The sequence below is a fragment of the Dama dama genome, chromosome 19 (assembly GCF_033118175.1).
Source record: "Dama dama isolate Ldn47 chromosome 19, ASM3311817v1, whole genome shotgun sequence".
NCBI classification, from domain to species: domain Eukaryota; kingdom Metazoa; phylum Chordata; class Mammalia; order Artiodactyla; family Cervidae; genus Dama; species Dama dama.
In genome coordinates this window covers 23372888-23661245 of record NC_083699.1, presented here as the reverse complement: position 1 = coordinate 23661245, position 288358 = coordinate 23372888, and the positions used below count along the sequence as shown (strand labels likewise).

Genomic DNA, 288358 nt, shown 5'->3' with positions numbered 1-288358 from the left:
GACTCGACCCTGACTTCCTCTCCAGCTCTGCGTCTCTCCTCTCTCTTGGAGCTCTACCTATAAGCAACCGTCCACATTTCTCAAACACACCTGACCCCTTACTCTCAGACTCTCCAAGCTTCATCTCTGGGACTTTGCATACATTGTTTCCTTTGCCTCACACTCCCAACCTACTCCTTTCTTTGCCCTTCATCACCTGAGCAACGCTTTCATCTTTCATTCTTCAGACCAGGTTAGGTCCTCTGCCCTGGGCTTCCATTCAAGACTCTTCAATCCAGATGTGATTGGGTACAGGACAGGTGAGCCACTGGGGACAGGGCAGGACAGGGTGAAACTGGCCGCATCTGACACAATTAGGAGTGGTGGAGAGTGTGGTAAATGGGAGTGCATGCTTCTCTACACGAACTCCGTCTATGTAGTGCATATGTATGTATGGGATAGCCACTTCTCAGTTCTAGAAAGTATTGCCATTGGGGTACACAAGCCTACTTTTGCCATTTTTTCTGATTTTTAAAGAGAAATTAGAAATCCAAGTTTTTAGCGGGAAATACCCTGATGTTTAACATGCTGTGTGGGTCAAAATGTCCCCTGAGGATCATCAGATGAGTTTAGTTTAGTTATCTGTTTAGTTAACTATCTGTTTAGCTATCTTATTCATCTTCTCTGCTGGGCTATCACAGACAAGACCCTATCTTGGGTTTTAAAATTTTGTGTTATTGAAGTATCATTGACTTACAGTGTTGTGTTAATTTCTGTTGTACAGCAAAGTGATTCCATTATGGCTTATCACAGGATATTGAATACAGTTCCCTGTGCTGTGCAGTAGGATCTTATTTATTCATTCTATATACAATAGTCTGCATCTGCTAATCCCAAACTTTCAATTGATCTCTTCCCCTGCTTTGAAACCACTTGTCTGTTCTCTATGTCTGTGAATTTGTTTCTGTTTCCTAGATAAATTCCTCTGTGTCATATTTTAGGTTCCATGTGTAAGTGATGTCATATTTGTCTTTCTCTTTCTGACTTCACTTTGTGTGAAAATCTCTAGGTCCGTCTATCTTGCTGCAAATGAGCCTGTCTTGTTAATTACTCTATAGTATTTACAATGCCTAGCCTGGGATCTAGCATATCACAGGTGCTCAAAAACTGCTGGTTGAATGAACAAATGGCTAAACTTAAATGTCAGATCTGGCCTCTTTTGCAAGCTGCTGCCTCTCCAGTCACCACAATCCCAGCATCTAGGATCTGTCTGGAAGGAGTTGAGAGGAACTGACCCCTTCTCCTACCACCCCTCCCTCCCAAATTCCCTCTTGTTTTTATTTTCTGGAAGTGACATGTATCCCTGACTCACTGCATGGCGCTGACTTGGGTACAATTGTAAGGGTTTAAGGAATGGTATCTTCACTTCTGACCAACTTAGATTTTCCCAGAGTCAATTTGCCAAGGAAAGAGGTGGATAATTTCATAGAAGAGTGAAGCTCAGGAGATGAACTGTAGGTGGGCTGAACAGGGACCCCTTGGCTCCTCCCGAGCTTTCCTCTCCTGGGTCTCCATGTCAAGGCATCTCCATATTCATGAAGGCATGCCCACCTGGGTGGTTAAAAAGAAAAGTCTTCTTACATGGACAGGTTGGAGTCTAGCTGCAAGATAGCCCTGTAGGGGATTCCACACTGAAGATGAGGAAACTGCCTTTTATAAACCAGATCATTTAGTTGCAAATGGCTGCTGCTGCTGCTAAGTCAGTTCAGTCATGTCCGACTCCGTGCGACCCTTTGGACTGCAGCCTGCCAGGCTTCTCTGCCCATGGGATTCTCCAGGCAAGAATACTGGAGTGGGTTGCCAGGTCCTCCTCCAAGGGATCTTCCTGACCCAGGGATCAAACCTGGGTCTCCTGCATTTCAGCAGATTCTTTACCGCTAAGCCACCAGGGAAGCCCATTTAGTTGCAAGCTCCTCTCTGCTTGTTTACCTTTTTCCTTCCCAAAGCCTTTAGCACAGCCTGGTTGAAGTGTTCCAGCCTTGTTTGGAAGGGGAGATGTGAGTAACAGCAATAAATGGGGACTACCCACCCCTAAGAGGCTACCCAGTAGCAACAGCAATAATGAGGAAGGGCATCTGAAGTGTGGTCCTTGGGGTACTTGTTAGAAATGCAGATGCCCAGGCATCCTGCCCTCCCCCAGACTCCCCCTCAGTCCCAGAGGAACAAGGAGTGAGGCCTGAATCTATGCATTTTGAAGATGAGCTCATTACAGTTTGAGAAACACTGCCTAAAGGGAAGGGTTAAGCAGAGTTAGAGCTTTTCTTCCTTCATAGCTACCTTGCAAGCTCAGGGTTTGATCTGATTAAAAAGATGGCAGTTTCCTTTCCAGGACACAGGTAATATCTATTTCCTGATTGTGTTATCTTTTGCAGCATGATCCAATAAAGACACATCTGTCTAAATGTTTCTAATGACTGGGAGCTTTGCCATGGCCTCCACTTCAGCTCAACTCTGCTCTCCTGAGGCTCTAGCAGGCTTATTTTTTGTCCATGAAGACATGGTTCAAACCCCTTTAAGGGACTAGTTCACAGTCATCCCTCTTGCCTGTTGTCCTGGCAGCCAGCTGCTGGAACGGACTGTTCAAGAGCATAAAAAGAGACACGTAGTGACACTCAGCAGGGAAACAGGTCTTGTCTAAATAGGCAGCCTCATTGTTTCCCTGCTCTGTGCTGTGTTTACAGCGTGGGAAGCTGACTAGCTCAGCTGACTCAGAAATAGAAAGAAAGAACAGGGATCGGGGAGCTGGGAAGTTGGCCCTGTCCCTGACTCGCTGCATGGTCTGTGGTGAAGTCATCAGCACCCCCACCGCCTCCCAACTTCCATAAACAGAAGGAACCCACAGGACCCATCTCTCAAGGATGATAGAATCTCAGATTCGGTTACTCAAAAGCAGTTTGCAGGTTCCAAAGTGGGATGTGTCTGCTGTTTGGGAGTGGAGGCAAAGAAGGGGCGATGGACTGCTCTGGAGCCACCTGTGATACTGTCGGAAAATACTACCCTGGAGTCAGACCAAGTTGTCAGTCTTGGCTTTGATATCAGTTTAACTGTGTGATGCTAAGCAAGTCACCTGATCTCAGGGAGGCCATCTGACCTTGGACAATGACCTGCCTTGGGCAAGGCACCCAATCTCATTGCCCCTCACTTTCCTTAATGCTAAATGAGGAGAGGGATGTCAGATGACCTCTAGGGGCCTCTTGATGGTTCCAGCCCTGTCTCTGAGTTAATGAGAGGGAATCCACCTTTACTCAGAAGCAGCATTTGTTGCTCTGACTTCCTTCAAGGGCCTGTCAGAGGTGGGTTAGCCTCTGAGAAGACATCACCCAGCAGGACTGGCTGGACTAACCTCTCTGGTGTGCCTTCACAGATAGTTTAAAATGAAAACACTGTGAAACGATAAAGCAAATTTAAGAAGTGCAATAAAGTTCTCATTTTTCCTACAATGACTGTTGACATTTTTTTGGAAATAGTAACCAAATTCTTTAAAAACATTTTTTTTTATGCCCTTGACTTGCAGGAGGCCAGAATGTGTGTTGATTCTGCCTCCTGGTTAACTCAACAGTAGAAAGATGGGCTTGCTATTTCTGCAAAGATCCTGCTGGTAATGGATCCTCTTCCACAAAGAGATAACTCTGCTCAGGGGAAAGGAATTGGGGTATGAGGTGTGGTATAGAAAGGAATCCTGAGAAAAAAACCAGTAATCACAAACACCCAATGGTAAACTGAACCCCATGGTCCCAGCTCAAGTTCGGATGTCCTGTGCTTGTTTGGATCCAGGCTACTGGGAAGGAACAGGCCTCTGCCTCATGGGCTCTCTCAGCCCTCGCCCAAACCCAAACTGGCTGATTAACATGATGTTCTGAACTATGATGAGAAGAATTCTGAGTTTCAGGGATGCTTCTGTCCTCACTAGGAGCATTCTGATCTATTAGGATGCAGGACTGTTGGGGGGAACAGAACAGAGCAAGGAAGACTGTCTGTTCAATGGAGACCCACACTTCCAGACGTAGCCTCTGAGTTCCTCTCCTCTTCCCCTTGTCTTTCTCTTCCTTAGGAAGGTGCATCACTGCCTGCACCCGACCCCTCTGCCTCCTGGCTGGGGGCCCCACTCTGCCCGCCTAAGCAGAGAAAAAACTGCAACTCAGCCCTCTGCCAAGACGGAGCCAATGGCCAAGAATCTGTCACTTCATTACATTCCTAGTTTCAACTGTTTAGAAACAAGGGACAAAGGGTCAGATGATCTCCCCCAAGTGATGACACAAATTATATTGATTATTTGTAAAGTTTGGGTGGTGAGCTGGGACCAGGGGTATGGAAATCTTTCTTTTTTTCCTTAGGAGCTTGGGATGGAGACACATTGAATAGTTTTAAACAGGAAGATAGAAGATCAGATTGTGTTTTAGAAAAGTCACACAGTGATCAAAACATTACAAGGCATCAAAGTGACTGTGGGGAGATGTAATGGTGGCTGGAACACAGCGGTGGGAGTGGGAATGGAAGAGAAGCATACAGGCTCTAAGAGCTGGAGTGTTCTACTGGATGTGGGGGGCTGGGAGTATGGGAGAGGGAGGAAGCTGGGTTTCTGGTTTGGATAAACGGTTGATACTGAAACCATTCACTTAAATTGGGAACACAGATGGAAGAACAGTTTTTTTGCGGGGAAGGGCAGGAGAAGGAGGAGGCATTGAGATGATGAATTTAATTTTGAATATATGATTCGAAGGTATCTATGGGACACTCAATTCAGATGTTTATTAGACAGTAGCAAATATTTGTCTGAAATTTAAGGAAGAGATTAGAACTAGAGTAAACTATGGGGACAGTTGAGATTGTCTGGGGAGGGGATGCAAGTGAAGAATAACAGAGGTCCCAGGACTACACCTTAGGAGCTCATGTTGGAAGAAGAGGGCCCACAAAATAGACTGAGAAGGCTGAGTCAGAGAAGGAAGAAGAGAATCAGGAGATTTTAGGAGGAGTGCTTACCAGTATCAAGTGTGGCTAAAAAGATAAGAAGCATGAAGGTGAAGAGCAGCAGAAAGAAAGCTGTGGCCTCCTTTAAAGGCAGTTTTATAGGTTTGGCAGGGCTGGAACTGGAATGTGGGTTGAGGAAGGAGTGAAGTAGAAAATGTAAGAGGATGACTGTTTAAAAAAATTCAGTTACAAAGAGGAGGGAGATGGGGGAGGCTGTGAAATCAAAGCAGGTTTATTCATCAATTTATTTTCTTTCATTGTATATTCACTTAAGGTGAAAGATTGGTTTAGTAGTCGAAGAGAAAAGAAAGAAAAATAGCCATCATATACATGTAGCAACATAAATGAGTTTCAAAAGCATCAGGCTAAATGAAAGCAGCCAGACATGATAGACTTCAAATGGTTTGATTCTGTTTATGTGAAATTCTAGAAGAGGCAAAACTACAGTGACAGAGGGCAGATCAGTGTTTGCTGGGACCTGGGGGTTGGGTGGGCATGAACTACAGATAGATATCAAGGAGCTATCTGGGGGGTTGGAAACATTCAATACAGGCAGTCCTCGGTGTGTGTTTTCAGAGCTCACCACTTAGTTAAAAAACACTGTCTCCATTAGCTTCCCAGGTGGCTCAGTGGTAAAGAATCTACCTGCCAAAGCAGGAGATGCAGTTTCGATCCCTGGGTTGAGAAGATCCCCTGGAGAAGGAAATGGCAACCCCCTCCAGTGTTCTTGACTGGAATATCACATGGACAGAGGAGCCTGGCAGGCTACAGTCCATGGGGTCACAAAAGAGTTGGACACCACTGAGCCACTGAACAACTCCACCCACAGAGTTCAAATTTCAGTTACCACCGTATCTTAACTGTAAGTGCTTAAGTTAAAAACTTTGCAGCTAGCTCCTCAGTCCACAGACCACGATGTGAGAAGCAGGAAAGCATCTTGATCAGTGACGGACCACATCACTTCTTCCAGTCTGTTGATTGTTGGTCACCAGCTACCTGTTCTCCAGTTCATAGACACTTTTGTGTTCCTGCCGTGTCTCCCAGTGATAACCTATGTGACATTTACAAAAATGGATGATGGAGAGAAGGAACAGGCCAACAAAGATGAAAGGGCAGCAAATAAATGAAAAATGATAATGTTGGAAGTGAAATTCAAATCAAATGAAAATCAAGTGATAAAAGAAATAGCCAAACATGGGAATGCTGACATGGCCACCATTCAAGAGATTCCAGATAAACAGTGGAGAGACTCAGTGAAGGTGAACTTATTGTGTACATAAAATGAGGAAAATGGCTGTGATTAAAAGGATGAAGAGACGTGACACTGGTAAGAAAAAAAAACCCACATTAACCCCGTCACTCTCAGAGAGATGGTTCATGAGCTGTGTGACATTGAAAGTGGGGAAGATTCAACACTAGAAGCTGATCCAGACTTAAAAAGAAGCACAAAAATCTGCCAAGGTGTAGAAAAGATGCTCACTCTGTACAATAAACTATACAACAAGAAAAGGGCAAGTGCTGTTCAAACTACTCTTGATAAGCTTTTTATGAGTAAATACCTTAGTTCTCAATTTTTCAGGTATTTAAAATTACAGAGTACAAAGCATTTCTTTTACTCTTTTTAAATTTCTCTATTCATTTATAACTGATAGCAAGAGAGGTTTTTTTTTTTTAATATTTTGCAAACATTTTTGAAGGTCATGGGATAATCAAAAGCTTCCCCATTTTTTTATTAAGCTTACTTTGCACAGTCATTTTTCAGTTCCATATTACTGTGGAAAGCAAGGACTACCTAAGTCTTGATTGAGGGGTGGTTACAAGGTTATATATACTTGTTTAAAACTCATCAGATTTTACGTTTAGAACGGGTGACATCAAATAAAATGATTTGGGATCATTCAATGAAACTGCTAAAAATAGCTGTTATATATTGAAATTGCTGTTTAACTGACATTTAACACATATGGAATCTTGCAGCTACCCTGCAGGTAGTTACTTTTATCCCAACTTACAGATAAAAGAATGAAGCCTCAGAAAAATGGTGTGATTACCCAGGCCATTCAGGAGGCAAGTACCAGAGCTATCACCAAGCTCTCCCTGTACCAGCGGTTCTCAAACTTGGCTGCTAATTATTAGAATCACTGGAGGAGATTTTTTAAAAGTCTTGATGTCTGCACTACACCCTCTCCAGGTTGGAGAACCAATGCTTATACCACTCTTGTCTTCCATCAGCCAGCCGAAAACAATATGTGATGACGTGTTACATGAAAATGCACATATTTTTAAGTGGGAGGGAGTATCTAACGTCTATAAAAAAGAAATGGTAAAGGTTCAATACAATTTCCCTATATAGAGACACAAACTACAAACTAAGCTTTATTTATACAATTTATAATGTTCTTTAGTGTTAGTCGCTCGATAGAGTCCAACTCTGTGACCCCATGGACTGTAGCCCCCAGGCTCCTCTGTCCATGGGAGTTTCCAGGCAAGAATACTGGAGTGGGTTGCTATTTCCTTTTCCAGGGGATCTTCCCAACCCAGGGACTGAACCTGTGTCTCCTGCATTGCAGGCAAATTCTTTACCGTCTCAGCCACCAGAGTGACCAAAACCCAAAATAGGTATAATTGAGATCTTCTTTGCAAGTAGGAGATTTGGGGTCTGAAAGACTTTTTGGTTGCCATTAAGACTTTATTTTTTACAGCAGTTTTAAGTTGACAGCAAAATTGAGCAGAAGGTACAGAGATTCCCCACACATCCCCTACCCCCACACATCCCTAGCCTCCCCCAAGATCAACATCCCCACCATTTGTTACATTAGGTCCATTAGTTACAGTTGTTGAACCTTCACTGACACATCCTTATCAAGGAGAGTCCATAGTTTACATAACAATTCATTCTTGGTGTTGTAGTATAAGTTTTAAATCTCAGTTTTAGCTGATTTTTCAATCCTGCATTTTCAGCAGTTACTGAGTACCTACTCTGGGCTGGGTAATTGTTAAGGGCTTTTTTTATGTCAGTTCATTTGTTCCTCAAATAACCCCATTATCCTCGTTTTACAGTTGAGATTCAGATTAGTTACCTTACTCAAGGTCTTACAGTTAGAAAGTAGCAAAGCCTAGATCTAAACCCACATCGAACTCTGAAGCCTGTGCTTTTCCACACCTTTGTTGCTAAGTCTGTGTCTGACTCTTTGCGACCCCATTGGACTGTACCCGCTATGCTCCTCTGTCCGCGGGATTTTCCAGGCTAGCTTACTGGAGTGGGTTGCCCTTTCCTTCTCCAAGGGATCTTCCTGACCAGGGATATAACCCGAGTCTCCTGCTTGGCAGGAGACTTTACCACTGAGCCACCGGGGAAGCCCTCTTTTTGTGATTTGTATGTGTGTGCGTGCATTCAGTCATAGTCTGATTCTTTGCGACCCCATGGACTGTAATCCACCAACCTATTAAATTATTAATATGTTATATTACCTAGACGATCTGTCTAGAAAGTTTCTTGGTGCATAGACAAGAGCTCAGCAACCATGAATCCCCTTGCCTGAGGATACTGTCATCAGTGTTGGGAGGAATTTCCTGGGGCCCGGCAGGTAGAAACCTCAGGCGGCCTGAACGCTGCAGGTTGTGAGTGGGACTCCAGGCAGATGACAATGAAGCAAGTGAGGTCTGTGCCTTTGATGACTAAGCAGCAGGCTGGGCTGGTGGGAAGTGATCGTGTGATGTGAGTCTACACGCTGGGCTTCTGCCAGGCTTCACTAGGCTGACACCTAGGTAGGCAAGAGGCAGGATGCCCACTGAACTGTTAGGATGCACAGGACAGCTGCTTAGCTTAGGTTTGTTTTCTTTGGGAAAGGCCTCTTTGAAGTAGGTTGATATTTGTTTCCTAAAGATTTCACTGGCCATAAATCATAGGCGTTAAAAGCCTGGTGGTGAAATGCATGTGCTTTGGAGTCAAACGTACCTGAGGCTGAATCCAGGCCTGACCACTTATTAACTGTGTGACCTTGATGAAGTTGTTATCTTACTTGTAAAAGGGGGATAAAATGCCTAGGACCTAAGTTTATTGTAATCATTGAGTTCGTGAATGTAAAGCAGTTAGCACAATGCATAGCATATAAGAAGTTCTCAGTAAATGTTAGCTATTTTTTTTTCAGTTTTATTGAAATATAAGTGACATACATTAGTTTTAGGTGTGCAATGTGATGATTTGATATGGATATATATTGCAAAATGATTACCACCATAAGTTTAGTTATCATCCATTACCTCATATAGTTATATTTTTTTTCTTGTGATAAGAACTTTTAAGATCTACTCTCTTAGCAATAGTCAAATACATGACATAGTATTAGTAGCTATTATCACTGATGAAACCCACAAGCAGTTGAGAGGATAATGCTCTCTTATTTCTTGTTTTCTTTCTGTACAATTGTTCTTTTCAAAGGTCAACTGTTAGAGTATAATTCGATGACAGCTGAAGTTCACAGTAAATTCTAAGATAGACCATTCATACCTTTCCCTACATGTTCCTTAACTTATCTGCAATGCAGTTCTTCCTTGCTTTATGGTTCCTTAGCTTGCTTTAAAAATTTTATTTCACCTTTATTGTGACACTTCACATGCTGTTTCCTGCAAAAATAATAGTATTGGGATCTATGTTAAGCTTCAAGGGGCATATGACTATCCTTGGAGAAAGTATTGGTTCTAGCATCTTTTAAAAACATAAATATTTAAGTAAGCAAATTGAAAGTGACATCCTAAGTTTGTCAATGCCAGAATAAACCAACTATGTTCCCCACCGTTTGGAATAGGTGACCATAAAGAAATCAGAAAAAAGTTTACTTGAAACTGGAAACAATGCCTAATGCAACTTCCCAGACTGCAAGCTATAAAGTGACAGAATAATAGAAAACAGTTGTGGTTTGAATAAGGGTCAACAGAGTAAAGTTGTTTTTGAAATTTGCAGAATCTAGGATGGGACCAAAAATGAAGAAATGAATAAATATTAATCTTCTGTAGTGTATATAGAGAATAATGTCAAATTATTAAGGAGGGGTTGATCTAAATATTGAAGAGTATCAAGATGTTGGATATGGTCAGGTTAAGAGAAACAAAATTAAAAAGAAAATATAAGAAACAGGAGAAGGGACAAGAAGAATGAAATGAGGAGAGAAAGGGAGAGAGTTAGCATTTTAGATTTTACATAAAGAATTTCCCCTGAGAAGAGGATAAAGTTTGTGAAATGGATGGAACTATCTCCTTGGCTTCTTTGAAGACCAAGTTCAAAATTAAGGATGGACATAAAAGGACCTCAGTTGCTTTGAGTGCTATAATTCCATGAGACTTGGCTTTCTGGCTTGCGCCCCTGGACTCACTGTGTTTCTAAAAATCAAAAACTTAAACCTTGCAACTTACATGGCTGGTGCATTCTTCAGGGAACTCAAATCAGATTTCCGGTTTTCTCATTTTGTGGTCATCATTCAATTACATCTGTCAAGCAGCCAACCAGACCCTGTAAGAGTGGAAACAATGGGTCAGCTGAAATAGAAACAAAGATCTCTACAACCAATTAAGACTTTATATCAGGTTCCAGATGATTTGGAGTGCAATCTGTGCACAGCGGAAGATGCTCTGCTTGCTATTCCGCTGCTTCTTTAAAGGAGCCCAAGGATGTACGTTCACCTTGAAGTTTTGTATTGCATCGACTTTCATTCTATCTGTGTCCAATGAGTAGCCCCACGTGGACCCCATGACAGAATACTGGGATGGGAGCATATAACCAGTGTGAGGAATGCGACATGACTCAGTTGTGAAATGTTGAAGGGTCAATATTTCGGACTAGGAATGGTTCCTGCATCCTTGGAATGGGAAGTACTACTTACTGGGACACCTTGGGAGGAAACCTTACAGAAAGGAAATTGCAAGATTGGATTCATAATTACCTGCTTGTCCTATTAGAACAGATGGTCCCACACTGCATGCCCAGGTATCTGCAGTGCCAGTGAGCTCACAAAGAAATCTAGCATGTTATCTTCAACAACACCCCCTAGGGTGCAATGCAACAACCTAAGGCACTGTGCTTCTGAAAAACTGTGATTCCAGCTGTGATTGAGAAGTTGCTGCCACATAAAACTTTCCCTGATATTAATTGAAAAATAATCTGTAACCCCATTTTGTAAAGTTGTATTTAAAAAAAAATTTCCTCTGTGCTTAAGAATCTCATTTTCCTGCTTCCAAGCTCAGGAGTTGCCCTCCCTCTGTTCTCTTCATCTGCACCTCTTTCCCTGGCCCCAACTTCACAAACACCATTTTCTTTTACCAGCAGCTCCACGCTTTCATTGTGCCTCAATTCATGGCTCTCGTTTCCTTTGGTGGTCTCACTATCTCTCCAGTGAAGCTCCCCATTTCACTAATAGCCAAGCTTAAAATGATTTGGAAGCCAAAAACAAAAAAAAGGATTTTTCACAAGGGTAAGATGCTTGTTGAAAAAACCATGTAAGTATGGGCCTCTTTGAAGAATACTTTTAAAAAAAATATGATAGATTTATGTTTAATTAATTTATATTAATCTTATATCCTACACAAATATATTTAAAATTTTGTATCTCATATGTTATTAGATGCCCATAGGACACTTAGAAAAACTGGCAAAAAGATAAACATGACTCAGTTTCAAAAAGTAGAATTCTTTTTTGTGTGTGTGATTCTGTTATACATATACTATTTTTGAAACTATTTTCCTTATCTTGGATTCCAGGGAGATCCAACCAGTCCATCCTAAAGGAAATCAGTCCTGAATATTCATTGGAAGGACAGATGTTGAAGCTGAAGCCCCAATACTTTGGCCACCTGATGTGAAGAACTGATTCATTTAAAAAGACCCTGATGCTGGAAAACATTGAAGGCGGTGGGGCGGGGGGGGGGGGGGGGGGGGGGGGCGGGAGGCGGGGGGAGAAGGGGACGACAGAGGATGAGGTGGTTGGGTGGCATTACCGACTCAATGGACGTGAGTTTGAGTAAACTCTGGGAGTTAGTGATGGACAGGGAGGCCTGGTGTGCTGCAGTCCATGGGCTCACAAAGAGTCAGACATGACTGAGCAACTGAACTGAACTGATAGGTTATTACAAGATATTGACTATAGTTCCCTTTGCTATATAGCAAGCCTTTGTTGCTTGTTGCATATCTATTTTTTTAATTAGAAATCTAGCATTCTATTCATACTAAGTCAAGCAAGTAGAATCAAAATATCATAAAGTTTTAGGCAAAAAGTCATGTTTTCTAAAATATATATATTATACATATTACTTACATATATGTGTACAAAAGCCTTCCTACTACACCTGATAAATGTGTGAGAAAGAACATTAAAAAAAAGAGATGAAATTGGAAAATATAAATGAAATGGGAGCACTGAATATGAAATAGAAAAAGTGAAACAAACTAGATAAAAGTAAAAAAGATCCTCATAAAATCCAGTTTGAAGAATACTTTTTACTAAGTGGTTAGAGTGAATTTTACTTCCTGCCTGAGGTCAAGGACAAAGAATCTCTTGGGATGTTGCCTCCCCACCTCTGTTTTTCTACCTAATGTGAAAATAATAGCCCATCCCTAGAGTATTTCTCTCTGGTGTCTGTTTGCAGGTGGTCATCAATTCCCCTTGCTTTTCAGCTCTCTGGTGACATATTTAGCTTTGTGTGCTCGTGTTGAAAGCTATTTTCCTAAGGAGAAATGCAGCAGCACAGAGTGGACTGCAAGAGCAGCTTTATTTAAACTTTATTTATTGACTGCGACACTTTATTTCTAGGAAGATCCTATGATCAGTATTCAGGTCATTCTCTGCACATACCAGAGAAATAGGAAGGCAAATCTGTTTCTCTCTGAGCTTATCAGTGTGGGATCTGGACAAGATGCTTCACCCCAGTGGCCTTTGTTTTCCTCATCTGTAAAGTGGAGGTAATAATAAACTTTATATGTGTGTGTGAGTCACTCAGTCGTGTCCAACTCTTTGCAACCCCATGGACTGTATGTAACTCCCCAGGCTCCTCTGTCCATGGAATTCTCCAGGCAAGAATACTGGCTTGGGGTGCCATTCCTTTCTCCAGGGGATCCTCCCAACTCGGTTTCCCCCAATGAGGGCAGATTCTTCATAGTCTGAGCCACCAGCAAAGCTGTATTTTATACCATGTGAAAATTAAATATGTGTTTGAAGTTCTTGAGAGGTCTGTATAATGCAGAGTAAGAGCACAAACTGCGGCCGTACTGTCCTTTCCAAATTCCCCATCAGGCTCTCGCTGTATGTGTAATTTAGGGCAAGGCAAATAACCCTGTGCCCTGGTTTGCCAATCTGTAAAATGGGACAATAATTGAATCTATCTTGTAGGATATCATAAGATTAAACAAACTAATAAAACTGCTCAGCAAAGTGTACATGACAAATACCACGCACGCATTTGCTATTATTATCAGAAAATATTAGCATTATTACAGCTATTGAAATAATCTGTGGCTTTGAAAATGTTGTCCTGAAAAACTGATAAAATCAAAGTGAAGCTGCAAAGGTTTAATCTTCAATTATACAAAGATTAGATGTTTCATTTTTCAATTTGACAAAAAGAAGATTCAGGGATGGTATTGTCTTGGAGAGACCATCTGGGAAAGGAAGAAGTCCCAGGAAATCTGTTATCTTCACGTTCCTCAGGAAGCCCTGGTCCCCAGATGACTTGTACAAAGTGGGGAACTCTGACCTCATGATTGAACAAAGCTGCTCTTTAAACCTGGAAAGAGAGCTAAAGGGGTGATTACAAGGGATAATATTTCCCTTCAGGGAAAGAACTTAATATAGTTGGAGGTCACAGGAGACAGTCCTCAGTACTCACTAACAAATTAATATTTGCTTGTTTTAAAAAGGGTGGCAATCAGTTCAAAGCAGGTTGGGGAATTATAAGTTGAGACCAATGTAACACTTGCTGATAAGGTTTGAAAGACCACATGTAACGACTTTATGCCCTTTATGAGTCCTTTGTTGGGCTTCCCAATTGGGTTAGTGGTAAAGAACCCGCCTGCCATTGCAGGAGACTGAAGAGACTCAGGTTCGATTCCTGAGTCAGGGAGATCCCCTTCAGGAGGGCACGGCAACCGACTCCAATATTCTTGCCTGGAGAATCCCATGGACAGAGGAGCGTGGCAGGCTACAGTCCATAGGATTGCAAAGAACTGGACATGACTGAAGCCGCTTAGCACACACGCAAGGCCTCTGTTAACTTTCATCTGCGCCAATTATCTTGTTTTTCACTGTTTTTAAAACTCTTGGAAGAGCCTGTAAGTGAGAGATGAATTGCTGAGAGACGCATGAGCCATGAAATATGAATGAATGGTGAAAAGCTGTTTTTCTAAACCTAGACATGTTTTGCATACCATTTTAAAACAGGTGTCCAAAAGAACCATCAGACAGAGCAATCTCAAGTAGACACTGAATGAAGAGTCCTCTGGGTTAAGTGGCCTTGGACAAATCACTTCTTTGAATTTTAGTTTCTATTTCCCCCTGCTTGTCCCTGAGGATTTCTGTGAATGCCAAACAAGATGAAAAATGTGAGAAACCCCTTTTTAAGTGCAAAAGTGGTATTAATGAAAAGACCTTATAAATGTAAATTTATAAAGCTGAGATTAGGAGAAGCAGGATGAGAAGGGGAGAGAGGCATTAATGGGAAGAAAAAGAGTGTGAGAAGTAAGCAAAAAATCAGTTTTCAAGACATTAACCTCAGGCACAAAAACAAAGCAGTTTGGAAGTTAAAAACACTTGACAAATGAACAATAGAAGGAAGTTAAAAATAAATTGCATATAAGATGGGCTTTACATGGGCATTATAAGTTATTCTTAAGAATGGCACGAGAAATACTTATAATGCTGACCCCCGAAACAGGGCACCATGATGCATGAATGTAGAGAATAAAGCTGATTGTATAACAATAGCATCAAAAAAAATTGAAAAGAAGTATGGCAAAATTAGTTCCCTCCGTTGTTGTTGTTCAGTCACTAAGTCACATCTGACTCTTGGCAACCCTGTGGACTGCAGCATGCCAGGCTTCCCTGCCCTTCACTGTCTCCCGGAGTTTGCTCAAACTCATGTACATTGAGTTGGTGATGCCATCCAAGCATCTCACTTTCTGTTGCTCCCTTCTCCTTCCTCTCTCAATTATTCCCAGCATCAGGGTCTTTTCCAATGAGTCGGCTCTTTGCATCAGGTGACCAGAGTATTGGAACTTCAGCTACAGCATCAGCCCTTCCACTGTATATTCATTCAGGTTTGATTTCCTTTAAGACTGACTGGTTTGGTCTCCTTTCTGTCCAAGGGAGGCTCAAGCGTCTTCTCTAGCACCGCAGTTTGAAAGCATCAGTTCTTTGGTGCTCAGTCTTCTTTATGGTCCAACTCTCACATCTGTACATGACTCCTGGAAAAACCAGAGTTTTGACCATACGGACCTTTGTCAGCAAAGTGATGTCTCTGCTTTTTAATAGGTTTTTTAGTTGCCACTAAGAAGTGAGCAATTAGAGGAGATTATTTTTATGCTTTTATTCTTTCTGAAAATTAAGGTTTTCTTTAGCAAACATGAATTGATTTTTTAAATAAACTAAATGAACCACAAAGCTGTGAGAAGGGCTAGATCAAGGAGGTTCTCTGATCAAAAGAGCATCGGAAAACATCCTGAAACTTCTTTGGGCCTAAATGTGCCATTTGTACTTGGAAGATCCAGTTGAGTACCTTGTTACTCCGCTGCCAGCAGTCTAGTGTGTTGACAATGACAGCATCAGTAACAGCAACATCTTTCAAATGTATGCTTCTCATCTAGAGCCAGAAATCACTGAAAGTTTTATAAGTAGCAACTCACTGAATCCTGACGGATATCCCATCGTGTCCTTTTGCTGGAGCTTGTGATTTGGCATGCACACATGCTATAACAAAATACCACACACAAAGTGGTTTAGATGACAAAATTTTATTATCTCACAGTTCTGGAGGCTAGAAGTCCTAAATTAAAGTGTCAGCAAGGTTGGTCCCTTCTAAGACTGAGGGAAGCTCTGTTCCAGGTCTCACTCCTTGGTTCACACACGGCTGTCTTCTTTCCCTCTGTCTCCTCACAGCATCCCCCCTCTATGTGTATATCTTTCTTTTCACATGGTGTTCTTTTCATAAGGACATTCATCATATTGGATTAGGGGCTGACTTTCCTCCAATGTAACATTATCTTAACTAACTGCTTCTGCAATGACCCCATTTCCAAGTAAAGTCACATACTTGTGGGGGCAGCTAGGACTTTATCATATGAATTTTGAAGGGACACAATTCAACTCATAACATCCATGAAGAAGAAAAGATGTTTGTGTCCCCCTTTACAGATGTAGAAACCGAGGCACCGAGACATTAAGTGACTTTCCAAGGTCCCAGAGCTACTAAGGGGGGAAGCTGGGAATCTGTGACCAGCAGCCTGACTCCTGAGTTCATGTGATTGTATGGTCTATAGCCTCTCTGGAAAGCTAGAGGAGAAACACATAGAAATTTCCATTTTCTTACATAGGCAGGCAAGAAAACAGTGGGAAAATTGAGTCTGACACTTTGCTCCTGTGGAGTCTTAAAAATTACCTTCTAAAGCAAATTAGGCTGGATTCATTTTTGCAAGGATTGCCCAAGAAGTCTACCTGTCTATGTCTAGTTTATACCCCAAGATGTCCCTCACCCTATAGGTTTTACCCCTTTAAAATACTGGTTTTGTGTACTCTAACCTGGACAGAACTGCCTCAGAGCTTGTCTATACTCATTTCAATCAGAAAACTGATTAGATACTGGGCATGCAGAAGTTTCAGATCTGCTGGCAAGAAAAGAGAAGAGTTTTAATTTGTGCAGAAAATGCAAAGCCAACACATTAACGCAACTCTCTTGTTTTCATTTAAGGGAGCAAGAAAGTCAGAGTTCATCCCAGAGTGCTTTCATTGTGGCCATTTATTTATGATTGGCAGTTTCTTGGTATTTGGGGTTTGCATATCTAATTCCTCCAGAAGTTTCTTACAGGAAGAAGACAACAAAACTTGAATGAAATGGTAACTGTGGCGCTGTATGTATATCTTTTCAAAGTGCTGAGACTCTCCAGGACAATTTATCCCTATAGTATATTCAGAAGAGGAAATGATAAGAAAAATGCACACATATATGTGTTTATATATGATGTATACAATATTAATATGATATGTACTGTAATGTATACATATATTTGTGCATGAATATACATACAAATATACACATGTGCAGGTCTTCCTGTGGCTAAGCAGTAAAGAATTCGCCTAAAATGCAGGAGACGCAGGAGTAGGGCAGAGAGCAGGTATATGTATGTGAATGCGTGTGTGTGCTCAGTCACATCAGTCATGTCCAGCTCTTTGTGACCTTATGGATTGTAGCCCACCAGGCTCCTCTGTCCATGGGGTTCTCCAGACAAGTATACTGGAGTGGGTTGCCATGCTCTTCCCCAGGGAATTCTCCCAATGTAGGGATTGAACCCGCATTTTCTGCATTGTAGGAGGATTCTTTACCAACTGAGCTATGAGGGAAGCCCCTATATACGTGTATGCCTTGCCTACTTTTGCAAAGGATGAGTAGTTATCATTGCTCCCCACGCTGATTTGTTATTTGCCATTGACAGTGTGTGTGTAGTTATTCGAATGCTATCAATAAATTCTGAAGAAAATGAGTAATAGGAAACAGAATCCAGGAACGTTTGTTGATGATTTGAAATCCCCACTTTTACCCGGTGATGTGTCACAAGCTCTTTCCAATTGACTCAAGAATCGTGGGTCATTTTCCCCACTTGTTCTCTACGTCACACACATCTTAGTCACTATGTTGTTATTTCTATGGCCAAAACTAAAATCTTGCTACCCTACCAAGTTGAAAGAATTATGGAGATCTTATTTTTGTCTTAATTCAAGAGCTTTGGATTGTTCATTATATTCCTGTGAGTCATTCTGACACTCAGGATGCTGTTTGGGACCTGAAATTGCAGTGATTTAATACTCTATTGTTTTCTTTTTTCCACATGGAGAACAGATTCTAATGTGGATCTAATTGAGTTAATATAATAAGTGCACTTTTCATATGAGCAAATCCCTGGTGGGCTGCTGCTTTCTCTTTGAACATGAATCACAGGTTAGGAAATCTATAAATACCAAAGCAAATTTGCTTCTGCATCTAGAGGAGGAAAGACACCTTGTCATATCTTATTTTATATTCAAAATTCCTTTTCATATTTACCTTCTAAATCTTTGATGAGTAGTAGATTTTTCAGCACTTTCTCCAAGTAGAAAGTAAGATAAGTAAGCAAAACGGACGACAAAATAATGATTATATGAACCAGTTTTGAGTCTCATCCAAACGGTGTTTTCAAAACATCACACAGAGGTTTGCATTTCCCATTGATTTTTATGTTTTTACATTAATGGTTTGCTCGCTCCTGAGTCTTGCTTGTTCAAATTGAATAGACAGCAGTGACAGGCAGGAATGACTCTCTCTCATCTTCTAAAAATGGCTCCAGGCAAACATCTCATTCTTCTGCTTTCCATTTGAAATCTGAGACTGGGGTGAGACCTGTTCCAACAAGAAGGCAGCAGCTTGAGGTTTCTGGCAGAGCCCAGTCAGCCTAATTTGAATCTATGTTAATCACGGGTCTTGCAGGGCATCAGGGGCTCCTGACAATTGCCACCTAGCTTTCCCCATCTTCTACTTGATCACCATGCTGCTTTCACTAAGCTGCTGGTGTCCCTCTATCATTATGCACTGATTTGTTAACCAACATTTATTAAGTGACTGTTAAGTGCCAGACATTCCCCCAGGTGATGGGAACCCTAACATATCCGCCTTGTTCTCAAGGACAAAGTTTGCTGATTTCTTAATACCTCAGGGCTCCTAGAACACTTAGGCTTTAGCTGGCCGATCCTGGGTCCCATAGAACTGAAAACTCTGAAGTAATGAGTGCTTTAATTAGATTTATATCTTCTAATCTGGCTTTGTGGACACAAGGGAGATTTGGAAGGGGAATAGGGGAAACAGCAATATTCCATCGCCTAGTTCCTTTACATAATCCACAATCAGCCTTGTCTGCGGGTGTCACAGCATTTGGGAATGGCTAGTGTCATTTTGAATCTGAGATGTTTATGCTGCTTTGTAAACCTAAATCTTCATGTCTCCTCAGCTGTATCATCAACAACTGGAGAAAGGAGAAGGATGCCTTTTATTTGTCTGAAATCTGCATATGGTATTAGGTACCCAGTAGGTTCTAAACACATGCTCTTAAAAGGCATACAAATGCATGCCACTGATTCATTACCAAGCTGCTCTCAGTGAGAATGTGCAGATTGGTGGTAGAACGAGCTGCTTGGAGGTGAGCATCCTCATTGTTCCCTAAGTGGCTCCTATAAACACTAGCCCATCCAACCCTGGGTCTCTCTCTTACACATTCAACACATCATGCTCATCTGTGATAGCATGTTTACTTCATCCAAGCTACAATAATCTTTGGGGTAATTTGAAAATTCTGAGCAAACCACCACTTAGCACAAGGCTGGGCACTCAATACAAGCTTTATAAAATATTTGGAGTTGAAACCACCAATGTTCAGAGACCTCTTAGGAGGTCTTTCTAAGGCCCTGTGAATATGACTTATTCTAGGCTACCTCTAAAATACACCCCAACCCTGCTTTCCTTCCTCTTCTTCCCCACATTGCCCTGGAGGGCATGGGCATGCTCAGTTCCGTATCCTGAGTGACTTGAGTTTACCTTCCTGGTAACAGTCCCCAGAGCTGTTTGAAACAGATGAAACAAGTATGTGCAGCCAGGAGGCCAGCCAAGGGGTGGTCCCATGTGTTGTTTACAGGTTCACACAAACCTGTCTGAGATCAGGCTCCCTGGCTTCAAACTCAGACTCTGGGGTCAGGCTCTCACTTGCCAGTTTTGTGATTTCGGACCAATTATGGAACTTCCTTAATGTTCATTTCCTGATCTATAAAGTTGGGGAAATGATAGTGCAGACCTCATCGGATTAACTGATGAAACGAGTGCCAAGTGTTTAGCAGACAGACTGGCACAGAGCAAGAGTGTAAATACAGTTTCTCCAACAGTATTCTTCTGAGGCATTCTTTACATATGCTTCCTGGGTTCCATCCTGGCCTTCTCAACTTCTCATTGTTTCTAGAATCCCTGTTCTTGAGGGTGTTCTCTGTTTGACTGTCTCTGCCACTTCTCTTTCTCACCCATGGCTCTAACTGGAAGGTAGAGACTCTGCAGTATCCCAGCCTGAAGCTCTAGCTCCCAGGAATGAGTGTTTCCAACCTGCACTTCATGGGCAGATAGCTTTGCAGGAAGACGTCAGGGTCAGTGGTCTCCTGGACCCATCTCATGTTTTCTGCCCAGTTCCCATTAGCTGGTTAAAAGTGGTTTGTGGCTTGAATGAGTTAACACCATAAAGAATAATTTCGCTTGATGACAATTTAAAAATATGCGGTTTAAAAAATTTATTATTAGTTGGAGGATAATTGCTTTACAATATTATGGTTTCTGCCATACATCAACGTGAGTCAGCCATAAGCAGACATATGTCCCCTCCCTCTTGAACCTCTCTCTCACCTTCCACCCCATTCTACCCCTGTAGGTTATCACAGAGCACCAGATTTTGAATTGATAATTATCAAGATGTTTGTGGAACTTCCCAGCTGGCTCAGTGGTAAAGAATCCTCCTGCCAATGAAGAAGATACAGGAGATGTGGGTTCCATCCCTGGGTCAGGAAGATCCCTTGGAGAAGGAAATGGCAACCCACTCCAGTATTCTTGCCTGGAAAATCCCATGGACAGAGGAGCCTGGTCAGCTACAGTCCACGTGGTCACAAAGAGTCAAAGACAACTTAGCGACTGAGCATGCACGTATGCAAGATGTTTGTAGATATTTGTTGCACGATTGAGCTATTTACTGAGAACATGTTATAAGCAAAGATCAGTGGTAGGAACTGTAGAAAAGGTATAGACAAATATAGTTCCATTTTTGCTCAAAAAATTTAGAATCTACTAAGTATTTACATAAATGTTAAGATAGTAACTACTGTTTTGTTATATATTTCATAAACAAGGTTCAAAATACAGTAACTTTAACCCTTGAAACCAGTCTTTCTCACCTTGTAAAATGCATATAACTTTTTTATTTTTTTGATGTGTACCATTTTTAAAATCTTCATTGAATTTGTTGCAATATTGCTTCTGTTTTATGTTTTGATTTTCTGGCCACAAGGCATGTGTGATATTAGCGCCTGGACCAGGGATCAAACTCACGTCCCCTGCATTGGAAGGCAAAGTCTTACCCACTGGGCAGCCAGGGAAACTTCATATAGAACACTTTAAAGAAACAAATCCATTGCAGGTCCCTAGCAATCACATAAAAACTCTGTCCTTCAAAAGTAACCACTAAAAGAGTAACAAAGCAAGGCATAGAGGAGAGAAAATACTGGTAGCACATGTAACTGTTGTATCAACAACACAGGGGAAATACAGGCAGAGATCTGAAAGGGTACTTTCTTTTAAAAAGTTACCCAAATACCCAAAAAATATGTGCAAGGCCCTGAATTAATAATAGTGTGAAAGCAAATTAAAAGCATATATCTAAGTTTTCAGTGAAAATTAATAAAACTGACAATGCCAAGTTTTGGTGAGGATTTAAAACTGTGGGAACTGATATATTGCTCATGGGAGTGTAAATTAGGACAAATACTTTGGAGAACAGTTTGGCATTGTTTACTGAAGTGGAAGATACATGCATTTTCTTACTCAGAAATTTCACTCTTAGGAATATTCCCCAAAGAATTGTGTGCCCACACATCCAAAGACATATACAAAGATGTTCACAGCAGCATTATTCATACTGAAAATGAAGTGTTAGTCACTCAGTCATGTCCCACTCTTTGTGATCCCATAGAGTGTAGCCTACCAGGCTCCTCTGTCCATGGGATTCTCCAGGCAAGAATACTGGAGTGGGTTGCCATTTTCTTCTCCAGGGGATCCTCCCAACCCAGGGGTTGAACCCAGGACTCCTGCATTGCAGGTGGATTCTTTACAGTCTGAGCCATCTATTACCTCTATCTAAAAACAACCCAAATGGCCATCAATAGCAGAGTGGATAAATACATTGTAGCATATGTTGTGGGACACTGTAAGAGCAATAAAAATGAATGAACTACAGCTAAATACAAGGAAACAGATAAATCTCACAAATATCATGCTGAGTAAAGGAAGCCAGATCCAAAGATGGATATACTGTGTGGTTCCATTTATACAAACTTCAAAAGCAGGCAAAACAAAACTATTAAGGGATGCATACTAGTGGTGAAATAATAAGGAAAAGCCAATAAGTAACTGACATAAAAGTCAAGATAGTGTTTGTCTCTGGAGGGTGGGATATAGATTGGAACAGCCACAGCCCACTCCTGGGATGCTGAAAGTGTTTAATTTCTTACCCTGGCGAGTGATTACATGGCATCAATTCATCAAGCTGTGTATTTATGTGGTATGTACATATTGTATGCATATGCTATTTAAGAGTTTTAAGAAGTTTAAAAAATTTCTTAAGAGAAAGATAAAAACTTACAGATATTTCTTTGTGGGGTTTAGGTGGATAATAGCAGAGCTATCTTGGCTTTGTGGGTTATTTACTGTTAACCTTTGAGAAAGAAGTTTCATTAAAATGTGTGGGAAATAGCCACACTTTTTGAAGTTAAGGGAAAAAACAGATTTTAAAGAAATGGAGGCTGATAGTAAAAACTTGCAAAAAGTACTCTGATGAAAGGAAAGGGTATGATGAAGTAGCTTAATTGGGCAGAAAGTTTACACTTTTATTTTACATTTTATTTCTAAAATTACATTTCTGTTTTATTTGTAAGACTTTCAGAGACTTTGTGAAGCCACGAAGACAGGAAGATGATTGATGGATTAGGCCTAGCCCTATGAACCATAGGTGGCAATATTGCCTGTAACTGGGATTGACAGGGAAGAGGTTACTTCCTCAATGACGGGCATGAGGGAAGAGCCCCAGAGGAATGGAAAGGAGAGGATCAAAGAGAATCAGCTGAGAATCAAAGCCCACCTCGCCCTTCTGCTTAGTAGGAGATACTGAAGTGGCCGTGGAGACCTGAGACAGGTGGACCTGCCCTAGGCTGATACCAGGGTTTGTGGAGAGCTGTCCAAGTCCAGCTGAAGTTGGTAGCAGGAATGTGGGCAGATTCAACCAGCAAGGCTTTGGGGGTTCTCTGGCAGAGACACAACACTTTGAGATTAATAACAGTGAATGTAAGTGGGACAGTGCCACCTATCATGGTCTGCATATTGATGGTGGAGCAGGCATTACTATAGGTATGTTTGCAGGGGAATTTCAGAAAACTGAAGGGGTCAGAAAAATACTGCTTCCTTGTTTTTCTCAATAACAGAACAGACATGATTATTTTCTAAGCATGGACAGATCGAGAAGATCTTAAAGAAAATAGAGAAAATTTGAAAAGGCCACTGAGGACAGTAGAGCAAGTTGCTGATCAAAGTCAAGAGCAACACTGAGATAATTTAATGGTTACCTGAGGGGTATGGATGTGAGGGATAAATTGGGAGACTGAATTGGCACATATACACTGCTATGTATAAAACAGATAACTAATAAGGACATACTATATAGCACAGGGAACTCTAGTCAATACTCTGTAATGGCTATATAGGAACAGAATCTAAAAAAGAGAGGATAGATGTATATGTATAACTTATTCACTTTGCTGTACATCTAACACAACATTGTAAATCAATTATACGCCAATAAAATTTAAAACATAAAAGGGCAACCCTGAGAGCCTGACTGAGGTTCTAAACCATAGGTTTCCTGTTGCATGAATCTGTGGTTGCAGGATTTTTTCCACCAGCACTTAACTTCTTGGAGAAGGAAAAGAAAACTGCAGCGCTAAATCAGGTGCCATATTTTGCTGAATAGGTGCAGCAAGAGACAGGGCAAATGAGTGGTCACCAGGAATTTGAAGGTGCTGGCAAACAGTGGTTTAGACTCTCGCCATAGGGTTCAGTGCTGAAAAGAAAAGCCAGGAAAGGAACTTCTGGATAGAATGGAAGTGCCATGGTCCAAGAATAAGGGCAGAAAAAGTGGAGTCATGAGAGCTTTGGAAAGACTGCCGGTTGTCACTTGGAAGGTCTTTAAAAAAGACATCTATTTCAACTCATGACAATTTCTAGGGTGAGGGTAGGGGCTGAACTGGAGAAGAGGTCATTAAAATAAGGAGCTTTAGAAATTTTCAGGGCTAAGTTATTGGATGAATCTCCTAAATGAATGATGAAATCTTCATAGGATGGTAACGAGTTTTCAGATTTTATGCCAAACACGACTGAATGAATATTCTATCTGCCTGGATAGCTATTTCAACTCATGACAGTTTCTAGGCCATTTTAAGGGTCAGATAGAAAAAGTACCGTTAGATTAGCAATGTTTGTCCATAAGAGAAGGGAAGAGTGATAAATGTGCCATACATTTGTGATACCTGTTCAAAGATTATGACAGGATTTAAGCTTGAGAAGAAAACTGAGTGAGGGATGACCCAGGAGCTCAAAGAGTGGGAGGTAGTGACTAGTTCAAAATTAAATGCATGCAGTTAATATTAATAACCAAGTTGATTTCTTTTTCTTTCTAAAGAGGCTTTAGATCCTCCTTCCTTCAGATCTCCTCAACTAGCTACTATCATGAATCCAAGCCTTCATCCATTTTAAAGCTGGCCTAAAGTCTCCCTTCACCAGCATTTTTGAGGTTTGGCTAATCAAAGGTCATTCAGTGGAAATCTGCATGGTATGTTCATACACACTTAAGGAATTCCAAACTGTTCTGGAAACACCCCACTGGGCCCTGAAGAAAACTCCCAGGGCTTTTTAGAAGGGAAAGAAAGCAAACTGGATCATTTATAGAAGACATACTTTTATTATCTGTGAAATCAAACTGGCTGTTTAGAGTATGACTGCTTTGTACTTGGAATAGTGGAATGATAGCCCAAATTATAGCTCCACTTTATGGAGCATGCATATTATCTCAATTAATATTTATGAGGGCCCCAAGGATCAGATATTCTTCATTGGGTGTTTTGTTATTTTAAATTATTTTTTAAATTACAAGAAAATGCATCTTCCTTGAAACAGAATGTGAAGGTATGCATAGTATAAATCAAAAATCTCTTTCTTGACACATGTCATCTCTCACCCTTGCTGTTAGAGACAGTGGCAGAGGCAGTAATGAAAGCCAGATTTGTCTGACTAAAGGCACTTTCATCTCTGTTTTATTACTTAAACTCCACTGCCTAGTTCTGGTATTTTCAGGAGGGATATCACAATAGACAGGAAAGATAATCAGCAGTGATCCTGTGGACTACTTTTTGTCCATTATTAACTAAACAGAAAAATGAGGCAACGCCAAGAAAGTGAAACCTGCTGTGAATAAAGAAGTTTTATCAAGGCAGGATGATGTACACTGGCTCTGTGTGGGGTTCTGGACTTGCTCATAAAAGCAAGTAAACTGCCATTCCAGTCAAAGGTGGCGTAATAAGGACAGGTTTTACCCTCCCATCTGGGAAAAATAAAATAAAAAGAAAAACCCACCAAAAACCTAGATAGAATGTAAGAAACAACCAGAAAAAAGAAATTGGAGATCAGCAATGAAAGAGTGAATGCTATGGAGAGGCAGTTTCTGCCTGCAGAGAATGTCCAAGCTGGGTCTGTGGCAGAGGGAACACAGGTGAGCCCAGTGGCCCCTCTGAGTGAAGGAGATGAAGTGAGAAATCTGGGATAGCCAAGGTAGCTGGTGTTCCCGGGAAAGAGTGGGAGAGAGGAGAAAGACGCACACAGTTAACTTCAGACATCACAGGGTCCCGGTGTGTCGCCAGCTTCATATTGATTGGCACGTGAAACTGTGTGGGGCTAGTAAATGAACCAACCAAGAGGATTATGGAGAACATAGCTGGGGCTCACACAGAGCGGCGTACAGTTTCTGATCCCATCAGCTAGAGTGGAAAACCTCATAATCCACATCAGAGAGAAGACCCTACAATAAATGCTGCCCTGGCTCCTTCTGAAACACATTAAAATCAAGACCCAGAAGAATCAAACTGTGTCTAGGTAACTTAATTTTATAATGGTACAAATCTTTTGAATGCTTACAGGTACCCCAAAATATCCAGCACTCAACAAGGTGAAATTGTCAGTGTCTAACATCCAGTCAGAAATTAGCCAGCATGCCTCTTCCTCAATCTACGTCCTCAGTTCTGGTCGTTCTGTTCCATGTTATGGCCACGTACGTGAACATTAGATGAAAGTGAAAGTGCTAATCGCTCAGCTGTGTCTGTCTCTGCGACCCCATGGACTGTAGCCCGCCAGGCTTCTCTGTCCATGGGATTTTCAAGGCACGAGTACTGACGTGGGCAGCCATTCCCTTTTCCAGGGGATCTTCCTGTCCCAGGGATCAAACCTCGTTCTTCTGCGTTGCAGGCAAACCATTTGAGCCAGCAGGCCCGTTACCACCTGAGCCTCCGGGGATGCCCACCTTAGAGGGCAGGTGTTAAATGTGTCCTGCACTCATCTCGGCCACTTTCTCTGAGGGCTCAGCCTAGACCTTTTCTCCTCTGGGAGAATTCCAGGTCTCACTTCTCTCTCTGCGTTCTTTCTAAGGCTGTCTAAAGCCACCTTTTAGAAGAAAGCCAAAAAAAAAAAAAAAAAATCACTCTAATGGCCCCCGTCTATTTCTCTATAATTCATTTACTCAGAGCTGCCACTTTGGGAGTGAATGACACACTTGCCTGACAATTTCTTGACGTTATAATGTCACTCAATACAAAACCCAGCAAACCATAGTTTTGATAAATACAGTAGCAGTTTAATGATGGGAATATTTGCATCCTGGGTCCTCTTCTAGGCAAACCTCCTCAAAGATACAAGAAGCTTCAAGTTTAAAGGCAGAAAACAGCAAAAGCTTAAAATGTTAATTATTCAGGCCAAAAACATAAAATTCAAAATACACACTCTAAAAATGACCACATATTCTTATGTAGCATATCCCCTTGTATAATTAAGCCTTGTATTTTGGAAAGAATTTGATTTCCTTTTTGAAGAAGAGCTAACAAATTCCATAATGTGTGCATTGCCTAATCTCGGTCCCTTTATTAAAACACCTTGGGAAGTAATAATATATCAAAAAAAAATCAGCATTGAAAAGATTTGAAAATGTAGTGAATTGCAATAAACTCCTTTCCAGGTTGGGGATAGACTCATGGATTCATCTGGAAACTCTTGGTATCTTTGGAATGTCCTCTTAGACAACCAAAGGGACACATACTCAAGTATTCCTCACATTCCTACCATTTGCCTGACTGCGTTGGATGCTAAAGGCTTGGAATAAAATGAAGCTAAGACTCGGTCCCTCACTTAGTGATGTACTTATTTGGGTAGTTTTGGTTCGGCCTCTGCTGACAGTTTACTCTGTATTGTTGTTGTTTAGTTGCTAAATCGTCGGACTCTTTTGCAACCCTGTGGACTGTAGCCCACCAGGCTCCTCTGTCCATGGGATTTCCCAGGCAAGAATACTGGAATGGGTTGTCATCTCCTTCTGCAGGGCACCCTCCTGACCCAAGGAATGAACTCATGTCTCCTGCTTAGCAGGCAGATTCTTTACCACCGAGCCACCTGGGAAGCCCTTATTCCACATTACCTAATGGTTAAAAGTCCTTATTTTGGAGTCAGGGCATCTTTCTGTGGGTACCAAGAGAAGGAAAGACTGTGAAGGAGGGGGAATAAACTTTATTTCTCTCCTCTCCCTCTCCTCCTTTCATACCCTCCATCAGGGCTGTGGTAGGTAGAGAACCTTGGTGTTTCCAGCCTTGGTTGTAAATTGTCCTGCTTTGTCCAGCTCCTACTCTAAGCACTGCTCTCCCCTCTGTCTCCTCATGACTAAGCCTCACTCCTGCCTAGCTGTACACATTCTTAGAGTTCAAAACTCACTTTGGAGAACTTCCCTGGGGGTCCACTGGTTAAGACTTTGTGCTTCCAATGCAGGGGTGCAGATTCAATCCCTGGTTAGGGAACTGGGACCCCACATGATGCAAGATGCAGCCAAGAACTAAATATAGATAAATAAATAAATGATTTTTTAAAAACTCACTTTGGAATACTTTGGCTTCAACCTAAGGCTAACTTCTTCTGGCTCAGCCAAACTCAGAAACAAATCTACCTTCTGCAAGGAACGACATCACTGTTTGGCAAGACTTTGGACTCTCTGTTGGGTATTACCTTGGCAATCAGCCCCTGCTGGCCTGGTTTGTGAATGGCTTGTGCATTAATGTTCAAGACCCATCCTGATTGCCTGAAATTCCTCCCGATGGATTGTACTTAGCAGTGTCCTACTCCTTCCCACGTCCAGTCTTTGTATATAATGTTCCTTCTCCCTGAAACTCTTCTCTCACCATCCTGCCTTACTTCTCCAATTTTCACCTAGTCTATGCCATTCTTCAAGTGTTACTTCCCCAGTCTTTTGGGTGAGGTAGTGTTTGGTTGAATTGTGGCTCCCAAATTGATATGTTGAAGCCCTCATTCCCAGTACCTTATAACATGACCTTATTTAGAGATAAGTTCTTTGTAGCTCAGCTGGTAAAGAATCCACCTGCAATGCAAGAGACCTGGGTTTGATCCCTGGGTCGGGAAGGTTCCCTGGAGAAGGGAAAGGCTACCTACTCCAGTATTCTGGCCTGGAGAATTCCATGGACTGTATAGTCCATGGGGTTGCAAAGAGTCGGACATGACTAAGCGACCTTCACTTTCACTTCTTTACAAAGGTAATCAAGTTAAAATGAGGTCTTTAAGTTGGGCCCTAATCTAATAAGATTGGTGTTCTTATCAAAAGGGGAAATCTGGATGGAGATACAGAGAGAAGACAATATGGAAACTCATAAGGAGAAGATGAACCATCTGCAAGACAAGGAGACAGGCCCTTGGCCCTCAGAAGAAACCAACCCTGCTGATTCTTTGATCTCAGACTTCTAGCTTCTGCAACTGTGAGGCAGTGCATTCCTCTTGTTGAAGACACTCAGCTCACGGTAGTTTGTTATAGCAGTCTTTGCAAACAAATTTTGCTTTTCCAGGAAAACAGAATCTGAAATGAAGATTTGCAGTAAAAAAGTTCACTGGGAGTGCCTTCAGGATCAGCACCTGTGGGTGAAAGACAGAAGGAGACCGTGTAGAGAGAGGAGTGGAAGTACGATGCATTTGCTATCCAGAGCTCAGCTGAGTCCAAGGTCATCCTGAAGCCGGTAGCCTTTCAGTGTTGTCCGTCTTGAGCATAACGAGGTAAGGAGGGGAGGCCAGATCTTTATGACTAACACCCCCTTCCTTCCAACAGGGATCAGTCATTGGATGTGGGAGGGGACACCTTGGCTAAGGAGACTTCCTTTGACTGAAGGCAATTCCTGCAGAAGGACTCAGCAAAGATCCTGCAACACCAAAGCCAGCAGCTGAGGAATGAGTCATCTGTCCTGCAGAGGGGAGCTGAGAAGCATCACAGCATCGGCTACCACCTCCTGGACAGGTTTGCCTTCCCACACTCCCATCACACCACTGACCTCTGCTTCTGCTCCACAGTCTCACCACAGAGGTAGCAGATTCGTACTGTATTGTACCTTTTTCATTTATTTGTAAACTTAATACTTAGAGTAAGAGCTGGACAGTAACTGTGCCAAGACCTGGTTTGTTTTTGCTCAGTTTTACATGACCTATGGGCTTTCCAGTAGTTCAGATGGTTAAGAGCCTGCCTGCAATGCAGGAGACCCTGGTTTGATCCCTAGGTCGGGAAGGTCCTCATCGCATTATCTGTGTCTAGAAAAAATTGCCTGGACTTTTCAGTGATAGGCATGTAATACATTTCTGTGGCCAGATCAGTCCTTGTCCTGAGTATGACATGCTTATCACACCAAACTCCCCTGAGTGCTGGAATTCCCTACACCTTCAATTTACCACCTACCATCTCTCCTGCATCATTAGTAAATGAAAATAGATAAAGATGCTTTGACATTGGAGTGAAAGGACCTGACTGTGGATCCTTGTGCTGAGTGGATCCTTTGGTGTTATGGACTGAATCATCCACCCCCACCTTCATATGTTGAAGTCCTAATGCCAGACTGGTTCCAAATAGGAAAAGGATTACGTCAAGGCTGTATATTGTCTCCCTGCTTCTTTAACTTATATGCAGAGTACATCATGAGAAACGCTGGGCTGGAAGAAGCACAAGCTGGAATCAAGATTGCTGGGAGAAATATCAATAACCTCAGATATGCAGATGACACCACCCTTATGGCAGAAAGTGGAGGGAATTAAAGAGCCTCTTGATGAAAGTGAAAGAAGAGAGTGAAAAAGTTGGCTTAAAGCTCAACATTCAGAAAACTAAGATCACGGCATCTGGTCCCATCACTTCATGGGAAATAGATGGGGAAACAGTGGCTGACTTTATTTTTGGGGGCTCCAAAATCACTGCAGATGGTGATTGCAGCCATGAAATTAAAAGACAGTTACTCCTTGGAAGGAAAGTTATGACCAACCTAGATAGCATATTGAAAAGCAGAGACATTACTTTGCCAACAAAGGTCTGTCTAGTCAAGGCTATGGTTTTTCCAGTGGTCATGTATGGATGTAAGAGTTGGACTGTGAAGAAAGCTGAGCACAGAAGAATTGATGCTTTTGAACTGTGGTGTTGGAGAAGGCTCTTGAGAGTCCCTTGGACTGCAAAGAGATCCAACCAGTCCATCCTAAAGGAGATCAGCCCTGGGTGTTCACTGGAAGGACTGATGTTGAAGCTGAAACTCCAGTACTTTGGCCACCTCATGTGAAGGGTTGACTCATTTGAAAAGACCCTGATGCTGGGAAAGGTTGAGGCCAGGAGAAGAAGGGGACGACAGAGGATGAGATGGCTGGATGCCATCACCGACTCGATGGACATGAGTTTGAGTAAACTCCGGGAGTTGGTGATGGACAGGGAGGCCTGGCGTGCCGTGATTCACGGGGTCACGAAGAGTCAGACATGACTGAGCGACTGAACTGACTGAATGCCAGCACCTTAGAATAAGACTGTATTTGAAGAGAGAGCCTTTAAAGAAATAGTTAAGGTTAAATGAGGTCACATGAGTGGGTTTTAATCCAGTAAGACTAGTGCCCCTGCAAGAAGAGAGAGACGCTAGGGATTCAGGTGCACATAGAAAAGGCCTTGTGAGGACATAGACCAAAGGCAGCCATCTGCAAGCCAAGGGGAGGGGCCCCAGGAGGAACCACATTGCTGGCACGTTGATCTTGGATTTCCAGCCTCTAGAACTGTGAGAAAATTAATTTCTATTTATTTATTACACTATCTATTAAGTCACCCAATCCATGGTGCTTTGTTCTGGAAGCAAGGGCCACCCTGAGTCTGAGTTTCCTCATCTGTTAATTAGGAGTAATAATTTCCATTGTATGGAGGGAAGGGAGAATTGAATGAGATATGTGCAACTCCCGGATGGATGGGGGTACCATTCACAGTGTGGGGGACAGACCGGCATGTCTACGCAGCAGTGGGGAACGAGTTCAATTCAGGACTCACTGATTACCTGGTAGCTGTGGGACATCCAGGTGGGCAAAGGTACATACAAGTGCTAGTTAAGTGTTAAAATGATATTGTTCTCCCTGCCCCCAATTTTCCCTCTCCCTCATTTTCATGCGTTTCTTTTTTTTTTTTTTTAATTTATTTATTTATTTTACTTTACAACGTTGTACTGGTTTTGCCATACATTGACTTGAATCCTCCATGGGTTACATGTATTCCCCATCCTGAACCCCCTCCCACCTCCTTCCCCATCCCACCCCTTTGGGTCATCCCAGTGCACCAGCCCCGAGCATCCCGTATCACGCATCAAACCTGGACTGGCGATTGATTTCACATGTGATAATTTACATGTTTCAATGCTATTCTCCCATATCATCCCACCCTCGCCCTTTCCCACAGAGTCCAAGAGACTGTTCGATACATCTGTGTCTCTTCTGCTGTCTCGCATACAGGGTTATCATTATTCCATATATATGCGTTAGTATACTGTATTGGTGTTTTTCTTTCTGGCTTACTTCACTCTGTATAACAGGCTCCAGTTTCATCCATCTCATTAGGACTGGTTCAAATGTATTCTTTTTAATGGCTGAGTAATATTCCATGGTGTATATGTACCACAGCTTCCTTATCCATTCGTCTGCTGATGGGCATCTAGGTTGCTTCCATGTCCTGGCTATTATAAACAGTGCTGCGATGAACATTGGGGTGCATGTGTGTCTTTCAGATCTGGTTTCCTCAGTGTGTATGCCCAGGAGCGGGATTGCTGGGTCATATGGCAGTTCTGTTTCCAGTTTTTTAAGGAATCTCCACACTGTTCTCCATAGTGGCTGTACTAGTTTGCATTCCCACCAACAGTGTAAGAGGGTTTCCTTTTCTCCACACCCTCTCCAGCCTTTATTGCTTGTAGACTTTTGGATAGCAGCCATCCTGACTGGCGTGTAATGGTACCTCATTGTGGTTTTGATTTGCATTTCTCTGATAATGAGTGATGTTGAGCATCTTTTCATGTGTTTGTTAGCCATCCGTATGTCTTCTTTGGAGAAATGTCTGTTTGGTTCTTTGGCCCACTTTTTGATTGGGTCTTTTATTTTTCTGGAATTGAGCTGCAGGGGTTGCTTGTATATATTTGAGATTAATTTTTTGTCCGTTGCTTCATTTGCTATTATTTTCTCCCATTCTGAAGGCTGTCTTTTCACCTTGCTTATAGTTTCCTTTGTTGTGCAGAAGCTTTTAAGTTTCATTGGGTCCCATTTGCTTATTTTTGCTTTTATTTCCAATATTCTGGGAGGTGGGTCATAGAGGATCCTGCTGTGATTCATGTCGGAGAGTGTTTTGCCTACGTTCTCCTCTAGGAGTTTTATAGTTTCTGATCTTACATTTAGGTCTTTAATCCATTTTGAGTTTATTTTTGTGTTTGGTGTTAGAAAGTGTTCTAGTTTCATTCTTTTCCAAGTGGTTGACCAATTTTCCCAGCACCACTTGTTAAAGAGATTGTCTTTTCTCCACTGTATATTCTTGCCTCCTTTGTCAAAGATAAGATGTCCATAGGTGTGTGGATTTATCTCTGGGCTTTCTATTCTGTTCCATTGGTCTATATTTCTGTCTTTATGCCAGCACCTCACTGTCTTGATGACTGTGGCTTCGTTTCATAAGCCACCAAGTTTGGCTTTCTCCACCCAGCCTCTCCTCCTCTACTTTACCCTCTCCCACTCCTTATAACCCAGCAGCATAAAAAAACTATCTGTCTGCCTCAGGTCACTGGGGAATCATTTGCTTTATGGAAAAATATAAATAATGGAAACGCATGAAGTGCATGAGAGATAAGTAGGAAGTTTCAGAGTGGGATAGGCTCCTTTTGTGTTACAAAGATGAGCCTTGGTGGCACAGAATGATTTATGAGGTTTTTGATAGCACTTTCCATGAGAACAGACCTGAGAAGGCAGGCAACCTCATTTATTAATATGAACTACTTCCTTTAAAAATTGTATATGGAGACATGTAAACAGAAATGCCCGGGGCATGGATTCTCTGCACTTTAGTTTTTTCTGTGCTGTAGAGAAATAAATTTAGAGTGCATTAAATGGTTACATCTGGGAAACTGTATCTTATTGTTTATGCTTTGAAATGAGGAAGAGTGAAGAGTGAAGTCTCTCAGTCGTGTCTGACGCTTTGCGACCGGATGAACTGTAGGCCTACCAGGCTCCCCCGTCCATGGGATTTTTCAGGCAAGGGTACTGGAGTGGCTTGCCATTTCCTTCTCTAGGAAATCTTCCCAACCCAGGGATCAAACCCATGTCTACCCACATTGTGGGCAGACGCTTTACCGTCTGAGTCATTAGGGAAGCCTGTATTGAAATGAGGAAAGGTCTGTCCTGAGCTCAACGTGTGTGTATGTGTACATCTGTGTGCACATCTGTGTACATGTGTACACACATGTACACATGTGTGCTTGGATAAGAGAGTGCACAGAGGGAGAGGAACAGACCAAATGTTTGTTTATATTTGCTAGTCTTTATCCTATCTCAAGCTGTAGTGTTTTTTTCTCTGGATACCTGTACGTGCTAAGTCGCTTCAGTTGTGTTCAACTCTTTGCAAGTTGATGGCCTGTAGCCTACCAGGCTCCTCTGTCCATGGGATTCTCCGGGCAAGAATGCTGGAGTGGGTTGCCGTTCCCTCCTCCAAGAGGTCTTCCCAACCCAGGAATCAAACCTATGTCTCTTACATCTCCTGCATTGGCAGGTGGGTTCTTTACCACTAGTGCCAGCTGGGAAGGCTTTAGTCCTCTGATTACAAGTATAACGTAGGACCCAACAAAATGGCCGGAAAGAAGAAAATAGAAACTAAAGCTACCCAGAGAGAAGCTCAGACTAGACTTTCTTGTCTGACCCACTCCCTGACTTATTTTCATTCACTGAATTATAAGCCACAGCATGTTATAACCAGGAAGGGACACCAAGGTCATCTGTCCCACCTCCCTCATTTCAAAGACAGGAACAGGAGGAAGAGAAGCTGAGTGACCTGACAAACGGCCGGAGGAACAGCCAGTGGAAAAACCCCACACAAGTCTGGGCAGGTTTCCATGCTGCGAGGCCACTGACTGTGTGATCCACATGAGAGTCAAGGTCAGGGATGACAGGTTTTTGAAAGGGCAGTGCTAGAGTAGGGCTTTTTAATTTATGAAATTGAAGCCTACTTTGCAGCATGCAGCTCGCCGGCTGAGGGGCATAGGGTGCCTTTGTGACAATTAGACAAATGCACCACCTCCATGCTCATGACCCAGGGAAAGAAACGTGCCTTTGAGTAAAACAGGAAACTCTCCCTGCCCCACCCTGAGTAGGCACAGACTGTTCACAGCTCCTGGTTGGAGTGTGGAATGCAGGAGGATTTCAGCTCCCACTTGCCCCTCTGTCGGGCTCTCTTCTACTCTGGGATATCCCAGGCAGGCTCTGGCAGAGCTCTGCCTGTTCTGGGGCTGGGGGATGGCAGAGTGCTTCGGTAGCTAAACGAGAACTGGGCTTCTCTAAGCTGTTCCACCTTCCTGCTGCTTCCTGCCTCCTTCCTGTCCCTTCTACTTTACTTCCTTCTTTTCTCACTATCAGCTAAATTGGCTGCCATGGCCTCATCCCAAGAAATAAGATGCTATTTCAGAATAACATACTGAGACGTGTACACTTGTAAGTAACTGTGACAGTCATCAGCTCAAGGGAAACTTCACCCAGACTCACACTTGAAATGTCTATAATCATTTATTTGATAAATGAGAATCATGTTCATGACGCACATTAATAGCTTTCTTGGGGCTTGGCGTCTTACCTTTAACTTATTCAGTAAAACCTAGAAGTTACAGTTTAGGGTCATAAATATTAATACATGTTTCAGTTCATCTGTTTCCTTAGTCTGTTTTCCATAGCTCTTCTATTTCTCTAGCATGCCGGGTCACCAAAATTAATGCAAATGGAAAATGAAAGGAATTTTTTCCATGTTCCCTTAGAGCTAAAACTAGACAGTGAGAAGTTGAGGGAAAAGCATAATATAAAAGCCAGGAGACCTAATATAAGCCCCTGTTTTGTTACTTCTTAGACAAGTGATATTGGGCAAGTCACTTAAATATGCCATGGGTATTTTTTTTAATTTGGAAAAATGGGAGTAAAAACAAAGTCTAACTTTTTCAAGTAGATGTTTGTAAACATAGTTCTCAAGCACTGTGCAAATATTTATCATTTCTTTTTACTGTACTTGGCTCATTAAAGATGGCCACAAATCCTTTGCTACTTCTCCCATAAAGAGGTGGGGTCTCCTTCCTCTCCCACATGAACTCCAGACTGGCCTTGTGACTTGCTATGACCAATGCGGTGTGTGTGTGTTGTCATAGTTGCTCCGTTGTGTTCAATTGCTCAGTTGTGTCGACTGTTTGCGACCCCATGGACTGTAGCCTGTCAGATTCCTCTGTCCATGGGATTCTCCAGGCAAGAACACTGGAGTGGGTTGCCACTTCCTTCCCCAGGGGATCTTTCCAACCCAGGGATCAAACCTGAGTCTCCTGCATTACAGGCAGATTCTTTACCACTGTGCCACCTGGTCGAAGAGAGCTGTGGGGTAAACCTGGTAACGTCATGTTAATACAATAGAACTTTGGGGTTTGTTTCCCCAACCTAATACAATCTTTAGGAGACTGCTGCATACCCCAGAAAAGAGACGACGAGGATCTGTACCACGAGGATGGGGCCATAGGAGAGAGAATAGCCAAAATACGATAAGGTAATGTAAGGTAAACCCCCCAGGAGCTTTCACCATCAAAGAAGATGGTGAGGAGTTAAGGAGGTGAGTATCCTCTGGGATCCAATGAAAGCTCTACTGTCTGGAGGGAATGAGCAACAGAACCTTCAAGCAAGTAGACAAATGTAATGAAGCTGATGGTGGAGGGATCCTTTGGAAAAGTAGTAGCCATGGCAACAGACATCCAGCAACGCGATGGAGAAGCCGGAGCACAGAGTGACCTGGCAGGGACAAACACAACAGGAAAACTAATAGCAGAGGCTGTGTTGAAGCAGCCTGAACCTTCTGGGCAAAGCGGGCGGGGGGTGGGGGGTGGATCCTGGGTTTAGCTTGCTGAGTATGTCCTGTGCGTCCCCTTGCCTTGGCATGCTTATAAAGCTTTGAGGAATTCAGGTTATAGAGGGAGTAGAGGGAGACAGGAGGTCCCCTCTGTCCTGTCATCTTCCTAAGAACTCGCCTGAAGAACTAACTAACTTCTTGAGATCTTTCCTGGCTATTCCCTAGGAGCCGGGAGCCCAAACTGCGCAGACTAAAATGTTCCCCTAGATGAATGGAGCCCAATATACTTGCTAATAAGCCATTTTAGAAGTTTATGTGGAGCGTGGGGATGGAGGAAAACAGCTCATTAGAGGGATAACTGATGATCTGGGCGGGTCTCAGAGGCAATTGCTTTGAGATGTTACATATCCTATTTTCCGCCTTCTCCTACCTCAGCCTAGTTTCTCGGATCCTCAACCGAGTGATTAAGAAATCCATGTGTTCTTCCCCCCAGTCTGTTTTCTTTTGCTGCCAGAGTCTCTATTTCCACTTCGATTTTCCCCCGTAGATTTGAATGCAGCAAATCCTGTGAAAACCTAATTGAACTTTTGTTTTCAATGTGAGGATTTAAAGCAGAATGAAGCTGAATGGATGTGGTACAGAGAGTAGATTTTAACTCAGCAGAGCATTCTTTTTGTGTGCTTGGAAAGACATGACATTCCTTAAAGGATAATTTTCCCAAAAAGGCAGAATCATGATTCTCATAGAGCTATAAAATGAACATGTTAAAGATTTTATTTGACTCATTAATTGAGAGAAGCAGGCAGCTGTTATAACTAGATTAAGAAGAATCAAAGAAGCACAGATTTATACCGCAAATTCATACCAACTAAAGGAATGTTGACATAAATGTGCAAATGGAGGCGAAACCGCCTTTTTCTTGGATTAGGGGAAGGGCTGTCCCTCCCATGCAGAGAATTCATTCTCATGTTTATAAAAAGAGTTGGCTTGCATTGCTATCAGTTATCTACAGTATTCAGATGAAAATAGTGCCCATGGAATCAGAGTCAGATAGCCCAGAAGCATGTGCTTTAGACAAGGCAGAGTTTCTCACTGAAGCATACATTTTTTCTTACACATTTAGACTAGTCCTTCCAGCTCAGGGAATTCACTCATTGGCTTCCTCCATGGATGACTTGGGCTACCTCAGAAAAAGCAGATCACAATTAACATCTTAAATCAGCAACAATCTAGGTTGAACTAATGATAATTTAGGTTCAATAGTATACAAAAACTCTGCTCCTAACAAGCTCTATCCCCCTTTTGTTGTTTTTGTCTCAAATTACTTTTTTTTTACACTGTGTTAGGAAGAAAACATGAGTCTAATTGCAATTTGCTTGGCAGGTGCCATACAAATAACCCAAATCTAAACTTGACTCTGTCTAATTTTCATGGAAGGACATTAAATTGTATCTCATGTTGAATTAAATAACCAATACTGAATTTGGCAATCATAGAAAGGGCAGGGACCTGAGATCAAGTCCTAGCTTTCTGGCTAAGGAGGTATGTAATCTCTGAGCTTTGGTTTTCTTATCTGCAAGGTGAAAGAGGTCAGACTAGATGTTTTCAAAGGTTCCTTTTTGTTCTTAGTTCCTATGACTATTTCTCATATTAGTGGGCTGTTTGCTGTTTTATATTATTGTGATGATTAAATCTGTGTCTCAATTTAGTGAGGCTATGGTGCATATTTTTGAGAATTTTTTTTAATTGGTGGATAATTGCTTTTCAACGTTTTGTTGGTTTCTGCTGTAAAGAAACGTAAATCAGCCATAAATATACATATATCTCCTCCCTCTTGAACCTCTCTCCCACCCTCGTCCCATCCTTCCCCCTAGGTTGTCACAGAGCATATGGGCTGAGCGCCCCTACAGCAACTTCCCTCTAGCTATCTGTTTTTCGTATGGTAATGTATATGTTTCAATGCTACTCTCTCAATATGTCTCACCCTCTCCTTCCCCCACTGTATCTACAAGTCCATTCTCTATCTCTACGTCTCTATTCCTGCCTTGCAAATAGATTCATCAGCACCATTTTTCTAGATTCCATATATATGCACTAATAGACAATATGTGTTTTCCTCTTTCTGACTTACTTTACTCTGTAACAGGCTCTCAGTTCATCCACCTCAGTTCAACTGACTCAAATTCGTTCCTTTTTATGGCTGAATAATATTCTATCATATATATGTACCACAACTTCTTTATCCATTCATCTGCCAAAAAACATCTAGGTTGCTTCCATGTTCTGGCTATTGTAAATAGGGTATGCAGATACTTCATCAGACATTATTCTGGATGCTTCTGTGAAGACTTTTTTGGATGAGATTAACATTTAAATTGAGGGACTTTGAGTAAAGCAAATGACTTTCCATAATGGGGGTGGGCCTCATACAATCAGCTGAGATTTTAATAGAACAAAAACTAACCTCCCCCAAACAAAACAAGAATTCTGCAGAAGACTGCCTTTGGGCTTGAACTACAGCTCTTCCCTGAGTCTCCAGCCTGCCAGCCCACCTCATCGGTATTTGAATGACTCACCAAGCCTCCATAATGGTGTGAACCAATTCCTTAAAATAAATCTCTCTCTCTCCCTATCTATCTATCTATTATAACATATACATAATGAGATCCAACAGAATATGGAATGAGTATACACACACATTCCTGTTGGTTCTTTCTCTATATTTTCCTCTGAAGAATCCTGACTAATACAATTACTATGAGGAAAGAAAGATGAAGTTGCTGTAAATGGATAGTTATAGACTCCTCTGAAATATGATAAAACTGGTATTTTTTTCCCCCATACTCAGGACAGAAGAACAAAGTTTTGCATACATATGTCAACCTATTCAAAGGAACACCTAGACTTCTTTCATAAAATCCAGCACGTTTCTTAAGTAGAAAGAAGAAAAGAGAATGCTTGAAAGTGAGAGCCGAGTTCCCTAATGATGGTGATTTCATATTCTAACCAACAAGTGGAGTGGGCAACTTTCAAGTAAATGTCTCAGAGGGTCAGGAACCTAAGTCCCTTCCCAAATTCCTAGTGGAGTCTGGTTTTCTTCCCAGGATCTAGAAGGGTGGGATTATTAGCCTTGATTTTTCACTACCATGTTCACATGACACATGGTTAGACTCACCAAGTCGAATTCACATTTGACCCCTGGATTTATTAAAGCCAACGATAAACAGATGGGATCAGACTGAAGAAGCTAGTTGGGAACCAAGGGCTTATTCCGTACTGGCGACACATCAAGACCATTTCGCTAATGACACCAACTGTGCCAGTAACCCATTATGGAACAAGTGATTCTTGTAGCACTGACTTTTAAGCATAGAATATGCCAAAATGATATTGGGTTCTTTTCACACATTAGTACTAATACAATATCCTTACATCCTTTCCTATCTAATTATCCTTTTCTTTTTTAGTAAATAAGAAAATTGAAGGGGCAGTCAGGTCAAGTAACTCACCCAAGGCTACAAAGGTAGTTAGGAGTGGAGACAGATCTAACTCAGCTTCTCTGGCTATCAGCTCTTTGTTTTTCCATTCCATTCATAGCACCTCTCCCATGGCCCATTCTTTCCCCACCACCCCTCCTACTGAGAGGCCATGGACTAGTGCCTCAAGCGGAATGCCAAAGGTAAGAAGCTAATACTGCAGTGAAAAAAGAAGGAAAATAAACACCACTTCTCAATGCAGCAGTCATTGGCAAGGGAAGCAATGTTGCTGTGAAAACATGGTGCCCATAATGCTTTATCAGTGGAAAGGTAGGGGTCATCACACACACACACACATGCACAACTGGTGGAATCTAGATTGTGGAACCAACAGAATCACCTCTGTGACTGTTATTGACTGAGGAAAGTGCCCAAAAGATTCCTCTCTGAGGTTTGCTTACATATGCCTCCTGTAGAAAAGACTTAAAATTTCACATTATGGATAAGCTTGATGGTGAATGTGTAGGTTTTTAGTCATTCAGTGGAATTTATTAAACGACTACTAGGGTCAAGACTCTGACCCCAAAGAAGCAAGAGAGGAATGCCAACATAGAATTCCTGGGTTCTCCCCTCCAGGATCTTTCTATCTAAACTTGCCACGGAAGATTTTAGAGTTAGAGCCAGAGAGACATATCACCAATTGAGAGATGCTTTATAAAGCAGATGACATCTGAGCTGGACCTTAAAGGCTGAGAGCAACTTCCAGTTGGCAGGAAATGGAGAGAACTGCATATTCAACTAAGGAAACAGACATGGACATGTGAGAGTGTGGTGGTTAGGGGACAGAAGGCCAGAGCACAGGCAAAATGAGGGATGTGGAGGGACATGAAACTGAATCTTCAATGGCTTTTTTTGGTTTGTTTTTGGTTTTTGGCCATGCTTCTCAGGTTGCAGGTTCCCCAATCAGGGTCAAACCCAAGCCCACAGTACTGAAAATGCCATGTCCTAACCATTGGACCTCCAGGAAATTCCTCCTATGGATTTTAAATGCTATGATAAGGAATGTGTGTTATATTTTATTATGGTTGCTGGGTCTCCACTCTTTCTTCCTGCAAGAGAAGTACACATCCCCATTCATTGCCCTGGGATTTTCAGTGTCTCCAATAGGAGGAGTATACATTTCTGCCCCATTGACATTGGGCTTGGTCATGCGATTGCCTGGACCCTGACATATAGACCACATATGCTATGTTTGAGCAGAAACCTTAAGAGTCTTTGTTTCCAATAGCTCTCTTACTTTTCCCCCTCTGCACCAGAATGGCTTATTCCATAGAGGACCTGCTTCTTCAGCTGAGTTCTGGAATGAAGGTGATCCACGGAGCAGAACCACAGCTGACCTCACAATGACCCATGACTAACATGAAACATAAGTGAGAAATAAGCCGTTGCTTTGCTGTGGTAACTGAAATTTGGGGGATGTTTGTTGCCACAACAAAACTGAACAATGATTCTTTCTTTAAACTCTATTCTGAAGGCAATAGATTTTAGAAAAGACAAAAAAATTTTCCTTTCTCCTCTCCCTAGTGGTCCCACGAGTTTCAGTGGTGAACAAAATGTTTTAATTCCTGACTCTATTCAGATTCAATTACTTCAATGTCAGAGACATTGGGGGTAGAGGAGGATAAAATAACAATTAGCTTAATACTCACTCTTCTTAGCCACTGAATCAGAGTCACCTGGAATCTAAGTGAATCTGATAAATTGCACTGTGAGCATCCAACACTTTGTAGCTGATGGCAGCAAAAACATCATTTCTTTCCAAATTGTTAAGGACAGCACCAATTTGCCAGATAGGAATAAAGATCTCAAATTTAAACTTGAAGCTTTACTTTCCAATGATGGAATGTTCCATTCGGCTTCAACAAAGAAAAAAATGGACAGATGTTTCATGCTGAGATGACCACCAGAGAAATACTGTCCAAAACACGGAAACTGTGTTGCTACTGATGTAAGCAAGCTTAAGAGATGTTTAACTTTCACTAGATTATTGAGCAGGATTTGAGAATATATTTGTTAGTACCACCATTTCTCATGTATCATTTCATTAAGTACCAACAAAGATGCTCATAGAGGGCTTCCCTGGTGGCTCAGATGGTAAAGGATTTGCCTTTAATGCAGGAGACCCAGGTTCGATCCCTGGGTTGGGAAGATCCCCTGGGAGAAGGCTACTCACTCCAAAATTCTTGCCTGGAGAATTCCATGGAGAGAGGAGCCTGGCAGGCTACAGTCCATGGGGTCGCCAAGAGTCAGATACAATTGAGCAACTTACAGTTTCAAGGATCCTCATTCATCATATAGTGTGAGAAGGAGGATGACAGGAGAGATCAGGAGTGTGAATAGCATTGGTAACAGTGATGCTGATTTAAGAAATGAGAAAGAGAATGGGTTCTGGATACAGCTAAACCTCAACTGCAAGAATGGCTTGCAACTTACTAGTTATAGTTTCTGGGGAAAATAGCTAAAACAAAGTTTGCTCATTTATAAAATATATGTAATAAAACTCTCTGCTACAGTGATCATGAGAATGATTTGAGATAATGAAGTACTTGGCATATGTAGTAGATGCTCATACAAGTTGCTGATGTTTTTTTTCTGTCCTCAACTTTTAGTATTTATCTGCTTCTCCCCCAAATGCTTTTCCTTAACCTCATCAAAATTCTACCCATCCTTCAGTGTCTGGATTTACCCTCTCATCAAGGCATTCTCTGACTTCAGTGTGTGGTACTCTACCTTCTCTGAAACATCAGCAAAGGCCATGGATGTTCATTTTTTTAAAAATTGTAATTAATTAGTCATTTATTCAGCAAATGTTTCCAGGGTGCCCTATTCTGCAACAGGCACTGTTATAGGTGCTGGAAATACAGCTGTGAATAAAGTCTTGCTCTCACTGAGCTCACACGATAGTAGGAGGAGAGTGGTAACAATAAACAAATAAATAAACATGTAGTAAGTGAAATAATGATAAGCGTTTTAAAGAAAAATAAAATAGGACAGGAAGGAAAAGGGATACCAGAGTGGGATGGATACTATTTTATATCAGATGGTCAAGAAAGGCCTCACTGAGGCAATATTGGAGTAGAGAGAATGAGCCGTGAGGAACCTGTGGGATGACATTTCAGGGTAAAGGGTCTAGCCAGTGCAAAGGCCCTGAGACAGGAGAAATCTTGGCACGTTTTGGGAAGGACACTAGTGTGTGAGCAGAGTAAGCCAGGGAGAGTGGTGGGAGATAAGGTCAGGAAGGCAGGATCTGGTAGGTGATGGGAAGGATTTTGATTTTTAGTCTCAATGAGTTGGGAATCCATGGGAGGCTTTTTGAGCAGAGAAGTTACATAATTTTACTTATATTTTTAAAAGGCTCACTCCATATGCTGTGTTGGAAATAGATTTCAGAGGAATAAGCAGAGAAGAAAAGACGAAGTTAAGGGGCTTTTGCAGTAAGAGGTGAGAGGCAATGGTGACTTAGACAAGATGTAATAATGGAGGTGTGATAAACATGGAGCCTGGTTATATTTTGAAGAAGGAATAAAAAGACTTTCTGATAGATTGAATGTGATGGGAGAGAAAGAAAGGAGTCAGGAATGACTCCAAGTTCTCTGGTCTTCATAACTGGGAGCACAAGGAATATTGGGAGGAGTAGATTTTGGGTGGAAGGAGATTCATGCTCATTCTGGCATCTGTTGAATAGTTATTTATTCAATATCCAAGTAGTTATTTATTCAATACCCATTAAGCAGATGGATATGTAAGTCTGGAGTTAGAGGAAGACATCCAGGCTTGAAATGCAAATCTGAGACTGAAAGGCATGTAAATAGACTTTAAAAAGCTGTGAGACTGGAGGTTATTACAAGAGTGTTCAGGGATTGGGAAAAATAAGAAGGAACAAGGAAAGGAGACAGAGAAGGAGCAACCAGGGACAAAACTGAGAGTGATGCCTTGGAAGCCAAGTGGTGGGAATAAAAAGAAAGTGGTCAACTGTAAAATATGCCAATAAGATGAATAAGGTGAATGCAGGTGATCAAAGATATATATCCGTCTTAACATCTTTGAGGACCCCAAAGCAGCCTAATTGTTATCTGTTCTGATCTGTTCTTCCATAGCTGACTTAGTTAGCAGAAAGTAATCTCACTATCCATATGGGCTGTTCCTTTTACACCTTGTATCACGTAAAACATAGATTTCCTTTCCTCAAAAGCATCCCTCACAGAATATATAAAGTAGACTAGATGAAGAATCTAAGATAACAAGGAGAGTTGGGTCACCTCAAACCTCTAATTTCTGCACTTAAATAATTCTTTGACCATATCTGCCAGCTGAAGATGCAGCCTTCCACCAAAGTACTAAGCCCTGTCTTCCCCTCTGCCTCCTTCTCTGTGCTCCATCTCAAATCTGTGTCCATTCCTTGGAAGAACTCAGCTCTGGGACTCCACTAAATACTCAAAGTCTCTGCTGAGCTGGGTTCTCACACCTTCCTCTCTCACCCACTCATCCACGTCAGAACAAAGCCTCTCTTCCCTCCAAAAAAAAAAAAAAAGAAAAAAGAAAGAAAAAAAAAAAAGATGTATAAGGTGAAGACTGAGAATCAGCCATTTAATGTGGTAAGATGGAGTTTGCTGAAGACCTTGATAAGAGCAGTTTTCAGGAAACAACTTTGAGAATGAAATCCTGACTGAAGTGTATTTAGTAAAGAGTGGAATGGGAATTATTGGGTCTAGAAGGCTCATCCAAAGGGATTTCCTGTAAAGGAGACCAGTAGTTAGAGGGGAGGGTGGGATCAAGGCAGATTTTGCTTTATTTTTGTAAGATGAGTGGTAATTCAGCATGTTTGTATGCTACTGGGAATGACTCCATAGAAAAAGAAACATTGTTGATTAGGAAAGAGAAGAGATGGTTGCTGGAACTATGTTTGTGGACAGGTTTGAGAAGGGATGCAATCAAGAACACGGTGGAGGGTTTGGCCTCACATAGGAACCCAACTAACTCATCCAGGGAAACAAGCAGAAAGCAGATACAGTGGGAGAAGTAGGAGCTGAGAGAACAGGGAAGTTCTCTTCTGTGAGTCTCTATTTTTTTTCCCTCCAATAAAATAGAAAGAGGTTAAAAAATCAAGGAGATCCTGGAGGTTCAAAGAGAGAAAAGAACATGTGAAATAGTGATCTAAGGAAGTAGAAGACTGAGTGAATCTTGACAACATAGAAGGACCGCCAGCTCTACACACCCACTGAGTTCGGGAATCATCAATATAAAATGAAACTTGTCACTGTGACTGTGGAGGTTCTCGCCAGTACCATCAGTGCTAGGTGCAGGTGAAGAGTGGACAGGAGTTGAATTGAAGCATGCCCCAGGCATAGGGCAAGAAGGAAAAGTGACTGTAAGGGACTGGGAATAAGGACAGGGACCACAAGTAAACAGTTGTTAATGGTGGGTGTGGAATGTGAGCAGAGTAGGAGGGAGGAAAGGACAGATCTTAGAAAGACAAGAGACAGTGACCTGAAAAGACATTCAGCGGGTGAGAATGGGATGCACAGAATGGCCAGATCGAGGGTATGGCTATGCAGTAAGTGACTGAGGGTAAGATGGTTGGATGGCATCACTGACTCAATGGACATGAATTTGAGCAAACTCAAGGAGTTGGTGATGGACAGGGAAGCCTGGCATGCTGCAGTCCATGGGGTCACAAAGAGTCAGACACGACTGAGCGATTGAACTAAACTGAAGTGACTGAGGAGAGACAGGACAACCACTCATCAGTATTACCTAGGTCTAATGCCCCCAACAAACCCTTAGAGAAGACTAGTCATGTCTTATAGGTCTTTTTCCCTGAGCATCCAGCATAGGGCTATGGGTTTAGCAGGGACTTCATTCATGTTTATAAATGTGTTCCATGAAAGTTCAGTCATTGAGGAATACAGAAAAATTGAAGCAACAAGACTCAGATTTTCTATTATAAACTATGTCCCCCCACCACACACACAATTACTGCTAAGCCATTGGGATAACTAAAAAGGATCCCTGACCCTAGAAGTATTTAAGTCATGGTTTCAACTAGTCACCCCAATCATAGAATTCCATGGCAAGAGGTCATTTGTAATTTGTGAAGGCAAGAATTTGGACTTCATGGTTTGGAGTCTTAGCTGGTGAGGCTAGACAGCTACTTAATGTCTACATATCAGTGTGGTCATATTATTTTATAGCTATTATCAGTTCTGTGGGCATTCTCTGAAGGGAAGAAAATAAATTATTCATAATAATTGCCTAAAATCGAAAGCTGTATTTTCCTTGGGGAATCCACAGAGGCATCTGCATACAAACTTCAAAGCTGAGAAAGCAAGCAAATTTCACATCCATTTTATTTAAATGGACTCACTGCTTTAATCTGTATATCAGCATGTTGCTAAATAATCAGGCCAAAAAGTACCGGGCATTGGGGGAAATTATCATCAGCCAAAACTAGCATCCACGGCAAACTCAGGGAAGCAACAGAAAAAAAAAAAAAAACAGCAACAACTTTTTCCAGTCATGGGCTGGGAGAATGAAAATAAACCAAGATTTTTAAAGACTCCACCTTGTCAGATAAAATGTACTGCCCTGTTCAGCAGTGGATGGATAATTGGAAGTCTGAGGCTTATAGAAATCAGTCAAATCTGAGCACACAGCAGAAAGAGAGTGGGGTGTAATTTAATGTTTGGGAAGAGCCTGCTCCCTTTCCACTCACCCTGCCCAGGAAAACAAGTCCTCAGAGGCGTAACAGTGACCCCATCCTCACCCCTACACAGTCCTCACCTCCTTGTGGTTCTCTGCAATCCACAAATCTCTCTGAATGAATTCCCACAACCACCCTAGGCAATAAATAGTAGAGCTCAATTTGAGGATGTGAGTTGGAGGTTCAGAGGGTCCAGGTGATCTGCTGATACTGGCGGAGCAGTGATTCAAACCTCATCTTCTCCATCCAGGTCAAGCCATTCTCACACCCTAACCAGCCCTAGATTGGTGAGAATCCAGCCTGAGGGGCATTTTGTCAGCTCACATGGGACATTTGTCTTGGCTCACTCTTGGTACATTTCAATCAGGATTCCCAGTTGGGAGGCAAGAGCATCGCAGAAGCAGGTTTTCAACCTCACCTTTAAGAGGACCATGACTTCTCCTTTACAGCCCCTATTTCTTCCCCAGTTCAGTCCCTCTGCCCTCCATTACTTCATATCAAGCTATTATGTCTAAGCTGAATGTTCTGCCACTTGTGTCTGTTCCTTCCAAATCAGTTTTCTCATCGGGGTTGATCAGTTTTTCTAAGATGCCAGCTTCATTACTGATTTTAAAATGTTCACTGGCTTTTGTTCTTAGGACAAGGTACAGATTCCTTGACTTGCTATTCAAGGCCTTCATAATTTGGCCCCAAACTGTTTTGTAATCTATGTCCCACTCCTCTGCTCTTTGTCACCCCAGACCATGCATTTTCCCAAACTGGAACCTTGATGTCCTGTGTTCACTCCGAACAGTGTCCTCATCCCTCCTCTTGCACTTGTACATTCCACTTCCATTCTTTCAAAGAAGGTCCATCTTTTCCTCCTTGCAGCCAAAACACTGCAGCACACGGCAGTTCTTTCAGGGCTAGTGTGTGGATTGCCCCTCCAGACCCACATTCCGTCCTCTCCACCCTGCTCGCTGCCCCAGGAGGTGAGTGCCACGGGCTGGCTGGCTCCTTATTCCCCCAATACTGCACTCTGTGGTTTTCCCCTTTACAAACACTCCCCTTTGTAAAGAGTCTTTTTAAAAAGTTAAAGGTTCCTCAAATTCCCAGTTTGAATCTGACATCTGCTTCCTGCCAGGACTTTGACGGATATCTTGCCCTTCTACTATTTACTAGCCAGCTTTATTTATTGCTTTAGGCCTTTGTATACCATATCAAATGCTGTCTTGAATTAATAGCTATTTTCCTCTGTGATTATACATTCCCAGCCTCACTTAAGTTTCCTGAAGGAAAGAAATATGTATTAGACTCCTACATATGCTTGACTAGCCCCCTTACCACCTGCTATTGCAAATCAGACTTAGCATGTATTTTTTTTTATTATGTGTCCCTGTGTAAAGATGCCTAAATGGGTTATGAAAAGCAGATCTGTTCAAAACCTAAGCAAATATATACTTGAATGTATCTAATTATAAAGAAATAAATTATTGAAGAGAGTTGATAATGATATATTGCACCTACCTTCTCTAAGTAATTGGTTCCACTTTAATCTTGCTCAGGATTAAGTAAATCGTTACAATAACTCAGAGACATTTCCATTGGCTTCACTTTTCTTACTTCCTGGCCAGTGGAGGCAGCTACAAAGGATGGTACCAACTTCAAGCACCTGACAAGCTTTCTGTCTCTTAGAAATGGCTTCTAAAAGGGCTGGGTAACAATTTTCCAGAAATCAAGGAAATGATATTGCCTTAAAAGGTAAATTTACCTCTCATAACTTTTGTGAAGACTAAAGGAATAAAATATAAAATACCTAGCTCAGTACCTGGAACATGGTATTATTCAACGAGATAGCTCTCTTCCTCCTTATATTCAGATGCAAATATATCATATATATAATTATATTAAAAATGTAAAGTTTTATATACACAGTGCACATAGGTTTAATTATAAATGTGTTGCATACGCTATATGTTGCATCAACGTAATACAGATTGTGCTTTTGGAAACTTAAACTGAGAACAAAACATATAAGCTTTTAACTATAGTAAATATGGCAAACATTAAGAGAAATTACCATTTCCCAAAATTCATAAGCAAGAGAATCACTGCCTAAGACAATGTGCTGAAAATTAAATGTGATCTGTATCTGAAAGAGACACGTGCACCCCCAATGTTCATCGTAGCACTGTTTATAATAGCCAGGACATGGAAGCAACCTAGATGCCCATCAGCAGACGAATGGATAAGAAAGCTATGGTACACATACACAATGAAATATTACTCAGCCATTAAAAAGAATACATTTGAATCAGTCCTAATGAGATGGATGAAACTGGAGCCCATTATACAGAGTGAAGTAAGCCAGAAAGATAAAGACCAATACAGTATACTAAAATGCATATATATGGAATTTTAAAAGATGGTAATGATAATAACCCTAAGTGCAAAATAGAAAAAGAGACACAGATGTATAGAACAGATTCTTGGACTCTGTGGGAGAAGGCGAGGGTGGGATGTTCTGAGAGAATAACATTGAAACAAGTATACTATCAAGTGTGAAACAGATCGCCAGTCCAGGTTGGATGCATGAGACAAGTGCTTGGGGCTGGTGCACTGGGATGACCCAGAGGGATGGGATGGGGAGGGATGTGGGAGGGGGGGTCGGGATGGGGAACACATGTAAATCCATGGCTGATTCATGTCAATGTATGGCAAAAACCACTACAATATTGTAAAGTAATTAGCCTCCAACTAATAAAAATAAATGAAAAAATAAATAAATAAATGTGATCTGTAAGTGTCTTTGTGCCTATTGTGAAATGCAAATATGGAAATGTTTTGATCATTTTAACTGCCCTAGGCATTATAATTAGCTATAAATTCAATCTAAGTTTTTAAAAGATGCTTTAAAAAGAAAGACCACTGACTCCATTGACAAGAAAAGACTTACAAAGAACCAGCTAAAAAGTATCTTTATTTTCTTGTAAAAATCTCATAAATAATGGGAAATTGAATCCCAACTCTGGGTTGGAGTGAGATGGGTTTTTGCATACAACCTTCGTATATGCTTGGTTCTCTTCTTGCTTTTCTTATTCCTCTGATACTTGTCCAGAACACCTGGACAGAAGTAGCATAGCCAGAACTAATTAGGAGATTTTTGTGGTTTCCACCACATGACTCAACATCCCAAAGATAGTAAGGATTCCTAAAAGACCACCGGGGAAGCAATTAGCAGATGAGCTCTAGTCTAACACTATGGAAACAGAATTGAAAGTCAAATATGTGCTAAAACACAATGCTTGGAGCATGTATTGTACATTTCAAGAACATGGGTAGCAACCATGATTCAGTGGTAATTGGGTATGGTTTCTATAGCAATATGATTTATTTCCAGTAGAATTTGTCAACCTAAAATAGTAGGTTTCCCCTCATTAAGAGAAACATAAAAAGGGCATCAATATTTGTTTTTCCATTATGCAAAGATTATAATGTTTGGTTATGGCAAAGAGACAATAAGTCATATCACAGAACCAACATGAAATAAGGTCACCATTGTTTTTCTGGAACTAAACGGATGCTCATTGTTCTTGGGGAGCTGCAACAAAGGACACCAGGTGCTGGATGTGTCAAGTCAAGGCTGGAGGCTGCTACAGTGCCTGCAAGTGCCCTAGAATACCCGCAAGTTCACACTGGCTTTCCTTAAGTGCAAACAGAATTTCAAGAGATAGAAGGATTTTCTCCAGGAAGGAGCATTCAGCCTTGATCAGAGGGAGGAGGTACAGAACTAGAAGAAAACAATAGGAATGAAAGCTAACATTTCCCGTCTTCCTCCCTGTCAGACACCACTCCAGGCACCTCCTACAAATGATCTCAGTTTCTTTTTGCAACAACCCCATGGGGTAGGTACTATTACTATCCCTGAATTCCAGGTGTGAAAACCAATGCACAAACCATTCAGTGTCTTGCCCAGGGGTACACAATTGGGAATGGCGATGGAGGATTTGAGTTCTGGAAGTCTGGCCCCAAACCCTGCACTTTTAACCACTTTCCTATGTAGGCAAGGAAGTGAAAAAGGGAACATTATTTGCCCAAAATCCCACAGTGACTTAAGGGACCGAACTTAAGATCTTAGACTGCAGATTCACTGGCATTTCCATCGTGCCAGGCTGGCTCTTCATGCCCAGGTTAGAGTATCAGGAGAATGAAGAGATTCACAACAAGCAGAGTGATAGAAGTGCCAACGGCACCTGATCTTCCTCATGCTTTTTATTTATTTATTTGGCTGCTCTGGGTCTTCATTGCATCGTGCAAGTTTCTCTAATTGTGATGCACAGGCTTAGTTTCCTCGAGGTATGTGGGATATTAGTTCCCTGTTGTTTTTTTAGCTGCTAAGTCGTGTCCAACTCGATTGCAACCCCGTGGACTGTAGCCTGCCAGGCCCTTCTGTCCATGGGATTTCCCAGGTAAGAGTATTGGAGTGGGTTGCCATTTCCTTCTCCAGATGAGCTTTCTGACTCAGGGATCGAACCTGAGTCCCCTGCATTGCAGGCAGATTGTTTACCACTGGGCACCAGGGAAGCCCAAGGATCAAACCTTCATCCCCTAAATTGGAAGGCAGATTCTTAACCACTGGACAACCAGGGAAGTCCCTCTCATGCTTTCTAAAAAACACATGCATCCTACTACTTTCAAACAGTTCTCTCCAAGACTCTCTCGACAGCTCAAGTTCTGCTAGAGCTACTCTAAGTGTGTGCCATAGTTTTGGTGGAGTTGCAGTTTGATTATCTGATAATTATTGAGCCTCAGATTTTAACTGGAAATTTCTCTGCTGCACAGTGAGTGTTGTGTTTGGAGGAAAGTGGTTTGCTCTGCAATTCTCCTAGTCAGGGAGTGATGATATCATATAATAGTTGCATTCCATACTCCAGCTATCTTTGCTGATCTTGTAGATAAAAATAACTTGATTATAAACAGGGACACTGGCTGCTACCTGCTGAGACTGAAACCCAAAAGAGTTTGTCTATGAGCCTGACTGTGAAGATAAACATGGGGGAAGCAGTGTTGCATAGTGATAAATAATGTCACATCTGCAGAAGTGTCTGAGCTCAGCTCTAACATCTACTAAGTCAGTAATCCTGAGCAAGTTATATAATCCCCCAAGCCTCAGTTTCCTCATCTATTAAATAAGGTTAACAATACTACCCTCATAGTGTTATCAAAATTAGTCAAGATAATCAATATAAAGCTGTTCTAACAGCATCGGGCCCATGCTAAGCCTCACCCACTGGTCCCCTTGCCCTCGGCACTTCAGCAATACTGAACTTCTCTTAGTTCCCCCAAACACCTTGTTCTCTAAGCCTTTTACTCTGCCTGGAAGGTTCTTACTCTGTTTGTCCTCTGGAAAAATCTCTCTTAATTTTTCAAGTTTCATTCAAGTGCTTCATGACTCACCCAGACATTCTTATGTATCTCTTCCATCCTTCTACCATTTCTAGTCATCCACCATTATAACACTCACTAAATCATGACGATTTGTCAACGTGTCTTTTCATTCTACTTCCTGAGTGCACGTTAATCCTTGGTACCCAGTGCAGAACCTGGCATATCATGGGTATTTAATAAGCAGTTGTTGAGTAATGAACAGGCAAGTACTGAGTTTCAGTATAAAGTCCAGACTTATATTCAATAAAATAAGAACATCTTCTAGAGATATTAACAGCCTGATATAATCAATCAGGAAGGCTCTAATCATAAAATATAAGGTGTATTCTCATTTTGGTTTTAATAGACGTCCAAAGCTTTAGAAACTACATTCCAAACGTAATTAGATCCGAAACAGATTAAAGATCACTTTATGACAGAAGGAGACTCACAAAGCCAGTGGGAAGAGCCTGAGATCATGACCCAATCTGCATGAGAGAAGTTCCACAAGATTCAAGTTCATGTCCCAAATGGCAAATTATCATTGATTTTTTTGCCACCTAGTAAGTGTTCTGAATAATAATTCACTGAGATATGAGTATATAAAGCATCAAGAACAACTAACTAGGAATTATCCTGCACACTAAAATCAAGGTCTGTGGAAACAGTTGTATTCCTTTCATCACTCCAAAGGGATATCCAGCCCTTGGACAGTCTCACTGTGATGGAAATAGAGCGAGTCCAGAAACCAGCTCACTCACACAGTTCAAAGCTTCTCTGGTCTAGACTGCTCTAGCAGGCAGAATACGAGCAAATTGATCAGGGCAGAAGATTTCCACATTTTCTAGGTAAGAACTGAGGAAATACACACTAAAAAAGAGAAACCGTGTACAGACTCACTGCAGAATGCCACCTCTCATGTAGCCTGCTGACCAGCCAATGTGAAGCATCAGCTCACAATCCATGAAGACAGGAAAAGTCAGCAGTAACAGGATGAAGGCCAGGTACCCCAGAGGCTTATGGGGGAAAGGTCCCGCAGAGAAGAAGGACAGGCAAAGCTTTCTCTGAGACAGGTCCCACAAGAATTTTTCACCTGTCTCAGGCTTGAAGGGGACTCTGAAGTTCCATAATCACTTTAGTAGAATGCATTTTCTTTTGTAGACACCATTTGCAGTGTTGTGATTGGAAGGTGTGCGTGTGTGTGCATGCAGAAGAAACACCACCATATATTCCTAAAGATACATGACAATCTGATACTTTTAAAAACATCAATACTGAGGGCTAGCTACATATGTTGAAGTAGACAGTTTAATGTGTGCCTTTTGCAAGACTAAAATCATGGCAGATTCAAAAATTGATCCCAATTCCATTTCACTGATGTTAAAACATATTTCAACTCATACTCTCACAAGTAGAATGAATTGTGTACTGGCCATGTGTGGAGGTTTTGCTTTGATGGTTTTACGCTTCAAGCTATGATCTAACACACTCCAGCTGTGAAAGCAACATATGGATTCTAAATTCTCTGTACCTCATCTGTTAATTTCCCCTGCTAATGTCAACTCAAAGTGAGAAGCTGATGGAGAAGCTAATTCAACTCAATGTGACACTCACCTTGCACAAAAAAGAATCCGGTTAACATGTCGCCTCACTTTCCCATGTGTTTGTTATTAGGTTTTCACAGGATAGTGGTCATTCTCTTCCTTGTGGTGGGTACTCAATGTGAGTTATTATGCTATTCCTATCTGCTCCCTCACTCATTACCCCCCAAAGTGGAATCAAAGCCCTTATCAGGGGCTTTGGAAGAGGAATCAGGCAACAAGAACTCAGTCCTTTCTTCTCTCCTTCATCTAGGAAGTCAGCTGCTCCTGCATAGCAAGTGTTCTGAATCTCTGTGTTCTAAGTTTTTTAGTTGGAGAGCTCCATATGGTGGGGGGCAGGTGGGAGGGCTACTGGCTGTCCAGATCAGCTTGTGGTCATGTGGTTAAGTCTGTCTGAATCCGGGGTTCAGGACTGGAAGCCCATTCTTTCTGCTCTTCAACCACATTCACCATCTAATCTTTATCTGCAAGAGGGATGATATTGATACATTGGACTCCATCTGCCTGAGTGTTCTGTATATTCCAACTGGTTCAAAACTGGGTCAGGGAAAAGGAGTGTATTTACAGGCTCCCTAAAACCTCAGTAGGTTTGCAGACACAGCTGATATCACCCACGTGTTATCACCTTGTCTTTGTCACATCTGACAGATGGCAGTGTCTACAGGGCAGCCTCTGGTCCTTCAGGCTGTCACCCAGTAATCAATTGGATGCCTAGGAGAAAAGCCATCTGCAGTAAAATCTTCAGTGTTGACTGATTTCCATGGTGCAGACACCCACACCATTGCTTCTTTCAAGTGACACTCGAGACATCATTGAACAGAGTTGGGAGGAGACAGACAAAATCTGCTCTCCACACCAGCAAGGAGCTGACTCAGACAACTCGCTGCACCTCTCTGGAGCCAGGGCAAACATCCCTCCAGAGAGGCAGATGGCTGCAGTGCACGGCTAGATGCACTCCTCTCAGCTGGACTTCCTGTTTGGGGATTGTTTGCTACCCTGAGAGTGGCAGGTCTACTGTCAGTTCAATTTACAATTAAAAAGAAACAGGTCACTCCTGGCAAGTGACCACCCCAGGAGTCAGCCCAGCATGGATTAGGACTGTCTTCCTAAATTCCTACAGTTACACATCCCCTGGTCCTATTCTAGAGTTCGGCTAATCACTTCCCCATCACGTAGGAAAGGTCATTTTTCTGTCCCTAGCTCTGATTTCCTCAGCAGCGGAAATACCAGAGTTTGCATTCTGTTGAGTGATGGTAGGCTGGTTGCTTACACCATCCTGATTCTTACTTTCCATATTTGAAAAAGTAGAGATTGTGATATTTTCCTAGCAGGTTGTTAGAGATATTACGAGTGATATTTCTAAAGCAGCTAGGATGGTGTGTCATGTGCCATCAGGATACAATAAATGATAGATACCTAATCTCTCCTGTGTTGTGGCAGGGGTGCAGACACAGCCCGAGGAGATGGAGTGGTAAGTGGAGCTCCCTAAATCCAGTTCGTTCTGTTTGCCTTCCCATTTCCTCAATTTGTAATGTTTGCACCTGTATTATCCATGTTGCAGACCACACACGTGTCCTTCTTCCGACAGCACCTTCTTCTGGCCCCCCTTTCAGAAGTCATCACTCTTAAGGAACTAAGGGGACTGTAAACAGAAGTCTGTGGAGGCAGGGCCTTTCCTCCTAGCAGTGGGTAAAGGTAAAATGCCCTCACACGCCTATATTATTAGCATTTTTCACATTTTAAAATATGCATTTTAAGTGCATGCATAATATTCCATTTAGTAGATACACCATATTTTGTGATAATTTCCTTAACTAGATCCTCAGTTAGGTTGTTTTCAGTATTTCACTATTATAAAAAATACTTCTTCAAATATCTACAAGCAAAAGTGCTTACCTACATTCAGGTTACGTTTTTAACAGATTATATTTGTCACAGTGTTTTTACATACAGCGAGCAGGAAATGCATGCCTAATAAGAAACACCTTTGAAGCGCTTCAAGCCCTACTTGAGGAAAGGTGTGTAGTTTTCTTCACAGCCAACCTGCCATGATGGTCTAGATCCTTCCCCCGCCCGCTGCTGTCCCTCAGTACTTCTTCCCTATTTTTGATATAACTTCCTAAAACAATCCAATAAACTCCAGAACAAAAATTTTCCTCCGAGTCTTAGTAAATTGATTTCTTCGGCTGGGTTCCTCCAAGAAACACCATGAAACAAAGATTCAGGTGCAAGTAGTTTATCTGCAGATGAAGGGGTGGTAAGCTGAGATAAGAAAGCCAATAAAGGCTGACTATTGAACCAGTTGGGCTTCCAGGTGGCACTAGTGGTAAAGAATCCGCCTGCCAATGCAGGACACACAAGAGCCGAGGACTCGATCCCTGGGTGGGGAAGATACCCCTGGAGTAGGAAATGGCACCCCAATCCAGTATTCTTGCCCGGAAAATGCCATGGACAGAGGAGCCTGGCGGGCTACAGTTCATGGGGCTGCAAAGAGTCAGACACGCCTGAGCACACACACACACAGATTGAGCCAGTTATCACTGTGGTTGACTGGGAGAACCACTTGGAGGCAGTATAAACATGCCTTGGATATCCCACCCTAGGCATAGGGGCCCTGGGGTATTCATTCACCAACTCCTGTTAGTTACTGAGTAGGACAAGCTAGAGGATCATTTCCTGGGGAATTTAAGCAGAGCAGCCTTCCAGAGAGGAACGGTGTAATGCTGTCATCCCTGGCTTTGTAGTCTGCAAGGTGATGTCACCAGGGCTCTTGGACAGAGGGGAAGAAACCCTGATGGATGGGCCAGAATGGCTCTGCCCAAGCTTGTGACATTGGGAGAACCTCCTAGACTTCATGGACACAGTCCAGATGCAGGAGCTGGGAGGGGAATTTGGAAAGGAAGGCGCTGCGGGAGGAAACAGATGGCACCGACAACCTTCTCAGAGGAGCCGTTGCGTCATCCTCTCCTTTGATTCTGCAGATGTAATTATACCAGCTCCCAAGGATGAGGGAATTTGCCACAGATCAGCAAGCTTTTCCAAAGAATAAAACATCTACACATATATATGTAAATGTTTTACCCTCTGAAAATGTATTTTTTGTATATATATCACCCGTTTTAAGAAGACAAATGAGTATTACAAACTCTGATTTTTCATTATGAGAAATACTAAATAGAATGTATTGTTTGTGTATACATGCTTATGTGCCTAGAGATTTAGGATTTTACATAACCTGAAATTTTTTTTCCCCTTTCAGATACACCCAGATGTTTTTAATCTATGCAAAGTAATGTGTAATAATGATGGACGTAGTAATGAATGGGGTCAACCCTTATAAATGAAGCCTGTCTTGAACAAGTCCTGCAGAAGACTAATAGCAACCCCACAGTTAGGCTTTCTAGATTCCTGGATCAGGCTTTCTAAATGAAGGTGAATGCATACTGCATTATTTCAGTTGATTTGCAAGATGTAGAGATATTATAAAAGAGTTTTTGAGACATAATTATTTCAAAATTTGTTTTTTTTCACCACACTTGGAAAATTATTTTTCTATTATTTTCCTCTTTAGAGTTAAAATACTGAAACATCAGAAACCTAATTAATGTGGGACAAATCAAGTCTCAGAAATTTTGGAAGCACTCACCTTCCACAATGTCTGGCATACAGTTAGGGCTCAACAAAGTCACTTTCCTCTGTCTCCCCTCGTTCCCAGGGGTCATCGGAGAGAGTACCCTATCTCCTCATCATTCTCGCCTGTTGGCCTTCCTATTCCCATTCTTAGTCTGACTCCAAATATGAAATATCTTTGGATGTTTCTGCTTACAGCTTACACTGCTCCTGGTGCTGGGAATGTGATGACTTGCCCCCAGAGGCTGAGGGTCTAGAGAGGGATAAAAGCACACAAATCTTGGACAGACTTCACTCTGACACTCACCTGTCTAGATTTAATTCCAAGTTTCCTGTTACAATTTGCAGTTATCTTCTCATCTGGCTTTCTTCTTCCTCAGGCCGCCCAATTCCATGAATGGGGTCAACCCTTATAAATAAAGCCTGTCTTGAACAAGTCCTGCAGAAGACTAATAGCAACCCCATGGTTAGGCTTGCTAGATTCCTAAATCAGACTTTCTAAATGAAGGTGAATCTTCTCTTGACTTGAAGAGGGAGATAGTCTTTAAAAGCAAGGACTCTGAATTGAAAACAAAGACAAATCAATGACTCTAGATGGAGCAAAGACAGCTGCCTAATGGAAATCTAGATTAAAAGTTTTTTCTCATTTTCACCGATTGAAGTTTTCATTTAATAAACATGGACAGAGAGTCTGCCTTGGACCAGGCCCTGCATAGGCACTGGGTTAAGATGAATTACACTTGGTGCCCGCCCTCATAGAGGTCACAGACCAGTGGGGGAAGAAAAGCAAGCAGCAGACAGAAGAGGGGAGTATGGTGAGGACTATGGCAGAGTCAGGCACGGGAGCTTCTAGAATTCAGAGGAGGAGCGCCTCGACCAATTTGGAAAAATTTGCTCCTTCACAATCCACCCCTGGCCAATTAATCAGCATTGCTGTGCAAGCAGTGGCCCTGGCACAGAGAATAAGAACTCATTTTTCCTGATTCTAGTTTGGCTCCCAAGGGAGATGCAAGTGGTGTGTCTTAATATTTGCATTCTTCCTGCTAAAGCTGTAAAGCCTGTTGAGATACAGATCTCAGTCTGAGAGTCTCCTGGATGCTGTCCCTGAGGACATCTCAGAAAGTGGCAATGGCAGGACTGTCAATGGTATCATCAGATCTCCTCCCAGTGGAGTCTGGGTTCAGAACCATTGGTTCACATTGAATTGAAGCTCATCCCCTTGGGTTTTCAGACCTGGTCCATTGGTACCCCCCTAACAGATAGTGCTCATCACCACCTCCTTGCCTATCATCACCCCCAAACTGGATTTGATCAAGTAGAAAGTCTTCATTCCTCTAATTTTTCCTTTCAGAGGTGTATCCACTGAGCCTGTTTATTCTCACAATGGGATGGTGAGCTGAGGGCCTGAGAAGATGCTCTCAGCTGATTCCAACTCAGAAAACTAAAAGATGTGGCTCTTCAGCTCTTCTGGTTTCCGCCCTGGTGGCTCAGATGGTAAGGAATCTGCCCACAATGTGGGAAACCTGGGTTCAATCCCTGGGTTGGGAAGATCCCCTGAAGAAGGGAATAGCTACCCGCTCCAGTAGAATTGCCTAGAGAATTCTATAGATAGAGGAATCTGGCGGGTTACAGTTGATGGGGTCGCAAAGAGTCAGACATGACTGAGCGACTTTCACTTTCACTTTATTGCCCTGACCAGAGATGAAGCTGCCTCTTGTGGTACTGGAGGTGGAAACAGGCTTGGAAGGAAAGATCCAGGAGATGCCCATAACCTGTGGCAGAACGTGGAAGTGGGAGGAGTGGGGGACAAGCATCTGAGAGCAGCCTGGTGGGGCAGCGGTAGAAGCCAGAGGGAAGTCGCATCAACCTGGCAAAAATCAGCAGCAGAGGAACTATAGAGGAGTGTGAGATTTAAAGTGTCTAAAAAACCCCTCATAATGTTCTTAAAATAATGTTTAAAAATAAACAGAAATCAAGTTTAAAACATTGCATGCTTTGAAACTGACAGATATTTATCTTTTTTTTTTTTGATAAGGAGGAAAACTGACACAAATTATGGGAGTCACTGGAAGCATCAGCTTGCACTCTAGAGAGGAGTTGTTGATGCATGTAGGGGAGGAGGGAGATTTTCTCAGAAAACAAATGTTCTTTTCTGATTGAAAAGGTTTTTACACTACTATATGACTACGGTGTAACCAGAGTTTTTCTGGTTTTGCTTTGTGGAAGGAAAAGAGAGGCACCCCTCCAAAGAGGAGAAGAGACTTGATGTTATGTTTTTCTCACTCTGCTCACAGTTCTTCCTCAGATTAAGAATGGCAACATGACAAAAGTAACAGACAGTAACTACGGCTTCCGCTTGGAACAATCACCTTACTCCACTGCAGAGCTGGGCTTCGGATAAGCTGAGAAACTTCAATGGCAAATCAAGTAGAGGACAGAGAGATGCCAGGGTTTTATCTACAGAGAGATATAGGAAATTTTACCAACCATAATCGAGGAAGCTTAGTAATAAGATGCTGAAAATATATGTAGGTGTTTATTTTTAAACATCTTGCTCCATAGGAAAAGCATATTTAAATATAGTGTTCTTTAATGTACTTACATGTGTTTTAATAATATTATATTTGATAAGATTATGGCTAGATAGAAAAGCAAGGTATCTTTCTCAGTTCACTTGCCTGCTACGTGGACTTACTTCTGGCTAAAAGTAACCTCAAGTAACCTCAAATCAGGATATCCAAGTTTCAAGAACACTTTGTAAGTGAGTTGGAATTATAAGGCTCTTAAGTGATTAATTTGGAACCTAAACACAAAAAGGACAAAAAGTACTCCATAAAAAGTACTCTTATCTGAATAATAATATGTTAAACTCACAGTGACCAAAACATCTTAAATATTGAATTTAAAGCGCTGAAGGAAAACCACTCCCATAGAGCTCTGAAGACAATTGACATGAACAAAGGACTCTGCAAAAGTGATTTTGGAAGTCAAAAGGGGACTCCTATGGGATTAATCAGCAGAGTTAGAATCAAAGCCAGGGGCTTCCCTGGCAGCACAGTGGTTACGAATCCACCTGCCAATGCAGGAAACCCGGGTTCAATCCCTGGTCCAAGAAGATCCCACATGCCTTGGAGCTACTAAGCCGGTGCGACACGACTACTGAGCCCGCATGCCGCATCTGCTGAAGCCTGTGCACCCTGGAGCCTGTGCTCTGCAACAGGAGAAGCCACAGCAATGAGAAGCCAGGGCACCGCAACGCGGAGTAGCCCCTGCTCACCATGGCTAGAGAAAGCCCGCATGCAGCGAAGAAGACCCATAGCAACAATAAATAACATAACAAAACAGGAGCCAAAGCAGCCTCTGATAGAATGGCATCCCCCAACACTGAAGATGATGCTGTGATTCTTTGGTGGTAATGAGATATGAGCAAATCCTTCAAGACCACAAATTGGTTCATTTTTTGGAGTATCACATCTTGAAAAAGATTAGATAGCAGGAAAGCCAGTTAACCCTCCTAGACAGGGGGCACAGAAACTCATGGTCCTGTTATGCACTGTCTGAATTAACTGACTCACAGAATCCATGAGCATAATAAAATAGTTGTTCTATCCTTTTAAATGTTCTTTTTTCACAGGGGGATTGAGGGGAGTGGAGTGGGAGGATGAGGGGGAGGGTAATTATACAGAAGTAATAACGGCAATGGTCAGTATCAAGTCCCCCAGGCCAGAGACTGTCTGTGACAGTAACTAGAGAACAGACCTAGACCTCCAGTCTTCATCCAAGATGAAGGAGAGGTACATGCCAATCATTTGGATTTGAGGAGAGGAGCTCAGGATCCAAGTGCTTCCTTAATGCACTTTTAGTCAATCTTGTCTTTGATGATGCACATACCCCCACTTCTAAATGTCTTGGTACCATCAAAGCCTGAGCCCTTTGAGGGGTCTGCTAGGCTTTTTTTTTTTTTTCTTCTTCACCTTTTCCTTCTGCCAAGCTCAGGAATCTGCTTTCTCTGATCTGCTAAGATTATCTGCCACTCATTCCCTTAATTGCCTAGCTTCCAAAATGTCGTTGCTTCCATTTCTTTTCTTTTTTATTTTTTTCACATTTTAATGCAAGCATTTGTTTTATTTATATTAATGTATAGTTTTACCAAGTAACATTAAACTCCTTTCTAGGGGAAATAAGCATCAAGTTCTTAGTTCATCTCCCTGTCTTTCTCTCACTTATTTTAGCTCAGTTATCTATTGTTATATAACCAACTCCCTTACAACCTAGAAGTTTTTATTTTTAATTAATTAATTAATTTTAATTGGTGGCTAATTACTTTATTGTGGTGGTTTTTGCCATACAGTGACATGAGTCAACCATGGGTGTACATGTGTCCCCCCTGTCCCAAACCCCCTCCCATCTCCCTCCCCATCACATCCCTCTGGGTTGTCCCAGTGCACCGACTTCGAGTGCTGTTTCATGCATCAAATTTGAACTGGTCATCTATTTCACATATGGCAATATACATGTTTCAATGCTATTCTCTCAGATCATCCCACCCTCGCCTTCTCCCACAGAGTCCAAAAGTCTGTTCTTTATATCTGTGTCCCTTTTGCATATTGGATCGTTATTACCATCTTTCTAAATTCCATGTATATGTGTTAATATACTGTATTGGTGTTTTCCTTTCTGACTTACTTCACTTTGTATAATAGGCTCCAGTTTCATCCACCTCATTAGAACTGACTCAAATGTGTTCTTTTTAATAGCTGGGTAATATTCCATTGTGTTTATATACCACAGCTTTCTTATCCATTCATCTGCCGATGGACATCTAGGTAGCTCACATGTCCTGGCTATTGCAAACAGTGCTGCGATGAACACTGGGGTACATGTGCCTCTTTCAATTCTGGTTTCCTCTGTATGTATGCACAGCACTGGAAGCTTCCATTTCTTTTCTTTGTGATTTTCATGCTTTAAAACATCACCTTAAAGTAAACCAGAAAGATAAAGACCAATACAGTATACTAACACATATATATGGAATTTTAAAAGATGGTAACAATAACCCTATATGCAAAACAGAAAAAGAGACACAGATGTACAGAACAGACTTCTGGACTCTGTGGGAGAAGGCGAGGGTGGGATGTTCTGAGAGAACAGCTTTGAAACAAGTATACTATCAAGGGTGAAACAGATCACCAGCCCAGGTTGGATGCATGAGACAAGTGCTCGGGGCTGGTGCACTGGGAAGACCCAGAGGGATGGGATGGAGAGGGAGGCGGGAGGGGGGATCGGGATGGGGAACACATGTAAATCCATGGCTGATTCATGTCAATGTATGGCAAAAACCACTACAATATTGTAAAGTAATTAGCCTCCAACTAATAAAAATAAATAAAAAAGAAAAAAAAAATAAAACATCACCTTATTGTTTTCGTGTGAATTGGGCGGGGGGCAACAAGTGCAGGAAATGGAATTACATGCATAGGTTCAATTTAACATCTCTAACTGGAATGGTACTAAATGTTTAATTATCTTATCTGGATATATTGACTTAATCTTCTTTTATTTACTTAAAAAAGTAAATTACTGAGCTTTCAGTAGTAAAGAATCTGCCTGCCAATGAAGGGGACATAGGTTTGACACCTGGTCTGGGAAGATCCCACAGGCCGCAGAGCAACTAACCCCGTGCTCCGCAATACTGAAGCCTGTGTACCTAGAGCCCATGCTCTGCACAAGAGACACCACTGTAATGAGAAGCCCAAGCACTGGGATGGGACTAGAGAGTAGCCCCAACTTGCCACAACTGGAGAAGACCCGCACACAGCAACGAAGACCCAGCACAGCTGTATGTAAAATAAGTAAATTACTGAAGAATACCGGATACAAAAAGACCTGTACTTTATTAGAAAATAGTAATGCTGCTGCTAAGTCACTTCAGTCGTGTCCGACTCTGTGCGACCCCATAGGCGGCAGCCCACCAGGCTCCCCCGTCCCTGGGATTCTCCAGGCAAGAACACTGGAGTGGGTTGCCATTTCCTTCTCCAATGCACGAAAGTGAAAAGTGAAAGTGAAGTTGCTCAGTCGTGTCCTACTCTTAGCGATCCCATGGACTGCAGCCTACCAAAAACCTCCGTCCATGGGATTTTCCAGGCAAGAATACTGGAGTGGGGTGCCATTGCCTCCTCCAAGAAAAATAGTAATACAACAACAAAAACTTTCCACTCACTTTTTTCAAATATTTCAGTTCTCTGAGATGTATCCAAACGCATGTGATGTGAAGTCTCCCCCTTTCTCCAGTTCTAATCCTCACCATTAAAGAGCTTTTGTGCTTGGTCTGTGTTGCATATTCATAAGAAGTTATAAAAACACAGGCTCATCCTTGAAGGATAAGACAACTTAAAAATAGAAAACAATATACAGAAAGCACAAAGGCTGTCAAAGAGCACATCATGCCTGTAAACAAGCAGATCGGATGAGATAGTTACAGAATGAAATAGGCCAAAGGTTGGATACACCAATGGGTGGTTTGGGCCATGAAGTCAAGAGAGTTTGAAGTTTTTGCTGTGGTCATAACTGTAACTGTTACCACTTATTAGGACTGCCAACACACCCCTCCCTGCCCCTGCAGACAGGGCCTTGGAGGCTTCTGTTTCTGCTATTGGACTCTCCTGGAAATGGAAGAGTCTCTCTCCTGGTCTCTCTACTTTAACAGAAGTGAAAACTCCCTGCAGGACATTTTTTTCTAACCTCTCAGCCCTAAGCCACCCCCTGTCTGTTGTTCCCTATTGCAGGTCTTCCTCAGTGTCCCCTCTGGATGGCTGTCAAGGGCTACACAGAGAAACCATCCTCCACAAACAGTTAGCCAGCACCTTTTCTCCCTGCTTCTTGATCTGCTAGGTGCCAAGAGGCCATTCTGCTATGCTCATACCATACACTGATCCCTTGCAAATGCCAGCTCTGCTCATTTGAGATTGAGAGAGAGTCTCCATCTCTCTCTCATTAAAAAAAGGAAAAAAAAGGGAAAAAAAAAACTCACATGTATCCTTCTTTTTTTAAAAGAGTTAGGGCAGAATCTTTTGTGATTTTTCATGTATCCACTCTAACCAATGAACATGCAAGCATCCTGTGATCAAACAAAAACCACCATTGTCAATTTCCAAGTGTTTACCTTGATAGATGTAAGATGGGTAGTCCTTAGAAGAATTGTGTTCAAGAAGCTAATTTTTTAAAGTTATCTTAGGATTTCTCTAAATGTAACTTTAAGCTGATGTCACTTATTTTAAAAGTAGGGCATAAAAGCATTTCTGATAATTATATGCATCAGTGAGAATATATTTGTGCAAGTACTTTTATGTATTTTAGAGTATTTATTTAATCAAAAGTCTAAATGATTCAAGGAGTAGAAGAATACCTGAAAAAAGGAAAGACCATGAAGACAAAAAAGACAGAAGAAGGAGATATGTCAGAAATAAAAAGGTGTGAAATTCCCAAAGACTAGTGAAACAGAAATTCCTGAAGACTGGTAACGAACAACCTATAATCAAGATACAAGAATGGGCTAGGAAATATGTCAGTTTTCTGTAAACGTCAATGTTGATCTCATACCACACACACGTTTCATTCCATCTGACACAAGTGTACTTCCCAGAGGCAGAGAAGACAGTTCTTTATACACTGCACAGGTGTATAGTGTATAGTGGCAGGTGTATAGTGACTATTAAACCAAAGGGTCAGATTTTGTTAACAGAATGCTTATACCTCTGTTTTTACCCAAGTTTTGCACTGATCTCTTATACTGAACCCTTTAAATGCAGTATTGCTTACTACAGACTTAGATTTTACGTTAAAACTGAGACTGCACATTAGAACAAAGCTGTTTCCTCCACCCTCATGACACTTCTGCCATCCAATATGTGGGTCTTTCCACACTAAGCAACTCTCCAATTCTCCGCAGAATCCAAGTCCCTCGCTGAACTCACTTCTGACACCACCTACCTGAGGTTAGCCCAGACCCTGTGGGTAAGGGCTCAGTCTCACACAAGTGCTTCTCCACTTCAGGTGCCATTTCAAGTCCCAGGTTGTCACCTGTATTCTGACCGGCCAGCTATAAATTGGGGGTTCCCATGACCCCCACTTCTCAGGTTCAATAATTTGCTACAATAGCTCACAGAACCCAGGGGAAAGATTCCCACTATTACCGATGTATTAATGGATGAAAATAAACAGCCAGGTGAAGAGATGCACAGGAAAAGGTCTGGAAGAGTCCCAAGCACAGAACCTTCTGTCCCCGTGTAGTCAGGCACACCACCTCCCTAGCATGTGGGTGTGTTCTTGTTTACCAACCCAGAAGTTCTCCAGACTTTGTCATTCAGGGTGTTTATGACTTTATTAAGTAGGCATCCTTGACTAAATCACTGGTCATTAACTGAGCCTCCAGCCTCTGTCCCTGCTCCAGAGGTTACAGAGTGGGGCAGAAAGTTCTAACTCTCTAATCACACACTGTCCATATGGTCAAAGCCATGGTTTTTCCAGTAGTCACGTTTGGATATGAGAGTTGGACCATAAAGAAGGCTGAGCACCAAAGAATTGATACTTTTGAACTGTGGTGTTGGAGAAGACTCTTGAGAGTTCCTTGGACTGCAAGGAGATCAAATCAACAATCCTAAAGGAAATCGATCCTGAATATTCATTGAAAGGACTGATGGTGAAGCTTTGGCTTCACCAATACTTTGGCCACCTGATGAAAAGAGCCGACTCTTTAGATAAAGACCCTGATGTTGGGAAAGATTGAAGGCGGGAGGAGAAGGGGATGACAGAGGATGAGATGGTTGGATGGCATCACTGACTCAATGGACATGAGTTTGAGCAAACTCCAAGAGATCGTGAAGGACAGAAAAGCCTGGTGTGCTGCAGTCCATGGGGTCACAAAGAGTCAAGACACGACTGAATAACAACAATCACACCATTGGTTCCTCTACCTACCAGCACTCCCCTCATCCTAGAGGTTTCCAACAATCACTTCCTTAACATAAACTCAGGTGTGGTTGAAAGGGTCTTATGAATAACAAAAGATGTTCCTTTCACATTTATTGATCTGGAGCTATTTCAGAACTGGGAACAAAACCCAAATATTTTAACAAAAGATGCTCCCATTACTCTTAACCCTCAGGAAATTATAAGGATTATAGAAACTCTGGCCAAGAGCCCAGGATGAACACCAAAATATTTATTCTTACTTTACCATAATATCTTATACATTATGTTCAACTGAAAAATATAAATAAATTAAAATTCAATAATATTTTATTATTATGTTTATAAATCTTTAAGTTCAGGTTTGTTCAGTTCAGTTCAGTTCACGTCCAACTCTTTGCGACCCCATGGACTGCAGCATGCCAGGCCCATCACCAACTCCTGGAGTTTACTCAAACTCATGTCCATTGAGTCAGTGATGCCATCCAACCATCTCATCCTATGTCATCCCCTTCTCCTCCTGCCTTCAATCTGTTCAAGGGACCATCAAGAGTTTTCTCCAACACCACAGTTCAAAAGCGTGAATTCTTCGGTGCTCAGCTTTCCTTAAAGTCCAACTCTTGCATCCATACAGGACTACTGGAAAAACCAGAGCTTTGACTAGGTGGACCTTTGTTGGCAAAGTAATGCCTCTTCTTTTTAATATGCTGTCTAGGTCGGTCATAACTTTCCTTCCAAGGACCAAGTGTCTTTTAATTTCATGGCTGCAATCACCATCTGCAGTGATTTTAGAGCCCCCCCAAAATAAAGTCTGTCACTGTTTCCACTGTTTTCCCATCTATTTCCCATGAAGTGATAGGACCAGATGCCATGATCTTAGTTTCCTGAATGTTGAGTTTTAAACCAACTTTTTCACTCTCCTCTTTCACTTTCATCAAGAGGCTCTTTAGTTCTTCCCTTTCTGCCATAAGGGTGGTGTCATCTGCATATCTGAGGTTATTGATATTTCTCTCAGCAATCTTGATTCCAGCTTGTGCTTCATCCAGCCCAGCATTTCTCATGATGTACTCTGCATATAAGTTAAATAAACAGGGTGACAATATACAGCCTTGACGTAATCCTTTTCCTATTTGGAACCAATCTGTTGTCTGATGCCCAGTTCTAACTGTTGCTTCCTGACCTGCACACAGATTTCTCAAGAGGCAGGTCAGGTGGTGTGGTATTCCCATCTCTTTCAGAATTTTCCACAGTTTGTCATGATCCACACAGTCAAAGGCTTTGGCATAGCCAATAAAGCAGAAATAGATGTTTTTCTGGAACTCTCTTGCTTTTTCGAAGATCCAATGGATGTTGGCAATTTGATCTCTGGTTCCTCTGCCTTTCCTAAATCCAGCTTGAACATCTGGAAGTTTATGGTTCACATACTGTTGAAGCCTAGCTTGGAGAATTTTGAGCATTACTCTACTAGCATGTGAGATGAGTACAATTGTGCGGTAGTTTGAGCATTCTTTGGGATTGCCTTTCTTTGGGATTGGAATGAAAACTGACCTTTTCCAGTCCTGTGGCCACTGCTGAGTTTTCCAAATTTGCTGACATATTGAGTGCAGCACTTTCACAGCATCATCTTTCAGGATTTGAAATAGCTCAACTGGAATTTCATCACCTCCACTAGTTTTGTTCATAGTGATGTTTCCTAAGGCCCACTTGACTTTGCATTCCAGGAGTCTGGCTCTAGGTGAGTGATCACACCATCATGATTATCTGGGTCGTGAAAATCTTTTTTGTACAGTTCTTCTGTGTATTCTTGCCACCTCTTCCTAATATCTTCTGCTTCTGTTGGTCCATATCTGTCCTTTATTGAGCCCATCTTTGCATGAAATGTTCCCTTGATATCTCTAATTTCCTTGAGAAGATCTCTAGTCTTTCCCATTCTGTTGTTTTCCTCTATTTTTTTTTGCACTGATTACTGAGGAAGACTTTCTTAGCTCTCCTTGCTAGTCTTTGGAACTCTGCATCCAAATGGGTATATCTTTCCTTTTCTCCTTTGCCTTTCACTTCTCTTCTTTTCATAGCTATTTATAAGGCCTCCTCAGACAACCTTTTTGCATTTCTTTTTCTTGGGTATGGTCTTGATCCCTGCCTCCTGCACAACATCATGAATCTCCATCCATAGTTCATCAGGTACTCTATCAGATCTAATCCCTTAAATCTATTTGTCACTTCCACTGTATAACCATAAGGGATTTGATTTAGGTCATACCTGAGTGGTCTAGTGGTTTTCCCTGCTTTCTTCAATTTCAGTCTGATTTTGTTAATAAGGAGTTCATGATATGAGCCACAGTCAGCTCCTGGTCTTGTTTTTGCTGACTGTATAGAGCTCCATCTTTGGCTGCAAAGAATATAATCAATCTGATTTTGGTACTGACCATCTGATGATGTCCATGTATAGAGTCTTTTCTTGTGTTTTTGGAAGACAGTGTTTGCTATGACCAGTACATTCTCTTGGCAAAACTCTGTTAGCCTTGCCCTGCTGCATTCTGTACTCCAAGGCCAAATTTACCTGTTATTTCAGGTATTTCTTAACTTCCTACTTTGGCATTCCAGTCCCCTATAATGAAAAGGACTTCTTTTTTGGGTGTTAGTTCTAGAAAGTCTTATAGGTCTTCATAAAACCATTCAACTTCAGCTTCTTCAGCATTATTGGTCAGGGCATAGACTTGGATTACTGTGATATTGAATGGTTTACCTTGGAAATGATCAGAGACCATTCTGTCATTTTTGAGATTGTATCCAAGTACTGCATTTCAGACTCTTTCGTTGACTGTGATGGCTACTCCATTTCTTCTAAGGGGTTCTTGCCTGCAGTAGTAGATATAATGGTCATCTGAGTTAAATTCACCCATTCTAGTCCATTTTAGTTCAATGATTCCTAAAATGTCGATGCTCACTCTTGCCATCTCCTGTTTGACCACTTCCAATTTGCCTTGATTCATGGACCTAACATTCCAGGTTCCTATGCGATATTGCTCTTTACGGCATCAGACTTTAGTTTCATCACCAATCTCATTCACAACTGGGTGTTGTTTTTGCTTTGGTTCTGTCTCTTCATTCTTTCTGCAGTTAGTGGTCCACTGATCTCCAGTAGCATATTGGGCATCTACCGACTTGGGGAGTCCGTCTTTCAGTGTCCTATCTTTTTGCCTTTTCATACTGTTCTTGGGGTTCTCAAGGCAAGAATGCTGGTTTTGTTACACCTAAATAAATACGGCAATCAGCAGGAAAAACATGACTGTTCTCCCTAATTTCTCACCCAACTTCCATTCCCTCTTCAGAGGCAATGGCTGTATTTTAATTTGCTGTATAGTTATGTTAGGGGAAACACTGTCTGAAACCGCCCACCCTGGCCAGGCATCGCAGTAACTATTTGTGTGAGTTATTTTATGACAGGAGATCCTAGTAAGGAACACAGAACTAACAAGCCACCACCAACCAGAAGAGTTCAGGAAAGGTCAAAAGGAGACCCCGTCACCTCCCAGAATCATCCTTGCTGGCATTCATCTTGAGGGAGCAATGTGTGCACCACCAGGAAGGACCCTGAGTCAGAATGATTGGCCAGAGAAAACCTGGGAACTCGTCCCATCACGATAAAACCAGAGACAGCAAGCCACTTGGCAGAGCAATCCTCTTGGGTTCCCTTACCCTCCTGTTCTCTGCCTGGACACCCCTTCCCAATAAAGTCTCTTGTTTTGTGGGCACATGTGTCTCCTCAGACAGTTTATTTCTGAGTGTTAGACAAGAGCCCCCTTTTGGGCCCTGGAAGGAGTCCCATTCCTGTAACAGTTAAGTACATGTCCTTCCAGTCTTTTTTTATGTGTTTACATGCATAAGAGTGCACAGACACTTGTAATAGGCAGGATAAAGTCCTCTCAAAGACTCATTTGAAAATACCCTGATGCTGGGAAAGATTGAGGGCAGGAGGAGAAGGGGATGACAGAGGATGAGATGGTTGGATGGCATCACCAACTCAATGGACATGGGTTTGGGTAAACTCTAGGAGTTGGTGATAGACAGGGAGGCCTGGCGTGCTGTGGTCCATGGGGTTGCAAAGAATCGGGCATGACGGAGCGACTGAACTGAACTGAACTGAAAGATGTTTACATCCTAATCCCTGGAATCTGCGGCTATGGGAAAGTTTATGTAGCAAAAGGAAATTAAGGTTGCTCATCAGCTGACTTTAAAATAGAGAGATTATTATAGATGATCTGGGTGGAGCCAGTGTAATCACAAGGGTCTTTAAATGTGGAAGAGGGAGGCAAAGGGATCAGAGTAATGAAATATGAGAAAGTCACAACCAGCTATTGCCAGCTTTGAAAATGGAAGTAGGCAAGGAGCAAGGAATGCAAACAGCCTCTAGAAGCTGGAAATGACAGGAAAACAAATTCTCCCCCAAAGTCTTCAGAAAAGAACACAACACTGCTGACATCTTCATTTTAGGCCAGCAAGACTTATTTAGGAATCTGGCCTCCAGAACTGTAAGATAACATCTTTGTGTGGTTTGAAGCCAAGAAATGTGTGCTAATTTACAGCAAAAAAAGGAAATTAATATATGGACTTTGAGAATTCTTTGATAAATGACCCACCCAGTTCACTCAACAGGAAAGTTCAGTGTCAATAAACTACATGCACACTCAGTTTCCAATCAGCTCTTCCCTTGGTTCATAGTCAAGAGCAGATAGACAAGGATCCCTAGACATGTGATAAACCCTTGTAATGAAAGATAAGAGAACAAAATAACATTTTTTAAGTCTTTATTTTTCAAAAGTCTTTTAATATTCTTTTTTTAAGTCTGTTAAGCTTTCCTATAGGGCTGATGGGATTTTGTGAATTGATAAGCAAAACTTGTCTTTGTTTCCCATCAAGAGGCTGAATTAGTTTCTTATATTTTCTTCCAATTCTTATGACACTTTAGTTCTTACATTTTTAGCTCTTAGAGTCTCCCCTTTCCATCTATGATAAGCCTGGGCTGATGACCTCAGCTTTCTAAGGCATTTATAGATTATCAATCCCCTAATAGTTCTAGCCCTCAAGGTTTTGTAGGAACAAGTGGATTAATAATTCTCAAAATAATCTGTAAAAATAAACTGTAAAAAATATTTTTAAAAAACACTACTCAAAAAGTTTCAGGATGATGACAATGATGATTTTATCAAGATTTCCAACAGTCTTACTCTTTGCTCATTTGTAGATACTTTTTTCCATTTAAAGATGGGATCACAATCAAAAAATGGGCCAAAGAACTAAACAGACATTTCTCCAAAGAAGACATACAGATGGCTAACAAACACATGAAAAGATGCTCAACATCACTCATTATCAGAGAAATGCAAATCAAAACCACAATGAGGTACCATTACACGCCAGTCAGGATGGCTGCTATCCAAAAGTCTACAAGCAATAAATGCTGGAGAGGGTGTGGAGAAAAGGGAACCCTCTTACACTGTTGGTGGGAATGCAAACTAGTACAGCCACTATGGAAAACAGTGTGGAGATTTCTTAAAAAACTGGAAATAGAACTGCCATATGACCCAGCAATCCCACTTCTGGGCATACACACCGAGGAAACCAGATCTGAAAGAGACACGTGCACCCCAATGTTCATCGCAGCACTGTTTATAATAGCCAGGACATGGAAGCAACCTAGATGCCCATCAGCAGACGAATGGATGAGGGAGCTGTGGTACATATACACCATGGAATATTACTCAGCTGTTAAAAAGAATTCATTTGAATCAGTTCTAATGAGATGGATGAAACTGGAGCCCATTATACAGAGTGAAGTAAGCCAGAAAGATAAAGAACATTACAGCATACTAACACATATATATGGAATTTAGAAAGATGGTAATGATAACCCTATATGCAAAACAGAAAAAGAGACACAGATGTACAGAACAGACTTTTGAACTCTGTGGGTGAAGGTGAGAGTGGGATGTTTCAAAAGAACAACATGTATATTATCTATGGTGAAACAGATCACCAGCCCAGGTGGGATGCATGAGACAAGTGCTCGGGCCTGGCACTGGGAAGACCCAGAGGAATCGGGTGGAGAGGGAGGTGGGAGGGGGGATCAGGATGGGGAACACATGTAACTCCATGGCTGATTCATGTCAATGTATGACAAAACCCACTACAATGTTGTGAAGTAATTAGCCTCCAACTAATAGAAAATAAAATAAAATAAAATAAAAATGGAATCATCTCTGTATCCCTGACTTTCCTTTTGTTCCCTCCTCATCTCTGAAGTTGCCAGAGTCCTCCCAGTGAGGAATTTTTCATTGCCTGGAAACACCAACTTTGCATCATCAGAAACAGTCCTGGACAGCACAGAAATTTTGGAAATCTAGTCGCAACTTCAGTGTCACTATTTGTAACAACTTTGGTGATGGTGGAGGCTGCTCCACACAGACATACAAGCGGATCATCCTCTGCCTCCACCCTGCTTGGGCTTATTTACCAGGCCAGCATTCAAAACAGAAGCTCCATTCACTTAATCTCTCTTTCAGGCTTCAGAGGGTGGCAGAAACACTCCCTAGGCCATCCTGGAACCTGGGTAGGCTTGTTAATCAAAGTTTCTTTTGCTTCATCTAACCACAGGGGTGTGTTGAATAAAACTCCCAGAGTCAAGCGTTGGCTCTGCCTCCTTGAAAGAAAAGCAGTGAAACAGGAAAGGCATCCAACTGAGATGAAAGTTAAGCTAACAAATGATAGCATTTCCAAAACAAGTCACTGGGCTTGAATGCCCTGGGATGAAATATAAGAGGAGGGAGTGGCAGAGAAGAGAAAATGCTGAACTCTCGTCAACAGAAGGCAGGGGGCTGACAAGACCTGGGTATAAGATGTGTATCTTTCCGACAGTTTTTCCGAGAGCCCGCCCTTCCTGTATCGTTCTGCTCTTCCTGTTTTCCCCACGTTTCCTGTCTTCCTCCCAAGGTGGATGCTGAGAGGACATGTTAGGCTGTGGTTCTGTGCTTAAGATTATTTTCACTGTGCTGTCAAAGAAAACAATCTGTTGGAGAGAGGCACAGAGCAGATTGATAAGAAACAGCCTCATCCTGTTAGCATGGACAAAGACATGTGGATCGAACGTGATGATGGCAAGCTGACTGATGCAGAGCCAAAAATCAAGCCCAGCCCTCGGATCACATACTTGCTCCTACATCCTAATCCAGCCTCCACTACAAATCACTGGTGACCGGACACACACAGGTGATCTCTGAACCAGAGTGCTGAAGAAACACAGACGGGCCACTGGGGCGCACTGCAGGAAATCATCTCATGCTTTCCATGTGCCTCCTTGGTACCACGCATTGTGCTTGGTTGGAAGGGGCATAAAGATAAGCAAGGCAACATTCTGCCCCCAGGGACACATCCCTGTAGATGAAATGGAAAAGCAGCAACATGTGACCCAGCATTGAAATGTTTCAACAGGATTTGGTGACTGTCTTGATTAGTACCCTTGGTTTCAAGGATGAACTTGAACTAGCCTTGAAGTGAGAATGGATTTTATTGGTGTTACATTATGGGAAACCTAAATATTGAAAAGAGTGATGGAGTCTCAAGATCAACTGGAACCAGGGACTTGAATGCTGCCAAGAACTCTTTTTCCATCTCAAGCAATCTTACTTTTCCTTTTTCTCTGATGACCATCCTAGCTTCTCTAGCAGAGTTTTCAATAGCATTCAACTGTTAGAGAGAGACTATTCATGTTCTTGATTCCAAGTCTGAAAGAGCTGGGAAGAGTCTCACTGATCCATCTTGATTTGTGTTCCCACCTCTGATCAGGATGGGGAGCAGATCCATGTAACAGCATAGCAACTCCAGTGGAGACCTCACAGCTTCCCTACTCACCGTAGTAAATGCTTTGCCTCCCACACTCACTTCAAGTCTTCTCTTGGGTATCTGACTTTCCTGTTTCTCTCATAGAGTCTGGTTCCCAGATTCCTCTTCTCTGCCTGTTTCTTTCAAAATGATAAACAATCTGAAGGATAAGAAACTTTCAAGACAAAGACAGATGAAGAAAATCGGTGTTTGGTTGACTTAGATGATCAGCTATGTTATACCACAGGCAACTCATAACTATCCAACGGTGGAGACTTTTCAGGTCTGGGTGATTTCTCTCTATTTTCTATTTCTGGTTCACTATTTCACTTCTTGATAACGTTGCCTTCAGGGGACTGAGAAAGCAGATGGAGCCATCGCCTTTTGCTTCCAAGTACTAGGCCTGATAAAAAGTATCGACTGCCTAGGGGGACAACAAAGGTGCAAAGAAGAGATTCTTATTTTCTTATTTGTGGATTTTTATTCATTCCCAATAACATATTAAAATTTTACATAATTCCATAGTTGCTAGGATTCTAAGCAATGAAGTGAGAGATTTCCAAGATTAGGAGACCAAGGTATGTAAGATTGCTTATTATTCTCTAGGAAAATCTTTCACTATAGGATATCACTTTTTATGTCATCCTGTTGTCCTTTTATTTACACACTTGGCATTTAAATCATAGCAGGAAATGAACAACTCTACTGAGAAAAATATATGTCTGTGTTCATGACAGCATCCACTGCCTAACTCTGACTGATTTCTAATCATCTTCTGAGTCTAAAACGGTCGTGCCTAGCAACTGTGAAAGTATATAACCATAAATTAACATAGTTGTTGGAGGTCATAAATGATTTAGAAAAGGAGCTTCTCTCTTATCCATGATGTAAAATCTTCCCCTAAGGTTTTGAAAATCAAATTCTGTGGGTCAGATTACGGCTCTTTGCCAGACAGGGTGCATGTCTCATGATGCGTTTTTAATAAACAGCTCATGCTAATTTTCTGCAAAAGCCATTCATCATCAGCTGCTAAAGTTAGCAATTAAGGAATATTTCCAGTGCCCTTTAAAGATTCATTTCCTTTTACACTTCGGACAATGAGGCTATTGAATGAAATCAGAAAAAAACCCTTCCAAAGAAACAACAACAACAATCATAATAAATAGAAGAAGCAAGCATAGTAGTGGCACCACCCTGGAGAATCAGTATCAGTACCACACTCAGAGTATCAATATCAGTAACTTCCTCAGTATTGCCACACTCCATTGGCCATTTTGGATATTGCATGACAGGGTCATGATAACTTCTATGGGGTTTGCACTGTACTAGTATTCATATAACTTACCAGTCTCCTTCATAATCACATTCCACATTTCCTATATTTTTCTACTCTTAGACATTGGCCTCCTGGTCCTCTCCAGGGCCCCTGAGAAATCCAAATCTAGAAAGGGGTCCAAATCTAGAAAGATGGTACAGATGTGCCTGTTTGCAGGGCAGGAATAGAGACGTAGATGCAGAGAACAGACATGTGGACACGGGCGGGGAAGAGGAGGGTGAGATGAACTGGGAGAGTAGGATTAACATATATACACTACCATGTGTAAAACAGACAGCTAGTGGGAAGCTATCACAAACCTAGACAGCGCATTAAAAAGGAGAGACATTACTTTGCCAACAAAGGTCCATACAGTCAAAGCTATGGTTTTTCCAGCAGTCATGTACGGATGTGAGAGTTGGACCATACAGAAAGCTGAGTGCCAAAGAATCGATGCTTTCAAACTGTGGTGCTGGAGAAGACTCTTGAGACTCCTCGTTGGAGAGCAAGGAGATCACACCAGTCAGTCGTAAAGGATATCAACTCCGAATATTCATTGGAAAGACCAATGCTGGAGTTGAAGCTCCAATACTTTGGCCACCTAATGTGAAGAGCCAACTCACTGGAAAACACCTTGATGCTGGGAAAGATTGAGGGCAGGAGAAGAAGGGGGCAACAGAGAATGAGATGGTTGGATAGCATCACCAATTTGATGGACATGAGTTTGAGCAAACTATGAGAGATGGTGAAGGACAGGGAAGCCTGTTGTGCTGCAGTCCATGGGGTTGCAAAGAATTGGGCACAACTTAGTGACTGAACAACAGCAAGTGGGAAGCAGTGTATAGCACGGGGAGTTCAGCTCAGGACTCTGACAACCTTAGAGGGGTGGGATGAGGATGGGTGGGGGGAGGGAGTTTCCGGAGGACGTGGATATATGTATACTTACAGCTGATTCACGTTGTGGTACAGCAGAAACTAACACAAACATTGTAAAGCAATTACACCCCAATAAAAATAAATAAAACTTAGAACTTAGAAAAACTTGTGATTTGAAATGAATAAAAAAATTAATGTGCGGGTTCAACTACATTTAAGCAGAGGGCAGCAGCAGGATTTATACTTTGTGGCATCTGAATACTACATTTTTATGCACAAAATGTGATAGCAGTTGCTTTGTTAGTGATCTACGTTTTGTTTATTAAAACACATTTTATACAGTGATTTATATAAATCATCATACCGCACTGAGAAAAAGCTGAAAGTTAAAAGACAGGAATTTGGGGGGCCTTAGATAAATTTAAAGAAACATTTCTGCCAGCAGAGTCATGGCCAGAGAGAGAACTCACAGATGAGACAACTTGCTACTCTTAAGGATTAGGTGAAGGCAAGAATGGCTTAATAAGTAGTAAGGACTACAGTGGAGGGGTTTGAATGAAAGGTAAGATTACAAGTAAGATATCACAGGGAAGAACAGAACCAAACTCAAGATCACAAACAGGAGGAACATCCCAGAGCACCTTCTTTTCCCAATGTCCCACGAGTGTTTGCTGGTGGTCATTTAGTTGCTAAGTTGTGTCAGACTCTGGCAACCCCATGGACTGTAGTCTACCAGGTTCCTCTCTCCATGGAATATTTCAGGCAAGAATAGTGGAATGGGTTGCCAATCCCTTCTCCAGGGGATCTTCCTGACTCCAGGATGGAACCCAGGTCTCCTGATTTGCAGGTGGATTCTTTACTAACTGAGCTACCAAGCAAGTGTTTGGGGAATAGGAAACATGATCTATTAGATTAGGCTAGACAAGATCTATTTAATTAAACATTTACAGCAAAATCAGATGAAGCACTTATAAATTTCACCTTTATTGATGGTTTCTGAATGCTGGATAAAACCTTTGATCCTAATGGGTAGTCATTAGTGCTATTCACAAATTCAAGCGTTGCATTTCACCTCTCCTTTGAGATCTGATGTGGTCCCGTGATTATCCTCAGCCACTGATTTGTGAACAGTGGCCTTACACATCAATGTGCAGTTTGCCACAATCCCTTCCCGCTGTTGAAGTGATGATGAAAGCATATGTCAGGAGGATGCCTCTTCCAGTTCGAGTTTCCAAGCATTGACAGTGGGCTAAACCTGCTTCTGACTTGTTTTGGACAGGTAGCATGATTGAGGACTAGGATTCCAAACTGAACAATTTTGGAACAAATTTGGAAAGGGTCAGCAGGCACAATTCAAAATGGATGGTCATCCCAGCAAGATCTCAACTTGTGTTAAGTCACTGAGGTTTGGGGGCTGTTTGTTTCCCTTTTTACTGCAGCACAACTGAGCCTATCCTGATTGATACAAGGCCTGTGTAAGCAATAGGAAATAACCCATTTCCAGAAGGAAAATAGATGGGCCATGCAGTCCTCACTATAACTGCAAGACTGATAAGGTGAGGCCAGCTGAACTGGTTCTGACCAGTGAGTTAACGCTGGGACCCAGAGCTCTTGGCTTCCACATAAAGGCTATCCTCATCTAGATCTTGCAAGGCAATCCTTGCCGATTAAGATCAAAAGTGGCTAACATCAGCAAAAGGTTTTCTTGTCTAGAAAGACAAGCCTCAGTCTTGCCTGTATGACCCAACATGGCACCGAGTTTCCCTTCAGAGCACCTGAGAGCAAAGTTCATTTAGAGAATGTTTTATTTGGCCACTCTTCCACTTCTTCACTTCAATTACATTATCTGCCTGGTTCCTGAATACATTTGAGTTCCGACCTCATTTCTTAAGCACTGAGCCTAAGAAAGAAAGAATGCAGAGGGCCAGTGTTCAGGTGCTCAGTGTGATATAGAGAAAAGCAGGTGAATGTTAACCACTTCACTGAGAATGTCTTTTGTCACTCCCAATACCCCCCATCAGCTTGGCCTGTTTCTTGCATCCCCTTGGCCAAAATGATGCCCAACCCCAGAATCAAGATGAGCCCAGCTAGGTGAATATGAAGAATTTCTTGCATGTGACGTGGGAGAGGAAAAAATGGGGTCATCACACATCTGGGAACAGTCAGTGACATCTTCTGTTCTTGCTAGCATATGCAGGATGACCTTATTCCTTCTTTTGTGGTTAAATAGAAGAAAGGGAAAGGGGAGATAGACTCCAAATAGTACCAGAATCAAAGCAGTAGGTTTAAAACATCTTATTTCATGATTAAGTTCCAGTAGGGCTGAATGCACCTAGATCCAGATCTTGGTTTCTAAGTCCATTCCTCTATAAAGGGAACTAGGGATCCTTAGAGAAATGACTGATTCTAGGCCTGAGGCAGAGAAAAGGATGAGTTTGGAGCATCTTAGAGTCCCAGAAAGTAAGGGAGTGCTCAAAAAGCAAAAGAATGGGGCAAGTCAAAAGTACCTGGAGCCAACTAGAAGAGGGTCTAGCAGCCAAAACTGAAACAATTGGGGCAAGAAGTTAATAATATAATATCAGGTTATAACCAAAGTATAAAATATACACATAGGAGTCCATACTGATAGAAATAAGTGATTGAATAAATGGGGAAGAAGAGCTATCTCATCCTATCATGTCCCTTCTCACAGGGCCAAGGGAATGGGCTCACATAGGGCCCATGTCTTTCCTTCCTTATCACAGTCCAAATACTTGAAACCCTGTAACTCCTTGCCCACGAGTTCCCCAAACCTAGGCAGGGGTCTCCTGTGGCTCCATTTTCCAAAGGGTGGACCATGTTACCACTGTAAGTCTGGCTGTTGGCAAGGTAATATGGGCAGAATTTGGGCAGGGAAGCCAGGTGCCTACATGCAGGGTGCTCCTGCGGGATGGGATGGAACCAGGGGTCAGGAAAAGCAGGCGGGTGGGCCATCATCAGGGCCTGGGGGCCAGGGCTGCCTGTTTCATGCCGTCATGTTCTGCAGAGGAACTCTGAGAATCCAAGAATTCTGAAGTTGAGCCTGGCCCCCCAGGTCTTCATAAAGACATATTTGTGAGAGTAGGGGGGTGGAATATATTCATTTATCAGTCTTGTATCCTGATGTAACACTTTGAAGGATTCAGACATGTGGCGTTGGACGCCCACTGGTGTCTCGCCCTGGGCCCTGTGTGTACCTGGGTGGGGACGCACACGGGCCAGTCCATGACGCGCCTTCGGGGGCCCCCAGAGATGGCGCTCACGTCTTGGTGCCCTGTCACCTCTGCTCCTCAGTATGTGCATCACAGTGAAGGGGCCGCAAGTCCAACCGAATCAGCAGAAGTGCTGAGCACAGTAGTTTCAGGATAGAAATCATCACCCCTGTACCCCCACATCCTGTCCCGGGGCAGGAAATAGTCTCTAAATGGGGCCAAAGACTATTGTGGCTTCTGTACATATGTCAGAATGTAAGTGGTTGGCTTCTGACCTGAGGAGAAAGATGCAAAAGAGTCAGAGTTGGAGGCTATATGGGGAAAATAACCAAACCCAATGCTGAAATTTTAGGAACAAGTGTATCTCTGTTCTGCTGCAAATGAAGGAATGTGTGTATGCATGTGTTGAAGAGATAGGGAACGGGTATGTCCACCAATCCATCCAGAATGCCACTCGGCCTCAAGTGTTCAGAATAAGACATCGGGCCCTATGCTTGTATGAAGATTCCATTCTGAGACCCAGGGAAACACATTGGGGTCACTACTTGGCCTCGGCTTCCCCTGCCTGTTCTAAACTCAGAATATGCTAGAGCTCTTTGTGGCTGACACTTTTTTATATTTATATTATTTATATCATTATCAGAAATAATAAATGAGTAGATAAAATACTTTGTAAATAAATATGCAGATACAGAAACATATCCTCATCTATATGCATATAGATATACATCTATATGTATATATCCTCATCTTACTCCAGAAGGAAGTCTTACCTCAGCTTCCTTTGTTTAAAATATATATGTATAATATGTAAATATATATTATATATCCTTCCTTTGTTTAATACATGTATTAATATATGTATTAAACAAAGGAAGCTGAGGTAAGACTCACTCCCTACTTAGATGCACTCAACCCAGACGGGAACCCCCATTTCCAGGTCCCAGCAATGGCCACTAGTGGGGTCAGAGCCCCCATGCTTCTAAGGGTGGGATGTTTATTCTCCAATGTGGTTTAAAGACTGCAGTCCATCTTCTTGCTCACTTCTTTCATTATTCTCCTGCTCACTGAGCTCAGAGCAAGGGGGAAATGGACACATTCAAACATGGTCTTTTTATTCTCTAACACAGTAGTTCTCACCCAGGTCTTCCCCCCTCCCCCTGACCAGAACTGCCCCCACCCCAGCCCACTGCCAGGGATGCTGACTCAGTTGGCCTAGGCTAGGGTACAGTCTAGGCACCAGGAGTCTGAAAGCTCCAACATGATTCCAAGGTGCAACTGAAGTTAAGAATTGCTGCTCTAACAGCAAAATTCCCCTCCCATTCCCACACTCAGGATGAAGCTTTGAGTTTTAGGCCAATCTTTCCCAAACCATCCTGCCATTGAGACTTCATTCAGGAGAAAGACATCCTTGGGCAAGTTTTCAGCAGCTTTGGGCCAATCTGTGCTGCAACGACAGACACAATAATGGTGAACTGGATTTAATGCCATGGTAGTGGGTACCCAATACATTCTCTCTTCCCTCACTTGCTATTAATACCACTTTGGCAAAGATAAAAATCAATATAAAAACAGCTTACTGTGAGGGCTGGGATTTAAATACCTAAACAATTTCACTACTTAAAAAACACAATCCCAGGCAGTAATTTGTATCCAGATTAAAAAATACTTAAGAAAGCTTCTAAACTGTAAAATTACAATACTTATTCTTCAGAATTACAAGACTTTTTCCCTTTGCACAGAGGTCTTTTGCATATGAATCTGAAGGTACTCAGCTCCTGCATCCCTAGGGCAGACCGAGCTCCCTGGAATCCTCTCTGTTGATCACTTACCCTCAGGCCAGAGGAGGCAGAGTCCCAAAGGGAGCTCCCAAACCTCTCACAGAACTTAGGTCCCATGTTGGATACTGACAGCTAGTGCTACAGTCTGGCTGCTGGGCCCACGTCCGTCCCTTGCCCTTGACTGACCCTTCTTCTATTTGTGAGAGACTCTGAGAGGTACCCCAGAGGAGAATTTGAAAAAGAAAATCAATTGGAATGTCACTCGTAATCATCTCTACCTCTACATGGGGAATAAAGAAAGTTAATCTGAAAGGTAAAAAAAGGGGGGTTGGCATGATAGATGACAAGGGATAAGGAAGAGATCAGGGTCATTGCAATCCCAGTATAAGACCTTCCAAAGAGTTGGTTTCAATTTATGGTGGCATTTGCTCTTTGATTAACTTGAGGCTAAGAAACAAGTCACTTATTTGCTGCTCCAGTGATGGTAAGTCAGTATTTTTACTCTAAAGAATGAGAGCTTTCATTTTTTTCCCTTCATCTAAATGAAATTCTTCATTGATTAGCATTTAACAACGTAAAGCATTGAAGCAGAGGTGTTAGGAGAACGTGTCTTGTTTAGGTTAGAACATCATATGTTCAAGTGTTGGCTTACCATGAAAGTCATTCTGTGACACAGGCAATTTGCTACTGCAGTCAGAGCCCAGCGCTTGCCTGTTACGGATGACCAAAGAAGATTCTTTCAGAAACCTTCTGAACAGAGGCGGAAAGGAATAACTGCCAAGCTGTCTAAATAAGCCCTCCAAACAACTCTAGTAGTTTACTTTCATTTCAAGATTAGGATGGCAGGCTAATGAATAAAAGCAGAGGAAAAAAAAAAGGACCATGAAAAGTTAGTACTTCTCTGTCATAGGAAAATAGATGGATTAGGTTTTCAACAGACCTTTAATAAACTTGTTTTAGTTTGAATCATACTTCTATGGCTGTTTCAAGCTCTGGTTTGGGGAGAACCCCTGAAGAAAAGCATGGCAACCACTCCAATATTCTCTCCTGGAGAATCCCATGGACAGAGGGGCCTGGCAGGCTGCAGTCCATGGGGTCACAAAGAGTCGGACATGACTGACATGACTTAGCATGCATTCCTACTTCTGTGGAGGGTGGATTGGCAATGTCTATTGAAATGTAACTGTTCATACTCCATGACACAACAATCCTAGGATTTGTCCTACAGATACATGCATGTCTTCAAAATGGGCATGCACATTGTATGCATCTTAGTAGTGTTAAAATGGCAAGAGCATGTGAACCACAACTAGAGAGGAGCCCCCACTCGTTGCAACTAGAGAAAAGCCGGTGCTTCGACAAAGACACAGCCCAGCCAAAAATAAATAAAGAAAAATAAAAAACTTTTAAAATCCCTATACAAAAATAATTACTAATAAAGGAATTCTCAAGAAAAACCCTTTCACACCCCCCACAGGCACATCTTATCTTTAAATGCTGCCCAGAGTGTAACTGGGCTTCCTAGGGGATGCTAATAGTAAAGAACCCACCTCAAAAACATAATGAGATGTGGGTTCAATTCCTAGGTAAGGAAGATACCCTGGAGGAGGGCATGGCAACCCACTCCAGTATTCTTGTCTGGAGAATCCCATGGACAGAGGAACCTGGCAGATTTCAGTCCATGGGGTCACATAGAGTTGGACACGACTTAGCATTCACACACGCAGAGAGTAACTATGCCCACAGAAAGAGTACTTGCCGACTGCTCCTCTCCACATCCTCATACTGAGTTTAATGCAGGACTTCACTCACATAGGATTGCCTCAGTGTTAGAAGAATATGGGAGAAGAAGCCAAATTTTAGAGTTTGGGGAAATTTTCCAAAGATTACTTGAATGTTGGGGCAGCCCGGCTAGGAGCCAGGAAATTGGGTTTGAGTTCACCATGTGAGACTTCCCTGGTGGCTCAGACGGTAAAGCGTCTGCCTGGTTGGATGGCGTCACGGACTCAATGGACATAGGTTTGGGTGGACTCCAGGAGTTGGTGATGGACAGGAAGGCCTGGTGTGCTGCAGTTCATGGGTTCACAAAGAGTCAGACACGACTGAGCGACTGAACTGAACAGAACAATGCGGGAGACCCACCTTCAATCCCTGGGTCTAGAAGATCTCCTGGAGAAGGAAATGGCAAGCCACTCCAGTATTCTTGCCTGGAAAAATTCCGTGGACGGTGGAACCTGGTAGGCTACAGTCTGTGGGGTTGCAAAGAGTTGGACATGACTGAACGACTTCACTTTCACTTTTCACCATGTGACCCTGTGCAAGTAATTATCTGTTAACCACTTGCTCATCTTTACAATGCAGAATCTGATGTGAGTATTCCTAACATCCCTTCTGGCTCTTACCGTCAAGATTCTCTCATCCTGATTAGTTTTGTATGGACAGACAAAAAGCTGCTCTAGCTCTATAGGTTGACACAAGACAGATTTAAATGACAGCTGTAGGGAAGTGGGAGAGAAAGAGGCATCATCTAAAGGCATCATGTTCTTTATTACGCCCTCAGAGGATATGAGCAAATTTTACCACAGTAAGGAGTTGTCTTCAAATGCTTGAATCAGGGTGAGGCCACACAACATGGGGCTAGGAGAAATGAACCATTGGGTTTTCCCATTTCTCCCCCTCTGAGCCCAGCTGGCAATTTCAGGTGATAAATGCTCCGATGCAGAAGGACAAAAGGTTGAGGGAGCACAGAGGGTGGGCATCTGACCCAGGGGTAAGAGGCATCTAGGATAAAATTATCTTTAAGTAGAGGCCTGAAATGTGAGTAGGAGTTTAGCAGGCAAACAGAAACAGGAAATGCATTCTAATTAAGGAGAACAAAGAAGATAAGGGCCCAGAGTTGCAAAAGAGTTACCACATTAAAACTGATTGAAATTCAGGATGGCTGGAGCATGGATGTCAGTGGTTGGGACATGATCAAACATACCCTGTCTGGAGACTTAGGCAGAAGCCACATCATGACAACCATATTGAGCCATGAACTCTATGACCACATCCTGGTTCATTCATTTATTCATGCATCTATGCACCTCATTCATCCACTCATCCATCTATTTATTTATTCATCTGTCACCCATCCGATAAATAATGCAATGCTTTCAACCGTGGCAACTCATTAGAATTACATGAAAAACCTGTAATTATCCCAAAGCCCAAGCTGCATCCCAGAGTAGACAAATCAGAATCTCTAGGGGTAGAACCCTGGCATTGGTATTTTCTAAGCCTTCCTTCAAAATTTTAAAGCACAGCCAAGTTTGAGAACCATTGAAAAATGATGTATTAATTCACACAACTATCAGGGTTACCAGGGTCCGCAATGACTACTGCACTTTCCTTTTATTGGTCTGAATCCTGGCTTCTCTCTCCTGGGCTCATGACTTGTATGGAACTGGACATTCAGCCTAGACCATCGGTAGTCTATAGGACACCATTGTCAAATTACAACAGGTATCCCTCCCTCAATATGTGTTGCTTCATTCTTTTTGAAATTGTCTTGATACTGTATACTGATTATATTATAATGAAATCTGCCCACTGGTTGGGAAACTTGTACTACATGTAGAAACCAATGATGTCTACAGTGTGAATGGTGCGGAAACCAGTAATTGAGAAACCAAGTAACTCGGAGAGTTGGAGCTCGGGTTTATTACGCCGGCGGGCCCAGAAGACTTAACACTCCAAGCTCTGAGCCCCAAACAAAGGGGCTACAGGGTTTTTATAGACAGACTATAGTGGGCAACACTAGCTCTTAATAGGATGGTTTAAACTAAGGTCTTTCGAGTGCTCAGGAATAGTGGTCAAGATGCGGAGGGGGGATGCCTGACCCTTACATGGACAGGCATGATTAAGCAGGTTTGCAGGGGTTGGGCAATTGCAAAGAGCAGGACAAGGGTGAGTGAGATAAACTCCAGTTCCTCGTGTTGTAAGTTCCCACTTTCTGAGACTACGTGACCTACATGATCCAGACTTTGCAAGGAGCAAGCTGAGTTACAGAGGCAGAACAAGCAGGAGGTTATGTAAAATTTTAACTTTTCCTCTTCATGAGTAGAGAATCTACAAGGTTATATTTGATAACCTTGTACAGTGCACAACCTGTACACTCACACATGATGGCCCTCATTTAGTCAGGGTAGGCATGTGATTCCAATTCCCTAACTCTCTGATCAGAGCCCAGCCAACTTCCTCTTTGATACTTTTCTAGTCAAGATGATCGACAAACAAGGGGAATGTATTTCCAAAGCCTAATGCAAACCCTTGGCACTGGGAAAGGCTTTTGTTTTTCTGATTAGTGGATTTATTTAAATGAAAAGTCCTATAAATAGCATAAAAATTAAATCACATTTGGTTACTTATGTAATAAGCCATCTTTATAAAAAATAATTATGTGGCATGAAATTGGAACTGTTCTGGAAAATCTGAGAAGGATGGCTGCCAAACTCTGACTTCCAGACTGGAATTCTGTAGCTCTGCTCTCTGGTCCCCCATAATGAGACTTTCGTGGCCCACTCTGGTCTTTATGCCTGGCAGGTTCCTTGTGATTGAGAAGCCACCGGTGATGAAGATGGTTCTGATGGGAAATGGGAGATGCACAGAGCAGGTTCTTGTCTGGCCTCCCTCCATGAGCTCTTAGAGAGATGGCTGCTTGAGAAGGAACAGCTGCTAATCCCTACATTCTCTCTCTTTCCCACCCCTGGGTAGGCATGCACAGTGGCACTGCTATGGAAAATATTGGGCTCACTGATGGCTGAGGAAAGGAAAGGCAAAAACCAACAAGCGTGATGATGGTCCCAGAGACCCACATACAGCATTTACCCCATGGATAATCAGGAGGAAGAAAAATGAGCCTTCAGATGAGGAGGAGAAAATTAACCATTTTTAGGGCAGTGAAACTATTAATATTTTGTATGATTCTATAATGGTGGATATATATCATTATATATTTGCTCAAAGGCATAGAAGGTATGACACCAAGAGTGAACTCTAATGTAAATTATGGACTTTGGGTGATAATAATAGGTTAATATAGACTCATTGACCATAATGAATGTACCACTCAGGTGGGATATATTGATGAAGGGAGGCTTCCCAGGTGGTGCTAGTGGTAAAGAACCCACCTGCCAATACAGGAGACATAAGACACATGGGTTCAATCCCTGGATCAGGAAGATCCCCTGGAGGAGGAAATGGCAACCCACTCCAGTATTCTTGGCTGGAGAATTCCATGACAGAGGAGCCTGACAGGCTACAGTCCATAGGGTCACAAAGAGCTGGACATGACTGAAGCAACTTAGTTTGCATGCATATGTATACATGTGAGGGGGCAAGGGGGTCTATGAGAATTCTGTATTTTCTGCCCAATTTTGTTGTGAATCTAAAACTGCTCTAAAAAATATAACCTTTTTTTTTTTTTTTTTTTTTTAAAGAATAAACATTCTGATTCTATAGCTTCAAGATCAGGGTCTGCATTTGGGTCTCCTGACCTCTTGTCACATTGAGGTTTCCTACCATCATTCTTATCATGTACAGAATCTTGCAGAAATAAGAGAGAGTAATAAAATGTACAAATTACCAAAAATGATCCGTTAGTTACTGTAACAGATTGCATTTTCCAAACATGGCTGCAATAATCTTTTCAGTCCCACATACTCTTCTAGAACCTTGCCACTTGCCCAGTAAAAGACAGAGTCTAGGTGCCCTCTGCTTGAACATGAGCAGGCCTTCTGACTGCCTCAACTAAAAACAGAATATGGTGAATATGATGCTTTGTGACCCTGTGAGGCTAGGTCATAAAAAGTGCAACTCCCACCAGTCCTCTCTGTCGTGAAATACTCAGCTTGGGACACTGAGCAGCCATGTAAGAAACCCAAGGCTGCCATGCTGTGGGGAAGCCCAAGCTCTTCCATATGGAGAGACCCTGCAGAAAAGCCCTGAGGCCACCTGAAGAGACCAGCCGTAGCTGCTCCTGAGTCCAGCTCCAGCTAGAACTGACTCACCATAACTGCATGAGAGACCCTGAGCCAGAAGCATCTGGCTGAGTTGTCCTCTAGTTCCTGACTCACAGAAACTATGAGAAATAATAAATGTTTTTGTTTTAAAGCTTTGTTTAGGATGACTTTGTCTGAAGCAGTGGATAAACTGGACAAAATGCTTGGCAAGGCATAATAGCCCAGTCTGGCTTATTCAGGCCCAGCTCTCTCAAGCCCCAGATGGCTACCTGGCCCTTGAGAGTGTTGGTGCTTTTCTGGCAGGAATCCAAGCACAACTTCTTCTCAGTCTACCTGGGAATTTTCCTCCCGGCAGAACACCAAAACCCAAGCTTTGGCTTTCACTGTTCAAGCCCAAAGTATCGCAGATTACGCTGGCCTTGGCCCCCAACCTTGCTGACCCTCATCACGCTCATCAGGGACCCTGCTTTCTCCCTTTGCTTCAGTAACTGCTAGGCATCTCAAAAACCCTATCTCCTTGGCTCTCTCTTGAGAGGCTTCACATTCTCTTCCCCTTTTATCATTCACCATCATTTCCTCAAGTTTCAAGATGCCAGTAACTCCAGTGTCTTCTGTCATTACTCTTCGACTGATTATGAAAGTGATCATAAATCCTACATCCTCTCCAATATGCATAATAAAGAGTTGATTCTAGGAGGATAAGTTTCATTTATCATGATGAGGGAGGAACTATTTATCATGATGTCAATTCAAGGTGTTTATTTACACATTTAAAAAAAATAACTATACTTGGGGTCATCTTGTATAATAAAGTATTCAAGGAGCTTTTTACTCAAATCTCTTCCTTTGATAAACTCAAGTCCTGGCTGCTCTTCTGAGGCAGGGACGTCAAAGAAAGAACAAGCTCATGTCAGACATAACATGTCTTGGTTGCCTGAAAGGAGTATCCAAAGCTGAGAATAGAAAGTAAGAAAGTGTAACTCCAAGGTGACAGTAGGGGACAAGTCAGGTCTGACTTCTTATAACAGCTCACAATATGGTAAAAAGAGCCCAGAATCTGATCTGGAGACATAAACCAGCCATTGTATCCCAGCTCTGTAACTTACTAGCTTGATGACTTCTTCAACAAGTATGATTTCCATCACCTAGTTTCTTCATCTTTAAAATAAGATATTAATAAATTTACTTTTAAAAAATATATAAAATGAATCAGAAAAAAAAGAGTTCAAACAAAAACTTGTAAACAAATCTTCATAATGACATTATTTACAGTAGCCAGTAGGTGCAAAGAATCCAAATGTCCATTAACTGATAAGTGGATTAAAAACAATATAGTTATCCATTACAATCTAATATTACTCAGCCATAGAAAGGAAGGAAGTATTGATACATGCTACAACATGGATAAAAACATGGTAAATGAAGAAGTCAGGCATACTGAGAGATTCCCATTTATATATGGTGACCAGGACAGGTAAATCCAGAGGCTGGAAGCAGATCAGTGGTTGCTAAGGCATGGGAGTGAGGAAGGATGGACAGTAACACCCTAGTGAGTACTGGGTGCCTTTCTGTGCTGATGGAAATGTTCGAGAGCTAGATGGTGGTGATGACTGCTCAGACTGTGAATGTCCTAAACGCTACTGAATTCACTATATTCACTATAAAATGGTGAACTGTATGCTTTGTGTGTTTTAACACAACAAATGATGTAAAGCACCTAGCACATAAGTCCCTTCTCACGATCTCTGTGTTATTAGACTAGAAAGAAACCAGCAAGAGCCTGGAATGGTTTGTCCCAGTCTCTCCATCCCAAATGGCAGTTCCCATTAAAAAGTCCGTACAAAAGACAACAGAGGTCAGAGATTCTGCTTCACTTGCTTTGGGTGCAACTGTGACGCATGTATTTTGAAAAATTTCCCCAGTGATTCTCATGTGCACGCCTACCCAGGGACTTCTTTACTGATCAGCTGGCCTCCGAATAGGACTTAGTCAAACACTCTGCTTCCTACTGAGAGCCCTGTTTATCACCTGAGTTCACCTACTGTGAAGTTCTCTCCACCAGAGACATGGGGCTCAGAAGACATTCTATTCAGGAACACTTTCAGGAGGACAGAAAAGCCCCTTGATGGCCCCATTTAATGAAGCTACCTACCTCAAGTGGGCTGAATTGCAATCAAAACAGTATCCTTTTATCACTGTGAGAGACAGCTATTAAAATACTTCTAATTAGTTGGCAAAATTGCTGTTGAATGCTTTGTGTAGTGAACTGAATAGTGGCCCCCCGCCAAATGCTACGTGCAAGTCGAAGCCCTGGTATACATATGAATATGACCTTACTTGGAAATAACTTCTTTGCAAATGCAGTCAAGTTAAAGATCTCAAGATGAGATCAGCCTGGATTAAGGGTGGGCCCTAAATCCAATGACTGGTGTCCTTATAAAAGGAAAGAGAGGCAGTTTTGAGACACAGAGGGGAAGACCATGCAAAGACCCTGGGATCAGAGACACACAGGGCGAAGAGCCACGTGAAGATGGAAGTAGTGATCTGAGTGATGTGTCTCCAAGCCACAGAACTCCAAGGACTGCTTGCAGCCACCAGAAGCTAGGAGAAAGGCTTGGATTCTCCCTCAAGCCCTCCAGGAGGAACCAATCTGGCTGCCACTTTGATTTTGGACTCTAGACTCCAAAACTGTGAGAAAGTAAATTTCTGTTGTTTTAAGCCATAAATGTGCAATAATCTGTTATAGTCATCCTAGAAACTAATAAACTTGATATCTTATATCAAACAATATCAGTGCTTAGACCACAAATTTCCTTCTAAAATTCCATACAGGGAAGCAGAATCTCTCCAGATAAATATGTATGTTCCCCCCTCACCCAGCAAGGAGTAAGAAGGTTATCGATTCCTGACACATTTTGTACTTTTCTTGTCAGAAAGATCAAATAAGAGGGTAGGGCTCAAGATATATGACTATCCCTCCTAGATTCTGGCTATCAACTTCTCCTTGCTTTTCAGGTTGCTGTTCTCTCTTTCATTTCGAATATTATTTTTAATTTGCTTACTCTCCATATGTGCAGTTTTATTTTGAATCACCTGAAAGAGATGGCTGTACAATCACTCAGTTATGTCTGACCCTTTGCGACCCCATAGACTATATAGTCCATGGAATTCTCTGGGCCAGAATACTGGAGTAGATCGCCTTTCCCTTCTCCAGGGGATCTTTCCAACCCAGGGCTTGAACCCAGGTCTCCTGTATTGCAGGTGGATTCTTTACCAGCTGAGCCAACAGGGAAGTCCATAAAATTGTAAGTAATAGCAGAGTGGCAAACAGGCTGGGCTCAGGAACCAAACTTCCTAGGTTCCAATTGCAGCTCCATATTTAGGAGCTTTGTGACTGTGAGGGTACTCCATGCCTCAACTTCCTTAGCTGGGAAATGGGGATAATATTAGTAGGTGTCCTATAGGGCTGTTTTAAGGATTAAGTGACTTCATCACATGCACATTAAGACAATGCCTGGCACATAAAAAAACATTCATTCAAGAAATGTTAGCTATTACTAACACTTGTCCACATTACTGCCTTAGTTAAAACCCTCTCCTGCTGCTTTACTGCCTGCAGGATGAAGTTCAAGCTCCCATCACAACACACAAGGCTTTCCATGAATGTCTTCTTTCAGGGGCTGCAGTTGTGTCCTGCCTGATCCTCCTGTGATGCTGACCACATCCACACACTTGACTGTCAGCTCCAGACTCGGCTCCGGGTTACTTTCTCCAGAAGCCCAGCCCTGGCTTCCCCATCCATGGTGGATGGTCCTCATCACGGCTCCATCTCCAGCTCGCCACTTCCACAAACTAAGTGATGTGTGCTGTGTCTCCTGCATCCAGGATGTATCTGAGTCTCCCAGTTTTTGATGTCTTCGTGGGCAGAGAATAAAAGCACTGAGGCTCTTTGGAAGATTGAGCTGTTAGGCAGTGGTGAGGGAGGAACCTGTCTGAAGTCTGTATCCTGATTGACCAGACTGTCCCTGGAAGGGATGAAGAGCACTCAACAATTTAGAACTCCAAAGGGTCCACAAACCACATCCAGTCTGCTAATGGTTGGGGTAAACACTGGCTTTTCCAAGAAAGCCTTTGACCCTCAGGGCTGGTGCTACTCAGTTGGCTAAATGTCATTCTGCATTTAGCACCTCAACCCCTTGCTTTTGCAGGAGTTAAAGAATAACAGCCTCTGGGAGAAAGAGAGTTTCCAGGTGGCTTTGTTTATTCAAGTTTGGAAGTGTGACATTAAATCCTCTGAGAGGTTTGCCCTCATGCCCCTTTTTTTCTCAGCTTATCGAGGTATAATTGAAAAAAAAAAAAAGTAAGATATTTAAAGTGTACATTGTGGTAATTCAAGGTACATATACATTGTGAAAGGATTCCCTCCATCCAGTTATGTAAAATATCCATTACTATTCATCACATATTTATTTATTTTGGGGGTTAAAACATCTAAATTCTACTCTCTTAACAAATTTTGATTATACAGCACAGTGAAATCAACTATAGTCATCATATTGGACATTAGATCCTCAGATCTTATTCATCTTATGTTGGTGAATCCAAGTTCTTGTGCTGGGCCAACAGTGAGGTCAAACAAGCTGAGCAGTCAGAACTGAGTCAAGTAAGGAGAATTATGCTGGGAAAAATTGAGGGCAGGAGGAGAAGGGGACGACAGAAGATAAGATGGTTGGATGGCATCACTGACTCAATGGACATGAGTTTGAGCAACCTCTGGGAGATGGTGAAGGAGAGGGAAGTCTGGCGTGCTGCAGTCCATGGGGTCACAAAGAGTTGGACGTGACTTAGAAGAATGCATGGCTCTTGCTCAAAAGACCTGAACTTCCCAATGGTTTTCAGGGAAGCATTTTTATAGGCAAAATTTGGGGTAAGGGCTGCAGGGTGTGTGACTTTTTACTAATAAGTTTGTGGTGAGGAAACAGGATGATGTTTCTGGAATCTCACCTGGTTTCAACCCGTCAGGAGTCTGAATTGTTGAGGTCAGCATGGAGTCACCATCGTTCACCTGGTGGGAGTTTTACTGTCTACAGAACAACTCACGGACCATGCATAGGATTATTATCTATACCCCTTGGGGGATCCCTAGCCTTCCTGTGACTATATTGTTGTATTAACTGTTTGAGCCTGCTCCTTGGAACTCAGGGAAGGCCAAGGAGACTAACATCTTTTCCCCTACAAACAAGAAACAGGGGACACAGAGGGGCTTTTGAACCCAGGAGGGTCCTGCTCAGTTTCACTTATAGTTGGAAGTTTGTACCCTTTTAACAACCTCTGCCTAATTCTTCCAGCCCCAGGCAACCACTTTTTTACTCTCTATTTTTGTGAGTTTGACTTTATTTTCTCTCTTCATCATTTTTCTTAGATTTTACATATGAGTGATGCCATGCAGGATTTGTCTTTCTCTGTCTGACTTAACTCATTTAGCATCATGTCCTCAAGGTCTACCCATGTCATCACAGAAAGCAGAATTTCCTTCCTTTTTAAGGCTGATTATTTCTGAGGGCCTCAGATCTGAGGTATAGGGTGGGGTGTGCATGTGTGTGACTGAGAGAAAGAGAGGAAATCAGTCAAACATGGCCTTGTGCTACCGTGGAAACTTCCCCACTTGAGCATCAAATGGTATCAAAGTCAAGGGGAAAACTTGAGTCCTAGTTTAGCTGCCCCTGTGTCCCACCCCGACTCATGGCCCTGCTCACCAGCTTCTCCCCCACAAAGTTCAAGCATGTCTCCCAGATCCCCTATTCTCCCAGGCCCCCTATCCCCACCAAGAGCAGGATGCATGAGCATGAAGGTCCCAGACATGGTCTGTAAGGGTCTGTGTAGCTTCTAGGGTGGGGACCTAAGCCTGCACAGGGGGAGCAATAGAGTCACTAGGCTTCAGGTTCCCAGACCGCAAGTTGACCTCCTGCTGTCCCCAGGGCCCTCCCAAGCCTGCCCCTCTGACACTCTCCCATTCAAGGAAGCCCTTGCTGGTCTCAATGTCTCAGATTCAGATGCAGAAAACCCAGGAGTTACTCAGATTCAGTTATTCAGAGGTGTGTGTGGGTGACCAGAGAGGGAGACCCAGGGTGATCTCTCTCGGGCCCGAACCACAGCCATCATCTGGTGTGGAAACAAACTGAAGCCTGGAGTCAGGCAGTCCTGAGTCAGGTCCTGGGCTAGGAAGAGGGAGGAAAATGTGAACCTACTACATACAGGCTGGGTTTTGAAGTCCTGTGGATGGGGAGCTGGTGGAGGCTCTGCTCCCTGCAGCCAACCGTGAAGCCTGTCTCAGGACACATTCTGTTGCTTGCAGAAATCTTGGCCTATCGACCTCTACCCTATCCCCACCCCCAGCTCCTCCATCCTCAGTCCCAACCTGTGATGAGCTGGGCCGCTGGATACTCCTTTGAGATCGTCCGGCCCAGTCTCCTCATTCAGCAGATGGGAAAATGGGACTCACTGGTGCTCATGCCAAGATTATGTCTGTTTTAACCTGAGTGGCACTAGTGGTAAAGAACCTGCATGCCAACACAGGCGACATAAGGGGCGCAGGTTCGATCCTTGGGTCGGGAAGATCCCCTGGAGGAGAGCATGGCAGCCCACTCCGGTATTCTTGCCTGGAGAATCCCATGGACAGAGGAGCCTGGCAGGCTACAGTCCATGGGGTCACAAAAAGTCAGACACGAGCTAAAGAGACTTAGCACGCACGCACAAGCCTGAGTTACAGAGAGGCCACAGACAAAAGTCAAGCACAACCCAGGAGGCAAGGCATAAACTCTGAGTCAGTTCGAATCCAGAGCAAAAAGCATCAAGTGAAGCAACCATCTGCCTCCATGTGGTTACACGCTAAGGATGGACATCACCAGCAGCAAACAGGTGACAGCCAGCCAGTCAATGTGTATTCACTGAACACCTGTAAGTGTCATGCTGCCTTCCAGGCACTGAAGACAGAGTGGAAGCCTACATCTTCCAAGAAGATGCTGGTGAGCAGGCCCCAGTAAAAGGGGCACTGCGGTACGGTGAGAAGCTTGGGTTCTGTCTGGATTTGACTCTGCCTCTTAACTCTGTGACCTCAGGAAAGCCATGTTAACTCTGTGTTAGTTTCCTCATCTGTAAAGTGGAGCTAATAAGAGTAACAGCCACAGAGGGCTGCTGAGAATATTAAATCCATGAGCGAAGCACTAAGTGTGGTAAGAATGTAGTTATTATCATCCCAGACACTACTCTTGTAAAAATGCTGAGATTGGGCGATGCTTGCACTGCTGAACCTTTGAAAGAGGCCACCCAGGTGTCTGACAGCTTGTGTGCCATCGGTGGTAACAAATTGCTGCCTGGCGTTAGACAGGTCAGGTCACTATTCTCAGCCTCCGTTCCATTCCATCCAGGGCCAGCAGAGGAAGGGTGACGGCATTTTGCTCAAGGGGTACCAGCAGGTGACATGAGACCACCTCCAGGAGAGTCAGGGCAAGCGATCCTGGGTTTACCAGGGAAGAAAACAGCAAGGGAGCCTGATCACAGAGGGGCTTCATCTGGCCGGGATCTTGGGGCTTCTAAGGTTGTATGCATGCATAAGCTGCTTGAAGGGTAGTGTCTGGTATTGTCCGGGCATGATTTATTGAAAGCTGTACTCAAGTTTAATCAAGAGTGAAAGGCTAATCACTGAGTGCAAAGTTTCAAATATGTATAATTGGCTGAGCAGGAGCCAATGACTACCCCCTGGACTTCTAAGACTTAGTATAAGAAAGTGTAAATGTCTCATTAACAATTTTGTTAATTACGCATTGAAATGCTAATACTTTGCACATGCTGGTGATAGGCTCGTCGTGCACTTGGGGACACTCAGTCATGACCGACTCTTTGCAACCCATAGGCTGTGGCCTTCCAGGTTCCTCTATCCATGGGATTCCCCAGCCAGGAATACTGGAGTGGGTTGCCATTTCTTTTTCCAGGTGATCTTCCCAACCCAGGGACTGAACCCACGTCTCTTGGGTCTCCTGCATTGGCAGGCAGATTCTTTATCACTGTAACACGTGGGTAAGCCATACTTTGGCCATATTGTGCTAAATAAAATATATTATCAAAATTAATTCCACCTCTTTCTTTTTTCTTTTTGTTTTTAGGGTGGCTACTAGGAAATCTACTGTTACATATGTGGCTTGCCTGATATTTCTATTGGACAGTAAAGTTTAAATGGAGGATGGTGGTCGAGGGGTCTGCTTTTTCCAGCAGTGCTAGTTGAGCCATCAATGATTCTCTTCAAATCACAAGAAGACGTTGAGATGGAGAAAGCATGGGACCAAGAGATTGTAGATCCAAATTATTATTTCATACTGGTCATTGACTTGCTGCATGGCCTTGATAATGACAATAGTTGTAGCAAACACTTCTATAGCATTCCTAATAGTTAAAGCACCATTCTAAGCATTTGCCACTTGTCAGTGTCTCACAACAATCCTGTGAGGTGGGAGCTTTTATGAGCTTCATTTTCCACATGAGGACACGGAGGCATGAAGAGACTAGCCCAGAGCTCATGGATGGAAAGCAGTGGCACTAAGATTCAAGCCCAGGCAGGTTGGTTATAGGGTCTGTGCTGTGGATTACTTTATTGCCTCTCAAGTTATCCAAACTAGCTTAAATTCAGTTCCTTTATCTATAAAGTAGAATTAATAGGTACTCTGTTGACCTTGCAGGATTGTAATGAGGACCAGAAAGTGACTTAGGTGACCACAGACTGTAAACAGGTAAGGTGGCAGAAGCTTAAGAAAGGAAATTACACTGAAAGAGCTTCCCATCTCTAAGACCATTAAAATCCAGATACAGTTCTTTCAAACAGTGTTTCCCAAAATAAAGTTAATTTTTACCTCCTCCTGAGCCTCATAGCACTCTATGATATATCACAATCCTTCATACATTTTGTCTTTCATTGCATGCTTTTTTCTTTATTTCACTTCAAGTTTCTTAAAGGCAATCTGTCTTAAAGATTGGGGCTTCTCAACTGGAGATCATCTTGCCCCCCCACCCAGCAGGCATTCGGCAATGGCTGGGGACATTTTTGATCTTCATTGCTTGGCAGGGGGTGGGGTGCTACCAGCATCTAGCGGGTAAAGGTCAAGGATGCTTCCAAACATCCTACAATACACAGGACAGCTCCCCTAGCAACAAAGGATTATCTCGTCAAAATGTCAATAGTGCTGAGATCATTTTATGACCCATTGAGGCTCAGACATGCATGACATGGTAGGTACTTAATAAATGATGAAAGGATCATTGAATGAATGAATAATAAATACTATAATCACTACCTGCCTTGGATATAACTTCCTTTCAGATATACTCAACTAATACATACTAAATACCCACTACATACCAGGTATTTGCTAAGGCTGGAGGACAGGGAGATGCCAAATTCTGAAAGACAGAAACTCAAAGATCTGGCTGTCTTCTAGAAAGGTCAAATAACAAACATCAAAGAGACTGTTAAATAGTGTGGTAAGTGATGTATGCTGTGATCCTCACCAGCTCTGGACAGCAGCATCATTCAGGAGCTTGTAAGAAGACAGGTGGCCCAACCAAATGGATGGAACTAATAATTTTTCTCAAATTTTTATTTTGAAAATTTTCAAACACCCAAAAGGTAGAATAACTTTAGAAAATTTTCAAACAACCAAAAAGTACAATAAGCATTATATACATATTAACATTTAGATAGATAGCTAGATAAGTGAGAAATGAAGATAGATGCTAGGTAGGTAGATAAATGATATAAATATGACACACACACATACCGTCTTCTGAACCACTGGGAAATAAGATGCAGACATTACAACCTCAGCTAAAAGTACCAGCCTGCATAGGAGAGACCTACAAATTTAAAAGGTCAGGAGTGGGAACAAAAGTAGTTTTGTTTTTTTTTAAAATCTCCATTTGGACACTCAGACAAGGTTGAAAACCCTTAAGATAGATAGAGGGATTATGGGCCCAGACCATTCTTGGGCAAGATGGAAGCTTTCTGAAGGAGGCAAAGCCAAACTTGAGTCTTGAAAATGAGTCACGCAGGTCGATAAGACATAAAGGGGAGTTCAAGCAAAGGTAAGGATGTGAACACAAGTTCAGAAGCTAGAAATGGTGTGTTTAGTATTCCTGGAGCACAAACGTGCTCACAGGCTGCAAAGGAGGAAGAGACCATTAACAAGGCCTCACATGCCACTTGAGGGTGGGGCGCAAGGAGCTATTGAGTGTTTTAGGCAGAAAAGAGATGAGGCAGGAAATGACAGGGAAGGTGAGGCCAGTTATGCTATTGCCTTAGTCTGAAGACAGACATGGGAATCTGAACAAGGGTAGTGGTGGGTGCGCAGAGGAAGAGAGACGGCTTTGAGGGGAATTCGTTTGGTAAGTAATCAGAAACACTTGGTTCCTGTTCTCTTCTCCCCACTCTGGACTGGACTGTTCGCATTTTCAAGTATACGTCTCCAAGTCTCTGGAGCTCATCATGAATCTTGAGAGGCTGCTAGAAAGATCTGTGGTTCAAAATCAAACCACTCTTGCCAGGGTCCCAATTCTGACAGCTGCCTTTCTGCCCTGTCCCCCTGGCATGCCTCAGTCTTGGAATCTGGGGCCTTGCCTTGTTCCTGCCCTTGAGCCTAAGCCTGCATCACAATAGCCTGCAAGGAACACATAGGCCTTCTAAGATTGGAGTTCCCGTGAAGCCTCTTCCTTTTATCAGAGGTTCCTAGAGCATTTTGCCTGAATCTCCAAGCTCTGCCTGCTCCCCAGATGACCACTCCACGTTCTGTGTAGCAGTAGGCACCTCGCGCATGCTGGCTGTGCTATTGAGAAGTGACCGTCTGTTGCAGTGTCCTCTGCCTTGCCATAAGGGATGTTCAAATGCCCAACCCAACTCACCACCCCATCGAGGGCCTGGGTCTGTTTCCAGGGCCCTTTCCCTTTCAGCTACCAGGGCCCTCATACACTTCCCCTCTTCCAGTTGCCATTGCCTCGTCTGTATATGCACAAGCAAGAGGCTTGCGGGAGTGATCCTAGGGCATCCTGCAGGTCCTCTGACTCTCAGATTCTCAGATCTGACTGTCTGATTCTCAAATCTGACTGGTGTTAACAGCAAGCATCAGACCATATGCAGAGAATCTATTCCTTGGCCGTGGCCATCCTAAGACTTAGCCTAGCGAGCACACGGTTTCAATATTTAGCGAGGGCAAAGCATCAGACAGGCTCCAGTGTAGTCAATGTACCAATAAAATATGCATTGGTGGGTTGATAGCATTGTAGAATAATCTTCTGCTAAATATCTTATTGGGCTTCCCAGGTGGCTCAGATGGTAAAGAACTTGCCTGCAATTCAGGAGACCTGGGTTCGATCCCTGAGTGGGGAAGATCCCCAGAAGGAGGGCATGGCAACCCACTCCAGCATTCTTGCCTGGAAAATTCCACTGACAGACGAGCCTGGCAGGCTACTGTCCATGGAGTTGCAAAGAGTCGGACATGACTGAAGCAAGTTAGCGTGCACACAGCCATGCAAATATCTGATTAAAGTCCTCCTATCCCCAGTATTCTGGCTAATACTTCACTCTGTTCACCTCAGGTATATTTATCCCTTTCATTTCTCTCAGTTCTGTTAACTGAGGCAAAATACTTCCATGTCCCCTCTGATTTCCTGAGGACCTACCAAAAAGCAGCTACCTTTAAATAAGTCAAGACAGAAGAGAGATGCCACTGGAGGACACACGAGGCCAGGCCTGGCCCTGGGGCTTATCTCTTCTAGTTCTGTCCTGCTGGCTGTGCACAGAAGCAGCTTTGGCTCCCAGATGGCTGTGGTGGGCTAGACCCTGGGACGCAGCGTCTGTGGGCAGATCACAGGGCCAAACAGCTTCCCTGGTGGCTCAGAGGATAAAGCATCTCCCTGCAATGTGGGAGACCTGGGTTCGATCCCTGGGTTGGGAAGATCCCCTGGAGAAGGAAATGGCAACCACTCCAGTACTCTTGCCTGGAAAATCCCACTGACAGAGAAGTCTGGTAGGCTAAAGTCCATGGGGCTGCAAAGTGTCAGACACTACTGAGCGACTTCACTTTCACTTTCATTACATATTTTAAAACTTAAATAAGCATATAAGCCATATGACAGACTGGAGGCTGCTAGCTTATCCAAAGTGACACAGATGGCTAAATGGCAGATCTGCTCCTAGGACCTAGACTTCCTTATTTTTTTTTTTTAATGTTTTTTTGATGTATGCTGGGGGGGACGGGGTGGTGATCAGGTGGTATAACAAGTTTACATAATTCATCTTAACCATAGTAATAATTTTAACTGAAGTTTTCATTTTTCTTTCTTCATCTAGATTTCCGGACCTCTGAAAAGTGAAAGATAATTTTTAGTCACCAGCAAAAGTCAACTCTAAAGCCTCTGAAATAATGTGATGTGTAAGATTTGTTTCAGTCAAATCTCTGGGTGGGGGCAGGAGTGGAGACCAACAGTACTGGCCATGAGCTGAGTGACGGGTACATGGGGAGCATCATACTATTCTTTCTACTTTTGAATCTATCTGAAATTTTTCAGTATTAAGGCTTTAAAAAATTGGTAAGGTGGAGCTAGGGATCTCTGTAATATCTTTCTGTGCCCTTCCCAAGTGCTTCTTTTTTTGTTTGAAATATAGCTGACTTCCAGTATTATTTTGGCTTCGGGTGTAAAACTAATTATTTGACATCTGCATACATTATGAAATGATCATCACCGTGGTAAGTCTCATAACCATCTGTCCCCATATAAAGTTATTACAATAAAGTTATTATTGACCACATTTCTTATGCTGTATATTACATCTGGGTGACTTATTTATTATATAACTGGAGGTTTGTACCTTTCAATTCCCTTCACTTATTTCTCTCAGCCCCCTCACTGCGCCCCCCTCCACTACCTGGTAACCACCATTTTTTTCCTCTGTATCTATGAGTATGTTTCTATTTTGTTCAGTTTGTTTTATTTATATTTCACATATAGTGACAACATATAGTCTTTGTCTTTCTCTAACTTACTTCACTTAGCATAATATTCTCTAGGTCCATACACGTTACAAATGGCAAGATTTCATTTTATATGGCTGAGTAATATTTCATTAATATATATAATATGTATGCATTATATATGTGTGTATATGTATATATTTATATACACACACACACACATATGAGTGAGTGAGTGAGTGAGTGAAGTTGCTCAGTCGTGTCCGACTCTTTGCAACCCCACGGACTGTAGCCTATCAGACTCCTCCGTCCATGGGATTTTCCAGGCAAGAATACTGGAGTGGGGTGCCATTGCCTTCTCCACATATTTATATATACATCACATCTTTGTCTATTTGTATATTGATGGGCACTTCAGTTGCTTCCATATAATGGCTATTCTAATTAATGCTGCAATGAACACAAGGCTGTATATATTATTTGAATTAGTATTTTTGTTCTCTTCAGGTAAATACTCAGAGATGAAATTGTTCTATCATATTGCTGGATATAATTCTATTTCTAATTTTCTTGAGGCACCTCCACAGTGGCTACACCAGTTTAAAATATTACCAAAAGTGAATGTATAGAACAGACTTTTGGACTCTATGGGAGAAGGCGAGGGTGGGATGATCTGAGAGAACAGCATCGAAACATGTATATTATCAAGCGTGAAACAGATCACCAGTCCAGGTTCGATACATGAGACAGGGTGCTCAGGGCTGGTGCACTGGGATGACCCAGAGGGATGGGATGGGGAGGGAGGTGGGAGGGGGGATCGGGATGGGGAACACATGTAAATCCATGGCTGATTCATGTCAATGTATGGCAAAAACCACTACAATATTGTAAAGTAATTAGCCTCCAACTAATAAAAATAATTGTGGAAAAAATAAATAAATAAAATCTTACCAACAGTGAACGAGGTTCCTTTTTCTTCATAGCTTACCCAGCACTTGCTATTTTTGGTCTTCTTGAGAACAGTCATTGTGACAGGTGTGAGGCTGTATCTCACTGTGGTTTTGATTTGCATTTCCCTGAAGGTTAGTGATGTTGAGCATCTTCTCCCATGTCTGTTGGCCATCTGTGTGTCTTCAGGACTCCTTATTCTTGACCTACATATAAATAAAAGTTTTCCAGAACCTAAAGTCTAGAAAGAGACAAGTGGTCAATTTAAAAGAAGATGAAAAGAATTTGAAGATGGGCAAAGAGGAACAAGTGGAATTCAGTGGAGAAGACAAGGGGGAGAAGGAAAGGGAGGCAGGGAGGAGAGCAGAGGTGAAGGATGGGATGAGCAGAAATCCTGCGAGCAGTGATGGCAGACTGGGAGCCGGCGCCCCTCACAGCCTGCATGTGGCTGGAGGTGAGCAGTCCTCAGTAACCAGGGCTTGTCTGCTAAGTGGCAACAGCAAGCATGTCAGGGAGGAGCAGGAGCTTGCCGCGGTACTGCCACAAGCTCTGCAGAGGGGCCATCAAACACCAGACCAAGTCCAGGCCAAAAAACCACCTTGCCCATGTTGCTCGGGCACCAACCTGCCTCAGCTCAAACCCCGCAGCATAGCCCCTCCCCCAGGCTGTGTGAGTTCCAGCCACACCACAGCCTCTCCTGGATGACTGGGCATCCATCTCTCCAGCCTCCCAGGGAGCGACATCCTCCATGAGGCCCCGGTTTCCACACCGGAAGTCTGACAGAAAAAAACCTGCTGATGGCAAAGACTGGGGCCGGCTGTGGGCTCTGCCAGCCTGGCCCTGGGCTGGGGTTCCTGCTGAGTCAGTCGTTCGCTCTTTCGTCCTCTTAGCCTGCCCAATATGAAGAGAGCTGCTCTGGCAGAGGACCATTTAAACAGCCTCCCTCCTCAGCTCTGATCGTCTCGTGGCAACAGAGAAGCGGCATGGGCAAGTCGGGCCCTGTGCAGTCTCCACACTGTCATGTCAATTCTCCAGGAAATTGGTCCTGAATGTTCACTGGAAGGACTGATGCTGAAGCTGAAATGCCAATACTTTGACCACTTAATGTGAAGAACTGACTCATTGGAAAAGACCCTGATGCTGGGAAAGAAGGAAGGCTGGAGGAGAAGGGGATGACAGAGGATGAGATGGTTGGATGGCATCACCAACTCAATGGACATAAGTCTGAGCAAGCTCCTGGAGTTGGTGAAGGACAAGGAAGCCTGGTGTGCCACAATCCATGGGGTCACAGAGTCGGACATGACGTAGTGACTGAACTGAACTGATGGGAAGTGAAGTGACAGTTTCCCAAAAAGCAAAAGCCCAGGCCCAAAGGCCAGCCCTCCCCCTGCCCTTTGGGACCCTGGCTCTGTTTTCTTTGTCTGACTTGTGAAGCACAGAAGCACCTTTCTGCTTCTGTTTAGACAAGTGAACACAAACACGGTGAGAATCAGAAAAGACCTCTGCCCTCCCACAGCCTAGTTCCTGCTTGACATTCATAGTCGTGTCTGAGCGCTGAGGCTGAGGGGTCACAGGGAACCTCTGGGGGTGCCGTGTGGCTGCCTGGGAGTCCCACCAGGCTGGGTGCCCCACCTCCAGCCATACTGAGCCCCAGGAACTGAGGCACTGGCCTTTTTGGTGACAACAAAGTCCCTCACTTTAAAGGGGAAACAACACCAGAGCTTCAAATGGCTTGTCTCGGTTAGAGGGGAAGAGAAATCAAAGAAGTTGTTAGTCCGACGCAGGAAATCCCTAAGTGCAGACATGACCCAGTGACCCTTCCATGAATGAGTCCTCGGGAGCAAGATGGCTGGGCTGAGTCAGCTGGATACAAAGTGGGTGGTGGTCTCCCAGGCCTTCCACTCCAGGCAGGTGCTGCAGCCGCTGACAGCAGGCTGGGGCCCGGGCTCCACACAGGTGTAGGCCTCTAGAGGGGGGATCCAGGTAGTGTGAGGGGGGAAGCTCACCCAGACTTCCTCAGTGTCTCATGGGTCTCTGGAGGGTACAATTCCTCTGTCACAGGAGGGTGGGAAGGAGGGGAGGGGGTCCCATCACAGGACCATAGGTGGGGAATGCACATCCAGGGGTCATCTCTGTGACTATCATAACTTCTTCTGGTTATAATATTTTTTCTAACAAATATGGTCATTGGAATCTTCCATGATAAGTATTCCGTTCATGAACAAAGGAGCAGGAAGCACTAGCTGGTAATACGATGCAGAGTAATCGTGAGCTAAGTGAAGAGAATGATGCCTGGCAATTTTTAAGCATCGGACAGAGTGGTCTTAACTGTAAAACTATACTCCATCGCCCCACAACAGCCCCACATTCCACATTTTACCCCATCCTACAACAGAGCTGAAGCTCCAATATTTTGGCCACCTGATGCAAAGAGCCAACTCACTGGAAAAGACTCTGATGCTGGGAAAGATTGAGGGCAAAAGGAGAAGTGTGCAGCAGAGGATGAGATGGTTAGATAGCATCACTGACTCAGTGGATGTGAATTTGAGCAAACTCCAAGAGACAGTGGAGTACAGAAGAGTCTAGCGTGCTGTAGTCCATGGGGTTGCAAAGAGTCAGACACAGTTTAGTGACTGAACAACAATAAGAACACAACAAAGCTCATGATTTTTGAGCTTCAGTTGAGCTCTAAATTGTCTGTACCTGGTTCAGTACTGGTCCTGGGAGAGTAGACTGGCATCGTTAGGCTCTTCGCATTGTGTACAACCCCAGGGACCAGACTAGTTCTAGGAAAACTGTAAAGTTGAGCCTCTCTGCCACCATCAAGCACCCACATGATCTAGGCTCAGCCACTTCCCACTGGAAAGCTTCAAAACTCTCTGGTTCGGACCCACTGTTTGGATATGGTCCACTATGGATCTGGATTCAACCACCACTTTACTCCAAGTGATAATTGTTTTCTGTAGGTTTTGGCATTCAGCTGAGAGCCAAGCATGTCCACATTTCACTCAATAAAACTAAAGACTTTCTTGTGAAGACATGAAGAAACCAGATTCATGAAACTAAGGCCAGGTGACAGCCGGCTCCCACTATCTATCAGTGGCCAGCTTGTTGACAGTTCTCTTTTCTGAAGCCAAACCAAGACCTAAGCTGTTTAGGAAGAGAAGGTCCAGATGTAATTTAGCAGGAAAATGAGATGCCAGCTCGTCAACATTGCATCTCCAAGTCCCTTATTTCTCTCAGTAGACATCTGCTGCTTTTGGCTTCAACATTACAATGGTATCTATCAGTAGTAGCAAAGAAGTTACTCCTGAGGCTCCAACATTGGACTGACATGTGTTTATTCATTTTGTTTCCCTTTATTACAAAAGGCTTTGATTATAATTAGTACATTCCATGGAGTGTTATTGGGTTTCAGAGTATGTATCTGCAGTAAATATATTTCCTTTTCACACTAAGAAACTCGATACACTGGTGTTTAGTCGAAGTATATATTGAATCTCATAAATGAATATAATTTGCCCACAGATGTCTGGACAAGTCTGGACATCTTCATTGTGTGGGAGCCTGGGGTTGGATGATAGAGGGTGAGAGATGTCCTGGACCTTTTCCCTTGTTGCCATAGGCTTCAGTGGTTATGGTTTAGGAAACACCCTTGACCTTGGACTCATGTTCTCCCAGAGCGAGTGGGAAACCACAGCCAGCTATCAGCTATAGAGCCTTGCCCTGGACTTTTGGCCACGTGCATAAACAATGAGCCAGGCAAACTCGATGGTAATTAATTCTTTTTCCATTTAAACTGCTACTCTAATTGCACCTTATATGGTGACCTGTTTGGTCTCCAGAGAAGCTTCTCCCGATATTTGCGGCGGTTGGACTTGTGTCAAAAAGGCAGGGTTCAGAACCTTTGGAACTGCCAACCCCCTTTCTCAGTCCCACTGACACTTGCTTTGCCCAGGTCCACCACCTCCCAGCCTGTGACCGCTCTAAGTTCACGCCTTCATTTTGAGCCTAGCACCCACACCTCAGTTTTGCCAACCAAAAACATCTCCAGACGTTAACAAATGTTCCCAAGGGGACAAAAATGCCCTGGTTGAGAACCACTGGGGGTTTACACTCTCCTTCCTGGGAACTTCAGCCCACTGGGGGTTTACACTCTCCTTCCTGGGAACTTGCACCCTTCTCAGAGGTCTGAGTTCCATCTCAAGGTCAAGGGCGCTCCTGAATGCACACAGCTCCTCTCCTGCTAGGCAGTGGGCTCTTCATCCACCATCCTTGCCACCCTCTGTGCACACTCCTTCCTTACACAGAGCCTGTTTCGTCACACAGGGACCAGGGGCCTCCACGGGAATCAGTTCCTAAGGCACTTGGCAACCTTCAAAGGAGGAATGACTTAACATGGGGCCAAACAGAAATCAAAAGTCTAGAGATTCTGCCTATCACTGGCTGCCGTATAGGTGTGATGATATTAAGCCATTACGCAGAATGATTTGCAGATAACTCTAATACAGTTCTAACATTACAGGGAAAGTGTTAGTCACTCACTCCTGTCTGACCCTTGGCTACCCCATGGACTGTAGCCCGCCAGGTTCCTCTGTCCATGGGATTCTCCAGGCAAGAAAGTTGGAGTGGGGTACCATTCTTTTCTCCAGGAGATTTTCCCCACCCGGGGATTGAACCCAAGCATCCTGCATTGCAGGCAGATTCTTTACATCTGAGACACCAAGGAAGCCCTCACTATTACAGGAGGTCTTGCAAAATAAAAGGCCAACTACTCTCTTAATCACTGCAGAAGATTTGAATGAAAGCTGGGAAAAGAAAGCACAGAAGGCAGAAAACCAAGAGATTTGATTGTCAGTTCAGACAACAGTCCCTGAGGGGCATTCGAGAGGGCTTGGGATGACATTATTTCGCATTTAAAGTTGTTGCTATCTCTTCCTTCAAAGTGAAAAACAACCATTTTTGTTTGGTTTGGCTTTCTTTCTGGTTTAAGATTCAGCACATCACCCAGCTTGGTGGATTTCATTGAAATATTTTCCCCAAATGACCTACAGTTTCATTTTCTAGTATGCTGCCACCCACCCACAGCATAGAAGCTGACGATTGACATTCTGTAATTTTCAGTAAGTTACTGAAGCTTTCCTGTGTGCTTCAGTACTACTGCTGCTTGTTTCAGGTAAAAATAAAGAAAGTGGTTATTATGCTGCTGGAAAAGTCAGTTGTAGCTCTATGATGATATCACTCTAAATTGTGGAAAGATTAGGGATGCATGGCTGGATTGAGCAAGTACAGGTCAGCAATTTCACATTAAATTGCTTATTGCAAGGTGGGGCTGGAAGATACCACAGAGCAAATCCAATTTACCTTGAAAATAATTAGTGAGATGCAAAGGCCTGGAGACGGAAGAGTTCTTGGAAATTAATTATTGCTGTTGACATCTAGCCAGTCTCTTTCAGCGGCAAGAACAGTCTGCAGCTAGAGATTTCATCTCTTTGAGCACTGCTGAAAGGATCTGTTGGATTCTGATCTGAAATCAGCTTGACACTAGCATTATAGGGAGACACTATAGCATGATAGTGCTCAATAAGGAGCTGAACAGTCAGAGGGTCAGATGAACTTCAAAATGCACACTCAAGAGGAAAATGGAAAGCAACATCTGAACGGATCTAGGGTCTGAGGCTCGTCTAGTAACCCAGGTACTGTCCATTCCTTTGTGTGGATAAGGAGAGATGAATGTCTTCTTCACTGCCCTCAGCCAGCACACCCTCAGTCACTGAAGACAGACAGATCGAACAGAATGACACATCCCATTTCTAGCATGCAGTTCACAGCACCCTCACTTGGGAGCATTCAGGCTCTAAGGCAGAAACTGCAAAGTCAATTAAAACCATCAGCAATGACTGGCAAGGAAACCTGAACAAAATAAATGGGCTGGAAGTCAAAGCCCCACCAAGGGACTGGGCCTCGCGTCCCACAAGGGAAGGGGTGAGAGGTCAGAGCAGATCACCTCATGGCAGCGAGGCATCCTTTGTCCTTTCAATCTGCTCCCTTCATCCACACTGAGGATACAAACGGTGAGAACAGGTTCTACCAGTCCTGCAGGAAGGGTAAGCCTGCAGAAAAATTCAGCTGAAGGAATAGGCGAAACAGCCACCGGAGGCTGCTCTGCCCACCAAACACCAAACCACCAGAGGTGTTACTGGTGTGTGTGACCTTTCCGTAGAATCAGCCCAAGCAGTCAACATTTGGATGGCAGTGGGAGCCCCCGCCCCCCAAAGTGTCACTGCCTTTGTGGCCGCAGCTGTGGCGAGAGATGACTCACTAGGGCTGCAGACAAAGCTGCAACTCACAGGATAAGCAGGGAGGGAGGGGGAGACAACAGAGAGAACAGATCTGTCAGCTAATAAGTTGAGGCTCAGGTACAGACACTCAGCCAAAGGCAGCAGGACCCATGCTCTCCAGTATGAACATTTGGAAGAGACACCTCCTTCCTCCAGGGCACACAGCCTAGTGAGCAGATGGTAGGCTGAATTTTAGGGTGCAGTCACTAAACCAACAGACATGTACCCCATTGTTGTCATCGCTGTTGTTCAGTTGCTAAGTCATGTCTGACTCTTTGCGACTCCATGGACTCTTCTGTCCTCCACTCTACTCCAGAGTTTGCTCAAATTCATGTCCACTGAGTTGGTGATGCTATCTAACCATCATACACCTTGTCACCTTCCATATCAGTCATGTTCCAGCAGGAAAGAGTTGGCACACTCAAATTAGGGTACTTTGTGGAGAGTTTAATAAAGAGGCATCCCTCAAGGTGAGGGCAGGGTGTAGGGAAGGAACCACGACAGAGAGCACAGAGTTCCTAGTGGTAGGGGAAGCACACTGACTGAAATCGCCCACCCTGGCCAGGCACCATGGTAACCATTTGCATGAGTTGTTTTAGGAGGTCCTGGTAATGAACACGGAACTAATAAGCCACCACCAACCGGAAGAGTTCAGGAAAGGTCAAAAGGAGACACCACCTGTCCGACCACCACCCAGAATCCTCCTCTCTGGCATCCATCTTGGCTGAACAAGGCGTGCACCACCAGGAAGGACTCTGAGTCAGAACAATTGGCTAAAGACAACCCGGAAACTAATCCCATCACCATAAAACCCAAGACTGCGAGCCATGTGACAGAGCAGTTCTCCTGGGTTCCCTTGCCCTCCTGCTCTCCACCTGGGCGCCCTTTCCCAGTAAAATTTCTTGCTTTGTCAGCACATGTGTCTCCTTGGACAATTCATTTCCGAGTGTTAGACAAGAGCCCAGTTTCGGGCCCTGGAAGGGGTCCCCCTTCCTGCAACACGAGGCTCAAGGGATGAGGGTCAGGGGACCACTAGGACCTGGATCAGGTGAAAGGTTTCCAGGCAGGTGCTGTGATCTCTGGAGAGTAGCCTGCCAGAGACAATCTCACTTGGAGGACACCCAGGAAGTAAATACCCTAACCTCACTCTGCTTCAGCCCTCCAGACTGTTTCTGGGGTCCCTTGTTGGCTGAACTCAGATGGAAAGCCATAGGTGAAGGGAGCCCATGGATGCGGGCAGCCTCCCAGGCAGAGAAGCAGGTAGACGATGAGAGTGGGCCTAGAGGTGCACACGGGAGGGACCCACCATCCAAGGCAGGGCCACCCCAATCATTTATTCATCTTTCAAATGAGTATTCAGAGACATCTCCTAGACAATGCACCAGGTTCACAATGACGTGTCTATAACGAATCCCTACCTTAAGAAGGGCTTCCCTAGTAGCTTAGCTGGTAAAGAATCCACCTGCAATGCAGGAGGCGCCAGTTCGATTCCTGGGTTGGGAAGATCCCCTGGAGCGGGGCATGGCAACCCACTCCAGTATTCTTGCCTGGAGAATCCCCAAGGACAGAGGAGCCTGGTGGGCTACAGCCCATGGGGTCACAAAGAGTTGGACACGACTGAGAGACAAAGTACAACCTCAAGAAGCTTTTTTTGCTACTAGGGGAGATGGGTTTTCATTGTTATTTGTTTGGGAGTTTTGTTTGTTTTGCCTGTGAATCATAAATCTCTTCCAAAGAATAGATGCAACAATTTTGGGAAATCAGAATTCATTTCTATTTCCAACCATGTGACTTTAGCTTCCACGCTGATTAGAGGGGGCTGATGTTATCTTGAAGACTTCTGACAGTTTGCATTTTATGAGTCTGTCTGCTTGGTAAGGCATTAACCAGGGAAATATTAAAGTTTGCAAATTCGGGAGGTGGGAGGGGGGATCAGGATGGGGAATACATGTAAATCCATGGCTGATTCATGTCAATGTATGACAAAAACCAATACAATATTGTAAAGTAATTAGCCTCCAACTAATAAAAAATAAATGGAAATAAATAAATAAATAAAGTTTGCAAATTCACCAACAGACCCAGAGGGACAGTGTGATGATACAATTTTCGATATGTTAAAAAAAAACGAAAAGGCTAACTAACTGCAAAAGGTGGGGGGTGGGGGAATCAAGTAGAGTCTTCTTTCTCTTTTCGCTGTAAATAGGATAGTATGGATTTGTTTTCTATGGACAGTGCTGATTCACCAATGATTTAAGGGTTGCTAATGGGTGTTTTCCCTTCTCATTTGCAAATGGAATATGTTAAGAAATTACTCAACCACTCCGTGTGTCTTTTAATTAAAACCTACCTCTCTGCACAGACAAGCAGAATTTGTTTTCACTGCAGGCAGGGGCTGGTTGACCTTTCCAGCTTCAGAGGGCCTGAAACATGGCTGGCACAGTCACCCTTTTCACAACAAAAACCCATGAAATCTGCCTAAATAGACTAACCAAATTGTTTGATTTTTCTCAGAACTCATTGCTTTAGAATTCTCTTCCCTTCTCTTCTCTCTCTCCCTCCCCTCCCGTCCTCCTCATCTTTCCTGTCTCTCTCTTTCTTCATGCCCCCCTCTTCCAAGCTCCTTTAGGAACACAAAATGCAGCAGGAGATGACACATTTGTGAGCCCAATGTCTACCCCTGTTTGAAAATATGAAACAAACCATATTTGTTGGAAAAAATATATTAGTCCCAATGTGACAGGCAAAGAGTTCTCCTATTCAAACGCTAGTAAAAATGAATAAAAGTCTGACTCTGATAAGTAAACAGACAAAGGACACAACCAGACAATGCATTCAGAAATCGCAGCTACTGAACAAATATGGAGGGCAGGATGTTCAGCTTCATTTACTCGTTCATTCATTCATCCATTTGTTAAATAAATATTTACTGAGCACCCACTGTGTGCCAAGCACTACACAAGCTCCTGGACACCTATAGATAAATAAAAGAGTTTATCATCAAAGGGTTCCTCTTCAAGAGAGACCTGAAAACAAGAACCATGGAGCAGGCTGTTTTGTTTAGGGAAATATAAGCAGTTAAGAAGCTAAAATGCTTACGGTAGAAATAGTAAAGATGTCCAGAGGCGAACTCAGCAGCCGTGAGAGTGCTTAGTGAGTGCTTAAACAAGTGCCAGTTTCAATGAGAAAATAGCAAATATTTTTAACAATAATACTTAATGTTATAAAGCAAGAGTGAATCAAGATGACCTTAACCATGGTTCTTTAATTCTATTTCTGGAGTTCCATATTAAGAGCATAATCTATCAGGAAAGCTATATGCCACAAGAAATTTATATATCATATAAAATATTACTAGATACAGTAGTAAAAATTGTAATCACCCAAAATACCCAACAACCACAGAAACATTCAGTGAGTTACGGTATATCCATTTGTCTGACTACTCTGTATTCATTAGAAATGCTTCTAACATATTAACTGCAAAATTGAAAATTATGTAAACACTAAATAACACCTGAAATACTTGAAAATAGGCACAGAAAAAAACCTCTGGGAAACAATATGTTAAAATGCTAACAGTGATTAAGTTTCTTCTTCCTAGGTCCTCCCAGTTTTTCAATAGAATGAAAAGCCCAACTGGCATAGAATGAATAGTTAACAATAAAACAAAATCTTACCCATGTCAAGCAGCTCTCTACTAATTGGAATTCAAACAACAGAAAAAGCAGGGCATCCTGAGTCCTGGATGGTAGGCCTGTCTCACTACTCAGAGCCATGATGAATAAGCCCTTTACTTCTCTCATTCTGCCTTTGGAAAGTAAGAGAGATGCACTGAATTATCTTCAAAGCCCTTGCTGCCCCTAAAATCTATGAATCTTGACATCCTAGAAGGCAGAGTACATGCCTCAACTTTCACTGAAATCACTAACAGGCATAGAGACACTTCACATAAATCCGGTGCAAAACATGGGTAGAGAAGAGACAGAATCAGAAAATAATGCCTGTTGGGCTCATCAGACATTTCTCAGAAAAGATTAAACAGTGTCTTTTCCCCCACTGAATTCATTATGTCCTCTGGTTCGTGTCTTTACGGAAGAAGACGCTTTATCAATAACTTAACACATGTGAGTTAACTGTTATTCAGCCTTGCTTGTGAAGACGATGCCTTTTTTGTAGGCTTCGGGTTTCCTTAGGCCAACGTAAAACCGTCTCTCTAATTGATAGGGTCTCTTGCTTTTTTTATGGTCACTCACAGTACAGCATACTCTGAGCCTCTGCAGACCCAGCATCTCAAACTGGAGATGATCCTGAATAACGCAATCTATGTCATTTCTTCAGGCTGGGGTAAAGTACGGCACTAGTCAGATAGTCACATCTGTGCTTCAGGCCAGGAAATACACTCTTTTTCTAATCAGAGAGGTTTTAAACATTGAATCAATCTTTTCTTAGGAGTCACAGTGAAGTCAGCTCATGGAGAAGGCTAATGGGTTCACTTGATCAGAGGAAGTTATCAGTGGTTGGTGAAATGAAAACTGAAATATCTTTCATTTCATGGGGGGACTGTGGGTGAATAAATTCCCTCATTCATAAAATGAGAGGCTTGGGCTTTATGCTTCCAGAGGTCCCTTCTGGCTCTTTACTTTAAAATCTCGCTCTGGGGCATCTGAGCTGTGAAGCGCTGACCCACAAACTATTAGACACTGCAGAGGTAAGAGTTTGGGGTATCCTGGCTCTCAGGAAAGACCCTCAATAGCTGCTTACACCCTTGAAAAGAGAAAAACAAATGGCAAATAATACAGCAACTGTGCAGAGCTTCCAACATCCAGCTGCTAAAGGTGACAGCCCACACAGTCACTGAGCATGAACAACCTGACCCACGCTCGTCTCCTCTTTTTCGTAGGAGGGCTCCCAGGGTTCAGAGGATACCAGAGTTAAGAGAGAGAGGCGGGGGGCTTCCCTGGTTGGCTCACAGGTTAACAATCCAGCTGCCAATGCAGGAGACACGGGTTCGATCCAGAAAGACCCCGCATGGCTCGGAGCAACAAAGTTCATGTACCACAATTACTGAGCCTGTGCTCTAGAGCCAGGAAAACTCAACGACTGAAGCCCAGGTGCCCTAGAGCTCCACAGCAAGAAAAGCCATGGCAATGAGAAGCCTATACACTGCAACTAAGAGTAGACCCACTCGCCACAACTAAAGAAAAACCCGAGCAGCAGTGAAGACTCAGCATAGCCAGAAATAAATAAATATTTTTTAAAAGAGAGAGAGAGAGATGCAGGAAAGAAACTAAGAGATCTGAAAGGAAAAAGCATCTCTGGACAATTTCCCAATCATGGAGGGTGGTCAGGTAATAATGACTACACGATGAATCCTCAGAGAACTTGAGGTCCCAGCACGTGGGGATTTACTTCTGGTCATGACTGGGCATCTTTGGGCAGGTCACAGGTTTAGTCCTGGGCCCCTTTCTCTTCCATAACTACACACTCTCCTTCAGAGTCTCATCCAGTCTTCAGGTGTCAAATATCATCAGGCTGCGAACAACTCCCAAATTGATCCCAGACTCATCTAACTGTCTGGCTGACAGCTCCACTTTGATGCCTCATAAGGTCATGTATGGATGTGAGAGTTGGACTGTGAAGAAAGCTGAGCACCAAAAAAATTGATGTCTTTGAACTATGGTGTTGGAGAAGACTCTTGAAAGTCCTTTGGACTGCAAGGAGATCCAACCAGTCCATCCTAAAGGAGATCAGTCCTGGGTGTTCATTGGAAGGACTGATGTTGAAGCTGAAACTCCAATACTTTGGCCACCTGATGCGAAGAGCTGACTCGTTAGAAAAGACCCTGATGCTGGGAAGGATTGGGGGCAGGAGGAGAAGGGGACAACAGAGGATGGGATGGTTGGATCGCATCACCAACTCGATGGACATGAGTTTGAATAAACTCCGGGAGTTGGTGATGGACAGGGAGGCCTGGCGTGCTGCGGTTCATGGGGTTGCAAAGAGTCGGACACGACTGAGCGACTGAACTGAACTGAACTGAAGGCCCCTCCAACTTCAAGATCCAAAGAGAACTCCTGATTGTCTGCCTTCCACTTCTGAGTTTGGGGACCCCCTAGAATCTCCAGAGTCATTACTGATATCTTCCTTTTTCCTCATCCTCATAGCCATTTCAGCTGTGTCTGATGGAGACCCACCATCAGTGTCCACCATCACTGTGACCACTCAGGTGTCAGCCACGGTCACCTCTCATGGGAATGACACCGAGCAACTCTTAATTACTCTCTTGACCGCCACTCTTTCCCACCCTCCAGTCTATTTTCCATGCAGGAGTCAAAAGTTCCTTTTAAAATATGGTTTGTATTATTCTATGAACCTGCTTAAGTTTCATCTAGCTTCCCACGTACTTATAATGAAATCTAGTTTCATATCATGGTGTCCTGGACTGTACACCATGGGACCCTTACCTGCCTCTTCACCTTACCCAGGCCCACACTTCCTTTTGCCGACACACTGCACTCCCACTGGCCATGTCGATCTGGCAGCTTTAACCACACCTTAGAGCCTGTGCCCCACTGTTCCTCCTTTCCCCTACTCTTTGTGTAGCTGACGCTTTCTTCTCCAAGTTTCAGTGTTGATATGACTTAGAGAGACCTTTTCTGCTCATCTGTCTAAAGCATGCCCACCTTCATTTCTATCTGTGATTGTGCTGTTTCTTTCTTAGCGTTTATTGGAACTTGAAATTATTTTATTATTTAGTTAGTTACGGTTCTACACCTTATCTAGATTGTAAACACTAAGGGAGCAGAGGTTATCTTCTTCCCTATGTATTTCACACGCAGCACATGATAGGTGCTCAATAAATATTTATTGATAAGTTAATGAATTAAAGAAGACCATTAGTGATTCACACTTGCCAGCTAGTTGTTAGGAAATCAATCTAATTAATCTAATCTGATTTGAGGCACACAATTTTTTTCCCCTTCATCTCTGTGCAAGCAGAGATCCAGATGCAGAAAAGGGGAAAAAACGCAGCCTCATTTCCTGAAACTAACTCTTAAAGGAATAGAAACATCAGTTCCTTTTTAGGAGAGCATCTCAACAGTTTCCTTTTCCATCACTTCTCCCCTAAAACATTCTGATTTCATAGGGTATAGAATATTATTATTATAATTTATGTGAGCTGCTCTCCATTTTATAGTCAATTACACTGCAGCTCATAACATTTATATATATCATTAATATGTGTCAGATTGATTTTCTTGTAAGCTTTATTTAATTATAGCTCAGATAATACAGTTGTCCATTTTTTAATTAGAAGAAACAATACATCAACTGGATAGATTATTATCCAACCATGCAAAATTATTATGTAAACAAATAGCACTAGAGTAACAAATGGCAATGTTTATGATTCACTGTAAGAGACAAAAGCAGAATACATAATTGTTCTGATTAGTAATTAAAACTATGTACACAAATGAACAAGTGCTGTAGGGAACAAGGAGGAACACCTTGATTTTCTAGCATAGTGAATTTGCACACAATTCTTTTAAAAAATTATTATTTCTTGGTGCAATATAAATTGTATTATAAAGTCAGAGAAACAAATATAAATGTGATTGCTGGTGGGTTGCTGTAGTTACAGTACTGACTAGAAACACACGAGGTCTATCTGAAAAAAGTCTTGCTGTGACTATTCCTGCTTATTCGAACTGCCTAAAAACCATGCCCTTCTGTTTAACGTCTGTGCTTTAGTGCCTGATTAAATCCTTCACTCAAACATTCATATCAGGAAACAACGGCAAGAACGAGCCTCTTTAAAATTTTATTTCCTATTCATGCTCCATATGGCTATCATATGAAAGTGTGTGGGTTAATCAAGGAGGAAGCAGGCAGGACAACACATTTAAAATAAATGCAATGAAAGAAGTTACAGAGACCAAGGTGGATTAGTATGTTCTATGTGGAACCACTCCCAAGATACACCGCTAAATTCATTCTCTTTAAAAAGTAGAAGAGAGTGCATTATGTTATGATTTGTTAAAAAAAAAAAATAGAACAGAAAAGAAAATCAGAGAGGAGGACATATATTTTTATCTATAGAGAGAGCTTCATAAAGTATATGTTTGTAAATAGGTATGTTATATATCTGTAATATGAATATGTAGGTCCTACATAGACAATGAGGTTTTTAAGTAAAGGTACCTGGGAAGATAGATAAACCCTACATTGGTAATGATAGCTGCCTCCAGATAAGAGAATGAGGGACTGAGATGTGAGTAAGGTTTGCGAATGTGTATTCAGTCGTGTCCAACTCTTTGTGACCCCATGGACTGTAGCTCACCAAGCTCCTCTGTCCATGGGGTTCTCCAGGCAAGAAAACTGAATGGGTTGCCATCTCCTTCTCCAGGGGATCTTCCCAACCCAGGGATTGAACCTGCATCTCCTGCTTGGCAGCTGGATTCTTTACCACTGAGCCACCTAGAAAGCCCCCAGGAGTTAGGTTTATTTTTCACTATATAGTCCTTCACAGCTGTTTAAAATTTTTACCATGGACATATACTAGCTATTCAAGCAAATGATTTAGTCTCTGTTAATGAGAGTAGAGAGTTGATGGCCAACAAACCAAAATAACTGCATATGAAATAAATTATGTTAAAGATTTCATGAATAAATTTTACTAAATACATAATAAAAAAATAAAGTAACTGCAGGTGGTATTATTATGTGCCATCTAAATCATGTGCTGGGCATTTTGTGAGGCACAATGTGGCAGAGATGCTCCAGAGAAACTCAAGATGTCACTACCCACATGAGCCTGCTCGGGCTGCCGTAACAAAATATCACCGAGTAGCTCAACCAACAGATCTCACAGCTCTGGAGTCTGGAAGACCAAGATGCCAGCAGGTTTGGTTTCTCTTGAGGCCTCTTTCCTTGATTTGCAGATGGCTACCTTCTTGTCATGGTTTTTTCCTTCTGAGGGTTCATCCCTGGTGTCTCTTTATAGAAGCCAATCTCTTTTTTTATAAAGACACAGTCAGATTGGATTACAACCCACCCCAACAGCCTCATTTTAATTTTATTGCTTTTGTTAAAGGCCCTCTTTCTAGATACAATGACATGTTGAAGGCTTCAGCATATGGATTTGGGGGAACACAATTGAATCTGCAGAGTCCCCCAGTAGCTCAGTGATAAAGAATCCGCCTGCCAGTGCAGGAGATGCAAGAGACCTGGGTTCAGTCCCCGGGTGGGGAAGATCCCTGGAGAAGGAAATGGCAACCCACTCCAGTATTCTTGCCTGGGAAATGCCAGGGACAGAGGAGCCTGGCAGGCTACAGTCCATGGGGTCATAAAGAGTCAGACAGGACTTAGCGACTAAAGAAAAACAATTGAGTCCACAGCACTGTCCTTGAGAAGTTTTCAACTGAGTCAGGGAGCTAAGCCATATATGCTTGAAACAATGTTAAGGGTGGCAAACAATTAAATATCAAAGTGAATAATAACCTAGAAGCTAAGTGGTACAATTTTCTAAAGATTCCCAGGCACAAACTCTTTATTTTAAAAAAAATAGAAATCAGAACATAGGAGGAGGAAAACAGTCCTTGTCTCAGGCATTGTGTACAGGGCAAAGGTCTGCCTACACTGAGTTTGGGAAAACAATTAGTTCACTAGATTATTATATGGGAGGCATGTTATCAGAGCAACTCACTAATTCAATCATTTTAGTGAAAAGACATTACCCTCATGCTATTTGAAATTATCTAATAAGGAAGAGAAAATTAGGATTGTTGGAATGCTTTCTTTGTTACCAGTTAATTTACAACAAGAACAAGAGAGTAAACTCATACACATACAAATATTAGAATTCCTCCATTCAGGAGGAAGCCTTATAAATCACCCCTGTTAATCAATTCAGGTAGCAAATACTGAAGTGCATGCCCCCACGAGGTGCTCAGGCCATTTCAGAGCTTGTGAACAATCAGAGAAGGGAACCACCAAGTCTTCCCTGATGGAGTGCTCAATCCAGCCAACTGGGGCTTTCCGTCGGTTAAATGCTCAACTATTATATTAATACTCTGACCCATCTTCTTTCTTTGCTTCCTCTTACCCAGTTTCTCCTTTCTTTCTTTCCTCATTTTGGTCTCATTTTGTACACTTTTATATAGGTAAAATAGCACATGGTCCAGAACCACACCAAGGCAACTTGGTCCCTCACTTTCCAGATCTACACAGTATGATGGTGAAGCCATTATATGACCCACTAAATACAAGGACTCCTAATGATATTCTGCTCAACTTACTCCACAGATATTTTGAGGGTTTGATTAGGCAATACATGTAAAAACATTGTAGGAGCAGTGAGGCCCTCTTCAAATGTTGGCTATTACTACATTGGAGAATTAAACAAAATGAAGAATTGAAACAAAAGCCAGGTTCATTGGACTGGCCCCCTGACCAGTCCGTTACAGTCATTGGGTATCTTGAGAGTACCAGAGCCGATAAGATGCTTTTGTTCCCCCAAATGATGACTTACAATGAGGGAAAGCTTCACTGGTCAATATAGCAGGAGCACATATACACATGGTGGAACAAGGGGAATTTTGTTATCCTCTTGCTTTTTGTAAATCACTTAAATATCAGTGTTGACCCTTAGGTATTCTACAGAATGCCTTTTTTGAATGCATATCAAAAGAATATATCATGAAACAGAGCAAAATATTTTTGGTGCTCTGAATTCTAGGAATGCAGAAAGAGACCTAAGAAATGTTAAGTGCATATCAGTTCCTCGAAATGATCCAACACTTGGGGCAGACAGATTACATAGGGGCTCAAACACACTTCAAAAGCAAAACAAATGATGGCTGGTGTCCTGTGGTTGACTACACAGCTCTCCTTTCCATGATCGCAGGCTAACAGCTGACTCATTCTGCCCTCCTCTCTCCTAGGCAGCCACATCTGCTCCTGGATGCTGGCCCCTGTGACAGATGCCAGAGCAGTTGACTCTTCTGAGCAATTCTCCAGGCCACTGACCCAGGCTGGGTTTTCTCTGAAACACAGAAACCTAGGGAGGGAATCGAGCAAAGGGAAGAAGAGGTTGCCAACTCCATTTTCTGAGTTTAATTCTCTGGAGGAAAAATGTCATAGGCGTATTAAAAAAAAAAAAAAAAAGCAGCAATGTCAGACCCCTTTTTGGATTAGCTTAGCTCTGTACATAGGTTGGTGGGTTTGTTTCTCCCTGCTCCCCTCGCTTAACCTGGCAGTCTAAGGAGCAAAATTTCACTCTGAATGGACAGCCTGATTTTCATTAGCTCACCTATTTGTGTTGAATGAGAGGCGCTGGGAGCAATCCCCTTCCTACAGGGAAGTGCCTTCATCCAGTCTCAGATGATGGATTTCCCAGGTACTTGAGAGTCAGGGAGAAAGCTGGGAAAGGAGTGCAGGCCTATCACTCTGGTCAGGGTCTGTCCACCAGATCACACCAGGTTCGCTAAGCCAAGCCAGAGAGAATATCTGGAAAGCGCTTAGGCAGCACAGAACTCCTTGCGGTCATCCTGTTCTTTGCTCCCCTGCTTTCAGTTCAGTTCAGTCGCTCAGTCGTGTCCAACTCTAGGTGGGGCTTCTCTGGGGATGGCTGTGCTCTCCTGACACTTTCTCAGGCTTCCACTAGGCAAACTCATAGATGGAGGTGGGAAGAGGGAAGAGGTAGAGAAGCCACCTGCTCTGAGACAGGTGTTTATGCCTCCGTGTCCTTTCTGCAGTGGGGTTTACCGTGCTATGAAGGAAAGAACGTGACCCCTGGATGTCAGACAGGCCTGGGTTCAAATCCTGTTTCAGTCACTGTTTTATTCAGCTTAGGCTCAATTATGCTGCAGTAACAAATAAATCCAGAATCTTGGTGGCTGACATAACAGAGGTTTACTTCTCACTCAGTCTACACATCCACTATAGGTCAGCCAAAGTTTTCATCTCAAGACCCAGGCTAAAGGAGCAACTTTATCAGTAGATTCAACCCTTGGCCATTCATCTCTATCACCATGGAAGAGTACATAACCCCAGAACAGACACTTGGTGACTCGGTACCAAGGCAACCTTAAAAAGAGCCCCATGGACCTTTTCATGTGGTTCTTCATGTGGTTCATCAGGTTCTATCCTGATTTGCTGCCATGTACCACTTTCTTCTAAAGCCTGCCTTGCTACCACACTGGCCCCCACCTTCTGGAAACCAGAGTCCTCCTTCTGACCTCTAGCCTGGGAGCTCCTGTCTTCCAGTCCTCTTAGATAAATTAAACAATGCCACAGTTCTCCCACCTGCCAGGGCATTCATTTTTTGCCTCTCCAGACTCCCTCTGATACTCACTATCCACCTGTCTGGATTACTGCCTCTTGCCAGTTAATTGTACCTTCCAAAGTCCCACCGATATCTTAAGGCCATAAAAACATATTCTGATGGTCCAGACCCAACCGCCCTTCAGTTCTGCAGCAGGTAGTAGAGGAGGCATTTTGTGGAGTACACGTGCAGTCATGTACTGCCAGCAAAGCCAGGCCTGACTAATAGTCCATAAATAGTTCCTCCAGGCACAAGACCAAAAGACATTTTCTTCAGCAGTTGGGGTCACCACAGATGTACCTCCACAAAGTCTCAACAATAGTAGGCCAGTGATGGGGACAAAGGCAACAATGAACAAAAGCAAGCAGTCCACATCTATTACCAGTCTCAGGCTTCGGGCCCTTTCAAGGCTTTGTGATGATGATGATGAGGAGTCCATTATGAACATGTTTTCGTATTTTCAGAATTTCTTGTCACTACATGCTGAAGGAGACGTTTCTATTGCCCTAGAATTGGTAACCAGATAGTTTTACTTTCTAACACAACCATCAATGGCTGGACCATCAATGGCTGGATCACACACTGTGTTCAGAGCCAAATAGGAACCAAAACATCCCCTCCTACTCCCAAGCTTCATTCTTGCCTCTAGTTTTAATTTTTTTTTTCCTTTTATGCCTCTAGTTTATATAAGACTGGAAACTGAGAAAGAGAATGTGAAGTGTCCCATGGAGGGAGTTCACTGTTCACTGTGGGAGACTTCTTTCTTCCTTAACCAGGGGAGAGGACAGGAGCTTCCTTCTTACGTGTAGTAGTTAGTGTAATATTGGCTGCCATAACCAATGAGCCCAAACTATAGAACAGCTCAAACACAATAGTCTATTTCTCACATCACAGTTCAAACCAGATGTTCTCATTTAGCCGAGAGCTCTTATCTACACGTGATTCAGGGATTCTAACTTCTCCTATCATTTGGTTTTGCCATCATCTCCTGAATCTTCATCATCATCTGCAACCAAGCATTGGAAGTGGAAAGAGTGCCTGGAGGGAGCAATTCTACTTCTTAAATGCTTCACTCTGGAAGTGTCCTGTATCACTTCTGCTCACCTTTCACCAGTGAGAGCAAGTCGCATAGGCAAACCTAGATGCAAAGCGGGCTGAGAATTGCAGTTCCTAATTGGGAAGCACTTTCCCAGAGACCTCTCTATTGTGGAAAAGGAACTCAGATTGGAGGAGACACCTACCTACAACCACACATCACCCAGTACCACGTGATGGAGAGAAGACTCCAAGGAAATCTTTTTCTTTTTTTTAAAGAGACGGGATCCCTCTTTATTTTTTAATATTTGTTTATCTATTTATTTATTTTTATCTTGGCTTCGTCAGGTCTTCACTGCGGTGTGGGGGCTTCTCTCTAGTTGTGGCACACAGGCTCCAGCGCACAGGCTTCAGTAGTTGTGGAGTGTAGGCTTAGTTGCCCCACAGCATTTGGGACCTTAGTTTCTGGACCAGGGATCAAACCCATGTACCCTGTATTGAAATGCAGATTCTTAACCACCGGACCACTAGGGAAGCCCTGGGAACCTTTTGCAGAAATTGGAGGTACTTGCAAGAAGTGGCACCTATCATCTCGTCCCCATATGGATGCTCGCTGAGAAATGGAGTCTAAATCCTGTTCAGACACTGCCTTCCAGGGAGACCCAGAATGTGATGACAGAATTCTTAGGACATCTTAACATTCCGTCGCTGATGGGGAGAGGAGATACTCCTGAATCTAGAGACTGGTGCTGGCTTCTTGTATGGATATGTCTAAAGGAGGGTTGTCAGAATGAGAAAGAGCTATAATGTATCATGCTAGGTACAGAAATGACAGTTGAGACAGCCTCAATCCGGGCCCCCAGAACTCTCACAGGGGTGGAAGATACTTCAGTGGTTTTGATGACATCACGCAAGAAGCATAGGAGCTGTAGCAGGAGAGAGGAGTTACAGGGTTATCAAGGCAGCCACGGGGCCTGGTGAGGTGATACCCCATCAGAAGCGGAGGGTAAAGACCTGGACCACTTGCCAGACCAAAGGAGACCCATTTGTCTTTCACTGCGGGATTCTCAGTACTAGGGTGGAAAGGGAAGGGAAGCAGACAAAATTCGATACCACCCTCAAAAAACCTTGAATAGCATCTGTGCAAAACCTCTGCATCAGCAGAGACCACCAGCATCAAACAGAACCATATCAAAACTAAACGGTCCAGGGACATCTCCCTGCCACACACATGTGGCCGGGTATGTAAGATGACCCTCTTATAACATCTCTCCATCCAGCCCCCTACTGTCCAGGAGGATGGAGACCTAGAAGAGAAGAAGGCAGGACGTGTGCGCCTACACTCCTCTACTTACAAAATCAGGGTCTGTCAGGCCTGTGTCGGAGGGAGGGGAGTGGATGAATTGTAATAGACTGTGAAATTGAACTGGACTTTGAATTAGCAATAGTGACAAGGAAGTTATGGAATCAGCTGAGATACTGTTAAGAACCAAGAAATGGAGGACTTATCAGAGCATAGTTTAAAGAGGTAATTGGAAAAAGTAAAACTGTTATACTCCACTGAATTAAATCTCCTTGATACACTGTTAAGCCTATTTATGAATCATTACCTGTTTGTACTTGGCTGATTAAAGACTAACTTTCTAATTTCAGGGGTAGAGTTAAAAGCAGGCTCTTTTTCCTTTAAATAGAGGGCATTAATTCAGGGAATTCAGGCTGGTAAGCAGAGGTAAAACCTAAAAGCTTTAAATCTGCCTTACAGAGATTTCCCTAGTGGTCCAGTGGCTAAGATGCCATGCTCCCAATGCAGAGGGCCAGATTCAATCCCTGGTCAGGAAACTAGATCCTACAGACCACAGCTGAAAGTTCACAGGCCACAAGTAAAGATCCTGCATGCCACAAAGAAGACTGAAGATTCCACATGGCGGAATGAAGACCCAGCACACTATGGCCAATTCATATTGAGGTATGGCAAACCCATCACCATATTGTAAAGCAATTATCTTCCAATTAAAATAAATTAAACTAAAAATGTTTGAAAAAGAGACGAACTATGCCATGGCTTTGGCCCTGTCATTCAAAAGGGGTTTAGAAAAAAAAAAAAAAAAACAAGACACAGCACAGCCAAATAAATAAATAAAATAAATATTTAGAAAATCTGCCTCCCTAGCTCAATCCTAACTTGAGGGATTCCAAAAGAGTATAAAGCTGTCAGCCAGGGAAGGGTAAAGTTTCTTCACATTCCAAGTAGGATTTCACACTTAAGGATGACAAAGAAGGGATGGAGTGATTCCAACTGTGATTTCCTAAGAAAATTAGATCTGCTTCCTCCAGACAGAGGAAAGGACAGCATGGGAGCTGCTCTCAGAAGATGTGATATGAAAGCATGGACTGGTGTGTCCTGTTACCTGAGATTTTCCTGGGGAGGCAAGGCAGAGCCCTGAATCTTAGTTAATAGAGCAGCAAGGCCACATCTTCACTGATTGAGCCAATACATTGTTTCATCTGATATAATGTGTGCTGAGCACCACAGTGCGTCAGCAACCCTCTGCTTCACTGTGGGGATATATCAGTGAACACATGTATATCCTACCCTTGTAGGGCTCAGAGAGACATCATAAACAGCGACCATATAGTATATGGTTTTTGAATCAAGTGAGGAAGTGGGCTGTGCAATTATCTAGGAGAAGAATATTCCAGAGGCTCTGAGGCAGGAGCTTGCCTGTGTTGTTTTTTTGGTTTGGGGGTTTGGGGGTTTTCTGTTTGTTTGTCCTGAAGAGCAGTGAAAAGGCCAGTGTGACTAGAGTAAGTGTGAGGGAAGGGGCATTTGGTAGGAGATACGGTCATAGAAGTAAAGGTAAGGCCCATCACAGGGGCTCTGGATTGTATTCTGCGTGAAACGGAGCCAGCAGAAATTTTTGAGCAGAGGAGTAACATGATCTGATGCTTAAAAAAAGGATCATTCTGGCTTCTTGAAGGATTTGGTGATAGATTCTACAGGGCAAGGGTGGGTGGCAGAAAACCCATTCGGAGGCTGTAGCAAAATTCAGTTAAGAGAGAGTGGGGACTTAGGGTAGAAGAGTGAGAAATAACCAAATTTGTGTATATATTGATGTACAACATGATAGAAAGACAGAACTTGTGAATGACTATAAGATTTCCTGAGTGAGTAACTGGAATGCGGAGTTGCCAACAACTGAGACTGCCAGGGGAGCAGGCAGTCTGGGGGACTATAGTCTGGGGGACTATATCAGGAGGTCAGCTTTGATCATGTTAAATCCAAAATGTCTATTAAACATCAAGGAAGAGAGTTGAGTTGACAACTGGCCATGTAAGTCTAGCATTTAGGAGAATGGTCCAGGCTAGAGATAGAAATCTGGTACTCATGGGAATATGGGTGGGTTTAAAACCCTGAAATTAGACGAGATCACCAGGGGCAGTCAGTGTAGGCAGAGATGAAAAGGGGACCAGGGATTGTGTACTGGGGCACTGAAATCTTAAGAGTTAAGGAAAAGAGGAAAAATCAATAAAGGAGATTGAGAAGGAGGGACCAGTGAATTATGAGAGTAACTGGTGTTGTGCAGGCAATTTTAACAACCACTTTAGTAGAAAAGAAAATCCTAATGTGTAGTGTTTACCAATTTCCATGGAGTAAATACTCCCACCATAGCCAATTTCCAATTGTGACCAACTACCAATGTGATATTAACCACTCATCATTACTGAAAATTTAACAGTCATCACCTCTTATGAACCAGTGTGAATCAGCTTCATCATACTGCTTACATGACTATTATGAACAACTATAAACCAATGTACTTGAAATTCTAGTTAAAGTGAATAGCTTTCTTGCAATATATATAAAATATAGCACTTACATAACTATTATGAACAAGTATAAACCAATGTACTTGAAATTCTAGTTAAAGTGAATAACTTTTTTGCAATATATATAAAATATAGCAAAGTTTACACAGGAAGAAATAGAAAATTTATGTAAACCAATCACTACTAGACAAATTATAATTACAGTCAAAGCTTTCTCTTTCCTCCCCCCAAATCACCACACCCAGATGGTTCTGGATAAGTTTTATAGAACTTTGAAGAACAGATAATCACTCTCTAACATAAGTTCTTTAAGAAGAAAAAAGGTAAAGCTTTCAAACTAACTTTATTAGGATTGTATAATATTCATAAGAAAACTGTAAAAGGGCAAAATAAGATTGAAAAATTCAGGCTGGGTTTACTTTTTAACATAGGTACAGAATTTAAAAGAAAATGTTAGTTATTTATTTGGGGACACTCCAGAAACAAATACTAAGATAAGGATTCATGGGCAATGATTTGCTTGGAAGGTGACTCTAGGAAATACCAGTAAGGGAGTAAGAGAACAAAAGGAAACAAGTGCATTTTTCAAGCAAGTTATCATGGTGAGCAACTTGTGTTTAATCCATTAGCTTAGACTGGAAGCCAATGGAGAACACGTCTCAGATTTATCCTTCCAAGGGGGCATAGAAGATAGGTCTTTTATCCTCTCAACTCCATCAATCATTGGCTGAGGGCTGCCTCTGTCATGGGAAAAGTGTTAATTCTCTGGTGCTTGCAGCCTGACCTGCATACAAACGGAAGAGGTTCCAATGACTAGAGAAAACTCTCAAGCCAAGAGTCACAGATACCGGTAGTGGGCTCAGCATGCATGGAAATGGTTCATCGCATGTGGGTATGAGCAGGGCACAAATGGCATCTACTACTTCAGCTAACTGAATTGATTAGCATATTAAATATAATATTATGATCAAGAAAGTTTAAACACAATAACATAGAGAACATTAGAAAATCTATCAATGTGATTTATACCACATGATTCCACTATATGTGAAAACCCACATACCTCAGTAGATGCATAAAAGGCAATCACTGAAGTCTAACAGCTACTTAGGACTTTTTAAAAAATCTTTTAAGAAAAGAACTTATTTAACTCCTTTTGGATCAACCTGCATACATAGATATACATTTCTTCAGCTGTTCTTTGCCAATAGGCCAAATGCCACATGAACAACTTTAAATTCATTATTGCCTTGATTCTTGGTATCAAGCAGGTTTATAGTGAACTGCTGCCCTTATAAAGATATCTATGATAAGAATTATGTACTCTTAAGCTAAGCAAATAACCAGAAATCTTTATCACTGTCATGCCACACCCAGAGTATATGCAATCTTTTCTGTTTTTGTGGGTTGTACTAACATTTAAATTAGAAAAAATAAAAGGTCTTTTAAACAATACCCCAAATCTGGCCATGTCTCACAAAATCTATCACTCCTACACTGACACAAGTGATCATTATTGCTTATCTGGTATATAATCAAATGGACAAATCAAATCAGTAGGAAACAAATGTATTATTTAGAATAGGGCATTGGAAAAAATTTCAATATGTAGAAAAAACTGAGTGGAATTCCCACATCTTACTATGTTTTTAAAGATGCTTTGTGTGGATTGATATTTAAATATAAAGGTAAATGCAAAGAAGTAGGCATAGATTTCAAATTCTGAGATTAGAAATAGAGCAAGAATGTCTGCTACCATCCCTCCTATTAAACATTGTACTGGAAGTCATGGCCAGTGCAATGCAAAAATAAATAAATAACATCTGGAAAAGAAAAATTAAACTATTGTTATTTGTACATGACATGATAGTAAATGCAATCCATAGACACTAAACATTTAGAACTAATAAATTAATTCAGCACAGTTATGGGGTACCAAGTCAATATTTTAAAAATCAGTGGTATTTCTACATGTAAACAAAAAAAAAAGAAAATATTTCAATTGCCTAGGAATAAATTTAACAAAAGATACACAAGGTCTCTATCAAAAACTGTAAAACATTACTGAGATAAATAAAAGATATCTAAATAAATGGAAGGCTCCAGCATGTTGTGGATTAGAATACTCCATGTTGTAAATCAATTGATCCTACCTAAAACTAATCTCAATATTTAATACAATCCAAGTTGAAATTCTAAGTAGATTCTTTTAAAGAAATGAAAAGGATGATTCCAAAATTAATAAAGAAGTGCAAAGGGTCAAGAATAGGCAAAAATATTAGATAATTTTGAAAGGAAGTTCTTGAATAAATTCAAGACATATGAAGATATGGTTTTTAATCGGGTGTAGTATTGAAGTGTTAAATAGATGAATGAAATATAATAGAGTCTAGAAACAGATCCCTAAACCTATGGACTTGAACTATAACATAGGTAGCAATGCAGAGTAGAGACAAAGGACAATCTTTTCAATGCTGAGTCAATTATTTACGTGAATGCTTTAAAAAATGGAATGACTCCTACTTTACCTTACACAGAAATCAATGCCAGATCAATTGAAGATCTATCTGGAGAAGGTAAAACATTAAAATTTAATGAAAATAATGTAGATTAATATTTTCATATTAGACATAGAGAAAGATAAACAGAAAAAAATGCACTAATAGCAAAGGAAATTACTTTAAAAATTGGATTAAAGTAAAAAACTTCTATTTATCAAAAGATGCAATTAAGAGAGTGAAAAAAAAGTAAGTCACAGAATGGGAAAAGATTTTGTAATTCATGCAGTGAAAGCTTATAAAGAATTTCCATATATCAATAAAAAAAAAAAAGATAAACAACTCAGTAGAAAAGTCAGCAAGAGACTTCAAGAGACAATTTACAAGAGAAGTTATCCAAATGGTCAAATGAGGTCAATCTCATTAGTCATCAGAAAATACAAATTAAAACTAAAATGAGATGCTGCAATACATTTCCTAGATGACTAACACTTAACAGACTGATCATACTTAGTGCTAACAAAAATGCGGAGCAACCAAAACTCTCATATACCGCTGGTGGAAATGTAAATCAATACAACCACTATGGAAAATGCTCGGCATCATTTACTAATGCTAAGTACATAAGGCTGCATACTCTATGATCCAGCAATTCACTCCAAAATATATAACTATCAGAAATACACTACAGGTTATGTCCAAGAACATTCATGCACTACTGTTTATAATAGCACCAAACTAGGATCAACCCATATTCATGAATAAATCAACTGTCATACATTTACATAATAGAACACTATCCAGAAATTAAACAGAAGATTCAGTTCAGTTCAGTCGCTCAGTCGTGTCCAACCCCATGAACCGCAGCACACCAGGCCTCCCTGTCCATCACCAATTCCCGGAGTTCACCCAAACCTATGTCCATTGAGTCAGTGATGCCATCCAACCATCTCATCCTCTGTCGTCCGCTTCTCCTCCTGCCCTCAATCTTTCCCAGCATCAGGGTCTTTTCAAATGAGTCAGCTCTTCACATCAGGTGGCCAAAGTATTGGAGTTTCAGCTTTAACATCAGTCCTACCACTGAACACCCAGGACTGATCTCCTTTAGGATGGACTGGTTGGATCTCCTTGCAGTACAAGGGACTCTCAAGAGTCTTCTCCAACACCACAGTTCAAAAGCATCAATTCTTCTGTGCTCAGCTTTCTTTATAGTCCAACTCTCACATCCATACATGACCACTGGAAAAACCATAGGCTTGACTAGATGGACCTTGTTGACAAAGTAATGTCTCTGCTTTTCAATATGCTGTCTAGGTTGGTCATAACTTTCCTTCCAAGGAGTGTCTTTTAATTTCATGGCTGCAATCACCATTCGCAGTTATTTTGGAGCCCAGAAAAATAAAGTCAGCCACTGTTTCCACTGTTTCCCGATCTATTTGCCATGAAGTGATGGGACCAGATGCCATGATCTTAGTTTTCTGAATGTTGAGCTTTAAGCCAACTTTTTCACCCTCTTCTTTCACTTTCCTCAAGAGGCTCTTCAGTTCTTCTTCACTTTCTGCCATAAGGGTGGTGTCATCTGTATATCTGAGGTTATTGATATTTCTCCTGGCAATCTTGATTTCAGCCTGTGCTTCCTCCAGCCCAGCATTTCTCACGATGTACTCTGTATGTCAGTTAAATAAGCAGGGTGACAATATACAGCTTGACATAATCCTTTTCCTATGTGGAACCAGTCTGTTGTTCCATGTCCAGTTCTAACTGTTGCTTCCTGACCTGCATACAGGTTTCTCAAGAGGCAGGTCAGGTGGTCTGGTATTCCCATCTCTTTCAGGATTTTCCACAGTTTATTGTGATCCACACTGTCAAAGGCTTTGGCATAGTCAATAAAGCAGAAATAGATGTTTTTCTGAAACTTGATTTTTCGATGATCCAGTGGATGTTGACAATTTGATCTCTGGTTCCTCTGCTTTTTTTAAAACCAGCTTGAACATCTGGAAGTTCAAGGTTCATGTATTGATGAAGTCTGACTTGGAGAATTTTGAGCATTACTTTACTAGCGTGTGAGATGAGTGCAATTGTGTGGTAGTTTGAGCATTCTTTGGCATTGCCTTTCTTTGGGATTGGAATGAAAACTGACCTTTTCCAGTCCTGTGGCCACTGCTGAGTTTTCCAAATTTGCTGGCATATTGAGTGCAGCACTTTCACAGCATCATCTTTCAGGATTTGAAATAGCTCAGCTGAAATTCCATCACCTTCACTAGCTTTTGGTACAAATGTAATTGAAGTTTCAGACTGTGAATTTCAAATCATTATAACCAGGCTCAAACACATCTTTATTCATCAAAATAGGAACCGTTCCAATCAACTCATTTTGCCAATGAGAAATAAGTTTGTTTATTCCTGTAGCATATCCTGTGCTTCAGGAGTCAACTAACTCTTGGAAAGCATTTTCGGCCTCCTGCTGCCTGTGGAAGTGTTTTCCCCGCAAAAAGCTGTTGAGATGCCTGAAGAAGTGGTGGTCAGTTGGTGAGAGGCCAGGTGAATATGGCAGATGAAGCAAAACTTCATAACCCCATTCATTCAACTTTTGAAGCATTGGTTACGCAACATGTGGTTGTGCAACATACATTCGGGTATTATCATGGAGAAGAATTAGGTCCCTTCTGTTGAACAATACTAGATGCAGGTGCTGCAGTTTTCAGTGCATCTCATCGGTTTGCTGAACATACTTCTCAGACGTAATGCTTTCCCTGGGATTCAGAAAGTTGTAGTATGTTAGAAGGACAGCAGACCACAGTAACCATGACCTTTTTTGGTGCAAGTTTGGCTTTGAGAAGTGCTTTGGAGCTTTTTCTTGGTCCAGCCACTAAGTTGGACTTCGCCAGCTGCTGGATAAAATCAACTTTTTGCAGCATGTCACAATCCAATCAAGAAATGGTTTGTTGTTGTTGCGCAGAATAAAAGATGACTCTTTGAAACGACAACTTTTTTGATTTGTGGTCAGCTCATGAGGAACCTACTTATTGAGTTTTTTCACCTTTCCAATTTGCTTCAAATGCCAAATGACTGTAGAATGGTCAACACTGGGTTCTTTGGCAACTTCTCATGTAGCTGTAAGAGGATCAGCTTCAATGATAACACTCAATTGGTCGTTGTCAACTTCTGATGGCCAGCCACTACCCTCCTCATCTTCAAGGCTCTCATCTCCTTTGCAAAACTTCTTGAACCACCACTGCACTGTATGTTTGTTAGCAGTTCCTGGGCCAAATGTGTTGCTGATGGTGCAAGTTGTCTCCACTGCTTTATGACCCATTTTGAACTCGAATAAAAAAACACTCGAATTTACTTTTTGTCTAACATAATTTCTATATTCTAAAATAAATATAAAATAAAGAGCAAGTAATAAGTCATTAGCAAAAAAATAAAGTAAGAACTGTACATTAAAATGATGCATAACATAACCACATTTATTTTAAAATGTATTCCAATATCAAATGGCAAAGCACAACAATGCAAAACTGCAATTACTTTTGCACCAACCTAATAGTACATTTAGAATGGACAAACAACAGGTCTTAAAGTATAGCGCAGGGAACTACATTCAATATCCTGTGATAACCCATAATGGAAAAGAATATTAAAAAAGAATGTATTTATGCATAATTGAGTCACTTTGCTCTATAGCAGAGATTGGCACAATGTTGTAAATAACTACACTTCAATTAAAAAATTGAAAAAAAGAAGAAAGGGAGCAAAAGGAAGACATTCATAAAGTTTTATTTCTTATTTTGAAAGATTAACATAGGAGTATTCTGAGAAATCAATAAGCTGTACACTTATTATTTGGGCAAATTTTTATAACTATTTATATTCTAATTATAACTCAACCTAAAGTTTTTTGTAAATTCAATTTTTTTATTCAAAAGATCTTTTATAATGTCACTAAAAAGGCACTACAGACAAAATTAACAAAATTCCAGGTGACTGGAAGATGTTTATAATGTCCACAATGAACAATAGATTAATACCTAAAGTAGACAAAGAATTCTGCAATACAAATAGGAAAATGGTCAAATAACAATAGTAATTCATAGTAAAGGAAATTCAATTACTTAACAACTATGTAAAGAAATGTTCAACTTCACCAGCAATCAAGAAATTCAAGTAAAACAATAGAAAGGTGTCACTTCATACACATCAGATGGGCAAAAATAGAAAAGCAGGTAATATTAAGTACTGATGAGGACATACAAGAATGGAAACCCTCTGATGCACTATTATTGGAAATTCAAACTAAGCAGCCAGTTTAAAGCAGTCAAGCTTATAGAATATGCTTGTACTTGCCAACTCTGTAACTGTACTCCTAGGTGTGTACTCACAGAAACTCCCATACGAGTGCACAAGGAAACATGTAAGTGAGTACTAATTGAAGTGTGATATGAAACAGCAAGAGTCAAACACCAGGGATTTCTTAAATAAAATGCAGTAGATACACAAGAAGGAAATCTATGCAGGCATCTGATAGAATAAACTATATCTGAAGTCTGCAATGGAAATGAAGCTCAAAACATAATTCTAAACTTTCAAATGAGAAACAAATGAGATTTCTGATGAAATGCCATTTCTGTACATTGAAAACATACATGAAAAAACATGCATTTTTATTTATAGACATTTGTGTAAATAGACATATGAGTAGTAAAATAGAAAGATATTCATAAATTAAGCAAGAGTGAGTGTCTTTTTTAAAAAGAACTTTTTATTTTGTATTGAAGTATAAACAACTAACAATGTTGTGATAGTTTCAGATGGACGGTAAAGAGACTCGGCCATATATATACATGTATCCATTTAAGAGTGAATGTCTTTGAATCAAGATTGCCAGAAGAAATATCAATAACCTCAGATACACAGGTGACCCCACCCTTATGGCAGAAAGCAAAGAAGAACGAAAGAGCCTCTTAATGAAAGTGAAAGAGGAGAGTGAAAATGTTGGTTTAAAACTCAACATTCAAAAAACTAAGATCACAGCATCCGGTCCCCTCACTTCATGGCAAATAGCTGGGGAAACAATGGAAACAGTGAGAGACTTTATATTTGGGGAACTCCAAAATCACTGCAGATAGTGACTGTAATCATGAAATTAAAATACACTTGCTCCTTGGAAGAAAAGCTATGACCAACATAGACAGCATATTAAAAAGCAAAGACATTACTTTGCCGACATAGGTCCATCTAGCCAAAGCTATGGTTTTTCCAGTAGTCTTGTATGGATGTGAGAACTGGACTATAAAAAAAAGCTGAGCACTGAAGAATTGATGCTTTTGAACTGTGGTGTTTGAGAAGACTCTGGAGAGTCCCTTGGATTGCAAGGAGATCAAACCAGTCAATCCTAAAGGAAATTAGCTCTAATATTTACTGGAAGGACTGATGCTGAAGCTGAAACTCCAATACATTGGCCACCTGATGCGAAGAACTGACTCCTTGGAAAAGCCCCTGATGCTGGGCAAGATTGAAGGCAGGAGGAGAAGGGGATGACAGAGGATGAGATGGTTGGATGGCATCACCAACTCGATGGACATGAGTTTGAGCAAGCTCTGGGAGTTGGTGATGGACAGGGATGCCTGGTGTGCGGCAGTCCATGGGGTCGCAAAAAGTCGGACACGACTGAACGACTGAACTGTCTTTGAATGAAGGAAGAAAGAAGGGTCAGTGTTATAGAAAGAGAGAAGAAAATATTGAAATGAAATGTAAACAAAAGAAAGATTTTCTCTGAACCAATGATGAGAATGAGGCATGAACTTGGGAGTAAGTATGATTAACTCAGTTCTGTACTCCAAAATGCAAGAGAAGAAAAAGAAATCCAAGAACAGTGGATAACCCATTTTCATGCTGCCTGGGTAGGAAATTTAGTGCCAAAGCCATAAAGGGCTCATTTCTGGCTTCCTAAGACTCTGTCATATACCTACTAGTCAGCTCCTTTCCAGGTAAGAATAAAAGAAATAAAGGTGCTCCAGGCCTACCTGCAATGAGACTGCATTGGCTCCTATCAAAAAATAATACATTCAGCTTCTCTGCCCACACACCCTCCCCAAGAGGAAAACAAACACCTTACTGAGAACAGTAATATTTAAGTTTAATAACTACCATTTATGAGGCACCTACTGTCTGTCAGGAACTGTACTAGCAGTTTCCATGTGTTATGCCTGTAAAGCTTCACCACAATTCTGCAAGCTGAGTTTCTTATTCCATTTCATATATTCACAAATCAGTGCTTAGAGATTTAATTGCCCCCCAAAACATAAAGCTGGCGAACAAATAAACTGAGCTTCCAAGTCTATCTGAAACTGACTGTTTGCCTCCACACTGGTCTCAAGAAACAGATACAAGCCCTTCAGGACAAAATATCTAGACATCATATGACTAAGGGATGGAAAGCATTCCCATGTTTAAACATTTTTTTTAAAAAGTGTGTCCCCAGAATTGGCACATTTAAATAGACAGTCTTGACCACAACTCTGACAATAGCTGCTGGGAAAGTGGAATCAGGAATAGCTGCTATACTGTGTTTTTCCAGACACTCACCCCCCATCTGCCTACACACATCGATGGCATTTTCTCCATCAGGATATGGCGACAGAGAACACCTCCACTCACTGTACTGCCCCCGCGCTACTAGGGATTCCCTGGCAGCTGTCGGTAAAGAATCTGCCTGCAATGCAGGAGAACCCGGTTTGATTCCTGGGTCCGGAAGATCCGCTGGCGAAGGGATAGGCTACCCGCTCCAGTATTCTTGGGCTTCCCTGGTGGCTCAGCTGGTAAAGAATCCACCTGCAATTTGAGAGACCTGGGTTTGATCCCTGGGTTGGGAAGATCCCCTGGAGAAGTGAAAGGCTACCCATTCCAGTATTCTGGCCTAGAGAATTCCATGGACTGTATAGTCCATGGGGTTGCAAAGAGTCGGACAGGACTGAGTGACTTTCACTTTCACACTAGTATGGTAAATCTTCCTTGGATCCAATGAATCACAAAAGGAGTTGGACTATCAAGGAACTGTGCTATCTATGTGCTATCTCTCAATGATGGCTGTATATGAACACTTCTGTCTCTATTAGTAAAACGAAGTTCACCCACGTTCTGCCCAGCTTGACCTCTATCTAAATAAATAGCTTCATTCTTGCCCCTAGTTCCAGAAACCAGCACTATTTATATGATCTGTTTCACCTACACAGACATAGCACTTACAGCACCAAGGACAGCAACAGCTGGTTTCCTAGGTGCAATGTCCTGCCATTCTAAGAACCACGCCAAGTTTAAGGAAAATGTCTTCAGGGGGTGAAAAGGACTTATAAATACTGTCTGGAATAGTGTCTGATATTTTCTGCCTAACCGACCAACCCTTACTTTATTTCCAGGCCATCTTATGAAATGAAAGCCATAAACACTAACTATTGCTTTAGGTAATCTGTGATTCTTTTGGCGCTTTCCAATAACACCCACCATCAGTTCAGTCGCTCAGTGAACTATAATTTTCAGTGTACTTCTCCATCTCCTCCGTTAGAGTAAGCTCCTGGAAAGCAGATACTGTATCTTGTACCTCCTTATGCCTAGTAAATAGTGTATCATTGGGTCTGTAGAATCTCTATAAGTGGCTGCTTAAATAAATGAGATTCAGAGTTTCATGATGAGTTTAAGTAAACACCCAGAGGATGTACAAGGTTTTAAAACTAAAATCAAGGGCTACATTCCACAATCACTTCCTCGGTCCTTTTTTACTTCCTCCCCAACACCAAGCCTTCCCCTCCTCATTCAATCAAGTCACCATCTTAAACTGAAAGAAGAATCATAAAACAATTATTTTTATCCACTCAAAAATGTGATCTAGGAATTGAGCATGGCTGAGAAGATAGTGAAAAGAGTAACTCAGTGGAGCAGGTGGTAAAGGGGAATGATTTCACTCAACGTAATGTCAACTCCCAAAATCAAAGAAGAAATCATAGGAATAATAATAATAATAAAGGAAGACACATACAAGGGTGCTCAGTAAAAATGCCAGGAGACTGTCCAAAGCCAAAGGCACTGAAGTCAGAGTACACAGTACAGATTCAGAGTTAGTAAGATGGAAGCAAGAGCAGACATAAGTGAATGTCATTATCTTTGAACATGGAGGCATAAAGGAGAGTACAAGTCACACACTCGATTTGTGGATGCCAATCTATCTAGATAATTTAAGAGAAACAATGAAAATATGTCTTTTTCACTGAAAGGCATTATATTTTATATATAGCGGTGTTTACATGCCAATCCCAAACTCCCAGTCTGACCCCCCGCCCCCAGACCCTTGCCCCCTGGTAACCGTAAGTTCATTCTCTGTCTTAACTTAATTTTTTTCAGAAAAAATATTCACAAATAACTCCTGGCATAAACACAGGCAATTTCTAATCAAAGCACTTAGTCATTTCTGCCATCACTTAGTACCTGCAGACATACCTTAACAGCAATTCAACTTCAACATGACCTAAGATATTTTAAGAACTGTTCACTTAGTTTTGCAATAGCACAGAAGTGCTCCCCTTTAAAATGATGTACTTTTCCATGAAAAATTTGTACTGAAGTGTTAAATGAATCATGAACTCTGATGCAGACTGTTTCAGAATAAAGCAATATGGAGAAGAAATTCTACTCATTTTTTCTGCAAACTCACAGTCTCTAATGAATGCTCTGATTTTTTTCAACTATTCCTCTGTGAAAATAAACAGAAAGTATGGTCATTTAATTTAGTAGAATTTTATCTCATGAAAAATCTCCATTGGAATAGAAAAAACATTTGCATGGACATATGGAAGCTTTGACATATCATTCATTTGAGTGGCCATAGCTTGCCAGAGTGATATCAACTTTACTAACAAATTATTATACACTGAAGATGATCCTTTGAGTAATACATTCTACTATGTGTAACAAACACTTCACATAAGAGTAGTTTAAAAGATTTATATGTTAATTTTTCCTTCACATAAAAGAGGGCTCTAGGTAGGAGCCTGGGGCTGAACAGGTAATTCTATAGTCATAAAGGTCCTCCTCTCTCTCTGCCCTACCATCTCAACACATGGTCTCCATTCTCAAGACCACCTCCTGGTCCAAAATGGAAACCTGGGCTCCTGATTCAAGGTAGGGAGAAAGATAAAACAGAGAAAGACAAGAAAGTCACATAAGAACTATCAGCAAAGAGATTTTTTTCAAAGGCCTTGTGGCACAGTAGACTAAGTAGAGACTTTAGCTGGCAATTTCCCAACCAGAACATAAAGGAGGTCTTGTTACTAAGGAAAGCGAAAGTGCATACCAAGTACATGAGAAGCCTCTGTTATTTGGATAAGGAAAATAGAGCTCAAAGTAGCTATCTTGCTTGCCTGATATCACACAGCTGATAAGGACAGATTCTAGACTAGGTTCTGAGCGTCCATTCGTTTCTTTCTTCTTTCTCTTAACAGAACCCTGATTTTTTTCAGGTACCTATTCCTCCCACACATGGTGCCCTTGTATTGGGGCTGTCTCCATATTTAGCCCCAGAAGTGAGCTTGATTTGTTAAAGGGCAGCCCATCTTCTTTGCTATAAATTGGACCATATTAGTCCATGATGTCAACCGGGTCAATTAAAGCAGAAAGAAATTTCCTAATGGTGTCCTGAAAAGTTAGTTCTTGGTCTGGTCTTCTAGAGGTCACCAGCTTTTTCTCCCTTTCATACTTTTTCTCCCTTTTAGATCTCATTAGTAGACATGAGATCTAATTCTAGGGTAACCCCTCAATACCAGTGTGAAGCTACCCTGCAGGAGAGAAGAACTAAGATAAAAGCAAAAAAAAAAAAGTAAATGGATTAAGTTAACATCGATTGTACCTACCTCTAGATTGTAGATAAATTTCCTTATTCTTTACAATGATTTGAGGTTGGCAGCTCTTGTTGTCAGTTTGTCAGACACACCTGGTTTGACACTGATCTTGTTTGCCCACACCGTCCTAAAAGACTCTTTTTCTATAAGGAGAGCCCATACTATTAACATCTTAGGGACTGACAGTACTTTGAAAATGACATACAAAAGGTCATATGAGTAATAATATGTATTTCCTTGAATTTAGGCTACACCTAGTGATATTTTCACATTTAGCTACTCACTACAGTAACTATAATTAAGGCTCCATTTTCTCTGCTTTCAGAGAAAGCCATGTTGCATTCTCCTCTAAAGCCTGGTGTCATGGTAAGGGTCACAGCAAGTCTTCTCTACCTCAACAATCACGTCAGTTTTGCTGCATGACGCAGATCATGCATCTCTTGACTTCCCATTGCTCAAGTCTGAATACATTTTTCTCCAGCTCTTGCTGGTGCATATTTAAGGCAACAATCTAATCAGCCGAAATTGATGCTGCTACATTTGCTTCTGGGGGAGTGTCCATCACAAATACTATGGCAGCTGGAGTGAACATGCCATGACCAAAGTCCACTAACAAGTTAACATGGATCAATGCCAGCTTTTCTGAAGTATACACAAGTCATCTTTACTGATGGCTGTTTACACATCCAGCCATGTTTGTTGATCCTGGTGCTTATCACAATTGGGCATTTTAAAGCTTTTTTGTTGTGCTAAGTATTTTTTATGATTAATCCTTAAATAAGGAACAGATCATTAGAGAATGTAAGAAAAAATGTCAACAAATGCACATATATTGATTTGAGGATTATTAATGAATTTTAGCCAGTTGATAGACATTTGCTGTAACAGTATATACGTAAATAGATGTATCTATAATTGAAGTTATTCATTTATATCAAGATTTGAAGAAGGTAATGATGTAATAGTTCTTAATAAGGGAAGACAGCAAATTTGCTCACAACATAGACCTATTCACATTTCAATAAATGTGAATAGACCTATGTGCATAGAACTATTCTCATATCAATATATTGATAAATATATCAATATATCTTAACTGTCTATCCAAAATAAGGTACTTCAACCTCAAAAATACTAATGATTTATACATTTGGGGTTTGTTCCCTGAGGTTTTTCCTTCCTCAATTGTTTTAAACAGTGATTGTCTTTATAAAGGTAACACGTCATGGTAGTGGTGGTTTAGTCACTTAGTCGTGTCCACCTCTAACAACCCAATAGACTATAGCCCATCAGGCTTCTCTGTCCATGGGATCTCCCAGGCAAAAATCCTGGAGTGGGTTGCCATTTCCTCCTCCAGGGGATCTTCCTGACCCAGGGATCGAACCACATCTCTTATGTCTCCTACATTGGCAGGCAGGTTGTTGACCACTTGCACTACCACCTGGGAAGCCCATAAATGTTAACAATCATCTTTAAACACAAGCTTACAGTTTTTATTAGAGTATAAAGTCTACTTGGAATTTCAAGTTGGATTGTGATTTCGGTATTAGTTCCAGGTTCAAAAACAAATTTCTCAAGTTCAACCTATAAAAATGTCTAGTAGCAAGATAGATTTTGTGCCATGAATACAAATTTCAGAGAATTCAAATAGAACAAAATGCATTTAACACTAAATCTATTTTGAATGTTACTCACCTTATATACAATAAGATGTTAATATCAGAGATATTAGAAATATCTTGAAAGTCATCATTACAAATATTAACCAATACTGAAGTAAATATTAATTCATAGTTGTATTGGCCATCAGAAATTTCCAGTATATAAAGGCTAAAATTGATTTCCCAAATTTCCAAGAACCATTAAATTTTCTTGAATTTTGAAAAAGAAGAATAGCTATTTTCTATAAAGAAATCCTTTAAACTTTCCAAAAGGTTGAGAATTAGGTCAATAAATTGACACATAAATAAATAAATGAATGGCTACCTGTTCGCACGTTATAGCCAAATCACTCTGGTAATAGAAATTGAGTAGGAAACATAGAGCCAGTCATGCTAAGACATTTTAAGAAATTCAGAAATCACTGTCTGACTTTAAATATCGTAGTGTCATCTCTAAATCATTTTTCCTGGGAATAAGGATATAGAGTTCTATTCAAAATGTTTATGGACTTCTGTGGTTTAGAGAAGAAAGCTTCAGAGATAAAAGTGTGTGTGTGTGTATGTTTAGTCTCTCAGTCGTCTCTGACTCTTTTCGACCCCATGGACTTAACTTTCCCCCATGGAGCCCGCCAGGCTCTTCTGTCCATGGAATTCTCCAGGCAAGAATACTGGAGTGGGTTGCCATTTCCTTCTCCATCAGAGATAAAGTCCTCCTATTATTATCTACTTATACATTTATTGATTACTGTAGGCAGCCAGAAGCGTTATTTAATCAACAGCTACTATGTGCCAGGCACCATTTGGCCCTGGATGTCACAACTTGTATAACCATCCCCCAAATACTATAAAGTCAGTGTTATTTTCAACTTCATCATATAAGAAAGCTGAAAATCAAAGAGGTTAATGATTGGCTCAAGGTTACATGATAATTAGGTATCTGTCAGTTTCAAAACTCATGTTTTTTGTACCTCTAGATACTCCAAGGGGAATACTTGTATAGTACTTTATCCTATGGAGCATAATTTCTCCCCACATGACACTGTCCTAGGATACTGAACATGTTTCTAAAAATAACCCCTTTGATCATACAGGCCTCCATCTGGTCTTTCTCCAGCTATTCCAAAGTCATTGTTTTCTGCGCTCAGCACCATATATCAAAAAGCCACTGCTGATGCTTTTTTTCTGCAGCTGGATGTTTGGGATAGAACGTTTTCCAAAGCAAATCCATTTCTCTGAGTGATTGATCTGAAATCTCTATTCCTCACTAAATGAAGCCACCCATGAAAAAAAATAGTAATAATTTGCATTTGAATTGTAAATTAGAAAATGCTACTAAATTCATGATCTTCTCTTTGATCACAACAACCTTGTGAGGTGAATAGGTAAATATTAGTCTCATTTATCCAATGAGAAAGGTTGAATTTTAGATACGAGATATGGGGACTTGCCCAAGGTCATAGAGATAGGACATGGCATCACTGAATTCCAAATCCAGTGCTCTTTCTGTTATCCCCAAATCCCTCCTATAGACAGCCTGTGTCTGCCTGAAATCCTTTGTAGAACGAGGATAAATAGATAATATTCTAAAGAAGAGAGAAGTAGAGAGGGAATATAATAGTCCTAGTCCAATGGGCATTGAAGTTGCCTCCCCCGTATCCAGCTCCCATTCCTTGGTAACCACCCAGTTCACTTGGACCCCATATGACTAAAGGGAAAATAATTTCAAGTCTGGCTTCAGACGCAGAATACTATTTGGCATAAAGCAAACATCCAGTTAGAGCTTTTGATCAGAAGAGGGCATATGAAAGAGTTCATAGGAAAGAAAGTCTTGTTCTCTCTCCTCCTGGATGGCATATGGTGCAGATGTGGAGCCTGGAACCATTGCAGCCATTTTGACACCATAAAAATAACCCTTTTCTGATGACTGTGTTAAGCTACTAAATCAAACAAATCTTGAATTCTACCCTACACATGATATGATTGACCAATCAAACTATCTATCTATCCATTCTTGTCCTAAAAAGATCTAAGGTAGACATAAGCTTATAAGAGCCATAAATTCCCTTTATTTTCAAGTCAGTTTGAATTGGGCTTTCCTTTACTTGCAACCAAATGCGTCCTCACTGATACATGCATGCATACATTTATACACTCTTGGGTAAAAATGAAGTACCCAGTGCTCAGTGACAGCTCCTAGTAAACTATCTCAATGCCACTGCTTCTGAAAACAAATAACTTGGAGCCTGGACCACTGCCTTTTGTCACTTTGCAGTTTGACAGCTGGGAGTAATTTGTGTCTTCTTCCTTTAAGCAGCTCTTTCCTCTGCTAATCTCTTATGGCACTAAAACAAAAGACATTTTCACCAAGGCAAAGTTAATTAGTACATTTAACACCTTCATTAGGAGTATTTGAGTCCAGCAAGGTGACAGGTGGAGCTGAAGGGAGCTGGGAATCAGGTATGATATTTTGACAATTAGTGACAAGAAGACTGATGTCTGGTAACTGAGGTCATTGAGTAATTAACTACAGTTGATAGCATCTCAGAGCTAATGAAATGGTATATGGGGGAAAAACTTGATAACATGTAAAGCACTGAACAAATGCAGAGAGATACTCTTAAGAATGGGCTTCCCTGATAGCTCAGTTGGCAAAGAATCTGCCTGCAATGCAGGAGACCCCAGTTTGATTCCTGGGCCAGCAAGATCCCTGGAGAAGGGATAGGCTACCCACTCCAGTATTCTTGGGCTTCCCATGTGTCTCAGCTGGTAAAGAATCCACCTGCAATGTGGGAGACCTGGGCTCGATCCCTAGGTTGGGAAGATCTCCTGGAGAAGGGAAAGGCTACCCACTCCAGTATTCTGGCCTAGAGAATTCCATGGACTGTATAGTCCATGGGGTCGCCAAGAGTCAGACACAACTGAGCGACTTTCACTTCACTCTTAAGAACAAATTTAATCACCATTATCATTGTCAATATGGCAGTTCCTAAGGGCATCAAAGGGCTTCCCAGGTGGTGCTAGTGGTAAAGAACACACCTGCCAATGCAGAAGACCTCAGAGATGCAGGTCCGATCCCTGGGTTGGGAAGATCCCTTGAAGGAGGGCACAGCAACCCACTGCAGTGTTCTTGCCTGGAGAATCCCATGGACAGAGGAGCCTGGGGGGCTATGGCCTGGGCTAAGTCGTGCCTGACTCTTTGCGACCCTATGGACTGTAGTCCGCCAGGCTACATACAGCAGGGCTGCAAAGAGACAGACGCAACTGAAACAACTTAGCACACACACACACACAAGGGCATAAAACATCGGGCAATGCATTTTTCATCTTTGTTTAAAAACAATATTAATGGGTCAGATAAGAAATTCTACATCAGCAGATGAATGGATAAGGAAGCTGTGGTACATATACACCATGGAATATTACTCAGCCGTTAAAAAGAATTGATTTGAATCAGTTCTAATGAGATGGATGAAACTGGAGCCCATTATACAGAGTGAAGTAAGCCAGAAAGATAAAGAACATTACAGCATACTAACACATATATATGGAATTTAGAAAGATGGTAATGATAACCCTATATGCAAAACAGAAAAAGAGACACAGAAGTACAGAACAGTCTTTTGAACTCTGTGGGAGAAGGTGAGGGTGGGATGTTTCGAAAGAGCAGCATGTATATTATCTATGGTGAAACAGATCACCAGCCCAGGTGGGATGCATGAGACAAGTGCTCGGGCCTGGTGCACTGGGAAGACCCAGAGGAATCGGGTGGAGAGGGAGGTGGAAGGGGGGATCGGGATGGGGAATACGTGTAACTCTATGGCTGATTCATATCAATGTACGACAAAACCCACTGAAATGTTGTGAAGTAATTAGCCTCCAACTAATAAAAAAAAATTTTTAAAAAAAGAAATTCTAGGCACAAGACAAGGAATATTATGAGACACTGAAGACTGCATTTCCCCAAATATGTTCTACTGAATAGTTAACTTCAAGAAAAAAAAATTATTCTTTGAGCGATAAATTTTGGGAAATGCTCCATTGTTTTCACCTGTCTAGAATGTATTTCTTTCTCCTAATAACAGTATCTTATCCCCACTACTAGTCTGTGTGGCTTCTGTGGTCCTAACCTCACTTCCCAGAACTATAGTGAACACAGGGCATAGACTAGCCGATTATTACATACCATTTCCCTGAACTTAGTTATTAACTAATGAATGAGCAAATGACCTCTGTCAGCTCAATGAGAGTCAGCCCTGGGACTTGTGTGGGAAGGATTAGAAACGAGATCCTCTGCTTCTACTTGGATTGTCAACCTGGTTTTAAAAAATGTAAAAAGTGATTATGTGGCCCCTGGCTGCTGTCTGCCACCCTTGAGTAGAGAGCTTGGCTGAGGAGGAAGCTAACGCTGAAACAAACAGAACTGAGAGATGCTGACAGACACCTCTTGATGTTCTCTCAGCACCTGGACCCAGCTATGCCTGAAGCCCCTAACTTTTCATTTAGAAGGGAAGACCGAAAAGGCCAGGCCACAGTCACATTCTCCATATTTCCCACTTAATGTTAGATCACAGCAAGCTAGCCAAACTGCTGGACACCAATTTCCCCTCACCCCTACCTATTCTTCATATACACACCCCATATTGGGCTCTATATTTTAAAAAATCTTAGTTTTACTCAGCAACTTGGTTGTAGACAGTTCTGTTTTTCCTCTTTTCCTTTATCACAAAGGCCCTACTTGGTCACCATGCAAGCAGTCAGCTCTTGAGAAATATCTATTAATACACGATCTTCGTTTAGTGAATTTTCCACAAGGCAGATATTCTGAAATTCTCTTTGAAAACTCATACATCAGATTCTACCACTAATTTGGTCAGAGTTTATTTGACTCATTCAACAAATGACTAATATCTATGACCTTCTTGAGCCCTATCTAATCAGCTCCCAATAAATGTTAGTCATTATAATTTTAACTTTTAAACTTCTTCTGGCTTTCTTGACTAGGTTGAAATCACCCTTCCCCCCCTCAAAAAAAATGTTGCTTTTTTTTTTTACTTGCATCTTCCCCATTTTGTTCAAATAAACAGCCCCACCAACAACTGTCCTAAACCCACCCAAGTCTCATCACAGAAGGCTTCAGGGCATAACAATCATTTTCACATCTCACATCACTAAGGTTATTTTACACTCTACACCCCCTCCCCCAGTATAAACACAATACATTCAACTTGGGATTTCTTTATCTTGTAATTCACTTACCCGACATGGAAGACCTAATTCTTGAAGTTTCATGATATTCCCTTGACTACAGACAGACTGTTCCCATAGTCAGAGGTGACATCACCTTCCTGAGTAGGGCAAACATTTTATTTTGCTGTCCTTCACATTGACTCTTTTTTTATGAAGATTCCTAACCAACGAAATATATTGGCATGTGTGAGGCAGCCCAAGTTTTATGCAGAGTTCTCTTAATAAAGAATCAGGGAGTTAAAACCACTTAAAGAATTCACAGGAGATGGGCAGTTACTTGTTAAACCAGCCATTGTTAGCATCTGCTCTGGACAAAACAATTAAAGTCTTGAAGCTATTGTGAGATGGGATTAAGTTTGCCTCATTTCCCATTATTGCTTAAAGTACTTCTTCTGATGATACATTAATTGGTACAAATGCCTGCTAGGCTAAGCGTAGTGGAAAGGGCAGCAGACGATTCAGCCAGGGTAGGGGACTTGAGGTGTGGAGAGTGGGTGGGAAGATGTTGGCCCTGTTACTGCATTGCCATCATCATCTGTGTCACCACGTCGCCACATCAGTAGGTAGAAAGCCCAGAGAACAGAAGGAAAACCTCAAGACTGGAAACACACCTCCTGAATGAAGCAAACTCATGTTTCTCATCAGGACAGGTTAAGGATAAAGGGAGCCATCCTTATTTCTCAAAACAGCGTTTTTATACATTACATCAGGACCTCCTTTTGATCACCATTTTAATAGATGCTCCAGCCTCTACTGAACATGGATATATAAACATACGGGCTTCCACGGTGGCTCAGTGGTAAAGAATCTGCCTGCAATTCAGGAGCTGCAGGAGACAGGGGTTCAGTCCCTGGGTTGGGAAGATCCCCTGGAGGAGGGCATGGCAACCCACTCCAGTATTCTTGCCTGGGAAATCCCATGGACAGAGGAGCCTGGCAGATTACAGTCCATAGGGTTGCAAAGAGAGTCGGACATGACTGAACAACTTAGCTTGCATATAAACATAGATCAAATTAAGAAAAAACTTCAAGAAACTTCAAGAAAAAACTTCTTGTGGAATTACACAAGGGTTGGCTAGATAATTAAAAGTGGGGCCTGCAGGCTCAGAACCTAGAAAGCCATGAGCTAGTGTCTGGTTCAGGACTTGATCCAAGAGGCCAAGTCATGTTTCAAGACCTGGATGTTCACTGGCAGTTGCTCCAAACCCCTTGGAGAAGGTGTCCCAAACCAAGTCGGACAGAGAGCTGACAGCCCGTGCCCAGAACGATTGGCCAACCTGAAGACAGAGGGCTGCAGGGATGGGATGACTGAATCCTCCAAGCAGGACATACTAATTCTTGCCTTGAATCATCTTGAAGGCATTCCTGGTACCTGATACAGACACTGAGACAAAAATGTTAATGCAAGGACAATTAAACACTAACATTTTGTGGAAGCAGCCAGTGAACTCTCCCTCCCTGGGGTTCTGAAAACTGACCTCTGTGGTTGAGGATTGAGGCCTTCTCTAGCTGGGACTGGGAAAAGACAGAGACTGCAGCTTCATTCCATTCCCTCAATTGTCTTATCACTTTCATCTAATGTACTAGAAGGCTTTATAAAGGCTTTGGTCTTCTTAAGAGCTTTAAGAAATGAGTAAATGGCATGAAATATTCTCATTTTCTAAAAGTCATTGAATTAAACAGGAGAAAGCTTACACACAGCAGGTGAATACATATCTTCAAAAGGCTGACAATAAAATAATCACTGTTTTACATGATGGATGCTTACTCAGAGGGTAGTGATTTGCCTGCCCATCTCATGAAGGGAATCTGCTGTGGACTTAATTGACCCACTACCAGTATAATCCATTCTCCGCTTGGCAGCAATAGCATGGGCTGCTGAGACTGGAGTAAGCTAACAATCCCATTAGTGCAAGCATCATTCCTCTCCCTCCAATTCTCTCTGGTGCTTATTGACATTTTTGTTCTGTATTCAAAGCTGTGGCTTGTGGTTGCTGCCTTGGCAGGCACTGCTTCTGTTAGCAATGTGACTTTTCCTATGGAAAAGTGACTGCAAAGACCACCCCTGGACCCACAGCCATCCCTACATTGCCTCTTGTTGCAGTGGGTCACTGGTCAGTGGCAATGGCAACAAAGAAGCCTGTTACCGTCTGGGGCCCGGGAGCCCTACTGGTGGGCCCAGGGACTGTTAATTCAGCAGAAGCTATTCAACCCTTACCAATGCTGCACTGAATATGGCTGCTCACCAGGCCCATTCTCCAGCTGTCCCCAGGAGAACCCCATGACTCCTGGTGTACTAAGTTGAGTCCATGGAAGAGCTGTTAGAGGAAAGCTGCTCCCATTCCCTCAATTTTCTGAAGAACAAATAGAGGCTCAGAACAAGACACCTCCAAGGATGAACTCAGGTAGGTAAAGGCACCTTATTACTGCAAATAACACTAAGACTAGCCATTGACATTGAGCAACTATGTGTTCTGGGCTCTTTATGTATGTTATTTCCAGTCTTCACCCAAACTCTGCAGTTAGGCATTACTATCCCCTTTTACAGGTTGGAATACTGAGTCTCAGAGAACTTGAACAATTCACCAAATACCACATCATTAATAAGCGGTTAAGTCTGGATACAAACCTAGGTCTGTCTGACTCCAGAGTCCCTGTCCCTTCCCACCTTGACCTGAATAGTACACGTGACAATTCTAGCCCCCATCACTATCAGGCTTCCAGAGCATGACTTCTCAACACTCACACTGACCTTAACCGTTACATCCTCCTTCAGGGCCTTTAGAAGAGGCTTGGTCTCTCCAGGCATACTGCATAACCTCATGTTGTAGCCAGTATGGAATCAGGACAACTCTGTTGTTTGTCTACACATGCCTATTACAGCCAAGGAATTCCAATGTCAGTGTGAACAAGGAGTCTATTCTTCAGGACCAATTCTGCCTTGCTTTGTGAGAGTGACTTTCTTAGACTTCCTGGGAGAGATTCTAGGCTTACAGTCTGGCATCGATCCTGGTTTACCCTCTGCATTGACCTTGACAAGTTATATAAGCCCTCTGAGCCTCTGTTTCCTTGACTGTGGAGCAGGCCAATAACAACCTGAATGTTATAAGGGAAAAATCATGTAAATATGATAGCATAGGGCCTACCCTTTAGTAGGCCCTAAAGAAATGATTGTTTCCTCTCCTTCCCCTGACTTCTTTTTTTCTCTACCCCTCTCTCTCCCAGTCACCATGGCCATTTTCCTTGACTTGGTCTGTCTCTTTTGATGCTCCTGCTATCACCACAGTTTCTGGCATCCTGAATTCCCTCTCCATTATATTGCCTATTCTTTCTGTATGATACAGAAGGACTTGGGGGTGGGGCGGGGGTGGGGAGGCCGCTAACAGTGGCCCCTTTGGCCTGGGAACATTGGATTTGTGAGATCCTGAGAAAAGAGAAAAGACTGAGATAATGAAATGAAGGATTGTTAGTGAAAAACTATTTATTTGACAGAGACTTTCAGTGTTCCCTCTATCTGATTGTACTCTTATTCCAAGAAGATGGGAGTCTTCTTCTCCACTCCTGGCTTGCAATTGCAGTTGAGTGGGTCCATGCTCTGGCTAATTGGGTTGTGGGCAATAGTGACATGCATCACTTTCAAGCCAGAGCATTTAGTTGCTGGTGCAAGGTCCTCCAGCTTTGGCTCTACCTGCCAAAGTCAGCTCTGAAGTATCTTGTTGAGATGGGGCATCATAAGATGGTATAAAGAGACTTATGTGGAGCAAAACCCATAGTAATCCACAACAGAGACAATGTGAACAATAATAATGTGACTTAATGAGACATAATGTCAACAATTGTTATTTTAAGCTACTGAGAGTTTGTGCATGTCTGTTACCACAGAATAACCTATAAAACACAGCAATCCAAACCTTGACTTTCATGCCATAGCCCTTTGAAAAACAATTCTGGGGGGCTCTAGCAGCAAGTCAGTGACCATACAGATCTTTTGGGAAAGAACAATAGACTGAGAACCTGGAAGCCTAAGAAAATGAGTTTTAGACTTGGTTCATCTACTAACTAACTATTGGATCTCAGGTTATTTATAACCTCTAACTCCTTACTTTTCTCATCTATAAATTAAAAGCTGTCATCTTCTAAAATGTGGGACACATACCATCACTGGTACTTTGGATCCTTGCCACTCAAAAGAGTGATCCAACAACTAGAAGCACCGGCATCACTGAAATTGTGTTAGAAATGCAAGTCCTTGGGTCCAACCCCAGAACTACTGAATTCAATTCAGCATTTTTAACAAGCTCCCCATTTGATTGCCATGCATGCTAAAATTGGGAGAAATGCTGATTTAAATAGGGCTTCCCAGGTGGTGCTAGTGGTAAAGAACCTACCTGCCAGTGCAGGAGACATAAGAGATGTGGATTCAATCCCTGGATCGGAAAGATCCCCTGGAGGAGGGCATGGTAACCCACTCCAGTGTTCTTGTCTGGAGAATCCCATGGACAGAGGAGCCAGGAGGGCTGTGGTCCATAAGGTCTCAAAGAATCAGACACGACTGAAGAGGCATAGCACGCATGCAAGGCTCAGTACTAAATCACCTATCATCACACAGTGAGAAAATTATTCTTTTCCATTTGTCCTTCAGTGTTTCTGATTACTTCATGGAGAAAGCCTCAGTTTGATGCCAATATGTCTTTAACACCTCTTTAACAGTTGCTTTCTTTTTTTAATAATGAGAAAGCAAACCTCAGATTCCTGGGCAGGCAATAGTATTTACTTGACTATAATAACATCATTTTATTTTTACTGTGCTTATTTAAATAATTATCTTGTACATATGGCAACAGATACCCCTTTTCTACTTAAACCAGTGACAGAAACCTCTTTAAAATTAATTAAGTGTAAAAGTGAGTGTATTTAAAGAAAACATATAATAAATGGGAAGAAGTGTTTGCTTTAATACTTCCTTCCATGTCAAGGAATTCCACTGTTTTAGCATTTCTGACTTCTTTCCACAGCTTCATCATTAAGGAACTTTATTCATACTGCATGCAGTGGGATGGGGAAAGTTGCTGTACCTCACTGTAAATTTGGGAGGAATGAAATGAACATGTTCAAGTCAGCATCCCCCTTCTTCCTCTTGGAACTGAGATACACAGAGGATAGTTACTCACAGATAATTGCTTATAAATTCCCAGTCCAATTGGTAGAATCCTAGCAGCAAGTTATTTGTTTAGTATATATTTATTGTGTGCCCTGTAGTAGTTGGGTTCTGGGTCTATCTTTTCTTCTTTTTCTGCACAGTAAGCAACCTCTCCATTCAGAAGGTTCTTGACCAGCCTCTGGCCAGGCTGTCACAGTGCTTTTGATTTCTCAGCCTCTGAATCTCTTAAAGGCAGAAGTCAGGGGGGCATTGATGAGTTTGTGGTCCTTTTAGAAGAAAGCGTCAACTATTCATCACCATGAATCATGAGACAAAAAGATGTAATGGTTGTTAAAGCATCTGGTCAATCTCCTGGTGGCCTAATCATAATCCATCCATGTGGGTCAATCATGAAGGTTTTAGTGATTACCCTGCTAATGATGTAGACTTTTGGCAAAAGTCCTCGGGTAAGAGGGCACTGGAAAATGTACATTTTCATTCCAATCTCAAAGAAGGGTAATGCCAAAGAATGTTCAAAATACTGCACAATTGCACTCATTTCACATGCTAGCAAAGTAACGCTCAAAATCCTCAAAGCTAGGCTTCAACAGTACATGAACCAAAAACTTCCAGACGTACAAGATGGATTTAGAAAAGGCAGAGGAACCAGAGATCAAATTGTCAACATCTGTTGGATCATAGAAAAAACAAGAGATTTCCAGAAAAGCATCTACTTCTGCTTCATTGACTATGCTAAAGTCTTTGACTATGTGGATCACAAGAAATTGTGGAAAATTCTTCAAGAGATGGGAATACCAGACCACCTTACCTGCCTCCTGAGAAACCTGTATGCAGGACAAAAAGGAACATTTAGAATCAGACATGGAACAACAGACTAGGTCAAAATTGGGAAAGGAGTAGTCAAGGCTGTACATTTTCACCCTGCTTATTTAACTTATATACAGAGTACATCATGCAAAATGTCAGGCTGGATGAAGCACAAGATGGAATCAAGATTGCTGGGAGAAGTATCAACAACCTCAGACATGCAGATGACACCATCCTTATGGTAGAAAGTGAAGAAAACTAAAGAGCCTTTGAATGAAGATGAAAGAGGAGAGTGAAAAAGCTGGCTTAAAACTCAACATTCAAAAAATTAAGATCATGGCATCTGGTCCCATCACTTCATGGCAAATAGATGGGGAAACAATGGAAACAGTGACAGACTTTATTTTCTTGGGCTCCAAAATCACTGCAGATGGTGACTGCAACCATGAAATTAAAAGACACTTGCTCCTTGGAAGAAAAGCTATGACAAATTTAGACAGCACATTAAAAAGCAGAGACATTACTTTGCCAACAAAGGTCCATATAGTCAAAGCTATGGTTTTGCCAGTAGTCATGTAAATGTGCAAGAATTGGGCCATAAATAAGGCTGAATGCCAAAGAATTGATGCTTTCAAACTGTGGTGTTGGAGAAGACTCTTTTGAGAGTGACAGTCCCTTGGACTGCAAGGAGATTAAACCAGTCAATCCTAAAGGAAAATCAATCCTGAATATTCACTAGAATGACTGATGCTGAAGCTGAAACTCCAATACTTTGGCCACCTGATGCAAAGAGTCGACTTATTGGAAAAGACCCTGATGCTGAGAAAGATTGAAGGCAGGAGGAGAAGGGGATGACAGAGGATGAGATGGTTGGATGGCATCACCAACTCAGTGGACATGAGTTGAGCAAGCTCTGGGAGATGGTGAAGGACAAGGAAGCCTGACGTGCTGCAGTCCATGGGGCTGCAAAGAGTCAGACACGACTGAGAAGCTGAACAACAGAGGGCACTGCCCTTTCCTTGGAAAGTAGTAACGTGTATGTCTAGGCCCCTGCATTTGCTTTCGTCAGTTCTCCACCACTCAACTAAAGTGGTGTCCTCACTCCTTGTATATCACTGTATTTCTTTTTTTTTTTTTTCACCATGGTTCTTTTCTCCACCTCTTTGTTTACTTGATTAGGGTCTGACTCCCTCTACTAAACTGTAAGCTCAAGGAGAACAGGAGCCATTTCTGTGCAGTGTGTGGCTATATCTCAAGTGTCTAGAACACACTGAATAAATGAATAAATAAATGAATAAACAGTCCCATATTCCAATTGTTAGAAAAAGAAAAATAGAATGTGTACTTTCTAGATGTAATTAGTAGTCAATCTGTAGTATCTTTGCTTAACCCTGGAACTGAGATATGCATCAATTGTTCCTGCTGTGTGTGGCTCTAAATGTTCTGCTACTCTTTTATCTACTGCATTTCTATTCATTGGTTCATTAATGCTTGGCCTACAGCTAGAAAGTGTCTGCAGCGACTCATAAATGCAACAGTCAACAGGTAAAAGATAAGACCTTGTAAGTAAAGGAGTATGACCCAAGGGAAACCTTATCAGGAAATCATTGTTAAGGTGTAACTTTCAATTACAATCAATGCAAGGTTTGTCCCCCAAGCTTCCTTTTTCTGTTCTGTGCTGAGAAAGGTGACTTGAACATTGAAAACATGCTTGAAAAAATTATTCAGAGTCCCAGGGCAATTTCTGGTAAAACTGTCCAAATTTTTCTAAAATTTATACTCATCCAAGTAACTGCTCATAAAGGTACCATTTTTGAGGCAAAATTAAATTATTTCACGCTAATTCTTCCATTTCTCATGCTTCCTCACGACAACCCAGAAGTAGAGGAGACAGAGGTAGCATTTTACCTAGCCTGGACAACTTTTTTTTAACGATATATATAGGAGCATGAGTTGGCACCTTCTGGTCTTTTGGTGTCCCTAAATATAAAGAGGTCCCAACTGACACCTTCTGAAGAATATTTTTAAAAAGAAAATCAGCAAAGTGGACTCGAATTTGCTTACAAATGGGAAAACTCCTCAGGAGTTCCTGGTTTGTGTAAAGATGTCATTGGGTTTATTGGCAGTGAACTGGAGACTCATATCACTCAAGGGGCTCTAGACTAACCAGAAATTGCTCCTGGATGCTGAATATTCTTGCTTTGAAGTCAAATTCATTTTGAATTTCTAACCCAAATGAGTTTTACCTGGGAAAGGCAGAAGAGTGTAAAGCTGCTGTCCTGAAATATAAGCACAAACTTAATCTCAATTATGAAATACTCATAACCACTGTGACTGTGGCTGGTATCATTCTAAAAATTAAAAGTCATGAAAAAATTCAATTAATTCAGAAATCCATCACAGAAGACACTGAAAATGAAAATATAATGCTCAAAACACTATACCCCTTAAATTTCATGCACACACACACACACACACACACTTACAGAAAAATACTGACACTTTAGTTGTTGCCCATTCCATGATAAATCCCAACTTCCTACCCCTTCATGCCCATAATTCATCTGGACTAGAATAAATTCAGGGTTTTCTTCAGTCTGTAATGTCAATAATTCACATTTATTCACTTTGGACATTTAATGGTATGGCTTCTCATACATTATCCTCCATTTGAACCAGCTCATGGAGAAGGCAGACAAACATTCTATTCCCATTGTAAAGCTGAAACTCGAAGAGCTTGAGTGATTTGCCAAAGATCATATGATAAGTAAATGGCAGAGCCTGTATTTGGAGAAGGAATCAGCAACCCACTCCAGTATTCTTGCCTGGAGAAACCCATGATCAGAGGAGCCTACAGTCCTCTGGGGTCGCAAGAGTCATACACGACTTGGCAACTAAACCACCACCACCACCAGAGCCTGTATTAAGATGCCAAACTTCTGATTCTTTAACTCTATGCCTTTCCTGCAAGTTTCACAGCTTCTTGGGTATCCTAGAAGATCTGATATACCCTGCATAAGCTCAAATGAAGGAGATATCTCAATATTTAAGACCTGGATGCTGGTCCAAGGCAGCAATAAACTTAAGCTAGGTAGACTTTCCCAGACTGTCCTGGCACTGATCAGCCATTTTTCTGGGGAGAACCCAGGTCCTCTAGCTAGAACCCACAATCTAAAGGTACATTTGACTGCTCCATGCTAGGAAAGAAGTGTCAGACAGCCAACATTCTTCTCAATCAGAAGCCCAGTGAATGTGTTTCCAAGGATGGGGAGTTATATCTCATTAGCTCCCACATATTTTGAAGACCTGGACCAAAGATGCAAGATTATGTAGGTACTGTCCATCTAAAGCAGTCTTTTCAATGCATATTAAATAATTCATTCTCTGATAAGGCAAACATGCTTCGGTTTGTACTACATAGTCCTCATCCTTTTGAGACATAACATAGTTCTCAACAAAACCAATGAAAAAATATAAGCCCAGTAAATTGCTTTCCTCCTTTCATATATTATCTGTCAAGTCTGAATGCACAGATACCCCCTTCTAAGTTTACAAAAGATACTTCCATTCTACTGGTGCAAATCACAATCTCCTTGTTTCTGAAATTTATTTTAACAGAGATGGGGGAAGGATCCCCATTTATTGAGTTCTAAATATGTTAGGCAATTTTAAGAATATTACCATTTTAAATTCTCATAATAGTTCTTAAGGGGTCATTTCACAGATGAAAGAAGAAAGGCTAACATAAGTTAGATACTCCCAAGGGTATCTATTTTTGGTATTGATGGAACAAAATTCCTCCTCAATCTTCAAATCTCAAAGCCTCAATCTTTTCGACTCATAAGATGTTGAGAACCCAAAGATAAACTTGATCTATTGGAGAAAGAGGTAGGTCTTGTCTTTTTTTAGGAGGGGAGGGGAAATCAATCTCTCCCATCCTTTCCTTTCAGTAACGCTGAGGGAGGTGGAAGACATTTAAGAGCAGCAAGGGCTCGGTGAAGAAGGGGGAAGCTTCCAGAGGGCAGGAACCAGGTCTGGGTAGCCAGCTTTGTCCAATGTCAAGTCCAGCAGAGGTGGAGCTTCTCGCAGAAGCTGTGAGTTTGCAACACATCAACACTGCAGAGTCCTGCCTGGTCGTCTCCCAGGGCGGAGAGCAGCCCGCATCTCTTCCCCTCAGCCTCACATAGCAGGAGGTACTGGAAGCAGCACCTGGAGGCTTAATAGGCCAGGCAGGAGTTGAGAGCGGCAAATAGCAGAGTGTGTGTGTGTGTGTGTGTGTGTGTGTGTGTGTGTGTGTGTGTGGGCTGGGGGTGGGGGCGTCTGGTGAGAGGCTTCTGCTCAATAATGTAAGGGGTTGGGCAGCCCACGTGACTCCAGGAAGGCGGAGACAGGCTAGCTGGAGGGAGGACTGACAGGCCGCGGGGAGGGGTGCAGGATAGAGGGGCAATCTGAATAATTGAGGAGCTGTTCGGCAGCGGCGGCTGCCTCCTGCTTTCCTTTGCCTCCACCACCCCGCATCACCGAAGAGACAAACCTGGCGCTGTAAGTGGGACCGCCAGCCATCCGCCCCGGCAGCCAGTTCATCACCTCCAGCCCTCCGGTGAGTGAACGTCCCCCTTTCGCTGTAGTCTGTCCCCCTCCGTGGCCCCTGCATCCCAGCTGGAAAACGGGATGATCACCTCTTGTTGAATGAACCAGGGAGCCGGAGCCACCCGGAGCGGGTAAGCAGGAACATGGCGCGGAGGCTGAGGGCGCCCTCCGGGAAGGGGTCTCCTAGAAGGAAGGACGGAGCCGGTCCGGGGTCTCTCCGGCTCTGGCCCGGAATGGGGCCTGGACGGCATCCAGGGTCGGGGGACGCCGGGCTCCAACTCGCGGGGCTGCCAGGCAGGTCCGGCCCGCGGGAGCTAGAGGCGGAGGAGGGAGCCGCGAGCAGCGTCCGGGCCGCCAGGTCTCCACTGCCGCCGGGCCCGTCCTGTCCCCCCAGTGCCTGGGCACGCACCTTGGCTCGCGCAGCTGGGTTTTCTCGGCCTCTGAAAGAGTCCAACGAGAGAAAGATGCTTTTCCGGCCGAAGCCCGAAGGACGGGCGGGAGCAATGTCTGCCCTTTTACATTAGAGCAAACTCTTCAAAGGGACTCTGTCTGAGCCAGGTGACCTGACAAGGCCATGCGCTCGCGGGGGCATCTGTCCCCAGAGACCGGTGACACAGCGGGGGCGACGAGGAGGACGTGATGGGTGAGGTGTCAGGGAAGATCCCTGGGGAGAGGACTCTCACACTCACACCTAAGTCAGAGCCCGCCCCACTTCCCCATCCCAAAGCACATCAGTGCCCTGAGAATCCAAAGGGCCAGAGCAGGGCAGTGTAGCCTCGCCGGAGGTAGCCACAACCTCCTTCTAGCTCTTGAGTCAACCCCCGACCCCGACCCCCACACACACATGTATTTTGTATTGTGATTGAAAAGTAAGACAGAAGTCGCCGAGTGACTGGAAGTAAAGGTGGAGAAAAGGTGCAGGAATGCTGGAAAAATAGAGCCCTCACCGGCTCCCAGCACTCCCCACCCCACCGCCTATGCTGACCTCGGTTCTTGTGGGTCTTCAAACCGAGAGGCGAAAAGAAACCGGCTCTTGGGAGGTATTCTCACCATAGTGGCAGGGCCGGTCACTGGCCAGAGTTCACCAAGAAACACAGAAGGATAACCCACCTCCCCTCCCCCAACCCCACTCCGACCGGAGCCCCCTCCTGGAAGGGGTTCGGGAGAATGCCAGGGGCAGGATAGCTGCAGTCGCGTGAGTGGGCCACAGACAGGATGGCGGGGCGGGCGCTGTCCGCGGTGCTGAAAGTTCTCCAAGGCGGCGAGATACCACCGCCAAGGGACTGGAGGTTCACTGCTTGCCAACATTTTTTCTCCAAAGCAGAAACTGTGTTAGAACCTCGTAAAGGAAGTCAAGTGGAGCAAGTGACCTAGAGAGAGGGGTAAAGGTGCTATGCATTCCCCGTTTCTCTGCCTTCCCACCCCCTCACCCCTGGAATCCACTTGGAAGCAGGTTTTCCCCAGTGCTGGGTTGAGGAGCAAGGAGCGGGTGTCACTCCAGAATCCAGCTTTGCTAACTTGAATGGGAAAGAATGTGGTGCCTCATTCTGTTTTCTCTGCCTGCGCTGTGAATCTTCCTGTTGGTGAAGTGCTGGAAACACAGTTAGGGTTGTTGTTCTGATAAACATTACTGTGGCTTTCAAGAACCAGAGAACTGTAAGGCTGCACAAAGGAAGAGGCTTCATTAACGGAGAGACTAACTAGGCTTTCTATTCCTGGCTGAGGTTTTTTCTCTCTTCAGCACCCTTCTCTCTCCACCACGCGTTATCTACAATGTAAATTTTACATCCTCTAGATATAGATCTCTAAGCAGTCTTTTGTGTTTCTTTGAGAGTCTTTTACATTATGGGCTAGATGAGGAATGAACTAAGCCAATTTCAGGAGGCCAAATTAAGAGAGTATTTACTTTAAAAAAAAAAAAAAAACCTACTATTTGCTGGGTCATATCATCTCATTTAAGCTTCAAAATAGCTGCTAACCAAACATATCACAAAGTTCAGAAAACTGAAGTTATGTATCTCAAATCCAGAGCTTGGATTCAAATTCAAGTCTGCTTAACTCTGAGGCCCAAGCTATTTTCATGCCCTCATTTTGGTATTGACTTTGGGCAGTGGTTACTGGAGACTATAGCAAGAATCTGTCAAAGGTAAAGGACCTGCTTTGCTTTTCACAGACACTACTCTCTCTTCCAATCCTTTCCTCTTTAATCTGTTCACCCACCCACTGTCACTAACTCCCACCATACCAACTGCTTTTGTGCATGCTGCTTGAGATACCACTGTTCACACACTTGAGCTTCAGGATAACAGAAACCCGATAGAGGAATAAAACGGCAGGCTTTTCTGAAGAACAGCAAGGCTTTGGGGAATCTGGAGGACTAGATCCCACTCATGCTTTCATATTTAGAATTACACCCTTGAGTTATAGGGCTGGGGAAACCTTCAAGATCATTAAGCATCATTATTTTACAAAAAAAAGATAATTTGGGAACCCAAAGATGCTTATTAGTCTAACTCACATGACTGAAAAGTTAGGACTGGAATCCAGTTGACCTGACTCCGAGTCCAATGCCCTTTCCACTACTCCCATGGTGCCTCAAATATTCTTCCATGCCTTCTCTGATTATCTGTGACAAGAACATCAGCAGGACTGAACTATATTCAGTAATTTGTTGTTTTTGTTGTTGTCATTTAGTCACTAAGTCATGTCCAACTCTTTGCCACCCAATGAACGGTAGCTCACCAGGCGTCTCTGCTCATAGAATTTTCCAGGCAAGAATACTGGAGTGGGCTGCCATTTCCTTCTCCAGGGGATCCTCCCAATCCCAGGGTTGAACCTGCATTGCCTCTTTGGCAGGCATATTCTTTTACCACTGAGCCACCTGAGAGTCACAAACACTGAAAATACAAGTAGTCCTCCTACCTAATTTTTCTTCCTGTTTTTCCCTCTCTGGTCTCACTATTCCAGTGTTGGCTGATGGAATATAACTGAGATACCTGACCCACATTCCTCAATAACTGTTTTCCCTATAACAACAATTTGCAAATCGGGATGGTGATATGGCATTTTTTCACTTGCCTTTATGCTGTCTATATTTCCTCTTCTATGATCTGTTCTCAACAAAATAATTTTTCCAAAATCAATTACCCTTAGCATCTTCCTATATTCTCACAGGTAATTGGAAGAGGCCTCAAAAAGATTTAGGCAGAAATGAGTGATCATCTTAAGTCCTGATATTTATCAATGCTAGGCAGTATGCTAAGTCCTTTCATAAGTCATTGAATTTTCACAATTCTATCAAGTGGACAATTTCATTAGACATGGTCCTAGAGTTCTAGTCCACTCTAACATACAACAGACCCGATACTCTATTCATTTTTGCTTGCTTCTCTTCCAGCCCATAGTAAGATCTCACTTTCATTAATTAAATTTTTGTAGCCCTAGCAATCACACTGGCAAGATGAAACTTTTATATTGAATTAGACAGTTCCATCCTGCTCCAAAATGTAGAATTTAGAAACTCAAATTCAGTTCAAATGGTGCTGTTCTGCTGTTTCATCTCTTAATATTTACCATAACATATTCCTCCCATTTGTTATCCTTTATTTAAAGATCCCATTATGCCTTCCTAATGCCATTACTGACATTCTGCTTCAAACCTACTCCAGAAGCAAGGCATAACTCATAATTAAATACATAACTTCTATTATATCATCACTGGGTGATTCTGCAAGGATGATGTTGCTGGATTACTCGGTCCCAGGTACCATAATCTTACACTGTCTAGAACCACTCTATCCAATATAGTAGTCACTAGCCATATGTAGTTATTTACCATTTTAATTAGTTAAAATTTAAATGTTAAAAATTCAGCTCCTTAATCACACTAGGCATATTTCAGCTGCTTAATAAAACCATATGTGGCTACTGACTGCCTTATTGGACAATGCAGATATAGAAAATTTCCAGCATTGCAGAAAGCTCTATTGGACAACATTTCTTTAGGAAGTGCTAAAAACATCACAGCAACTGAGAACAGAAATTGGGAATAAGGACTTGGGACTCTGCTTTCAAACTGTTTCCAAGAGAAGAGGAAAATCCACCTGTGCTGAGAACATCCCCCAAAGCCCAAAGATGCTCAAGACAATAAGGCTAGGAAGGAAAAACATGTATCTCACTGAAGGAGCCGATGACTTCTGGAGTTTAATTTCACATAGATTCCTTTTTACCATAAAGTCAAATGTTCTATTTTACTGGTCTTACTGGTTTCCTGAGTTCCAACTTAGAAATAATATAGCAGTTCTTATTCAGAGTTCAAATTTACATATACTTTATATGTAAATATCTTTTATACATATATATATATTTATCTTAAGATAGATAAATAGATCTTAACAAAGGAGTGGATGGTAACTTGAAAGATACTCTTTCAGAGAAAGAGCTGAGATACACTCTCAGCCTGATGTTGGTCAAGCATGCCATTCTCAGGCAATTGTTGCATATGGAATCTTATTACTAAAGGAAAACTTAGAGAAACTGTCTACTCCAGTCTCCAGCAGATCATGCTGGCTTTAATAATAAACACCACTTTGGGGGGAATCATGGTTTATTCATTTCATGGGAACTCTTTATCTCTTAGAGAGGCCTGGATTTTGGAAGAGAGAAATACATTACCTTGGAGCTGAAAAGAGTTTAATTTTCACTGTCTTCAGCTTGAGGGATTTAACTGATTTTGTATCTCAAGAAATAAATAGAACTGACAGTGTAGCTTGGAAACTCATGCTGGTAGCATACAATCATTCACTTAATCAATAAAGTAGTTGAGGAGTGTCATATATTTGCACAGAAAGACTGTGGTCACAGGTGTTTGGAACTCCTATAGCCTAGCACATGGGTGCTCAATAAATATTTGCTGAATTCATACCATTGTTCCAGGTCACTTCATGCCACAAACTCATCTAGCCAAGAAGTGAGTACTCCCCGTGGCATTTTCCCTTATGAAATAAAACAGGAGACAGACACAGAACATCAAATCCTACCCTGATAACCACCCTCCTAACCCCTCTGGGGGCATAGGGAGTGATGGCCAAGACAGACTGTCAGTGAGAACTGGGTCTTGCTGTTCTCCTCCAGGGAACAAGGGACACATCAGTCCAAGAGTGTTTCACTTCATTATGATGAGGCAATTTCACAAACAATACTTAAATGGAACTGTATGATACTTTTCACTTTTACCTTAAAGAGACATTTATTTCCTTAAGAAAGTATTTGATTGGCCTTCATGATTGTTGCAGGCAACTACTATTATTCCTAAGTTCAGAAGGAGCTTAGCTTAAAATGAAAACACATATAATAATGAGAGGAGAGCCGATGACATCACAGTTTGATTGGTCATATAATATTATCCTTTTCCAGGAATAATTGGGCTTCCCTTTAAAAGTTTTAACTGGTGATTACTGACAAAATTGAAAGAAAAACATCTTTCCATTCTAGCAAGTCATTAAGCAAATGTCTGGAATTAGCAGATTCTCACTTGCCAAAGGCAAAATATTCCAACCCAATAAACTGTCCTACAAATGAGCAAGCAGATCTCCATCGTCTGTTCATTTAAAAAATTGTTTTCCTTTGCTTGTTTTAAAAATAATCAGCAAATTTTAAAAAACAATTGCATTCAGGTGTTTGAACACTTTGATGACAAAATGTTTCTCATAATTGTAAAGATTTAATTGTTCATTAGAGAAAATCCTTATATAATATACTATTGTGCCAATATTTTGTAACAATTGCATAACCTAACTCTCTTACTTTGCAAACAGAAAAACTGAGGCTGAGAATGGTCACTCAAGTTAATAACAGAGGCAGAAGCAAGACTTGAGTCTTCTTTCACAATTCACTGCTCCTTGTGTCTTTTAACATCATGCAGCTTCCATTAGTCATTAAAATTTTTATCAATGACTTTAGCCACCAAAACTTTACCAGAGATGCTAAGAGTAGGAAAATGAATATATCTGGATTTCAGATTATTTCCCTTGCACCCTGGTGTGAACTACTAGTCAAGGATAGTCAACAGGTAGAAATTTCATGGCTGGTATTATAAGACAGAAGAAAAGCATTCAAAACTTCAGAATCTTTGTTGCCAAGAATTTGTACAAGGATTTTACTTCTCTTACCTTCATCATCTTCATCTTTAAACCAAGAAATTTGGATTAAATAGTGTTTCAGGTCCTGTAAGATGTAACATTCTATGCTTCTATGAAATGGGGCTGAAGACTTGAATATGCTGCCTCACTGAGCCCAAAGAATCAAAAATAAATGAAAGATTCCTATTTTTACATCATTATTTATTGGAAACTCTGACATGTCATGCTAGTATTTCACCCAGTAACAGCAACCATAATAGTGATGATAATGATCATGATAGCTAATACCCTTACTCTGACCCTAAATGTTGGTAATGTTATTATCCCTTTTTCACAGATGAAGAACTGGATCCCAGAGTACTTAAATAACCTGCCCCAATTCTTATTTCTTTATGGCTGTGCTGGATCTTCACTGCTACACATGGGCTTTCTCTAGTTGTGGAGATTGGGGGCTACTCTCTCGTTGCAATGCTCAGGCTTCTCATTGCAGTGGCTTCTCTTGTTGTGGAGCATGGGCTCTAGGGCGTTCAGGCTTCAGTAGTTGTGGTGCACGGACTTAGTTGCCTCATGGCATGTGGAATCTTCCCAGACCAGGGATAGAACCCGTGTCCCCTGTGTTGGCAGGCGAATTCTTAACCACTGGGCCACCAGGGAAGCCTGACACTTCTTCTTTGAAAACCACTAGTCTCTCAGATAACTGATGTGAATCATTTTTAGGCCACAACACATAAGCCCCTTCTCTGGGGAATTTTCACTTTACCTACATTGTCTGGCTAGAATACCAATCACAAGGTGAATAGAACTTCAGGTCTCTGGTTCTGATGAAGTTACATAGGGATCTGTATTGTCTTTCTGCAAGATGGCTCTTGTCCTTCTGTAAGTTACGCCACTGATCAATTGTTTCAGTAGTTCAGTACTGAATGTTGTTGCTTTGCACCATACTGCTTTTCCCAGAATACATGAACTGCCTGTACTGCCAGAAATGAATGAATGCTGGTTCAGGATCCATCACCTTTTAAGGCTACAAATGTCAGCCTACCACATCTTCACTGTTCAGTAGAGTTTTCTGGCTTTTGCCTCCAGGTTTTTTACTCAGAGTGACAATCTAGACAGCTTTTAAGGCAGAGAAGGAGAGCTTCCAGAGTGTCATTTCCTAGTGATGGGCTTCTATCAAAAATAAGACTAAAATTTTCAAAATCATGTGTAGAATTCATTTTCTTTTCATTAACCCTACCTTAATACCAAATTACTCAAATAGAATACATCACAGTACCTATCTACCTCACTGTGGATTTTAACATGTGCTAAGTCTGCTCCTCATATCACAAAGAAGGCCAATGAGATACTCCTTGTGAACCATAAGGTCTTTACAAAAGAAAGGATGGATTTTCTGTCCTTTTGGTTCTTTTCAAAAATAGCTCTCAGGTTGCCGATATCCAGTCCTGAACCTGACTCAACAGCCAAATCAAAGTCTTTAGGGTTAAGAAGACCTTAGATCTAAGCTTGCATGTCTAGAAAATGGTTATTAACAATAAGGGAGGCTTCCTGGTTTCTTCTAAAATCACTAGTTCTCAACCTCAGGTGCTATCTCACTAAAGGGTTTTTTTTTTTCTTACAAACACTGGGGGTAGGGTGAGGTATTATCACTGGCTTTGGCATCCCGGGATCAGGGATGCTAAATACCCTGCACCAGGCAGGACAACCCTGCACAATTAAAAAAAAAAAAAAAAATACCACCTGAAATGCCAATAGCACTCCCCCTACACTGAGAAATCATGCTTAAAGTGAGATGCTGTTCCAGCTTCCTAATTCCCCAGTTGATACAGAGAATTTACTTTGGTATCCTTCCCCAGATGGAATGCAGCCAATGTGAGGTCTACAGCAGCTCAGAAGCATTACTGGGATTCCAGTAATTTTATTGAACTCAGGGCTGGTTCATGGCAGACATCAGAATCATGAAGTCTATTCTCACAGCTATGAGAAACCTCAGAAATCACCCCAACCAGCCTTCTCCCTTCCCTATGTTTTAAAGATGAAGTAATTAAAACCCAGGAATGTTAAGTGACTTGCCTAAGGTCAGCCAGCAAATTAGTGACCGGACAAAGACTAGAGCCCAGTCCATCCTCTTTGTTCATAGCATTTTGCCCTGCTCTGTACTGCCTTCAGGAATTGTATTCATCCTTGGAGCACAATCCAGTGTAACACACAGTGTGATTATTAAGTATTTATGAAGCTCCAAGTCTTCCATTGCTCACTATTAAGATATGGTTCCTTAATAACAACCAGGTAAGAGATCATATCCTGGGCTACTTCTACACAAGAGCATTCTTCTTAGAAATATAGATAAGCAGCATACTCAACACATGGGCATGGCATTCTTCCCCCGCCTCACACACCCTCCCCTGCCTCCTCGTTTCAAACTGCCAGAGATTATAGAGGCACAGCCTGAACAGAAGGCATCTTAATCTCCGGTGATTCTGTAAATAATATGCTGTTCATGCTTGCATATAAATGATCACAGCCTCTCTACTTTCCAGATGAGGGAGACTTCAGAAAGATGAAGTTGCCTGCACACAGAGCATGTCAGAGAGAGCATTTTCAGACTCCAAGCACCAGCTCTCTTTGTAGCAGGGTTAAATTTTTCACCCATCTGCACATTCCTATTTATCCAGGCTTATGGTCTTAAATTTCACCTCACAGTCAAGTTAGTTTGTGCATAGATTCTGAAATTGCTTATTTCCTACTTTTCATTCTCTGGCCACCTTTCTTCCACCTCTCATCCAATGTACATCCAATAGAGATCATCTAAACCAATCCACTCAATTTACAAGAGATGGAACTCTCTCTCTGAAAGCCAGAGAGGCAAAGCTGCCCGTTCAAGGTTGCACAGCTAAAAGTAGTACTGTAAATGGACTAGATTCGCTGACTCCCACCCCCATGCTTTTCCCTCCACACCAAGCTGTGACTTTCCAGGGGTAGGTAAAAGAGTATCTTCCCACTCCCCACACACCTCCCATTCGCTGACCAACCCCTTAAGGATGGATGGAAATGACTGGCTGCACTGTGCTCTGATGCTTATTCCAAGACCTTGTTTAGAATATCCACAATTTACTGTCCCTCACATTGTATTGATCCATCTATCACATTAAGAAGCTGGTTATGGAGGACACTTTCTAATCCAGAGGATATATATAATCAATGTCATCAAGGCAGAGATCACCACAGAAAACTGTGCCCAAGAAAAAAGAGGGCATGATCCATGGATCCCATTACTTGATAATGGAGCAAAGTTCACCCCGCATTCACTGTAAATGGCAGGTCATTGGATTCATAATCCCAGAAAGCAGATAATGGGGTAAATGGGTAGGATTAAAAGAATAAGAAAGTTAAAAAAAGACAACTCCTAAACCATGTCTGCTTTAGGATCAAGGTGTTTTTCCTGAATTGATCAGTATGTGTTCATGCTAAGTTGCTTTAGTCGTGTCCAACTCTTTGCTACCCAGTGGACTGTACCCCACCAGGCTGCTGTCCATGGGATTCTCCAGGCAAGAATACTGGAGTGGGTTGCCATTTCCTTCTCCAGGGAATTGATTAGCATGTTACATTTAATTTAATGTACACAAGGCTTACAATAATAGGGTTTTTCTTTTTTTTTAGAAAATCAATGAAACATTTTCTATTTAAATTCATTCTGAGGAATCATTTTAAAACAAAAACAGGTGCTGTTTCAGTAAAAATTGCACTGAAAAGAGAATTGGTGAAGAAATTTAACAACCAGCTTCTTAGGCAGGGTTTCATATGGTCATGATTGTCTCATCATCTGACCAGGCTTATTAGGTTTAGAAACTTGATTTTATCAGTTCTATCAAAAGTCTTCCAGCTCTGCAGAGTCAAGCCATGCTCCCCAAATCCCAAGAGACTGATCTGATGACTAGATGCCAATACAGTCACTCCAATGTAGGATGCTTGCTAGTGTTGCCCAGGTCATTTCCATCCTGGTATTAGGATAGTAAGAAAACCGAGCGAGTGATCGAAGATGACTTGAGAGCACAAGATCAGGATCAGTGGAGTTGGAGAAGCAGGCTCAGGAAATCTACCATCCATGCTGAAACAGGGCCTAGAGAATTCTTCCAAATTCCACCAAGAACACCTTTCAGATTACTGGAACATTGGGCCCTCCAAGTGGAGGATCTTGTTTCCCCTTTCCCCAGTGTTAGAGAGACTTTGGAAAATTATTTCAGTAGAAGGTATACTTTAGCTTCTGTGCATCCCTCATCTTCTGTTAGGATATTCTTTCATACATGTTATAACTACTTAACTCATAGCTTGTCTTATACTTAGTTTCATTCTAGTCTCCTTTAGGGAGTTCTGATAGATGCCCCAGTTTAACCACCAGTCATGAATAAGCCACCCTAGTGGTTGGGTTATTTCTCTGAGGGGCAAATCTCTTGTATTTTGTGCACATTCTATTTATTCCACTTCTCAGAGGGTGCCATGATCTGACCTCACTCTGAGAGAACCGGGTCTGGTTTATCCTTGTCAGAAATCTTCATGTGTGGACCCTGACATTTGAAACTGTATTCATTAGTCACTCTCAACACAGAAAACATTCATGGGGTGACTATGACTCATCCATAAAAATGCCAAAGGAATCAACTCTCAAAAGGTTTTAAAAAAAAAAAATCAGACACCATTGTTACCTCTGCCAGAGGTCAAACAATCATTTAACTGTTTTTATTCTCTCCTTGAGCAGGCTAGTTATCCTAGTTCCAAGCAGGCATAAACTGCAACAGACGGTCTGGGATTCATCTTAAGTTCTTTCCTAGTCACATAGACTTTTGACACACTTTCTATTCCAGCATCAGAACATAGAGGAAGAAAATATCTCAATGAGTATAGACTGTTGTGCCAGAAATAAGTTCCTGATATAGACAACTAAAACATGCCACCATAGAACTTAACTGTCAAACAGAAACAAGACTTCTCCATTTCATTTCTGTCTTAGTGACTAGCTGTGTTCTTCTTTTCTGCCCCCAAGTCTATTCCAAACCGGCTGTAAATAAATATTATGGGGCCAACACAGTAATCCTAGGTATCTGGGGAGAACCTGTCAGTTGAGCTTTGTGATGTCATCTCTTCACACTCGTGATTCCAATATGGCAAGTTACTGAAGTCAGGGATAATTACATGATAATACTTCATATTATTCTACATGATAATACTTCTGATAATGGTCACAACAGCTCACATGTATTCATTTAATCCAAGGAGTAGGTCTATTTATCCCAATTCTTCATATGAGAATTATCAAATTTAAATGACGTGCCCAAGGTCTCAGAGCCAGATTCAGATCTGTGCTACCTGACACCAAAATCCTCCCCATTCGTACTACTCATCCACAATTTTCTTAATTAATTAATTTATTTTAATTGGAGGATAATTACTTTACAATATTGTGACAGGTTTTGCCAAACATCAGCATGAATTAGCCACAGGCGCACATGTGTCCCCCCAGCCTGAACCCGCCTCCCGCCTCCCTCCCCACCAAATCCCTCTGGGTTCTCCCAGAATACCGACTTTGAGTACCCTGCTTCACACATTGAACCTGCACTGGCCATCTGTTTTAAACATGGTAATATACATGTTTCAATGCTATTCTCTCAAATCATCCCACCCTCGTCTTCTCCCATATAGTCTAAAAGTCTGTTCTTTACATTTGCGTCTCTTTTGCTGTCTTGCATATAGGGTCATTGTTATCGTCTAAATTCCATATATATGCATTAATATACTGTATTGGTATTTCCCTTTCTGACTTACTTCACTCTGTATAATAGGCTTCAGTTTCATCTACCTCTTTAGAACTGACTCAAATGCATTCTTTTTTTATAGCTGAGTAGTATTCCATTGTGTATATGTACCACAACTTCCTTATCCATTCATGTACTGATGGACATCTAGGTTGCTTCCATGTCCTATCTATTATAAACAGTGCTACAGTGAACATTGGGGTACATGTGTCTCTTTCAATTCTGCTTTCTTTGGTGTGTATGCCCAGCAGTGGAATTGCTGAATCATATGGCAGTTCTATTTCCAGTTTTTTAAGGAATCTTCACACTGTTCTCCGTAGTGGCTACACCAGTCTGCATTCCCACCCACAGTATAAGAGGGTTCCCCTTTCTCCACACCCTCTCTAGCATTTACTGTTTGTAGACTTTTTGATGGCAGCCATTCTGACCAGTGTGAGATGAAACCTCATTGTGGTTTTGACTTGCATTTCTCTAATAATGAGTGATGTTGAGCAACGTTTCATGTATTTGTTAGCCATCTGCATGTCTTCTTTGGAGAAATGTCTGTTTAGTTCTTTGGCCCACTTTTTGATTGGGTCATTTATTTTTCTGGTATTGAGCTGCATGAGCTGCTTATATATTTTGGAGATTAATTCTCTGTCAGTTGTTTTGTTTGCTATTCTCTCCCATTCTGAAGGCTGTCTTTTCACCTTGCTTATAGTTTCCTTCATTGTGCAAAAGTTTTTAAGTTTAATTAGATCCCATTTGTTTATTTTTGTTTTGTTTTGTTTTTCCATTACTTTGGGAGGTGGGTCAGAGAGGATCTTGCTGTGATTTATGTCAGAAAGTGTTTTACCTCTGTTTTCCTCTAAGAGTTTAATAGTTTCTGGTCTCACATTTAGATCTTTAATCTACTTTTGAGTTTATTTTTGTGTAACTCATCCACAATTTTAAAATTCTCTCTGAGACAGACTGATCCTAATATATCTTACATGAGTACACGGATGACAAGAATGACTTTGCAAGTGCACTTACCTTCATGGCCTTATCAGAGGAGTTAGACCCAGAGGTCCAAAGACTTGATGTGGAACTGTGAAAAAGTCGTACTTTTTCTAGGCCTCAGTCACTCCATCTAAGAAAGAAAAATAATAGTGGCTCTTTAGTTATTCACTCATTCAACAAATATACTAAAAACTGAAGTGACAATGGACAAAAACACAGGTTAAGAGCTGTTAACAAAAATAGGAACCCCTGTTCAGATTATTGTTGTTAAAATAAAGATACTACTAAGTGCCAATGGCCTAGGGTATGTGGAAGACTCCACTCAAGATTGTTTTGGGTTAGTTTCTTAATCAGCAAAGCAGTTTGAATTCTTCTCATGTATCTGTCAAGTAAAACTACAGGCCCAACTGACCAATGTAGTGCAAGTTATTACTTATGAAAAACAATAGCCTGGATCCTCAAGGTTCCTGTGAATGGTTTCTGAAGACAAATTTGTTCTAAGCGATGACTTAAATTATTACAGAACTTCAAAGTGCCTTTTCATTTGCCTAAGGAACTCATTTCTTTCAGGGAAGGCTGAGATTATGTGATTACCACAAAGCAAGAACATAGGATAGGGAGACTAATAATCTGCAATGGGAGAACGGATGGCAAAAGAGATATTTATAAAGAAAACAGAAGGGGTAATTTAAAACGAAGGGAAGTTAAGGCCATTTTGAAAGCCCATTTTGTTCAGTTTAAGAAAATTCTTAAGTTTAAGCTTGCTGATGAACTAGAGAATATTAAGAAAACCCTGAATGAGAGAGTAAAAAAAAAAAACTTGCTGCTCAGTTGCTAAGTCGTGTCTGACTCTTTGCGACCCCATTGATTGTAGCGCTTCAGGCTTCCCTGTCCTTCACTATCTCCCGGAGTTTGCTCAAACTCATATCCATTGAGTCAGTGATGCCATCCAACCATCTCATCCTCTGCCGCCCCTTTTCTCCTCCTGCCGTCTATCCTTCCCAGCATCAGGGTCTTTTCTGATGACTCTTCACATCAGGTGGTCCAACTTTAGCTTCAGCTAAAGTCAACCCACAAAAAGGAGTGGGAAGAGATGGCATTCTTCCTAAAGCCCTTTCCCTAGAAAGGAAGAGTTAGAGAAGGAGGAGCAGAAGTGTTTGCTGGGCGGTGAGAAGTGAGATGCGTTTCCTTCCCCTCAATCAAAGCCTTTACCGCGTCCCAGGCTTGAGAGTAAGAGACATCTCACACATAAATAAGCAGATGGCTCTTTCTTCAGTTCTGAATCATCCAGTTTGTCCCCAGTTTTCAGAAGTCACTTGGCAAAAGGCATCATCATGAATCCTTAACGAATGATTGCAAATTCACCAAGCCTAGAAGCCTAATTTATACACAGGAAACTATTTGGACTTTTAAAGTAATTTTCTCCTGTTAAAAAAGGGACATCAAGCCTTTCTTAACATAAAAACAAAACAAACACAGACTCAAAAAAATCAATGGGGAAGCACTGCCATAGAAAATGAAGGAAATTTGCCAGCCTAATCTCAAAGCTTAACTTGTTTGGAGGGCCAGTTTCCAGTCAAAAAGTAGGATAAATAAGAGTTGTAAATGGAATGTTAAAATGTGATTTATGACTTGACTGTGTCATATCACTCAAGGTGATCCATTTTAACTTAGCTTTAAATAGCAAAGCAAAGTTCTCAGTGTTGGCTTTTTTTGTTTGTTTTTTAGTGAACTATAAAGTGGTCCTTACTGGAATTTATTTGCTGCTCAGCTGCTTGCAGTTTTTTTGGAGAAGTGTTTCATTACAAGCTCGATGGCTATAAGATTAGTAAAACTCATCTCTCCTGGACCTTGAATGCTGACCTAAGGGGATTAAGCTTTAAGCCACAAGCAGTGGGAGCCACCAAAGGTTTTAGTATGGTAAAAGTTGTGACCAGAAGTGTGACAGAAGGTTCTGGCACCAGTGAGTGGGATACCTGAGGGAGACAGAGAGAGGGTGGGAACAGAAAAGTCAAGTCAGGAGATTAAACTGTCAAAAACATTCAAAAGAAAGAGCATTTCATAGCTGTAGAATCAGGGGCCATTGTTATTTCTTGGCTGGTGTTGAATCATGTCGCCTGGATCTGGAGGTGAGCACAGGTCCCAGGACTAGGGCTCAAGAGTACTCTCTCCTTGACTTCACACCTGACCCACGCCCTCCCCCCCACTTTCTGTCAGCTGACTGGAACCCCTCTCCACTCCTGGTGAAAGGGTTGGTGGGGATGGGCTGGAGTGCAGAGAGAGGTAAACCAGATGAGCTTTACCTGCCTGGATCCAAGATGGTGCCAAGAAGGCACCACGGGAAGCGAAGCAGGGATGGTGGTTTCAGGCCAGTCTCCCTAGCAGCATGTGCCTCACCTCGCACAGGTTTCTTTGCTTTTCTGGGCCTGAGATGCCTCAACCTTCCAACAGAAAGGCTACTGTGGATGATTGCCATGGTTCTTTCCAGCTTGAGAATTTATAAAATCAGCAGTGTGTTATTAATTTAAAGATGCATTTCATGGACCACATTCAATTCAGTTCAATTCCAGGGTGGACAGTGTGCAAAATGCCAAAGCTCCTAAGGGTTTGATTTTCTCCCTTTATTCACCACCACTCCATTTCTTGTATTTTTCCATTATTTTTCAGATAAAGTATTTTCCCCCCATTCCTTTCCCTTGCCCCCACCCCGCCCTGTTTTCTGGTGGTAGCAGGGAGGGGACTGTTTCCATAAGACAAGACAATGAGATCATCTGTTTATTGACAGGACAAGGGACTAGTCGGCCAGCTCTTTTCCACATCATTCTGCTGATGACCTGCAGTCCTCTACCAGCAGGAAGAGGAAGTTGAACTCAACCTCCCTTCTGAATTTTGTTTTTTAATCACTGCTTTCTCCACAAAGCTGCAGGCTTCCAGATGTTCTGGGCAACTCTCCCTCACTGCCTACAGGTCAAGCAAGATGATTGCTGTTACCCACTTTTCCCTAGGAAAACTAATAAAGAAGGAGGCTATTTATACTGTCTTGCTGTAGTTTAACTTGACAATAATTAATATGCATGTGCACATGTACACACACAGCCCAGCCTCTTGAATGCAACTGCATCTGTTTAACCATGGCCCACTCAAATCTAGCCAGAGAGCAGGGCCATTGAGGCCTCACTCCCGAGGAAATGACTGAACCCTGAATTAGTCACTTGTCTTTTAGTCCCCTGAGCTACTATTCCATTTGAGAACTATCAAATACTTGTCTTGCTCATCTCAGTGGAAGCTGAGCTCAGCTAGGGTCTCCCCTATTTTACTGCCCCACCCCACCCCCAACCCCAGCTCAAGACTTTCAACCCCCCACTCAGCATCTTACTTCCTACACCAGTCTGGTTAATATTCTAAGCACAACTTCGTCACCTCTAAAGAAGGAGAAACAGACCAGCATAGGAAGTGAGAATCTATTTCTTCCAGTGCTCACAGCCTAAGGAGGCTAGAGATTTCCTCCTAACAATCCAGGATTCTGCGATGAAAACCAGGTTACTGGGCAGCTAGAAATACTTTAAAAATAAATACCCAAGAGAGGCCTATGTGGATGTACATGGAGCCCAAAGCTGGAGAGATGAGGAAAGACCTACTTGCCAAAAAAGTATTATAGAAAATGTAAATTATTATTAAAGTTAGCAGAAGCAGTTGATCCAGCCCCATCTCCTAGAGCAATAACAATAATATCTGTATTTTAATCTAGTACATACCACACACTTCATATACATTAACATGAATTAGCACAACAATCCTAATAAGGTGGGCATTTTTAACGCCCATTTTTTTAGAAAAAGAAAAGCTCTTCCCTGGTGGCTCAGGTGGTAAAGAATCTGCCTGCAATGCAGGAGACCTGGGTTTGATCCCTGGGTCGGGGAGATCCCCTGGAGAAGGGAATGGCAACCAACTCCAGTATTCTTGCCTGGAGAATCCCATGGACCGAGAAGCCTGGCGGGATATAGTCCGTGGGTTCCCAGAGAGTCAGACACGACTGAGCAGACTAATACTTTAGATAAAGAAACCAGGCTCAGAAAGACCATAACTCTAACACAGATCTGTCTGACTTCAGAGACTAGAGATGATTACTTCTGCAAAAAGATAAACTGATGAAACTTAAACTTGGTAAAATAAAACCAAAGCCAGTAAACTGGAGGCAGAACTTCTGGGTCCAGGGACCAGCAGTGTGACCCTGGGCACATCCTTTAGGCCACACTTTCTTGTCTATGAAATGCCAAGTTTGGGATCCAACCATTTCTTCCAACCCAGCACCTGGGAGTGAGCTTTCTAGTCCCTGCATGTCTCTGCCACAGGAGCCAACAGCTAAAATCTTACCTCAGCACCACAGATCTCTAACAACAGGAAGTGCCACTTCAGAGGCTCTGGAAATGACTCAGAAAATCATTCTGTTCTCCAAAGAGAACCTGTAATTTATATGACTGTGATTACCCCACCGGTCAGGGCCTAGGTAACACTCAGCACTGTTTATTCCTCCAGCATTCCATTCCACGGCACTCTGACAACATTGGAGACAGGAGCTGTGCTCAGCTTTCTAAACACGTGGGTTTAAAGGGGATTGTGACTCGAAAATGAAACAGGGTAAAAAAATCTATATTACAACCCACACATACCTCTTATGTGAAAACGTGTTAATGGCAGGGAGGGCTGGGGTTATTTACCAGCAAGGAGCCTTCATTTAATAAAAGGAATCACCAGGAGTCCTAAATAGTGTATGTTTATAGTCTGCAGAGACTGAACTTGATGGAGAGATAGATACTAAACCAACATGACTGAATGCAGATCAAAACCAAAGTGAGAACATGCGTTATTTAAATTGAAGACAAGATATCCTGTTTACGAAGGTTTGCTTTACACATAAGCGTTAGGAACCAGTGTTCGCTGAACTGATGTGATGGCAGGAGCCCTCTGGGTACAAATCTACATAGAGGGGCTGGATGCACACGGGTGAGGGAGGGAGAAAGGAACATGGAGGTAAGATGTGAGGGAGCCTCATTTCTGCTTAGAGAGACATCATGGCAGTAAAAATTGTAATGACAGGGGGAAAAAAAGGATGTTGTTAGAAAAGAGGATGATATATGGTGCTATTCTTCGAGTTGAACAACCAAAAATGAACCTTTGTCTAAGCCATCTAGAATATCAATAGGGCTTCTTCAGTCAGTATGTTAACCATTAAAGAGAGTTTGACAAGCAAAAGCAATATTTCTTGTAGCAAGGCCAGCAATCAGACAATGCTAGCATAAACAACATCTCCCAGGAGGAATCAGGAAATCTTATTACTGCCTTTGTGGTTTACCATGTCCTGACCCACAAACAACAAAACTACCAACAACACACTGTGGATTGCCTTTTAAAGTTTATACTCCCTTTTCACGTGGCAGTTCTTATTTAATCCTCTTCACAACTCTTCAGGGTAAGCAGAGCCAATATATTATCTTCATTTTGAAGACAAAGAAACAGGTTCAGAAAGGTAGACGGGTTTGTTTAAAAACATACACTTTTTCTGTAACAGCTTAATCTAAAACCCTGGACTTCTGACTCTTAGTCCAATGCTCTCTACACCCCAATAGGATCTGAGGCTTGGAGCAGCCTCTTTCACAGGTTTAAGTGGAAGGCATCTCATAGGTTTTGTGTGAAGATACAGACACAGCAATTTCCCACACTGGGAAGTTTGTGAATCAGTAAACAAATACTTGTTGCAAGAAGTCTGCTCAATCTTATATTAACCCTGAAAAAGACTAAAACATGGGCCATGTCCTCAGGGAGCTGATAGCTGTGAGACCTAGACTGTGAAGGGACTTGAAACCACAAGATGTATTATCAAAAATAGTATTAGCATCAGTTAAGGCTCAGAGAATGAAGAGGTGAATCAGAAAGGGAAAATGGGAGAATGAGGGGAAGAAGGGTTAGTACCCAGGACAGGACACTAATGCTTAAGGACTTGAAGGCCCACATAGGAGGGACTGTAGATTGAGGCCCACTGGAAGAGGGGAGTTGGAACTGAGACCCCTAAACAGATCTAGGACTTTCAAAGGACCTCATTGTCAGTGAAAGGAAACACAAGAAAAATCCTACTCACCGCATCAGTGATCATCAAGGGAGCTGGTCTCTGCCCAGAGTTCTGAATACAAAACAAAAAAGGCTTGCATGAGAGACCAAAACCTTAGCCTTTCCACAAAAGGGTGGAGTCTAGATTCACACTACTCACTCAGTATGAGAATTCCAAGGCTAAGAATTTAACATAAAACCTGGGCCACAAATACCCATTAAGGCACCTTTCACAAAGGCTTCCCAGGTGGCCCAGTGGTAAAGAATCTGCCTGCCAATGCTGGAGACAAAGGAGACACGGATTTGACCCTTGGGTCAGGAAGATCCCCTGGAGGAGGAAATGTCAACCCACTCCAGTATTCTTGTCTGGAGAATCCCATGGACAGAGGACTCTGGTGGGCTACAGTCCATGGGGTCACAAAGAGTCAGACACAACTGAGCAACTAAACAACCTTGCAGAAGAAAAATGCAAAAAACTCTGCAAGGATACTCGGACCACCCAGGCCAGATGGGATATCCCAGACAAAATAAACTCCATTGAAGTTTGCTCACAACCAAAAAATTTAAAAACATATAAAGAAATATTCTCCCATGAGTCAGAATGGGTAAACACAAAGAACTGGAGATTATCCCAAGAACCTGAGCATTGCCCCAATTAAATTCTCTTTTGAAGAAAATTTTACATTAGCTATCAGAAGTGGAGAGAAACAGCACAGGAGGTCTACATTTGCCATGATATTTTAGCATTTTCCATTTTAGGTTCTGAAAACCATCCTTCTTTATTTTGAAGATTCTGTTGGCCAAATAAGTTCAATAGCTGTAAGTTTCCATGACACCATGATAAAATGAACTTTAAAAAAGAAAAGAAAGAAAGAAAAGCCACGGATCTAGAAAAGATACATTTACTGTAACTAACTAAGGATTAGTATAAATCACATGTATTTTAAAATTCCTACAGATGTATTAAAAAAAAGAAACAATAGAAAATGGGAAAAGATTAGAAACAAGCAATTCACAGAAAAGATAAAGAAAAAAAAGACCTACTTAACAAACTGAATAATCAGAGAAATACTGAACAAATTAAACCCACTGAAGTCGTTCTAAACCTATCATTTAGACAACAATTTAAAAGTCTCATAACACTAGGTGTTGGTGATGATGTGCAGAAACAAAAAGTCTTACATATGTCTGATGGAAGAACAAATTTCAGAAAGAAATTTGGCAATATCTTGTAAAGTTAAAGTTACTTTACACCCCAGTAACTCCAAGCACACATGTGTAAGGAAACATACTTTGCCAACAAAGGTCCATATAGTGAAAGCTATGGTTTTTCCAGTAGTCATGTATGGATGTGAGAGTTGTACTAGAAAGAAGGCTGAGTGCCAAAGAATTGATACTTTCAAACTGTGGTGCTGGAGAAGACTCTTGAGAGTCCTTCGAACTGCAAGGAGATCAAACCAGTCAATCCTAAAGGAAATCAACCCTGAATACTCACTGGAAGGACTTGATGCTGAAGCTGACCCTCCAATACTTTGGCCACCTGGTGCAAACAGCAGACTCATTGGAAAAGACCCTGATGCTGGGAAAGATTGAAAGCAAAAGGAGAAGGGAGTGACAGAGGATGAGATGGTTGGATAGATCACGGACTCAGTGGACACGAGTTTAAGCAAATTCTGGGAGATGGTGAAGGACAGGAAAGCCTGGTGTGCTGTAGTACATAGGGTCACAAAGTTAGACACAACTTAGCAACTGAACAGCAACAATTCAGTAAGAGATTACACCTGAGTTATAATAGATTATCTAGACCTAGAGACAGATTAACCTCAAAATTAAAACTCTGAATGAAAACGCTAGTTGATGCTATTTTTAAACATTTTGAACACACACAAAACAATCTATAAGGATAGAGCTTATGTGATTAAAAAATGTTTAAAACATCTGTGGGAATGATGAATATCATCTCCAGGATAGTAGTTACCACTATGGAGAAAAAAGGAAGCAAGGAAATAGAAGAGTCTTAGCTATTGATTGGTACCTTTTATTTATTTCCAGAAAAAAAGACCTATAGCAAAACTGGTTAAAAAAAAAAAAAAAAAAAAATCTGTTAAATAGTAGCAGTTATCATTTTGCTTTCTAAACTTTTTTTAAAAAGATAATTTTATTTTTGGGTGTGCTGGGTCTTCATTGCTGCATGGGCTTTTCTGTAGCTGGGGTGAGTGGGGGCTACTCTCTAATTGTGGTGCATGGGCTCCCCATTGTAGTGGCTTTTCTTGTTCCGGCTCCTGGGCTCTGGAGCACAGGCTCAACAGTTGTGGCACATGGGGCTTAGTTGCTCCACCGACACGTGGGACCTTCCCAGATCAGGGATCATTGGCAGGCGGATTCTTTACCACAGAGCCACGGGGGAAGCCTCTGCTCTCTACACTTTTGCTTAGGTCTGAAATATTTCATAATGTAAATTTTTTAAGGTTTTGTTTTAAAAGTTGACGCACTGTGCCTAGCCCCATATCAGAGAGCAAGGTGGCTTCAGTGAGGTCGGCAGGGACTGAGAAAAGTCTTCCTAACCATTACTGAGGGACAGTAGAATTTAGAGGTCATGGTCCCACGGAGAGAGACGAGGAATGAGACCCTCAGGTACGCCAGGCAGGGCTCTCACACACCTCTACCAGCCCAGTTGGATCAGGGCTTGTTTATTCAGAGACGGGAGACCCCAGCAGCTACAGCCACAGGCGCTTGGTCTTGGAAGGAAGTCCCTGGTCCCAGTGGATGATTCAGCCTGGCCAGAGGGTTGGCAAAGACTGGACTGGTCCTTCTCACCTCTGAAATGCCAGTTTGACTTGGTCGTTAATTATACACTGTGTGGGACTGGAGTCCCACCTAATAAAGCCAACCATAGTGCGGCCTCCCACATTCGAAAGAGGGGTGGGTGGAGAGGAACTCTGCATGTTATCAGTTGAATCTATTTGCTTGTTTTATAACCTAGGTATTAGAATTAGTAATTTTTTAAAAATCTATGGCATTCACTTAAAACAGGACTTAATCAATATCCCATTCTTGAATCAAGCAAACTAATGAGTGTTCATGGGTGAAAAAATTTTTCTAGGGAAAAAGGGAGGAACAAAAAATATGCTCTGAATGCTACATCTCTTACATGAAAATAATCTTTAAACTGATGTAACAGTAGGCCTGTTAAAGTGACAGACTATAGTCTTCTTCCTCCTTCCTAAATTTTTTATAATGATAGTTAATTATCACTTTTTTATAGTAACAAAATTTTTCGTAAAAAGGAGTAACACTATATTTCTGAAATCAATTAGTTCTACTGGTTGAGAGAAATAGATCTTTTCTGGTACCTGAAAGAGAATCTTACAACTGCTTAAGAAATCAGTTTTAATTAATGGCATTCCACCTTTCTAAAAGAGGAAAGAACTATATTCTATCTTCTCCCCCTGAACAAATTTAAAAATTAAAACAACCCTTTCAAATCACTAATGTTCTGTTTAAATAGGCCCTTTATCAGCATTAATACTGGCAGCTGGTAGGAACACATTAATTAGTAATTTTGTGAGGTCCAGGTTTTGAAAGCACTGTATGCCATTTGTGGGTTTTACGAAATAGACTTTCATGGAATTGGACTCCTATATAAACCTCCCAGAACAGTCATTCAGCCCAGCAGTTACTAGCGTGAAAATCAGCAGGTCACATCCTTTATCTGAACAGGGTCACACTCAGGGAGAACTATTTATACCAGGACTAAGCACTGTTATAACAGGAAGGAATTGCCACCCCTTCTGCTTAGGTGTAAGGAGAAACTTGAACAAGCCATTCTTATACTATAACCTTGTATTTATAGCCAGTGAAAAAGGCCAGTCATTGAAATCCAACTTTGTAATTCTCCATTCAGAATGACACTGTAGGAAAAACATCATGTTTAACTCTGTCATTTGACATTTTCATACCAAGTGGGTGTGTTTCCTATTTGAATTTCAGCCACAGTCTTATTACTGAGCTACTCACATCTACCACTGTGATCTGAAAATAAGACTGGCTATTTGCCCGGATACCTCAGTATACAAAGCACAGCAAGTTAGAAGTAGAAGGGGGATTTAGAACTTGAGAATTATAAATCTGAAAGGTAATGTAGGTAGTTAATTCCCCCGACCCTGCCTTTTTATTTTCTAAACTGAGAATACCAAGCCTCCAAGCAGTCTTGTCTGAATTGGCTTGGTGCAGTTTCCCAGTGACTTGAACACAGGACAAGGGAGTGAAAGATGCTGTATTCCAGACTTATCCTTCTTGCCCCCAGTGGGTATGTGTGTGGTCAGTCACTTCAGCCTGTGCCTGATTCCTTGAGACACTATGGACTGTAGCCCACAAGGCTCCTCTGTCCACGGGATTCTCCAGACAAGAATACTGGAGTGGGTTGCTATGCCCTCCTCCAGGGGATCTTCCTGACCCAGGCATCGAACCCGCATTTCCTGCATTGCAGGCAGATTCTTTATCCACTGAGCCACCTGGGAAGCCTGCCCCCACTGTGTAGTACAGTCCCATTTTTCCTTGACAGTCAGAACCAATTGGCCCAGCCGACACAGTAACCTCCTTCCTTCCTTTTTGACTCAGAGACATGAGCCTTGCCCAAGATTACAAAACTATTCAGTGGGAAAGAGAAGACTAGAACTCAGAATTCACTCTTGCTTCTCACGAGACAGTAATTAAACAACATTTACTGATGCTTACCTTCAGCCCTGCATTTTCTTAAGCAAGATGCACGGAGCATCTCATTTAATCCCTACAACGAGAAAAACAAATAACTGCATAATATCGCTTATACGTGGAACCTAGAAAACTGGTACAGATGAACTCATTAGCAGAGCAGAAATAGAGTCACAGAGGTAGAGAACAAGCTTACGGTTACCAAGGGGAGAAGGTGGGGGTGGGGGAGTGGTGAACTGGGAGATTGGCACTGACGTATATACACTACTATGTATAAAATAGATCACTAGTGAAAACCTACTGTATAGAAGAGAGAAGGTGGGGGTGGGGGAGTGGTGAACTGGGAGATTGGCACTGACGTATATACACTACTATGTATAAAATAGATCACTAGTGAAAACCTACTGTATAGAAGAGAGAACTCTGTTCAGTGATCTGTGGTGACCTAAACGGTAAAGGAAATCTAAAAAAGCAGAGATACATGTATGTGCATAGCTGATCCACTTTGCTGTTACAGCAGAAAATAACACAACACTATAAAGCAACTATACTCCAATTTAAAACATGTTTTTAATGTGGCTAAAATTAGAAAAAAAAATCCCTGCAATAGCACTTTAAGGAAATATGCTATTATTACCCCCATTTTACAAAAGGAAGGGCTTCCCTGGTGGCTCAGATGGTAAAGAGCTTCCCTGCAATGCATGAGACGTGGGTTTGATCCCTGGGTCGGGAAGATCCCCAGGAGAAGGGAATGGCACCCCACCCCAGTATTTTTCCCTGGAGAATCCCAAGGACAGAGGAGCCTGGCCGGCTACAGTCCATGGGGTCACAAAGAGTTGGACATGACTGAGAAACTAACACTTTGACTTTACAAACAGGAAAAACGGAGATGTGGAGAGCTCAAGTTACAAGGTCACAAGGCCATCAGTGATAGAGTTGGGATTTGAAAGAGGTAGTCAGACACCAGACCTCCACTCTCATCCACCAGGTCTTCGTTCTTCCTTCCCATCTGTCTCCCACTCCAATGCCATCTCCACCGCATAGGCTCAAAGGGGTCCCATTCCTTCATCTCTGGCCTTAGCACCCAGCACAGGCTCTGACACAGACTCATCACTAAGAGTTTTATAAAAGGGGTTGAACTTCTCTATGTAACAAATATAGGCAACTCCAGATGCACTGTTCTTAAAATCAATATTGAATTACATAACTCAAGGATAGTGACAAACTAAGGCTGATTGAAAACTTCCTGGCCTGAAGCCATGGCATTTTAAATCATAAAAGGTTTGGCTTGAGGGTTTGTTTGGGTTTTCTTCCTAAGCACTTCCAATGTGCCTGGACTGTACTGAGCACTTCACGTACATCACTGTATAGAACTGCTCACAGAGCTCCTGTAACATGTCTGTGATTCTCCCCAGCTCACCCTGGTGGAGTAGCTTGCCCAAGACCAGGCATTAGTACGGGGTGGAGACAGACTTTTCACACAGAAATGTTTCATTCCAAACTGTGAAATGAGTGTTAACCCAGCCATTGGTATTAATTTTCCCAAAATCTTTTCTCCAGTTTGTTAACATAAATACTCATGTTGAAGACTGCCCACCCCCACCACCCACTTCAGCTGTCCAGAATATTCTTGGGCCCCAGCAGCTAGAAGGAGAAAGGCAGGAGGGCAGTGCCAGCTCAGCAGGGAGGCCAGGCTGATCTCACTCTAGAGAACAAGCTTCTGCCCCCTTTCTCTGAGATATAGACAGTAAGGATCTGGGCAGTGCCCAGGCAGCAAGCACTTATCTTGTTTATAACCTCCCCATCCTTCCTCAGCCACACCTCTTCCCTTTATAGGACCCAGTTCAACTAGTCTGTCTCTGCTGATGAGGTGTCTACATCTCCCCACTCTGTGGATTCAGGCTCAACTGGGCAATAGAACCACCCATCATTATGTGGCTTCTGCAAAAGTGGGCTCCAGATTCAAAAGGATGAGCTTCCAGTGAACTCCCAGAGCACATCTCATGATGAAGTCCTAGACAGCTTTCACCCAGTAAGGAGACCAACTAATCCATTCCCCAAAGGCAGCAGCTAGCACAGAAATACACTAAACAGGAGAACTGCGCTCCATAACCCACCTGGAAACCACTGGAAAAGCAAGGGGTGAGAATGTACTTGAAGCTTGATCGACCTCTCTCATTAGGACTGAGACACAGGTGAAAAAAGAGGAATTCCTTGAGGCACCAGAGAGGCCTCATAAACACTCTTTTTTAAATTTTGTTTTTATCACTTTTTAAAAAATGTATTTATTCCTCTGGCCTCTTCTAGGACCTTCCTCTTGTTTTCCACCATTAGTACCTTAGTGGTCTTAATATTATTACTTAGTGGTATTTTTTTTTTATGTCTCCAGTATTTTATTTTATTTTTCCATTTATTTTTATTAGTTGGAGGCTAATTACTTTACAATATTGTAGTGGTTTTTGTCATACATTGACATGAATCAGCCATGGATTTACATGTATTCCCCATCCCGATCCCCCCTCCCACCTTAGTGGTCTTAATATTACTTTTGTTACAAGGTTGTGATGGGAGTGGAGGAGAGCCTGGTAGGCTATATTTCAGCAAGGATAATGTAGACCTTGACGCTAGTGGTAAAGAAACTGCCTGCCAGTGTAGGAAATGTAAGAGACTTGGGATCGATCCCTGGGTAGGGAAGACTCCCTGGAGAAGGGCATGGCAATCCACTCCAGTATTCTTGCCTAGAGAATCCCATGGACACAGAAGCCTGGCAGGCTACAGTCCGTAGGGTCGCAAAGAGTCAGACACGACTGAAGTGACTTGGCACGCACACACGAAATGCTGATCTCGAAATATTTAATAATTTACCTGAAAAATCAATAAATTGATTTCATTTTCTGGGTCTGTGTATGCCTATGGTAGGGCAAAAGCAATACCTAGTTTCTCTAGATTTCATGAGGAATGTTTAAACAGCCCCTGTGTCTAGATTCTGCTATTAAAAATATAATATTAAAAATATTAAAGGCCTATACAGAAAATAGGCTTATGTGGTGACTCACCATTTAATATGCTGATGTTGAAAAAAGAGGATTAATGCCTTCCTTGAAGAGCAACCCTGTTAAATCAAACTTGTGTGTCATCATTCAGGGCACTTGATGCCTAAGTGATTGACTAAAATGTGTATTACAAAAATAGCATGACAATGAAAACCCACCCTTACAAGGAGCCCTACATAGGGAGGGCTATATATTTCTTGTAGTCCTCCTATGAAAGTAGGCATGATTGATAGTGTTTACAAAAGATCTGAAATCCAGAAAGGCAAAGGTACTTTGTCCAAGGTCACAAATAGGGGAAATGGAAGCCAGGACTAAGGGAATGCAATCCTGTGGACTTCCCAACTTGCCATCCCACCTCCCAGCGTCTACCGCCAGTCCTTACACAGGCCGCAGGCCATCCTGAGCTTCACGGACATTAGTTATCTATATGAGAAATGGGCTGTGATTCCAACTATTTATGAAGATCGTGTCTTAAATATACAGTATTAGCTAAAGTCTGAAGGTACAAAAAATTTGAAATGTCATGGCTTGAAAGGTATTATAATTCAATGCTTCCATTTTGCAAAGAAAGAATCTGAGAGCTGGGGAGGTGAATTGTCTTCTAATTCAACCGACAGTGAGAGTATACCTATTTCGGGCAAAACCTTCTGCCAGTTCACACCGTGTACACAGTGTACGTTACTTGCTTAGTAACGGAAATAAAACAAATTTACCATTTATTAAAATATAGTAGGCAAAAGTATTATAAAGTGCCATCCTCTAGGAATCTCTTCTAAGCAAATATAAAAAATGTGGTAAAAATGTATATGCAAGCAAGATCATTTTGCATTACGTATAATAGTAAAATCTTGATAGAACCCTAAATATCTGGGGCATTCCCTGGAGGTCCAGTGGTTAAGGACACACTTCCACTTCAAGGGACACTGGTTCCATCCCTGGTGGGGGAACTGAGATTCTGCATGCAGCATGACATGGCCAAAAAGAACGAAAAGAAACCTAAATGTCTAACAGTACCAACAGTAGTTGAATGATTACACTAATTATGGCACAACTATATCATGAAACATTGAACAACCACCCGAATCACATTTAATGAGAATATTTAATGATCTGAGCAAACATCCATAACATAATAAGAAGTGAAAACATCAGAATACAATACTTTATGTATAGCTTGAGTGTAATTTGAAACATTTGGACCCAAAATGTTAACAGTGGCTAATTCTAGGCAGTGGGATATGAGTGATTATTAATTTCTTCTTTACATTCTCTGTTTTCAAAATTGTCTACAATTGGATGTGTATCTTTCAAATTAGCTAAACAAGCAAATATTTTTCAAAGTGCTTGGCAGTCTCTTCCAAGATTCTTTTCCACCAGAGCCATTTGAGAATAACAGAATAGTAGACAGGAGTGGCAGACAGTGGCAAACAACCTGCTAAGGGCTGAACTTAATTCCTTTTACATCAGGGACCTGTTAAATGTTTCTGAGAAAAAGGTAATAACTAGGGCTGGGCTTTAGGAGCTGCGTCTGCTGTGGGGCAGAGGATGCGGAGGAAGGAATTGAAAGCAGAATCTGATGGGCTGTCAGAAGCAGTCAGGGCAACCCTAGCTCATGAAGGCTGAAGTGCATGCGGACTGTGGGAAGAAGGAAGGGAGCCTTGCCAGAGAAACTGCACAGGCTTAGTATTGGCCATTTGTGGAGAAGAAAATGCTGAACCTCAGTTAGAATGCAGTTTCAACATCACCCTTTGGACTTCATACTGCAAAAATGAAACACAGCCATAGGAGAGAAAATATTGAATCAAAAAACCCTGACCAAAATCATTCCTCCTTGGCTTAAAAAGCCAGGAGCTGCCATCTGACTCATGGTTAATTTCATTCTGGTCATTCTGAACTGTGTTACTGACGTCACAGCTGTGCAGTGCAAGATATAATAGAATCAATACTCGAATCAGTCAGAGCCATGCCCAGCACAGTCCTTGGACAGAGGAAAAGAGCCGGCAAACTTCTCACCACTTCTTCTTTACCCTCTTTTTGCTCTTGTCCCATTTTTTCTTTTGTAACTCTGAAATTGGCAGTTCTGCCCAATGACTTAACTATCAAAAACAAACCGAGGAGGGGTTAAAAGTATGGAGATAAAGTGACTGGAAACATGTGCACCAGAATATTCACAGTGCCATCTGTAGGCAGTGGAATTCATGGTGATGGGTGTCGTCTCTTTTTATTTAATCATATTTCTTCATATTTTTCTAACTAACATGTAGTCATTTTGGAATGAAAAAAAGTTATTTAAAAATGTCAAATCATGAAAAAAAAATTTTTAACAATGGCTTGGACATCAGAGTCCTAGCAGAAGGATTGGTGTCCGAGGTCGACTCCCATGTCAATATTTGCAAACAAGTAATTTAAACACAGCACCTGCCATCTCAGACAAACGTATTCTTCCAACTGTTCCCTATATTCTGGCTGCTTTTAGGTCCCTCAGGCTCCCTAATCTCTCCATAGCCTCTGCTTATTTTCCACCAGACATCTCCACTTTCCTTGAATATCTCACATGGGACATTTGAGTTTTAAACCACCTCTCTCCTCATGGAACAAAAACGCTTTGTCCCATCAGAGAACTTCTAACATTTGGAAGACTTTCTATCATTGTTGTCCTTGATGATGATGATGATGAAGTTGATGGGTTTAATTGATTTATTTTTTAGTTGAAAGATAACTGCTTTACAGAATTTTGTTGTTTTCTGCCGAATATCAAAGTTGATGTTTTGACCTGGAAGCTTCTTTTCCTTACTCTCTGGAATTAAACATACAGTCCCTTGTCTATCTTCTCAAATAAATGTATATGTGTTATATAAATAAGTGATAATAAATCGTTATGAGTTGCAAGGTAAATCAATGCATCAGGAGAAAGAGAGTAGTTAGTTTTCTGAGGAATAAGAACTTAAAGGAGTACTGAGGATTCATCCTTTCAACAAAATTCATTGATCCTAACAGTGCCAGATGGTGTGTTTGGGACTGAGGTGAAACTACAGATGACAAGATGAGCAAAGTCCAAGCACATTGGGAACTAAAGGAAGGGCATCACCAGTCGGAGAGGAGACACACAAGGCTTCCAAGAGGGGCTGATGGACCTGGTTCTGAAAAATGAATGTGATTTCCAAAGAGCTGTCAGTGTACCCAATGGAGGGGCAATAAGGCCAGCTCTTGGGCCAGGTGGTATGCAGGGTACCCTCGATCTGAAGGGTAATCAAGCCGATGGGCCATGTAGGAAAGCTTGACCTTCATTTCACAGAGCATAAGGAACTATTACAAGCCTTTCAGTAAGGAATAACCTGGAAAGACTCATAGTTTAGCCATGAGAGATGTACTGGAGAGGCGGAGAAGGAAGGAAGTTGAAGGGTGCAGAAGGTGCCTTTACAGAAGTGGTTCTTAATGGGAATACTGCTTCCTGAGGGAAATTCTAAAGATTTATGAGACATCTTAGCTGTCACAGTGACTGGAGGGCACACTGGCATTTCATTGGCAGGGGCAAATGATGCCAGATATACTGCAGTGGGTAGCATAGTCTCACAGGAGGAAGAATGGCCTTGCGGCTCACATGATGTTCAAATGTCCCACTAGACAATTACACAGGTGAAAAATCTGTTGACAATTCTCTGAGTCCAGAACATAATTCCATTTTATATGTAAATATTGTGCATAGGATTTCCCTGGTGGCTCAGACGGTAAATAAAGTGTCTGCCTACAATGTGGGAGACCCGGGTTCGATCCCTGGGTCAGGAAGATCCTCTGGAGAAAGAAATGGCAACCCACTCCAGTACTCTTGCCTGGAAACGCCCATGGATGGAGGAGCATGGTACGCTACAGTCCATGGGGTTGCAAAGAGTCAGACATGACTGAGCAACTTCACTCTCCTTGTGCATACATTTTATATATGTCATAAAGACAGGCATATAGATCAATGAAATAGAATTGAGAGCCCCAAATTAAACCCTTACACTTACAGGCAATTGATTTTGACAAGGGTATCAAGATAATTCAATGAGGAAAGTACAGTCTTTTCAACAAATGGTGCTGGGGCAGCTGGATATCCATACACGAAAGACTCTTATCTCAAACCATACACAAAAATTAACTCATAATGATCAAAGACCTAAGTGTAGAGTTAAAACTATGAAAGTCTTAAAAGAAAACATAAGCATAAGTCTTCATGACCTTGGAGTAAGCAAGTTTCTTAGATATGACACCAAAAGCAAGCAATAAAAGAAAAAACAGATAAATTAGACTAGATCAAAACCAAAAATTTTTGCATGCAAATGACTCCATCAAGAAAGTAAAAAGACACTCCACGGGATGGGAGAAAGTGTTAGCAAATTATACATCTGATAAAGATCTAGCATCCAGAATATATAAAGAACTCTTAGGGCTCAATTATAAAAAGATGAATATTCAATTTAAAGATGGGCAAAGGATTTCAAGGGCGTCCCTGGTGGCTCAGATGGTAAAGAATCTGGCTGCAATGCAGGAGACCCAGATAGGGAAGATCCCCTGGAGAAGGGAATGGCAACCCACTCCAGTATTTTTGCCTGGGAAATCCCATGGACAGAGGAGCCTGGTGAGCTACAGTCCCAGGGTCACAAAGAGTCAGACACGACTGAGCAACTAACACATATACAAAGGATTTCAGTAGACATTTCTCTCAAGGAGATATACAAATGGATAATAAACACATGAAAAGATGTTCATTAGTTATTAAAGAAATTCAAATCAAAACCACAATGAGATACCAAATGATACTCACTAGGACAGTGATAATAAAAAAAAAAAAAAAGGACAGTAACAAGTGTTGATGAAGATGTGGAGAAATTGGTGACTTCACATGTGCTGGTGGGAAAGTAAAACACTGCTGTTGCCTTGGAACACAGTCTAGCATTTCCTTAAAATGTTAAACATAGAGTTGACATATACAGCAATTTCACCCCTCATATATACACAATAGACTTCAAGGCATCTGCCCAGACAAAAATTTGTGCATAAATGTTCACAGCAACATTATTCATAATAGCCAAATAGTGTAAACAACCAAAATGGATAAACAAAATGTGCTATACCCATACCACAGAATATTATTCAACTATAAAAAGAAATGAAGTTCTGATACATGAAACAACATGCATCAACTTTGAAAACATTATAAATGCAAGAAGCCAGACACAAAAGGCCACAAATACTATTACATTTATATGAAATACTTGAAAAAAGGCAAATCCATGCAGACAGAAGGTAGATTAGTGGTTTTCAGAAGTTTAGGGGAGGGGTTGCTCATGGGTATGGGTTTCTTTGGGGGTGATAAAATGCTCTGAAATTGGATAACTGTGATGGATATGCAATTAAAAACAATTGAATCATGCATTTAAGAAATGAATTTTATGGCAGATGAGTTATGCCTCAATTTTTTTTAATTTACATGTGCTTAATTTTCAGGAAGGCAACTAACATACAAACCAAGGGAAAGTGGTATTAGGTTTAACTTGAAATTTTCTGAAAAATCACTTCACCCACAAGCCCTCATCAGTAGTATTTGCATCACCAATACCCCACAACTTTATTACTTGTGGTTGTTGAGATCACTCTGGGCAAAGATGCAAGTTTGAGTACTTCATTATACTGTGCTTGAGCATTTACAGTTTGAAGAGTATTTTTATTATAAATTAATTGCCTTCTAGTTCTTCATACTATGAGTCCACTGTATTGATTTTTCTTAAATAATGTCTGTGGGTTAAGTATATTATCTATGACTTTCATGTCAGTATAGGAATGAGTGTGATTCCTCATCACATTAATAATGTATTGTGTGCTATAAAAAAGCTGGCACTGAGGCTAATAGAATTGAGGGCTCAAATCAATCCCTCATTACACATGTGCCGAATCACATCATTTAATTATAGCCCAAGATCTTCCTCTTTTCTTCTCTGCACATAAAACCTCAGAGAGGTGAAACCATAGCAGCCCAGCTTCAGTATTTCCTTACATTGAAGCCTGCACAAATTAGGTCTCTGCCTCTGCAATTACAAAGATTTCCTGTAAAAAGCTTAAATTGCTTTTCTGTCTTTGGGAGTGTTCAGACTCCCCACATCTCCATGGTTTGGGGGCAAGGTGATTTTTGCTGATTGATCTATGTATGTTTTCTCCCCTGCTCATGTTTTAAAGTATAATGTGGAAGGGACCACAGGAACCATTATTTATTCTCAAAGGATGCAATCTTCATGTCACTGTTCAAGCCAAGTGCCTCTCTGCAGGATGTCAGGTGGGGATAACTTTTAGCATTCTTAATTTCTGAGATCATAACAAAGTGTCACATTGAGGACATTTAAACAAATTTCCTCAGCTCTAGCTGAGTATAAAAAGATGTAGAGGAACTGTCAGGAGAGGCAGAGAAGGGACAGAAATTCAATGTCCAAGTCTGGACCTAAGCTGTGTCATCATTAACAAGTCACTTCTGTCTCCAAACTTCTCTTCTTCATTTGTAGGTTATGGATATTGATGCCTATGCTTTCTGCCTTACAGACGTATGACTATTTAATGTGAAAATATTTACAAAGTGTTTTATAAGGTATCAGCTCATTTATTCATTCCTATGTTCTGAGTGTCACCTTCCTGCCAGAAGGCTCTGGCTTGGTGCTGGGGACACTACAGTGCCCATGATAGACACAGCTCTGCCCTCATGGGACTTCAGGGATGAAAAGGGACACAGACTGTAATCAATAACGGCACAATTAGTTCACTGATTCCATGGAGGGATCCAAAGGAGAAGTGTGGGGTGCTATAACAGCTTATAGAGGTGGGATAGGGTCAAACTCATTCATAGATCAGAAATGATGCTCCGGTGAAGCCTGGGGTTGATAAGAGCAACCTAACCAGCAATTCCAAGAGTCTGATCTGTGATTTTGTTTAAAACACAGATTCTTAAAACACAGATTCTTATACCTCACTCCCAGAGATGTGGGAAAGCCTGAGGAGCTATGTTTGTGCTTATTTTTTTTTTAGTTTCCTGGGTGATGTCTCATGTACAGCCAGATGTGGGAACAACTGACCTGAGCTAAGAGTAGGGAAGATTAAGCAGGTTAAAGAGAGCAAGCCACTGTGAAGGCCCAGAGGTGGGACTGAGTCTTGCTGCCAGATGCAGAACAACTGCACAGGCCCTGCCTCTTCTCGAAGGTTCTTAGAAATGCAGAATCTGAGGTCCTGTCTCAGACTCACCAAGGCAGAAACTGCATTTTAATAAAATGCCCAGGATATATGTATGTATATGAAGGCGCCCAGGAGCACTGGGTAGGAAAAGGCAAGAACTTTGGCTTATATGTCTTGATATGCTTAGCACCCAGCACGTATCAGGCACTCTGTAAAGGCAGCCTGAATCAAGTTTTACAGGTGAAAATTTTTATTTTATGGGGACTCTCCATTTCAGAAGCTGTTAAGACTGACAGGAAATGGGTACAGGCACATTATACCGAGGAGTGTGTAAAGTGGCACAATCTTTTGAAAGGCCAATCTGGCAAAGGCACCTAAACATAAAAGGTGTATGCCTATTCACTTGGGAGCTCCACTTCTAGGAACTTAGGATAAGATATGGAAATGTCTGCAAAAAACATGTCCACCATGGCATTGCTTACGAGAGGAAAATAATCAGAAGAGCTTCAATTTCCATTAAAAGAAGATTAGACTAACTGATCTTCCTCTACTTGTGATGGAATTACATCCCAAGAAATCCATCAGAAGTCAAAATTGATTAAGAAACAAAGAGAGGAAAAACCAAATTAACAAAATTAGAAATGAAAATGGAGAGATCACAACAGACAACACTGAAATACAAAGGATCATAAGAGACTACTACCAGCAGCTCTATGCCAATAAAATGGACAACTTGGATGAAATGGACAAATTCTTAGAAAAGTTTAACTTTCCAAAACTGAACCAGGAAGAAATAGAAGATCTTAACAGACCCATCACAAGCAAGGAAATCGAAACTGTCATCAAAAATCTTCCAGCAAACAAAAGCCCAGGACCAGATGGCTTCACAGCTGAATTCTACCAAAAATTGAGAGAAGAGCTAACACCTATCTTACTCAAACTCTTCCAGAAAATTGCAGAAGAAGGTAAGCTTCCAAACTCATTCTATGAGGCCACCATCACCCTAATTCCAAAACCAGACAAAGATGCCACAAAAAAAGAAAACTACAGGCCAATATCACTGATGAACATAGATGCAAAAATCCTTAACAAAATTCTAGCAAACAGAATCCAACAACATATTAAAAAAATCATACACCATGACCAAGTGGGCTTTATCCCAGGAATGCAAGGATTCTTTAATATCCACAAATCAATCAATGTAATACACCACATTAACAAATTGAAAGATAAAAACCATATGATTATCTCAATAGATGCAGAGAAAGCCTTTGACAAAATTCAACACTCATTTATGATTAAAACTCTCCAAAAAGCAGGAATAGAAGGAACATACCTCAACATAATAAAAGCTATATATGACAAACCCACAGCAAGCATCACCCTCAATGGTGAAAAATTGAAGGCATTTCCCCTGAAATCAGGAACAAGACAAGGGTGCCCACTCTCACCACTACTATTCAACATAGTGTTGGAAGTTCTGGCCACAGCAATCAGAGCAGAAAAAGAAGTAAAAGGAATCCAGATAGGAAAAGAAGAAGTAAAACTCTCACTGTTTGCAGATGACATGATCCTCTACATAGAAAACCCTAAAGACTCTACCAGAAAATTACTAGAGCTAATCAATGAATATAGTAAAGTTGCAGGATATAAAATTAACACACAGAAATCCCTTGCATTCCTATATACTAACAATGAAAAAACAGAAAGAGAAATTAAGGAAACAATACCATTCACCATTGCAACAAAAAGAATAAAATACTTAGGAGTATATCTACCTAAAGAAACAAAGGACCTATACATAGAAAACTATAAAACACTGATGAAAGAAATCAAAGAGGACACAAACAGATGGAGAAACATACCGTGTTCATGGATTGGAAGAATTAATATTGTCAAAATGGCTATTCTACCCAAAGCAGTCTATAGATTCAATGCAATCCCTATCAAGCTACCAATGGTATTTTTCACAGAACTAGACCAAAGAATTTCACAATTTGTATGGAAATACAAAAAACCTCGAATAGCCAAAGTAATCTTGAGAAAGAAGAATGGAGCTGGAGGAATCAACCTGCCTGACTTCAGACTCTACTACAAAGCCACAGTCATCAAGACAGTATGGTACTGGCACAAAGACAGAAATATAGATCAATGGAACAGAATAGAAAGCCCAGAGATAAATCCACGAACCTATGGACACCTTATCTTTGACAAAGGAGGCAAGGATATACAATGGAAAAAAGACAACCTCTTTAACAAGTGGTGCTGGGAAAACTGGTCAACCACTTGTAAAAGAATGAAACTAGAACACTTTCTAACACCATACACAAAAATAAACTCAAAATGGATTAAAGATCTAAATGTAAGACCAGAAACTATAAAACTCCTAGAGGAGAACATAGGCAAAACACTCTCCGACATAAATCAAAGCAAGATCCTCTATGACCCACCTCCCAGAATATTGGAAATAAAAGCAAAACTAAACAAATGGGACCTAATGAAACTTAAAAGCTTTTGCAGTACAAAGGAAACTATAAGTAAGGTGAAAAGACAGCCCTCAGATTGGGAGAAAATAATAGCAAATGAAGAAACAGACAAAGGATTAATCTCAAAAATATACAAGCAACTCCTGCAGCTCAATTCCAGAAAAATAAATGACCCAATCAAAAAATGGGCCAAAGAACTAAACAGACATTTCTCCAAAGAAGACATACAGATGGCTAACAAACACATGAAAAGATGCTCAACATCACTCATTATTAGAGAAATGCAAATCAAAACCACAATGAGGTACCATTACACGCCAGTCAGGATGGCTGCTATCCAAAAGTCTACAAGCAATAAATGCTGGAGAGGGTGTGGAGAAAAGGGAACCCTCTTACACTGTTGGTGGGAATGCAAACTAGTACAGCCGCTATGGAAAACAGTGTGGAGATTTCTTAAAAAACTGGAAATAGAACTGCCACATGACCCAGCAATCCCACTTCTGGGCATACACACTGAGGAAACCAGATCTGAAAGAGACACGTGCACCCCAATGTTCATCGCAGCACTATTTATAATAGCCAGGACATGCAAGCAACCTAGATGCCCATCAGCAGATGAATGGATAAGGAAGCTGTGGTACATATACACCATGGAATATTACTCAGCCATGAAAAAGAATTCATTTGAACCAGTCCTAATGAGATGGATGAAGCTGGAGCCCATTATACAGAGTGAAGTAAGCCAGAAAGATAAAGAACATTACAGCATACTAACACATGTATATGGAATTTAGAAAGGTGATAACGATAACCCTATATGCAGAACAGAAAAAGAGACACAGAAATACAGAACAGACTTTTGAACTTTGTGGGAGAATGTGAGGGTGGGATATTTCAAAAGAACAGCATGTATGCTATCTATGGTGAAACAGATCACCAGCCCAGGTGGGATGCACGAGACAAGTGCTCCGGCCTGGTGCACTGGGAAGACCCAGAGGAATCGGGTGGAGAGGGAGGTGGGAGGGGGGATCGGGATTGGGAATACATGTAAATCCATGGCTGATTCATATCAATGTATGACAAAACCCACTGAAAAAAAAAAAATAAAAATAATTAAAAAAAAAAAAAAAAGAAGTCAAAATTGCATTTAATACACCTAACCTACGAAAAACCATAGCTCAGCCTAACGTACCTTAAATGTGCTCAGAACACTTGCATTAGCCTACAGTTAGACAAAAATCATCTAACACAAAGCCTCTTTTGTAATAAAGTGTTGAATATATCATGTAATTTATTGAATCTCATTGTTATTGTTCAGTCGCTCAGTCGTGTCTGACTCTTTATGACCCCATGGACTGCAACATGCCAGGCTTCCCTGTCCTTCACTATCTCTCAGAGTTTGCTCAAACTCATGTCCATTGAATCAGTGATGCAGTCAACCATCTCATCCTCTGTCACTCCCTTCTTCAAAAGTGAAAAATAAAATAGTTGTGTGGATTCAGAATGGTTGTAATTGTATCAGCCATTTACACAGCAGCTGATTGCCACTGCCCAGCATCACAAGACAGTATCGTACCATATATCACTAACCTGGAAAAAGATCAAAATTTGAAATACAGTTTCTACTGAATATGTATTGCTTTCACACCATCATAAGTCAAACCATTGTAAGTTGGGGAATGTCTATATACATAAAAAGAGCAAATATTGTAACTCTTTAAAATGATGTACATCTATGTGTATGGTCTCAATATCTCTGATACACTAAGTGAAAGAATATCATAAAATAGGGTCTCAATTCCGTAAATATATGTATGTGTGTGTGTGCATACGTGTGTGTAGTTAAAAAGAAATAGTAGTAGTTTAACATTTTTTTTTTTTAGATATCTCTAAATCATCTGAGATTATTTATAAGAGGTATATATTGTTTTAGGCTTCCTAGGTGGCCCTAGAGGTAAAGAACTATCTGCCAATGCAGGAGACTCTAGAGACTCCTTGGTTCAATCCTTAGGTCAGGAAGATCCCCTGGAGGAGAGTATGGCAACACACTCCAGTATTCTTGCTTGGAGAATCCCATGGACAGAGGAGCCTGGGGGGCTATAGTCCATAGGGTCGCAAAGAATCAGACGTGATTGAAGTGACTTACAGCACACACAGCTTGGCTCATATATTGTTTTGTTTACAGGCAATGGAAAACATTATCATGCTCATAAAAGGAAAGAAAACCACATACTTCAGAAAGTAGAACAGACTCCATTTGGCTTGTTGAGTCGCTGCAGGAGACAGGGAGGAGGAAGGGGAGGAGGAGGAGCAGGACAAAGTTCTGATGTCCTGAGGTTGCTAGTTGCTTCATCCAGGGTCTCACTGCACTGGAATCAGCTGGGACTCCCACACATCAGTGATGCCAGTTTCCCAACTCAGACCAGTTAAATATAAATCTTTTGAGTGTGGAACTGGTCCCTGTTACTTTTAGAAGCTACCCAAATGACTCAAATTGTTCTAAAAAAGTTCAAAGGCTGAGAATCCCCGGGAGTCTAATATGAAAGACCAATGACGTCTATGTCTCATCCAATATTCATGGTGCTACAACTTTAACCAATGACAGTAGTTCAAGTCCAGTTTTCAGGGAAAGAAAAAGGATTTGACAAGTGAAAGGCTGAACCAAATCACCTTCTAGATCAGCTGAGCGTCAGTGCGAGGGTCCACCCAACTGCTTTATTGGTGGGCACATCAGGAAACAGCACCGACTGCCAGTGGAATTGCTCCAGGAGGTGGCTTGGTGGTCTGACTGGGAATAGAAAGAGCTTCCGTTTAAAAGTACAATGCTAGATTTCATACCTTGAGAAATTATAAAGTGCCTTCTTACCCCTTTCTCCTTCTCTATTTGTTCTACCACGTGAATTTGTTCCCTCTAAATGAGTCAGTGGAAATGAGAACACTAATCTACATCAATGCTCTGAATTTTTAAGTACCATCAGGTCAGTTGTAGTTGCTTAACTCAGTCATCATTTGAGAGCCGCTAAGTCCAGGGTTTGTCACATGGGAACTGGAAGCATCAAGGAGATTCAAACACAGATGCCCTTCTTCCCCATCATTCACTGTCCTAGAAGAGTCCTCAGTCTCTCAAGCTGCTTTCCAATGAACTACTTTCCAGGTCGCTGGAAATACTGGCATGCTCCTCAACAGGAAACATTAGATTCTCCCTCCTGTCTGGGAATTGGATGAGTCTTGTCTCCAGACAAGACAGCAATCACATTTTGTGATCAGATGGGCAGAACTGCTCCCTGAAGAAGTCACAGCATTTCTTTTCTTGTGATGCCAGAAAGGATTGGCCTCCCAGGCATCAGTACTCAGTGCCCAAAGCCTGGGTACACCAGTATTAGAATCGGGGCTTTCTTTGCTTAAAAGAGTTCTGTTTTCTCTGTCCATGCCCAAGAGTTAAAGTGGGGTTTCCTATTCACATAAGTCCTAAGACTCTAATGGAATGTGGAGGAAGGCAAATCAATGAAATGTTAATATTAATAGTTGTTGAGAGTTTATGGGGTACAAGATACTGAGCTTGGTTCACTGTGGGTAACATGAGGTTGGTTTATTCAAAACTATGCTTAAGAAAAGTGACGGTCTCCCAAACCATACATGATTGTGTATCTTTTCTTTAATACTACTACTAGCTAATGGGAACCTAATTGAACAAAAGGTTTTGTTTTGCTGGTTTGTGGGTGTTTTGGTGGGGGGGTGGGTTCAAATTAAAGAACAAAGCTTGAGGTAGACATAAATTTAGTACTTTTAACTAAAGGCTGTTTTGATTTGGTAGCATATATTTTGTTATTGTTTTCTTGTTTAGTCGCCAACTTGTGTCCAACTCTTCCACTACCCCATGGACTGCAGCCCACCAGGCTCCTCTGTCCATGGGATTCTCCAGGCAAGAATACTGGAGTGGGTTGCCGTTTCCTTCCCCATGGGATCTTTCTGACCGAGGGATCAAATCCATGTCTCCTGCATTGGCAGGTGGATTCTTTACCACTGAGCCACTTGGGAAGCCCATACATTTTGTTACCAGTGGTAAAAGAATTGGAGTGGGTTGAAGGAAAAATAACCAAGAAGAAAGAGACAACGGAATAATGTTTGAGATAAGCCCTTAAGAATGTTAAGAGTGAGCACACTACTCACTACCAAGTTAAGCTGTTCCAATCTACTCAATTAAACTATACAGGACCATGCCACGTCCCCCAAACATGCAGCATGATGTCCTGTCACAAAGCACTGTTCTACTGTTACAGCGTTAATAATGGAGGAAGGGAAAAAGAGACTCTTTGATAAGGCTGAAGGAAGAAAGATGCTTTCCGATCCTGTTTGGAAAGAGATGAAGAGCCAGGAGAGTGGATGGGGGCCGGGGAGTGCATCTCTGGTGACCAGAGCTTGTGGTTTCAGCATGTGGCGTCCTGGCTCTTCCACATTCCAGCTTCAGAACCTTGAATAAATCCCCCCAGTTTCACTACACTCACTGTCCTCTTCTCTAAAGGATACCACCACCTCTCTGATGCTATTTTGAAAGTTATTAGACTCTACAACCATGTGGTCCAGTATCATAGCCACTAACCACATGTGACCATTTAAAATTAAATAAAATTTTAAATTCAGTTTTTCAGCTGCACTAGCCACATTTCCAGTGCCCAATAGCCACCTGTGGTTATGGCTACCATAACAGACTTCGCAAAGAACACTTCATCATCACAGGACTCAGCTGGACACTGCTGCTCTAGACGGGCCACTGCTCTGGAGATTCACTTCCTGGGTTCAAATCCCAGCTCTGCCACTTCATAGCTGTGTCACTTTGAATAAATGCCTTAACTCTTCTGTACCTCAGTCTGGAGATGGTTAAAAATAAATCTCCCTCATAGGGCTGTTGTAAGAACAACACATGCTCAGTTGCTAAGTCATGTCTGACTCTTTGCAACCCCATGGACTGTCACCCACCAACCTCAGACTTTGTCCATGGGATTTCCTAGACAAGAATACTGGAGTGGGTTGCCATTTCCTTCTCCAAAAGAATAATATATATGTATTTATATATATTATATTTATAACATATATATATAAATCAGTTAAAGTTGTGCCTGATACATAGTAAGCCTCATATAAGTGGTGCTATTCTATAAGCGAAGATTACCCAGGAGAGGACAAGGCAGCATCTGGCACATAGAATAAGATGAGCAAATATTTCTACCTGAGGTGCGTGGACAAAAAAGGCAGAGAGGGAGGACCCTTTTTTTAAGCACTGTGACTTACATTTTAGATAAATAACCATGTAACCTCCCCATTTTTTTAGCCTCACAATAAGGTACTCTCTTTTTTTGTCTATTTTATCCTTTATCCACTTGCAACAGAATGAGACCCAGAGTTCAAAATGACAAGGGGGCAGTTTTAATCCTTTTATTTGTCCCAAGGGGTGCACACCCCATTTTACACTTGGGGATGTTCACTAAGTGGAATTGGGGTCCTAGTCAAACCCAAACCACAGACAGGAAAGAATTACACTCTCAGCATGTGCCTATGACAGGTGGAGCCAATTAAGTGTTCTCAATGCCAGGTTCTGAACACAGAGGCTCACTTGTTGGGATACTCATCAGCTGTCAAAAATATGACACAGAGTTTGACCCACCCTTTTCATGGCAACCCACTCTAGTACTCTTGCCTGGAAAATCCCATGAATGGAGGAGCGTGGTAGGCTACAGTCCATGGGGTCACAGAGTCAGACATGACTGAGTGACTTCACTTCACTTTTCCCAGCCCAGCCTGCTTGGTATTAGAGAGGTTATACTTATGTATCCCATTGATGCAGAACATGGTGAAATGGGTCTTCTGGCGCTGGTTCTAAGCACCAGACGCCCCAGCCTTCTCTTCTAGGGGAGACAGAGAAGACTAGGACACATCTGGGCTGGTGTCTTCTGGGGAGAAAGAGGAGGTCAAAGGCTCCAGAGCAGCAGATCCACTAGCCTAGCCTGGCAAAGGGACTTTACACTTTCTACCAAGCTTCAGATCTCAGAGAGGGCAACAGCCTCAGACAGGTCAGCTCCAAGTATGCGTCAAGGTGCACAGCTGACCCACAGTCCAGATGGACTTGAAAGTTTGTAAACCATCTAATTCTCTACCTCAAGGAATATTTTTATTCTAGCTTTAATTGTGTAAGTAGGTTCTTCCACTTCTTCTTCATGTTAAATGAAAGGGTGTCCTTTCCCCTTCCAGATCATTTGGCAGACATTCCAGCGCATCACGGCATAATGGTTTCTTGATGTTGACTCACACTGACCAATACTGGTTACTTATAAATATCATCCTATGATTCCATTTAATAGTAGATAGACACCATATCAAGGACTAAAAATGTACCAGCAGTGAGGATCTTCTAGAGGATGCGTTCTTCCTTTCAAAATTGCATTACACTGAAGAAGAAAATCACAATAGCTTATTCCTAATAGGAGGTCACTGTCAAGCTTGTACATTACATACACACAACTTCTGGCTCTCACTGCTATCAGATGAAATCAAGAGTGTTTGAGAAGGAAGGTGTGAACAGCTATGTTGAATGCCTCTGACAGGTCAAGGGAGGGAGATGAGAGCTAAGATATGTCCATTGGATTTAGCAACACAGAAGTCACTGACTTCAGCAGTGCAGTTTTGGAGACAAGGAAAATACAGAAGGCAGAATAAAGAAGGCCAACGACTGATAGGTTACTAAGAAGTGGAGACCGCCAGAATGACAATAGCTAAAGTGTGGCAATTCCTAAAGAGGGCATGGCGGTTTGGGGGGGGGTCTGTTTTTAATTGTTTGTTTGGTAAAATGAACCTGTTAAGAATAATTCAAATTCTTAGAAAAGTCCAAGAAATCAACAGAATTAGTTGCCTTTGGGGGATGGAGGATAATCAACATGGAATGAAAGAAATCCAGTCTAAGAGAAGCCAAGGGGACTTCCCTGGTGGTCCAGTGACTGGGTCTCTGCACTCCAAATGCTGGGGGCCTGGGTTTGATCCCTGGTTAGAAGACTAGCTCCCACATGCCACAACTAAGACCAGGTGCAGCCAAATAAATAAATTAAATATTAAGAGAAGCCAAGGTCACAGGACTGAGACACTTGCTTCAGGGGCAGATTCTATCTTCCTATATTGGCCTGAGCTTTGTGTAGCGTCTGGGAGAATCCTGTCTCCGGGTTCCAGGTAACTCCTATCTGCTGTGTAAGGCTGATTTTTTAACCAAGTCAGAGCATTCCCTGGAAATTCCCTGAAAATTCTATCTCCAAAGTGAAGAGATTGATAGTAATAATATTGGCTAATCTAATTCCATGGGGGAAACAGATGCTAAAACAGTTCCCTGTAACAGAGATGTATAGAAGCATAACTACAAAACCCAAGGATAAATCTTCATGGCTAGGAACAGGAACAGACTCATTATTCTGGGATCTTCTATGTTTTGTTCTGATTTTCAATTAAATATTTTTCCCTGATTTAAAAAAAAAAATGCATGCTGACCACAGAAAAGACGAAAATAGAAATAATTTCTAATTCAATCACCCATGATCCCTCCTTTTAACATTTTGTGTGTTAGTTACTTAGTTGTGTCTGCTCTTAGCAACTCCATGGACTGTAGCCCACCAGGCTCCTCTGTCTATGGAATTCTCCAGGCAAGAATACTGGAGTGGGTTGCCATTCTCTTCTCCAGGGGATCTTCCCGACCTAGGGGATGAGCCCAGGTCTCCAGCATTGGCAGATTCTTAACCATCTGAGCCACCAGGGAAGCCCCTTTAACATTTTTAGCCCTCTGCTTCTAGAAGAGAATGCAATCAGATCATATGCTATACAGTTTATACCCTTTATTGTTAGTTTTTAAATTTAATATATTCTGAATAATTTGTTATGTCATTAAATATTATTTCTGAACAATATTTTGTTGGTTGCTTAAAATTTTATATTTTGAATCCCTTAAATCCATTTAACTCTGTCCCTATTTTCAGACATTCAGATTATCCCCAATTTTCACCACTATAGATGACATTAATTATTAATTAATCATTAAGGGGAAAAAACCTCTTTTTGTACATGATCATTTTCACATGATAGACTTATATTCCAAACACACTTATGTCAGCTTACACTCCCACCATCAATGTATGGAAGTATCATTTCTTTGATCCATATTATTGAATATTTGTATTTGCATTAACAATTGCTCCTTAAAGTGCTCTATGAGGAATACATTCAAACTCAAGAACTTGCAGTTTGCAAAAATGTTAACTCAACAGAATGGAAGCAAGCACTTTTCAGTCAAATAGCTTGTAGTCTGGAAATTCATTTAAAAGTCCCCAAATGAAATCTGGCATTTCTTTGTGAGTTAAGCACCATTGGCATTGAAATACGCTCTCTGAATTTTCAGATTTCCTAATGAAAAGACATGCTGATTGTCAGGAAAGGAACCTGCCTCCAGAGAGTTCTCTGGCTATGTATCCAGAGTGTACCCCATAGGCCCCAGACCCATGAACCCTGAGTGGGTGCTCTCTTCCAAGGAAGCCCAGAAGCTGGAAATGAACATGTACCCACAGGGCAAAGTGATCTCCATTTTTCAAAAAACAAATGTTGAATTCCAGGTTGTCAAAGTTCTCAACTATATTCTGCACAGATTGAAAAAGAAAAAAATGAAGCAAACTAAAACTTAAACCCTCTCTTCTATGGTGGATACTCTATGATTTATGAGACGTTTACTGCTCCGATGGGGTGAAAGACTTTTTGAGGTCCCCAAGGAGCTAAATGAATCATCAACATCAAAAAATACAACTCTAACCCTAACTGGATGTTAATGTTTTAATGTTAAATATTTTTAAAATTATAATATTGTGGATTTTTAACTGTCTTCCCTTGACTGAATATTAAAGGATCAAAAACATAGAAAGATCATTTATATATAACTAGGTAATATAGATAATTTGGTTTCCCAAAGGGATTTGTGAAGGCAGCCAATGAAAATAGAGTTGAATCATTTGTAAAATCTGAGACTTGGATTAAATGATTTCTGAGGTTTTGTGTTCTTTGATTTTATGCACACAGGGTACTCAACAAAGGAAGTCATCCTACATTGTAACAGAGAACAGGGATTATTACAAACTGCTATTGTCAAAGAAATCTTTCATAAAGAAATATTTATGTAGAATATTCATTTTAGCACTGTGGAAAAACCTTCATTCTACAAACATTTGTTGATTACCTATGACTTGTCAGTCCCTGATGTGGTCCCTGAGGATTCAGCAAAAAATGAGACAGACAAATCCATACCTTCAGGGAGTTTACAGTCTAAAGAGTGTGTGTTTTAAGAACATAGAGAGCAATGTGGCTGAACCAAAAGGGAGGGTAGCAGGCAACCAACTCTGAGATGAAGTAGGTACCAGGCCACTTAGAGCTCTTTAGGCCATTGTAAAGGGCTTCTCGGGTGGTGCTTGTGGTCAAGAACCCATCTGTGTAGGGGACATAAGAGATGCGGGTTCAATCCCTGGGTCAGGAAGATCCCCTAGAGAAGGGCATGGCAACCCACTCCAGCATCCTTGCCTGGAGAACCCCATGGACAGAGGAGCCTGGTGGGCTACAGTCCATAGGGTTGCAAAGAGTCGGACGTGACTGATGCGACGGAGCACACACCCAGACCATTATAAGGCACTTGGATTTTACTCTTTCCAAGATATGACCATTTGCAGGGTTTTAAGGAGATACAAGCCTTCAGGTGTATATCAATCTGTGTCAAGGCACAAATTAATATATGCTGAGTTGGGGGGAATCAGAGAAGAAGTGGCCCAAGTGGTTAACACACACTTAATGACAGGTGGGCTATGAGCTAAGTGCCAAAAGAACATGAAAATGTGGATAGCTTTGGGGAGGGGAAAGTGGGGAAAGCAGCAAGAAGAACAGCTGAGAAGTGAAATCACTGTAGTCACCAGGGAGACCTGCTATGGTTACATCATCATCATGCCTGTCTTCCCGGCCAGTCTAGGGGCTCCAAGAGCAAGGAGGCCATCTTCTTCTTCTTTCTGTTTCTGCAGCTTGCACACACAATGCTCTGAACCCATTAAAGCAGATGGTGTGTACTGGAAACAGTACCCGCCCAGAGGAGAGAGGGGCGAGGAACGTGGCATCAGGCTTTGTTGAGAACTGAAAGTTCATGAAGCATGTATAATAACCTACATCCGTCAAATTTATATTCCATCCACTTGTCTGTTGATTGTTGTATCACATAGAAATGGCCATTTTCAAAATGTGAAGGACCTGCTTGAAACTATCTGACTTAAAATACAGACTCTTTAGAAGAGTAGAAATTTCCTTTGGGGGCCTTGGAAGGCAACACAGAGCCAGGAATCTCTAGAATAACTGGATTAAAGTACAAAGGGGTCTGGGTATGTGTTGACACACAGTGATGAGGGAACACAAAACAACCTTCAGACATAAGCTCCAAACCCAAGGCACAATGTCAGACTAACTGCAGTCACAAATGCATGAGGGCGCTTCTCACATCGGCAGTTCTGGTCAGCACTTCCAGGGAGAGAAGCTACACGGATGTATCTACTGAAGGATTTTCCAGAGCAGTGCTGAGGAAACCAGCCGGTTAATAATGAAAAGCATTTATTAAATCCCTGCAAGACTCATGCTTCTCCAAATTAGATGAAGAAATTCCCACTGAGGCCGAGTCACTAGGAAAACTCCTGAGGAACATTTAACATCCTCAGCTCCTCTAAAGGAGCATTACCACCTAGACAACTATGTAAATGCCTCATTTTCCTTCAGGGATCATCCCAAGCCTGACACAACAATAATTTCATACAGAAAAAATATAGGCAGCTCTGTCCGCCGTCTTAAATATGGAGCAGTAGGAAGAGCACTGGTGTGAGGTCAGGGGGAGGAAGGAGAGGAAGATGATGTCAGGCGGGGATATCCTCCCTGACCTGGTACTGGAGGAGAAAGGGCTTCCCTGCAGGAGATACGGGTTCAACCCCTGGGTCAGAAATCCCCTGGAGAAGGAAATGGCAACCTGTTCCAGTATCCTTGCCTGAAGAGCCCCATGCACAGAGGAGCCTGGTGGACTACAGTCCATGTGGTCTCCAAAGAGTCAGTCACGACTGAGCAACTTAAACAACAAATATGTGTGTGTGTGTGTATCTGAATCACTTTGCTGTACACTGAAACTAACACATTATAAGTCAATAAAAATTAGTATTTTTTTATTAGTTGGAGGCTAATTACTTCACAACATTTCAGTGGGTTTTGTCATACATTGATATGAATCAGCCATGGATTTACACGTATTCCCCATCCCGATCCCCACTCCCACCTCCCTCTCCACCCGATTCCCCTGGGTCTTCCCAGTGCACCAGGCCCGAGCACTTGTCTCATGCATCCCACCTGGGCTGGTGATCTGTTTCACCATAGATAGTATACATGCTGTTCTTTTGAAATATCCCACCCTCACCTTCTCCCACAGAGTTCAAAAGTCTGTTCTGTATTTCTGTGTCTCTTTTTCTGTTTTGCATATAGGGTTATCGTTGCCATCTTTCTAAATTCCATATATATGTGTTAGTATGCTGTAATGTTCTTTATCTTTCTGGCTTACTTCACTCTGTATAAGGGGCTCCAGTTTCATCCATCTCATTAGGACTGATTCAAATGAATTCTTTTTAACGGCTGAGTAATATTCCATGGTGTATATGGATGTGATTGTTTTAACATAATGAAATTGAAAACATTTATTGTTACTGCAGCAAAAGCTTATTAATGCAATCAATAACTTTTTAGAAACAGAAAAAGAAATAGCACACTTTGTAAAGGAAGCTGAAATGATACCACCTCTTTTGCATAACTATTCAGATGTCATAGATTCAAACTCTCCTTTAAAAATCTTCCAAGCAAAACAAAGTCAGCTGTGTCTGAGATCTCACATACAACAGAAACGGGCTAGCACATGGGTAAGTAACATGGAAGGTGATCAAGAAATAACTGAGGTCGGCTTGATCAATCAAACACTTAGCAAAGACATTATTGGGAAGATTAGCAATCTGAAAATCAGGAACCCTGGTTTTAAAGCCAATTGTACATCTGAGTGAGTCTGTCAGGCACTAGTATTGCATGATTTAAGAGATACATACGTATACAAACACAGCCAGACAGATCAAAAACATCTCCCTTAACACTTTGGTCCAAAACTGTCACCATGATAAACTGCAGCCTGCCCAGGAAGTACAAATCAGAAAGTGAAAAATCTGGAAGCTGTACCACATGAGACATAGCTGATCACTGAAGAAACTGAAGATGTTTAGTCTAGGGAAGATAAGACTCCAAGAGACATGTTAGCTGCCTTCAAAGACTTGAAGATGTTCCCATAAACAGATTAGCCCTAATCTGAGCAGATACAGACAGCAAAATGGGGGACAACAGGAGAAATTTACCAGGACATCCATCTCAATTCAATTTACTAGGTGTTCTGTTCAGATGGCACAGACCCTGGGGTTCACATATATCTGACCTCTATCTGGCCACCCATGTAAAACCACAGTGACTGACAGACAAGTGACTCCACAGTTGAGATACAAACATAGAGCTGCAATTGACAAGCTTGGAAGAAACAGAAGAGCAACAGAAGCCAGGATCTCAGCAGAGAATCTGCCATCAAAGACTCTGGCCAAGTGAGCCACAGTCAGCCACACACATGATGGTCTGGGGCTTTCCAGGTGGCGCTAATGGTAAAGAATTCACCTGCCATTCAGGAGACATAAGAGACATGGGTTCAGTCCTTGGGTCTGGAAGATCCCCTGAAGAAGGGCATGGCAACGCACTCCAGGATTCTTGCCTGGAAAATCCCATGGACAGAGGAGCCTGGCGGACTGCAGTCCATAGGGTCACAAAGAGTTGGACAAGACTGAAATGACTTAGCACGCATGCAGGCATGAAGGTCAGAAGGAGGTCATACTTTCAGAGATAGGGTGGTGACTATAGATGAACCCACCATGCCCTAGTCACCAGCATGTATATGCGTCTGGAGCAGAAAAGTCAAGGGTGTAAGAGATGAGAGCAGATGCAACATTCAAAGGTCCAAGCAAGTCTGCCAAGGACTGTCTTTAGATAATAAAAGACAGGAAAGGAGAAAGCCTTTCTCTAAAAGCTTGAGAAAGGCAAACATGTGCACCTAGGATTGCAATACCAAGGTGTACAGTCTGCAGCCAGAGGATCCAGGAGATTTCAGCAGAGAAGAGTTGTGGGTGAGGGCTGGGCAGCAGGCCAAGGGCCCTCTGAGAGCTGCCTAGTGGGGGTGGGAGGGCCTGTCAGCAGTAGGGGACAGAAAGACCTGGTCATCCACCAGAGCTGGGTGATGCTAGCAGGCGGCTATTTCCTGGCTCTCGTGTACGCCAGGCCCTGTGCTAAAAGCTCCACACACGTTAACTCTGATCCTCCTCACAGCCCTGTGAGCTAGTTAGTGCCCTTCTTATCCCATTTTATAGATGGCACCAGCCAGGCAGAGAGAGGCTCATAGCTAGTAAAGGCAGAGTCAGACTTTGAACCCAGCAAATATGGCTTCTGAATTAGGTCCTGAACCAGGAGCCAGGAGCTCAGGAAAGAGGATAAGCAGTGAAGCTGGGGGCGAGGGTGGAGGGGCTAGCACATGACCTGGGTACAGGAGTAGGGAGGGGTCTCCGAAGGCTTCTTTACATCCTGCGGTTGCAAGGAGGGGCTCTTCAAACCTGGCACCTTCAACTACAACTTCCATTTGCCTGGATAAAGAATCCACCTGCAATCCAGGAGACACAGGTTCGATCCCTGGGTCGGGGAGATCCCCTGGAGAAGGAAATGGCAACTCACTCCAGTATTCTTGCCTGAAAAATCCCATGGACAGAGAAGCCTGGAGGGCTACAGTCCATGGGGTCACAAAGAGTAGGATGCAACCAAGCAGACCTGCAGGCAAGCAAGGTACAGAAAGAAAAAAAAAAAAAAGATGAGAAGGATTTTGCTGCAGTCCTAACTGTCCAGCCACATGAGGGGCAGCTCCCGTCAGCCACTGCTTCCTGCTGCTCCAGATGTTCCAACAAAGGCCTGCTCCCGGGGAGAGTCAGGAAGGGATTTCTGTAATCCCTTCGTGTATTTGCAAAATCAGGCAGGAAAGATTTGAAGCTGGTTACTGTTTTGTTTGCCTTCATTTACTCCCTCTCCTCACCTCCAAAGGCAGGCTCCAACCTAATTCAATAATCTTACCTAGCCAGTAAACTTCCAAGCCATAATTATTCTCATCCTCACACAAACCTGCTCTTACCATCATTATCCTTGGAGCCCACTGAACCCTCAAGCATGCAGGCCAACACCACAAGGATGCCTCCCTCCTCCCAAGGGCCCTGCAAGCCTTCCTTAGTTATAGCTGTGAAGTATTTTGAGAAACCTGAATTAAAGTGCTAGAGAAAGCACAACACACATTTATTGCTCATCTTGGAAAGACAACAGCAATAAGCTTCCAAAACTCCCTTTGATTAGCATAATCTGGGGGTAATGAATATGGATATTGTCAATAGTCACTTAGAAGCATGTTTTCTTTTGCACATTTTGTTCTCTCCAGTAAATTTCCAACCAAGAAAGGAAACGCCCCAAGTCCCTGCCTGCATCAATAAAGCAAGCACTCAGAGGAATTACATGGGGGGAATAGAGCCAGGAGGGAATTCTCACCACCTTCAACCTTTCTTCTAGTTGATTTTCAGTGTTTTCATCATGATTTCTAATTATCAAATTGAAACTCCCACTTCCCTAACCCATCTGGTCCTTTTCTCGGTGTCCTTGTGACAGTTTCTGATGAAGGGCTGATCAGAACAAATACCCCAAATGGTATCTCCAGACAGCACAACATCCATAGTCACTGCCTGGAAAAGACAGCTTCTGAGAGGCACAGGTACCTGCCTTGGAAGAGAAAGAGGAAGTACCTGTGGGCCTTGGGACCTCACGTGGAAAATGGCAATGGGTCAGTCAGGGTTTCTCCAGAGAAAGAGAACCAAGAGGATTTACAGAGATACTATATATATGAGGAGGGTTTCTTACAGGAATTGGCTCACATGTTATAGAGGCTGAGAAGTCCCATGATCAGCTAGCTATCTGCAGGCTGGAGAACCAAGAAAGCTGGTGGCGTCAGTCAGTCTGATACCAAAGGCCTGAAAATTTGGGAGGGGCCAGTGGTGTGAGTTTTGGTCTAAGTCTGAAAGCTCAGGAACCACAGGACTTCCCTGGTGGTCCAGTGATTAAGACTCTGTGCTTCCAATGCCAGGGGCGCAAGATCAGTCCCTGGTCAGGAAACTAAGATCCCACATGTTGCATGGAGCAGCCAATAAATAAATGATTTTTAAAAAGAAGCAAGATCACCAATGTACAAGGAAAGGAGAAGATGAATGTCTCAGCTCAAGCAGAAATCAGTGAATTCACCCCTCCTCTGCCTTTTCGTTCTATCAGACCCTCAATGGATCAGATGATGCCCACCCATGCTGTTCCATCCTAATCTCTTCCAGAAACACCCTCACAGACATATCCAGAAGTATTAATAGTTTACCAGTCAGCTTGACACACAAAATTAACCATCCCAGGCAGTATATCTGGTTTTCTACACCAGCACTGCAGTCATTATTAACAGGGCAGTGGACCCCCACTGTGCAGTGCTAGAATGAGCAAGGGAACTCTAAGGAATCTCTATGTCGATGCCACAGCTCAGACCAACTAAACTGGGGTCCCTGGAGTTGAGGCCAAGCATCAATGTTCCTGAAAGACCCCCAGGTAATTCCCCAGTGTAGCCAAGTTGGAGAACCAGGGCAGCCATCGACAGCAGGTCCACACCTCACTCCCCTTTGTACACTGGTCCTGGGATTGACACATCAAACAGCACAAGCCTTTGGTGAACCTCGCTGCACCAACAATGACCTTTTTAATAATGTCAATCACATTGTGTTGCTCACTGTAATAAAATCCTCCCATGGCTTCTCATGGCTCTTAGAGTCAATGCAAGCCCCTCATCTTGACCTGAGAGACCCTCAGCAGTACGATCCTGCACACCTCAGGCAGGAGAAGGGAAAAGTGTTAGTTGCTCAGTCGCATCTGACTCTTTGCCACCCCATGAACTGTAGCCCTTTTCATACTGTTCATGGGGTTTTCAAGGCAAGAATACTGAAGTGGTTTGCCATTCCCTTCTCCAGAGGATGAAGCACAAGCTGGAATCAAGATTGCAGGGAGAAATATCAATAACCTCAGATATGCAGATGACACCACCCTTACGGCAGAAAGGGAAGAAGAACGAAAGTGCCTCTTGATGAAAGTGAAAGAGGAGAGTGAAAAAGTTGCCTTAAAACTCAACATTCAGAAAACTAAGATCATGGCAACTGGTCCCACCACTTCATGGCAAATAGTTGGGGGAAACAATGGAAACAGTAAGAGACTTCATTTTGGGGGCTACAAAATCACTGCAGATAGTGGTTGCAGCCAGGAAATTAAACGACTCTTGCTCCTTGGAAGAAAAGCTATGACCAACCTAGACAGTATATTAAAAAGCAGAGACATTACTTTGTCAACAAAAGCCCTAGTCAAAGCTATGGTTTTTCCAATAGTCATGTATGGATGTGAGAGTTGGACCATAAAGAAAGCTGAGCGCCGAAGAAATGATGATTTTGAACTGTGGTGTTGGAAAAGACTCTTGAGAGTCCCTTGGACTGCAAGGAGATCCAACCAGTCAGCCCTAAAGGAAATCAGTCCCGAATATTCATTGGAAGGACTGACGCTGAAGCTGAAACTCCAATACTTTGGCCACCTGATGCGAAGAACTGACTCACTGGAAAAGACCCTGTTGCTGGGAAAGATTGAAGGCGGGAGGAGAAGGGGACAACAGAGGATGAGATGGTTGGATGGCATCACTGATTCGATGGACATGAGTTTGAGCAAGCTCCGGGAGTTGGTGATGGACAGGGAAGCCTGACATGCTGCAGTCCATGGGGTCACAAAAAGTCAGACACGACTGAGCAACTGAACTGAACTGGACTGTAGCCCACCCAGCTCCTCTGTCCAGGCAAGGAATTTCAAGGAATGTCCAGGAATTTCCCAGGCAAGAATACTGGAGTGGTTGCCATTTCCTTCTCCAGGGGATCTTTCCCACCCAGGGATGGAACCTGGTTCTCCCGCATTGCAAGTGGATTTTTTACAGACTGAGCCACCAGGAAAGCCCTCAAGCGTGAGAGCTGAGACTAACACTCTGAAAGCGGGGCCACAGGCCCACTCTGCCCTGATGTGCTTCATGACTTCAGAGGAGTTACCGGACCCCCGGCCTTCTCTGCCTCATCTGTCAATGCAGGTTTGCCGTAAGGATTCGACTAGTCGACACACGTAACACTCTAACATGGACCTGACTCCTCCTCGTCACCCTGGCCCAATGTCACCCAGTCCCCAAAGCAGTCATCCCGTCTCCCCTCTGACCCGGCTCTGCAGGACCCTCTCCCTGACACCTGGCATGACTTCCCATCACTCGGGAGCCAATGCCAGGACTGCAGAGCCCCTCTCACCCCTTCACTGCCCTGTTTTATTTTCTTTATAGCCTGTATTCATTCACCGGGGCTGCTGTAACAAAGTATCACAAACTGCATGACCTAACAGAAATGCATTGTCTCACAGTTCTGGAGGCTGCAAGTCTGAGGTCGAGGTTCAGAAGTATGGGTTCCTTCTGAGGGCTTTGAGTAAAAATCTGCTGCAGGGCTCTCTCCTAGGTTCTGGTGGCTGGCTGGCAGCCCTTGGTGTCCCCTGGATGGCAGATGCATCACATGATGTCTGCCTACATCTTCGCGTCCCGTGCTCCCTGTGTGTGTGGCTCTGTGTCTAAATTTCCTCTTTTTCTAAGAACACCAGTCATGCTGGATTAGGGTCTCATCCTTCTCCAGTAGGGCTTCATCTTAGATACCACTGTAGCAACTCAGGTTCCAAACGAGATCACTTTCTCAGGCACTGAGGGTTGAGGCTTCAACATATAAATTTGGAGGGGGAGACACTGTTCACCCCATAACATGCCTTCATCCCTCTCTAGAATGACCTGGTTTTATTTTTCTATCTGTGTATTGAATTATCTTGTCTCTCCTCACTGAATGTCATTGTTTACATGTCCTGATTTTTCTGCAATGGCCATGCTACACCTTTGTTACACAAAAAAATAATGAAAGATAAGCTTTTCAGAAAAAAACAAAAATAAGCTTTCTCCCTTGCATTGTGATTTGGGTGACTATCATCTCCAATTCTAGACTGAAAACTCCACGAGAGCCGGGACTGTGTCTTTGCACCCCTGAGCTTCACATCATGTTTGCTCTTAATGGATGCTCAGTACATACAGGCTGGGTTGGATTGAATAGATAGTTATGTGCACTGATTTCCCCACAGGAGCTCAAGAGCTCAAGTAGAGCACTTGTTCTTGCAGCCTTCCAGATATACATTTTCTCACAAATCTGGAAATCTTAAAAAAAAATAATGCCAGCTCTCTAAGCTTTTGAATGACACTGGCATATAGAGTAGCACAATTCAACTGTACTGATATCTTAGACGTTGTCGAGAATTAACATGCAGCATGAAGCAATGCTGTCAAATCTAGGAGGAAATTAAACCAGTAGGTCCATCACCCCATCCCTGTGAACTAAACTGCCACATTTCACCTAATTCTTCTAATTAGGTTGTGTCTGCAATGTCTTTAGAACCAGACAAGTGTTACATCAAGTGCTAAGTAGTGTTAATTAATAATATTGGTAGATTACACAAGCTGGTACTTAGCTGTAAATGTAAATGTTCTAAGCCTATCAGCATAGTACCTGGAATCAATGTTCTAGTTGTACTTTAAAAATTCTTCATAGAATTTTTTTTTTTTTTAAGTTTTATTAAGCTTTATTTCTTTTTTTTTTTTTTTTAATTTTTTTTTTTATTATTATTATTATTTTTTTCCAGTGGGTTTTGTCATACATTGATATGAATCAGCCATGGATTTACATGTATTCCCCATCCCGATCCCCCCTCCCACCTCCCTCTCCACCCGATTCCTCTGGGTCTTCCCAGTGCACCAGGCCGGAGCACTTGTCTCGTGCATCCCTCCTGGGCTGGTGATCTGTTTCACCATAGATAGTATACATGCTGTTCTTTTGAAATATCCCACCCTCACATTCTCCCACAAAGTTCAAAAGTCTGTTCTGTATTTCTGTGTCTCTTTTTCTGTTCTGCATATAGGGTTATCGTTATCACCTTTCTAAATTCCATATACATGTGTCAGTATGCTGTAATGTTCTTTATCTTTCTGGCTTACTTCACTCTGTATAATGGGCTCCAGCTTCATCCATCTCATTAGGACTGGTTCAAATGAATTCTTTTTAATGGCTGAGTAATATTCCATGGTGTATATGTACCACAGCTTCCTTATCCATTCATCTGCTGATGGGCATCTAGGTTGCTTCCATGTCCTGGCTATTATAAACAGTGCTGCGATGAACATTGGGGTGCACGTGTCTCTTTCAGATCTGGTTTCCTCAGTGTGTATGCCCAGAAGTGGGATTGCTGGGTCATATGGCAGTTCTATGTCCAGTTTTTTAAGAAATCTCCACACTGTTCTCCATAGCGGCTGTACTAGTTTGCATTCCCACCAACAGTGTAAGAGGGTTCCCTTTTCTCCACACCCTCTCCAGCATTTATTGCTTGTAGACTTTTGGATAGCAGCCATCCTGGCTGGCGTGTAATGGTACCTCATTGTGGTTTTGATTTGCATTTCTCTAATAATGAGTGATGTTGAGCATCTTTTCATGTGTTTGTTAGCCATCTGTATGTCTTCTTTGGAGAAGTGTCTGTTTAGTTCTTTGGCCCATTTTTTGATTGGGTCATTTATTTTTCTGGAATTGAGCTGCAGGAGTTGCTTGTATATTTTTGAGATTAATCCTTTGTCTGTTTCTTCATTTGCTATTATTTTCTCCCAATCTGAGGGCTGTCTTTTCACCTTACTTATAGTTTCCTTTGTACTGCAAAAGCTTTTAAGTTTCATTAGGTCCCATTTGTTTAGTTTTGCTTTTATTTCCAATATTCTGGGAGGTGGGTCATAGAGGATCTTGCTTTGATTTATGTCGGAGAGTGTTTTGCCTATGTTCTCCTCTAGGAGTTTTATAGTTTCTGGTCTTACATTTAGATCTTTAATCCATTTTGAGTTTATTTTTGTGTATGGTGTTAGAAAGTGTTCTAGTTTCATTCTTTTACAAGTGGTTGACCAGTTTTCCCACCATGACCAAGTGGGCTTTATCCCAGGAATGCAAGGATTCTTTAATATCCGCAAATCAATCAATGTAATACACCACATTAACAAATTGAAAGATAAAAACCATATGATTATCTCAATAGATGCAGAGAAAGCCTTTGACAAAATTCAACACTCATTTATGATTAAAACTCTCCAAAAAGCAGGAATAGAAGGAACATACCTCAACATAATAAAAGCTATATATGACAAACCCACAGCAAGCATAACCCTCAATAGTGAAAAATTGAAGGCATTTCCCCTGAAATCAGGAACAAGACAAGGGTGCCCACTCTCACCACTACTATTCAACATAGTGTTGGAAGTACTGGCCACAGCAATCAGAGCAGAAAAAGAAGTAAAAGGAATCCAGATAGGAAAAGAAGAAGTGAAACTCTCACTGTTTGCAGATGACATGATCCTCTACATAGAAAACCCTAAAGACTCTACCAGAAAATTACTAGAGCTAATCAATGAATATAGTAAAGTTGCAGGATATAAAATTAACACACAGAAATCCCTTGCATTCCTATATACTAACAATGAAAAAACAGACAGAGAAATTAAGGAAACAATACCATTCACCATTGCAACAAAAAGAATAAAATACTTAGGAGTATATCTACCTAAAGAAACAAAGGACCTATACATAGAAAACTATAAAACACTGATGAAAGAAATCAAAGAGGACACAAACAGATGGAGAAACATACCATGCTCATGGATTGGAAGAATCAATATTGTCAAAATGGCTATTCTACCCAAAGCAATCTATAGATTCAATGCAATCCCTATCAAGCTACCAACGGTATTTTTCACAGAACTAGACCAAAGAATTTCACAATTTGTATGGAAATACAAAAAACCTCGAATAGCCAAAGTAATCTTGAGAAAGAAGAATGGAACTGGAGGAATCAACCTGCCTGACTTCAGACTCTACTACAAAGCCACAGTCATCAAGACAGTATGGTACTGGCACAAAGACAGAAATATAGATCAATGGAACAGAATAGAAAGCCCAGAGATAAATCCACGAACCTATGGACACCTTATCTTTGACAAAGGAGGCAAGGATATACAATGGAAAAAATTCTTCATAGAATTTTATACAGCCTCTGACTTCCAAGGCTTCCCTGGTAACTCAGATGGTAAAGAATCAGCCTGCAAGGCAGGAGACCCAGGTTGAATCCCTGGGTCAGGAAGATCCCCTGGAGAAGGGAATGGCAACCCACTCCAGTATTCCTGCCTAGAGAATTCCATGGACAGAGGAGCCAGGCAAGCTACAGTCCATGGGTTCACAAAGAGTCGGACATGACTTAGTGACTGACGCTTTAACACTGACTTCCAAAGAAAGTAGCTTCACATAATCTTTCCATTTTCTGTAACAACTTGACAAAATTTTATAAATCATCTATTACAATTCTCAAATCTATCAGACCAAGCATCTCCTTTTTATAATAATCGTTTTGACATACCCTTCTTTAATGTCCTAAAGCAAAATTCATGAGTAACCTGCCTGTATATAACATATGTCAGTATGTAAACACTCAGGCAACTACAAATATTGTCATAAGGTGCTTACACTTTATGAAAAATTAATGTCAACGTGCCAGTTTCAAATGGCATCTTTATAGGCTGTTATAGGTATGCTGAATGGGCGATGCAGTACCATGGGTTGCACTGAAAGGAGGTCCTGATTTTCCAAAATGGTGATGAACTCCTTTCAAGTTCCAAAGTAAAGAATTTACAATCTTCCTTCAATTTATTCTATAATTGTCTTCCTGGAAAAGCCAAGAGACTGGTCTTCTAAAAACATCCAAAATAGTCTCATGTGCTTATATATAAAACAGGGATAGGTTTCCAGGTTCAGATCATCATAACCAGATCCTTCACCTACAAGAATATCCAATGAGACATCTGAAGATAGTATGATGCCACCCAACACATTTAGCATCTCTGGGCCCCACCCACCAAATGCCATGGGCACTGCCCCCACCCCAACCTCTGAGAGCAAAAAATCCTCAAAACTTTCCATTTCATCAGAGAACAAACCTCCAAGGCAATTCCAAGGGGTGGCTCTTCCCCTCTTGAGATCTAACGTTACATCTTTATATTAAAAAATGAGGATTTGTGTCCCCAAAGAATATGCTCAAGAATCACACACCAAACCTTCACAGAGCCAGGTAAGAAGCACTTGGGGGTTGACAGAAGAGCATCTTCCACCTGCCAGGCATTGTCTTAAGATCTTTCTGTGTATGTGCATCCAACTCTTTGCAACCCCATGGACTGTAGCCTACCAGGCGTCTCTGTCCACAGAATTCTCCAGGCAAGAATAAGTGGGTTGCCATTTCCTTCTCCAGGGGCTCTTCCTGACCTAGGGATCAAACCTGGGTCTCCTATACTACAGGCAGATTCTTTACTATCTGAGCTACCAGGGAAGCCCCTAAGATCTTTTTAGACAGACACTATTTAATTCTCACATCAACACAAGGCAGGAGGCTTGACCATCGCCCATGGGCAGTTGAAACAAGCAGAGACATGACGTAACTTCCCACAGGTCCACTGGCAGAGCCCTAACTCAGAGCACCCTCTTCAGAATGAATGCAACATAGAGCAAACTACAGACTGTCATTTAGGACTGGAAGGGACGCAAAGCGGGAAAAGCAAACCTCGCGTTATGAATACACAGGACAGATCAGTTCCACCAGTTCAGTGCACTGACCTCTACCTACGTCTCCAAGTCATGGTTTGTTTCCCCCTTGGTCTCACCTTCTTCCTTCTTGTGTGTTTCCTGCAGACATCCATGTCCAGGAGAAGGCTGCTGCAGATCCCTCTGGACCTTTCCTGAAAGGGAGATCCCCATTCACTAGATGAGTTCCAGAAGCATCCACTGAGGCTTCTGCAGCCCACCTCTGTCCGCTGACCTTCACCACAACCTGTCTCTCAGGATGAGTGGCTTCCTCACCTCCCTCGACCCCCGGCGAGTGCAGTGGGGGGCCGCCTGGCACGCCATGCACTCTCGGATCCTGCGCACCAAACCGGTGGAGTCCATGCTGGAGGGAACGGGGGCCACCACCGCTCATGGCACCAAGCTAGCCCAAGTGCTCACCACCGTGGACCTCATCTCGCTCGGCGTGGGCAGCTGCGTGGGCACGGGCATGTACGTGGTGTCTGGGCTGGTGGCCAAGGAAATGGCAGGACCCGGGGTCATCGTATCCTTCATCATTGCAGCCGTCGCATCCATACTGTCAGGTAAGCATCTCCGTGAAGGCGAAGGCCGCGCTCACCGGCCTGTTACTGTTCCTCCCACTCTTCTGCAGTATTCGGTAGTGAGAGGAGTGAAATGGGAGACCTTTTTGCCTTGACTAATAGGGAGTTCAGCGCTAGGTTTGGCTCATTGGAGTAGCTTCCTTTTCCTTTGGTTTTTGCATCCAAATAATTACTCTGGTGCCTAGCTACTGCCCAGCGTCTCATTCCCTGTCATGTCCCAATGACTCTATTTTTATTCTGTCTCCTTTCATGGGAAGGTAGGTCAGTTCCCTTTGTGTGGGGAGTGGGGCACTGGATATAGCCAAGATATAAATAATAAATAATGGATAGGCAGAGTAGCAAAATGACACGTCAGTAAACCTGATATGATTGGGACTTGATGAGCCTCAAACTGGCATTGTGATCTCCAAGCAGGAGGAAATCAAACTAGGAAATATAAAGCCATTGTGAGAACCATAAAGCACCACCTGCTACAAGCACTTCAACAGACTGATATTCTGCAGTGGTAGCTCAGCAAGCACCTTCTCTCTCCTTGAGAAAAAAAAATCATAAAGCTCATTTGTTCGTTTTATTAAATAAGGTACCAGGGCTTACATACTGATAGTTTATGAAACAGTGCTATTTCCTATTCCTCTTTCCTCCTCTTGAGTTGGGATCCACAGTATTTTCCCAGAATGCCAGGGATGGGTCAATGGAAACCCTGAAAAAGAAGGGAAACATCTTGCTTCTTGATGGTTATACTGCAAAAGCTCGAGGTGGATTTGAGGTTGGCAAATCACGTGGGTCAACTCATGTCTTGGCAATGAATGTTGTGGCATTCATCAAAGAAATGTTTCTGGGGCAGTAAACGTGCTGACTTATACTGGGAGTTCTGTGTACTAATGCATATGACCACAAGGAGAGTTCCACACTAGTATCACACATCCAGGCTAAATAGTCTTCATCTTTATGGGATACACGGGCTTCCCAGGTGGCATTACCTGCCAATGCAGGAGAAGCAAGAGATGTGGGTTCAATCCCTAGGTTGGGAAGGTTCCCTTGGAGTAGGAAATGGTAACCCACTCCAGTAATCTTGCCTGGAAAATTCCATGGACAGAAGAGCCTGATGGGCTACAGTCCATGGGGTCACAAACAGACACAACTGAGCATACATCCCACACATATAGGGGGCACAGACCAGGGACACACAACCACAAAGTACACTGGTTTACATCTGTCATCTTTTTAATGTGATGAGAAAAATAATTCCAGACTGATTTGAAATATTTATCTCCTGCCATGGCTTATATCCTTGTTGGTTTTACCACTATGCTTTCCTTAAATCATTCTCTAATATGCATGAATATCCTAATAATTGAGATTCCTGCAGAAAAGAAGATTTTTTTCCTTATAGATGAAAATAAATTTTATTCACATGAATGAATTCTGTGGATGCTTGAAATTCTACTAACCTGATTACAATCATTTTTCAAACTTGTTTGGCAAAGAAATTATTTGGGGGAAGATGCCAGATTATTACTCACCATAAATTTATAAATCTGAAAGTGTCAGCATACAGAACAGAATAGCAATGGTAAGACAAAAGGAAGGCATGTAACCACAGGTCCGACAGAGGGCATAGGGCAGATGGCTAAGGTCCTGCCTGGTTAATGCAGACCACTCTGCTCTCCACTCAGTCGCTCAGTTGTGTCCAACTCTTTGTGGCCCTATGGACTCTAACCCTCTAGCTCCCCTGTCCATGGAAATTTTCAGGCAAGAATGCTGGAGTGAGTTGCCATTTCCTTCTCCAAGGGATCTTCCCAACCTAGGGATCAAACCCACATCTCCTGCGTTGGCAGGAAGATTCTTTACCTGCTGAGCCATCGGGGAAGCCCCACAGTCTCCTCTATGTCCCATTCTATTGTGCCACAGTCCCCCAAACCCAGAATAGTTCCCACAAGTGAATCCCCACAGCTTATCCTTCACGGCGCTGGATTACATTTAGAAATTAGAACCAGGCCCAGTCACATTCTGGGAGCCCCTCTCACCATGCTCACGTGTAACCTAGACCAGGTTCTGGAGGGAGTGTTGACACCACAGATATTGGCAAACACTACAAATCAGCATTTGTTTGTTGTTGAGAGTGAGTAGTTATACATTAACCAGCACATCACTGGCCTAGCTTCTCCAAAGCCCAGTACCATCCAGTAACTCCATCAGGCACCAAAAGAAAGTCCTGCTTCTCCCCCATTAGGGACACTCCTCTCCGCACCTGGTCTCAGCCATAATACTGCTCTACCCTTCCTAACAGATACCTCCTCACTGAGGCCAACCGGAACCTTCCCTGAGCTCCCAGCCAGGGCCAGGACCAAAATAACTGTGCCAAAGTTGGCAATTTTACATTAGGTTTCTTCATCCAGGCCTCTCACTCTATGATCCTTGGTCACTAGACCAAGGAAAGTCCCCTTCCGCCATGTTCCTTCCACTCCTACATCGTGACCCCAGTAGTGCTTCTCACAGGACCCAATTCCCCACCACTTCTCCATATCACAGTAATCAAACTCCTGTCTACCCTCAGGCTTTTTAATACATGGTCCTTTTCTACTGTGGCCTTAAGCAGAATGGTTTTAATTTGCATTTCCCTAATTATGAATATTTGAACATCTTTTTGTATTTATTTGCCATGCATATATACTCTTTGGTAAAGTATTTGTTCAAATCTTTTTCCCATTATTTAATTGGAGTCTTCAGGGATTTTTTTAATAAACTTTTAAAACTCCTTTATATATTTTGTATACAAGTCCTTTATTAGATATGTGGTTTTACAAACATTTTCTCTCAGCTTGTGGCTCATTTTTAAATTTTCTTTTGATTTTGTTTTCTTTTTTAAAATACTGATGCCCAGGCTCTACTCCCTAGAGATTCTAATCCAATTCAGTTGGATCGGGGTACAGCCCAGGGATTGATAGCTTTTTTTTTTTTTAATTCCCTGGGGAATTCTAATGTGCAGCCCAGGTTAAGAATTACTCCATTATAGGAACCAGGACCTCCCTATGGAATAGCCATGACCTACAAGAAGAGGAAACATATGCTAAGATAGAAACTATTTGGCCAGCAAATTCTTACGGGATTTTTGCCCTTGTGACATCATCCTCCACGCCATGCAAACCAGTTTACGATACAGAACAAATCCGACTAAGAGATGGAGCCACTTTCTCTATAATTGGACAAGATTTAAAGCTACAATAACTTCCTAGGCTCCTCCTACCGTTCCTGCCCCAACATCACAACTGCCCACAGCCTATCACAGGTAGGGGAAAATTTATCAGAGGAAGCAGCTTGTGCTGTGACCGTTACCCTTTATCCAAAAGGTCTTATCTATTCTCGAATAGCTCAGCAGCACACATCCAGACCCCATGCCCGTGCCAAACCTTAGAAACCCTTTGTGTATACCAGATTGTATAAACCAGATAGGGGAAGTAGTTTTCTCTCTGGTTGCCACCGACAGCTTTATGAAGAGATGAGGGATGAAAGCAGGATAGTTTTCAGAGTTTCTCTAGTTCAACTGGCTTGGGATGAAACACAAAGCAAGGTCTCCATGCCAGCGACACCTGGCCATTCAATGCAACCTGCCCCAAGAGGCTCCTGTGGACGTGAGTGGGGAAATCAAAGTCGTTTATTTCCAGCTCTTTTAATATTAATAAAATTGAACCTCAAACAGAGTATAGGTCTGAATGACTCCTAAGATCATGCACTGTCTACAATAACTTTGAGCCCACATCTCAGGGGGTTTTCTAAGGATTAAATGACAGTAAGCATTCACAACATCAGTCCCCTGGCTGATACACAATACTCATAATTTTTATCTGCTCATGAAAAACAGTAGCAAAAATCTAATAAGATATAGTTTGGGAAAGCTGTATTGGGTACCCACTATATGCCAGTCTTAGGGCAATACCAGAAATAAATAAGAAATTGTCTCTACCCTAAAGGACCAATCACTTATTGGGTTCATCTCCACTGTTGGAGATGAACACTAAACCTGATAAGCAATTTCAGCAATAATAGGACTGATAATAGCAGTGGCAGCAGAAATAGCTGATTTGAGCACTTCCTGTGTACCAAAAGAGTTCTAAGGGATTTACACATTATTTTACTCAGTCTTCACAGCAACCCTATGTGGTAAGTGGTGTTATTGTCCTCATATCACAGATGAGAAAAAAGGAGGCTTCTGAAAAGTTTGGCAACTGGTTTAAGGTTCTTGCTTAAGAGGTGACAGAACAAGGAACAGCATGAACACAGTCTGACTCCAGTGACCACTTGGCACTCTCAATTTATGGTTCAGCACTAGGGTTGATAATTTTGTGTTGATCATGTGAAAGATTCTCACTCACTCTTTCACATCTTCTCATCCATCACCCGGAGAAGGCGATGGCACCCCACTCGAGTACTCTTGCCTGGAAAATCCCATGGATGGAGGAGCCTGGTAGGCTGCAGTCCATGGGGTCGCAAAGAGCTGGACATGACTGAGTGACTTCACATTCACTTTTCATTTCATGCATTGGAGAAGGAAATGGGACTTCCCTGATGGCTCAGATGGTAAAGCGTCTGCCTACAATGCGGGAGACCCAGGTTCAATCCCAGGAAGATCTCTTGGAGAAGGCAATGGCAACCCACTCCAGTATTCTTGCCTGGAAAATCCCATGGACAGAAGAGCCTGGTAGGCTACAGTCCATGGGGTCGCAAATAATCAGACACGTCTGAGAAGGAAATAGCAACCCACTCCAGTGTTCTTGCCTGGAGAATCCCAGGAACAGGGGAGCCTGGTGGGCTGCCGTCTATGGGGTCACACAGAGTTGGACACGACTGAAGCAGCTTAGCAGCAGCAGCAGCATCCATCATCACGTGAGCCCTGGTAACCGAATCCCTGGGGAGGTGGTAAGGGGAGCAGAACTCTTTCCCACAGACGAGGCTCCCGATCTCCTCCCTGCACTGGCTCTGCAGATCTTCACAAAGTTTAAGCCGGGCCTCCCCATTCCAGTGTTCATCTCCGGTTGATTTTCATGACCAAAGAGGTCTCTAAAGACTTAGGGTCTATTTAGATAGTCTGGTGAGCTTCCCTGCCTCAAACTGAAGCAGAGGTGAGAGGTGACCCCCAGAAGGGTTGGCCCTTCTGCAACCTGTTTTCAATGACCTAGATCACTCATTCATTCCACAAACTTGCATTTACTAGTTCCCCCAAACATATCTGAGAACTGCTCTTAATCACCAGGGAGAGTGGGACAGGCAGAAACATTGAGAGGGTAGAGAAGAAATGCAAAGATGAACAAATGCAGAGTGGTCTTCAAGCTTCTTGAAGACTAGCTCTCCAACATATTGTCCAAATACACAGCCCTAAGTTGGAAATCTTAATAATGATAATGGCTGCCCCTGATGTTTGTAAAGTCTCTAAGACATCAGTTAGTAAACACTTGATAAATGTTAGCCACTATTATTATTACTGTTGTTATTATTAATATTAAGCAAATACTGTGCCCTAGGCACCATGCATATACTACCTCATTTAATCCTCTCAGCCTCCCTGCTAGGCGACAGGACTTTTCCTGTTGTGTAGCTCACCATAATAGCTAAACCACTGGGCACTGATAACACGCCTGGCAGCAGCTGAACACCAGCTGCACAGTCCTCCCAACAAATCCTACAAAATAAGTATCACTGTCAGATTCACCTTGCAGATGACAAAACTGAGGCTCAGGGAGGTTGGGTGACTTGTCCAGGACAACAAAGCAGTCAGAGGCAAAAAGGCAAGTCTAAATTTGATTCTGCCTTCTCCAGAGGCTGTTACCCCCATGTTGCTTCATGCAGACACACACCCCCAAAATTTAAAAACTCACCAGAGAAAACTGAGTGAATCAAGGAAACCCTCATTCTTTTTTTTAACTAAAGCTTCATTCTTATTGGGGTATTAAAAGAGCCTTAGCTCACTCTGTTCTGTTGATTAAATGAGTCCTTTTCTAGATCAAAACTTCTATAACCCGGGTCATGAAAATGACTTCAAAGTTCAGTGCCTTTCCATCACCTGTCAGCAGTGAGAAGGGTCCTGTGAAGTGCAGGCAGCTCTTCCAGGGCTGGATTGACAACCCTATAGGAAGGCTGTCAGTTACCAGTTCAAAAAAGGTGAGCACAATCTAATAGAAATATGCAAGTTTCTCAGATGACTTATTGTGAAAATGAGCTTCCTCCAGCAAACCCAGGAGAGGCTGGGCTTCTTTTACATCTTCTCCTGCACTGGCTGGGGTGCACAGGGCATAGCGAGAGCACCCAGCGTGGCCGTGGGAGGGACTGGCCGCCGGCTCTGGGCTTGGCAATGCAGAGATGTTGCAGAAGACAGGAAAGAACTCCGAGACAAGGGGCTTGGCATGGATGCAAAGAAACAAGACAGGCACATATGAAATAGTCGTGGGCACTGCAGGAGACAAAGGGCCTGGGTCACCCGGGATCTGGGTCCAGCTCTGTCCCCCGGCAGCTTGGGACCCTGGAACAAGTCATTTACATCTTGTGCCCTCAGTTTCTGCCTCTGCAAAATGAAGAGTTTAGATTGAAAGTGAAAGTGTTAGTCGCTTCAGTCATGTCCAACTCTTTGTGACCCCATGGACTGTATCCCACCAGGCTCCTCTGTCCATGGAATTTCCCAGGCAAGAATACTAGAGTGTGTTGCCTTTCCTTTCTCCAGGGGATCTTCTGGACCCAGGGATCAAACCTGAGTCTCCTGAATTGCAGGCAGATTCTTGACCATCTGAGCTACCAGGGAAGCTTACCCATATGAGTTAGGGTGAAAAAGAGAACCCAGGGAGGGGAAAGATTTGTAAAGAAAGGTCTAGTGCCTCAATTCCCCACACACACACCCCAACACCACATAGCATGGGAGTGATCAGTCCCGGAGCTGACATACCTCACTTCAAGCCCTGCTCAGCCATTTACTACTTGTGAGACTTAAAAAATGCACTTCACCTAGGGCTCCCCAAGCAGGTTGCCAAAAATGACAGGTGTGCCAAGGCATGGTTCCCTTAGCCCTCAGGGCCACAGGAGGTGGCAAAGGCCCCAGGCTTGTCACTTGTATCTGTGAACAGCCTTGTCCCTTTAGACAGGACCTCCTGACCACATTCATACAAGGGTCATTGTCTAGGTGTATTCTGCCAAGTGGAAAAGATCAGAGAGTCCTGAGAACCTACCTAGATCTTGACCTCTATCTCTGTAAATGGAATAATGACAGCCTCCTCATGCTGCCAGGTCACAGAGGCTGGGGTTAAGGGGCCAGAGCCACCCAAGTGGATCAGGAAGGCCCCTGCAAATTCCCCAAGCCCTGGCAAAGAGGTGAGGTCACCAAAGAAGAGGGAGTATGGAGAGAAAAGAACTAAGGGCAGGACTTTGTTAAACAGCCAAGTCAGATGGAGATGGAGAAACAGGAAGCAACGGTGGAGAAAGAAAAATGTAGGCAGAGGAGTAGGAACCAAACTGAAGGAAGAATAGATTCTTACACAAGGAAGTGAAGAATGTATAAGTGCTGACATCCTGAGCCACAGGGACACTGATGAATGGCCTTTCCGGTGGACTGCCTACACACTGGAGCTGGCCACTTCCAGGGTACAGCATAGACAAACACTGTAAGACAAAGGGGAGAGGAGGAATGAAAAAGAGAGAACAGCAAGCAGTAAAGTGAACCTTTGATCTAACAGACCAGGGCGTGCATTCATCCTGGACACAACTTGGGCCTGTACTTTATTGCATGTCCATAGGTGACTGTATGTGTGTGAAAAGCAAGCATCTCACATGTCTTATGCTCTACTTCACCATGGCCATTGACATAGACTTCAGTTCAGTTCAGTCACTCAGTTGTGTCCAACTCTTTGCAACCCCATGGACCGCAGCACTCCAGGCCTCCCTGTCCATCACCAACTCCCAGATACTCAAACTCATATTCATTGAGTCAGTGATGCCATCCAACCATCTCATCCTCTGTCATCCCCTTCGCCTCCCTCCTTCAATCTTTCCCAGGATCAGGGTCTTTTCCAATGAGTCAGTTCTTCGCATCAGGTGGCCAATATATTGGAGTCTCAGCTTCAACATCAGTCCTTCCAATGAACACCCAGGACTGATCTCCTTTAGGATGGACTGGTTGGATCTCCTTGCAGTCCAAGGGACTCTCAAGAGTCTACTCCAACACCACAGTCCAAAAGAATCAATCCTTCGGTGCTCAGCTTTCTTTATAGTCCAACTCTCACATCCATACATGACTACTAGACATAGACTTGGTCCCAAAATTCCATGCAAAGTAGTTGAAAATATAGAAATATATGTATACATTTATATAATTATGTATGTATACACATACACACATAAATATATCTTTATATCCTATCAATGCTTCAGGAATTTCCTATTCTGGAATGAATTCAATAATAGCCCTTGGCAACCTATTATATAGTACAGGGAACACTGCTCACTGTTCTGGGCCAGCCTGGCTGGATGGGAGGGGGCTTGGGGGAGAATGGATACCTGTATATGTATGGCTGAATCCCTTCAGTGTTCACCTGAAACTACCACAACATTGTTAACTGGCTCTACCCCAGTACAAAATAAAAAGTTTAAAAAACTTAATAGTCCTTTGCTATTTATCTTTTTTTAATCAGAGAATAATTGCCTTACAATGTTGTGTTGGTTTCTGCCATACAACAACGTGAATCAGCCATAAGTAAGCATATATCCCCTCCCTCTTGAACCTGCCTCCCACTCCTTGGCTATTTATCTTGAGATTTTATTTATAAATACCCCAGTTTATAATTTCCTAGACTTATTAGAAGGAAAATAAACAATGCAGTGAGTTTCTCTTATGTATTAAACATGGATACAAATGCCTGCTCCTTTGCAAACACTTCTAAGAGTGTGTTTTAATTATGAGAGCACTCGACACGATACATCAGGCCCAAAGCATTCCACGCTCCCCTCGGAGGGAATGCCTCTGTCAAGAAGCCACTGACATATCCAAGGGATTCACTGCTCCGTTCACTGGAGTGGTCTTACAAAAGAGTCAGCTCAAATCCCACCACTGCTACTGCATTCAGTAGGGGCTGTCTAGTTAGAACAAACCCATCAGGACCACTTAGATGAGAATCTGGTAAAGCAGCAACCCCTGGATCCTGGTCAGCTGTGCCCCATACTGTTTAACACACACACCATCCTTCCTTCCTCATGGACCAGTAGGCAGCAACACTCACTCCTAAAATACAAACTTCAGACTTATGCGCTACAAAAGACCAAACTCTTCTAGAGTTTGTGGGCCAGAGAGTAGAAACAGGGCCGGAGAGGAAGGGAGGTGAAAGCGGTAGGCCTTTGTATCCTGGGAGGGAGGACAATTAGAGAAGCAGGAGCTGCCACCCGATCCCCACACCCAGAAAGTTCTCTCTAACTGCCTCCTAAATCCTGAGCCTCTCTGGCCCTACTCTGCCCTCCCTGCATGTGGCCACTTTGGAAAAAAGTCAAGATGGCGCCTGTCTCTTAAGGGGGTTTCTCTGGGAATATCCTCCACTGAGAGCAGACCCAGGCCCACGAAAGACTGAGTTTCACACTCCCAGGCATCTGCCGAGAACACAGCTTGTCCCAGCAAAACCTGGTCCTACCTGCTCATCAAGTGGGCTGAGGAAGCCACACAAGTGCTCAAGTGTGTTCTCTTAGCACTCACTTTCAATCCTGCCCATTAAATTCTCAGGACAAGGAGGTAGTGGTCTGGTCCCCTCACTTCTTAGAACTGTCTTCTCTATCGGTGCCACATTTCTATGCTTCAGGAATAGGGGCATTGCCCAATTTTGGAGAGAAATGAGCTGGAAAATCTTCGACAAGCTGTTATTTTCAATGCCTGCTCTCCTTGCCTTTCTGCACAAAGCCATTTTGGTCCAGTCATCAGAGTCATCTGGATGAGGGGCAGCAGGTCTCATAAAGAAAGGCTGAACAAGAAAATGGGAACTCTCTTTTCATCCTCACAAGTTCTAACTGGATTTGTGGAACAGAACAGTTATTCCTATACTAAAGATTAAGAACCCAGAAAGAAAATTTTCCAGGTTCAGATTTAGAAGTGAATTGAGCACACACAGGGCTTGGTCTGAATGCTAGATGACTTCTGACATCTCTGCCAGTGCTGACTCTCTAACACCACCAGCCAACAATACTTGCTTCTAATCTCTTTTATTCCACCTACGAGGCCAAGGCTCCCACATAAACACTCAGAAGCTACTTCTAAGCAAAGTTCTCAGATTCCTTTTCCTCAACTATAATTACAGCCATAGATCCTGCTGGAGGGGCGCCTGCTAAATGCCAAGACCCGTGACAGCCTGCCTGGGAGGCATCACAATTGCCATTTTCCAGATGGAGAAACTAAGGCTCGGTGAACTGGGTGACTTACTCAAGGCCACAGTTAGCAAAATTCTAGTTGCCATTTATCAAGCACTTACAGTGTGCTAGACACTAGGCAACGTGATCTGTGTGCATTGTCTTATCTAACTGTCATAAGTACGCTCTGTCTCTCTCCAGAGGCTGTGTGACTCCTATGACACCTCACAGCTTCTCCTAAAGCAAAGAGGGGCTGTTGATGGAGACTCTAGCATTACCTCACAGCTCACCTGAGCATCTGATGGGTAACTGCATACAATGGGCCTAAGAGAGGTAGTTGCCCCCAAACATGTCTTTCCCTGTTGTAACATCTTTTGCCCTCCGAGGCTGCCTTTGATGTTTACCCAGGGTCATCAACATGAAATTGTTAGGAGCAGAAAAAAGGGCAGTTTGAGATCACCTGCCACCTTTGCAATGAAGAGGGACCAATCTGGGCCAGAAGACAGACTCAGAAACAGCTAACCCTGTGGATTCTTTAGTTGAAAGCAGCCACCTGATCATTATTATTATTATTACCATCCTCATACCTTGATAAGGTATTAAAAATTAACTAATGTACACTAACGATGATATTAATAACAGCATGACCAGACAGTATAATTCATCATATTATGGAATAATATTACTGGAATTCATCATATTATGAAAACCATACCTCTAATAACCTTTAAAATAATTTCAAAGGGGATATCAAGGCAAGAGAGTAAACAGTCTGACCACACATAATCAGTAATTTATTAAACTTCCTTGACCTATTTTGGGGGTCACTTCTCTGACCCTGAGGTCAGCTTCTTTCCTTCCCGTTTGTATGTTGATGTGTTGGTGCTATGGGCTGGGAACTTTCCAGTTATCTGCTTCCTGCCCAACTGTACTTGGAGTCCTGTCAGTTTCAGTAAATAATACTGCCACACACCCCTGATTGAAGATGCTGCCCATCCCCTAAACACAAGCTCTTACTGTCCACCCGAGGCCCACTTTGGCAGAAAAATTATAAGTCTCTTCACAGACGCAAAGAAACAGGGGTTCCAAGACAAATCATTTTTCTTCCAGACACATTTGTAAAAATTGCCCGAGCTCCACTGACAAGTGATGGGGTAACCAAGGTTACTCGGGTAGAAGAGACAGCTGAGGTAAGAAGGGAGTGCCTGATGGATTACCCCCTGGAAAAGAAACCCCACAGTTTCTTGACTCACAAAGAGCATAAGAACAGGACACTGGGGCAGGGTCACAGGGGTTCACCACACTTGACAGGGGGCTGAATAGATGTTTCTTAGATCTCAACAATATGCCCCTCAAGGGGGACAAAATGATGGGGATACTTCAGTGCCACCTCCTGGAATTCAGTGCTGCTGAGAAAACAAACTTTTCCCAGAGAATCCACACATTATTTCTCTCTAGGGTCCTGTGATTTCTCCTTATACCCCACTCCAAAGCCACACGTAAGCAGTACTAGCAACCATAGCAATACAGGAAGCCCACAACATACGGGTAAGTTCCATTCTAAGAGCCTGCAAGTCTAATTCATTCGAAAATCCAACAGAGTCAGCCTCGGTACCTAACACATTCGGCTATACGGTCCTGTACTGTAATAAGTTTATAATACTTTTCACACAAATAATACATAAAAAGCAAACACAAAAAATAAAGAAAACATTTTTAATCTTACAGTACAGTACCTTGAAAAGTGCAATAGTACCAGCTACATCACTGATGCTGTTATGCTGCTTCTAGACATCCTGGGCTTGAAATAAAGATACTGTACTACTGTACTCTACACAGGAATGTACAGTAAGGTACACAAGAGCACAACCACTTGTAGGGGATCACGCATGTGACAATGTATGTGGACACAGGCACTAACTTATGTGATTGGACGTGTGAATGCATGTTTACATCTTTGAAAGTTTGCGACCTGAAGGTCCATATGTAGGGGACTCGCTGTATATATAACATCTATAGCCTTGCTGTGAATTTATAAATGGAACAGAGACGTTTTAAGAAGACTAAGAAAATGAGAAGGAAATGGATAACAATCATCTCAGCAAAATGCCGTCTTTGGTGAGGATGTCCTTACAGACATGTTTGGGTCTAAGTGGTGAGTTGCTCTGGTGTTGCCCAACAACTGATTCCTCCCTGAGTCTGGAAGACACAGGATAAGTGGCACTCAGGAGGACTGCTGACAGATAAAACATGTTCAAAACAACCAACCAGGCTGGGTATCTGCAACCTGTGGCCAGTTACCCCAGGCAGACCCTCTGATCAATACGCAGGCCGGGACTGATCCCAGAGACCTGAATGAAACTGCAGGGCTGGTTAACTGTTTCCATGAACACTTCTTTCCACTTCTTCTCATACCTCCTGACGCCCTCTTTCCCTGTGGGTAGTCCTTCCGGCTGTCTGAAGATCTCACTTCAGAACTCAATGTTGCATCTCTTTAAATCAGCCCATGTAGTCCCCCAGCTCCCGCAACTAATATCTCCTTTCTTGTTTTTCTTAAACTTGTTGCTTTTCAGGTCTGTCTTCTCCACTAGACTGTCAGACCCACAAAAAGAAGGACTATATTCTTCCTATTCACCTTTAAGTACCTAAAATCTCACATAGATGCATCAAGATGGTACTGTATAAATATTTCAGGTGATGAAAGAATGAATTGGAAAGTGCCCTGAACTGGGTGTCTGGGGACTTCTGTTCAGATCCCAGCTCTGTCATTAACTAAATACTCAGCTTCATGTCTGGGGCTCAGCTGCATCATCTGTCCAGTAAGAAAACCACCCCGATGAGAAGCCAATCCCCCTCCCCATGCCATGCTCAGTACAGCCTGTGGGTCCACAGAGGATGCTCAGAGGCTCTGGGGGGCGTGGGATGAGGGAGGTCCTGGGCAGGCCTCCCACTCCCTCCTCAGACGGAGCCACCCTGCTTTCACTTACTTATGAATTAAGCTCTCAAATAAGACTTTGTGTGCAGAGTGGGTTTTCCAACCAGGACAAAGCTTTACAACTATAGTAGATAACTATACGGCTCTTTTCTGCTAGATTCCCCCAACCTAATAACCAGGTTCTTTCCCTCAACACTTGGTCCCTGTCCCGCTCTGCAGATTCATCACCCTCAGTCCCCAGAGCTGCCCATAGACCATCCCAGCTGTTCCCTTTCATCTGCCTGAGACCATCCTTTCCCATTTTCTTCTGCCTGGGAAAGCCCAGCTCACCCTTCAAGATGCAGTTCAAAAGCCTCCTCACTTTGTCTCCACTTCCCCAGCCACCAAAGAACCATGCTCCCCAAGAACCACGCTCCCCCAACTGGGCTCCCAGAGCACCTCATATATACTCTATAGATTAAACACCAGCTGTGTGGAATCATCTCTTTATTAAACCGTTTCCTGACTAGAATATAGACATTTCAAGGTCAGGAGAGCTGCCTCATTTACCGTTTAAGAGCTGCCTTACTTAGCAATATCTGATAGGATATCACCACAGTGCCTGACTCAGTAGGCACTAAAGGAAGGAAATTAGGACGTCTGAAGTTGTTCAGGAAATTAGTAAGTTCACTGATAAGTAGATTAGTGAATTAGTCAATAAGTTCAACTACATGGTAATGGGAAAACCTCTCTTTATCTGAGTAGAGTAATTGGCATTCAAGTGCAAATAATCACTAGATTTAATCTTTCTAGGAGGAAGTACACTTTTAAAAAGGACTTATTTGTCTGATGGCTCTCTTTGGTGGAAGGAAGAGGGAAACGTATTTCTTGAGTGGAGAAAGTGTTCTCTAGCTTTTATCTACTGTCAGCTGGATCTCTCTCCTTTACACCGTCCTAGGGTGGAGAATCTTTGCCTCCTGGTTCTATGCCTCCTGGAGCTAGAGAACCAGCACACGTTTTAAGTGACAGGATGACATTATATGGGGAGGAACATGTAGTGATTGTTGTGGGTAGTGCTGTCTTTGGCACAAGTTTAGAAAGTTCAATATTGTTTGTAGACTCTCTGGGAGCATCTAATTGAAGGTTGGTCTGTTACACCTATATATGTCATAGCAAAGCTCAAAAGAAATTCACATTGAAAGGAACCAAATTTTTCTGAACCTCAAATCACATATCACTTGGGGTATACACAGAGGGATTGACAGTGAATGTTTCAAAGATGAAAGCTTCTGGTATCTTGTCCCAAGCCTCTTTTCAATGTTTAAGTCCTAATTTTCACTGGGTTTCAGGCTGGTAGTTAGTCATTTTAACCAAAAATAGTTCTAGATATAGAAATAAATCAGAACATTAGGGATACTACAAAATAAGAACAGGGGGAGGGGCTTCCCAGGAGGCATAGTGGTAAAGGATCTGCCTGCAATGCAGGAGACAAGAGTTCGATCCCTGGGTCAGGAAGTTCTTCTGGAAAAGGAAATGGCAACCAGTATTCTTGCCTGGAAAATCTGATAGACAGAGGAGCCTAGCAGGCTACAGTCTATGCGGTCGCAAACAGTCGGACACAACTAAGCAACTAAATGACAACAATGAATGTTTACAATATACTTAAAAGGCAGATAACCAAAAAGGGTATCAGAGTTGCAGGATATGAGGAATAAATCACTCCTGTTCTCTTTAGTCCTGCTGAAATGAAGCCACTGTATTGCTCAAGGACTTGCCTCTCTGAACAGCTCTAAAGGGCACACGTCCATCATGTCTGCAGCACACACTCACTCGATGGCCATCTGCACCCTGACATTGTACTCATATTGATTTTCCCCAGCTACACGGTTATACTTTTGGAATCAATATGCCTCTCCCTCTCCAACCACTTGATAAATAGCCAAGGAATGCAAAGTCACTTTGATAACAGCATAAGGCAAATATGATTAGGAGGGTAACTCTGGGGCAATAAATTTTTGAAATGAGTTGCTAAATTGAGTAGAGATTATTTATAAACTTATCTCTCATTTAGAATAGTGAGTGTGCATCTTGGTTCACCAAATCAATTTTAGGTGATAAATATTCTGCAATTCTTTTTCTACTATTCTGCAATGCAAACTAGCGATAATGTTACCTTCCTACGCACTAACTTTTAAAAAAAAATCACCTCTGTATGGAAGACAAAGGAAAGAAAAGTAATTTCTCATAAAAATAATATTTCAGCATATGAATGCTGGGGCATAACCACTGTGAATGCAGCTGCTACAAATGCACACTCACATATGTGTGCCGTTCGGCGCTCAAAGACCATGAGTCTTGAGCTGCTGCTGATGTGGCTTTCCCAAGTGACAACCAACTCCTGGTAAATTTCAAACAAAACAAATTACAACTGTCCCTTAATTTACCCAATTGTTACATCCCTGAATAATGTAAAACCATGCAAACAAAAAATGCTTTGTGCAATGAAGATAGAGTCAAGCTCAGAAATTACAAACCTGTTGTGTCTTACATGAATGTCCACTGGGACCTTTGGAATCAGGCTCAGACGGTAAAGCATCTGTCTACAATGCAGGAGATCTGGGTTCGATCCCTGGGTCGGGAAGATTCCCTGGAGAAGGAAATGTCAACCCACTCCAGTACTCTTGCCTAGAAAATTCCATGGACAGAAGAGCCTGGTGTCATGGGGTCACAAAGAGTTGGACACAACTGAGTGACTTCACTTTCACTTTCAAGAGAACAATGCATCATCCTGTGGGACAGTCCCACACACTACAAAATGTCTAACAGCCCAGGCTTTTGCCCATTTAATGCCAGGAGGGCCCACAATAATCATGTGAACCATAGACGCCCTCACAGAATACCAAAACTCCCCCTAGGAGGCAGTACAACCTTGCAAGACTACTGGCTTGCAGTATTTCCTACAGGGCTTCCCCCATTAACACAAATGATTAACAGTTGATTCTAGGTGTAAAACCAAAGAATGACAGCACTAGAAGGGAGCATGAAGCTCCTCTAACTGGCCCTCTAGTTTTACCCATGTGAGATAAGTAACTTGCTTTTGAATACTCAGTGACCACCTAATCTAGGATAAAGAAAAAATTTTTAATGGCATCCTTTTCCATGGTTTTTATTTCTTATTGAAATTAGAAAGACACCCTTGAATGTGTCTCTTACACATGAGATGGTTGGGGGAGCGGGTAGTAGAAATATTGACAACATTTTCCAGTCCTTTTTTCCAGGATACTGGAGTTGAAATCATTCACTCCTCATCACTGAGTTTCCCTGGATACATTCTATATAAAATGTGTGCTCAGTCATGTCTGACTATGCGACCCTATGGACTGTAGCCCACCAGGCTCTTCTGTTCATGGAATTCCCCAGGCAAGAATATTAGAATGGGTTTCCATGCCCTCCTCCAGGGGATCTTCCTGACCCAGGGATAGAATCCAAGTCTCTTGCATTGGCAGGTGGGTTCTTTACCACTGAGCCACCAGTGAAGCCCTTCAGTCAGTTCAGTTCAGTTCAGTCACTCAGTCGTGTCTGACTCTTTGCGACCCCATGAATCGCAGCACATCAGGCCTCCCTGTCCATCACCAACTCCCAGAGTTTACTCAAACCCATGTCCATCGAGTCGGTGATGCCATCCAACCATCTTATCCTCTGTCATCCCCTTCTCCTCCCGCCCCCAATCCCTCCCAGCATCAGGGTCTTTTCCAATGAGTCAACTCTTCGCATCAGGTGGCCAAAGAATTGGAGTTTCAGCTTCAATATCAGTCGTTCCAATGAACACCCAGGACTGATCTCCTTTAGGATGGACTGGTTGGATCTCCTTGTAGTCCAAGGGACTCTCAAGAGTCTTCTCCAACACCACAGTTCAAAAGCATCAATTTTTCGGCACTCAGCTTTCTTTATAGTCCAACTCTCACTTCCATACATGACCACTGGAAAAACCATAGCCTTGACCAGACGGACCTTTGTTGGCAAAGTAATGTCTCTGCTTTTAAATATGCTCTCTAGGTTGGTCATAACTTTCCTTCCAAGGAGTAAGTGTCTTTTAATTTCATGGCTGCAGTGAAGCCCTTAGCGCCCACTAAAAGCTTGGATTCCTGCATGCAAATAAATCAGAAGGTTTCAAAAATAAAATACTTTACAACATGATCAAAATGAAAGTGTGTCCCAAAGAATGATTTCTGGGAGCAGAAACTATCCCACGTGATTAGTGGCTAATTGATTTTCCCACTGTTCTCCCCAAACCCCAGTCATCAAGATCCAAGCATGTTTGGGGGAAATACATAACTAAGATTCCATATGCTCCTACACCGCGCACCACACAGGGCCCATTCCTCTGACCCGGGAGAGCAAGGGACGGGCAGGTCCCTTCACAAGAGCTAAGGAAGACTTGGCTCTTTGCTAATCACCCTTGGCCAGTGACTTGAGTGTTTTCTAACTTAATTTGGCAGATCAAATATTAAGGAAAAAAATGTTTGATTGCCCAAACTGCACAATATTGGCTCTCCAATTTAAATCTGTAATCAAACTGATGCCCATTTCAAAAGTTTCACTTGGAAAAATCCTATTTATAAGCCTTGTACATTATCAGGTGGTGAAGAAGGATGAAGAAAAGAAGCTCACAGAGTATAAGAATTACTGGGTAAAGCTGTGCATCCTGCGCTAAAGAGACTAAATCATTTCCCTCCCAATTCCTTACACTGCAGTTAAAGAGACACCTACTCAATGTGCAAACTCAACTCCCTTCAGGAGATGAGAACACATAAGTTATACCAGTTCCCCTAGCAACCAAGAAAATATCATCAGGTCCTCACATTCTATACTTTCCTCCTAGAGTTCCTCAGGCTTTCCTTCCGAGACCAATTCCTCTTAATTTTAGACTCACTCTAACAATTTTAACATCAGGTGTTAGAAGCAGCAATTTAGAAAAGGAGGAGGTCAGACTGCTCCAGGTAAGCCCCACAATAGTAACAAGAAGAAATGACTGACAGTCTGACCTCCAAGGAGATGGAAATCTATTTTACAAAGTGAAGGGAAGGGGGCTGATATAGAAACTCAAAATAATAACAGCCTAGGCCATTCAAGGTAGGGACGAACAGCTTTGCTGGCCTTGAGAGCATCTCCATAATACAGAACAGTATAGTAACTAATGTGAAAGGAAACGATGCTTAATGTATTTTGTAGCAAAATTCCATATAACAAGAGAATCCTAGGTGGGAAGAGTAGGAAGATCCTAAAGAGAGCATCCCGGCCTAATTCCTTTACCTTACAAGGAAGGAAGCACGTAAAGGGGTGCACAGGTTCGAGGCAGAGTTGAGACAAAGAGGGCAACCCGGCTGTCCAGGGCTCCTTCCCTGTGGAGGCGCCAACCCTGCCGCCACCGAGGGGAAGGACGGGAGAGTGCATCACATGTAGTCATGCGTTGTGTGGCTGCTTCTAACATCTCTGCTTTTGCATCCTTGCACTGATTTTACTCTCTTCCAAAGGAGAAGAAACTTGCTCTCTTCAGTCACAAAAGAATGAATGATTTTTCCCTGATTTGTGATGAGAACCGCAGGGCTGGCCCTGAACAAAATTGGGACTGAAAGTAACGTTTACTTTGCGTTCCCCTCTCCCTCTATCTCCCATTCCTGGTGTGTCTCCTCCAAACCGTCGCATGGCTGTCCTCCCACTTGGTACCCCACCCATTGGCCCCAAATCTAGAGTTTCTAGTACAATGTAGAATATTCTCCCAACTTCCAGAAGTTTGATATACTCCCAGCCTCTTTCTAATTTAATTTCTAATTCTGTAAAACAAACAAAATGAGGCAATATACCAGTGTTTCTCAAATATAAATGGCAAGCATATTAAAATGCATATTCCTGGTCTCCGTCTCCTGAAATCACAACTCAATAGACGACTCTGATCGCTTCTTGGCCTTCTGGCTAAGATCAAGTGTAATAGATGACTCTGGTGAAGTGTCGCACCAGACCCACTTTGGAAAACGTGTGGCTTCTGCCTGCCTCTCCAGCCTCGTCTCCTCCCAGTCCCCCAGGGCACATCCCCTTCCACCCAAAACTTCATACAGTCTCTCCCCACCATGCCTTTGCCTCACAGTCCACTTCTGAGTCCAATTAATTCCTCCACACACCTCAGAACCAGCTGATTTGCACACGTTTCAATTCTGCTCTCTGTGTTCCTGTGTGTCTTTGCATTGCTGAGCCCATACAGCCTACAAAGTGTGGGGATTTCCCGGCATAGCTCCTGAAGGCAAGGCCCTGCCTCACTTGTCTTTTTTCTATTCCCAGCATTTGGCATCTTGCCAAGCACATAGGAGACACTCTAAAAGTGTTCATTAGATTATCTTTTGCATGTGCAAATTTCCTAGTTAATAACTAGTCATTTATTTGTATTTGCATTTTTAATTAACCCCCCATCCCATATAGTACAGGATTTTCAAAGATTGCTCCAGGTATCACCCTTAAATGAGGAACACATTTTGTAACAAATAAAAATGAAAAGAGAAGAATGCTAACATAATCTAACCTTGGTGACATCAGTTGTATGGTCATAATGAATTAGACCCAAGTTCACTCAGGATATCTGACCCCTAAGGAACAACAACAGAGACACATACAATAAATGGGAGTTTTTCTAATAAAGAAAATCAGTTTCTAATTGTTCTTTAGAATTAGGTCTGGCATTCGGGTTTAGACTTTTTTCAGAAGTAAAGTTGGAAGACATCAGAACTGGCTTTGAATTGATTCGTTTACATAAAACTTTGCGTATTTGTTCTAAGACCCCAGAGATGTCCAGGATTATCTATCCCAGATGGTTAGCCACCAAAAGGTTAGCTCATCTCCTGAAATCAATCTTTCATGTGTGCGTCCCATGCAGGCGTCTGCTATGCAGAGTTTGGAGTCCGCGTCCCCAAGACCACAGGGTCAGCCTACACCTACAGCTACGTCACTGTCGGGGAGTTTGTGGCATTTTTCATCGGCTGGAACCTGATCCTGGAGTACCTGATTGGCACCGCGGCCGGCGCCAGCGCCCTGAGCAGCATGTTTGACTCACTGGCCAACCACACCATCAGCCGCTGGATGGTGGACAGCGTGGGAACCCTCAACGGCCTGGGTGAGACTGCCACAGCCTCCAACTCCAACGTGCAAACTCACTGAGCCAAATAAAGGGGCTCCTCTTCCAGGACGCAATTTGGCAAAAAGTACCAAGGGCCTTCATATGTCTCTTTTTTTGCCAAGTAATGGATGAATGAATCTGTCCTAACAAAACTATTTTAATTTCCATAAAATTTTTATATGAAAAAATGTTCATCACCACCTTATTTATAATAACAAAAAAATTAGAAACTGTTTAAGTATTCTACATTGGAGCAACTGATGAAGGAAACTATGGCAGTGTATGACATAGCTAGCAATTAAAAGGATGACCAGGAAGGCTGTTGTAAGAGTGTGGAATGTTTTTAATGCAATGCTGTAAGACAAAGGACACAAATTGTATATGCATCACATTAATAACTGTATAAAAATATGAGTAATTTGGAAAAAGAACTATGAGGAACTTCTCTGATGGGTTCTTTAGATTTTTAAAAATTTATCCTAAATCAGCATGCATTAATTTTTAAATAAGAGAATCTATTTAAAAGAAACAAAATGAATGGGTATAACAAAATGAGTGAATACTAAGTAACCAGCTCATGTAACAAATACCTTGAGACTTCAGGTCTGAGCCCCACCTTCCATTCTGATATCGGACTATCCCTTCACAATCAAGAGAAGCTAAACTGTAGTGGAGGAGACTTTGGAAGTCTTGCCCCAAAACATCCAGGGACTAATTCAGTGGCTGAATGCAAGTCATTGGTGCCCCTGTCTCAGAAGAGCTGACCAAAATGCTGGGCACCGAGATACCATGAGAAAATTTTAAAAATATGAAGACAACATCTTCTCAGAATACTGATTTCATAGAATTTTAGGTCTGAAAGGGTCCTCCAAAATCAGGTAGCCCAAAATTTTCACTTTACAGATGAGGTTCAGAGAAAGAAGACATTTGCCCACGGCCACACGGCTGGTTCCAGGTCAGAGTTGAGCTGAAATCCAGGAGGCTGACTGCTAAAGCAGTGCCACTTTCCCTCTATAGAGGGCAGGAGTCCACTGGCCAACAGACAAGAACAAAGAGGTGGGGAGAGTTCCCCAGCCATCTTCTTTGCAATCACACAAATGGACAGAACACCCTTCTTCCAATAATTATCAAAGACACACATTTTTAAATTTGCTAATAAAGAGATTGCTGGAATGAAATGGAATATTTATGGGCTATAAAGTAAACAACAATGAAGATAAAATCGTTCAAATAACATGTTAGATCCGTGTATACATTTGAATGTCCTTGGATAGTCCTGACTTCGGATGTTCCATGCCATGGCTCCAGAGGAACTGCTGTAGTTGTCATATTATGGATCCCAATTTTTGGTCCAGGATATCAGGTCATCTCACCTATATACCAAAACCTTCCTATTTGCATCTAGACACGTGTGGACCACACACACACAGTCCCTTCTCCCTCCACAACACACTGACCACCCTCCTCTAAGCTGAGTGCAGATACACTGGGTGGGCCTGGACAATGTTTTTAATTCACATCTTATTCCTCTAGGGAAGGGAGAACAATCATACCCCGACCTTCTGGCTCTGGTGATCGCAATTATCGTCACCATCATCGTTGCGCTGGGGGTGAAGAATTCTGTGGGCTTCAACAATGTACTCAATGTGCTGAACCTGGCCGTGTGGGTGTTCATCATGATTGCAGGCTTCTTCTTCATCAATGGGAAATACTGGGCTGAGGGCCAATTCTTGCCCTATGGCTGGTCAGGGGTAAGTTCATTCCTAAATCCCTGTGGGTGTACCTGCTGCACGCTCTGCCTACTACCCTATGACCAGTTTGAGACATGAGTTAAAGGAAATGTTGCTTGTCCCATAACCTTCATGGCACTCTCTTCATCACCTTTTATCTGAATTTCATCAGAATGTTCTGAAGAAATGGTTCTTTTTTATTTAGCTGTTTCATGAACATTTCTTGAGCTCCTATATTATATGGAAAACAGTAATAGATTTGAAATTTTGGTCACTTGCAATATGCCTAGTTCTGCATATATCTCATTTAATCTTCCTGCAATGCAGGAGACTGGGATTCTATCCCTGGGTCGGGAAGATTCCCTGGAGAAGGAAATGGTTACCCACTCCAGTATTCTTTCCTGAAGAATTCCATGGACAGAGGAGCCTGGCATCAGTCCATGGGGTCACAGAGTCAGACATGACTGAAAGACTAACATTCACTCAATAACCTTGCAAGGAGGATATTTATATTCTAGTCTTACAGATGAAAAAACTCAACACTCAGAGAGGTCAAATGACTAGATACTAAGCACATAGCATAAGTGCCCAAGTTAGGAGCCAAAGACAGGACTGTCTGATTCCAAAGCCTGCACATGAACAGCTCAGTCCTATAGAATCTCTCTATAGGACTGTTCAGTTCAGACAGTTGGTAAATAGACAAGCAGTAAAAGAGGCCTGAACAGGGGGCAGGCAAGGAAGGGACGAGCATTGCTTCGGTATGGAACTAAGAAAGGAACAGTTCTCAAATCTAAACTCAATGTTTGATCCAAGGTGGAGAGTCCTGCTGGGGTCTGAGAGCAGAGAAGCCTACTGGTGTGGTCTGGGGGATTGACAAAAGAGTGAGCTGGACCAAAAGGACATCTTCAGATCTCATCCCAGTGATCTGATGGTGTGGTTTATGCTAAAGAAAGGTGGAAAGGTCTGAGTGGCAAATTCTTTATACTGACAAGTGCTCGTTCCAAGTCACACCTGAATTCTTCCTCTATATGACTAAAAATGCCACCTTTATGGATTTACTGGTAAAATTCACTCTCCCATTCTTCTTTTTTTCAAACTGTAGAACATAAATCAGAGACGTTCGAGCTAGAAGGGATCTTAGAGGCCCCCTGGTCCCACCCTCTCCCTTAACAGATAAAGAAACCGAGGCCAGAAGACAAGCCTGCCCAGCATCAGTGACAGAAGGCCAGGATTCCACCAGATTTCCTTTTGTAGTCTTTGCTTACGCTGGCTTTCCAGGGACCAGAAATCTCTCTTGGAGAGCACTCAAAATAACTTCTGTGTATTCTAAACCATGCCACGCTGTTCAATGAAGAGAAATAAGCAAGGAAACAATTTAAGCCAAGGTTTCTAGTCTTCTGCTTATCAGTAAGAATTCTGCAGCGCCACAGATTTCATCCCTCCCACTTGAGGTGAATAAATCCTCAAACTGGTTAAAACCAGAAGAGACAAAAAAACACTGTTGACCCCATTCTGGATCCCCAAGTCTATATTTTCTTATGATACAAATTGTTCCCTTCCTATCATATAAGAAAACAACAAATGATAATAGTGACAAAGAAAGAATGTTTTCCCAGAACTCAACTGCATTTTCATCATAGCACATGAAGATGTTCTCACCATTTTCTTAACAATGTAAGAAATTACTGGGTCATGGACTTACTGTAAGGCTTTGGCCAACAATTAACTTCTATGCTTTCCATTTTTCTCATCTATTGGGTGGTAAAACCAATTGCACCAAATATTTGCAAAAAAGTAATAAAACCTTAGACATTTTTAAGTCCATATTGTATAATTAGTAACAATGATCATGATGGAGGAAGGAGCTAGAATTTACCCACTACCTTCTGGGTGCCCAGCACGTGCGCTATGAATATTATCTCACTCTTATAACAAAACTTTGAAGCAGGTGCTGCTATCCCCAACTTACAGATGGAGAACTCAAGGCTCAGAGAAGCTGGGTAACTTGCTGGAAGTCACTTAGCTAGTCAGTGCCAGGACTGAAATCCCCACCCAGGTGTTTGGCTCCAAAGCCCCTTCCACTACATCAAGAACCTTGTGTATGATCCCTGCCTTCTGAGTCTTCTTAATACTTCCTTTAAGCTTCAGAAAGACTGGGAGTCTTGGAGCTGGGAGGAGCATTAAGATGGGAGGATAGTTAAGCCTGGGGCTTCCCAGGTGGTGTTAGTGGTAAAGAACCCTCCTGCCAATGCAGGAGACATAAGAGACTCAGACTCAATCCCCGGATCAGGAAGATCCCCTGGAGAGGGGCATATAACCCACTCCAGTATCCTTGTCTGGAGAATCCCATGGACAGAAGAACCTGGCAGGCTACAGTCTGTGGGGTCACAAAGAATCAGACCTTACTGAGCAACTGAGCACAAGCAAAGTTAAGATCACAGGTCTAGACCATAGTAGAGTGAAATTCAACTCCAGTCCTGGAGGAGTCAAAGTCCTGATTCACTCCACTGCCCCCAGGACCTCATGCATGGGGCCATCTGTCTTTTTTTTGCACCTTTGGCCACTGACCTCACTCCAACCCAAACCTACTACCTGGTGTAGGCTGGTCGTTGGTCACCAAAAAAGCCTGACTTGGATTTTGGGTTTTTTGCTGTGAGTCCTCTTTCCCTGCAGGAAATTCAAATATGTGTCCTCATGGCTGTGCCTAAAAACATCATCTGAGCACAGAGGACAGCCCAGCATGAAGATGATGATGACTCATCCTCTCTGCTTGGCCTTGGATTTCTGCATCGTACATCTCCTCCCCAGCCCACTGCCTGGACCTGTTCTTTCTTGACTTTGGTTTTAGGTCACTTTTCCAGTCCAGCAAAGCCACTCTGAATATACATGGTATTTTTTGAGATCTGACACCGTCTCATGAGCATGTCATCCACCAAGTGAATAAACACACTCCCTACTCCCTTCTCTAACAACTGTCAGCAAAATCAAGTTGCCTACTTGCCAACTGCATGAACTTCCTCACTCCTTGGGGAAAATCCGACCCCCACCCCTGACCAAAAAAAAAAAACAAAAAAACTGATGAAATTTGTTAGTCACTCAGGCATATCCAGCTCTTGGCAACCCCATGGACTGTAGCCTGCCAGGCTCCTCTGTCCATGGAATTTTCCAGGCAAGAATACTGGAGTGGGTTGCCATTTCCTTCTCCAGGGGATCTTCCCGACCCAGGGATTGAACCTGGGTCTCCTGCATTGTAGGCAGATTCTTTACCATCTGAGCCACAAAGGAAGCCCACCTCTGACAAGGGGACTGACAAGTTCAGAGTACCAACCCACTTTCTTCTTCAATCCCTATAGGTAAGACGGGATGGAGGACACCATTGTGGAGGGAATGGTTTAAACGGATACTGTTACGTGACTTAAAACACAACTCTCAAGGACTTCTAAAGGGTTAATGAGCAATCCATCCTCTGGCCATGGACCCTTCAGAAGCCTAGTCTTTCCCTGTTCCAAACACTTCCTTCCAAAGAAAATAGCATAAGGAATGGTTTACTCACTTACGGGTTCTGGGTCAAATGCTTCTTTGGTCTCGAAGAGCTTAAGAACAACAAACATTTTTTCCCTATATCAAGTAACTGCTGGCCCTCAGCTGAACCCCCACTTCCATCTGCAATTCCTCAGCCCCTGACCATTGTTGGTGCGTATTCACTGTATGTTATTTGTTCTCGATGCTATCTTATGGTTTCTCTTTAACCAGATAAAACATTCTACCAGCACAAATAGCTCCCAGGAAAATGGTTCAGAGCAAGTATTTGTGGGGAATGCTGACAGTCTCCAAAAAGAGGAAAAGCTGTTTTCCATGTCTCCACATTTGAAGCCACTTGCTGGAACCTATTAGCACATTCCACTGTCGCTGTGGACAGGCTGCTAACAGATCTGGAGCAAGAGGGTGGCAGGAAATGCTGCTAAAGTTGGTGTTTTGTCTTGTTACTTTGAGAGTGAATTACACAAAGGTGCCTAATTATCTCGTGGGCATATCTAAAGTAGAATAGGGAGAGCCTAACGCCTCTCAAATATCAGCAAGGCACAGGGATCCCAGCTTTTAGGGATCCCTGAAGTTGAGTAGCAGGCCGGCAATGACATTCTTTTGTCAACTAATTAAGCAACAGTCCTCCAGCAACTGAGGCAGGTGCTGCGGCCCCACAAAGCTCTGGAGAGGGAAAGACTGGCCTGCATCCTCTGGCTGAGCAGCTTTACCAAGTTGACCTTGGAAAATAATTTCCAGTGACAGCATCAAATTGAAAAGTCAATACTGGTTTTTACTTATGTAAGACATTAAAGGAAGGTTAGGATAAAGTCCTGATGAAGGCAGAAACATGTATACAGACACACACACATGCTTCACCCACTCATTTAATTCACAGATGCTCACCCCTGGGTACCAAACACATTCTTTCAAGCATGGAAGCGTATCCTAATTGTAAATAACAGAGGCTCAATCTGAAATCTGGGTAGAGTGAAGTAGAAAGCAGTTTTAGTGGTTTTTGGGGTAGAGACACACCCATAGAGTTTCATTTCATGGCTTTTTTGTATTTACCGACCAGGGATTATTTGCTTGAAGGTAAAAAAAAAAAAAAAAACCTCATTCAAATTAATTCATGTAAAAAGGTGACCCTATTTGTTAACTGTATATCTTCTCTTAAATAATGTTTATTTAATCTATATCTTGTTAGGCCAGAGTCTGTTTGATCCTGGCAGGTGTGCTGGTTTTCCATTTGCCCACACTCTCCCAGATCGCCTCTCTACTCCTCCTGCTCCGTTCTGTGCTCCAGAAGACCCCCCTGCTGGTGGCTTCCTGTTAGGTATAGCCAATGGGAGATATCAATCAGGAGATCAGAAGCGGAGAAGAGAACAGGCCAGGGTATTTCTTCCTCACTTCCTCTCAGCCTCAACCCCTAGAATCCCTTCATCGAAATCATTCCATTTGAACCATATGAGTTAAATTTCATGGGCTTCCCATCACAGTAGAACCTCCAGATGGCCTACTTTTGATCTGTTGAGTCTTTCTTCAATCATAACTGCTTTCTAGTTCTACATATGCAAATTGGGGCTAACAGACATTCTCTTTGCAATTCTCTTATTCTCTCTCTTCCCAACTAACCTAGTTCCCATAGTTAACTTTCTGGTATCTAATCATTATCAGTAATTGTCATTCATGCTTTCACTCATTTGGGAAACAGTAGCATCTGTCGGTGATGGACAGGGAGGCCTGGCGTACTGCGATTCATGGGGTCGCAAAGAGTCGGACATGGCTGAGCGACTGAACTGAACTGAACTGAGCATCTGTGTTTTACAAATAATGTTCAGTTCAGTTCAGTTGCTCAGTTGTGTCCAACTCAGTGACCCCACGGACTGCAGCACAACAGGCTTCCCTGTCCATACCAATTCCCGGAGCTTGCTCAAACTCATGTCCATAAAGTTGGTGATGCCATCCAACCATTTCATCCTCTGTTCATCCCCTTCTCCTCCTGCCTTCACTCTTTCCCAGCATCAGGGTCTTTTCCAATGAGTCAGTTCTTCACATCAGGTGGCCAAAGTATTGGAGCTTCAGCTTCAGCATCAGTCCTTCCAATGAATATTCAGGACTGCTTTCCTTTAGGATTGACTGGTTCGATCTCCTCGCTGTCCAAGGAACTCTCAAGAGTCATCTCCAACACCACAGTTCAAAAGCATCAATTCTTCAGTGCTAAGCTTTCTTTATAGTCCAACTCTCTCATCCATACATGACTACTGGAAAAACCATAGCTTTGACTATATGGACCTTTGCTGGTAAAATGATGTCTCTGCTTTGTAATAATGTAGGTATTTGCTAATCTCAATCAATTTGTTATCACAATCAAGGTAGCATTTCTGGTCTTGCAGTGTCCTCTAGGCCCCTAACCCCAGGAGCTCATGCTCAGAGTACTTTTTGCACATGACTGTATCCATATCACCAAGTAGAGTTCCTGGTTCATGGGAGCACTTAATAAAATATGAATCAAGTTCTAAAAGAAAAATAAGGGGGAAGAAGAGGGGGAATTTATTTGTGTCCTTGGTTTCATCTGTTCTAGAAAAACTACTACCGATAAGAGCAATATTTATTAAGCATCTACCCAGGTGTGGTAAAGAATCTGCCTGCCAGAGCAGGAAATACAAAAGACTCAGGTTTGATCCCTGGGTTGGGAAGATCCCCTGGAGAAGGAAATGTCAACCCACTCCAGTATTCTTGCCTGGAGAATCTCATGGACAGAGGAGCCTGGCGGGCTACACTCCATGGGGCCACACAGAGAGTCAGACATGACTGAGTAACTGAGCATATATTCTACAACTGTGGTGGACTATCTCGTTTAATCCTTGTAACAATCCAATGAGCTAAATACTATTTTTATTTTCATTTAAGTGATAAAATGAAGCCCCATGGGGTTCTTGTTCCCCCATGGGGGGGAACTTGTTCTGTGTCACCAAGCTAGTTCTTGGCAGAACCAAGCAAGGTCTGACTGGCTATAGAATCTGCACTCCTAACCAAGTCCTATCCCACCCATACGCACGGCTCTGAGGTTCCCCCTGGAGCCTACAGTGCACCTCTCCTCCAACAACTATATGATTCATACCTTGGAGGTATCTTCCACTGAGCCTTCTGTTTCAGTTAGCCCAGTGTCACACAGCTAGTAGAAGTCAGAACTCAAGCCTTTAGCACAAGTTCCACTATGTTACCCCCTCTACCACTCAGTAATGTCTGCTGACCATCGGGCAATTAAGGGGACCACGTGTCAGGCACTGGTGATCCACTTACACTCTAAGTATTTCAAATGTCTTCATCTCTATAGGTGCTGCAAGGAGCAGCCACATGTTTCTATGCTTTCATTGGCTTTGACATCATCGCCACCACTGGAGAGGAAGCCAAGAATCCCAACACATCCATCCCTTATGCTATCACCGCCTCCCTGGTCATCTGCCTGACAGCATATGTATCCGTAAGTAATAAAAGCTTATTATGGCACCTTCCACATGGACTTTTCATATTTGACCTTAAAATGTGGCTCTGGGACTGGGTTTCCTTCTGTCAGGAAGTAATCCTTCACTTGTGCATTTGTGGTGTTTGTACACATATGTTCATGTTGCTTCCTCTTTTAACACGAGCTCAAGCTCACCCCACCCACTGATGACAGGGAGAAAATCAAGGTTCCAAGCTGGACACAGGAGAAGCCCCAGGCGCTCACTTGGGCTGTGGCTCACATCCCTGCTCCGCCCTATGCACAGGCTCTCAGCATCCCAGCATCCGGTGCCGGGAGTGGGGGTGGTGGGGGGAGCGTGCAGAGAGTGGGCTGCCATCCAAAGAGTTCAGATCATAGGCTGGCAGTAACGGGTGGGTGCGCAAGCAAGCAGAGGCATTGTGGGCCTCTGTGCACCCTCCTCAATGCTCTTCTGTCTTCTGGGAGCTTCCCAGCAGCAAAGAGGCAAGGCTCCCCCAGAGTGGGGAAGGAGAAAACAGGATTGTCCTGGAAGCCAAGGGGAAACATGAGAGCAGCACTGGATATGGTCTGCCCACCAAAATGTTTCTATTCATGGACAGGTCAATTATCACTTCCCCTATGCACACGGCTTCTCAGGCAGCATTAGTGGTAAAGAACCCACCTGCCAACACAGGAGACATGGGTTGGATCCCTGGATGGGGAAGATTTCCTGAAAAAGGGCACGTCAACCCACTCCAGTATTCTTGCAGGGAAAATCCCACAGACAGAGGAGCCTGGAGGGCTACAGTCCATGGGGTCACAAAGAGTCAGACACGACTGAGCACAGAGCTTATGCACACACATGCAACTTATCTTCTCCAGCCCTGATTATCCCTGCAGACAGAATGTTCAGAAACAGTGTGGGGGAGGGGCAGCAGGGGGAGCAACAGAGACACTCTGCTGTGTATTCCCCCTCCTGTACCACCCCATACTTCCCCTCCTCCAGGAGTCAACCCTTGTAGCACACACAATAAAGTTAAACCACAGTTCCTTCCTTAGGATAGTGCTTTATAGACTACAGAGTAAGTCTACCACATTTTGCCCTAATCGAACATGGGCGGGAGACTCAGCAAGAACTGCTGTAAGAATCCACCCCACTCTCCTCCAGTCTACCCCACCACATCCTCAAAGAGGATATTGCAAGTGATGGTGTTACTGGGACAGGTTCCCTTTTAGAATGTGTGGGGCCTAACCACACCTCAGGAGTTGTTTGGTCTTGTGTTGGTCACCAGGCCCACTCTACCACCAGAAGAGCCACACTGCTGGGCTGTGGTCACACATCTTGCCAGCCTCCCCAGTGGCCACTTTGTTACACTGGGGGATCTCGGCTCCTGAGACAGAGGCGAAAAAGTGATCTAGAAATGAACCACCCTCTCCTCTTCAGGCTCTGGACTCCCTCAATGATGCCAAGATTGGCCTTCACAGCCCAGGGGTCTCCTGGCCTTATGACTGGCGTCTCCATGGCCTGGGGCCAATTATGAAGGGAGGAATGTCATGGTAGATCTATGACATGTGAGGAGAAATAGGTCCTGGTTAAGCAAAGCCATAATGGTCTTCTAGCTCACAGCAGAACTGGACTCCGTTCTGATGCCATCATTTATTTCTTGGCCTGCCTGGTTCCTGGGACTGAGCTACAGAGAGGAAATGGAAATATGAGTCCCATCAGTTAATCGGCTATGGATCCCCTACACATTTATCTTTTGAGTTTTGATCTCTGGTCTTTGGGGTAAGAAGTAGGACAGTTAAGACCCTGTAGGACCTGGAAAGTACAAAAGAAATGAGTCTTGTCCATGATGGCACAGGGCCTCTGGCTACAGCTCCTGCCATCGGATAACACCTGCTCTTCACTGAACTATCCATGTAGCTCCGCTTTCAGGAGCTGAAATACCAGCAGACTTATTCCTCAGATATGAAAGGACCACAGAGAGACAGTAGAAATGACCTGGTCCAGTCCACTGAATTCACATGTGGGGAGGAAATTCTGAGATCAAGAGCTCCAGAGGCAAAGTAAAGGCACACACCAGAAAGTGGCAGATGCAGGCTCCCATGCAGGACCAGGTCTCTTTCCTCTGCTACAGGACACCCATCCATGCGTCAGACTGATCCCTCTACCTCCAACCACGTTTCATCTCGTTTTAACAGGTGAGCATGATCCTAACTCTGATGGTGCCATATGACGCCATTGACACGGAGTCCCCACTCATGGAGATGTTTGTGGCTCGTGGGTTCTATGCCGCAAAGTTCGTCGTGGCCATTGGGTCGGTTGCAGGACTGACAGTCAGCTTGCTGGGCTCCCTCTTCCCAATGCCGAGGGTTATCTATGCCATGGCCAGCGATGGGCTCCTCTTCAGGTAAGGGCTATGCTCGTGGCATTTATTTTACTCTTCCATGCCTGTCCAGGGAGACTGTCACCCATCTTCCCTGTCATATGGACCATGGAACTTGTCATATATCTTGGCAAAGAGTTTGAGTGAAAATAATTTAGGTCCTAAAACAGCCCCTCAGTTTGACTCTGGGTCCCTCAATCTAGCAACAAACTGATATGTTCCCCCAACTGCCCCTCCCCTTTTATGTGACACTGTCTGTTCCTTCGTAAAGATGGTGAGTGCCAAAGTGCTACATGGGTGGCCTCCAGAAGGAAGGATCCATCCCAGGGGCATCTTAGGCTTGCCCTCACATTGAGCCCTGACACCTGCTCCTCTGACATTGAAGAAAGTTCAAAGTTACAATCAAAGAGAGGATAAGACCCTTTGAGCAGAACCTAGTAATAGTAGCAATGACTACCACCATTTATTGAACGTCTGTGTATCCCAGGTATACGGTATCCCATTTAGCCATCACAATAACTCTATTTAACAGAACAATGTAACTTCAGTTCAGTTCAGTTCATTTCAGTCACTCAGTCGTGTCTGACTCTTTGCGACCCCATGAATTGCAGCACATCAGGCCTCCCTGTCCATCACAAACTCCCAGAGTTTACTCAAACTCATGCCCATCAAGTCGGTGATGCCATCCAGCCATCTCATCCTCTATTATCCCCTTCTCCTCCTGCCCCCAATCCCTCCCAGCATCAGGGTCTTTTCCAGTGAGTCAACTCTTCACATGAGGTGGCCAAAGTACTGGAGTTTCAGCTTCAGCATCAGTCCTTCCAATGAACATCCAGGACTGATCTCCTTTAGGATGGACTGGTTGGATCTCCTTGCAGTCCAAGGGACGCTCAAGAGTCTTCTCCAACTCCACAGTTCAAAAGCATCAATTCTTTGGTGCTCAGCTTTCTTTATAGTTCAACTCTCACATCCATACATGACGACTGGAAAAACCATAGCCTTGACCAGACGGACCTTTGTTGGCAAAGTAATGTCTCTGCTTTTTAATATGCTATCTAGGTTGGTCATAACTTTCCTTCCAAGGAGTAACTGTCTTTTAATTTCATGGCTGCAGTCACCATCTGCCGTGATTTTGCAGCCCAGAAAAATAAAGTCTGACACTGTTTCCACTGTTTCCCCATCTATTTCCCATGAAGTGATGGGACCAGATGCCATGATCTTAGTTTTCTGAATGTTGAGCTTTAAGCCAACTTTTTACTCTCCTCTTTCACTTTCATCAAGAGGCTTTTTAGTTCCTCTTCACTTTCTGCCATAAGGGTGGTGTCATCTGCATATCTGAGGTAATTGATATTTCTCCCGGCAATCTTGATTCCAGCTTATGCTTCTTCCAGCCCAGCGTTTCTCATGATGTACTCTGCATAGAAATTAAGTAAACAGGGTGACAATATACAGCCTTGACATACTCCTTTTCCTATTTGGAACCGGTCTGTTGTTCCATGTCCAGTTCTAACTGTTGCTTCCTGACCTACATATAAGTTTCTCAAGAGGCAGGTCAGGTGGTCTGGTATTCCCATCTGTTTCAGAATTTTCCACAGTTTATTGTGATCCACACAGTCAAAGGCTTTGGCATAGTCAATAAAGCAGAAATAGATGTTTTTCATCTAGTACAGAACAGTGTACTAGATGAAAATACTCAGAGAGGTAAAAAAATAAAAACTTGCCCCAAATCTCCCAGGTGCTGGGTGGGGTGGGTCAGGATTTGAACCCAGGACTGTTTGACCCAAATGACCAGATTTTTAACCACGTCAAGACACTGACACTTCCAGTCCCCTAATCTGGCCAGAAAGTAGCCTATCTGCCCAGGGTACACAGGGGATGTGGCCCCATCTCTTGGTGCCTCATGCCTCCTGTGTGAGGAAACTGCAGGTAAAGCATTCTTCAAGTGCACCAAACAAGGAGCAAATTGCCAAGAAGGTCTCAGGAGTTCAGAGGGACCCAGCTCAGAGACTTTTCCTCTGCCATCAGCTGTCACCTTCTGCAACAGTTCCTGTGCATACCCTCTGAGGTCAGAGCTGAGACCTTGGGGGAGCTGGAGGCTGATCGTGGTGGAGATGTGACAACTTCACACATCCACAAGGTCTTTCTGCTGTCAAAGAAAACCGAGAGATGCCAGGGCTCTGAGCAGTTTATGCTGCTGCTGCTGCTGCTGCTAAGTCGCTTCAGTCGTGTCTGACTCTGTGCGACCCCATAGATGGCAGCCCACCAGGCTCCACCACCCCTGGGATTCTCCAGGCAAGAACACTGGAGTGGGCTACCATTTCCTTCTCCAATGCATGAAAGTGAAAAGTGAAAGTGAAGTCGCTCAGTCATGTCTGACGCTTCGCGACCCCATGGACTGCAGCCTACCAGGCTCCTCTGTCCATGGGCTTTTCCAGGCAAGAGTACTGGAGTGGAGTGCCATTGCCTTCTCCGCTGAGCAGTTTATAGGCTTGTGTGAATCACGGAAATAAGGGAGGACTGGAAGAGCAGCAAGAATGAGGGCCAGGAGGACAGGAAGGTGGAAGGTGGGAGCCTATCTAAGTCTAAGGAACTGCCAAACAAGCACCTGTCATTCAGTCACCCTTGTTGGTCTTCTCTATCTTCTCCAGTTGAGTGACTGGCCAGATTTAGCTTTCATCCACAAGCACATGTTCTTAATGACTGTGCTATTTTGCAACCAAATCCCTGTACTTTCGTTGGAGAGCAAGCTTCTCAGGCTTTGGCATAAATCAGAATCCTCTAGAGGTTTTTTAAAGTGTATAGTTTGTTGGGCCCCACTCCCAGAGAGTCTGACATAGTAGGTAAAACCTGAAAATACATATTTCGAACAAGTTCCAAGGTGTTGCTAACACTGCTGATCCATGGACCATACTTTGGATAACACAGGTGGAGAGGGCCACCAGGCAGGTATGTGACTTCAACTGTCTCCTGTTCATAGCAAAGTCTGGGCTTCAATTTAGATTCCTGAGAACCTCCTAGATTCCATCAACCCACCACATGACATAATGAAGTAGGCATTTTAATAGAGCAGTTTGCCTCATACCCAAGGCATTAAAATAGATTCTGTTTAAATTATATTTCAGAAACGAGATCCTGGAGTAGGAACAGCAACAGTATTTAAAGCAGTGAATCCAGAAGTAAACTGGAGGAGCAGGACCAGGAGGTGTTAAACCATGTTGAATCCATCACCACTAACCCTCTGCTTGCCCCTCCTCCAGATTCCTGGCTCACGTGAGCGCCTACACCGAGACCCCCGTGGTGGCCTGCATCGTTTCGGGGTTCCTGGCAGCTCTTCTCTCCCTGCTAGTCAGCTTGAGAGACCTGATTGAGATGATGTCCATCGGCACCCTCCTCGCCTACACCTTGGTCTCCGTCTGCGTCTTGCTCCTTCGATACCAGCCCGAGAGTGACATTGACGGCTTTGTCAAATTCCTGTCTGAGGAGCACACGAAGAAGAAGGAGGGTGTTCTGGCTGACTGTGAGAAGGAAGGCTGCTCTCCCATGAGTGAAGGGGAAGAGTTCTCCGGCCCAGCCACCAACACGTGTGGGGCCAAGAACCTGCCCTCCTTGGGAGACAATGAGATGCTCATAGGGAAATCAGACAAGTCGACCTACAACATCAACCACCCAAACTACGGCACTGTGGACATGACCACAGGCATAGAAGCCGATGAATCTGAAAACATTTATCTCATCAAGTTGAAGAAGCTGACTGGGCCCCGTTACTACACCATGAGGATCCAGCTGGGCCTTCCGGGCAAGATGGACCGGCCCACAGCCGCTACAGGGCACACGGTGACCATCTGCGTGCTCCTGCTCTTCATCCTCATGTTCGTCTTCTGCTCATTCATCATCTTTGGTTCTGACTACATCTCAGAGCAGAGCTGGTGGGCCATCCTTCTAGTCGTTCTGATGGTGCTGCTGATCAGCGCCCTGGTGTTTGTGATCCTGCAGCAGCCAGAGAACCCCAAGAAGCTGCCCTACATGGCTCCCTGCCTCCCCTTTGTGCCTGCCTTTGCCATGCTGGTGAACATCTATCTCATGCTAAAGCTCTCCACCATCACGTGGATCCGGTTTGCAGTCTGGTGCTTTGTCGGTAAGCAACTTCCTTTGGAGCCTTGAGAGTTCCCTTCTAAGGCCTTGACCAGGCTTATCCCAAAATTACCTCCTAGCCCAACTGGGCATCCCCTTTCCAAGAGAATTCTGGCTGGTTCTGTGGATCCTTGCTTTTTTTTTAAGAGTCAAAAAAGCCATGTGTGAAGAAAAAAAAAGCCACGTGTGCCCTTTCTGCCTGTTATGATCTTGGTTGTTCGTTCTGAAGAATGATACTGATCAATCCATCACTTCACTGAATGCTATTACTGGATATTCTTGTGGATAATTAGTATCATAGAAAGTGATACTTATTTCATTTTAAGTGGATCCACATTTTAAAATGAATCCACATTTTTAAAAAAGGACAAAAATAACATATAAATTGAGGGTGGGAAAGGTTGATTGGCATTCTTAAAAACTAATAATTATGAAGAATTTTATTTATCTTATGTTGGACAGAATTAAAATAGCAATCATGCCATATTTTTAAACAAGCAAAATATGAATTAAGTATGCATTCTTGGCATAATTTTTTCACAAAATTACATCCTGGCACCATTTAATAGTCCTCACTTTTCATCAACTTTCACAAAATATTTGAGCATTTTATTTTTTCCCAAGATCTTTCCTCATCCACTGATATTCCAATCATTTTCTTGGAAAATACCTATCATGTCATCATCCTTGTTGATTTTCTCTTCTTCTGTTGATAACTGATAAGGTTCTGTCAGGTTCTCAATATCTACAGCTTTAAGTGAATTACCACTGCTCTCTCTAAACTCACTTTCACTGCCTTCAGACAATCCTGTATCTTCCCCAAGATTTCTAATTTTCCTTTGGAATCAGTTTATATTACATTCACATTACATGTTTTACATATTTGACTATTACTGATGAAATGGCTGGGGTAGGTGCTCATGATAACTTAGAGATGTTTAAGTGAATGCTTATTTTAAGGTTCCTTATTTATTATTTTTATATTTCCTATATAATTTGGTAACCCTGGGGTCTCTGGCAACAAATACTTAGCTAAGGAGTGTCCTTAGGTGCTTTGAGGAATAGAAAAGTAAAGAATAAGGGAGGCAAAATAAATACGTGTGAATCAACCAGCCTGGGCAAGACAACAAAAAGACTTGTGGAGTTGTAGCCCAACCACTCCTTGAGATGAGGAATATGGGTGTTCAATGTGGTGACCTCTGTTCCCAAACCATACTGTTGTTCATGCTTAATAAATACTTATCTGTGATTATAAAGCACTCTTCAGATAAGAAAAAGGAAACTTTCAGTCAGAATAGTTGGGAAGGACTTTAAGGAGGCAGAATTTGAACTGGACAACAAGATAGGTTTTAGACAGAGGGAAGTGGGGGGGAAACACAGTAATCAAAGGCAAGAGCATATATCTCCCAGAAGATTCCTCACCTCTGAAGGCCATCCTGCACCTTCCTGTAAGCACTTTGTACCAATTTTCCACTACCTGAGCCTCATCTCTTGTTAGACTTTAAGGGATCTCTTGAAAGGACCCCACTGACTTGTCAAAGTTCTAAGCATTTACATAATTTATTCATAATCTCTCACTTCTGTTTAAACATTTTGCCACTGGAACAAGAAGCAAACCAATGGAAAGATGATACTATGGGTAGAAATAACTGAAGTGTGTAGAGTCATGTATTTGTCAAATGAATAATAAAGGCACAGACACAAATACCCAAGAATTTATTCATATTTTCCTGGACTATCCAAGCTAGATATAGCCTTCAATATCTAGTACAACGTTACCCACATGTGGTAACCATTCCACTGTTAATATTTGGACTGATTTTAGAGACTATATGAACTTTTCAAAATATCGTATGGTTATTACGCACTTTCACAAACACTACAAAAACAGACATACTCAAATCATTACTTTTTTAATAATTTATTTATTTTCATTTTGACTGTGCTGGGTCTTCATTGCTGTACTCAAGCTTTCTCAGGCTTTCTCTAGTTGCTGTGAGCAGAAGCTATTCTCTAGTTTCAGTGCTTGGGCTTCTCATTGCGGCGGCTTCTTTTGTTGCGGAGCACAGGCTCCAGGCACGCAGGCTTCAGTGTTTGCAGGCTTCAGTAGTTGTGGCACGAGGGTTCAGTATTTGCAGCCCAAGGACTCAGCAGATGTGGCACCCAGGCCTAGTTGCTCCAAGGCACGTAGGATCTTCCCAGACCAGGGATCAAACCCATGTCCCCAGCACTGGCAGGCAGACTCTCATCCATGGTACCACCAGGGAAGTCCAATTATTTTTAAATTTCAGAAGTGAGTTAAACAGAAGAAAAAAACATTAGTACATGTGCCATATGATTCAAAGCGATAAATAACACTTATATGGCACTTACCACCTGTCAGCCATCATTCCCAAGGCTTCACTTACATTAACTTATTTAATCCACACAACCAGATCCATTTTACTGATGAGGAAACTAAGGCACTTGACTGAGGTCACATAGTTAGAATATAGCAAAGCCAAATTAGAACTCAGGTGGTATAATTCCAGAATCCACAATCATAGCCACTATATTAAAAATGTAGTATATAAATTAAAAAAATAAAAATAAATAAAATAAATAAATAAATAAAAATGTAGTATATAAATAAAATGTAAATAAAGTTTGAGAAACATTGAAACACTCCCCACTTCTCCCTCTCTCAACTTTACAGATAAGTAAACTGAACCTCCGAAAGATTCAAAAACATGCTCAAGGTCAGCAAGAATAACAGGAAATTATTCACAGAGCTATTACCACAATCCAGAATCTCCATGCTCAGATGGGGGCCTCCTACCTCCCCACCACAGTGCTTCTGAACAGACCTTCGTATCTGCCCAGAATGTTTGAGCTGTAGTCTGTGCAGATTAACAGAGGGCTGGCTTCATGGGTGGATGATCTGGGCGGTCAAACAGGGCCCCGTGCTTGGCTTAATGCTCTGGTGCTGTCTTCTTGAATTCTTAACAATGTTTTAACAAGAGGCTCCATGGTTTCATTTTGCACTGGGACCTATAACTTATGTAGTCAGTCCTGCATAATATCCACGTTTCTGGAACACCAGAGGAATTTTGCAAAAGTGATGTAGTAGCCTATTGCCTTTAGACTCAGACAGCCCCAAGTTCAAATCAAAACTCTGCCATTTCCTTGTGACCTTGGGAAATTCGCTTACTCCTTTGGGCCTCAGTTTACTCATCTGTAAAAATGCAGATAACTCTACTAGACTTGATCTGGTTGCAGTTTGGGGCTTAAACAAGAAAACAGCAGGGAAAGCAGTAAGAACTATTTCTTTCCTGCCTTTCTTTTAAAAAGCTGAAATGATTCATTGTCTCCCAGACTAGCTGTCACATGCGAAAGTACAACGTGAACCTGTTCTGACTCAGGCTGCCTTCCCAATTATCAGGCAGAAGAAAGTTCCCAGAGAACCCTTTGTAAACTTGCTGATAACACAAACTTCAAGCTGGCTCCCGAAACTGATACTCCCTGGCATGGGAGGGTGCCACCCTGCAGCCTGAGCTGGCCAGGCAGAGGGCACTGGAGCCTGCAGTCTAAGAAGCACCCAGCTGCTGGCTACGAACTGCTTTGGTATCATTATCTCTGAAGGCTCATAGATAACTAAGTTTCGCCCAGAACAAAGATTCTCAACTCAGACTACACAACAGAATCACATGAGTTGCTTCTGAAACATTCTACGCCCAGGATCCCCCCCCAGCAGAGATGTTCTGATTCAATTCATGGCCAATCACGGTATTCTTAAAGCTTCCTTGGGTAATTCTGTTGTGTAGACAGGTTTACAATGAACTAGAACAGTGGTTCTCAAAGTAAGGTCTCAGATCTACCACATCTGTATCACGTGGAAACTGGTGAAAAATGCAATTTCAGACCCCAGCCCAGACCTACACACAGAATCAGAATCTCTGAGGGCAATGTAGATTTTAACAAGTCTGCCAGGTAATTCTGATGTGTGCTCAAATATGAGATCCACTGATCTAGAGAGAAGAATAAGAAGATAATTAGCAGGTAGGCAGATAATTTAATTACAAAACTCCCTGTTTTTTGATATGTAAAATATATCCATCCCACAACCCCAAATTGGCTTATAAAATCTTTAATGATCTTATAGAATAAATTTCCCATCTCTAAACATCTGAGTCTCCAAAATGTCAGATTTTTCATCTCTCTATTCATAATATAAGTTTCCCAAGGAGAAGAGTAGAGAGATTTCTAAATGGAGCTTATTATGAAACATCCACTATTTTTTAAAAAGATTTACATAATTGGGCTGAGTCATAACTTGATAATCTTCTCACATTTTTTACCCAAACTTCTCTAAATGAATCTTAATTACAGCATTTTTGTAACAATGTTTAGCTAAGCTTTTGTCCTTCAGAAGAGCACAACTCATAGCGAAAAACGAAGCAGTTAATAGATACCCAGCACTTGTTTCTTTTCCTTCCGACAAGAGAAATAACACACATAGGAAAAGTTTAATAATCCCCAACAAAATGAACACAAAGCCAGCCTTCATTTGCCTTTTCTCTTAAATGATGCAGTTTTGTAAAAGAATACCTCAAGGAGTTGGGCAGGGTCCCAGAAACCAGCAGGGACCAGTCAGAACACTGTATGATGGTATTCTCCAGGCATGTGTCAGGTCTACTGGTCCCTGTGGGCCCTTATTGTAAATTAACCATCCGTTAGACCAGCTCACAGGCACCCTGACCCTGCAGGCCACTTTGCTTCAGTCGTGTCTGACTCTTTGTGACCCTATGGACCATAACCCTTACTCTAGGTGTTGTCAAGATTTCATTTGGAAGTTTTTCCGTCCCTGTAAGGAAAACCAGGTGGCGCTAGTAGTAAAGAACCCGCTGACCAATACAGGAGACTATAGAAATGCGGGTTCCATCCCTGGGTTGGGAAGATCCCCTGGAGGAGGGCCCAGCAACCCTCCAGTATTCTTGCCGAGAGAATCCCACAGACAGAGGATCCTGGCAGGCTACAAATACAGTCCATAGGGTTGCAGAGAGTTGGCCACAAGCGAAGCAACTTAGCACCATCAACATCCCAAAGAGAAGACACACTTCACGGTTTTCGCCTGAGCGCTCATCTGAACTCCTACCGGAAACTGACTCAAAGCAGCCGTTGTGATGAAGGGAAGAGCAGGGGGAGAAGGGGGCCATGAATTCGACCCGAGAGGGCACCAAGATAAACAAACTCCTGACGCTATGTCCCATAAATCAGTTTGAAATTCTCCTTGTAGGAAGTGAGAAAACAATTGGCAGCTTCAACATCAAAATTATGCTCAGAAGAGCAAGAAAAATCACAGAGGCCAGGATGAGGATGGCAACAAAGCCAAGCTGATTCCAAGAGGGCGGGAGGGAGCAGGCAAACCCTGTAGCCACCGGATGCTGGTGGAGGTGCTGGGCTGGCCAGGGAGACACCTGGGGAGGAGGGGACAGCTGAGACTGAAGAGCCAGGAGACCGCGCAGTGGAAGGCCCTAGAGCGGGCGTGTGCAGTCCACCCAGAACAGACAGTGCTGTGAGTGAGTGATGGGCTTCTTTCCCTCGGCAGTACAGGCGTGAGGTCATCCTAACCTTGTGCTTGCAGTTTTAGCTTGCTCGTTCTCCTTGCTGTCTAGCCTCCCACGGTGTTGATACACCACAATGTATTTATCCATTCTTGTACCCATGGGCATTCATCATGGCAGCTGCTATGAACCTTCTTATACGTGATTTCAATGGACACACCGGGTTTGTGTTTTGGTTGGGTTTCTGCTGAGTGAGAGGTGGAACTGCTGGAGTTTTTCATGTTCTTTAAGAAGGCTGCCTTTGGTCTCATAGCCATTATACTCCTTGAACAAAATAAGGGCCTCCAGCTCCATTTTGCAGCTGGGAAACTAAGGCATAAAGAATGTGACATTATGTTAGATCAACTGCGGGCCCAGAAGAGAAGCTCCCCTGGTCCCCACTTCATCCTGAACCTTGCTCTTCCTGGTCACACCATATTAAACAACCTAACTGTTAGTTACAATCAACAGGGCCTGTGGGTATTTAAAAAATAACCAGCAAAGTGGGAGTTGGTGGGGATTGTGCTGGATGGGAGGGCACCTTCTCATTACTATCTTCATTTCTGCACCAGCAAGTGTCTGTTTTGGAAAGTTGATCCCAGACAAGAAAAAATAAAAAAGCCTCTGGGCATAACAAAGTGCATCAGTTATCTGCAGCAGGCAGGGCTTCCTGCCTAAACGGGTGCCCCAGAAAGATTCAGCTCCACCCAGCCTGCGGTCAGGGGGCCCACCCCCTCTGGCACTGCGTGTGGAGCCACGTGCAGGGCAGGGGAAGCTCCTGGGGGACTCCAGAGAGCAGGAACCTGCTTCGTGACCCGAGCGAGAACCCGCCAGGTTGGAAATCTGTCTAGCTCCGGGTCACCTAGTCTCTTCAGAGCTGAGTTTTTGTCCTAGGATTTCTCCCACCTGATCCAGAGGGGCCCCTACCCCTCTCATTTGTAGGTTTGAGGTCATTTGTTTAGTTTGCACAGGATGACACAGGGCCAAGACAAGTGGACTAAATAGGTGTTTTGCCAGCTGATACTGAGGTGCCCCAGGCTTGTGAAAGCAACTTGGCATCCCAAACCTCCCTGTAGGCCCTCAGTAGGCAGCCCTCCATGCAGACTCAAGAGATGTGAGTTCTGATGCCATTTCAATCCCTGCATATTGCGCAGGTCTTAACTCCTCCAGGATGATACGCGAGAAAGTGGGTTTGTATAAAGGGCTTTCCAAATACAAGGTGTCCTGTTACATAAAGAAACCCCGTGCAATGGCTGAAGGCATGACCCTTCACATCGTCCAGCCCAAACCTCTCACAGGCACAGAACTGTCTGGAAAAGAAGCCAGAGCCTCCCTTTGAATATTTACCTTCCATACGAATAGCCTCCCATGGGACTCATTGCCATTATTGGGTGCCCAGAACAGCCATGTTTGCTGTTAAAATATTGAAACACTTCTGTGCCTTCTGCTAACTAGTTGCTGCCTTGAATGCTCCCTCAGCAATCCATCACATAAAAAATAACTCCAGCCTAGCAGGGGGGCCTCGAAGACCCTCTGCAGCACAAAAGCTGGCTGCCTTCTGATTTTTTATCTGCCTTTCATTTATTCAGATATCAGATAGATAACTACAAAGCAGTGAATCTACATTTTTATGGAACTGGAGAATTAAATCCACAAACAGAATAAATAATATTACTTATCAATTAGCCACCTTATTCTTGAAACTTTATTCCAAATGACTTCTGGCTTATGCTAAAAAGCTAATCCACTGTCAAAAGACAAAACTTTGCCATCCACAGGATTTACAAAAGAATAAACCCAATCCCACTGACAACCTGAATAACAGGACCCAAAAACTATTTCAAGCAAAGACAGCATCATTGGAATAAGTGTATAGCTTTAAAAAGTGAAGAGTCTATCCAAACAAATAATTCAGGGAAATTTTGATGCTCCTGGATATCAGATGATATTAAGGAATTATTAGTTTTTAGATGTGATAATGGTAATAAGTTAAGTTTTTTAGAGGAGTCTATTTTATAGATACCTGCTAAAGCATTTACAGAGGAAACAGGACAAAAGGAATTTGTTTCAAAGTAATCTAAAGAGAAAGGTGTAGTCGAGTGGGTGTCAGGAGGGAGAAAGCTAGTGATGAATACATGGGCCTTTTAATACTGTTCTCTCCACTTCTGTATGTTTTAAATTCTTCAAAAGTTCAGGGACTCCCCTCGCAGTCCAGTGGCTAAAACTCTGCGCTCTCCATGCAAAGGGACCAGTTCAATCCCTGGTCTGGGAACTAGAGTCCACATGCAGCATCTATAAGATCCCGCATGCCACAGCTAAAACCCGGCACTGCCAAATAAATACATAATAAAATAATAAATGTTATAAAAAGTAAAGTTCAGCAAAATAGTTTCAAATTAGTGTGTACCTCCCAACCACCCCCTGGTAGGTGGGAAAAATAACAATTAGAACCAGCCAGGATCAGGACATGGAAGGACCTGGAAGGAACTGCCATCTGAACAGTCTAAACACTGACTATGCAGCTGTAGAAAATCCTGTATTTGGTCTTCTGTCTGTGAAATGCCATAATCATAACCTACACACACACACACACACACACACACACACACACACACACACACACCATTCTCAGGAGGAACCTAAACAAGATAACACTTGCAGAGTATTTTTAGTTCCTTGGGAGAAAGGCCGCATCACGCAGGGGCGCTGGGTGAAGTGTTGTTCAGGATTCCCAGAATCCCCACGGATTTTTCAGAAACTACCTCATGCTTCATTCTCTAAGCCAACTGAAGAAAGGAGCAGAAACAAAACACCCTGCTTCTACACAGGAGGCTTTTAGCAGTTCTGTTTACCCCTCCAACACAAAGCCCTTGTTTATGTGTGACAGATGGTAATACATGTTTCTCTCCTCCCGCCCTGTCTCTCTCTCTCTGCTCCCCTTTCATCTGTTCCCCTCTGTTTCTTTGTCCTTCTCCATTCCTCCTTTTCTCCAGTCCTTCTCTGCCTCACACCACTTTTCCTGAACTGACGCAAGGGCCAGCAAGAAAGAGAAAGGCAGACAGAACACCAAGCCCTAGGAGAACGCGTTTGCCCAAGCTGTCGATTCATGCTGTCAGGCCAATGCACACAGTCGCTTCTGGGTTCACAGCCCTCTTATTTGCAGTGTACTTTTGAAGACAGCGTGACACACCTTCGAAACTGTAGGGGGCTCAGAGCAAACATTAAAAGGCCCATAAATATTTATGTGGCGAGTTTCCATGGATTGCTTTCCCAAAGTAATCATAGCTGACACATTTGCGTACTGATACACACACACACACACACACACACACATATACATACTCGTGTTCCTTCCAAGCCCAGCCACTCCCAAAACAAAACCTAAGCTCGTACTGACTATTTCTGCACTAGGCAGTCTCTAACCCAGTGAGGGAGGGGATGTGAAGGGCTGGATAAGCTAGAGCCTTCCCTCTCTCGTGGACTGCTGGTGCTGCCCTTCACACACCCAGGCAAGTGAATTAGTCTTTCCCAGTCTCCATTGTTCCATCAGTAAAATGAAGGTATTCAAACAGATAAATGACACAGACTCTTTTCCAGCTCTAAATATCTGTGATTCTATGAGGAGTCACACCAAAGTTCTTAGAGAATTACCATAAGCCAATCTATCTGATGGGCTTCCCTGGGGGTTCAGACAGTAAAGAATCTGCCTGCAATGCAGGAGACGCAAGTTCAATCCCTGGATCAGGAAGATCCCCTGGAGAAGGGACTGGCTACCCACTCCAGTATTCTTGCCTGGACAATTCCGTGGACAGAGGAGCCTGGCGGGGGCTACAGTCTATGGAGTCACAAAGAGTCGGACACAACTGAACTAACACTTTCACACTTTCATTTGACAAGTCTATCAGACAAAACATCCCAATATTTGGTGGGGTTAGGGGAAGGTCTGTCAGAATAGATGTCAAACCAGTGCTTGATGACCTCTGTAGTACTGAGAAGAGAAGCCAGGGGCAAGGGGAAAAGAAAAACTTTTATTAAGTCTAGTAGGGAAACAACACGCTTACAAACAGGATCTGAGAACGGGATCAAAAAGGAAAGAATTGACATAACAGATACCAAGCAGACAGAGGAGACAAGCTTTGCCACCTACTTGGATATCTAGGAGAAAAGACAGCAAGAGAGAAAAATTGGGCAAAGGGTGGTGTGTGCCTGACAATAAACTCAGTCTCCTGAAATTTACTCTCTCGTTTCAAATGTGCTTCCAACAGAGGTATTCTCCAAGCAGCAAACTGCTGGCCCTTTTAAAAGAGGCCTCAATTTGGTGCCTTGTTCTCCACAACGATAAGAACTATCCCCCCATGCCCACCCCACCCTCAGCCCCAGACAAGAAAGAGTAAGATCCAAGCTCAGAAAAAAATGAAATTGCTATTTGAGAACAGCCACATCTGCCAATGATTAACTCCAGGATTTATTACCAATTAGGAGTATAAATCTCTGCTTACTTTGGCTCCTGGAAAGTTGATTTCACAGGAAAATGAGGGGGTGGGGGAAAGTGGCAGGGAGAGTCATTTGAGACAAGGAGGGAGAAATCCAAGCTTAAAAAGACACACTTCAAATTCAAAAGGAAGCAGAATACCTCGGGGACCAGAGCGGAAAGCAGGCTTCACCTTGTGGTTCTAAGCAAACAGCCCAGCAGATGCCCGCAGGGTTAGCAAAGTCAGAGACTAGGTGCCACCCAGAAGAGTGTGTTGGTACCTGGAAGGAGGTGCATAACAGAGGGGACCGCAGTGGCCAGGCCACCAAAGGGCCAAAGTTGGCAGTACAGCACACGCATCAGGAGTTTGGGGGTTTTTTTGGCCACGTCACGAGGCTTGTGGTGGTGTCTTATGAGTCCATTTTATCTCCTTTGTTAGTTTATATTAATATTATGGACTGAATTGTGTCCCTCCCAAATTCATGTTGAAGCCTCAACCCCCAATGTTGTTTTTTTCACCAAGCTGTGTGGCTGGCGGGATCTTAGTTCCCCGACCAGGGATTGAACTGGGCCCAGGGCGATGAAATACTAAGTCCTAACTATTGGACTGCAAGGGAATTCCTGCCTCAGGAGCTTTAAGGTTCCCTATCTCAGTGGTTCTCAGCTTTGGCTGACCACTGGAATCGCCTGTGAAGCTCTAAAAACACCTACACCTGAGTAACACTGAAGATTAATCAGAATCTCCAAGGGATGAGGTATCAGGATTGTGCAGGAATGCCCCAGGTGACCACCAGGTGCAGCCAGGGTTGAGAATCACTGCTTATGTTGTTTCCTCCTCATAGCAGCCCCATGCATTGGTACAGTACACTCGAGATTTCATACAAGAGAAAGCTGAGGCACAATGAGGCTCAGTAACTGGTCCAGGGTTACACGGTGATGGAGGCAGGATTTGTACTCAGACCTCACCTTCTTAACCATCATGCCCTTTGGCCTCCAAGGCTGTGCTTCTCAGCATTCCAGGCCCTGAGCCTCCATGGGCTTTTCTCAAACTATTTTCATATATTTTTCTCCTAAAAATTCTTATAGAAATGAGACATTAGCCCATATAATGCTACAGGTTAACTAGGAAGGCAGGCTTCTTTCCTTTGCTTGGAATGACATCAAAACAAGGAGGTTGCACTGAACATTTCATGCTCATTGGGAGTTCTCCTTCATCCCTTCAACAAACATTAAGTGCCAGTTTTCTACAGTCTATAAAATAGAACCAACCCGTACAGATAATCACACAACAGCTATTCTAAGTGGACAGCTGAGTGACGGTAAAGTATGATGACTCTGCTGAGTGAAAAGTGGCAAAGTAAATCGTAGGACCATATATGCATGTTGCTACGTGGTAAAATGGGGCTTCCCAGGGGCGCTAGTGGTCAAGAACCCGCTCGCCAATGTAGGAGACAGAAGAGATGTGGGTTCGATCCTGGGCCGAGGAGATAACCTGGAGGAGGGAAGGGCAATCTTACCCCAGTATTCTTGCCTGGAGAATCCCATGGACAGAGGGACCTGGTGGGCTATATAGTCCATAGAGTGGCAAAAAGTCAGACATGACTGAAGCAACTCAGCACCCACACATGTGGTGAAATAAAAGAATGAATCCATAAGTGGAAATCTGGGATAGTAAAATGAGCAGGCTGGGGGTACACTGTGGGTGATCCGTAACTATTTAAACCAGAAAAGAAAAGGCAAATTCCTGGCTGGCACCTACATGAGTACAGTGAGCTAGATGTCAGCAGGGGAGTGGGGACTGAGGTGACCTCAAGTGCGTCATATGCCAACTAAAGAGATGGCCAGCTCTCACCTCCAGCCAGAAGTTTCCATGTAGGAATGTGGGTATAGCATTGTCCGTCCTTCTGCTCTAAGTAGGGGTTGCTTAAGATCGACCATTTTTAAATGGCATCTAAGTCGAGTCTTTTCAAAACACTGTGTAGACCAAAGAAAACACATCTACCACCAGGTCTGCCCTCACCATTGGGAGTCAGCCCCCTGCTTGACGCGTGGATCCCCAAACAACAGCTTATTCACCTGTGCTTCCCCCCACTCACCCCACCCCTGCTGCAGGTATGCTCATTTATTTTGGGTATGGCATCTGGAATAGCACCCTGGAAATCAGCGCCCGAGAAGAAGCCCTGCACCAGAGCACATACCAGCGCTACGACGTGGACGACCCTTTCTCAGTGGAGGAGGGCTTCTCCTACGCCACGGAGGGCGAGAGCCAGGAGAACTGGGGCGGGCCGGCCGAGGACAAAGGCTTCTATTACCAGCAGATGTCAGATTCGCAGCCCAGCACCCGGACGAGCAGCAAGGCAAAGAGCAAAAGCAAACACAAACAGAACTCAGAGGCCCTGATTGCAAACGATGAGTTAGATTACTCTCCAGAGTAGGAGCACACACACCAGAAATGTGCAGACATGACGGTGATTTCTTTTCAGTAAATTCACCTGTGGGCTAGAAGGTGGAAACTTCTTTGGCTCTCATTTCAAAACTCCAGCCTTCCCCAAAGTCAGTCCCCAGTCATAGCCTGTCATCTGCACCTCTGCTCTTCATGACAGTTCTGTGGAAGGGCTTCATCTGGCTCCCAAAACTAGTTCCCTTGCGAAAACAAACAGAAAACAACTAAAAGCTATGAGAAATTCTATCAGGTGCAACCACCGAGCTGATGGCAGTGTCTCCCAGGCCTTTGCTTTGCTGGTTGAATTTTTTTGCTTCTTACTAAGGCCCCAAGCAGCAGGGAGTAAAACCCCTGGAGATGTGCCAAAGCAGGTGGAGGTGGGCACACGGCAGCATTTCAACCACCTGAGATCTCAAGGGCAAAGCCCTGTTCTCAGCACGCTAGGCTGAGAGCCACTCCTCGAGGCCACACGGCACTTGGCACTTCCTCAGAAAGCAACATTCTGCTCTGAAATCTCACAAAAACAAATTCATGGTGATGCATACTTCTTTTTCCTTCACCAAGGTTCTCACAGTCCCCAGACTAGAACTTTAGGATGCAGTAAAGGTCAGGAACTCTGAGACCATGATCCCAAAGATCTCAGACTAACCGTAAGGCAGTCAGACCCAATAATAAGGTAAGAAGCACCATCAACTTAAATGCCCAGGAAAAAAAAAACAAAACTGAATAATCATCTCTTGCAGTGAAGGCCAGAAGGGCACTGGCAAAAATTAACTCTGTCATGTAATGCCTTCCCTTATACCAGACTCTAAGCTCCTGCTGATATGATGAAAGAGGGCAAAGCGGGAGCATGATTTCATGGCATTAATATGCCTTGAAGAAGTAGGCTATTTGTTTTATGATCAGATAAAAAAGCTTTACAAGGTGAAGTGACCCAGCCACTGAGATCACATTGCAAACTCTCTTTCAGATTTCTAAAATTATAAATTCTGAAGTTTTTTGAGATATGCAACCACTTGACTGGTGGGTGCTACTCTGAAAACAAAAAATAATGAAGCACAGCTACTTAGGTAATCACATTCCATGAGATCACATTTCATTCCGAACCTTACTCCTCTGGAGTAGCTCACTTTCAGACATGGATTTTTCCTGTTATTTCCCAAAGTAGTTTCACTAAAGCCCAGAGGAAAAAAAATCTACCTGATAAGGTCTAAACCTTGGAGAAGGGCAACGCAACCCACTCCAGTATTCTTGCCTGGAGAATCCTCATGGATAGGGAAGCCTGGTGGGCTACAGTCCATGGGGTCGCAAAGAGTCAGACACGAATGAAGCGACTTATCACACAAGGTCTAAACCTGGACCATAAGAGGGGCTCTTAAAGATTATTTTCTCAGAAACAAACTGGAAGAGGACACTTGCAACAAGAAAAAATGGTCTATGCATTCTAGTCTTGGGTTACAGGGATTCATACAGTGCCTTGAGATGTGTATACATGTATATGAAGGCACAATTTGGATCAAGCTAAAATCTTTGTGAGGATTTCCTGAAAGCATGACAAAATAGTAAATTCTTTGCTCTCTCTGTCTCCGGGATCTCGAGTTATGCCAAAAGTTTTCCAGAACATCAATGAATGTTTAAGTCTGTTCTTTCTTAAAGGTTGAGATTTGTGCCATCTTGGCATGGTTCAGGATTATAGACAGGACACAAAAGCACATTTTTATGTGAAACTAACACTGATCAAAAATGCACCAAATCCTAAACAATAGGAATAAAAAGAAATGTAACATCTGCCCTTGGAGGTTCACAACCCAGGGAAAGAGCAGCACCGGAACCTGATAAATGTAGATAAGACAACCAAACATGGCAAGTCCTCTTGGTTGATGAACTGGGCTTTAAAAATAATAATATTTATAAAAAGACCAACTGAAACTAGTTTTTCTTTAATAAATTGGATATCCCACCCAAAGCCATGTAAGCCATTTAAATTCAAATAATTACTGTTCTCCAGATCTTTTTTTTTTTTTATTCCTCTATAGTAATTGTTCAGCACTCTGGTTTTTCTGAGGTCAACTTTTCATCTTAATGTAATGCTTGGCAATTCCATTTCTCTCTCCCCTAAGATTAACCATAAAGATACAGTGGCTGATGTGTGAAATATATCTTTGGGGATTAAATTAGTATTTCTTGTGAAAACAAACTTTGGAACTGGTCTTAGGACTGAACAAATCTGCCTAGCTTAACTATAATCTATTAGACTTGAGACATATCCAGACAGATGGGGTTGTATTTATTAAAAGTGTTCAAAGAGAAATATGAGAAATATGAATGCAAAATAACAAAACCTTAAGATGCGTGAAAGAACCTCCTTTTACTAATAAGGTGTAAGTATTATTGTAACAACTGTCTGCTGGCAGATGTGTGGAGTTTCTGTAGCATGAGAAGAGAGGACCTGTGCTTGGTAAACCCTGTTGGTACTGATTTCAAAAAGACCCTCTTGAAATCACCCTCATTTCAGAAGTCATTCCTCTCAAACAGTATCTCTATATTTTTTTAAGCTTTGCTCTCTTTATTGCTCTAAATTGGTTAGTCATTTCACCAGTGACCTTGGTTTTTTTAAAAATTAGTCAAGATGATAGAAAAAGTTTTTCAAGATAAATAGACATGTTTTTCCCTCATGGTTCCCAGCCTCTGTGAAATAATCTCAGATCTCACAGTGCAGTTTTCAAATACCATTAAACACTAGAATGATATTAGCATTTCCTAATTCATTTTCTTAAGACTATATTTGTGGGGCCTCATTAAAAGATCACCCTATAATTACCTCAGACACTTAGCCCCTTGAACAACGTACTAGGAAGACCTATATGTTACCGAATCCTCTGTAGCAAGAGCTCGTTCAGTGAGATTTCATCATATGGATTTATGGTTAGGAGCTAATTATTTGATTTTTTAAATGTATGCTACTTATTAGTACTCTCCTTCATTTCAAGAGGATTTCAAGTGGTTATTAAAATACATATAATACCAAAAAAAGAAATGAGGAATGTGAGGCAAATAAAAATAGAAAAGAAAGGATAAGACAAAGCTAGAAGTGTATTTAGTGCACAAATGTAGAACCTTTATGTGCACTGCTAAATTTGCCAATGAGGGAGCAACTTAAGAAATAATGAAATTGTTGATAATGACAGCAAGAAGTATTTCTGCATGATAAGAATAAATCTTTCCTCATGAGGGCGGAGAACTGCAATTGCATAGACCATTGACACCCACAGATAAGCTTCAGGGCTAGATTTTACCAACTACATGTGCCTGGCTTATAGTGGATGTTCAATAAATATCTGATAATCAGATGGATGGGTAGATGGATGAATGAAATATTTATTCAACAATATTTGTGGAGAGCATATTATGTGCTATAGAGATTCAAATATGGGAAAGACCTTCCTCCAATGGAAAGATCAAAGAGAATGCAATCCTTGTGTTGAGGCTTGTGGGATGGGCAAAATTTTGCAGGTAGAAATGAGGGAGATGCCTGCCAAATGCAGGATCAGCATGAGTAAGGTATAGATTGTGGCTGATAACTATCTCCTGACTAATAATTTGTACTGTGTCTCCTTCAAGGGAAAGCAAGAAGCTAGTTTGACAAGAAAACATGATTTATATTTTGAACCGTAGGAAATAATGCTGAGAAGGCAGGTCAGGGCTCATGACAGATAGATATGAATGTTGAACTCAGCTCACCAGCTCTCCTTGGGTGGGGAGGCACTGAGAAAATGATGAAAGTATGAATCAGGGAAGGCTGGACTTTAAGAAGCTGGGGCAATGGCTCCCTCTGCCCAGGCAAGGAGCTAATAAATCACATACACACTTCAGGTTGATTTCATATATTAAGGGGGAAAATATCCATACTTAAAACAACATATGATACTTTCTTTGAAATCCTGTCTGATTTCATCATTAGGCGAGGAGAAGTTTGTTCATTCAACATGTGGACAGACAACACAGTTATTCCCACCCACATTAAAATTTCCAGTAATACATTTAAACAACAAAGCTAACAACATTTTATATCTATCTAACCTAAACGGTAAAACTGCAGCTCAAGATTTTACTCAAACCTGGGTACAAAGCCACTTTGAACTAGTGAAAGGAAAAGAATGACAGAATTAGGTCAAGAATCCAGTTCTACTTCTTAGTAACAAACTAACAACTAATCAAATATCAACATATTGATTATGATGAGCCTGTTTAACAAACAGAGGGAGAAAACTATTGAATTTAATGACCTTTCTTTCTCTAAAACCTATGGGTTGGTCAGGATATAAACCTAGTAATATTGGGAAAATAAAACACAAACTCCTTCAAAGAAATGTCTTCCATTCCGAAAAGAGTTAATGAACCTGAACTCCTTTACACCCCACTTGTTGGAAATCTACTTTACAAGGGGCTATATAACTCTTCACGGCAATATAAAGAGAAGCTACAAGAGCCTGAGAATCAGCCTAAAAGACTAGAGGAAATTGCTGTCCACTTTCTCACCAGGTTTTAGCAGGGCTGAGATGTCAGGGAAAAGCCCACTGAGGCTCAGCCACAGGTTTCCTGATTTTGTGTCTCCAATTAGACTGCCTTGTTGGGCGGAGATGTCAGAAACCAGAAAACGTGTCTGAAGGCACAGCTGGGGTCAACTCACCGAGTCCAGGAGGCAATCAGCAGTCCACTCTTGGCCTAAAGCCTTCGGGTTAGTGAGCACTACGAAGTTGGCCTTAATATCTTATGCTAGTGGAGAGAACGGAGCAAAGGAAACACACCCACCAGATTCGCCACGTGGAATTTGCACGCCATTTTCTTGCTGTTTCAGAACGTAACTTGTTCAGGAGCGTTTTTCTATCCCAAATTTTCGCAGAGCCTCGGTTTCTCCCATATGCACGCACTTCCCGGACTCTAAGCACCCCTTTGTCTACAAGGGGCCTCTAGAGCCCCTTGGAAAGATGGGCGCCAACCTGTAAGCAGCAATGGTGACGCCCTGAAAGTGAACAACGCGCACGCGCAGGACAGCGTCCCAGCCAGCAGGCCTCCGCCGCGAGCGGAAATCCGGGTGCTGTTTTCCCAAGGCATTTGTATTTCCCAGCTGGAATAATGCTGGGTAACAAGAAACCCCTCGGAGAAGGCAATGGCACCCCACTCCAGGACTCTTGCCTGGAAAATCCCATGGACGGAGGAGCCTGGTGGGCTGCAGTCCATGGGGTCGCTAAGAGTCGAACACGACTGAGCGACTTCCCTTTCACTTTTCACTTTCACGCATTGGAGAAGGAAATGGCAACCCACTCCTGTGTTCTTGCCTGGAGAATCCCAGGGCCGGGGGAGCCTGGTGGGCTGCCGTCTATGGGGTCGCACAGAGTCGGACAGGACTGAAGTGACTTAGCAGCAGCTGCAGCAGCAAGAAACCCCTATCATGTATGATAATCCTGTATCTACTTTCATTGTCTCAAAGATTTTAGAGGAGAGGCTGGTGTAATTTTCTCCCCACTCAGGAACAAGTTCGTTTAAAAAGCTTTCCTTCTTTTGCTTGGCTTGAGTAACTCACGCATCCTTTTGAAATACATAGGCACTTGCCTTTTGCCAAAACTCCTTCTCCAGGAAAACGTTCTCTTCTATTTTTAGAACTTAAAGTCCAAAAAGGATTAGTAGAAGTTTTGCATTGAAAGTGAACATATTTTCTGTAGTATCAGCTAAAATAGGGTTAGAAATCATTAAACAGTATACTACCTGTGTGGAGTTAACAAAATGCACAACAGCTTTGGGCTTGAAGTCTTCTGAAAGCCGGCAACTGTAATTCCATATTCTATAAGAACATGTAGTGCATTTTGATACAATAAGGAAAGAAAATGGCTTGGTATTAGAACTAGGAAACAGGGGCAGTCTGTGGATTTTTTCATACAGACTCTGTGATTTTTTTCCCCCATTTTTCTGACATTGGCGTTGGTGACATTGGCTAATGGGAACTGTGGGTCATGTGAGTCCCCCAGAAAGTGCAGACTATGAAGGACTGTGTTCATTCTGGTATTGGGATGAGGAAGCTGTTCCTTGTACATCTCCTACTGATTGGTCTTTGCAGTTGCAGATACTTTGCCTCACTCACTCATACTCACAAAAGCTAGAATCTACCCTGGAAATCATAAACCCCTACTTTCCAAAGCAAAAGCACGGTTACTGCTATGATGGTGCATAAATACCTCATCTGTCTGGGCTGATAGAAGGGGCTGCAGGTCTTTTAAAGAGCAGCTACAGTCCTCATCCCATGTTGGCACACCATCTAACCAGGAATCACATTCTAGCTTTTCTCACTGTGGAAAAGAAATGTTACTGTTTAATTCATATCCAAAGTTATAAATACAGCTTGTAAATTTTACTAACATGTTTCATTTTTGTTTGGTCCTTGAGAAGTACAAATTGCCTTCTGCAGATGGTAACTTCTGGTGTTGTTCTCTGCTTTTTTCTTTTCCTGGTATGAACTTCTGTATTTGTTAAAAGTTTGTTCGTTTTGTGGTTTCAAATTCCCATTGGTGCACTATACAATGGGGTGTGTAGTGTTATGAAGAAAGAAATAATATGCAGATATGTTATGAAGTGTGTTTTATTTTTAAATGACTGTGATGTTGACAATACATTGATTTATCAAGATACTAAGGGAAAAATTCTAAATTTACCAAAATGTGTATATTTTAATAAATGCATAAAGCTTTATTGTGTGCCTTTAAATTTAAAAATGGGCTTATAAAGAAAGTCAGAAACAAAAGTGTCTTACTATAAAATATCCATAGTAATGTAAAGCTCTTATACAGGAAGCGACCAAAAGAAAAAAAAAGAAAAGAAAAAGGAGCTTTCCCATATTTTGTTAACCTTAACCAATATCTGAAGTCTGCTACTTTCTTTCCATATTAAAATGGAGATGAATAAGTGAATCTTGCCTTAAATGTTTCAATTGTCCTTTGTAGAAAAGCAAGACAAATGAGCTCATTTTTTGGAACTAATTGCATTATTGTGGAAAATTCATTTTAAGAATAAAAAAATATTTTAAAAATTACAGGTAATCGACTATTAAAATTTAAATTTGAAGAAAGTCAGTGCCATCCTACCTTTTAAAATTCACTTTACTTCTGTAAAGAAAGTAAAATTTCCTCTTTAGCAGACTTGGGAAAACATGAAGTGACTCCATCTCCCTTTCACCATTTTCCTCCAGCAAGGTACAGGGCTCTACCCGGGGACCCTGCTCACTACGCTGCATCATGAGTTACCCCTTTCCCAGTTCCAATTTCCAGTCACAGCCACACACCCCTCCACCCTTGGCACCACAGAACGTTAGAGTCATTGCCCACATTCATTTTATGGCCTAATTGCAAGAACATTACCTGCCTATAGTCTCAAACCCAATTAATGATGATAGCATTCATTTATTTTACTTTTTGATGGCATAGGTAGTGACCCCTGTAGAAAAGATAGAGAGGAGCATCAGGGTCACATATTGTCTACACCACATGAGATGTGAAGAATCTACCTTGTCTTTATTACCTACAACTCCTTAATCTCCCTTGCAAAGGTCTACCCAACTGGGTAGCAGGGGAGAGAAAAACACTTTAAATATATTAATTTATGGAATCACATTTGCCTTCCAGTTTGGTCTCCTTTTAGATGATCTAGTCTCTTTGTAATAAATTCTCTATCTTCTGGATTTCCTCCTTTCACCCTTGCTTCTCTCCAAAATGGCATCTGGGAACAGAGCCAGTGAGATCTCATAAGAGTGGGGAGTTCGGATGTAGATGAGAACCAGGGTTCTCTGGATCACTAATGGATGCTCCTGAAGAATGATTCCCTAAGCAGCTCCCTGGACAGATGACCACTGAAGAACAACTGGCCGTGTGGGTCTCATGATGACACTTACTTACAAAGTTCATAGGCCTGGCAATTAACTCTGGAAAAGTTCCTGAACATTGACGCCTCTTCAGCTGGACTCCAGGCCTTTGCTGGTCTGCTGAAGCCTCAGCACTTCTGGATTAGACTTCACTGCATCCCACCACACACCTTCTGGGCCTGAGAACCAAGAGAACCACCTGGGGCTCAAGTAGCAGCCACTCCTGTCACTAACGATACACTATCATTTCTGGGCTCTGCTCACAGAGGCATACAGTCAGTGGTGTGTGACAGCCTGCTCATGAGAACGATTAACTTTCCATGACTTTGGTGACTCAGTTGTGGAAACAATCATTATTAACACTTAACTTCTACAAACTTACAATTAGTTATATTGAAAGTAAAGGTGATAAATACTCAAAACTGTTTTATTATATGTAACTGTGATCTATGCTCTTGAGGTTATTTACAACTGTTATGTCTGTATGGAGGAAATACTATGTAATGATGTGCTGTTACACATTTCTTCCCAGCTCTGTGTTCAGTGAATTCACACTGATAGCTTGAAATCAGCCACGGTGAGTGTTATATATGCCATGGAAATTGGCACAAGCTGCAAGATCAGGGTTGTTGTTGTTTTTTTTTTCCTTTCCCAGAGAGCTGTCTATTAAACCTTTATAAGCACACCACAAACCAAAACAGTGTATTAAAAAACAAAGACTTTGCTGACAAAGGTCAGTATCATCAAAGCTATGGTTTTTCCAGTAGTCATGTATGGATGTGAGAGTTAGACCATAAAGAAGGCTGAGTGCCAAAGAATTGATGCCTTCAAATTGTGGTGCTGGAGAAGACTCCTGAGAGTCCTTTGGACTGCAAGGAGATCAAACCAGTCAATCCTAAAGGAAATCAATCCTGAATATTCATTGGAAGGACTGATGCTGAAGCTAAAGCTCCAATACTTTGGCCACCTGATGGGAAGAACCAACTCATTGGGAAAGACCCTGGTGATGGAAAAGACTGAAGACAAAAGGAGAGGAGGACAGCAGAGGATGAGATGGTTAGATAGCATCACTGACTCAGTGGAATGAACCTGAGCAAACAGGAGATTGCGAAGGACGGTGTGCTGCATTCATAGGGTCACAGAGGGTCAGACACAACTTAGTGACTGAACAACAACAACAAGCACACCACCGCTTATATCCTTTCCAGCTAATGGTACCATAACCCTTCGGATGTCTTCAGGCATTCTCACTCCTATCACACCCTGCCCACAGAGTGGGGAGAGCCTGGACATGTGTTTTTCCCTCTCTGTCTTACCTCTATTTCTCTTCCTCTCCCCATCATCCAGCAGGACCAGTAGGGGCTGGACTAGCCCTCTTCTTTCAGTCTGAAAAGGATTTCCCTACATATTATCCTTCTTCCGGAGGGGCAATAGCCTGGTAATTTAGTCTTAATGGTGGGAGGATGCCCATTTGCCTGTTTACAAACAGTATCCAAGAAGAATAAGATAGGGAAACCTGGAACTAGGGATTATCAGGATCAAAAATAATTGGATTGATATTCCAAACTACAACCTGATTACATGGGTCTTAAAGTTGAAAGGTTATTTAATAACAAATACTGATGACTATTTGGAGAAAATGGAACCCTTGTGCACTGTTAGTAAAAATGTAAAATGATGCAGCTGCTGTGAAAACAGCTTGGCAATTCCCCAAAGCATTCAAGATAGAACTACCATATGATCCAACAATTCCACTTCTAGGCATATATCCAAAAATAATGAAAGTAGAGTCTCAAAGGTATTTGTTCATAGCAGCATTATTCACCATGGCTAACACATGAAGGGAACCAAATGTCCATCAATGAATAAATGAATAAAGAAAATGTGATCTATACATAGGATAGAAAATTATTCAGCCTTAAAAATGAATACAGTTCTGACATATGCTACAGCATGGAGGACATTATGCTAAGTTAAATAAGCCAATTGCAAAGAGACAAATGTTAATTCTTTGACTTCACTAATATGAGGTACCAAGAGTAGTCAAAATCATAGAGACAGTAAGAAGAATAGAGGTTGCCAGGGGCTGGGGGAGGGAAGAGTGCAGAGTTACTGTAATGGATATAGAGCTTCTCGCTGGGAGAGGATGGTGTTGACATGTGCACAACAATATGAATGTACTTAATACCACTGAACTGTACTCTTAAAAATGGCTACTATGGTATGTTTTATGTTATGTATATTTTACCATAATTCTAAAAATTGGAAAAAAAAAAAAAAAGATTAAAAGGTTTACTCAGAGTACTGAAGGTGTTTTAGAGGCATCTTCTCCTTAGTCTATAACTCAAAACCATTTTTAAAAATTAAATACCCATTAGAAATGTAAAGAATTCACATATCTCAAACATTCAATGGACAGCTCTTCCACATGTTATTTCCAACTGTTAGGAGTTCACTGACTGGCGATGAGAGTCCTTTCTGTGTCAAGTTCCCTTCCGCTCCTCAGCCCACACGCATCTGCCCCAGGAGAAGTTCTTTGCATTCTCATATTGGGCTCAATTAAATCAAGAAAAACTCTAAGCTGTGAGGCTCTGAGAGAAAAGCCTCACTGCGTGCCCCCCCACCATTTTTATGACCTAAAACTTGAATTCTCCAAGTGCTTATTACATATATGTGTAAGTCTGATGCTTACAGAGTCATTTAGAGTGTTTTCAGGAAGGGGTGAGTCCTCTGAAAGTCAATTAACTGGATGAGATAAGTACTGTGGCAGACTTGCCTTCAGAGAAGGAAAATATGAATGATTTGTGACTCTAATTAACTTCAAACACAGCAACAGGAATACAATTTGGAACAGAATCCAAAGAGGAAATAGTCCATCCAAATTCAATTCTGGTGACTGGAAGACTGTAATTGAATTTCCTTCCTAGCGGAGACACTCCTCACAGGGCAGGTGGGGAGGGGGAAGGGGGTTTCCTAACCATGGGGTTCCCTCTTCTCTGAAGCTCTAGGTTCAAAGCAGCCTCTTTTTTTTAATGTTTTAATTTGTATTGCAATATAACCGATGAACAATGTTGTGATAGTTTCACATTACCAGTGAAGGGACTCAGCCTTACATATAGGATATCCACTTACATAGAGGTATCCACTCTTCCTGAAACTAAAGCAGCCCCTGTAATATACTGGAAATAAACTCGGCATATGGATACAATGTCCTCAACTTCCCCACCCAGCCTTGTCAACCCTGTATTTAAGGGGGAGATTGGGCTAACCAACTATGGTAGAAATGGTGTGGGAAGATGTGCTGTGAAGGAAGGGCACCCCTGCTGTACCTACTACCTGATGCCCAAAATGCCTCCATTGGAAACAAAGTCTGGCATTCTTCGATAAGAAAGAGATCTTCAAATGCCTTCACAGTTAACTCCCCTTGGAAGAAGAAACACTCTTAATTCATTCACATTGGGATACAAGTGACTGATATCAATTCCTTTCCAGAAAGGGGAGTTTTCACAAGTCATGAGAAAAGATGATGAGAGAGAGGATTAGGGGACTCCAGGAGGGGAAATGGCACAAAAGGGAGACGCCCAAGCCCCAACAAAAGGCTTGGCCCCATTCTCTTCATAACTTTGCTGAGAGTTAGCTCTAAGTACGGAAGACACCAAAATCCAGCCCTGATCTGATGCCCTCAAGATCTCACTGAGGGGAGAGATGGCTGGTTGGGTGCAAAGAGGCTTCAACTGCAGGAGAGAATCCTGTATTCCAGTCCTGGCTCTCCGTGGATGGCTGTGTAAAACCGGACAAGCTGCTTGCCCTGTTTTCTGTAACAGGAAGTTGACCCATGATTTCTCAGTTTCTGGATTACTGCCGTGATGGAGGTGAACACATCTCTCTTGCTTCCTGCTGCACTTTAGCACCTAGAACAAAGCCTGGGATGAGGAGGCATTCAGAGAATATTTGTTGAAGGGCTGGATGAACAGAAGTTAAGTATTCACTTATCATACAAAGGCCCTCCATATGCTTTTGCCAAAGTGGAGAACAGTTTCAATCACTCTCTTTAAATATTCGACAGATCACCTCTCCTACAAATTCCAGATCCTTTGAGCACTTTCAGAAATTGATCCTAAAAAATAAATATTCAGAGATGTGGTCAAAGATTTATGCCAAAGAATATCTCTATAATTACAGGAAAAAAAAACATAATCAATCTAATTACCCAAACTGAATGTTATTTAAATAAATTATAGTATAATTTTAGAACTCAATACTGCACAGTCATATAAAAATATCTTCAATGAACATTCCATGACATAAAAATATTCACTAGCTATATTAAATTTTTAAGATAATAAGATGAAAAGATTATATGTAATGTCTTTAGTTTTGAAAATATATGTATTTTACATATGCACATAAAAAACATTTAGGCGATTATATAAAGTATTAACCATTGTGGGCTTCCCCTGTGGCTCAGCTGGTAAAGAATCTGCCTGTAATGAGGGAGACCATTGTTACCTCTGAGAAGTCTGATTTGGGATAGATTTGCATTTTCTTCTTTATGATTTTCTGTTTTTTCAAGACTTTCTTCAAAGCATATTTCACTTTCATTTTCAAAGATACAATGTAATTAATGTTTAGTCCCTGTGACACAAGGCCTCTTCAAATATTTGTCACATCCTAAATGGCAAACCAGTAAGACACCTTGGCACCTCCCTGCAAGCAATGACACAAACAACAGAAGCTATCCTTTCAAAGCCATATCTTAGGCAGATTTCTCTCTATATACTGGCACTTGTAGGATGCCCATATTCCTTCAGCAGAAGAAATCCAAACTCAAGTGGAGTTCATAAGCTTGGGTACTTGGATCACATGTGTATTGTTAAGTATTAAATACCAGTGTTAATTTGTTCCAGATGTTGAGGATATCAAAAAGACATCACAATGGTAAAGAATAAACGCAGATATGTGCGTATTGAGTTGTAAATACTTAGCTTAATTCTTCTACCAAGTAAAATATGCTCCAGTATACCTTTGTGTTGCCTTGGGGATATAGCCTGTCACACAGAATATGGTCAGTAAGATTAGTTAAATTAGATTGAACAGAATTTCACTCACACCTGCCAAAAATTTAATTATTTTCAAAACCTGCATTTTGTTCATGATTTATAAATGAAATACATCCTTCACTAAGGTCATTCCTTTATTTAAAATCTCCAGTAGTTCCCACTTGCCAGTAGAATGAAGCCCTTCACTGCCTGAATCCCATCCTTCTCTCCAATCTCATGTCTAACTCTTCCCCCAGGCATCCTATATTCTGATCCCAGCAGACTCCTCGAGGTTTTCTGGGCATGCTCTCTTGTCTTCTTGTGTCTCCTTGAATGTCCTTCACCCCCTTATCCACTCAGCAATCTCCCATTCATCCTTCAAGTTCCTCTCAAATGTATCTTCTCTCTGAATTTCTGGAATTTAACCTCTGTCCTTCCCTGATCACATGATTCCATAGCATTTTTTCCCATGTATATAGCATTTTACATGTTGAATACAGTTATTTGTTTATATGTCTCTCTTCTGCTATAGATCATAAGCCTCCCAAAAATATGAAAAAAATATTAGAACTGTTTTTCTAAAATACTTTTCATCTAAAAATTAAGAACAAAATTAAGCCTTAAATTAGTATAATAATATAATAACAATACTTACAATGTATTGATTACAATATATACTAAAGTAACAATATAATATGTTGATTATAACATATTAACGTATTGTTACAATAATATATTCAGTGTTAAATATAAGGCATAATTTGATTTGTATTGTATTATTATTATATGGATCCTATTGAGGCACATATTCATCAGACTATCCCTGTGAGGGTCTAATGGTCATCTGGGTCTTGAAGAGCTCCTAATGCCAGAGGTTCATCTTCAATGAGGAGGGATATACAGCACCACCCTCACCACCTTCACTGTTTCATTCAAGTTATGATATTTTGTATAATACACATATCCATTTAAGTAGATTTATAGATTGCATTCCCAGGTGGCCCTAGTAGTAAAGAACCCACCTGCCAGTGCAGGAGACTTAAGAGACTTGGGTTTGATCCCCGGACCAGGAAGATCCCCTGGAGAAGGAAATGATAACCCCCTCAGTATTCTTGCCTGGAGAATCCCAAGGGCAGAGAAGCCTGGCAGGCTACAGTCCAGAGGGTCACAAAGAGTCAGACATGACTGAAACGACTTAGCACACACACACATAGATTGTATTATCTGTTTTTACCACACTGACCTCACAAAAAGAGCTAGCCATTTAAAAAGATTCCTGCAAAGAAACCATAAAATAGCCCATTGCAGCAAAAACAGCGAAGCTAAAAGTACAAAAGTTTGCTATCTGACAAGAATTTAAAACAAAATAAACCTTGTTAATCAATGGTCTTGTACAATTCATGAGACAGCAGTTGCATTTTGAAATTAATGCAAAAGAGAGATCATTTTGTAAAAAAGATGTTTGGACACGTATGTGATTTTCTTACTGAAAATAATATGTATCAACTATGAAAACAGTTCTGTACATGTAGAAAATTTTATAGCCTGATTAAGAAATTTTACAGAGTATCTATAGGCTTTCAAATAATTTATTTAGAAATAAAAACATGCAACCTACCTGATTAGTTTGAAAAAACAATTGAAAGGCATCAAGGAATATGGAGACCTGCCAAATGTTAATACAAATCTTTGCAAAATTGGTGGAGGTTGACACAAGAGTATAACGATTGAGGAATATGGCCAATGATGTACTTCTTCTATATGGTTCTGTGTATACATATGAAGTATCTTTTTTCAGTTAAAGCAGCTATTAAAACCAAGTAGTAAAATTAACTGAACTAAGAATTAGACTTCTGAATGTTTTTATCTCAGTATTAAATAATAAAGTAGGTTCAAAAGCATTGCTCTCATTAAAATATTATTACTAGTAAAAAGAAAAATAGCTTGTATCATTAATAAATTAATAAATAATATGAAATAAAATTAAAATATTAAGCCATTTTCCCCCATTCTTCCAAGTTTTTGTACATTTTGTACTGTACATAATACATTAATACAGTTGTTCATCTATAAAGATAAGTAAACATACACAGGTTTATCTAGAGACAGAAGAGATAAAAAAAAGTTTGCAGAATGAAAATCTTCTTATAAAATTTAATAGCGGAAATATAAAAAGTGCCCATGGATCCCCTGCACAGAATGTGAAAAAAATTTAAAACTTGGGAGGGGGGAATACTTTTAGGTAGGCTATTGTTTGCTTATTCTGTAGTAATTAAGAGGAGAGAATCTCTCTCTAAAAGTTTTGGTGTCCTAGAATTTAAACTATAGCACCAAATAGAAGATCAGAATGTAAATTATAGCACTGTGCAAGATAAAGATGTGAAACCATACATTCAGCTCTCAGAGAGGAATTAAATATTGAAATTTATTGGCATTTTCTGACAAACTCTCAAGATCTCATCATTAAATAAAGTCACTTGACCAAACAAAGGCACATTCTAGTATCTTTCCTAAGAGGACCCTGATTTGAACTCATGAATATAATGAAATTCTGTTTCCAGAAACTGCTCAGAGGGAAATGAGGCGTTTTTATCACTTATCATCATAGAGCAATACAGTGCTTTGAAAATGGGATTCAAACATGTTTTGCGTTTTTTTCTCTTAAATTCTGTGGAGCTTTTGTTTCCATTTAACAGATTAGAAGATGGATGCATTGGAAGCTGCTTCACTTGTTACTGTGCCCAGATCCTCAATTGCTACAGAATATCTACCCAATCTTCCTCCCCAAACTTGCATCTCAAAAGCTGCTCAGGGAGGGGGTCGTGTGTGCTGGGACAACCTGGGGGTGGGCGGGGGGTGTGGGAGCCGAGGGGGCGAGCTGGCAAGGAGACTCAGAAGGTAGGGGATGCATGTACACACACAGCTGATTCACTTTGTGGAACAGCAGGAACTAACACAACGTTGTAAAGCAACGATAGTCCAGTTTTTAAAAACCCATGGTAATCATTGGCATGAATATTTTGCAACAAATAAAGTGTCTTAAGAAAGGGAAAAAGAAAAAGAGCGGCTCAGTTGCTGAGATCAGCTTACTGATCTGTGAAAGGACATGAGCAAACTGAGTGGCAACCAAGGGAACTCTGATCGATACAAAAGCAACCAGCTCACCAGGGACGACCTCAGGACAAATGAGAGGAAAAACTGCTCTCACCATGGGTGGCAAACATATGGAACTCGTTAAATCCAAGTGACAGTGCTAACTGAAGCATAAATGGGTTCATGGAAGGTTCAGATACATTCAGAGAGAAAAACTCTCTAAAGGGTTATTAAATGGAAATTAGGCTTGTTGGGGAAAACTCCCTGCCCCGGAGATGGCCCTCAAGGAGAACCTGAATCCCACTCTTCTAGCCATTAAAAGCACGGCAGTCACTCCAGCCTGACACAGAGCAAAGTTATTTTGTTCTTACCATGACATCAGAAATAAATTCCAGATCCTATTACACAGAGGGCATCTTTGATAGAATCCCAGGTCTTGGCTGTATATCATCAAGGCTGTATACTGTCACCCTTCTTATTTAACTTATATACAGAGTACAACATGAGAAATGCAGGGCTGGATGAAGCACAAGCTGGAATCAAGATTGCAGAGAGAAATATCAATAATCTCAGATATGCAGATGATACAACCCTTATGGCAGAAAGCAAAGGAACTAAACAGCCTCTTGATGAAGGTGAGAGAGGAGAGTGAAAAAGCTGGCTTAAAACTCAGCAAATCAAAAATGAAGATCATGGCATCTGGTTTCATCACTTCATGGCAGATAGATGGGGCGACAATGGAAACAGTGACAGACTTTATTTTCTTGAGCTCCAAAGTCACTGCAGATGGTGACTGCAGCCATGAAATTAAAAGACACTTGCTCCTTGGAAGAAAAGCTATGACCAACCTAGACAGCATATTAAAAAGCAGAGACATTACTTTGTCGACAAAGGTCCTTCTAGTCAAAGCTATGGTTTTTCCAGCAGTCATATATGAATGTGAGAGTTGGACCATAAAGAAGGCTGAGCACTGAAGAATTGATGCTTTTGAACTGTGGTGTTGGAAAAGACTCTTGAGAGTCCTTTAGACTGCAAGGATATCACACCAGTCAATTGTAAAGGAAATCAGTCCTGAATATTCATTGAAAGGACTGATGTTGAAGCTGAAATTCCAATACTTTGGCCAATACTGATGTGAAGAAGTGATTCATTGGAAAAGACCCTGATGCTGCGAAAGACTGAAGGCAGGAGGAGAAGAGGACGACAGAGGATGAGGTGGTTGGATGGCATCACTGACTTGAGGGGCATGAGTTTGAGCAAGTCCTGGGAGTTGGTGATGGATAGGGAAGCCTGGTGTGCTGCAGTCCAGGGGTCGCAAAGAGTTGGACACAACCAAGAGACTGAACAACAAGTCTTGGCCCACCAACCCTCCTTGGGCTAGGGAGGAAAGTACATGACTAAGAAATCAGAATCCTGGCTCTCTCTTTCCCATTCTGAAGCTAAATATACTTTTTTAACAAAATCAAGGCCCTACTTCCCTTTGAGGGGCATTTTGGAATTCAAAGTAGTTCAGAAAGACCTCTTGACCTACAGTGCTCTTTTTTTTTATTTTCAAATTCTAAGCCAAAACTGGTTGACTTCAAAGGTCTCTGTACAAAAATCATAGCATTGTTTTCCTAAGGAGGCCTTATTGAGTGATTGATATTTTGAGGGTTTTCCAGCCCAATGATTTCTTTGCTAAAAAATAAAAAGTGTACTCACTCATCTTGGCATTTGTTTGCAAACCAAACCCATGGTTTGAACTCTGTTTATCATCCCCCACCTCACCTCTCGCCCTTAACACTGGAATTGCTAACACATAGTAACCACAGTGGTCTGTTCTCAGCAAAACGTGCTCCTCTGTGACTTTGCTTTTTATGCACAGATTATGATCTCTGTCATTCACTATAACTTCAAAGGCTACAACAGAGTATACTCCCTTTAGTAACTAATTCCCCTTATTTCCTGAAAATCTGTTTGTGGAGAATATGAGTCCACATTTCCTCTTTCCACAGATACAAATATTCATTAGCCTTTATACTATAGAGAATCTTGCATGTGTGAGGCTTCCCTATAGAGAAGCTTGAATTCCCTCTATTTTCCAGTTACCACAGATTAAAGGAACCATTTCTAAGAACAATTTTGTGTTTGTTTTTAGGACGTTTGTTTTTGAAGACTAACAGGTCCAGAATTTAACCTTACTCCTAAACTAACATTCTCAATTGGGAGAATATTTATGTTAATGAATCTTAAGGGAATTTCCTGGAGGTCCAATGGTTAAGATTCTGTGCTTTCATTGCAGGGGGCCCGGGGTTTGATCCCTGGTCAGGGAGCTAAGATACCACAAGCTGAGCAGCATGGCCAAAAAAAAAAAAGAATCTTAAGCTAATTTTGAATCTGTCCTTTCATTAAATGGCTTTCTATAGTAATTCATTCCCTTTTCTTAAAGAACAAATTTCACTTGAAGGCTGGAGCAGTGGTCAGTACTTGGGGCTTTAGAATCAGGCTTGCAAGGCTGTGGAACCTTAGGCAATCTACTTAACCTCTCTGTGTCTCTGCTTTCTCATCTAGAAAATGGGTATATGATAGCCCTCAATTCATTAAATTGTTAGAAGAATTGAATGAACAATATATGTATGGTGCACTCAGTTACTATTTTAACTAAAATGTATGCTTGTCTTTAATATCTTATGAGAAAGACACATACCCTTGACATTTCATTCTACTGTATTTCATTAAACTTAATTTAGTTTCATTTTGTAAATTCCAAATATGATGTAGCAGTATGAGAACTGACCTTAGCATTGGAAGACATGGGTTCAATCCTGACCTTGATACTTACTAGCTCTGTGGCCTGGACTCATTACTTCACCTCCTTAACCTCCAATTTCGTCATGTAGATAAGAGGGATGATACTGATCGCTGAATGGACTGAATGTGTGGTCTGCAAAATTCATGTGCTGAAGCCCTAATTCCTGATGTAATATTTCAAGGTGGGTCCCTTAGGAAGTAATAAGTTTAGATGAGGTCAGGAAGATGGAGCTCCCATGATAGAATTTGGGTCTTTGTAAGAAGAAGAAACACTAGAACCTGTCTTTCTATCTCTCTCTTCCCCCATCCTCTCTCCCCACCAAGCGATGACATAGCAATGAGGCATCTGTCTACAAACCAGGAGAAGAGTCCTCCCCAGACACCAGATCAGCCAACACCTTGATCTTGGGCTTTACCACCTCCAGAACCATGAGAAATAAATGTAGATTGTTTAAGCCCCCCAGTCTATGGTATTTTGTTGTAGCAATCCCAACTGACTAAGACAGATGCCCTCCTAAGAGTGTCAGAAGATATAACATAGGCTACAAGTTTCCCTCAAAATCTACGTTTTCTTTTTAGGAACTCACTCAAAAGTTTAACCAGGTACATAGCCAGATAGAATAAAGGCCAGAGTCAGCTGTGTAGCCTCACAGGCCCCACAAGCAGAAGGATTATTAAACCCTGGTTTAATTCTGTGCTGTTGGCATTTTGGATTCTCAATAATTTTTTCATTGAACTTGTGTTTTGTAAGTGAAGTCTAAGGAGACCATGGAGCATGTTTGTGAAGAGAGAAAATACATGCAGTATATGTGTCCATCAGTTCTTGCCACTATATCCACACATAGTCCCCATGATACCCCATGAGCACAGATTTCCGGTGGACCCACAATGTGTGGAAGTTCAGCAGGACTCAGAAGTTCAGAGGTAAGCGTGTGTTATGCCTGTGGCTGAGTTCCATGGTCTGAATGTTTGTATCTGCCCAGAATCCATATGTTGAAATCCCAACAACCACAAGCGATGGTATTAGGAGGTGGGGCCTTTGGGAGGTGTTTAGGTCATGAGGGTGAAGTCCTTATAACAGGGTTAGGGCTTTCATAAAGGTGGCCCCACGGAACCACCTCACCCCTCCTACCACATGAGGACTCAGGGAAAGACACCAGCTCTGAACCAGGAAGAAGGTCCTCATTAGAAAGCGACCATGTTGGTCCCTTGGTCTTGGACTTCCTAGAACAGTGAGAAGTAAGTTTCTGTAGTTCATAAGCTTCCAGTCTGTGGTATTTTGTTATAGCAGCCTGGACAGGCTAAAACTGAGTAAAGAGGAGCACTGACAGTCCCCGGAGGACACATTACCATTCAAACCACAACTTTCTTCAAACGTAGGAAGAAGGCAGTGGAGTTCTAAGAAACATGAATGACCTTAAGCTCGTATTAGTAATTCCCTATATTCACCAACCATTTTATGCTGAAAATGATGACATAGATAGAAACGGAAAGATAGGTCTCATTCATTTCGGTCCCATTCATTTCATTCCTTCTTACTCTTCAGTAAGCTGAAGGCAGAGTGTGTTGGCAGAATGGGTGCATATCAAGAAGTAAAATAAAAATATAAGTGAGTTAGTTTTATGCAATGTTTCCACTATTCTAATGAATAATACTGAAATGTGTAAATGTGTACATGCTACCAAATACAAATTGTGGGGTTTTGGTGTTTCCACAGAAAAAGTGAAATGATCTTTTATTTGCACTTAAAACAGACTGCACAATTTTAAAAAATGGTAAAATTCATGCTTGTAATTTAGTTTTTCTTAGAAAATATACTTATAAAAATTTCATTTTTTACTTTAGGACCACATTAAATAGCCAAAAAAAACAAAAAAACCACCTTGACAAATCAAGAGAGAGACCACAAAACAAGGTAGAAGCTATCTGTTTTAAGTAACAACACCTTTTCCCTGTTTTTTTATAAAAGGAGCTGTATATTTTCATTTTATACTGGGCTCTACAAATTACATAGCCAATCTTGATTTAAAAAAAAAAACTTCCCAGTGTCTCTTGTAGCAACATGTGGCCATGTGACTTACTGCAAGCAGATTCCTGCAGCAGCTTCAGGGAACTATCTTAGGAGACAGTGGGCACGAACCTTTGCTCTTCTCCTTTGATCCTTTCTCCACCTGAAATGTAGATGTCACCATCTTGGACCCCTGGGTTTGGTGAAGCAGTGAGTTGGAAGGAGCCAGGATCCCTGAAGACTTTGTGAAGAAGAAGCACCTAAATAGCCAAGACAGTGGATTGCTGAACTTTTACACTGTGTGGAATGGATTTCATGAAATGATTCATGTGATAGTATATCTCTATATTAGTCACTCAACGAATGGCTAGATTTTCATTTTCATTGTTTGTTTTTAGTTAACTAGGAAAAGATATATTATTCTTCATATTTCTCTTGGGAAAGGTTCAGCACCCTCTGATCATCTACAAGGCCCAGCTTGGGGATCTCTGCTTCAAGTTTCCACTTTGCTCACTGTACCTGACTGAGCCTTTTAAGTACAAATCAGTGCCAGCAGATTCTGCTGCCCCTGTTGTACTTATCACAATAAAAATTGAGCTCTGTCACCAGGAGAGGAAGTTTTTGTTTGTTTTCGCTATTTTTTTTAATTTGGTCGCACAGCACAGCATGTGGGATCCTAGTTCCCGGACCAGGAATTGAACCCGTACACCTTGCATTGGAAGCGTTGAATCTTAACCACTGGACTACCAGGAAAATCCCTGGAGAGGAATTTTGTAAAGCATTCAAACCAGAGAAGATTGACACCTTCAACTAAATTCCAGACCTAAAAATCAGCGAGCTCCTCTGTGGAAGGTTTCAGTAGGACTCGGCAGAAGCCTGGACAAGGCCCATTCCTCACTCTTCTGCACATAATTAAATCCATAGACTTTAAGGAGTTTCGGAGTTGGCTGACTTTCAACACCCATTTTAAAAATGTATTAAGTTGGAAGAAGATCTAGTCAACATGTCTTTATAATATATCAAATATTCTGTAAACTCTCATCTTCCATCTGTGCACTAATATGCTTCTGCTGGTATTTTATTTTCCCCTCTCAGTCAGAGTGTAAGTTTCCAAAGTCAATTAAAGATGACAATGATAAGAAGCTAACAGCCTCACTATTCATGATGCTCTTAACTACATCACTAGACTACAACTTAATTGAGGACTCGGATTGACTTTGTGATTCTTTTTTATATCTGGTGGCTAACGCATGGCTGCATATAACAAGGGCTCATCAAATGCTTGTTTAATTAATTAAAAAAGAATGAATGAATGAATAATTTTAGCAGCTGCTCTTAAAATCCATTTTAGGATGACCCAAGTTCTAAGAGTATGTGAGCTGCCTTTTTCTAGTGTTCAGATTTTCTTAATGAGTGTCTGTGACATCAGGTTTGAGTCTAGACCAACAGCATCAGGATCCCCTGAGAGCTGGTTAGATGACAGAGTCCCAGGCCCCACCCTAGACCTGCTGAATCAGAGACTGCATTTTAATAAGACCCCCACGTGATCCATGTGTCCCTTACAATTTGAAAAGCAAAGTTGAATATAACTCAATGTAACATTTTAATTAAAGAAAGTACCTGACTGTGACAACTAGGTGCCCTTTGCCATTTATAAGGTCATTTTGTTGTAAAGCATAAGCAGTTCTTACCTTCGACAACCCTCCAATCTTATGGTGTCCACATTTTTCATTTCAACAATGGGGCATGGAGCAGTGACAAGTTCCTCCATCTCCACTCCCTCCCCCTGTCCCGGAGCCACAAAGCCTGAGCTCTGAGATTCTGCATGAGGTAGAATAATATAGATTCCTCAAGAGCTGCTATTCAAGCCATAAGCAGCATGTGCCAGAGTTCCACCCACAATTCTGGTTCAGTCTCCTTTAGGCTGCCCAGCTGGCTGTCACACACTCTTTTGTGGGGACATCTCAATGGCCGCACTGATGCTGCCTCTGCCTGAGGCCAGCCCTACAGTGGCCTCCCTGTCTTCCCAGCATGTGATGTCATGAGCATGAATGTCCTGCCAAACATTTAAGATGTTGCAGTTCACATTGTGTACATTGTATAGAGAAACACTGACATGCAGATTTGAAATTTTTAAAAAAAGAGAGAGAGAGAGAACCACAGGACAAGATACAACCCAACTTTGTTCTATTGTTATCCCTAACCACCAGTTCAGCACAAATATGTAACTTGTATTGTTAAAGTACACAATCTTCTCTCTCTCTCTCTTTTTTTTTTTGCTGTTATAACTAGCATCTGTAGATGCAGAGATTTCTTGAAACATTCTTTCTTTAATTTGGTTTCTATCAAATTCTTGGAAAGGGTGAGCAGAACTGGTTCATTTCAAACTAAAGACCCTCTACATGTGGTCCCTTCAGAAGGGACCAAGGAGTTGGAGGGAAGCTGGGTATAACAAAGTCATCTTGCCTCTGAGGACCATCTACAAGGGATGAGGGAGGGGATCAGCTGCACTACCAAAAGACATGAGAAAGGGCCCCTTGCCTTCACTCTATCGAATTGTGGCATGGGGATCACCTCTTCAGAATCACCGGGGATGCACAATAGAAGTGCAGGTTCTTGGGTACCAACCCACATCTACTGAGTTGGTGTCCGAAGTGAATCTGAAATTTACTTGACTTTCTGTAGTGACTGTTATCTTGGAGAACAAAGGCTTTAGAGTTAGACTTGAATCCTATTTTAGTTCTGTATAAGGGCAATCTGACCTTGACAAATAACCTAAACTCTCTACACCTCCTTTCCCTTATCTATACAACAGGGACTGTGAGAAGGATTAAGTGTATGAAGTTCCTGGAACAAACAGGTCTCAAGAGCAGGTCTTCCCTTTTCCCTATTACTCAGGCAGAGCTCTTTGGGTCTGCCATTTTACCTGTGACTAGGGGGTCGTTGTCTTCCCCTGGGTGGCAATCTACTGTCACTGTAAGTGCCAGGTTCTCATGGAGCTCTAATGAGGGCAGCTAAGATCAAGAGTCATCCCCCTTTTGTCACTAAGGCAGAACCTGTTATTCTATAGCTGTGCTGTCCAGTCCAAGAGCCATCAGCCATATGTGGCCACTGAGCACTTACAGTGTTGCCAGGACAAATGGGAAGATGCTGTAAGTATAAAATCCACACCGGAGTCCAAAGACTTAACACAAAAAGAAGAGCGTAAAAATGTAATTGATTACAAATTGAAATGATAATACTTTGAATGCACTGGAATAAAATAGAATATATTAAAAATTCATTTCACTTGTTTACATTTAGCTTTTTAACGTGGCTCCTAGGACATTTTAAATGATATATGTGGCTCAGGTTATATTTCTACTGGACAGTGCTGTTCAGGGGGAACATTGATCCCTCTCCTCCTCCCTCACACTGATAATATAACCCAGCACTGGAGTTATGACCTACAAAATGGGATTCCCTAATGAGGCAACGATCATCCAGGAGACACTGGGGGCGTCTCTTCTCCTGCTGCAGGGGAAAGTGGGGCTCCTGCAGCACGCCCCGTCATGTGAGAAAGCATGCAGCAGCCTCGGGGAAAGAGGTGTGTGAGTGAGCACATCCACAAGAGGACACTTCTGATTCTGTGAGGAGACAAGGGGTATGAGACCTACAGTCTTCCTTGGCCACACCCCCCGAGGCCCTCCTGCTCCATTCAGGGTCACAGTCATTACACTGGGGCAAGTTTTCACGAGGTAGACAGGGTCCTGCAATGTGATCACACAGCTTGCATCCTTACAAAGCTGTCATAACTGAGCAAATATTTTGGTCAACATGAAGACTATCTTTTCTCCACAAGTTAATTTAGAAATACTTTCCACTAGGTTATAATCTCCTAACGTACACAAACCTCTATAAAAATGATTAGTCCAAGTGGATATTTCCAAAGAGGAAATGTTTGCCAACCATTATGCTATCAGCTGATGAAGTTAGTATTTTTGGAAAAATACTACCAAAATAGATTATAATCTGTTCTTCCTAAGAGCAGACTCATAACTTAACAGACTTTCTGGAATAGAAAAAAAAACAAAAATCAATTTGCTATATCCATCTTTGTTCAAAATTTCTAAACATCTACATGCATATGTTCCAACAAAATGCACTTAGATATTATTACCTGAAGACCCAATAAAAATGAGGTTGTTTTATAGTTTCCTTTATACTGAGCCAATTC

General features: G+C 42.3%; 1 protein-coding gene and 1 long non-coding RNA gene across 2 annotated transcripts; one reads left to right on the top strand and one right to left on the bottom strand.

Annotated features, from left to right (window-relative positions):
- Nucleotides 1-101673: 101673 nt before the first annotated feature.
- On the bottom strand, nucleotides 101674-174151 carry LOC133073893 (uncharacterized). Its single transcript, XR_009697061.1, has 3 exons — nucleotides 174114-174151; nucleotides 168011-168107; nucleotides 101674-101867 (listed from the first exon to the last, which is right to left on the bottom strand). It is a non-coding gene; the product is annotated as an uncharacterized LOC133073893 (long non-coding RNA).
- On the top strand, nucleotides 154993-263873 carry SLC7A14 (solute carrier family 7 member 14). The gene is made up of 8 exons (XM_061167878.1): nucleotides 154993-155059; nucleotides 214658-215112; nucleotides 235332-235568; nucleotides 237105-237322; nucleotides 244164-244310; nucleotides 246492-246700; nucleotides 249934-250811; nucleotides 262973-263873. The coding sequence occupies exons 2-8, from the start codon at nucleotides 214809-214811 to the stop codon at nucleotides 263293-263295; spliced, it is 2316 nt and encodes a 771-aa protein (XP_061023861.1). The 5' UTR covers nucleotides 154993-155059; nucleotides 214658-214808; the 3' UTR covers nucleotides 263296-263873.
- The last annotated feature ends 24485 nt before the right edge of the window (nucleotides 263874-288358 follow it).

Excerpts from the sequence above, each read along its gene's own strand:
- SLC7A14 (XM_061167878.1), top strand. The coding sequence starts at position 214,809 with ATGAGTGGCTTCCTCACCTCCCTCGACCCCCGGCGAGTGCAGTGGGGG. Across the intron at positions 246,701-249,933 it reads AGCGATGGGCTCCTCTTCAG|ATTCCTGGCTCACGTGAGCG; the intron begins GTAAGGGCTATG and ends CCCCTCCTCCAG. Across the intron at positions 250,812-262,972 it reads TGCAGTCTGGTGCTTTGTCG|GTATGCTCATTTATTTTGGG; the intron begins GTAAGCAACTTC and ends CCCCTGCTGCAG.